The 288,358-nt window shown below is 34.6% G+C and overlaps 6 protein-coding genes and 2 non-coding genes across 21 annotated transcripts; 6 read left to right on the top strand and 2 right to left on the bottom strand.

Moving 5' to 3' along the window:
- The first annotated feature begins 16,237 nt into the window (after positions 1-16,237).
- Positions 16,238-16,319, top strand: TRNAS-AGA (transfer RNA serine (anticodon AGA)). Its single transcript has one exon. It is a non-coding gene; the product is annotated as a tRNA-Ser (tRNA).
- Positions 16,320-29,259: 12,940 nt separating this feature from the next.
- LOC143228027 (uncharacterized) lies at positions 29,260-45,407 on the top strand. 5 transcript variants are annotated; one of them, XR_013015151.1, is made up of 4 exons: positions 29,263-29,920; positions 31,152-31,184; positions 33,092-33,221; positions 43,434-45,407. XR_013015151.1 is itself a non-coding variant. In XM_076459371.1 (3 exons), the coding sequence occupies exons 1-3, from the start codon at positions 29,628-29,630 to the stop codon at positions 43,667-43,669; spliced, it is 678 nt and encodes a 225-aa protein (XP_076315486.1). In that variant the 5' UTR covers positions 29,260-29,627; the 3' UTR covers positions 43,670-44,344. The 5 variants fall into 5 exon arrangements, 4 of the variants coding, with proteins under 4 accessions (XP_076315486.1, XP_076315487.1, XP_076315489.1 ...); XM_076459371.1 differs by lacking the exon at positions 31,152-31,184 and having other exon boundaries at positions 29,260-29,939; positions 43,434-44,344; XM_076459372.1 differs by lacking the exon at positions 43,434-45,407 and having other exon boundaries at positions 29,265-29,920; positions 33,092-33,423.
- A 5,236-nt stretch (positions 45,408-50,643) lies between these two features.
- LOC143228870 (protein ROP-like) lies at positions 50,644-78,771 on the top strand. Its single transcript, XM_076460285.1, has 15 exons — positions 50,644-50,768; positions 53,283-53,414; positions 55,415-55,491; positions 55,828-55,906; positions 60,799-60,902; positions 63,879-64,027; positions 64,602-64,686; positions 64,822-65,060; positions 66,665-66,875; positions 67,024-67,162; positions 67,957-68,066; positions 72,555-72,656; positions 72,897-72,988; positions 75,546-75,700; positions 75,950-78,771. Exons 1-15 carry the CDS (start codon positions 50,741-50,743, stop codon positions 76,009-76,011), a joined length of 1,764 nt encoding a protein of 587 aa, XP_076316400.1. The 5' UTR covers positions 50,644-50,740; the 3' UTR covers positions 76,012-78,771.
- Positions 78,772-86,933: 8,162 nt separating this feature from the next.
- Positions 86,934-167,689, top strand: LOC143228869 (transient receptor potential cation channel subfamily M member-like 2). Of its 5 annotated transcripts, none has more exons than XM_076460280.1 (30): positions 86,934-87,082; positions 120,172-120,381; positions 123,123-123,302; positions 124,719-124,934; positions 133,794-133,992; positions 135,177-135,366; positions 138,062-138,218; positions 138,881-138,974; positions 139,117-139,244; positions 139,865-140,056; positions 141,847-142,175; positions 142,563-142,815; positions 144,117-144,213; positions 144,985-145,078; positions 145,450-145,600; positions 147,163-147,306; positions 148,954-149,184; positions 151,151-151,325; positions 151,890-151,949; positions 152,290-152,398; positions 153,489-153,684; positions 154,210-154,361; positions 155,026-155,168; positions 156,157-156,352; positions 161,659-161,811; positions 162,254-162,340; positions 162,594-162,690; positions 162,961-163,062; positions 164,449-164,646; positions 165,150-167,689. In XM_076460280.1, the coding sequence occupies exons 1-30, from the start codon at positions 87,011-87,013 to the stop codon at positions 165,258-165,260; spliced, it is 4,716 nt and encodes a 1,571-aa protein (XP_076316395.1). In that variant the 5' UTR covers positions 86,934-87,010; the 3' UTR covers positions 165,261-167,689. The 5 variants fall into 5 exon arrangements, with proteins under 5 accessions (XP_076316395.1, XP_076316396.1, XP_076316398.1 ...); XM_076460281.1 differs by lacking the exon at positions 86,934-87,082 and adding an exon at positions 106,352-107,324; XM_076460279.1 differs by lacking the exon at positions 86,934-87,082 and adding an exon at positions 116,582-117,992.
- TRNAP-AGG (transfer RNA proline (anticodon AGG)) lies at positions 111,769-111,840 on the top strand. Its single transcript has one exon. It is a non-coding gene; the product is annotated as a tRNA-Pro (tRNA).
- A 4,989-nt stretch (positions 167,690-172,678) lies between the features above and the next one.
- LOC143228868 (ecotropic viral integration site 5 ortholog-like) lies at positions 172,679-242,687 on the bottom strand. Of its 5 annotated transcripts, XM_076460276.1 has the most exons (19): positions 242,532-242,687; positions 236,391-236,509; positions 215,420-215,647; positions 204,739-204,919; positions 200,593-200,892; positions 198,702-198,827; positions 188,591-188,734; positions 188,072-188,161; positions 187,451-187,548; positions 186,799-186,859; positions 186,447-186,500; positions 185,339-185,506; positions 184,463-184,609; positions 183,160-183,309; positions 182,488-182,655; positions 178,887-179,033; positions 177,253-177,348; positions 176,117-176,212; positions 172,679-175,688 (listed from the first exon to the last, which is right to left on the bottom strand). In XM_076460276.1, exons 3-19 carry the CDS (start codon positions 215,569-215,571, stop codon positions 175,485-175,487), a joined length of 2,382 nt encoding a protein of 793 aa, XP_076316391.1. In that variant the 5' UTR covers positions 215,572-215,647; positions 236,391-236,509; positions 242,532-242,687; the 3' UTR covers positions 172,679-175,484. The 5 variants fall into 5 exon arrangements, with proteins under 5 accessions (XP_076316391.1, XP_076316387.1, XP_076316393.1 ...); XM_076460272.1 differs by lacking the exons at positions 236,391-236,509; positions 242,532-242,687 and adding an exon at positions 221,374-221,783; XM_076460278.1 differs by lacking the exons at positions 236,391-236,509; positions 242,532-242,687 and adding an exon at positions 220,832-220,852.
- Positions 242,688-249,899: 7,212 nt separating this feature from the next.
- Positions 249,900-268,937, bottom strand: Hel25E (ATP-dependent RNA helicase 25E). Of its 2 annotated transcripts, XM_076460271.1 has the most exons (11): positions 268,793-268,937; positions 264,583-264,823; positions 263,307-263,434; positions 261,837-262,113; positions 258,718-258,836; positions 254,536-254,667; positions 253,916-254,025; positions 253,361-253,488; positions 253,300-253,316; positions 251,879-252,026; positions 249,900-250,193 (listed from the first exon to the last, which is right to left on the bottom strand). In XM_076460271.1, the coding sequence occupies exons 2-11, from the start codon at positions 264,779-264,781 to the stop codon at positions 250,180-250,182; spliced, it is 1,272 nt and encodes a 423-aa protein (XP_076316386.1). In that variant the 5' UTR covers positions 264,782-264,823; positions 268,793-268,937; the 3' UTR covers positions 249,900-250,179. The 2 variants fall into 2 exon arrangements, with proteins under 2 accessions (XP_076316386.1, XP_076316385.1); XM_076460270.1 differs by lacking the exons at positions 249,900-250,193; positions 251,879-252,026; positions 253,300-253,316; positions 268,793-268,937 and adding an exon at positions 268,485-268,622 and having other exon boundaries at positions 253,324-253,488.
- A 2,820-nt stretch (positions 268,938-271,757) lies between these two features.
- LOC143228026 (bublin coiled-coil protein-like) lies at positions 271,758-277,590 on the top strand. Its single transcript, XM_076459370.1, has 2 exons — positions 271,758-272,184; positions 276,941-277,590. The coding sequence occupies exons 1-2, from the start codon at positions 272,064-272,066 to the stop codon at positions 277,117-277,119; spliced, it is 300 nt and encodes a 99-aa protein (XP_076315485.1). The 5' UTR covers positions 271,758-272,063; the 3' UTR covers positions 277,120-277,590.
- Positions 277,591-288,358: the final 10,768 nt, after the last annotated feature.

The raw sequence follows: 288,358 nt of genomic DNA, 5'->3' as shown, positions 1-288,358 counted from the left end.
ATTACACCCTCTACAAACAACGAGCTACAACAGACAATACACTAGATGGAGTTTTGTTATTACACCCTCTACAAACAACGAGCTACAACAGACAATACACAAGATGGAGTTTTGTTATTACACCCTCTACAAACAACGAGCTACAACAGACAATACACTAGATGGAGTTTTGTTATTACACCCTCTACAAACAACGAGCTACAACAGACAATACACAAGATGGAGTTTTGTTATTACACCCTCTACAAACAACGAGCTACAACAGACAATACACAAGATGGAGTTTTGTTATTACACCCTCTACAAACAACGAGCTACAACAGACAATACACTAGATGGAGTTTTGTTATTACACCCTCTACAAACAACGAGCTACAACAGACAATACACTAGATGGAGTTTTGTTATTACACCCTCTACAAACAACGAGCTACAACAGACAATACACAAGATGGAGTTTTGTTATTACACCCTCTACAAACAACGAGCTACAACAGACAATACACAAGATGGAGTTTTGTTATTACACCCTCTACAAACAACGAGCTACAACAGACAATACACAAGATGGAGTTTTGTTATTACACCCTCTACAAACAACGAGCTACAACAGACAATACACAAGATGGAGTTTTGTTATTACACCCTCTACAAACAACGAGTTACAACAGACAATACACTAGATGGAGTTTTGTTATTACACCCTCTACAAACAACGAGCTACAACAGACAATACACAAGATGGAGTTTTGTTATTACACCCTCTACAAACAACGAGCTACAACAGACAATACACTAGATGGAGTTTTGTTATTACACCCTCTACAAACAACGAGCTACAACAGACAATACACTAGATGGAGTTTTGTTATTACACCCTCTACAAACAACGAGCTACAACAGACAATACACTAGATGGAGTTTTGTTATTACACCCTCTACAAACAACGAGCTACAACAGACAATACACAAGATGGAGTTTTGTTATTACACCCTCTACAAACAACGAGCTACAACAGACAATACACAAGATGGAGTTTTGTTATTACACCCTCTACAAACAACGAGCTACAACAGACAATACACTAGATGGAGTTTTGTTATTACACCCTCTACAAACAACGAGCTACAACAGACAATACACTAGATGGAGTTTTGTTATTACACCCTCTACAAACAACGAGCTACAACAGACAATACACTAGATGGAGTTTTGTTATTACACCCTCTACAAACAACGAGCTACAACAGACAATACACAAGATGGAGTTTTGTTATTACACCCTCTACAAACAACGAGCTACAACAGACAATACACTAGATGGAGTTTTGTTATTACACCCTCTACAAACAACGAGCTACAACAGACAATACACTAGATGGAGTTTTGTTATTACACCCTCTACAAACAACGAGCTACAACAGACAATACACTAGATGGAGTTTTGTTATTACACCCTCTACAAACAACGAGCTACAACAGACAATACACAAGATGAGTTTTTTGTTATTACACCCTCTACAAACAACGAGCTACAACAGACAATACACTAGATGGAGTTTTGTTATTACACCCTCTACAAACAACGAGCTACAACAGACAATACACTAGATGGAGTTTTGTTATTACACCCTCTACAAACAACGAGCTACAACAGACAATACACAAGATGGAGTTTTGTTATTACACCCTCTACAAACAACGAGTTACAACAGACAATACACTAGATGGAGTTTTGTTATTACACCCTCTACAAACAACGAGTTACAACAGACAATACACAAGATGGAGTTTTGTTATTACACCCTCTACAAACAACGAGCTACAACAGACAATACACTAGATGGAGTTTTGTTATTACACCCTCTACAAACAACGAGCTACAACAGACAATACACTAGATGGAGTTTTGTTATTACACCCTCTACAAACAACGAGCTACAACAGACAATACACTAGATGGAGTTTTGTTATTACACCCTCTACAAACAACGAGCTACAACAGACAATACACTAGATGGAGTTTTGTTATTACACCCTCTACAAACAACGAGCTACAACAGACAATACACTAGATGGAGTTTTGTTATTACACCCTCTACAAACAACGAGCTACAACAGACAATACACTAGATGGAGTTTTGTTATTACACCCTCTACAAACAACGAGCTACAACAGACAATACACAAGATGGAGTTTTGTTATTACACCCTCTACAAACAACGAGCTACAACAGACAATACACAAGATGGAGTTTTGTTATTACACCCTCTACAAACAACGAGCTACAACAGACAATACACTAGATGGAGTTTTGTTATTACACCCTCTACAAACAACGAGCTACAACAGACAATACACTAGATGGAGTTTTGTTATTACACCCTCTACAAACAACGAGCTACAACAGACAATACACTAGATGGAGTTTTGTTATTACACCCTCTACAAACAACGAGCTACAACAGACAATACACAAGATGGAGTTTTGTTATTACACCCTCTACAAACAACGAGCTACAACAGACAATACACTAGATGGAGTTTTGTTATTACACCCTCTACAAACAACGAGCTACAACAGACAATACACTAGATGGAGTTTTGTTATTACACCCTCTACAAACAACGAGCTACAACAGACAATACACTAGATGGAGTTTTGTTATTACACCCTCTACAAACAACGAGCTACAACAGACAATACACTAGATGGAGTTTTGTTATTACACCCTCTACAAACAACGAGCTACAACAGACAATACACAAGATGGAGTTTTGTTATTACACCCTCTACAAACAACGAGCTACAACAGACAATACACTAGATGGAGTTTTGTTATTACACCCTCTACAAACAACGAGCTACAACAGACAATACACTAGATGGAGTTTTGTTATTACACCCTCTACAAACAACGAGCTACAACAGACAATACACTAGATGGAGTTTTGTTATTACACCCTCTACAAACAACGAGCTACAACAGACAATACACAAGATGGAGTTTTGTTATTACACCCTCTACAAACAACGAGCTACAACAGACAATACACAAGATGGAGTTTTGTTATTACACCCTCTACAAACAACGAGCTACAACAGACAATACACTAGATGGAGTTTTGTTATTACACCCTCTACAAACAACGAGCTACAACAGACAATACACTAGATGGAGTTTTGTTATTACACCCTCTACAAACAACGAGCTACAACAGACAATACACTAGATGGAGTTTTGTTATTACACCCTCTACAAACAACGAGCTACAACAGACAATACACTAGATGGAGTTTTGTTATTACACCCTCTACAAACAACGAGCTACAACAGACAATACACAAGATGGAGTTTTGTTATTACACCCTCTACAAACAACGAGTTACAACAGACAATACACTAGATGGAGTTTTGTTATTACACCCTCTACAAACAACGAGCTACAACAGACAATACACTAGATGGAGTTTTGTTATTACACCCTCTACAAACAACGAGCTACAACAGACAATACACTAGATGGAGTTTTGTTATTACACCCTCTACAAACAACGAGCTACAACAGACAATACACAAGATGGAGTTTTGTTATTACACCCTCTACAAACAACGAGCTACAACAGACAATACACAAGATGGAGTTTTGTTATTACACCCTCTACAAACAACGAGCTACAACAGACAATACACTAGATGGAGTTTTGTTATTACACCCTCTACAAACAACGAGCTACAACAGACAATACACTAGATGGAGTTTTGTTATTACACCCTCTACAAACAACGAGCTACAACAGACAATACACATGGAGTTTTGTTATTACACCCTCTACAAACAACGAGCTACAACAGACAATAGATGGAGTTTTGTTATTACACCCTCTACAAACAACGAGCTACAACAGACAATACACTAGATGGAGTTTTGTTATTACACCCTCTACAAACAACGAGCTACAACAGACAATACACTAGATGGAGTTTTGTTATTACACCCTCTACAAACAACGAGCTACAACAGACAATACACTAGATGGAGTTTTGTTATTACACCCTCTACAAACAACGAGCTACAACAGACAATACACTAGATGGAGTTTTGTTATTACACCCTCTACAAACAACGAGCTACAACAGACAATACACTAGATGGAGTTTTGTTATTACACCCTCTACAAACAACGAGCTACAACAGACAATACACTAGATGGAGTTTTGTTATTACACCCTCTACAAACAACGAGTTACAACAGACAATACACTAGATGGAGTTTTGTTATTACACCCTCTACAAACAACGAGCTACAACAGACAATACACAAGATGGAATTTTGTTATTACACCCTCTACAAACAACGAGTTACAACAGACAATACACTAGATGGAGTTTTGTTATTACACCCTCTACAAACAACGAGTTACAACAGACAATACACTAGATGGAGTTTTGTTATTACACCCTCTACAAACAACGAGCTACAACAGACAATACACTAGATGGAGTTTTGTTATTACACCCTCTACAAACAACGAGCTACAACAGACAATACACTAGATGGAGTTTTGTTATTACACCCTCTACAAACAACGAGCTACAACAGACAATACACTAGATGGAGTTTTGTTATTACACCCTCTACAAACAACGAGCTACAACAGACAATACACTAGATGGAGTTTTGTTATTACACCCTCTACAAACAACGAGCTACAACAGACAATACACTAGATGGAGTTTTGTTATTACACCCTCTACAAACAACGAGCTACAACAGACAATACACTAGATGGAGTTTTGTTATTACACCCTCTACAAACAACGGGCTACAACAGACAATACTACAACAGATGGAGTTTTGTTATTACACCCTCTACAAACAACGAGCTACAACAGACAATACACTAGATGGAGTTTTGTTATTACACCCTCTACAAACAACGAGCTACAACAGACAATACACTAGATGGAGTTTTGTTATTACACCCTCTACAAACAACGAGCTACAACAGACAATACACAAGATGGAGTTTTGTTATTACACCCTCTACAAACAACGAGCTACAACAGACAATACACTAGATGGAGTTTTTTGTTATTACACCCTCTACAAACAACGAGCTACAACAGACAATACACTAGATGGAGTTTTGTTATTACACCCTCTACAAACAACGAGCTACAACAGACAATACACTAGATGGAGTTTTGTTATTACACCCTCTACAAACAACGAGCTACAACAGACAATACACTAGATGGAGTTTTGTTATTACACCCTCTACAAACAACGAGCTACAACAGACAATACACAAGATGGAGTTTTGTTATTACACCCTCTACAAACAACGAGTTACAACAGACAATACACTAGATGGAGTTTTGTTATTACACCCTCTACAAACAACGAGTTACAACAGACAATACACAAGATGGAGTTTTGTTATTACACCCTCTACAAACAACGAGCTACAACAGACAATACACAAGATGGAGTTTTGTTATTACACCCTCTACAAACAACGAGCTACAACAGACAATACACTAGATGGAGTTTTGTTATTACACCCTCTACAAACAACGAGTTACAACAGACAATACACTAGATGGAGTTTTGTTATTACACCCTCTACAAACAACGAGCTACAACAGACAATACACTAGATGGAGTTTTGTTATTACACCCTCTACAAACAACGAGCTACAACAGACAATACACAAGATGGAGTTTTGTTATTACACCCTCTACAAACAACGAGCTACAACAGACAATACACTAGATGGAGTTTTGTTATTACACCCTCTACAAACAACGAGCTACAACAGACAATACACTAGATGGAGTTTTGTTATTACACCCTCTACAAACAACGAGCTACAACAGACAATACACTAGATGGAGTTTTGTTATTACACCCTCTACAAACAACGAGCTACAACAGACAATACACTAGATGGAGTTTTGTTATTACACCCTCTACAAACAACGAGCTACAACAGACAATACACTAGATGGAGTTTTGTTATTACACCCTCTACAAACAACGAGCTACAACAGACAATACACTAGATGGAGTTTTGTTATTACACCCTCTACAAACAACGAGCTACAACAGACAATACACTAGATGGAGATTTGTTATTACACCCTCTACAAACAACGAGCTACAACAGACAATACACAAGATGGAATTTTGTTATTACACCCTCTACAAACAACGAGCTACAACAGACAATACACAAGATGGAGTTTTGTTATTACACCCTCTACAAACAACGAGTTACAACAGACAATACACTAGATGGAGTTTTGTTATTACACCCTCTACAAACAACGAGCTACAACAGACAATACACAAGATGGAGTTTTGTTATTACACCCTCTACAAACAACGAGCTACAACAGACAATACACAAGATGGAGTTTTGTTATTACACCCTCTACAAACAACGAGTTACAACAGACAATACACTAGATGGAGTTTTGTTATTACACCCTCTACAAACAACGAGCTACAACAGACAATACACTAGATGGAGTTTTGTTATTACACCCTCTACAAACAACGAGCTACAACAGACAATACACTAGATGGAGTTTTGTTATTACACCCTCTACAAACAACGAGCTACAACAGACAATACACTAGATGGAGTTTTGTTATTACACCCTCTACAAACAACGAGCTACAACAGACAATACACTAGATGGAGTTTTGTTATTACACCCTCTACAAACAACGAGCTACAACAGACAATACACAAGATGGAGTTTTGTTATTACACCCTCTACAAACAACGAGCTACAACAGACAATACACTAGATGGAGTTTTGTTATTACACCCTCTACAAACAACGAGCTACAACAGACAATACACTAGATGGAGTTTTGTTATTACACCCTCTACAAACAACGAGCTACAACAGACAATACACTAGATGGAGTTTTGTTATTACACCCTCTACAAACAACGAGCTACAACAGACAATACACAAGATGGAGTTTTGTTATTACACCCTCTACAAACAACGAGCTACAACAGACAATACACTAGATGGAGTTTTGTTATTACACCCTCTACAAACAACGAGCTACAACAGACAATACACAAGATGGAGTTTTGTTATTACACCCTCTACAAACAACGAGCTACAACAGACAATACACTAGATGGAGTTTTGTTATTACACCCTCTACAAACAACGAGCTACAACAGACAATACACTAGATGGAGTTTTGTTATTACACCCTCTACAAACAACGAGCTACAACAGACAATACACAAGATGGAGTTTTGTTATTACACCCTCTACAAACAACGAGCTACAACAGACAATACACAAGATGGAGTTTTGTTATTACACCCTCTACAAACAACGAGTTACAACAGACAATACACTAGATGGAGTTTTGTTATTACACCCTCTACAAACAACGAGCTACAACAGACAATACACAAGATGGAGTTTTGTTATTACACCCTCTACAAACAACGAGTTACAACAGACAATACACTAGATGGAGTTTTGTTATTACACCCTCTACAAACAACGAGCTACAACAGACAATACACTAGATGGAGTTTTGTTATTACACCCTCTACAAACAACGAGCTACAACAGACAATACACTAGATGGAGTTTTGTTATTACACCCTCTACAAACAACGAGCTACAACAGACAATACACTAGATGGAGTTTTGTTATTACACCCTCTACAAACAACGAGCTACAACAGACAATACACTAGATGGAGTTTTGTTATTACACCCTCTACAAACAACGAGCTACAACAGACAATACACTAGATGGAGTTTTGTTATTACACCCTCTACAAACAACGAGCTACAACAGACAATACACTAGATGGAGTTTTGTTATTACACCCTCTACAAACAACGAGCTACAACAGACAATACACTAGATGGAGTTTTGTTATTACACCCTCTACAAACAACGAGCTACAACAGACAATACACAAGATGGAGTTTTGTTATTACACCCTCTACAAACAACGAGCTACAACAGACAATACACAAGATGGAGTTTTGTTATTACACCCTCTACAAACAACGAGCTACAACAAACAATACACTAGTTGGAGTTTTGTTATTACACCCTCTACAAACAACGAGCTACAACAGACAATACACTAGATGGATTTTGTTGTTATTACAAACAACCTCAACAAACAACGAGCTACAACAGACAATACACAGACAAGATGGAGTTTTGTTATTACACCCTCTACAAACAACGAGCTACAACAGACAATACACAAGATGGAGTTTTGTTATTACACCCTCTACAAACAACGAGCTACAACAGACAATACACTAGATGGAGTTTTGTTATTACACCCTCTACAAACAACGAGCTACAACAGACAATACACAAGATGGAGTTTTGTTATTACACCCTCTACAAACAACGAGCTACAACAGACAATACACAAGATGGAAGTTTTGTTATTACACCCTCTACAAACAACGAGCTACAACAGACAATACACTAGATGGAGTTTTGTTATTACACCCTCTACAAACAACGAGTTACAACAGACAATACACTAGATGGAGTTTTGTTATTACACCCTCTACAAACAACGAGCTACAACAGACAATACACAAGATGGAGTTTTGTTATTACACCCTCTACAAACAACGAGCTACAACAGACAATACACTAGATGGAGTTTTGTTATTACACCCTCTACAAACAACGAGTTACAACAGACAATACACTAGATGGAGTTTTGTTATTACACCCTCCACAAACAACGAGCTACAACAGACAATACACTAGATGGAATTTTGTTATTACACCCTCTACAAACAACGAGCTACAACAGACAATACACAAGATGGAGTTTTGTTATTACACCCTCTACAAACAACGAGCTACAACAGACAATACACTAGATGGAGTTTTGTTATTACACCCTCTACAAACAACGAGCTACAACAGACAATACACTAGATGGAGTTTTGTTATTACACCCTCTACAAACAACGAGCTACAACAGACAATACACTAGATGGAGTTTTGTTATTACACCCTCTACAAACAACGAGCTACAACAGACAATACACTAGATGGAGTTTTGTTATTACACCCTCTACAAACAACGAGCTACAACAGACAATACACTAGATGGAGTTTTGTTATTACACCCTCTACAAACAACGAGCTACAACAGACAATACACAAGATGGAGTTTTGTTATTACACCCTCTACAAACAACGAGCTACAACAGACAATACACTAGATGGAGTTTTGTTATTACACCCTCTACAAACAACGAGTTACAACAGACAATACACAAGATGGAGTTTTGTTATTACACCCTCTACAAACAACGAGTTACAACAGACAATACACAAGATGGAGTTTTGTTATTACACCCTCTACAACAAACAACGAATTTTGTTATTACACCCTCTACAAACAACTACAACAGACAATACACAAGATGGAGTTTTGTTATTACACCCTCTACAAACAACGAGTTACAACAGACAATACACTAGATGGAGTTTTGTTATTACACCCTCTACAAACAACGAGTTACAACAGACAATACACAAGATGGAGTTTTGTTATTACACCCTCTACAAACAACGAGCTACAACAGACAATACACAAGATGGAGTTTTGTTATTACACCCTCTACAAACAACGAGCTACAACAGACAATACACAAGATGGAGTTTTGTTATTACACCCTCTACAAACAACGAGTTACAACAGACAATACACTAGATGGAGTTTTGTTATTACACCCTCTACAAACAACGAGCTACAACAGACAATACACAAGATGGAGTTTTGTTATTACACCCTCTACAAACAACGAGCTACAACAGACAATACACAAGATGGAGTTTTGTTATTACACCCTCTACAAACAACGAGCTACAACAGACAATACACTAGATGGAGTTTTGTTATTACACCCTCTACAAACAACGAGCTACAACAGACAATACACTAGATGGAGTTTTGTTATTACACCCTCTACAAACAACGAGCTACAACAGACAATACACTAGATGGAGTTTTGTTATTACACCCTCTACAAACAACGAGCTACAACAGACAATACACTAGATGGAGTTTTGTTATTACACCCTCTACAAACAACGAGTTACAACAGACAATACACTAGATGGAGTTTTGTTATTACACCCTCTACAAACAACGAGCTACAACAGACAATACACAAGATGGAATTTTGTTATTACACCCTCTACAAACAACGAGCTACAACAGACAATACACTAGATGGAGTTTTGTTATTACACCCTCTACAAACAACGAGCTACAACAGACAATACACTAGATGGAGTTTTGTTATTACACCCTCTACAAACAACGAGCTACAACAGACAATACACAAGATGGAGTTTTGTTATTACACCCTCTACAAACAACGAGTTACAACAGACAATACACAAGATGGAGTTTTGTTATTACACCCTCTACAAACAACGAGTTACAACAGACAATACACAAGATGGAGTTTTGTTATTACACCCTCTACAAACAACGAGCTACAACAGACAATACACTAGATGGAGTTTTGTTATTACACCCTCTACAAACAACGAGCTACAACAGACAATACACTAGATGGAGTTTTGTTATTACACCCTCTACAAACAACGAGCTACAACAGACAATACACTAGATGGAGTTTTGTTATTACACCCTCTACAAACAACGAGCTACAACAGACAATACACTAGATGGAGTTTTGTTATTACACCCTCTACAAACAACGAGCTACAACAGACAATACACTAGATGGAGTTTTGTTATTACACCCTCTACAAACAACGAGCTACAACAGACAATACACAAGATGGAGTTTTGTTATTACACCCTCTACAAACAACGAGCTACAACAGACAATACACTAGATGGAGTTTTGTTATTACACCCTCTACAAACAACGAGCTACAACAGACAATACACAAGATGGAGTTTTGTTATTACACCCTCTACAAACAACGAGCTACAACAGACAATACACTAGATGGAGTTTTGTTATTACACCCTCTACAAACAACGAGCTACAACAGACAATACACTAGATGGAGTTTTGTTATTACACCCTCTACAAACAACGAGCTACAACAGACAATACACTAGATGGAGTTTTGTTATTACACCCTCTACAAACAACGAGCTACAACAGACAATACACAAGATGGAGTTTTGTTATTACACCCTCTACAAACAACGAGCTACAACAGACAATACACAAGATGGAGTTTTGTTATTACACCCTCTACAAACAACGAGCTACAACAGACAATACACTAGATGGAGTTTTGTTATTACACCCTCTACAAACAACGAGCTACAACAGACAATACACTAGATGGAGTTTTGTTATTACACCCTCTACAAACAACGAGCTACAACAGACAATACACTAGATGGAGTTTTGTTATTACACCCTCTACAAACAACGAGCTACAACAGACAATACACTAGATGGAGTTTTGTTATTACACCCTCTACAAACAACGAGCTACAACAGACAATACACTAGATGGAGTTTTGTTATTACACCCTCTACAAACAACGAGCTACAACAGACAATACACTAGATGGAGTTTTGTTATTACACCCTCTACAAACAACGAGCTACAACAGACAATACACAAGATGGAGTTTTGTTATTACACCCTCTACAAACAACGAGCTACAACAGACAATACACTAGATGGAGTTTTGTTATTACACCCTCTACAAACAACGAGCTACAACAGACAATACACAAGATGGAGTTTTGTTATTACACCCTCTACAAACAACGAGCTACAACAGACAATACACTAGATGGAGTTTTGTTATTACACCCTCTACAAACAACGAGCTACAACAGACAATACACTAGATGGAATTTTGTTATTACACCCTCTACAAACAACGAGCTACAACAGACAATACACTAGATGGAGTTTTGTTATTACACCCTCTACAAACAACGAGTTACAACAGACAATACACTAGATGGAGTTTTGTTATTACACCCTCTACAAACAACGAGCTACAACAGACAATACACAAGATGGAGTTTTGTTATTACACCCTCTACAAACAACGAGCTACAACAGACAATACACTAGATGGAGTTTTGTTATTACACCCTCTACAAACAACGAGTTACAACAGACAATACACAAAATGGAGTTTTGTTATTACACCCTCTACAAACAACGAGCTACAACAGACAATACACAAGATGGAATTTTGTTATTACACCCTCTACAAACAACGAGCTACAACAGACAATACACAAGATGGAGTTTTGTTATTACACCCTCTACAAACAACGAGTTACAACAGACAATACACTAGATGGAGTTTTGTTATTACACCCTCTACAAACAACGAGCTACAACAGACAATACACAAGATGGAGTTTTGTTATTACACCCTCTACAAACAACGAGCTACAACAGACAATACACAAGATGGAGTTTTGTTATTACACCCTCTACAAACAACGAGCTACAACAGACAATACACTAGATGGAGTTTTGTTATTACACCCTCTACAAACAACGAGCTACAACAGACAATACACTAGATGGAGTTTTGTTATTACACCCTCTACAAACAACGAGCTACAACAGACAATACACTAGATGGAGTTTTGTTATTACACCCTCTACAAACAACGAGCTACAACAGACAATACACAAGATGGAGTTTTGTTATTACACCCTCTACAAACAACGAGCTACAACAGACAATACACTAGATGGAGTTTTGTTATTACACCCTCTACAAACAACGAGCTACAACAGACAATACACTAGATGGAGTTTTGTTATTACACCCTCTACAAACAACGAGCTACAACAGACAATACACAAGATGGAGTTTTGTTATTACACCCTCTACAAACAACGAGTTACAACAGACAATACACAAGATGGAGTTTTGTTATTACACCCTCTACAAACAACGAGTTACAACAGACAATACACTAGATGGAGTTTTGTTATTACACCCTCTACAAACAACGAGCTACAACAGACAATACACAAGATGGAGTTTTGTTATTACACCCTCTACAAACAACGAGCTACAACAGACAATACACTAGATGGAGTTTTGTTATTACACCCTCTACAAACAACGAGCTACAACAGACAATACACTAGTTGGAGTTCTGTTATTACACCCTCTACAAACAACGAGCTACAACAGACAATACACAAGATGATGGAGTTTTGTTATCACACCCTCTACAAACAACGAGCTACAACAGACAATACACAAGATGGAGTTTTGTTATTACACCCTCTACAAACAACGAGCTACAACAGACAATACACTAGATGGAGTTTTCTTATTATTACACCTCTACAAACAACGAGTTACAACAGACAATACACTAGATGAATTTCTGTTATTATACCCTCTACAAACAACGGGCTACAACAGACAATACAAAAGATATAGTTTGGTTATTACACCCTCTACAAACAACGAGTTACAACAGACAATACACTAAATGGAGTTTTGTTATTAAACCCTCCACAAACAACGACTTATAACAGACAATACACAAAATGGAGTTTTGTTATTACACCCTCTACAAACAACGAGCTACAACAGACAATACACAAGATGGAGTTTTGTTATTACACCCTCTACAAACAACGAGTTACAACAGACAATACACTAGATGGAGTTTTGTTATTACACCCTCTACAAACAACGAGCTACAACAGACAATACACCAGATGGAATTTTGTTATTACACCCTCTACAAACAACGAGTTACAACAGACAATACACTAGATGGAGTTTTGTTATTACACCCTCTACAAACAACGAGCTACAACAGACAATACACTAGATGGAGTTTTGTTATTACACCCTCTACAAACAACGAGCTACAACAGACAATACACTAGATGGAGTTTTGTTATTACACCCTCTACAAACAACGAGCTACAACAGACAATACACTAGTTGGAGATTTGTTATTACACCCTCTACAAACAACGAGCTACAACAGACAATACACTAGATGGAGTTTTGTTATTACACCCTCTACAAACAACGAGCTACAACAGACAATACACTAGATGGAGTTTTCATATTATTACACCCTCTACAAACAACGAGTTACAACAGACAATACACAAAATGGAGTTTTGTTATTACACCCTCTACAAACAACGAGCTACAACAGACAATACACAAGATGGAATTTTGTTATTACACCCTCTACAAACAACGAGCTACAACAGACAATACACAAGATGGAGTTTTGTTATTACACCCTCTACAAACAACGAGTTACAACAGACAATACACAAGATGGAGTTTTGTTATTACACCCTCTACAAACAACGAGTTACAACAGACAATACACAAGATGGAGTTTTGTTATTACACCCTCTACAAACAACGAGCTACAACAGACAATACACAAGATGGAATTTTGTTATTACACCCTCTACAAACAACGATTTACAACAGACAATACACAAGATGGAGTTTTGTTATTACACCCTCTACAAACAACGAGTTACAACAGACAATACACTAGATGGAGTTTTGTTATTACACCCTCTACAAACAACGAGTTACAACAGACAATACACAAGATGGAGTTTTGTTATTACACCCTCTACAATCAACGAGCTACAACAGACAATTAACTAGATGGAGTTTTGTTATTACACCCTCTACAAACAACGAGTTACAACAGACAATACACCGGATGGAGTTTTGTTATTACACCCTCTATAAACAACGAGTTACAACAGACAATACACTAGATGGAGTTTTGTTATTACACCCTCTACAAACAACGAGTTACAACAGACAATACACCAGATGGAGTTTTGTTATTACACCTTCTACAAACAACGAGTTACCACAGACAATACACCAGATGGAGTTTTGTTATTACACCCTCTACAAACAACGAGCTACAACAGACAATACAATAGATGGTGTTTTGTTATTACACCCTCTACAAACAACGAGCTACAACAGACAATACACTAGTTGGTGTTCTGTTATTACACCCTCTGCAAACAACGAGCTACAACAGACAATACACAAGATGATGGAGTTTTGTTATTACACCCTCTACAAACAACGCACTACAACAGACAATACACAAGATGGAATTTTGTTATTACACCCTCTACAAACAACGAGCTACAACAGACAATACACAAGATGGAGGTTTGTTATTACACCCTCTACAACAACGAGCTACAACAGAGAATACACTTGATGGAGTTTCGTTATTACACCCTGTATTTGAGCTAGAAATGATACTGCACAAAACAGAGTTCGTGCTCTTACAAAACTATTACACATAGATACATATATAAACTACCCTAGGAAATTTAGAAGTGACATACAAAACTATAGCATACAGAAATATATAAACTACCCGAATAAACATACAAGTGACAAAACCCATCACAGTGAACAACACGAACTTCAAGAAACTGTACACGTAACAACAGAAACAATTTACACTAGTTACTACACAGAGAAATAACGTTCCACGTCAAATTATACACGCTGAACAGAGTAAATTACGCAACCTATAGAACACAAGGTACTGTACAGACTACATCAGGAAATGTAAATGTTACTCAAATAATACAATCTATACAGTGTACACCTAGATAAGAAATTATATTCATGTACGTATGTGCACACGCAGATATATGAAAACTTAGATCGCTTTGTAACAAAGTTATCATTCCCGCATCCAGTGACGCATTTAGGTATGGGATAGAGGGGGCTTAGCCCCTATGCTCATGGTCTTCATGAGGCCCCATTGAAAATTTTATTCTAGGTAAAATTACATAGGACGTAGGGCCCACACAACTTTAAATCCGTCACTGCTTATATCCTATTATAATCACCTTTCCCTAAGCGGAAATATTCTGGTGTAGGAAAAGGAATTATTTTTACGATCGAATTAGGCTTAGCGTTATTATAAAAAAATCACGGCTTGTGACAAACCATTCTACTTTTTAATTTGTTTTGTACCTGCACTATGTGGTGAAGTAACTGCTTTATAATAATGACAGGTATAATACAAAACACACACGAGTTGTTTTAAATGAAAATAATTTTACAAAATGCAAATAATATCAAACCACGAGTTATTTTCAATTTCTTTATTATTAGCCTTATTTTAGGCCTTATCTGACAAATAGACAGCAGTCGTGGCCGAGTGGTTAAGGCGACGGACTAGAAATCTGTTGGGGTATCCCCGCACAGGTTCGAATCCTGTCGACTGCGAGAATATGACATCGAATTTTAAACATTTATTTCACTGTGGCCTGGCATGGCCTAGCGCGTTAAGGCGTGCGCTTCGCAATCCGAGGGTCGCGGGTTCGCGTCCGAGTGCGCCAAACATGCTCGCCCTCCCAGCCGTGGGGGCGTTATAATGTGACGATCAATCCCACTATTTGTTGGTAAAAGAGTAGCCCAAGAGTTGGCGGTGGGTGGTGATGACTAGCTGCCTTTCCTCTAGTCTTACACTGCTAAATTAGGGACGGCTAGCACAGATAGCCCTCGAGTAGCTTTGTGCGAAATTCCAAAACAAACAAACAGACAAATAGGCCTACTTCGTAAAAAAAGTCCCTTTATACAAACCAGAACTCAAATTCCACGTGTCCTGATGGCGAAAAAATAAACAAAATTTGTATTTTGCTTCGTAAACTATTAATACAAGAAGGATATAGGAAGGTCATGTGGTTCGCCTTTTCCTCATCGGGTTATAAAATGAGCGACGTCCACGTCACTAACAAACACATGCACCACAATTCTGAACAAGTCTTGCATGAACAACAACAATAAAAAACTAGCCCAGCTTTAACTGCTATATGTGAGACGTCAAAAGAAAATTTAACCAGATTTTATCGTCTGTGCGTGTTACAAACATAATTAATCCTCAGCACGTATTACGTTAAGAAACAATAACTGATTGAGCTATAATTAATTCGTATAGACGTGTTACGTAAAGAAACGAATAGATTAAACCAGATTTAAAGGTTTGTGTGTGTTACGTAAAGAATCGATTAGATTACACTAGATTTAAAGGTCTGTGTGTGTTACGTAAAGAAACGAATAGATTAAACCAGATTTAAAGGTTTGTGTGTGTTACGTAAAGAAAGGAATAGATTAAACCAGATTTAAAGGTTTGTGTGTGTTACGTAAAGAAACGAATACATTAAACCAGATTTAATGGTTTGTGTGTGTTACGTAAAAAAACGGTTAGATTAAACCAGATTTAAAGGTTTGTGTGTGTACGTAAAGAAACGAATACATTAAACGAGATTTAATGGTTTGTGTGTGTTACGTAAAGAAATGGTTAGATTAAACCAGATTTAAAGGTTTGTGTGTGTACGTAAAGAAACGAATAGATTAAACGAGATTTAAAGGTTTGTGTGTGTTACATAAAGAAACGATTAGGTTAAACCAGATTTAAAGGTTTGTGTGTGTAACGTAAAGAAACGATTAGATTACACCAGATTTAAAGGTTTGTGTGTGTTACGTAAAGAAACGATTAGATTAAACCAGATTTAAAGGTTTGTGTGTGTTACGTAAATAAACAATTAGATTACACTAGATTTATAGGTTTGTGTGTGTTACGTAAAGAAACGAATACATTAAACCAGATTTAATGGTTTGTGTGTGTTACGTAAAGAAACGATTAGGTTAAACCAGATTTAAAGGTCTGTGTGTGCTACGTAAAGAAACGATTAGGTTAAACCAGATTTAAAGGTTTGTGTGTGTTACGTAAAGAAACGAGTAGATTACACCAGATTTAAAGGTTTGTGTGTGTTACGTAAAGAAACAATTAGATTAAACCAGATTTAAAGGTTTGTGTGTGTTACGTAAAGAAACGAATACACTAAACCAGATTTAATGGTTTGTGTGTGTTACGTAAAGAAACTAATACATTAAACCAGATTTAATGGTTTGTGTGTGTTACGTAAAGAAACGATTAGATTAAACCAGATTTAAAGGTTTGTGTGTGTTACGTAAATAAACAATTAGATTACACTAGATTTATAGGTTTGTGTGTGTTACGTAAAGAAACGAATACATTAAACCAGATTTAATGGTTTGTGTGTGTTACGTAAAGAAACGATTAGATTAAACGAGGTTTAAATGTCAGTGTGTGTTACGTAAAGAAACGAATAGATTACACCAGATTTAAAGGTTTGTGTGTGTTACGTAAAGAATCGATTAGATTACACTAGATTTAAAGGTCTGTGTGTGTTACGTAAAGAAACGAATAGATTAAACCAGATTTAAAGGTTTGTGTGTGTTACGTAAAGAAAGGAATAGATTAAACCAGATTTAAAGGTTTGTGTGTGTTACGTAAAGAAACGAATACATTAAACCAGATTTAATGGTTTGTGTGTGTTACGTAAAAAAACGGTTAGATTAAACCAGATTTAAAGGTTTGTGTGTGTACGTAAAGAAACGAATACATTAAACGAGATTTAATGGTTTGTGTGTGTTACGTAAAGAAATGGTTAGATTAAACCAGATTTAAAGGTTTGTGTGTGTACGTAAAGAAACGAATAGATTAAACGAGATTTAAAGGTTTGTGTGTGTTACATAAAGAAACGATTAGGTTAAACCAGATTTAAAGGTTTGTGTGTGTAACGTAAAGAAACGATTAGATTACACCAGATTTAAAGGTTTGTGTGTGTTACGTAAAGAAACGATTAGATTAAACCAGATTTAAAGGTTTGTGTGTGTTACGTAAATAAACAATTAGATTACACTAGATTTATAGGTTTGTGTGTGTTACGTAAAGAAACGAATACATTAAACCAGATTTAATGGTTTGTGTGTGTTACGTAAAGAAACGATTAGGTTAAACCAGATTTAAAGGTCTGTGTGTGCTACGTAAAGAAACGATTAGGTTAAACCAGATTTAAAGGTTTGTGTGTGTTACGTAAAGAAACGAGTAGATTACACCAGATTTAAAGGTTTGTGTGTGTTACGTAAAGAAACAATTAGATTAAACCAGATTTAAAGGTTTGTGTGTGTTACGTAAAGAAACGAATACATTAAACCAGATTTAATGGTTTGTGTGTGTTACGTAAAGAAACGATTAGATTAAACGAGGTTTAAATGTCAGTGTGTGTTACGTAAAGAAACGAATAGATTACACCAGATTTAAAGGTTTGTGTGTGTTACGTAAAGAAACGATTAGATTAAACCAGATTTAAAGGTTTGTGTGTGTTACGTAAATAAACAATTAGATTACACTAGATTTATAGGTTTGTGTGTGTTACGTAAAGAAACGAATACATTAAACCAGATTTAATGGTTTGTGTGTGTTACGTAAAGAAACGATTAGGTTAAACCAGATTTAAAGGTCTGTGTGTGCTACGTAAAGAAACGATTAGGTTAAACCAGATTTAAAGGTTTGTGTGTGTTACGTAAAGAAACGAGTAGATTACACCAGATTTAAAGGTTTGTGTGTGTTACGTAAAGAAACAATTAGATTAAACCAGATTTAAAGGTTTGTGTGTGTTACGTAAAGAAACGAATACACTAAACCAGATTTAATGGTTTGTGTGTGTTACGTAAAGAAACTAATACATTAAACCAGATTTAATGGTTTGTGTGTGTTACGTAAAGAAACGATTAGATTAAACCAGATTTAAAGGTTTGTGTGTGTTACGTAAATAAACAATTAGATTACACTAGATTTATAGGTTTGTGTGTGTTACGTAAAGAAACGAATACATTAAACCAGATTTAATGGTTTGTGTGTGTTACGTAAAGAAACGATTAGATTAAACGAGGTTTAAATGTCAGTGTGTGTTACGTAAAGAAACGAATAGATTACACCAGATTTAAAGGTTTGTGTGTGTTACGTAAAGAAACGATTAGATTACACCAGATTTAATGGTTTGTGTGTGTTACGTAAAGAAACGATTAGATTAAACGAGGTTTAAATGTCAGTGTGTGTTACATAAAAAAACGAATAGATTACGCCACCTAATAATTGTTAAGAACAACTATTAAAACTGGTTTAATCTATCATTTTTTCCTAATGCAACAAGTACAGTGCAATCAAAGTTGACTTAATCTATCAGGTTAATCATTCACTAATTTTTAAATATGTTTTTCTTTTATTATTAAGCATTATAATTTGTTCTTCGATTTAGATTTCTTAGAATCGCTGAGACAAGAGAAGTTAGGATATGGTGGCGAATACGTTCTTGAAATAAAATCGTTTTTAGAATCGCAATATAAAACAACCAGTTACTGAAGTAACCCATTGACGGGGTAATTTCGTCTTCAGTTATGTTTAATAGATTTAAATATTACATAAACTATTCATTGCTTCACAGACATCCACGCAAATATCATAGTGAAAATTAAATTGATAGATGGCCCCTAATATTAACAGGTACAGTTATTTGCATTCTTCAGAGCGAAACGTATACGCGCACTGTATTTGCAATCCGAAGTCGCTTCAGCAACGACAACTAATGTGACCTGACAACCAAATCCTTCATAGCCCTGAGCAGACAAACAATACGTAAAATGCATCTTCACACCACTCAAAACCCTTGAAACGGGGAACAATGTGTAATGTTACTATAACAACACCCGGCCTTTCAGTACTTTAGCGTCTATGATTCACCTGTTCCATTTCACACTTTTAAAACTCCAATTAACTTCTTCATTTGACTACTTCATTCACTCTCTCTGTCTTTCTCTTCCTCGCTGAATATACATATACATAATCTGTGTATCTTAAGACGGCTGGTATGGGTATTAATACTTTTATTAATAAAGCAGATTTTTGACCCTCTTAGGTCATCTTCAGGTCGAAATGTTGTTAAATACTACTCTATTAGAGAAAGTATTATTATACATTCCAGCCGTCCGGAGATACATTTTTACTTCAAGTTGGTTTCTTGTCATCACGAGTACATATAGTTTATCTTATGAAACAGCTATTCACATATTGTAATTAAACGATTCATATATGGACATTATTGGTCGTAATGGACAATTGTATTGGCTTTTTTTCATTTTTAGTAGTATTTTGTTTAGTTGCGTTTCGTGTGTCTTTGTTGGATTTCTGTGTATTGGTTTAAATTTGTTTGTCTCTGATAAAATGAAAAATGCCAACACAGTTTCAAAAACACATTATTCCAACCTACTCAAGAAAGACTCATGAACAGCACAAATATACCGCATCCCTAAACCTCATAAACCAGATTGTCCAGCTATTCACATAAACTTTCTTAGAATTAGTTGAAAACAAATGGCATCACGATTGTCATATTTACCCAGTGGCATAGACCATGCGCTGTCTATTTATACACAGAGAAACAAGCGTAATTAAAATAAACAACTTCATTTTTACCTTACAAATCAAAACAAATAATGAACTCAGTAGTTCTGTTTTCTTATTTAACTCACTTTTATTTACTTCCTTTTCGGTAGCCCCCTTGTAGCACAGCGACATGTCTAATGGCTTACAATACTAAAAACCGGGTTTCGATACCTGTGGTGGGCAGAGCAGAGATAGCCCATTGTGTAGCCTTGAGCTTAACTTCAAACAAATGTTTGCGGTAATAAAGATACGGTTTCTTAACATTTATTTACCTATAGGTAAATAATGTATTAGGCTATAATACTTTTTAACAAAATCTTTCTTGTAATGAACGACTCTAAAACTATAATAACTGGATAAAAATAAATCTAAATCAGAACTTTTTATTATGTTAATGTTTTGAGTGGACTTTTGTGGTTTAATGAACTTTAGGCTTAACGAGCCTAATATGACGAATGAAAAACCAGTATAACAACTGTGAACTATCAATATCTAAATAGGTTTTCTTTTTGTAGAATGAATGAATAGAAAGGAAATCTATCTTTTATATCGAATAACTGGCCTAAGGTGAAATGCGAGGAGTGCAATATAGTATTATAAAGACTCGAATCTTGGACCTTCTAACAAGCAGCACAGCATTCCAGCTATTAGACCACTCCAGATCCTAGACTTTTACATGAGTTCTAAGTTCCCAGTAGATATGCAGTAAGTTTATGGACTTACAACTCTAATATTTAGGGTTCGATTTCTCACGGTGGGCAGAACGTAAAGAACTCAACGTGCGGGTTTGCGACAAAACAAACAAATACTTTTGAATCTGAAGATACAACAAGTGGAGCACCCCTTCCCACAGAAAAAAAAAAAATCTCTTAGGACTTATTTTATATGTACGTAATGGTAATTTATTAAAATAATATCACGCTCCTAGCCCAAAAATATTTTATTATTCCCATTAGTAAAAATTATAAGTTATATCACAATAACTTAGCTGTTGAATCCAGTACAATTTTTTGAATATTAAGTTCAATGGGATTTGTTCTAATTCTACAATTAAGTTAAATGTAATGTTTATTCCAATTCTATGATTAGACCTAAATGTAATAGGGTTCATACTAGGCTAATTATCATGAGTTCCATTCCCAGTCTGCAATTAGACTAAATGTAACGAAGTTCTATAATTATTCATAGGCTGCAAACAAAATTACTCTGTGCATTTTGAAATACCGCTAAGAAAGGACACATCAAATGAATAATTACGCATCAAATTGTTTCTTTCCAGGTAAGTCGGAACGTCGAAAAGCTAATGTTTGATCACAGCTTGACCAGAAGCAATGCCTTGCTTGTTAAACCGTAAGAAGTGATAAACAAGAATTTTAGTTAACTTCTCCGGAAAGATGTCAAAATTTAAATAAATACAAAATAAAAACTACGTATAACTTAGATGAAATAACTCCGAGTTTTTCGGGGTTTGTTTTTCTATCAGCTACATACAGATTATGTCACTGTACCTATTTCTCACTATCAACGGTTGACAGAGCGCCAATATAAATAACAAAAGCAAATAGTTCGTTCCAGCCACGATCCAGTATCGAGAGTCGCAAGTTTACCCGGACCTGATAACAAAGATGGCGTGATCAGGAAATGGAATATAATTACATAAAATTTTTAGTTTTACTTTACTAATAAACAGATAATACTTCATACATTTTGGAATACCTCGTGGATCTATTAAAAAAGAGAAGAAAAGGAATCCCAAAAATTCCCTATAATGTTTAAATGAATTATACTTTTATCAGATTTGTACCCGTTTGTTTTTTATCCAGATTCTCTAGTCAATAGATGCATTCCTGTAACACGTGAGAGTTTAAAAATGCATTTTATATTTTGTTTTTGCTATGCCTACTTCACTAGGATAGTAATAATAAAATCCTATTATTTCTACGCAATCAGACTTCCAGAATGAAAAGTTAGTGAGCGTCAGGCTTAGAGAAAAAATATCCAGTAATTTATAAAATTATATAGAGTAATTTGAATAATAACAATTCCAGGTTAAAGTAAGCTCTATACTTAGAGCGAAAGCAACTTGTTCAACGGATTAGCTACCTTATAGAACAGCTATATGTTTGCGGACTTAAAACGCTATAAACCAAATTTCGACATCCGTGATGTATAAATCACAGACAACCCACTGTGTAGCAATGTGCTTAATAACAGACAAACCATAATAACAGACAAACCAAATACACTTTTCTTACGTACTTACATATAGATATTTCAGTAGGCATAAGAACAAACTACGGGAGTTTAATTCATGGATTTAGAAAAATGCGCTTTATGTTAAGGGGAAAATATCTACCCCCCCCCCACTTTCTGAAAACTTATACCAACTGTAATAGTGATCACCATGAAATCAGTGACGGTTCCACTGGGGGGGATGTTTACCCCCCAGTAAAAATTATGAAGAGTCGAATGGTTCAAATGTGCAAAAAGTTGTTCTTTAACAAGACTCAGATTTGGGTGACTAATCCACCTTCATAAAACTTCTGAGACAAATACCCCTCCACACACAAATAATATCTGCTCCACCAGAAGGGGGCCGGCATGGCCAGGTGGTTACGGCGCTCGACTCGTAATCCGAGGGACGTGGTTTCGAATCCCCGTCGCACCAAACATGCTTGCCCTTTCAGCCGTGGGGGCGATATAAAGTGACGGTCAATCCCACTATTCGTTGGTAAAAGAGTAGCCCAAGAGTTGGCGGTGGGTGCTGATGACCAACTGCCTTATACTACTAAATTAGGGACGGCTAGCGCAGATAGCTCTTGAGTAGCTTTGCGCGAAATTCAAAACAAACACCTAGAAGGAAACTTTCTCCTTTCTTACTTAACTTAACAAAGTAGACGGAGTGGCAATAGAAAGTTATAATGTTAAATCTACTGTAACAGCTGGAAGATAAGAGTGTTAAAATTAATAAGATTGAGAAAGGTAAGTTACAACATTAAAGTAATTAGCAAAAATTAATGTGAAACTTTAATACAGCGACGATTAACTACATGTAATAAAAGCATAAACTAATAGTGGTCAATACATTTTAGCTGTTTAAAACTACTGTAGGCCCGGCATTGCCAAGCTCTTTAAGACGTGCGACTCGTAATTCAAGGGTCGCGGGTTCGAATCCCCGTCGCATCAAACATGCTCGCCCTTTCAGCCGTGGGGCGTTATAATGTGACGATCAATTCCACTATTCGTTGGTAAAAGAGTGGGCGATGATGACTAGCTGCCTTCCCTCTAGTCTTACACTGCTAAATTAGGAACGGCTAGCGCAGATAGCCATCGTGTTGCTTTGGGCAAAATTCAAAAAACAAACCAACAAACATGTGCAACAAATAGCACGTAAGAGTATTAGAAATAATTTCTTTAAATATAAATTTTGTTCTTACTGTTAAGCCTCATTGTTCTTCCATACAGATTATTTTTACTTCTAACACTGAATGCATATTTTTAACATCGAGAACTTAAATATCCGAATAAGGCTTAATATTTTCAAACACCTCCCTATTCGCCAAAATGGTTGACATATTTATTCCCGCTTTTATGTGCTGCCATCTGTTTTTACGTTCTATAACTACTTGAAAATTTAGAATTAAATTAGTAAAAACTATAGAGAAACATTTTAAACATTACAATATCAAACATTACTTTTTTTCCACTACATTTACAAGTAAATAAGATTAGAAATTTATTTCCTGTTTACAACTTTTACTCGGGTGTTGATAGCTGTGAAAAAGATGTTGCTGATTTGCAAAAGGATTTGGATCATTTATTGAGCTGGGCAAATTAATGGCATATGGGATTTAATTATAACAAATGCAAGATAATTATTGTAGGTTATCATAATTTTGAATTATAAGGGTATTTCGGAAAGGAATAACCTTAACAATGTAATGAAGGACAGAGATATTGTTGACATAGTTGATCAGTCTCTAAAGCCATCCGAGCAGTGTGTTGTTGCTAGTGGTAAAGCAAATCGAATTATAGGTTGTATCTACAGAAACATTAAATACAAGTCTAAAGATATCACTTCATTCTACAGGTCACTGGTGAGGCAAAAGTTGGAATACTGTATGCTGAAATTCAAAAAACAAACAATCGAATCCCGGTCGCACCAAACATGCTCGCCATTTCAGCCGTGGGGCGTTATAATGGAACGGTCAATCCCACTATTCGTTGGTAAAAAAGTATCCCAAGAGTTGGCGGTGGGTTGTGATGACTAGCTGCCTTCCCTCTAGTCTTACATTACTAAATCAGGGACAGCTAGAGCAGATAGCCCTCGAGTAGCTTCGCGCGAAATTCAAAACAAACAAAGAATTAATAGTTTTAATTTAGTTTAGAAAATAGGACTGTCGAGATGGATGAATAGATTCCATGTTGTCCCAGAATATTGTATTATGTAATGTTAATTTGACTGAGCTGATATTGAACACTTTATATGAGATAAAAAAGTAAAATATTGTTAGCTCGAGGTCTTACCTTAGTTAATTTAAATAATTTCAGCATACAGTGTAAATTAGGTGTAAGGTAGACAAAATAAATGATTTACTATTGTATTTTATATATATATATATTATGGTATCGACCACAGGTATTTAGAACCCGATTTCTAACACTGTAAGTCTGTACACACACCGCTGTACCACTATAGGTTTACTCGGGAATTTCTTTAAAATATCCAATATCAATTACACTTTTAATTCATAAATACCAAAGAAACATAACATAATAACTTTAAAAAGTTCAGTGTGTTTGTTTTAACAAACATGTATGTATAAATGTCAAGGAAACAACTTTATAATCAGTAAAACATACGCCTTTAATAAACTGTATTTGTCACAATCACGCTCTATTATTACAATACAGTTTGTGATAATTTCACTTTGAAACTCACCACTATACGCTCTTTATCACTAAACTCATATTCACGCGGTCTTGGACTAAATAATGACTTTTTATCGACCCGAATTTATACCCCAACAGAAGTCTAGAATGTTTCACGCAATACGAGATATTCTGATGCAGTATTACTCAATTAAACAAATGAGAAAAACTCTAAAAGTTCTACAATATGGCGCAATAATTTTAGTATTGTTATAATTCGCTAATTCGTAACAACTGAACTAAAAAGTTACATAAACAAACATGCCATAAAATATCACTTCTAAAAATAACAATGTGCTACAAAAGCTGTGTGTGTCTTCTTAGAGCAAAGCCACATCGGGCTATCTGATGAGCCCACCGAGGGAACTCAAACCCCTGATTTTAGCGTTGTAAATCCGGAGACATACCGCTGTACTAACGGGGGGGCACTACAAAAGCTCTCTAATTCACACTACTGGCATTAAACTTAAAACGAAATAGTCGTGCAAAGCTACACTAGGGCTATCTGTGCCAGCCGTCCCTAATTTAGTAGTGTAAGACTAGAGGGAAGGCAGCTAGTCATCACCACCCACCTCCAACTCTTGGGCTACTCTTTTACCAACGAATAGTGGGATTGACCGTCACATTATAACGCACTCACGGCTGAAAGGACGAGCATGTTTGATGCGACGGACGGAGATTCGAACCTGCGACTTTTAGATTACGAGTCGAACGCCTTAACCCACCTGGCCAACGTCTAGCGGGGTAATAAGCGTGATCAACACTGGATATGGACGATAGAAAATTGTTGACATCACTGTGTACTGTTTTTTGCCTTCTTAAAAACACCTTTAATATAATTCAGGACAAAATCACAGGAAAAGCTTGAATAAAATTATGACATTTATGCATATCTGTGTTCGAGAGTATTGATGCTAACACCAAACGACTCACCATTCCATCAACAAACGCACACACTTGTGACTCCAGCCCTACTGACGTTTTATTGCCTTCCACAATTATTCTCAGAACAATTTTCTTTACAATAATATTCTTTAAAGGAATAAAACCTTCACCCCTCCAAAAAAAAAAAAACAACGAAACCCCTGCTCAAAAATAAATAACGAATGTACAAAATCACAAACATCACATCATATCATAGGTCCGACACAGCATTATTAATTATCAGATGAATGTAAAACATACAGAGGTAATGTAATAAAAGCATAAAATACATGTGAATGGAAACTATTAACAACGTCTGTAGTGAGAAGTCCGACATGGTCAAATGGTTAAGGCCATTCGTATTTTGAAGATCGCAGGTTCGAATCCCCGTCACATCAAACATGCTCGCCCTTTCAGTCGTGGGGGTGTTATAACATCACGATCACACACCCCTATTCGTTAGTAAAAGAGTACCCCAAGAGTTGGCGATGGATCGTGACGACATACACTGCTAAACTAGGGAGGGAGGTGCTAGTAAAGATAACCCTCATGTAGCTTCGCGCGAAATTCAAAACAAACCAATCATTTTAATTCACTTTTCAGTTTGTTTCGTAATAATTAGTACTTACACGCAAACGTAGTTTCCATATTAAAAACTCATGAAAAGTTAAATCAGCAAGTAAGAATTGGGATGTAGTAATAAAAACGAAAAACACGGTGCATTTTGAAGTTTAGTCTAAATATTTTATGACCATTTTCTTCGCTTATTTTTTTCATATTTTTACTCCATTTTGTTTATAAAATACTTGTTCAATAACAACTACTTCAAAATAAGAATATTATCCCATAAGAACTCGAAAACAATTATTTCTTAATTATAAATTCATGGTAGTGTACTTACATATAAGTCTACGGATTTAAAACCCTAAAATGAGGGGTTCGATTTCCCTCGGTGGACACATCAAATAGCCTCATGTGGCTTTGCAATATAAGAAAACACACTCTTACATACATACAATTACAGCACGGTAAACGATGCTTAAATTTGTAATTTCCAAGGAAGTGAATCATAATATACGTTGTTTTCTACATTTGTAACAGAAGTGAAATCTATTCTAAGTATATCTTATTTATTACGAAGACTTTACCTCACAACAAATTTACCTACTTTATAAATATACTACAGTACACTTTTCTCATAACATTCACCTTTTCCAAGTCCTAATTCAAGGGTCGTAGGTTCGAATCCCCGTCACATCAAACATACTCGCCCTTTCAGCCGGGGGGAGGCGTTATAATGTGACGATCAATCCCACTGTTTGTTGGTAAAAGAGTGGGTGGTGATGACTAGCTGCCTTCCCTCTAGTCTTACACTGCTAAATTATAGATGGCTAGGCAGATAGCCCTCGTGTAGCTTTGCGCGAAATTCAAAACAAAGGAATCCAAGTCCTTGTCTGCTAGTTCGTTATTAAGCCCAAAGCTACACAATGGGCTATCTATGCTGTGCCCCACCACGGTTCTCAAACTCCCGATTTTTAACACCGAATCACCAAATCAACATTTTGAATAGTTCTTATGATTAATGTTAATCATAAACCCGACATCCTGTACAACTCGATAAAGATATAAAACCGTTATAGTTTTCAGTGCAATCTAACTGCTCTTTCGCGAATTTTTTTCGTTTCCTGTTCATTTAGTATTATTACCTTCTCGAATATTCTCGTGTGTTCGACCAAACGATAACGTATACTTGTCACGTCTGAACTTCATTCAGTGTAATTTCCGCCAAAAATTAATTTGTACAAACCCAGAGATGTGCTGCGGAACATCCTGTCTTGCAGGCAGTACCACATCGAACCAAATTCACCAGTTTGCATACGGATACGAGTTTTATCAGGTGGAAAGGTGGAGCCCGCAGATAAAGAACAAATAAAATTAATAAAAGATTAGTCATATTTCAATAGATAATGTCGTTCAAGCCTCGTTAAAATGGAGTTTCACAGCTTTTGTTAGTTGTACGATATCCACTCTTGATGTTGTAATTCAAAGCAAGTGTTTCCTCTTTTCAATGAGTCTGCAAAATTAGAAATTAATTAATAAAAACACTTGACAACAGATGGCTGCCCTGGATACAAATAACAGACACAGACGAGTTTTAGATAAACCAACCATTACTACCCTTGTGTTTCATACGAAGCACAGTCTCTGGACGTAATAAACAGAACATGCCAGAGAAATTGGATGTATAGTATTTCGATAACATGATACGTGGCTACTCTTAACGTTTATGGTAAGAGTTTGAGATAAAAAGTATTAACAATTATTAAAGAAATTTAAAGAAGCTTCGTTTCGTTATTCTACGGAATATGACGAAACACGTGGCCATCTCTTCGTGGAGTTCTTTTATTATAATATTAATTTATTCTGGCGTCACCGAGTCGTCTGTTCCTAACTTCGTCACTGGTTATTTCTACCGTTTTCATGCCTTCAACGAAACTTCTGAAACGTCTATACAGTCAATTTCAACCCCCGCGATGCGCTGTTTGCAACTGTGTCTCAATATGAAGGACGAGTGTTTGGGTTGGAAGTACATAGAACCTCAACACCGGTGTGAGTTTCTTACTGAAGCCTCAGATGTACTGAAATCAGAAAACCACAAGTACGTGTTCCTTAAGCCTGTAAGTTAAAACTGAGGGTAGATATATCTAAGTATTAGTACGATGTGTATGTACACGTTCACCGAACATTCTCGCCTTCGGAGTGTTATAAATGTGACGGTCATTGCCAATATTTCTTGGTAAAAGAGTAGTCCAAGAGCTGGTGATGGGTGATGTTGACTACCTGCTTATCTGGTCTAACAGTTAGGAACAATTAGCGCAGATAACTTTCGTGTAGCTTTGAGCGAACTCTGAGACAAAACAGTTGTTTTGAATTTCGCGCAAAGCTACACGAGGACTATCTGCGCTAGCTGTTCCTAATTTAGTAGTGTAAGACCAGAGGGAAAGCAGTTAGTCATCACCACCCACTACCAACTCTTGGGCTACTCTTTAACTAATGAATAGTGGGACTTACCGTCACATTATAACGCCCCCACGGCTGAAAGGGCGAGCATGTTTGGTGCGACGGGAATTCGAACCCGTAATCCTCAGATTACTAGTCGAACGCGTTAACCCACCTGGCCATGTGGGGCCAACCAAAACAAAACCACATAAGTACTTACATTTAGAAAACATTATGCTATAAAAACGTTGTTTCTAAAGAAGGCCTGCTTTATGTATATATATATTGCACCATATAAAATTGCACCATTAAAACAAAAGTATAAGTCGTGTCATTTTAAAGTGAAAGTACCTGTGCCCAAAAGAATTGAAGATACTTCACATATCAGAGAAAACCAGAACAGTAAACACAAAACCAGAAAGCAAACCGTAGGTTCAACAAGGGGTCAGGACCCTGGGTGCCACATATTTAACAATAACAATAAGATTTTCTTCATATATAATTATTTATTAAAAAATAAACTGTTATTTAATAGTCGTAGTAATTTTTTAAAGTTTCTGAAGTCTTTAATTTATTTCATGTTTCGAATATCAAGTTTTTTGGAAGACACTACTTCATAGAATGTTTTTAGAAAAATAATAACAAAACTCTCAGTGTGCCCTAGTTGGAAAGTGTAACTTCAAGAAATCGGGACAGACACAATTTGTCCAGATTTACTTGGAAAACGTGTAAGGGCGGATATGACTTTATAACGTCTTCTGTGTTGTTACAACATGTATTATTAGAATTATAACAAAAGAAAAAGGGTGGATGTTAAGTGATGTAACCATTCTTCTTGGAAACCAAAAGTGGTTGATGGTAACAAATTTCTATTTTTACGCATCCTTCAGGCATCGGTATCCTTCCGCAACCAGCTATAGAAGGTGAGTGATAGTGGAATTTTGGTCGTTATACGTTTTTTTTACCAAAATACTAACCCCTTACTGAATTTGTTGGTTGCTCTCTAGTCTTGGTAGGATGAGGGGGCATGTTCCTTCCAATTTCTGAATAACAAAGTATGTATTAATTTATATAACCAAGTTACTGTGTTAAGGGTGATAATTAATGGGTCCGGTGTGGCCAGGTGGTTAAGGCACTCGACTCTTAACCTACTCGAAGGTTATCTGCGCTATCCGTCTAATTTAGCAGTGTAAGACTAGAGGGAAGGCAGCTAGTCATCACCACCCACCGCCAACTCTTGGGCGGTTCTTTACCAAGGAATAGTGGGATTGACCATCACATTATAGCGTCCCCACAGCTGAAAGGGAGATCATATTTGGGGTGACGGCACATGACTCGTAATCTGAGGATTGCGGGTTCGAATCCCCGTCACATGAAACATGCTCGCCCTTTTAGTCGAGGGAGCATTATAACGTGACTGTCAATCCCACTATTCCTTGGTAAAAGAGTAGTTTTCTTATTTTCTGGTAACCAAACAGTTATTCGAGGATGTATTTGTCAACTTTTATTCAATGAAAATCAAACTCGAATTTTTAATTTTTCAATGAATGTTGGGGTCCTGCATGGCTAGGTGGAAGCCCAAGAATTGGTGGTGAGTGGTGATGACTACTAAATTAAGGAAGGCTAGGACAGATAGCTCTCGTGTAGCTTAGTGCGATATTCAAAACAAACGAAACCTTTTGATTTTGTTGCACTCAACTGTTCAGTATTTATATTATTTTTCTCTCGATCTGTCTATAGGTAGTTTCTTACTGCTAACTTACTGCATCTTCCTACTTCTAAACTGCATTAGACTCAACACTCGATTTTAACACAGCTTAAGGTGTGAAACCTGTTACCTGGAATGTCGAGCAGTCCCTGAGTTTAGCCATTTATTGAGCTAAAGGATTACCAACCATGGTTAACGAGTCTGACTATGGATTCAATGTTCGAACCCCGTTATCACAAAATAAATCACTCTTCGCACTTTACGGGTGTGAATGCGTCATAAAAACGAAAGCCAAAGTTCGCTATCCTGTCAGGGTAGACAGTGTGTTAGCGGTGCGTGGTGTTGACTGTCAAGTAAACCACTTTAAAATTAAGGACGAATACCACTAATTGCCCTCGAGAAACCTAAACAAACGAAACCAACAGATCCTGTGCCTTATGACTCCCCACAACAGCGTTATATCTGTCCAATTATGACTCCCCACAACAACGTTATATCTGTCCAATTATGACTCCCCACAACAGCGTTATATCTGTCCAATTAGCAAACGTCCAAACGAATCCTTAAGTAGTTGTTTGGCCGAAGAGCTGTGTATGATGCAACGTAAACACAACTAAAGGGATAATTTTTTCCAGCTAATGATTTTTATAATTTCTTAAAACCTTTTCTTCTAGTTTCTGTTACCCCATGTTTCTATCACACTGGCGGATCTCACAGTGTCCATATCTAAAGAAAATATCAAAATTACATAATGAGAAAATGTATTTTTAGCTCATGGGTTTGCTTTTGAAATTCCGCACAAAGCTGCACGAGGGTTATCTGCGCTAACCATCCTTAATTTAGTTGTGTAAAACTAGAGGGAAGATAACTAGTCATCACCGTCCATCGTCAAATCTTGGGCTACTTTTCCACCAACGGACAGTGGGATTGATTATCAGTTATAATGCTCCCACGGTTGAAAGGGCGACATGTTTGTTGTGACGGGGTTTCGAACCCGAGACTCTCTCAGATTATAACGAATCGAGCACTCAACCACCTGGCCATACAGAACCTAGTTCGTGAGAGAGTACACAATGCGCCTGGAAGCTAGAAAAAATATTATTGTTATTATTATTTTGTTAGATCACGTGCAGAAATGGGACATGTTTACATGGTGGTGAATGTCACAGCCTACCGGGTCCGAGAGTATCGTCTGCACTAGGTTATGTTTGTAGATGCCGCTGTGGATCGTGTGGCTTTCAGTGTGAAAAGTGTGAGTTATTACTTGAAAAGACAAGTCTCTATGAATTTTAGGTGCATTCCATGTATCTTTAATGTTATCATGAAAACATAACAAACAAAATTGTTTGTCTTAGATTTTTGTTGTCTGTGTTGTTAATGGTCAGAAATTTGAAGCGTTATATTTGAAATATTTATTTGTGCAATAAAACTGCCTTACATGGTGTTGCTGAGGAGATGGGTCGGTTATATTAGTTGTAGTTCGTTGTCACACAACAACACCCTGTTAAACAAGTTTCCTCAAAATTCTGTAACGTTATTCTTTCATTAGGAGATTATTTTATTCATCTGGGGAAAATAAATTAATGATCAATTCGTTAACGTCTCTGCAAACGTGAACACTATTATAACTTGTACGTCGAAAAGTAACGCTAACTGTACCTCACTGATACGAAAAATAAACTTACTTGTACTTCATGACTGACATATCAAGCAACTCAATGTGTGGGATATCTAACACAGATCCAAATACTTCATTGATAAAAAAAAAAAAAAACTCTGGATGAAACGAAAATAAACTCTCCTCGAACTTACTTGAAAAGTTGACGTCAAATTTTAAAACTCTGTAGGTGTTTTAGGCCTATCTTATTAAACAGTTTTATCTTAGAGTCACCATTACGACCCACAGATTTTTCTAACAAACAAACAAGTTGCAACGTTATAAGTATAGATAAAAACAATGTTATGCGAGGGTTTTCAAAATCATCTTACTGTTACTAAGGAAAAAACTTGGTGAAAGAGTGTTCTAGACATATTTTAAAAATGATTTCACGAGTATTGTAAAGTATATTTACAGTTTGTCTAAACTGTAGCATTGGGAACGCGTGGTTATACAGTTTCGTGTTGTTAAAATATGTTCAACACAATCAGGTATGCCGTTTCAAACCCATTACTAGGATAACCACTAGGGTTTTATATAAAACAAACAACACTATTTTTAGTCTCGTGGATAACGAACTTTGGTTATATACAATCAATTACTGTCTTAACGTAATTTCTTACATGTTACAAGTACAAATTTACACTACTCATGAAATCAGTGTTTTTATGTTCATGTTATTACTACATCGATAGTTTATCATATGATCACACTTGTTTGTTTTTAGATATAACCCTTTACTAATAAGTAAAACTCCAGATCTGTGATGAGTAAAATACAATATATTACAACTAAACACACTGATTTTCCATTGGTCTGTTGTAGTGAAGTAGCGAATCAAAGGATAGAATACGCCTCAGCGCCATTTTTTTTTAAAGTGAAATTCACAAATTTAATTGTACGTTATTCGCACCTGTTTTAAGTAGTTAATATTTCAGTCATCTAGGGTTTTCAGCTGGAGCAGTCTGAAAATTATTAGTTATTCACCAAATGAAAAGGCAGGATTCGACGGTTTTAAAAGTTTCATTTGACGTCCAACTACACAATAGTGATAAGTTAAAGAGGTGGGCACAAGTTTAAGTAAAACATTCTTCATTTGAGGCATTATGGGAAATGGCTTTCGATGATCTCTTATAATTCGTGCATCCTTTTGGAGTCTGTAATCATTACATTAGTAAGCCTAAGATGTTGAAGAATAAGGGGTGACGCGACGCATCTTAATTGTTCCACCATTCACCGATAGATGGCGCTCGCTACTTTACATTTTTTGAAGAAAAAAAGACTGGTGGAAATGCTTTATATTCCTCAAAAAAACATCGCAAATACAAAGAGTTAAATAGTAACTGTATCATTCCTATGAATTATTATAATCATACAATAAATAAGACGTTTGTTAGAATCTGAAATAATAACAACTGAAAATTAATATGAATTAGTAATATCCAAGCACAGTGAGAAAGAGAGAAAATAATGTTGAGGCTCTGTTTTAAATTAAGACGACTATATTGTTATTTGGCCAGATGGCGTTTAGTCGTTATGTGATGAATGCGTGTCTCAACGCATAGTATTTTTTCCGAAAGTTCTAAAACATTTTGAGCGATATGAAAAGCAAGGTAAGTCGGCCCGGCATGGCCAAGTGTGTTAAGGCGTTCGCAATCAGAGAGTCGTGGATTCGAATCCCGGTCGCACCAAACTTGCTCTCCCTTTCAGCCGTGTGGGCGTTATAATGTGACGGTCAATCCCACTATTCATTAGTAAAAGAGTAGCCCAATGGGTAGTGATGACTAGCTGCCTTGTCCCTAGTATATCGCTAACAAGTTAGGGACGGCTAGGACAGAAAGCCCTCGTGCAGCTTTGCGCGAAATTGGAAACAAACCATGGGCGTTCTAATGTGACACACAATCCCACTATTCGTTGGTAAAAGAGTTGGCGGTGAATGGTGATGACTAGCTGCCTTCCCTCTAGTCTTACACTGCTAAATGAGGAACGGCTAGCGCAGATAGCCCTCGAGTAGCTTTGCGCGAAATTCCAAAAACGAAAAAAAACAAAACGAGGTAAGTCAGCATAAACGGATTGCAAAGTTATACATCCTGTCAGCGAACTTAGTGAAATCAAATTATTATTGGTAGAGTGTACGTCATACGGTGAATGAACCTGTAACTTATATAAAATTTCTTTTTATTTACTGAACACATAAAAATTCTTGAAAAAAATTTTAATATGAACATTACATTTATCATTTTAACACGAAGTTTCGTCTTTGAAAGTCAGACTCAATTACGTACGATATATTTTAATTTTTAAAGCTTCCTAAATTTTTTTTTATTTTTTTGTAAGACAGTTATATATTTCAGCTTTATAAATTTGTGTTGTGTTTGTAACCGATGATGTGGTAGTTACAATCCAAACATTATCCTCACTCCCAACGACACTGCAAAATCAATAAAAACGCATATTTTCATGGTAAAATTGGTCTAATTTATACAATGCACATACACCTGTTTACAAAACTGAGCTGATTTAGACTGTGCACATACATCTGTTTACAAAACTGAGCTGATTTAGTCAGTGTACATGCATCTGTTAATAGAACTGATCTAATTTAGACAATGCACATACATCTGTTAACAAAATTGATCTAATTTAGACTGTGCACATACATCTGTTTACAAAACTGAGCTGATTTAGACTGTGCACATACATCTGTTTACAAAACTGAGCTGATTTAGACTGTGCACATACATCTGTTTACAAAACTGAGCTGATTTAGTCAGTGTACATGCATCTGTTAATAGAACTGATCTAATTTAGACAATGCACATACATCTGTTAACAAAATTGATCTAATTTAGACAGTGCACATACACCTGTTAATAGAAGTGATCTAACGTAGACAGTGCACATACATCTATTAACAAGTTCCCTTCCTAGTTAATCTAATTTTCCATTTTCTAGTCCATTATAGTTTGGTTGAAAAACTTCATCTGGGCACGTTATTTGCAATGTTCAAAAGTCAATATTTAACCTCCGAATCCGTTCAGACTTTCAGAGCATACACTATAACCATGGCGGTTACAGTCTTTCTCTTATCATGCTTTGTGTAGGTAACAGCATCACGAATTACGTTTTCCAAAAAAACTATCAAAACACCTCTGGTTTCTCCGTAGATGAGACCAGAGATGCGCTTCACACCGTCTCTGCGAGCTAGACATCTGATACCATGGATACTGTCTCTCAGAACCTTGCGATGACGCTTTGTTCCACAGACACAGACACCCTTGCGTGGCGAAAATATAAGAACAAGTCCCACAAAAACTCTGCTCAAACAGTCATAAAATCTAGATAATAAATATATAGACATCATTGAAGTAGAATGAAAGTATTGTTTTTTATTGTGGGTTTTGTTTATTGTACTTGGATTTGGAGCTGTTTTCTTTGTGTGTTCTATCTTTTATTTCATGTACAAAAACTTTAGAAAAACAAGCAGAAGACCAGGTGAGCTTAGTATCCATTCAGTTTTTAATCCAAACTGTGAAACAATTCAAGGAACTTTGGAAGCAGAACAGTTTGAAAGAGAACTGAAATTTGGTGCTGGAAGTAATTACTAATGTAATTATTTTTGTATGAACATTTATTTCAAAAGTAATTTATAAATTAGCCACACGTATGATATGACCTAGGTATGGGCTACCCAGGATGGTCAAAACGTTGTTCTCTCCTTATCAGTAAAAGTGTTAATACCAGCCGTTCTGAGATACATTTTTATTTCAAGTGGGTTTCTCTTCACGAAGAATATCTTCTTTTTTACTTATCCTATTTTTGTTTTGTTTTTCAACAGTAAGTGGTCCATACACCTATTTAATTTAAAACCTTTGAATCAAGCACTGGTGAGCTTAAAGCTACTGGTCATTGGCAGAGAGACGTCTATCATCTTCACTGGTGCATTATTATCTTTGTTTTGAGTAAGGGCTATTATATAGTTACTTATAATAACCTGCTGTTACACTGACTGAATAGCTTTTTAAAATCGTTTTTTTTTTTCTGTTTTTCTTTTGCTTTAGAAAGTTGAACAGTTTCCTTCTTCTCCGTTTCTTTGTAACCATTTCCATTAGGTGTTGATTTCACTTTCCAATACATCTCTTTTAATGTTGCTGGATCTCTGCCTAAGCTTCAGATATTTAATGAATAAACTATTCACTAGGTGGCACTTCAATAAGTTTTTATATATCAGCTCTTCCTTTAGTTAAGGGCAAGGATTTGTGGAACATTTGTCATAGTTATCATTTTCCAATCAGCTGTCTAGGAGCAACAACAAAGGTTCTCTAACATTGCGAGAAAAGATGATGTCAAACTAGGTATTCCAACCGACTCAGTAGGAACGTCTCTTGTTTCAAACAAAGCTAAAGGTCTCCCAAACTCCAAAGGGTCTTTGTGATCCAAACAAAAGGTCTTGAGCATGCTTTTTAAGAGTTCCCTGACTCTGAGGATGTTAACTCGTAGACCTAAGTGTATTGATGCTTAATATTTCATGATTTCCCAGAAAATTTGTGACATAAAATTATTACCTTCCATGATCGCTTCAAACTTCCCTATGTAAACAAAAGTGGGAGAAAAAATAGCTTCGGAGTTGCCTGATACAAGACGGCTAAGAAAAACCTGTTTTTTTTTTGTGCCCTAACAAGGAGGCCTACAACTTCCACAATAACTCTTTGACAAAGGGTAAAAGCTTCAGAGGTGATTTGCAAAGTTAACTATTAGGTTTTCCAACTATATGAAAAATTGTACACGTTTTACAAAATTCAACTATATATTTTCATAGTCCAAGCCAATAAAAATCCTGAATTAGTCCTAAATTAGTATTTATAACTCCAAAATGTCTATCTCGGAGTACGTCATGTGCTAAAAACATAATTTCCTCTCTATAAATTTTAGTTACAACAATTTGGTTTCCAGCTTGCCAAATTTCATTGGCAGGAATCTTAACATCCTTATCAAGACACCATCCTGAAAGTAGTATGAAACTGGGATTTTTTTTTCTTCGTGTTCTGTTACGGCTTGATCCTGAAAAGGAATAAAACTTAGATCATTTTCCTGTCTTTCAATCAAAGTTTATTTATTATTTATTAGGCCTAAACTTTACTGAAGGAACTCATTTGTCTCCAGAATCTAAATCTACAAAAAAAATACAGTGCTCAAATCGTAATTGTTACTAGGGTCTGAATTTTTATTCAACTTAGCCTGACATTCACGATCAGACTCCTGACTACTCATAGTCGATGGCACAGTAACAGCCCAAGATGGAAATATTTCTGGAAAAGCTTTGTTCATGTAGTCTTCCACCCTCTCATCTTCCACAGGAACATACTGCACAATCGAAATCACATGCACCTTGTCGTCTGCAACATCGTTTACTAAAAATAATGAAACTCCTTCTCTGGGCAGTTCAGCAACAAGTCCTGTAACAGCTGGACGTAATCATTTCAACCAGTTCAACGTAATCATTTCAAAGATAATATGTTGAAATTCAGCTTCAGATTGTAAATTTAAAGTTCCAATTCACGCTAAGTTGAACGGTTGTAAAAAGTTTACTGTTCCAATGTCTACTGTTGTAAATTTAAAATTCCAATTCACGATAGACTGGACGGTTACAAAATTTTCACTGTTCCAATGTCCACTGCACCAAAACTTGTAGATATTTTTAAAAACGGTTTTCAACAGTTCTTAATAGCACAGTGTTTAAAGAAGTCACAAAAGTTAAGATTAAATATTAAACTTAATAAATCTTTATAACGGTAAACAAAAAGCTAATAATAGGTAACGGCAAAAACGTACGATGGACATCTAGATTAAAAACTCTTTTGAGTTCGATACAGAAAATTTCTGCCTAAAACGGTTCCTCAAACTAAACTATACCATACTTCTTTGCTCCCCAGTGGCTCAGCGGTATGTCTGTGGACTTACAACGCTAAAAACCGGGTTTCGATACCCGGGGTGAGCAGAACACAGATCGCTCACTGTGTAGCTTTGTGCTTAATTCAAAACAACAACAATCATACGTCTTCAAAAACTTCTCTCTCTCTTAACGGAAAACCCCTGGAGGGCCAAGTGGTTATGGCGTTCAACTCGTAATCTGAAGGTCGCGGGTTCAAATCCCCGACACAAAACATGTTCGTCCTTTTAGCCGTGGGGAGTTATAATGTGACAGTCAATCCAACTATTCGTTGGTAAAAGAGTAGCCCAAGAGTTGGCGGTGGGTGGTGATTACTAGCTACCTTCTTTCTGGTCTTACACTGCTAAATTAGGGAAGGCTAGCGGAGATAGCCCTCATGTAGCTTTGCGCGAAATTCAATGCTCTTAATAAAAACCTGAAACATTTTACATACAATTCCAAACAAAAACCGATACAGAGGGAGAGCGCACTGAAAAACCTTTAATTTTGTGTCAGTGATCAGGTAACACATCTGAAGTGCTTCTTGAAAACTTGTTTTATAAAATATTACAAAAATGTGTTAATAAAAATACATCATAGCATTATTATTTTAATCATTCATAATGTATAAAGTATCTATATACAAAGAAAAGTAAAAACAAAACTTTTTGTGACCAAATGAAGATATAGCCTAAGGACGCTTTGCGGCACAACCAGGTTTTAGTTGCCTGGGATTTCTGAGCAGTTTCCCCCTTGACGACTGGTCTGCAAAACTGCACGAGAGACATCTGCACTAGCCGTTTCTAATTTAGCAGTGTAAGATAGAGGGAAAGCAGCTAGTCATCACCACCCACCAACAACTCTTGAGTTACTCTTTTACCAACGAATAGTGGGATTGACTGTTACATTATAACGCCCCAACGACTGAAAAAGCGAGCATATGTAGTGTAACGGGTATTCGAACCTGCAACACTCAGATTAGGAGTCGAGTGCCCTAAATATTCATTCCTTAATGATGTTGTTTTTTTGTCTTACAACACTAATTTATGCTACCTTAAAAGTGATACTTTTGTCAGATGATTCTAATTCTAAAAACAAATTATTGGTGTCTTATTCAGTTGTTAAAAAAGGGTAAAAACTTACTGTTCTTGTCCTTTTAAACATTGCAAAATTGGTCATCAGGTAAAAATGAAAAATATCTTGTTTTTGTTTGTTAACCCAGTAAACTTTGTTCATCAGTGTTAGGGCTTTAAATATATGCGCTTGGTGTTTTTCATGTTAGGTGTCTGTGACTTGTTGACGATAAATTCGAGCAATAAATAAACAGCATATAATCCACCGATTTTAAAATAATGCATTCAAAACACGTCAAACGTGTGTACACAAATTATTTACACTATAGGGTGACACAGTCGTATTTAAAACTCTTAATAATTCCTTTTTCCTGTCAAAATTCCACACAGGGTGGTTCAATTGCATTAGAATCAATTGACAAGATGAATTATTCTCTCTATGTCTATTAAACCTGTGAAGCACAATTTAAAATATTGCCCATTATGGCTAATCACTCGCACGCGTTTTTCCAACTTTTTCTGACTGAACTTCACTTGCCTTTTCTCTATTTTTCTGCCTCTCAACCTGTGCTTGCGAGCCACCTGTATATTTATTCACTAAGACCTCGCATTTTTGACAAACTACGCGAACGGTACCATGACGAAACAATACTAAGTTAAGATAACAATAATAATACGGAAGATTCGAGTAACTTGCGTTGACAATACTACGACAACTGAACCACATGCACTAAGAATTTTTTTGTTTCTTTTGGAATTTCGCACAAAGCTACTCGAGGGCTATCTGTGCTAGCCGTCCCTAATTTAGCAGCGTAAGACTAGAGGGAAGGCAGCTAGTCCTCACCACCCACCGCCAACTCTTGGGCTACTCTTTACCAACGAATAGTGGGATTGACCGTCACATTATACACCCCCACGGCTGGGAGGGCGAGCATGTTTAGCGCGACGCGGGCGCGAACCCGCGACCCTCGGATTACGAGTCGCACGCCTAACGCGCTAGGCCATGCCGGGCCAGTTTTTAACCTAGTAAAATTGGTCATAAAAAACGTAGAAATTAATTATTGTTGTTGTTTTTAACCTAGAAAAATTGTTCATAAAAAAACGTAGAAATTAATTATTGTTGTTGTTTTTAACCTAGTACAATTGGTCATAAAAAACGTAGAAATTAATTATTGTTGTTGTTTTTAACCTAGTACAATTGGTCATAAAAAACGTAGAAATTAATTATTGTTGTTGTTTTTAACCTAGTAAATTTGGTCATAAAAACGTAGAAATTAATTATTGTTTTTTAACCTAGTAAAATTGGTCATAAAAAACGTAGAAATTAATTATTGTTGTTGTTTTTAACCTAGTAAAATTGGTCATACAAACGTAGAAATTAATTATTGTTTTTTAACCTAGTAAAATTGGTCATAAAAAACGCAGAAATTAATTATTGTTGTTGTTTTTAACCTAGTAAATTTGGTCATAAAAAACGTAGAAATTAATTATTGTTTTTTTAACCTAGTAAAATTGGTCATAAAAAATGTAGAAATTAATTATTGTTGTTGTTTTTAACCTAGTAAAATTGATCATACAAAACGTAGAAATTAATTATTGTTGTTTTTTTTAACCTAGTAAAATTTGTCATAAAAAAGTAGAAATTAATTATTGTTGTTGTTTTTAACCTAGTAAAATTGGTCATAAAAAACGTAGAAATTAATTATTGTTGTTGTTTTTAACTTAATACAATTGGTCATAAAAAACGTAGAAATTAATTATTGTTGTTGTTTTTAACCTAGTAAAATTGGTCATAAAAAACGTAGAAATTAATTATTGTTGTTTTTTTAACCTAGTAAAATTTGTCATAAAAAAGTAGAAATTAATTATTCTTGTTGTTTTAACTAGTAAAATTTGTCATAAAAAGTAGAAATTAATTATTCTTGTTGTTTTTAACTAGTAAAATTGGTCATAAAAACACAGAAATTAATTATTGTTGCTGTTTTTAACCTAGTAAAATTGGTCATAAAAAACGTAGAAATTAATTATTGTTGTTGTTTTTAACTTAATACAATTGGTCATAAAAAACGTAGAAATTAATTATTGTTGTTGTTTTTAACCTAGTAAAATTGGTCATAAAAAACGTAGAAATTAATTATTGTTGTTTTTTTAACCTAGTAAAATTTGTCATAAAAAAGTAGAAATTAATTATTCTTGTTGTTTTTAACTAGTAAAATTTGTCATAAAAAAGTAGAAATTAATTATTCTTGTTGTTTTTAACTAGTAAAATTGGTCATAAAAACACAGAAATTAATTATTGTTGCTGTTTTTAACCTAGTAAAATTGGTCATAAAAAACGTAGAAATTAATTATTGTTGTTGTTTTTAACCTAGTAAAATTGGTCATAAAAAACGTAGAAATTAATTATTGTTGTTGTTTTTAACCTAGTAAAATTGGTCATAAAAAAGTAGAAATTAATTATTATTTTTTTAACCTAGTAAAATTGCTCATAAAAAAGTAGAAATTAATTATTGTTGCTGTTTTTAACCTAGTAAAATTGGTCATTAAAGACGTAGAAATTAATTATTGTTGTTGTTTTTAACCTAGTAAAATTGGTCATAAAAAACGTAGAAATTAATTATTGTTGTTGTTTTTAACCTAGTAAAATTGGTCATAAAAAACGTAGAAATTAATTATTGTTGTTGTTTTTAACCTAGTAAAATTGGTCATAAAAAACGTAGAAATTAATTATTGTTGTTGTTTTTAACCTAGTAAAATTGGTCATAAAAACACAGAAATTAATTATTGTTGTTGTTTTTAACCTAGTAAACTTTGGTCGTCAAGAAGGATGGGGAATCGTCAAGAACAACATACGAGTAATAACTGCTGAGACAGCAGAAGCGTGTCAAACGGCTTGTCTGAAAACTCCGTTGTGTCGATCTGTGGACTATGACACCAAAATAAAACGGTGTTACTTGAACAGAGTTTTTCATAGTGGTCCTGGGGCTAAAATGGAAGCTTTTGAAAACGTTAATTATTACTATCCAATCTGTAAGTGTTAGGAAGTTGCCGACATCCCAAATGATCAGAGTGAACAGGATTCCATATAGGAATCCAACCCCGACACACACACAAAATAGTTTGCAGTTTAAGCACAAACCTACACAATGGACTATCTCTCCACAACGGGTATCTAAACCTGGTTTCTAGCGTTTTATTTCTACAAATATGCCGCTGTTCTACTGGGGGCACGAAAAGAAACATATGTATTCTATATATTTTACGTTTTAAATCAGAAGCATATAATTAATTAAGTAAAGTTTCCATTCACGAGTTTTTAACACTAATTAAACTAACTTATAAAACAATACTGCCATTTTTGTTATCTACGTATAACAAAATTATTTTTTTTCTAATTTATTACAATAAATGTGTTACTTAGCAATTTAAATTATGAATAAAACTATAATATTAATACATGTTTAATTTCACTAACACTAAATCACAGTTGTCAATAGCTTTCTTACGGGCTTACAAAGTTAGAATTTATCATTTTTTACAATGGCTTGTTCTGAATTTCGCGCAAAGCTACACGAGGGCTATCTGCGCTAGCTGTCCCTAATTTAGCAGTATAAGACTAGAGGAAAGGCTATTAGTCATCACCACCCACCGCCAACTCTTGGGCTACTCTTTTACAAACGAATAGTGGGATTGACCGTCACATTGAAAGGGCGAGCATGTTTGGCGCGACTCTGCGACCCTCAGATTACGAAGCGCACGCCATGCCAGACCTAAATTAGTTTATTGAAGAGAACATCTTAAAAGTAAGTTTTCAAACTACAGTTTACACAACTCGTGTCTCAACTAGACAGAGAGGAGATACCGTAAATGCTAGCAAACATTAAACTGAAACATAACTTGACCACGAAAATAACAGCCAATAAAAATGTTTCTTATTAGCTTTTAAAAATACGACACTAAAAATCGGATTTCGATACCCGGGGTAAGCACAGCATAGATAGCCCATTGTGTAGCTTTCCAGTTTGCACCAGCTGTTATATTCTATTAGGTCTCTTCACGAGGCAGTGGGGGACATGTTTGTTGGATTAAAAAAATACCTAGCCAGTTTTTTTATTTGAACTAAAATTTTGAACGTGATTTTTGGTTTTAAAAATTTTCGCGATCTTTTAGTGTTGGGGCTGCTAAAAGTAATTTGATGTGTGTGTGTGTTCTTTTAGCAAAGACACATCGGGTTATCCACTGAGTCCACCGACGGAAATCAAAACCCTGATTTTAGCGTTGTAACTTCGTAGACTTACTGTTGGACCAGCGAGGTACAAAAGTGATTTGAAGTGGTACGATCACTGAAAATCGTCAGCAAAATAACCATGTGAATCTCTAAATAACACACAAAGGTATTGAGGAATAGTTTAGAACCACCTTGGTAGATACTGCGCAGAAACTCTAGTACAATATTATGTCTGTAGTTCATGTCTGTTCATCCTACTCCTGACTATCGTGATACTTCGACCTTCCATACAGAATCGCAGGTGAAACCATTTGTGTCTCAGTGGAAAGCTAAACATAAAAAAGTGATAGCGAAATACAAGAACCTAAAACTCACAAACTAGACTCCAGTGAGAACTCTGATTCCAAAAAAATGAGAAGTGAGCCGGAAGTCGAGAAGAGAAAGATCTGAGCTAGTAAAAACTTAGCATCAATGATGAAATAACAAAAGGAAGAACAAACAATACATAAAAAAAAACGATTACAATATATTACAGTAGACTGCATGTAGTGGATACGGATGAAGGCCGTTCCTTTGTGTATCATTGTTTGGCGTGATTAAAGTACTTGTATGTTGTAATATATATTTAAACTGTAGTTATGTTATTTTATAGCACTGACTTGCATGTTTCAGTGACGTGTTTGAAAATAATAAAATATTTATGTGAATGATAAAATTAGAAATATGTACAAGTAATACATCTTTTATGACGTGAAGATGTTATGCCAACTGCAGATAAATTATCAATTATATCTTCATGATGGGGATATACCAGTGAGTTATATAAACTTGTGGCCCGATATGGCCAGGTGCTCAGGGCGTTCGACTCGCAAACTGAGCATTGCGGGTTCGAGTCCCCGTTATACCAAACATTCTCGCCATTTCAGCCGTGGGGGCGTTATAATGTTACGATCAATCCCCTTATTCGTTGGTAAAAGAGTAGTCCAAGAATTGGCGGTGGATGGTGATGACTGCCTTCCCTCTAGTCTTACACTGCGAAATTAGGAACGGCTAGCACAGATAGCTCTGGTGTAGCTTTGCGCGAAATTTAAAACAAACAACATAAACTTGCCCACCAGTAGCACAGCAGTGTGTTTGCAGACTTACATCGCCATAAACTTCAAACAAATAAACAAATTGTGTAAACGTAATTGATAAGTACGGTAATTATAAACAAATTAAATACCTCAAATGTAAGCTATATATGTACGTATATAATATAAGAGCCGGAAAATAATAACGACTTAGTTGGCCCTCTGGCACGAACAGATTTAGGATTACATCACTAAGTATGAAATGTTAAATCAAACGATAAAAATATTAAAATGTTCTAGCACAAAGTATTTGTCCACAATGTGGACTAACTACGGCAGACGGTTTTTTTGTCTTAGTATTATGCACAAAGTTCTGTTCGCCACGGGCATCGGAACCCGGTTTCTAGGAGTACAAGTCCGTAGACATGCCGCTGTGCCACTGGGGATCTACCACAGACAGACAAGCACCTGCTTCTGTTTTAGAAAAATATTCCCAGCCTCGTAAAAAAAAAAAAAAAAAAAATTGTTATAATGTGTACTATATTTGGATGGGTTATTTTTGATTATTCGTTGAAGAAATTGTCAATTCCAGTATAGGTAACGAAAACAAGTTAACTTATTTCTTCAGTAATGTTCACTACAGTTTGGTTTGCTTTGAATATCGTACAAACCTACATGAGGGCTATCTGCAATAACTGTCAAACTACTTCAAGTTGTTACAGTGTTCCTGTATGTGAAAGGAAAAATATGTCGTCACTTTTCTCTGGGCATCTGGTAACCTTTAAAAGGAATTGCACTTACAATGTTTGGGTTACTTTTTTAGGCCTAACTTCATAAACATCATTTGAATAGATATTCGTAGTATGTAAGCCTAACTTATTTACAAACAAAACAGCAGAATTCTGCATTAATTTATAACAAACACTCTGAGTGAGTAAATGGACACGATAGCTCTTACTCATTACTGTACTGAATCATTGAATCGCTGACTCATCATATTATAATGGAACTTTTGCTTGAGTGATACTGAAAAAAACGTTTCAATTACGCAATGTGCAGCCCCCAATTTCGCGAAATTTTTATCTTGTGTGCATGTAGAGTTGCAATAGGGGTCACAATTTTCCCTTTTCGCCTCCATTTCCTGTCACGGAGAACTTTATTTTTCTCCAATCTCAGGGTAGAGATACGACGTCATGAATATATAACACGCAGATCTACTGCAGTGGCGCCATCTATATACATATAATAGTATCTGTTATATGTTTATGTAAATACTTCGCAGATGGATTTTCAACAAGATTGGTATGGAGGCTTATTAGGTTTATGGAGAAACACACACAAATTTTAAATTTTGCATTTTACGGTTTTTAAAGAGTGTTTTTGCGGGTTTTTATTTTACCACTAGTTCGTCCTTGTTGATGGATCTTCACTAAATTTGACATGAAGGTTTGTTGGGTCCATGAGGAAATACATGCAAATTTATGATTTAATTTTTTTTCTGTTTTTTTTTTTTTTGCTGTGTTTTGCTGTTTTTATGGGTGTTTTGAGTTTGTTTTAAAATTATATATAAAGGAAACAATTTTTCATGTCTTAAGATAACCTTTTATTAATCATGAATTTACATAACTTTTCCGTCCAGGGTACCTCAGGTAGTTAGTTAGTAATTAACTCACTACTTCAAGTGTTCTCATATTTATGACGTACATATATATCATACTTTTTGTTTTCTCATCATTACACAATATTTTTACGTAATAACCTCATCATCACTTGGCGTCGAATTTCTTCTAGCCAATAAACATCTAAATTAAAACATCGAAAAATACAGCTTACAATAAAACATTTTCTACAATTTAATGCATGTTTGAGGTCATGCCTCAAAAGTCACTATAAAAGCTATTAACGACTTCGACAAAGTCAAGGCAGTGTTGTAATATTCAAATACCACAAACTAAAGACCATAAACAAGCATATAAACGTATCTTTATTCGTTCTTTAAAAACAGAGATAAATTAGTGCATTCTTGATTACGAGAAACCCACTTGAAATAACAATGTATCTCAGAACGGCTAGTATGGGTATTAACACTTTTATCGATAAGCAGAGAACAACATTTTGACCTTCCTAGGTAATCTTCAGGTTAACAAAAAGATGGCCTAGGAAAGTCGAAACGTTGTTTTCTGCTTATCAATAAAAGTGCTAAATTAGTACATATTTCTTTACTTCTTTACAAGACCTAATCTAACAAGATGCGTGGTAGCGGAAACAAGCAAATGAGTGCTGTACTACAAGACGTGAGAAAAACTTTGGATAAATGATAATAAAAAATAAATCGGCACATCTAAATAAAATCTTTTTCTAGTTTAATTTTGCGACGTTTCGAGCAGACGTCCTCCATCAGGCAGTAAAGACCATGTTACAAGGGAATTAGGCTTAGAAATATTCGTTAAAAGGTAAAATAATACAAATATTCTAATTAAACAGGTTCAACATGGAGTAGGGTGATAAAAATACTGTTGAACTTAGTATTTAAATTATTTATGGTACAACAACTATTTCCAACAACGCAAGCATTGATGTTCTGAAGCTTCGACTGCACCAAGTAGTCTTTGAGGACAGGAATGTGTCTAATAAAAAAACAAAACCAGAGAATATATAGTAAATATTTCGGTAGTTCTGGGTCAGTCATCGTAAATATATTGATTTTTTGTTTGATATTGACTGCTAATCTATTAAAAGGATGGCATGTCAAAAACAAGGGAGTTCTATCATATTGACTTTTGTCCTTATGTGGGTGGTATTGCCATTGGACAGGTACGGTGTCTAGGCGGATGTCGGCCTTTGGTTTTGATCCTTCAAACATAACCATCTCAGTCTAATTGCCCTTTAGAAATGGCGGTCTTGGTTTCTTAGGGGTGTAAAAAGCAATATTATCAGTGACTTTTTAGGGTACGATGGTTTTAAAATATAAGAATAAAAGTACGGTTTGGTGTCCAAAAATTTATTTTGTCGTCCAATTCAACTCCACGCCCCCTTACGGTAGAAACGAAAGATTTACTGCAGAGGAGTTATAAAATTCTGTCAACGTTTCCTTTAGACACATTTACCTTACCTTTTAGAAATGGTAAACATTCGCTCTTCAACCTTACAAATACGAAAGACTTTTCCTACCAATAACTTTTTTTTACTGTATTGTTATTTCAAGTTGCTATACTATTGTTTTATTATTTTGCGAATTTATGTTCATTATTTTCCTGTAGGCCTGGCATGGCCTAGCGAGTAAGGCGTGCGACTCCTAATCCGAGGGTCGCGGGTTCGCGCCCGCGTCGCGCCAAACATGCTCGCCCTCCCAGCCATGGGGGCGTTATAATGTGACGGTCAATCCCACTATTTCGTTGGTAAAAGAGTAGCCCAAGAGTTGGCGGTGGGTGGTGATGACTAGCTGCCTTCCCTCTAGTCTTACACTGCTAAATTAGGGACGGCTAGCACAGATAGCCCTCGAGTAGCTTTGTGCGAAATTCCAAAAACAAACAAACAAACAAAATATTTTCCTGTGTTTATATTTCTAAATCTAATTATTCTTGCTACTTTTAATCATATTTAAGTAGTAAGTTTAACAATGTTTTTATCTGTATTTTTGTCACTGTATTCCATGTTAAACATATGTAATTGGAGTCTTTGTATTTTTTTTACTTTTAATGATTATTTTTTAACCTAATTTCATTGTAACGCGGTCTTTCTTGCTTGATTTGGCTTGGTTTGAATTTCACGCAAAACTACACGAGGGCTATCTGCGCTAGCCGTCCCTAATTTTGCAATGTAAGACTAGAGGGAAGGCAGCTAGTCATCGCCACACACCGCCAACTCTTGGGCTACTTTTTTACCAACGAATAATGGGATTGACCGTCGCATTATAACGCTCCCACGGCTGAAAGGGCGAGCATGTTTGGAGTTATGGGGCTTCGAATCCGCGATCCTCAGATTACGAGTCGAGTGCCTTATCCACCTGGCCATGCTGGGCCAGGTAAGTAAATACGTATGTCTATTAACTGACATACCGTATGGTCAGGCATAAATTGAACTATTATGTTAAATTTTGGTTATTTTTTAAAATAAAAGGCAGTGAGTTTTTGGACAAGGCTCAGAGAAGAGCTGTTTGGATAATTATAGGTTTGTAGGAATTATCGTATGGAGATAGATTGAAATTTTTTGACATACAAAAAAAGAAAAAAGTTATTCTGTGTTAATTATAAACATTAAAATTTAATAATTTATGAGCCTTTCGGTGTTTCAGCGGTAATTTTAAGAGTTTATAACTCTGAAGATAGGGTTTTAATACCCGTTGTTGGCAGAATACAGACAGCCCATTATATAACTTTATTTTGAAATATCAGGTTTGCTATCAAAAGGTTTGGCCGAACATTAAATTAATGAAATACCATTTCATTGTATGCATGAATTCAAGATATTAGAATTTTTAATAAGTTTTAATATCTAATTAATTTAAATATAAGAACTCCAATGAATAAAAAAAAAAAAAAACATTTAACTACTAAACATGTTGGTGTATCATATTTTCTCAAAAAATTCATTTATTCAATATACATATAATGAAGAATATATCAAAGCATTTTAAATCGAATATAAACATTTAAATATATGAAGTAAACAGATGTGCCGGGGGAATTATTGGTTTTATTATTATTAGTGTCTTATTTTCTCACAATAACATTGGTGGCGGTGCTGTCATTTATCCACCTCTTTTCTCAGTCTGTCAAAGTAACATTCGAGAATTGCGTTTCGAAAACAAAATGGCATTGAAGTCACTTGTAGGCATGAGTAAGTTTCACTTTTGTAAATAAAATTTTCGCTTATTTAATTAATGGTAACCTATTTATCACTTAATTTGTTTTAAAGATACAGGAACAGTATTTGTTGGGATATGTGACTTAGTTCCGTGTTTGTAATTTTATACAGTCAGGAAATACAAATTAGAATTTCCGGCTCAGCTGCAGTACTGCTGTCTTTGCGCTTTAGATTTTCTCAGTCCAAAGAAGTTAGGTTAACATTTAAAACTTACTCTTGTCATGAAATTTAAATTAGATATTGTAAGAACTAAAATTATATATGATATTTCTTTTAGCCTATTATATTTATAGTGCTAGACGAACTTACAGGGATAAGTGGGGTGGGTTTGAACTAATTATTATTGTACAAGGCGCGAGAAGTGTCGGGTATAAATTAAGTTTGAAAATTAGGTAGTAGCAATTTGTAAAGAAAAAGTAGTACAACTTTAACAAAACATTTAAAGAGAACAAGGCACGTGTCCTCTCCTGTAAAATAAAAAGAAAAAAATTATTCAGAATATGTATATAATTGTTTTTTTAATTAATTAACAATTTCACAATACTTTGCCTCTCTCTGAAAAAAATTATGGATTGTCATGCTTTCAGCTTCAAGCAGTATCAGGCTCACAGATAAACTGATGATAAAAATGTTACCAAACAAGTATCCATGCTTTGACATTCTGGTCATCTTAATGTAGTTTTTGTTCACAAATCAAGTATGCACTCAGATGTGCTAGTAATTATGAAAAAGTATATGAGCCTCCAGTTTAGCAACTAAACTAAAACCCAGGTTGTTGTTCTTTTAGCTAGCAATTGAATTAAGTTGTAATATCAAGCAACATATCTTGTATTAGATAATAAAAACATTATCTCCAGCTAAGACGTATTTCTAACAGGATGGTTAGCCTTTGGAATAGGTTGCTTTAGCATTATTGGAAGTAATTTAAGGTTGTTTGAGGGAAGGCTTGATAAGTACCTGAGTAATTAGGTTGATACTGAGTTCTTTGTTTTAACTTTAGTGGATGTGGATAAACCAGTAAGTCCCTTGTTGTCAGTAAGTTTGATTTTTCATTGAGATTTTAACTCGTTTCCTCTGAAGTATGGAAGAATTAGAGGTGACCTGTTGTAGGTGTTTCTGGTTATTTGACAAACTCCCCTAGGAATATTAGAAAAAAAATATACAGAAATCTAAATCTAGGCTGTTTATTAAACAAGGAATTTTCTTTTATAGAGTTATGAACTACTAGAAAGATTTGCCAAATGATGTGTTTTGTTGGCTTCGGTGCACAAATGACCCTTTGCTGCATAGTTAAAGTTATCAGTTTATTTTTATTTCAGTCTAGCTTTCCAACTGTACAGAACATTTCATATTTGTAAACATGTAATTTGTATTTTGAAACATAATGTCACACATTGGACAAAATTTGAATGTCGTGTCAAGGTGAGAAAGGGAGTTTCATGCTAGCTCTTTTCAAATTAGTTGAGTTTATGGTAGAGGTTATTTTTTATCACTTCATTGAAAACCATCAAAAGTACCCATCCCAGTGTCAAAAAAAAATTATGAATTTAAATTATTTCGTGAACTTTAAGAAAGATAATTGTGTTGAATTCCTGGTTTCACTCAGAGCCAAAGCTCTGATCTAGTTTTATCACCTATTGCTAAAACGTAATTTTTGCATTTGAGTCATGCTAAGAACCACTCAAAAATAACATGCAGTAATTTTATCCGTTAAGTTATGTCATAGTTTGAAATGTTAATAATAGTATGATTAATTACTAACAGTTTACTGTAGAATATGTGGCTTACAAATAAACATTAGCATTAACATTATTCATGTCTGTTCTATTGTCATTTTGTAAGTGAATGTTGAGCTTTGTCTGCACATGTGGCTTTTCAAATACACATACTTTTGCAAAGAAGATTTGTTGATGATGTTTGACTACTCATTTTTGTTGGGCAAAGCCTAATACTAGACTTAGACACAAGCAGTTGGTAATAGCTGAAGTTTTTTGTTTGCTCGTGAAACGTAAACATGTGGAAACAACACTGAAAAGAATATTTTGTCACGTTATTCAGAGAGTCAAAACAAAACTTTAAAAATTAAACTATTATCATTATAAATTAGTTAGGTATAATAATTCGAGCAACAAAAATTCATTATAAAATACATAAAATTAGTATTATTAGATTTAAATCATCTGAACAAGTTCTTAAGATAAAGGTGTGAAAATATAGACTAAGAAATGTGTGGTGACAATTTAGCTAACATACAATCACTATTGACCTTACACTTGTCATCCTTTTTTTCAAAATACGTCAAAATTTCATTGACAGAATGTACAAAAATAATACTGTTTTACAGTAAGTTGACACAGTTAATACAAAATTCACGAATAACTACTGTCTCGTTTGGAAGTGATACTGAGGTAAAACAAATTTCCAGAGTTTGGAAATTGTTTGGTCATGTGCAATGTAAGTTTAATTATCGTATGTTTTCTTTTGTAGAAATTATGAGTGATGTCATCAAGGCAGTGAAAAAGAAAGGAGAATGGAAAGTTCTTGTGGTGGATCAGCTGAGCATGCGAATGATATCTGCTTGTTGTAAGATGCATGAGATAGCAGCGGAAGGAATAACAAGTATGTTATGAAACATTGCCAGGCTACGTAGTAATTCATATATGAATTTTGATTACTGATGTAAATACAGTAACTACAACATTGTGTGAAAACCTGAAAATTAGTTGTTTGACAAGGGTTGTTGGATTAACCATGTACATCTTTGAACAGTTGAGTGGTGATAAGAACTGTAAATTTGAATTTCTAATCTTGACAATCAGATTTGGCATTAACTGACAACAAGGCTAAGTTTTTTGTATGTCGCTATAAACTCTTAAACATTTGTGACAATCTGAGGAGTTTCAGAAGCTTTTCTTTGATTGTATTGGGGTATGTGGGTTAGTGCTCAACTCTCAACCAGTGGGTTACAGGTTTGAATTCCCATCACTGAACATGCTCACCATTTCAGGTGTGGGGACATTATATTGTAATGGTTAGTCATGCTGTTCATTGGTAAAATGGTATCCCTAAAGTTGGTGGGGGATAGTGTTGATTAGTTGTTCCCCCTCTTGTCTTTCACTACTAAATTAAGGATGACTAGTATAGACACCCCTTATGTAGCTTTGTGCAAAATTCAAAACAAATCAGACTTCCTTGTAATATTAATCTTAAGTAATTTTACAGAAAGACCTTAAATCTCAAGAAAAAAAAACTTTTTCCCTATATTATACATATCATGTCTTTTTATCAAAATTAACTTTAAGCAAGTAATAGCTGTATTTAAATGAACAGCTAGCTTAGCAAAAAAATTATGCAGAATTACATGTCTGGAAATTTCTTTTTCACTTCAATAAATATTAAAACAAAACTAGTATGTTATTTTCAACATTTTAATAGATTTTTATTAACAATACCAGAAGCACAAAGACCCTTAGGTAAGATATTGATTACCTTGATGAAGGTAGAGAATGTTCTCCTTTGTTTTGGTTGTTGTAAGTTCTTATAATCTGTAGCATTCTTAATTTTGAGAAGATTCTACATTTTGGTTGTAGAAACTGCTTTTCCTATGCTGCTTAATTTACACACAATTTTAAATTCACCAACTACTTTAAAGTAATGGGACATGGGACTGTGCATTTTAAATCACTCATGGTAATCAGTAAACACAAAAGTTATCATTGAACCACTCCTGACACCATTGATGATTATCTCAAACTGAGTCAAGTAACAAGTCTGTGCATGTCATCATAACCACTGTTGCTAAGGTAACATATGTTGGCATGTAATAACTTGCAGTTGTTGCAGGGCTTACTAAAGCACTGCACATTCCTGTACATCAGATGGACACCAGACAGGTCCAGCTTTAATAAGAATATTTTTTGACTTTGTTATGTGACCTTTTGTTGAAGCATTGCATTTAATGTTATCTGTTTATGTTTTTACCAGAATTTCATATTTTATTTTATATTCATCCAATAGTTTCTGTAAAAACAATGGAATTTTTTAAATCGGTACATCAAGAGTTCAGCTTGAATAGACATCTTGTATTTTGGGATTCATTTGCAATATTGATGGTGTTTTTGTGTATATTTTTTTGAATGGTTTCAATGTTATTACAGACCCTATAACCAACAAAGTCAAGGACCCACAAATAATTTTGTGAATAAAGAGTTGAAATACATATGGTTAGGTTAAACAGTGCTTTTCTTACACCTATCTGGCTTTAGAAACGTTATTTGATTATGGTACAAAACAGTGTTAAGAAAGGTTTAAAGCACTTTCTGATTAAGTTTCGATAAAAAAAAAAAAACCTTTGTATGGAAGATTCCATTCTTGGAAGATTCCATTCTTGTACAGCTTCCTTAAAATATATGTGCACTCCTTTTTGGTAGACATTAACATTTGAGATATGAATGAAATAGTCTTAGTATTTTAAAAATAATCCAAGAAAAAGTTTCCTTTATTTCTGAGATCTAGAAAATGACGTACATAGCTTGGATTTTTTTCGATAGGTTTCACAAGTGTACATTGTTATGAAATATAGTATTTTAGCATTCTAATAATTCCACTGTTTCATTCAGTTGTTGAAGACCTGTTCAAGAAACGAGAACCGTTACCAGATATGGAAGTGATATATTTGATCACACCAACTGATAAGGTAATTTTTTTTCTAAATAATACATAAAATGTGCTTTTATTGACAAAGACAGCAGTATCTTGTCTTAAGTTCAATACTAGGCAAGTGTAAAATTTGCATCAACTTTCATAACTTCAAATCAATGAATAGAAATACAAGATTTCTCAGCATCCTTCTTCAAAAACAATAAAGCAGTTAGGACATTGTTAAGAATATGTCTTGAACCTAACTACATCACTGGTCCTGCTGGGAATCACAGAAAGTCCTTACAGAATTTAAGATTTTTAATCTATGTTTGAACTGTGCAGTTCTTTAGATATTCTACATGTTTTGCAGTCTTTGTCTTTTATTTTTCAGTCTGTTCATGCTTTGATGGGTGATTTCCAGACACCAAGTAGACACATGTATCGCTGTGCACATGTTTTTTTTACTGAAGGTAGGAGAAAATCAATTACAAGTATTATTATGTGGTGAATATAGTATTAAGTTTTTGTCTGCTTTTTCTGTACTATGACTTATAAAGAAAACAGTCTCAACTTTGATAGTATTTATGTAGAATAAAAAAAAACTAATAAGTTTGATACTAAGATGTACATTATGTACACAGATTTTCTGTTTAATATTATGTAGTATCCAGAAGTCAAAACATAGAACACACAAGTATATGATCATCACAGTGTCAAGGATTTTGTTTATGAAAACATGAGTGGAATGTTAGTGAAATTGTAAAAACTAAAGTTAACCTGTGCATTTTTATTCTCACTAACATGCTAATTCAGCATACTCCTCGTGACGTGAATTAGTCGAGAATGAATTAGCATATGACATAATTAAGGTTTATTAGGTCAATAACTAGAAATATTGTGGTATAATAATTGTTTTTAATGTATTATATATACATGTATCAAATTACAAAAGAGTGGAATGTAACGACTAACATGTTAGTGTTTGTGAGATTAGACATTTTATGTCCTGATATCTAGAGCACTTTCCCAGTGAAGCAATAAGGTATGTATGAGAAGATAAATAGAGCAATAACTTTGTATTTTGACTGACCAATGATGTGTTATAAAGACCAAAACAGTGAGCTAAAACATGGTGATGACTATCTATATATATATATTTATTTTTTGTAGTTCAGATAAGAGGCCAAACCTTTCTTAAGCTAACATTTTAATTTAGTGTATCAGAACATGCTTATTCTAGAGTTATACAGAACTTGGGAAGGTAACTTAAATCATCTTCGGTGTCCAGTATAAACATAAATATGGCTGTGTCCACTGAACCATGTGTAAAAAGTGGTGTTTTCTAACAAGTATGAGTTCTAATGATATTCAGTTGTACAGAATTTTTGGAAAACTACTTATCCAAAAAGTAAAATTCTGCTTTCTAAAAAATATTGTTGCCCATTGTCATTTCACAAAATGCATGTAAAAGTGTAGAATGTAACTTTACTGGTTGTCCTTTTATTTAACACTGAACATGGTCAGTGATTTGTAATAAATAATTTTGCTTTATGAAATTAAAGAAAACAAATAGAAGCGAAAGTAATTCTGACCAATTTACATGGCAGAAATGAGTCCTTCCACTCTGTGTACATGAAGAAACCGAAATAATAACAATAAAGATTCAAACTACATCAGGACTTATGCACCAACAGATTTACAAAGAGTGTTGCATCTTACAGTATGTTCCTTCATTCATTAAGATTGTCAAATCTTACAAAATGTCCTTGTTAAGTCTCATTCTTGAAAAGTTCTCATGAACATTCTTGGAAGAAAATGTAGTCTGATGCTGCTGTTGACACTAAATATAAACATCTCTAACTTCAAGATGTTGTGAGTGCAGTGGCCTTGTTGACAAGCTACACACTTATTGAAAATAATGTGATAAAATTCCATGATAATTCAATATTCTCTGAATGGTCACTGTAAATTTATATCTGTAATGGCTATAATAATTTCTATATTGTAAATGCATAATGTTTTAGACACAGTACTGCTCGTTTTGGATTCCTGTATGTGGTGAGGAAACCTCCCAGAGAAGGTTTTGTTCTTTCAGTTTACTTCCTCTGGGAGCTAAACATCCACCCACATGTTTGTTGTGCGTGGCGACCAGTGAAGGGGAAGAGAGGATTCTGGTGGTTGAGGGGTCTCACCTAAATGCATCACTGGCCTTGAATTCCTGTAGACAAGTAGCCTTGAGGTTGTCATCTCCAGGGTCAATTGGCTGGTCCACTTTGACTAAGGTCAACCAAGTACAAACATTGGATGTTCTTAACAGGTGTTGTGTACATTGTGTCTGATGTTGGTGTTTGGGTATAGTGCTTACAAAACCTTGGCATTTCTGCATTGTCCTTGTTTGGCATTGTAGTGCATCCCCTTGTAAGGCTCCATGTTGAGTGAGGTCAGTGGGCACCAAAATATTCTTTCTTTGGTATAGATCCTATAAAAAAAATAAAATAGTGAAAACACAGACCACAGGTGAATGACCACATCTTGAAGATTTTGAACAGTAATCTTCAACTTTGACTCATTTTCTGATATTACATTCTTTATCAAACAAATCTTTAGGGCAAATGTCTCCCTTTTTGTTCATAAAGGACTAGAGGGGCTTGCTGGCTCTCCTCAGTCAGTCAAAAAACTATGTTCTGGGGACATCTTGGTGGAAATATCCATTCCAAAACACAGTGAACTCCTCTTGCATTTGAAGATCATTGGGGATATCCCCATTGAGGTTTCTCCCCATGCTACCTTGAATTCATCATAAGGAATTATTACTGAGAGGGATTTGAAGAACGTCCCAGAGTTGGAGATCCTCACTGGTTTCTCCACCCAAGGAGTTTCTGCAGTGAGGCGCATCTCCACTTGCAAAGATGGAATTATGATGCCAACCAATGTCCTAATTTTGACATTACATCACCATGTCCACTTACCACCATCAAGGCATCTAAATTGCAAGGTACAACCATATATTCCAAACCATCTCGGATATTTCCAATGTCAGAAGTTCGGTCACACAGAAATGTGATTCCTTGACATGTGCTCATTGTGGTGGCAAGGACCATGATACCTACGAGTGCAAAATGGGCCCTTGTTATGTTAATTGTAGTGTCTCTCGTCCATCTTGCTTTCATTCCTGCTCTTGGTGGGTGGAGGAAAAAGAGATACAGCATTTGAAAATGGTTCACAATATTTCTTATCCCGAGGTTCAAAAGTTACTGTCCACCACTCCATCTCTAATATTTGCTGCTATATGCTCCATGTCTCTGATAGAGTTGTTTTCAAACCACTTGAAGAATCTTTTGCTCTCCAGGGTTAAGAGAGTTGACAAGTCAACATCAGTACCTAACTCTATCACCACATTTCCTTCCACTTCCTTTGGCTTAGGCTGCTGGCATTTCCTCAGGTCCATCTTTTTCGGCACTGGGATGCAAATTAATTATTCGTTCACAACCTCAGTCACTGGAATCTTCATCTACTGACAGAGATCTGCCCATTCAATCCAGGGCAGGATCCATGGAAGTCAATAAACCTCTTTCTAATAAAGAGAAGATATGGTCAAAAAGAGAAGGGCTCTGTCCAGTTCTCCTCCACGTAAATAAAAATGGCCACATTGGTAGAGTGGAACTGTCAAGGTTTCTGTTCTAATTTAGATGACATCAAAGTGCTGATTGATTCTTATCGTCCTGTGTGTCTTTCCTCACAGAAACATTTTTGAAACCTGCTGATAGTCACTTTTCAACAGTTTTCTTTAAATTGCAATAACAGGTTGTGTGATGGATAAGTGCTTGGAGGTGTGGCATCACTGGTTGACCAGCACATGCCCGCTCTATCTTTGCCATTCAATACACCCTTGGAGGCCATAGCCATCCGTGTTTCCTTGGGTTGTACCATCACTGTCTGTTCTCTCTACTCTTTCTTCTGAAGAAACTCATGATCAATTGGACTTTGATGCTCTTATTAAACACTTATTTCCCTTTTTAATCCTGGAGTGGTGCTGATAATAATAGTAGGGATCATTCCATGGAGCGTATGCTCTCAGATCACACCCCTTCTCTCTCTTCAGTACTGATGTTCATACTTATTTTCATGCACCTAGTCAGTCTTTTACTGCTGTTGATCTCTGTCTGCTCTCCTTCACTTTTCCCTCACTTTTTTTTGGAGGGTTGACAGTGACCCATGGGGCAGTGATCATTTTCCTATCATTTTGAGAGAAACTGGATTTTTGAAGCCACCCAACCCACCTCCCTCGGTGGAAGCTGAACCAGGCCAAGTGGTCTTTCACTGTTCTCTCAGTACTTTATCCTGCTGTCATCTGTAAGCCATCATTAGATGACTGTGTTGCAGCAGTAGCTTAGTGTATTGTCCAAGCAGCTGCTCAGTCTATTCCTAAACCCTCAACTTGTTTTCCACAATATCCATTTCCATGGTGAAATCCTGCCTGCCAACATGGCACAGAAGGCTCGTGCACATGCTAGGCAAGAAAGCCAGAAGGAATCTTGGATTCAATTCACAACTTGCATCTTTTATACTTCCAGTTCCAAAGTCATATGAGACCAGATTTAGAAGGTCAGTGGGCAGTATACTTCCTGACCATCAGAGAGCAAAATTGAAAGGGAAGTAGAAGTATGCTTCCCACTGACCTACTTCATCCCCCACTTTCTTAGCCATCAAGACTCTGGCAGTCATCACCTCTTTCCTTTTTGGCAGATCATCTCTTTGAGTATAATTGCCCCTTCATGCTGATGGAACTCAAGTTTGCTCTTCATCAGTCTGGCAGTACATTACTTGGACCTGATGATATTCACTATAAGATGTTGCGCCATCTCTCTCTTGCCTCTCTTACTATTCTTCTGGTTGTTTTTAACTGGATCTGGTAGGAGAATGTTTTTCTTGACACTTGGCATCAGGCTATTGTCCTCCCTTTTTCTAAGACTGGGAAGGATCCCAAGATTCCTTCAATCTATCATCCAACTGCTTTGATGAGCTGTCTCTATAAGATCTTAGAGAGGATGGTTAATGCCAGTGTGGGTTTCAACAACAGCACTCCACCATGGACCACCTGATTCAACTTGAAATGTCAATCTGGAAAGTCTTTCTCAAGCAACAACATCTTGTTTCTGTTCTTTTTTTTACCTTGAGAAAGCTTATGATGCAATGTGGAGGTAAATGCCAACCAACCAGACACAGCATCAAGGTACTGGGGGGGATCCTTTTCTGTAACTTGATAAAATAATTCATACTGTATGTATGTTCAAAAACTTCTCTGATTTGTAAGGTGAGAAATATTTTTATTTATATAAGTTCTTTTTTTTTTTCCACACAGCATGTCCTGATGAACTGTTCAATGAATTATGCAAATCATCTTGTGCTAAAGTAATTAAAACTTTGAAGGAAATCAACATTGCATTCTTACCCTATGAATCACAAGTAGGTTTCATTGTTTTCATTCTTGTTTCTTAGCAACAAAACTTAAGAAATACATGTTCCCTGTTAAAGAAATAGATAATGCTGCTGCTAAATCATTTACGTTAGTGGAATACTGGGTATAAATGGTATCAAAAACTGTGTTTGAAAAATGTTTCATATTTTGTTGAGCAGTATTTTCCAAAGTGGGTGTCATGATGTATTAGGGTGCCACGTCATGCCCTCAAGAGGTGCGGCCATGTTTTTGAAAATTGCACAAAAGTTTTTTGGTTTTATTTATAGCTGTTATATTCAGTAACATAAAGTGTTTTTAAAGCTGCTCACCACTGTGTGGCATGCAAAAAAAATATCTTTATTTTTTTATGACGCAAAAAAGGTTTACCAACACAACCTTGTGTAGTGGCAGATAGAGTGGAGATCCAATATGCCAGTTGTATGCTCAACTCTGTGGGGTTGAATTACATTTGGTACTTAGTGTGTGTCATTATTCAAAAGTTTTAAAAGTGCTGTTATAGAAAATGGATTAAAATTGTTTGATAAATAATATAAAAACTTGATCACTTCGAACAGGTAGACCTGTCTTTTATCAAGTCTGTCAAAATTACTATTTTTGTGTTTTACTTTTTTTTCCTTCTAATTATTTAAGTGTACTTGTAGGATATTTTGATAAGTCATAAAATATTTTATTTCTCCTTCACACTGTCATTTTTCTATGACGTGCCCAGTAACGGGTAGTTGCAAACTCTCTCTTTGTTAACCTGAGCTGACCTAACAAGGTCGAAAAGCTGTTCTCTGTTTTATTAATAAAAGTGTTTATACCCATACCAACTGTCCTGAGATATATCTTTATTTCAAGTGGGTGTCTTGTCATCACAGACACATTAATTATTTAAAAGTTTTAACAAAATTGTGTTATTTTTCGGGAGAACTTGCCAATCTTAAGCCTAGAATGACAGTGTGGGTTCTCTTTAACCCCCTACTACCTGGTGTTAATAACTGAAAATTTAATGCTGTCATTCTAGGGTTATATATCTCAGTTGGTTAAAACAAACCCTGAGAGGTTTTGTTTTTTTCTGTTGGATATGTAAAGTTTAATGGCTGATACTTAAAATCAAGGTAGATGTGTTGCCATAGTGATCAGAGTTGTAACAGTATTTACCGTAATAGCTGTTTATATCTTTTTGAGTAAAAAGTTTTAAATGCATGGAAGTCAGAGGGAAACTCTTAAGAACCCACGAGTGAAAGCAAGCAAGAATATATGTGAACCGTGCTACATCTAATGCTAATGAAGCCATTAGCCCAATCAATACTGGAGAATTCGTCAGGCCTGCTTGAATCTGACTGACATGGTAGTGTTCTAGGCATTATGTGCACCATAGGTTTTCACAAACAGTGTGAACCAGGTTAAGCTAGTAAACTGTAATCATTGCTGTAGCTATGCAGACCAGGTTTACTGATGATATGTTTGGAGTATGGAATTCTGGTTTAGAATCACACAGATGTCCATGAAATCTTCAACAAAGTTCACACTTTCAACACCTGACAAACCACTTACATATTCCCATTCACACAAAAATGGCAAAATTTTCAGTAAACTTTCCACTAAAGTTCTTTGCCTCCATTACATTCTCAAGTTCCCTGTGATGAAAAAGATGTAAAATTAAGTTACGTCCATTACATAAGAATGTTATGTAATATTATAGGAGATAGATTTAAAGCAAAAAACAAATTTATAACCCTTCTACGCAAATATTGTCTAAAAAAACTACATGTAAAACATCATTATTGTAATTGTTGGACAGATTCTTTTGGATTATACGGTAAAAAATCCTAAATCCAGTCCACATAATAATAAGAGATCCATTTCTTCAATAATGTTTACTTATTTGTAGGCCTAACTTCAACAAATACTCTCCAACATACCAACTAGATGGATAACAAAGTAGACATTATAACTCTCTCTTTTAACCTTCTACCACTGAACTAAATAGTTTTTTAAATACTTATTTGCTTTTTTATATTTAAATAATTATACCAGTACCCTCCCTCCAGCAAACATCTAAATTTAAACTTTTGAAAAGAAAGGTATACAAAATTATTAAATTTGAGTAGAACAAAAACTATTACAGATTTTGTTTTCAAGGCACATAAACACATCAGTCACATATCTAATCAATTTCTGTCAATAGTATCGTACGTAACTAACAAAACTGCCACATCCATCTTTCATGCTAGACTAGTTGAAAACTAGGAATGTCAATTTGCTCTGTAATTACTAAGCCTAATTTATAAAGAAGCAATAAATGGCTGACAAATCAGTGGAAATCTACAGGTCTCGAATGTTATTTCTAGATAAAAACCATATGTTAAACTACTTTTAAACATGATCCATCATGCAAGTGTTCAGGTAAATACGTATGTTGTATGTAGGAGAGGGATTTGTATAACGATGCAGAAAAATTCAAGGAACAAATTTGAACTTCACTATTAGAATAAATTTAGACAAATATTGTGTTGGAAATCAAAAAAAATAGCCAAACCCTTGTTTAAAACATTTTTCATGAATGTTTTAAGAAGGTATACAGTGAAATTAAATAATTCTGATGTATGCGTTTCCTATTCTGTGGATGTAATTACCTAAATGTGAGACTCGAAAACCCAATTTTTTTTTTTAATTAATGTAGTAATAAACTTAAGTTAGCTTTCATGTTGAGGAAGAATACACACGTATATAGTGTTGAACAGCATTCCTAAGTGATATAAAATGATCATATAAATTCACTTTTAATGTTGTAGATAAATTGACTAGGCCATTTGCAACTATTATGAAAATCTGAACTTTTATATGTTTCAAGTTTTCACAAATGCATACTTAAGCCCCAGCATCTAATGAATTGTTTCTTGCAACTCACAAAGGTAGCTAATATATATATTTGTCTAGTATCTTGTAGGTTTTAACAGCTGGAACATTTTTATTAGGTGTTCTCTTTGGATACTCCTGAAACTTTTCAGTATTTCTACAACCCTGCAAGGGCTAGTCTTCGTTCTGCCAAGTTGGAGAGGATTGCTGAGCAAGTAGCAACCTTGTGTGCCACTTTAGGAGAGTATCCTTCAGTTCGATACAGAAGGTAATCAAGTTACGTATTTTCATGAAACTGGTATATAACTTTCCTGGCATGTGTTTAGAATAATTATCTTGTGTAATATGTACTACACAGGTATAAATTATTAAACAAGTTTTTAATTATTTCTTCACACTGATGTAATATCTAATCAACATCAACAGTAAGTTAATGTGTTGAGTAGTTGTCATGAGTTAAGCCTTCATTAACGTGTTATTTTTAAACAAAATTAAAATAACACATACACATAGTTGTTATTGTCTACTAATCTGTTTTATTTTTTATAATTCCTGCATGTATAACCTATGACCATTTATATAGGAACACATGATATGACTTAAGATTACATTTCATGCATGGGTAAAACATAAAACTATTTCAATGTTCCAATATCTTATCACATTGAAAATAGCAAGGTTAAATGTTGTGCAGTTTAAAATAACCTTCCTATACATGCTTTATTATAACCAATATCATTTAGGCTGTGTGCTTTGATACGTAAACTGCTAAACTCAGCGTCTTAAAATATTTCAAAGTACTTACTGTCTGATCTTTATTCATTCTTTATATGACTTTTCAGTGACTTCGATCGTAATGTTGAACTTTCCCAGCTCATTCAACAGAAACTTGATGCCTACAAAGCTGATGAGCCTACAATGGGGGAAGTAAGTTACGTTTGTAAGTAGTACACTGCAAAGAAAGAGCTAACAGTTTTGACTTTACATAATAGATAATACATAAGGTTTGTGCATTAGTTAGTTTATTTTTAAGGACTTGAAAGATTTGAAATTTTTACCCAGGGACCTGAGAAGATGAGATCACAACTGCTTATCCTTGACCGTGGTTTTGATTGTGTTTCCCCTCTTCTCCATGAGCTAACATTTCAGGCCATGGCTTATGATCTCTTACCAATTGAAAATGACGTATACAAGTTTGAGGCTTCTTCTGGTCACGACGTTAGAGAAAAAGAGGTTCTTCTTGACGAAAATGACGAAATCTGGTCCGAGCTCCGTCATCAGCACATCGCTGTTGTTTCTCAGTAAGTATTCACGTTAATCCAGTATTTCCTGATTGGTAGAAATGCCTTCATGGTTGTCATTTGTGTATGAAATTAGTGAATGTTTTAAAAACGGTTTAAATCACTTGAAAAGGTCGTCAAGAGCTAAAACGTGAATATCATTGCACTACTGAACTAGCATTTGCCTGATTATAAAGACTTGAATGATATAATTATATGAGTAATTTTTTCAAGTTTTTTTTTTTTTGGTTAATTTAATCATCTTGTTAGAAAAAAGATACAAATGTTTGAAACTGTCTGGATTACTGGTGTTATGACTCTTCAACATTAAGTCTCTATGACTTCAGAAAACTTGGGACAGTTTCCCAAACTTAAAACCCTGAACATATGGGTGTGGTTCATATGATTGGCCTTCAGTATGTACTAATGAAAATATACTGTAAATCTGAATGTAATAAGTATATCTTCAAGACATGTAATAAAGTTTTAGTGAACATTACAAATCTTGTACAAAGGATCAGCTTTTCTAAGTGAAATATTTTTATTAACGATTGACTGAATTCATGAAACTTTTACTGACGAAGTTAGAATGAAAGGGGATTTCAATGCTAAGAACTAAAATAATTATTTTCATTTGACAACTTTGTTTCATTTGCATGTCCTTCATAACCTATTAAATGAATGTTTTTTTTTTTTTTTTCTTTTTGTAAATCACACTTTGTTCCCCTTTTCTAACTGTAGTGAAATAATCAGTGTATAGGAAAAGTTGAAAAACATTAAATAAAATCAGTGGTACCTTTTTTTACACATTGATTGTTGGTTGTAACAGCCAATCACAATTATCCTAACACCCTCAACTTCTAATATTTTCACATTGCTTTATTTTATCTTTATAGCTTCCTTGTTGTGCAGTAGGTGGTTGGGTAGATGCATGTTGATAACTTCCCTACAGTAGGTGGTTGGGTAGATGCACGTTGATAACTTCCCTACAGTAGGTAGTTGGGTAGATGCACGTTGATAACTTCCCTACAGTAGGTAGTTGGGTAGATGCACGTTGATAGCTTCCCTACAGTAGGTGGTTGGGTAGATGCACGTTGATAACTTCCCTACAGTAGGTGGTTGGGTAGATGCACGTTGATAACTTCCCTACAGTAGGTGGTTGTGTAGATGCACATTAAATGGCAAAATATAAAACATTATCCAAAAACTCTTTCTGTTCATTTATGAAACTCTAAAGGTTATGCAGATGAAGTAGAGAAACCATAAGAAGAAACAAAGTATTTTTATTCTTAATATGACAGTATCACCTTTCACTCAGACTGACATTAGAAACTTATATTTAGTAGAAATATTTTATTAAAAACTTTGATTTCTTCTGCACAACAGAATGTTGATGTTTATTGAAAGCTTGCCACATTGTAAATTATAGTAACAGTATCAATAGTTTCATAGTTCCAAAATTGGTCGAATCAACCAACTTTGTTCTGATGAGGTTCAAGAGAATGACTAAGTAATATCACAGTATTTGTAAAATTAATGTTTTGCTTGTGAAGTCACATTTCAACGTAGTGCATTGTGCACGACTCCAATACAAGTATGAGCTTCTGGCTCTTTTGTCTTCTTAGGAATGTCACCAGAGAATTGAAGAAATTCATTGATAGCAAGAGGATGACGTCAGATAGTGACAAGACAAGTATTAAAGACCTTTCCACAATGATAAAGAAGATGCCTCAATATCAAAAGGAACTCAGTAAATATGCCACACACCTTCATCTAGCGGAAGATTGTATGAAGTCCTACCAAGGTTACGTGGACAAGTTGTGTAAAGTGGAACAAGTGAGCACTTGTTAAGGTTCCTTAATAACCTATTAGTGTTCTACCATATTTAAATATTGTTTTAAATATAGTCATTTCTAATAAAAGGCTTCATATTGTAGCCTTGTATCTGTTGTTATATAAAAAGTACAATTGATTTCAAATCCAGGATTTGGCAATGGGGACTGACTCAGAAGGGGAACGTATCAAGGATCCCATGAGAAACATTGTTCCGATTCTGCTAGATACAAAAGTCACAACACAAGATAAGATTCGTATCATACTTTTGTACATTCTGTCTAAAAATGGTTGGTAATCTTTCAGTCTGTGTTATTCATTATCTTGAATTACCATGTATATTGTTTGCTTATCATATCCATGATAGGATCTAATACTAGTAGAGAAATAATGTGAAGTATATGAATTGTTTTCTTTACTTGCTGTTGTATGGTTTAAAACACTGTATAAAAAATATTTTAAATTATAACTTATTATGGAAAAGGGAAGACAGAATATTGACCCATATTAAAATATCTCATCTTTTATTATCATGATACTAACCTCTGTGCCATTTGGTCTCATAACTGTTTTCTGCCATTTTTGCATCTTTTGTATATTGCAAACCAAATATTTGTCTCTCGTTTACTGTGACCACTTTCTGCACTGCATTTTAAAAGCTGCGTGCACAGCCAAAACTCAACAGTCACATGAGAACAGGCTTGAATAACATTGATAGCAAATTTTATTTTTGTAAACAGAATGTTCTACACTAAACTGTTAGGAACTAACCACATTATTGTTTACATTTCTAAATATGATGTCACTTGGTGGCTAAAATTACCATATGGTATTGTTGACCAGCTTTTAGCATGATGGAAATGCTCAGTAATTACATTTCATGGTAGGCAGTAGAAGTAGCTCAGAGCTTTTGCCCTGAGCAAAACCAAGAATACAACACAATTAACCTTTTTAAAGTTGATGAAATAATGTAAATTGATAAATTAATTTTAACTTTTCCCATCACTGGAGCTGGGTAGTTTTGTGTAAGATAATACACCCAGACTGTATTGGGTTACAGGAAATTTATTTATTTTTTCTATAGGAATATCAGAGGAAAACCTAGCAAAGCTAATCCAACACGCTCAAATTCCAGCTGTCGAGAAGTGCATCATTACAAACATGGTGCACTTGGGTGTCAACATTGTGACTGATGTGAGTCTCTTGATGTTTCTTAATGATTTTCTTACTTAACATTTTACTCTTTGATGTGATTTATAAAGGAGAAATAAATCATAATCTGTTGAAAAAAACTAAAGCAGCTTCAACTGAGAGACTTGTTTTATTGAAAGATTTTTTAAATATAAAAGTTTTGGTAGAGAATTAATATTAAAGAAAATCCTCAGTGATGTTGGGTGTATTACAAAAATAACCAAAAAAACTGTAAAATCCAGTTATAAAGGGATACATTCAGTCATTATAATTGTGTATTTGTTTTTTCTTCCAATGCTGGTCAGTTTGACAATGAGCTAAGTGAATATTTTGTTAAAGATGCTTATGAAACAATCTATCTAGCAGATAAGTTTTTAAGTTTGTACAAAAAAGAAACTAGATCAAATTCTGCTTTGTCGCTAGTTTTATCATTTTCACAAGAAACTCACCTGCATTCTATTTTCAGATCTACTTAAGTGTTTTTTTTATTTATAGATATAAAAATAAACTTATTAATTGTTGTTTCCTTAGAATTCCAAACTGAGTAGACTATAAATGTTTTTCTAATAAATCATCCTTGTAAGTAATAATAATAATTGTACTAGCTGCAGAGTATTGCAGTTAATAGGCTACAAAAAATTTCTTACATTAGTCCAAAATGTCTTCAGACTGAAGGGCCAAAAAACTTGACTGTTACACTAATATTACCAGTGCTTGTAATTGCTTGAATATGTGTTCCAGTAATGTAGCTATTGGAAAGGTTACTTAAGTTTTCATTTCTACTCTAAGATGGCAAATTTTTAAAGGTGCTTCTTAATAGTGAAGTCTTTCCTTTAGAAAAGGAAAAAAACAAATTAAGATATATGAAATTAAATGACCTAGAATAAGTCTCAATGGGTTAGACTTCTAGACAGTATTAGCATAGTATCCATTATCATGTAGTTTCTACTTCAGTGGGTGGTAAATTTGGTCTTGTTAACAGATAAAACAAAGCAATTTTTCCATAACTTCTCTTTGATATAAAGTATTTAGTTGTCATAATCAATATAGATGGACATGGTTTGTCCATCTGTTAAAGTATAATAACAGAAGTCTTTATATTAGCTTTGAGTATTGGGTTGGTACAAAATATGGTGACAGTATTTATTAGGCATACAATGTATGTTAATTTATTCTTTGTAATCAATATGTGTATGAAATCACAGCTTACAGTAGGACTACCTTTAAATAACTACAGTGTGATATTAATTCATTAACAAATGTTTTTCAGTTTGTTGTCATACCTATCTGTGTGGCTTTAAGTGCCCTACTAATTAAGATACACTGTTTACTGGGTTGTAAATATATCAGTTTGACAGTTACAGTAAAGTGTTTATATCCACTTTGAATGGAACTTCAAAAATATATTTAACTTTCTTGCATCACACATTTTTAGTTGTTTTATATTCAATATTCTAATGAAAATTATGAATTTAAAACTAAAAATGAGAAAATCAAATACTTTTGTTTCATGCCATGTTACACTTCTAGATTATAATTAAAAGTGATGGCCCTCTGTTGTTTTTTATGTGTAGGAAGACTTGTTTTTTGTCACAGAAATACAAACGATGAATCAAGTTATACAACTAAGAGTTTGAGATGTACTTGTAACACTATTGTACATTTGTTAGTAGTTAATATCTGTAGTGTCAGCTATAAGAGAATTTAATGAGGGAGTTTGATAATATGTAAAATAATGTTTAGTTGATGTGTCATTTCACTATATCATGAAGACAAATGCATTAAGAATAAACTTGTAAATATGTACATCTTGTCAAAACACTACTGTATATCAAACTTGCACAGATTAAACATTGTTAATATGAAGGATACTGATGGAATAACACTATGTAACACAAATTTTGTTCCTGGATAGAATGTGTTATTTCTTAATTACTTATGTTGTAAAAGTACAGAAAATGGTCATTATTCCCTTCAAACTTTGCTTTTGTGACCCGGATAATGCTGTAAGTAGGTGGCTTGTTCTGATCAGAAGTTAATTGTTTTGTTATGTGTAGAAAATATTCTATCAGTTTGTAAGGTTTTATAGTATTTACAATAAAACCATTATTTTAAGTATAATAAAGCAGTTCTTTATAAAAGACAAACCTGTGATACTGAATGTTTTTAACTTACTCTGTATTTGATCTCTATAATCAATAGCAGCCTCAATACAAGATTGCACATGGCATCATGTTACTGATGGTGAGGGAAAAGTTGCACATTTTGATGTGCAGTCAAGTGAAAAAAAATTGCAGTCTGTGCAGAAGTGACGGTCATTGTAATTTGGAGAGAGCTATAAATCCAAAGAGGAGAATGTGTTGTGTCAGATTTGTCAAACAAGTACTGTGACAAATGTATAGTTAACTGTTAAATAAATTGGCAAGAAGAGTTAAACTGTACTGTTTAACCACATAGAAAAAGAGACACGAGCCGGTTATTTCAATCATGCAAGGTTGATTCTGGGGACAAGATGATATAATCATTATTAACGAGTGAAAATGACCAAACCTAAGATTATTTTGTATGTTATCTGTGGAAACTGTTTTATTCATGGTAAACTGTCTTTAATATAACTAATAAATCTGCCAAACAGCTTTTGGATAAGAGGAGTTTTCAATTGATCCTGGAAAAGTCCTGGGATTTTTACCTGAACATTGTATAAATCCTGTAATGGAGCAATATGAATCCAAGTTGGTGTTGAGGTTAGGAAGTTTCATCCAGGATTTTTTGTTTAAATTAGGAATTCATCATTTTATTTCCACAAATACATCTAAACAAATTTTTATTTCATTGTTTGGATTGCTGGTCAGTGATATTATTAGCATTGGTGAGGGAAAAGATACAGCACAGGATATTTTTTTTGATTTTCAAACAACATTCCATATAAATAATAAGGGTATTTTATATGGGAAAACTTGACAGAAAAGTCTGATTTATTTCAAAAAGTTCACTCAACTTTGTCCATCTGCTCCATCTAGCTTGATCGAAGATGATGCTTCAGTCCGGTATTATTAGAGCTCCATCAATCTAGTAAAGATTAACTTCAGCAAACTGAAACTCACCGCATCCAACCTTTGAGGAAACGAATAAAATAAATGTTGTCTTCAAATTCACATGATGTAGCTGGGACCCCTAAAGTTTATGGGGGGGAAAATCAAAAGCTTTATTCAGTATTGTCTTGGAAGTCATGTATTTTAATTTTATAAGCTATTTTATAGGAGCACAAGAATTTTATATTGAGTAATAGTAATTTAGTTATCTTATAAATGCAAATTAAATGTATGTTAAAGGCTTACAACAAATAAAATGGTGAGCGTAATAGCTTTTGAAAATAAAACTTTGATTTTACTTTTGTTTTAGTAACTTTGTAATTTAGCATTTTACACATTCCATTTAGTTCATTTAATTCTAATGGCAAAAAAAAATATTCATGTAAAGCAGGGGTGGCCAACCCATGGCACATGCACCAACAGTGACGCATTGCACGATTACAAGTGGCGCACTATACCCCAGAGATAAGAATGTACGTTTGCGGGTACAGGAGTGTGAGTCCATTTATTAGGAGTTTGAAGTTGATGTGTGTGTTTGTCATTTGTGTTTGTGTATGAAGATGTTTGGTGCAATGATCTATTATGTAATTCAGTATATATCTTTATATCAAGACATAATAGAAAGAAGAGAAAGAGAAACTTAGATACAGAAACTGCAACCTAAAACGCATACGTGAATACACAAGAAGATATAGATACATTGAAACAAATATAAATTTAAGGGTCAGATTAACTGTACGTTACAAACCAGATGTTAAATATTGTAACAAAGAGTACAGCTCAGGATTGAAAGGCTGTTAAAGTTTGTGTGGCACATCTGAATTAGAAGTGAACTAATTGGTGCATAGGAAACAAAAGGTTGGCCACCCCTGATGTAAAGAATTCCTGCCCACGTTAGTAGGCCTACTTGGATGAGTTTTCACGGGCACATGAAAAATCTGCTTATTTGCTGCCCAGTCAAAGCCCGTGCCATTTAACCTGTTGAGGTTAGCATACTGTATTTCTTCATGTGCAGCCAGCAGCTATTTAAAAGTATATCAAGAGCAGTAGCTTTGTATTTGTAGCATGAGAATACTTTGGTGATAACTGGTTATTGAAATAACTATATAAAGATGAGAAATATCTTTTACCCTATTTTGCTTCCACCACTATTCCTTCTATGCATATGAAATTATTTTAGTACAAGTAATTATCAAATTATTTGCAGGCATCAAGTATGCCTATAAATATGTTGGAAGTGATTAAATCTCTATTATTATTATTATTATTATTATTATTGACAGCTAGAACCACTCTCATAAGTGCATCTTGTTTCTTAACTGAATCATTCTATGTTAATACTTGGCCACTTATTTGTCTCACTTTGATATCTTTTTTATAATTTTTTTTTCAAACACAGGGAAGCCGAAAGAAAATTTATCAAATTCCTAGAAAGGAACGTTTAACGGAACACACCTATCAGATGTCACGGTGGACACCCGTCATCAAGGATCTCATGGAGGTGTGTACTTTAATAATGTATAATGTTAAATATACAAGTTCTATTAATATTTACTCAAGCATCTGATACACCAAAGAGAAAGTTGCTCATAAGATTAACTTCCATGTAAGTTTATTTCATTGTGATACGAATAGCTATTGTGTCCTTTTTGGTGTTGCTATCAAATATATTGCCTTTTACTTTGTTTTTACATGTTCTACAATTTCTGTATTGTTGTTAAAAATTGGATATTATCTTCAGGATGCTATCGAGGATAAATTGGATAGCAAGCATTTTCCTTTTCTGGCTGGCCGAGTTGCACCAACAGCATATGGACGTCCGACTCCAACGAGGTAACGTATGAGGATAGAGATAATTAACACCAAAATCATTAATTACATTATCAAATCTTGCTACCTGTCCAGACAAGAATTTATGGTGTATTCTCTGTTAGTCTAACAGTTCAAAATTAAGGATGGCTAAATACAGATAGACCTTCTATAGTTTTGTGTGAAAATTGTGAATAATAAAAGATATCGATATCAGGCTTAACTGATAACATAGTTACGAGGGCTGTTCAAAAAATACAGCGGACTGAAGTCATAAAACAAAATGTACTTTATTTAGAAGTTACAGGTCTGGGCCTCCATCAAAGTACTCTCCTCCCCAATGCACACACTTATCCCAACGGTGTTTCCACTTGTTGAAACAGTCCTGGTACGCTTCTTTTGTAATGTCCTCCAGCTCCTTTGTTGCATTTGCCTTAATCTCGGGAATCATCTCAAATCTTCTTCCTTTTAAGGGTATTTTGAGTTTGGGGAACAAGAAAAAATCGCAAGGAGCAAGGTCAGGTGAGTAGGGGGGGTGGGGAAGAACAGTGATCGAGTGTTTGGCCAAAAACTCGCGAGTTCTGAGGGCTGAATTTCGCAGCAACGCGGTGCATCTTTAATTTTTCCGTCAAAATCTCGTAACAAGATCCAACTGATATCCCACACTCTTCAGCAAGCTCCCTAACAGTCAGACGTCGATTTGCTCGCACCAGGGTGTTGATTTTGTCGACGTGTGGGTCGTCAGTTGACGTGGAAGGACGTCCATCTTCAATGGACTGTCGACCATCCTTAAAACGTTCATGCCACTTGAAACATGCTGTACGATTCATAGCAACATCACCGTAAGCCGTGTTAAGCATAGCAAAAGTTTCAGTCGCAGATTTTTCAAGTTTAACACAAAATTTCACAGCAAGTCGTTGTTCCTTCAGGTCATTCATTCTGAAATCCGCCAAACGAAAAAAACGCACTTCACTTAAAACCGCGTAGCTAATACACAAATGAAGATATCTGCAAGCGGGAAATGGCATCGTAATCAGCTGATCTGTGCGAACCCTGCGACACCATGCGGATTCCCCTGGAACCAACTAGAGCCACGCAATTCAAACAGTCCGCATATTTTTTGAACAGACCTCGTTATTTGTTATTGTTTCTGTAGGAAACTCAAATAAATAACATTAAGCTTTGAACAGAAGTTAATATTAAAAGAATATAAGCAACTGTAAGAAACAAGTACATAACAGTTATAAAATATCCAACTGAAAATAAGTCTGAGAAATTGTCAGGTGAAATTTTTCTATTTACTGTTAACTTTATGTTATTCAAACAACTTAGTGATTATTTTACTTAGGCCTGGCATGGCCAGGTGGTTTAAGCATTCAATTCGTAATCTCAGGGTTACACCAAATATGCTCTTTCTTTCAGCCATGGGGGTGTTATAATGTAATGGTCAATCCCACTATTCATTGGTAAAAGAGTAGCCCAAGAGTTAGTGGTGGGTGGTGATGGCAAGCTGCTTCCCTCTAGTCTTACACTGCTGAATCAAGGACGGCTAGTCATGATAGCCCTAATGAAATTCAAAAACAAACCAAATTTTACTTATTGGTGCATGAAATTATAGATATTTTATTATAGTATTTATCACTAGGAATTATTATATAATAAATAAAATTACTTGGATTTGATAATGAAGATAAAACATAAAACATTTTATTAACAATGTTTGAATGTCTCAGAGTAACATCTTCCATCTTCAGCTTAATCCTTAATGATTCACAAAACTCTTTAGATTTAAAATTGTTCTAAATTTTCACACTTAACTCAGCAGAGTATTCATGATGCAACTTAGTAGAATGGAGGACAACTGTCTGTTGTGGAGACACAAGTGTATCGGACAACATTTCGAAAGTCTTCCGCCTTTGTCTTCAAGTTGCCATATATTTTACAAAGTTTCATTATATTATCTGTCTCTTTATCAATTTTCTTAATAACTAAGTAAACTAATGATTATGTTATTGTAATTTCAGTAACAATCAGCTTTCTAACATTATCAAATTTGCTGAAGGTGGAACAAGTTATTCAGAAATGTTTGAATCTTGTAAATAAAACATTTCATCAACCATTTTAATCTTTGTTGTTAAACTTCCATTTCCTCACTGGGGTTCAGTTAGTTTTACATGTTATTGAAACAGGAGAAACAAACTTTGTTTATTTACCCAAGCATGTTGGACTATAATGAATGATCTGTGTAGTGAATTATTTTAACTTTATTTTGTAGGTGATGAGTCATCCTAATTGTTGTATGTTTTAGTAATTTATTAAAATTTCACGTTGGTTGATAAGCTGTTAATACATATAGCTCAGGTTAATCTATGTGATAAAAAGTGATGTTTATTGAAACTAGAAGATTCATAGCAACTAGTTTTAACCAACTTAAGAAAAGTGTGTTTTACTAAATAGTGGTCAGTAGTTTATTGTTAGTTTTTAAACACTGATACTTACGAGTAGCTTGAGCTTGGTGTAGTTAGTTTTGAGATTTTTTTTATTATTTACTTCATGGCTTGATGAAACTTTCAATTTTTAGTGTGAGGTATGGCCACTGGCATAAAGATAAGAATACACCAAACGTGAAGAACGTCCCACGTTTAATTGTTTACATCATTGGAGGTGTCACTTATTCCGAGATCCGCTGTGCATACGAAGTAACAAAAGAGGCGAAAAACTGGGAGGTCATGATTGGTGGGTGCTAAGAAAATGCTTGTTATGTCTAGAATTAAAAATGTTTTATTAAAACAAACAAGTGGAATGCAACAACATATCTCTGAAATTTGTAACAAAAAACAAAACGAACAGAAACCTCAAGAATTGAAATTTTTAGTGATGACTGAAATATTTAAAATGTTATTAAGAGAACGTCAAAACTGTTTTATGCTGAAAAATATGAAGTATAAGAATCTTTGTTAGAATAATTATCTGAACTTATTTCAGGATCTGACCATATCCTTATGCCTGAAGGGTTTCTCAGTGACCTCCGAGATCTCAGTAGTTAAGATGAAGAGTTGTCAGTTGATCTGGAAACAAAAGTTACTTCCAAGTGCTAGGTCTATAGATTCTAAGCTATATACTTAGAATTTATCAACTGTTTTTGTTTAGAATTGATGTTTACTGGATTATTTCTAGAAAATATTTATTGTTTTGTAAAGACAATAATTGTTAGAAAAAAAGTTGAATTATTGATTAATTTGTTGTAATAATTATTATACTGCTGTGCTAATGTGCACTTATGATATCCTCTCTTAAACTATTATACACGTACAGATATATAATTGTAGAATAAAAATTTTCACCTCTAGCATACAAAGTTAGTCCACTTAAAGCATTTGTGCATAGAAATATATATAAACAGTTGTATCAATAAGATATTTGTGTACTTCTCATTAGGAATAATAAGACATCAAAGTAAACTGTTTGACCATTTTGTGTGTAACTATGTACCTATTTTTATAAAAATATTAAAAACATTCCTCTTGTTTTAGAACTGTAATTTGTTTTATTGGATTAATTATTACTTTAATTTCTTGTGTTACTGAAAAGAAAAACAGAATTTTTATGATTTTAAAGAGGCAAACTTTTCCAGTTTTAGAAACTATACAATCAGATTAACATCATTTTTCAAGCTAATTTAAATGTCTACAATGTGTCAGAATTTTTGACATGTAGTGAATTAAAATTAAAAATAGTTTTAAGAAGCTTATAAGTAATGTAACTTTTTAGAGTTAATTAAGTTCAAGTGGTGGCTTACAATAATTGTCAAAAAAAAGTTCATAAATCCATTCAATTTCATATTTATTAACTAGAAATTTAATCTGATAAATAAACAAAATTTTAAGTCCTAAAATGAAAGGAAGAATTTTGTGTTTTTCAAAACTGTCTCTCAACAAAATATAAGAAATTTCATATTGTGTAAAACATTACAGCCTAAGCTAATCAAACCATATCATTTAAGTTAAAACCAGAAACTGTTAAGTTCTTACAATGTTTTATTCTGTTGGGTTAAGTATTTTTCACAAAAATTAGGATGTTAATGACACTGTGCTGGTCCAGAAGAAATTAATGAAAGGTCATGTCAACCTTGTAATAGTATTGCAAAACTGGAACCTCTCTCTCTCTCTTGGGTCTCTGGAAAGAGAATTTTTTCTTATACTCAAAACAAACAAACTGGTTTACTCAAAACTAGTTTCTGTGAATCAATACAGTTAAGTGTTTCAGCAAAGTGTTAATTATACCTTGAATAATATCTGGTACAAGTAAAAATGTAAATGTTTTAAAGTTATATTTATCAATATCAAAATATAATTCCCAGGTGATGAATGTTCATGCAGAACATAATAATAAGAAATTGTCATAAAGTGATGCAAAGGTTTAAATATTTTTATTTTGTCTGTGTAAGAATTAATTTTGTATCTATTTCACCAAAAGTTTTATCACAATATGTATTTATTTATGTAATATATAGATTTTTTTAAGCTTTGTTGGCAAGCTTTGATTTGTTTCAGATATATTAGTTCTGTGAACACTTATCTGTAACCTGAAATGTCAAAACTTGATGTAAGTTATTGCACAAACATTTTTTGTTACAGAACTATTATTAAATCTGTAAACTGTAACTTTTCCATTGCCATGGGGTACATGGTGAATTCTCCTCACTGTGTCCCAAAACTGTTGTGGATCACGCAAATGCAAGTACAACGTAAAACCATTATAATTTACATGAGAATATTCTGCTAGTTTTTGTGAAATCCGATGAACTGTCACTGGTATTTGGATTGATGACTGAGAAATGCTTTTCTAGAACACTAATGTGTAAGTTTGGAACCTTGTATTACCACAAAGAAGAATGGGTGGGTATTCACCTTCAATATTTCCAAAGTTTATAGGAGTTTTGGATTAGTAACAGAATGTTGTGATATGTTTGTTTTTTTACCATGTACTTAAAAATAAAGTTGAGACTGAAAAGAGGTGTTTATCTATAAATTTGACAATGAATGTGTTAAGTAGCTGGTATTTCTGTATACTGTACAGTTTATTACTGTCGTATGTGAATAAAGAGAAAAACGTCAAATGGTTTCGTAATGTTTTACAAGATAGATTTGGAGGTATTGAAATTTGTAAGCGGTGTTCTTTGATGGTCTAAATGCTGTTTGTGGAATATTCTCATGGTATGTGGTAAACTTTTCCTTGTTTATAAACCTCATTAGCAAATAAAGTCTTGTAGTGAGAATATTTTTACTTGTAAGAACAAACGTGGTAAATATTTGGAAATATATGATGTAGAAAAAAACAAACCTTTCTACAGATATGGTATCTTTTATGGTTTTGCAGTGTTTTGTTTTTATTGCTTGTGAGGTTTAAGTGATTTTGTAAACGTGGTGCCATTTGTGGTGGGTTAGATTATTAAATCCAAACAGTTCTTTAACAAACTGTTACTTAAGTTTGATTCATTTCAAACTAAACAAACTTTCTTTTAGTTTTTTTTCGTTTTTGTTTTCATTTTTATGTATTTTGTTTAATCTATTTTCTGTGATTCTCTTATAGCCTAGTATAGTAAGGGAAGCTAGACAATATTAGAATAATATTCAAGGCCTCGAACATTGTCAGCATCATTGTCACTTCGTAGAACAGGTGCTATCACTAGGTGGAAGTTAATTTTTTTGTTTTATTTTAAATGCAGTTGAAGCGATGTAACAAGATATTTTATGTTATGTGATTGTAAATTCTATGTTTTGGAATAAAATGTTACACCGAGTAAACTGCAGTAGTTTATTGTGAACAGACTGTATCATTATCAGAATGATAAAAGTTCTAGTGTTTTGAAATACTGAGCTGTGCAGGATTTCCACAAATTGTTCACTTGTGTTTCAGTACTAAAAGCGCTAAATTTAGGGACTGCTATCATGCGGTATTCGTATAGCTTTAGATTTGCATTATTGCTACCATTAATAACTTTCAACACGATATCTCAGTTGGCTTGTTCTGCTACAGTTCAGAAGTAATGTTCAGGTCGTTTTTACATTTTCTCTGACAATATTAATCAGTTTGTAACACAATACTTCACCCCCCTGGGCCAGGTGATTAAGGCACTCAACTCGTAAGTTGAGGGTCGCGGGTTCGAATCTCAATGCACACCAAACATGCTTGTCCTTTCAATCGTAAGGCGTTATAATGTACGGTCAATCCCACTATTAGTTAGTAACAGAGTAGCCCAAGAGGTGGCGGTGGGTGGTGATGATTGGCTGCCTTCCCTCTGGTCTTACCCTGCAAAATTAGGGATGGCGAGCGTGCATCGCCCTCGTGTAGCTTTGTGCGAAATTCTAAACCAACCAAAACTTCACCCCCTACCGAATAAAAATCCAACTGAATTTTTTTTATACCATTACATTTTAATGAATATGTCTATTATAGAATAGTAAAGTATATGTGATAATTAAATGAATCATTATCCCACTTAAAATCAACTTTCAAGATAATGGTGAAATTGTTCAACGACAATGAACAGTAAATAAAGTATGGAAGAATTATAGACTGAAAATAGTAGAAGTTTAAATAAAATAATTGTTACTCAAGTGGTTTAATTTCAGTTCAGACGAAGTCTAACTTACATCTACCTTTTTGGAAAACTAGTAAAAATAAAACGAGTGTGATAATGGTTCAGAACTTGTAGTGTTTATGTAATGGTATTACACTGACGTCATTAAGTATTCGTAAATTAGTCAAATTAAATGTTGTAACTTAATCTTAGGTCTCTTATTAATTAGAGAAATGCTAATACACAAAATAGTTGTGTACATTATTTGCTACATACACTTACTACACACAATTTTGAAACTTGGTGGATAGTTAGGGTTACCAAATCGCCGTTTTCAGCTCCGGAGATTTGTTAACTTCACGCTCACTAAATGTTTAAAGTTAATAATTTAAAAAAGATGTGATGTAATAACTGTAATATAACTTGTAAGGAAGAAATAGAATAAAAAACACTTGTACAGATTCATCAAAGCAGTACTTTAGGGTTAAACGTTGAAACCTATAGAGTATCGGAAACAGTTATGTTCGTAACAAGAGATAATAGATTTACTGAAGACGTGTGTCGTGACTTAAAAATTATTTTAATATGCCTATTAATACTTACGACTACTATACGAAAAGTATTATTAACTTCAGTATTACGTTGTATTATTTAGTGCAAAATATGATAAATAATATTTAAAAATAAATGGGGACTTTGGAATTAATATTACATATAAAGTGATATAAACTGGTGTTCAGATTAAGATCTATAGCAAAATGGTAACTTTGTACACTGCGATTATTAATGGATAATATACTGTAATGAACATTGGATTAGAACAAAAAGTACGCAAATGATCACCTTCCAAGTTAACATTTACATTTTCTTTTAAAGTATGAATTCAACATACAAGTACAACCCAATAAATTTGCTTATCTAGTAGACTTATTTGTTTTGAATTTCGCGCAAAGCTATGCGAGGACTATTTAGCAGTGCAAGACCAGAGAGAAAGCAGTTTATCACCACCGCCAACGCTTGGGTAAACCCTTTTACCAACGAATAGTGGGACTGATCGCACATGACAACGCCTGCACGGCTTCTGGGATTCGAAGCTGCGACCCTCAAGTTGCGAGTCGGGCGCCCTGACCACCTGGCCATGCCGGGTCATTCTAGTACGTGTAAATTTATCTGAAGGCCTGGAAAACGACAAAGAGGTTCGTTATAGCGTTGTGGGGGCAAGCGTGCGACCGTCACGTCCAAAGTTATAAGAGTATACAATAACTTGGGATTATTGTATATAGTGTAAAAGTTGTAACTAGTAGATTTGCGCAAAGCTACTCAATGTCAATTTACGCTAGGCGTCATTAATTTAGAAGTGACAGAATAGAGGGAAGGCAGCTAGACAACACTACCTTCTGCAAACTCTTAGACTACTCTTGAACGACAAAAATGGGATTAATCGAAACAAAATAACTCCGCCACGGCTGAAAGTACTAGCATACATGGTAGCGGGATTTTAACCTGCAGATTGCCAGTTCCAAAAATCAATGCGTAAAAATATATAATGTCATATAAGTAAAACGTGAAACTAATTTAAATTTTAATGATTACTACAATCGTGAATAGCAGGGCTCGTGGTTTGTGGCCTGTTGTCGCAAAAACGCGCTGTGCTTTTGGATACGTCATTAAGAGCGACGGTCAAACGCCACAGCTTGGTGAGACTAGAGTTGGGATAGATCTTGTTAACTATCTATCTAATATCTAATCGATAACTTAGCCCATTCTATAGATTGGCACGAAAGTTCGGAAGCTAACAACGAATAATATTTGTATAACAAATAATCCAATGGAACATGCAAGTAATTCATTGGTCTGAAAGCACGAAGATGATCCACCTTGCGTGATAACAGTTTACTGTGGCCATTCTGTCCACTTCATTATTTGATATTATTAAACAAATATCATCTAGATAATATTTTTTATTAATTAACAAACATTCTAAGAAAATGAAACGTCACAGTTTTATAAATTGAATTGTATCAGGTCCATCAACAACAGCTCGAGTTCCAGAGAGGCCTTCGAATGGGAAAAGTAATGACGTTCGTACCTTTGTTTTCTGTTTTTTAAAAAAAGTGTTATGTTAACACTGTATCTTTTTTCTGAAAACGCTATTTCAGTGTTGTTGTGTTTTTACTTCAGTATGTTTTGTTTTACAAGTCTATGTTATGTCGTTCAATATTCTGCATGAGTAAGAAAGGACCAGATATGTGAAAATGCTAACTGGTCGTTTGAGTAACCAAAAGAGTCAGTTCTCACGGGAAATTTCCAACTATCGCCGAGACCAGGATTCCCCTCGGTGGACTCAACAGATAGCCCGATGTGGCTTTACTATAAGAAAACACACACACCGAGACTGGGATATGCAGTTTCGTTTGGTGTGTTTGTTTGTTTTAAATTTCGCCCAAAGCTACACGAGGGCTATCTGCGTTAGACGTCCCTAATTTAGCAGTGTAAGACCAGAGGGAAGGCACCTTGTCATCACCACCCATCGCCAACTCTTGAACTACTCTTTTTCCAACGAATAGTGGGATTGACCGTCACATTATAACACCTCCATGACTGAAAGGGCGAGCATGTTTGGTGCGACCGGGATTTGTCAATCCCACTATTAGTTAGTAAAATAGTAGCCCAAGAGGTGGCGGTGGGTGGTGATGACTGGCTGACTTCCCTCTAGTCTTTCACTGCTAAATTAAGGACAGATAGCCCTCGAGACGGCTAGCGCAGATAGTCCTTGTAGTTTTGCGCGAAATTCAAATAACTGACTGACTTGTTTTTGTATCTTTCATTTCCAGCGGGGTCTCGTATACTGAATAATATTTACTAGTTTTACATTTTGACGTCAGCATTTGTTAGTGTTATGAATTACAAATATATGTTGTTTTTATGTATATTTTTTGTATTCTTTATGTTATCAGGTATCCTGTTATTAGCATTAGCTAGGAACAGTACTGTTTTCAACTTAATCTGTTTAAACGAAACATTCGATGTAAAATCGCGAATAAAATTTTCATTCCCTGCTTTGTCAATGTATGATTTATGTAATTATTCGATAGCGACAGACTTGGGGAGAACTTTTGGTATCCATATTTGATGTCATTCTCTGTCTACTATTCACAGAATATTTATCTTCTAGGAGAAAATGATTAAACAAATTTTTAAAGTTTCGAAAATTACTCGGACCTACGTTCAGTTTAATCGAGGCCCGGCATGGCCATGTGGGTTAAGGTGTTAGACTCGTAATTTGGGGGTCGTGGGTTCGAACCCCCGTCGCACCAAACATGATCTCCCTTTCAGCCGTGGGGGCGTTACAAGGTCACGGTCAATTCTACTATTCGTTGGTGAAAGATTAGCCCAAGAGTTGGTGGTGGGTGGTGATGACTAGCTGCCTTCCCTCTAGTCTTACACTGCTAAATTAGAGACGGCTAGATCAGATAGCCCTCGAGTAGCTTTGCGCGAAATTCAAAACAAACAAACAAGCAGTCTAATCGCCGATTATACCTCACAAAAGGTAGATTCTACCGCCCAACACCATTCATTCTAAAGTTAATAATAATTGTTATTGCTATTTTTAGAACAAAGATACACAATTGAAAACTACGCTTTATCCCCCGCGGGAAATCACATTCTAGTATTATAAAATTTGTAAATCTACCGTAATCCAGTGAGAGTACAGTTAAGAAAGGTGAGATTATAACAGATTATATGATATGTATTAATACTGATAAATCAAGTACTGGAATGTAATCGGTTTCGAGCTATATTGTGGAATTTAACAGGTCAAGAATTTCATAGGGCGGAGCGTTTTAAAATAAATTATCATATATACACTTACGGTTCTACAAACCAGGCCCGGCATGGCCAAGCGTGTTAAGGCGTGCGACTGGTAATCTGAGGGTCGCGATTTCGTATCCCCTTCGCGCCAAACATGCTCGCCCTTTCAGCAGTAGGGGGGAGTTATAATGTGACGGTTAATCCCACTATTCGTTGATAAAAGAGTAGTCCAAGAGTTGGCGGTGGGTGGTGATGACTAGCTGCCTTCCCTCTAGTCTTACACTACTAAATTAGGGACGGCTAGCAAAGATAGCCCTCGAGTAGCTTTGTGCGAAATTAAAAAAAAACAAACAAGCTACAAACCAATAGAATACTAAAAGTATGCTGCTGCTTCGGTTGCCGTTTGACTCATTGATACGGGCGGGACTTTGAGAGGAAGAAGACCAATGTTTTCACAACTTAAGGTTGACAGCCAACTTCAAGGTTCTAACGTATATGAACAACTTTACTTCCATAAGCAGCGTTCAAGTCTCTTAATAAAATGTTTTTGTGTAATATATAATATTTCTTTAATATTTCACATGCAACTGTTCTGTTGCATTGTAATTCATGTTTATTTTAGTATTATATATTGTTTAAAAAAAAAAAAACTTTTCTTTGCAAGACTTTGTTTTTCGCAGGGTAAGGGTTGAGGAAAATATTAAAATATCCCTCTGACAGCTTTAACTAATAAAATGCACCAAACATGCTTGCTTTTTCAGCCGTGGGGACGTTATAATGTGACGGTCAATCCCACTATTCGTTGATAAAAGAGTAGCCCAAGAGTTGGCGGTGGGTAGTAATGACTAGCCGCCTTCTTTCTAGCCTTACACTACTAAATTAGGGACGGCTAGCGCAGATAGCCCTCGTGTAGCTTTGCGCGAAATTCAAAACAAACAAACTAATAAAATACAGACTTTCTACTTTTATTTTCAGTTGTGACTTATCTTATGAGTGCATTCTTATAGATAACTTATGCACACGTTAATAAAACAGTTCACTCTGATTATTATCTAGCGTGTCAGATCACGTGTACAACATTTCAAAGGGTGCCGACACGCTAGTGTTAAAACAATTTGCCACGTGTTCCTCGAAAAAGTTATTGGTCGATGTGAAAACGTTAGTTGTATTTTTTTAAGTTAAAGTATTTCTGTATAATTTATAATTGTTTTATAGTATTATATACTCTTCAAATCAAGAAACGCAAAAGGGATATTTATGTTATTTTAAAGAGAAATATATATAAGAACGTTACAAGCTCAGAGTATGTTAAGGCACTGATTGTCAGACCAAAATGACAATAAAAGTTGTGCACTTTGAAAACGGAGGAAAACATCGGATTTTTCGCCAAAACGCATGCGTGTCCAATAAGTTTGTTTGAGAGATCTGCATGTTCTGCAAGTGCAACATGTGCAAAATACCTACAAAAGTGACGGGTTCTCGGTTTCCATAGCTTAGTGTTAAGCCACCGACACGCAATACAGTTACGCCAAGACTGACTGAAGCACAACGCAACAACGCCATTGGTCGCTTGGAAGAAGGCGAATCTCGATCAGATGTTGCCAGAGCTGTGAATGTCCACCAAAGCACCATCACAAGGCTATGGAATCGTCACCAACAACATGGATCAACTCGTGACCGTCCACGATCTGGCAGACCTCGTGTGACCACGCCCGCACAAGATCGCTACATCCTGTTACGTCACCTTCGGGATAGGACCACCACTGCGACGTCTACTGCCTCAACCATACCAGGGCTGCGTGGGATTTCCGATCAGACCGTACGCAACCGTCTACGAGAGGCAGGAATCCGACCTCGACGTCCAGTCAGAGGCGTCATCCTCACCCAGCAACATCGTCAAGCACGGCTGCAGTGGACTCGGGCACATCGGGTATGGCCTCATCGACGATGGAGGCATGTTTGGTTCAGCGATGAACCACGTTTTATGCTTCGTAGGCAGGATGGAAGGACCCGTGTTTACCGTCGCCAAGGTGAACGTTTTGCAGCAAACTGTGCAGGATGTTGACAGATTTGGTGGTGGCAGCGTCATGATGTGGGCTGCCATCGCCTACAATGCCAGAACAAACCTTTTGCACATTCGAGGGAATCTTACGGCTCAACGATACGTCGACGAGATTTTTAGGCCCCATGTGCAACCCATCATGGTGAACGTCAACGACGTGTTTCAACATGACAACGCCCGTCCTCACACAGCCCGACTCACCACTGTCTTCTTGAGACACCACAACATCAACGTTCTTCCCTGGCCCTCCAGATCACCAGATTTAAACCCCATCGAACATCTTTGGGACGAGTTGGACCGACGTCTGCGACGGCGACAACCTCAACCGCAGACTCTACCTCAGCTTGCAGCAGCTTTGCAGACTGAGTGGACAGCCATTCCACAGGATGTGATTCGTCATCTCATCGCTTCCATGGGCAAGAGATGCCAAGCAGTTATTGATGCTCACGGGGGGCATACTCGTTATTGACGTTGAGTGACGTTAAACTTCACCTAGAGAGCGTGGACTTCGCCTTTGCAGACTTTGGATGTTTAGCAGTGAATGTGCAAAGTTTCACACATGTCATACACAACTACCCGGAATAAACTTGTTAACAATTTGTCTCATATTTTGCCTTTTGCGCTTCTTTTTTTGAAGAGTATATATATTTCACGTTATACCTTACATATTAATCGGTATGTACATGTATACAAACACACAAAAGGAAAATACTTTTATCTTTGACAATCATGCACTTTGTACTTTGTTGACGAATTGAATGGTTTTAAAATATTTTGTTTTAATTGCCTTTATAAAGTTGAAGTTTATTTTGAGTAATGGTTTCTTTTGGATCTACACTTGGTTTTGCTTTAAACACACACACTGACACATGTGTGTGGAGGAGTTATAATGTGACGATCAATCCCATTATTCGTTGGTTGAAGAGTTGGCAGTGGGTGGTGATGACTAGCTGCCTTCCCTCTAGTCTTACACTGCAAAATTAGGGACCGCTAGAGCAGATAGCACTCATGTAGGTTTGCGCGAAATTAGTTATTTTTTCTCAGTTTCTACACAGATAAACGTAAAATGTCTAATCCAATTCCAAGTTCGTGAAATTTATCAGTGTCTGTTCTCAGGCATGTTAACGTGCCAGTAAATCACGGGTTTTCTGAAATCTTAAATACCTGGCCTTGTTTCTTAAAGTTTATGGAAGTAAAAAGTTGCATGTGATAGTAGTACGGTTTTTAATGTGGCATATTTATGTGTTTATATTTTCTTAAACTAGTATTCTTTCACTATTTAAAAACAGAATCACCAGTGCAGTTTAACAAAATTATTTGTAAATAAACGGTGTAAAATCTCGAAAGTGAACTGTGAACGCGCCAATGGAGGTGCTATGAAGTATAATTCTGTGACAAATATCTGTGTAACACTGGTTTTTCGTTTTGTTTCTATGGCAACAATCGTTTAGCTTGTGTTTTCCCGCATGCGCAGCGAAGTTAACTATAAAGCAATAAATATGATAGATGCATCAATATTGTTGCGAAACACCCATGTCAGTGCATATAGAAGGATTTAGTGTCTTGGTCGAAATTATTATAGTTTAATATGTTCAGATTCTTCGGTCATTGTAGAGTATTTCCTTCTAACCAAGAAGACAGTGATAAAAGTGGTAAAAAGGTAAGCCAATAACACTAGTTAGCTTGTGTTTAGTGTTATTAACCATTCAGCGAATGTTCAATTTAAATCAAAACGTGGTCACTTGACTACTGCTTGAGTTTATTTCTTAATAAACTGTCAAATAAAACAAAGTTTTAAAGTGACAATTCTACTTTCTTTTCCCTCTTTATTTACTAATTTCTAAAGCAAAATTGTAATAACTGATATCTTACTTTTTTATTCTGTCTGTTGTATATCGTTTGATTTTTCTTCGTTTACAATTAAATAAAACAGGTTAAAGGTAATTGTAAAAAAATATCAGAAAATTTATCCTCATTTATCCTGGTGTCAAATCGTCATTATTGTTGTGTGTGTTGGTTAAAATATGTATTGTACCCACTGCGTTTGAAACAGAAATTAGCTAACACTAACATCAAATTTCTTGTTACAAGAATTATAGCCTACACCTGTCTTCATGGCGACATTTGGAAGTTATTGTTTTTTTCTTTTTAATTTTACATACTCGCCCTTCATGCAACAAATACCGTGTTTCTCCGATAATAAGACCTACCCATAAAATAAGACCTAGTGTGACTTTTGGGGATAGTTTTAATATAAGCCCTACCCTTAAAATAAGCCCTAGTTAAGAGTGGCAGGAAGAGGAAAGAAATAAAAAAAAATAATTTATTAATTAGTTTAATAGTTAGTTAATTAGTTTGTTTAAGTATTGATCAAATTGAGTTTCTGAATGTTTTTCGTAATTTCTATTTATTTAGAGGTCTTATAATTTTTACTTTGTAACTTCATTTTTTTAATATATCAAAATAAGACATCCCCCGAAAATAAGCCCTAGTGTCATATTTTGGAGTGAAAATTAATATAAGCCCTGTCTTATTTTCGGAGAAACACGGTAATTGCCGAAATTAGGTGTGATCCAAATAAAACGTGATCTATGACCTTGGTTATTCTATGTTTTAAACATTTTTATCGATGAAATGTTGATAATTATTTACGAAATAGCAAAAGGTAAAGAAATTAGATATATATATATGTAAAGGCCAACATGTGCAAATAAATGTAACGTGTTTTCTCTATCCACTTTATTTGATTAAGTACTTAGAGTAAATTTCAAGAGAAAATAGTCCTCCAAACAAAGGAAGGGGACATAAGCCACAACGTATACACCTTCAGAGAGAGAGAGATTTAACTCAGTGTCAACTCTCAGAGTCCTCCACTGGTACAGTGGTAAATCTACGGGTTTATTAGGCTTAAAATCAAGGGTTCCATTCCCCTCGGTGGACTCAGCAGATAACCCGATCTGGCTTTGCTGTAAGAAAACACACGCTCTCAAATTTGAGACTATTTGTTCAAAACAAGTATTGGAACATAGTAATCTTGTAATATACGTGACAGTTAGCTTTACGCAAACGGATTTATTCACAATAACAGTTAAAACATTACTGTCCATTTTTGGCAATTAAGACCTTTTCTAATGCAATATACAATTTTGTACACTGTATACAATTTTTTTATTGGCTTTGACCTTTTTCAAATAAATAGGACAAATTCTGTGTCTGTCTGTTCGTTCCAGCCTATGAATTCAAGGTACTTTTGTACCAAATCATTTGGATTGAGGGAGGTAAACAGTAGAACTCGATGCCGAAACGTATGTTTGTAATGTTTCATATTCGACTTCTTAAACCAAAACGGATTCTTGAATAAGTAATATATCAGGGAGCATTAGACCCTTGGTATGTGCCCTTCAATCTTCAAGATGCTTGGTCCATACATAATTGAGTTTTGTAGATTTTTAATTTTTGGAAAGTGTGTGTGTTTTCTTATAGCAAAGCCACATTGGGCTGTCTGCTGAGCCCACCCAGGGGAATCGAACCCCTGATTTTAGCGTTGTAATTGTTGGAAAGAAGTAGAGAACAAATACAACAATGACTACCTCCCTATGGTAATCCCCCGCTGGTACAGGGTAAGTCTTTGGATTTGCAACACTAAAACCAGGGGTTTGATTCCACTAGGTGGACTGAGACGATAGCCCGATGTGGCTTTACTATAACAAAATACACACACATCTTATGGTAAAGATATAAAAAACGTCTTAATGTGTATGTTGTTAACTTTAACAACTGATTAATTAATTTTTGTCGTTAATTGTTTCATTTTAATCAAAACACCAATTAATGTATTCGAAAATCTAAAATATTAAGTTGTTTCTTTTTTTTTTAGATTTGCGACTGTGTTATTCTGTTTGATTTTAACTGATTTCAAAGTGTATTAATGTAAGTGAAACACGTTTTCCTATGCTCTTCAGTATGTTGTAGTTATAGATTCGTGCTATATTTACGTATCTATTTATAGAAATGTGTTATAAGACACACGTAACTTTTTTTTTAACTGTGGGAAATTTCTGGTTTAATTCTTACTGTTTTTAGACCTTCTGGGCGAAGGTTTACTGCGCTCAAAGTAAAACTAGGGAGACTAAAACAGTATCTAGACGTTCGCTGTAAATAAATGTCCAGTGGAGAAGGTTAAAGGTTAACTTAGGGGTAGGTTTGCACGCTTTTTAAACGTTCTCTAGTGTGTGTGTGTGTGTGTGTGTGTGTGTGTGTGTATTACCCGACCTAAAACTGTTGCAATTATGCAAAAATACTTTTTTCCCAGATAGCCTAGTATGGCCAAGCGATTAGGGTGCTTGATCGCAATCTGAGGTCATGGGTTCGAATCCCTGTCCCAGCAAACATGCTCACTTTTTCAGGCGTGGGGGTACTGTAATGTGACAGTCAATCCCATTATTCATAGGTGAAAGAGTAGCCCAAGAGTTGACGGTGAGTGATGATAATTAGCTGCCTTTCGCTGATAAATTAGGGACGGCTAGCGTGAATAGCCTTCATGTATCTTAACGCGAAATTTCAAAACAAACTGACAACCGACAAGCGGTTACAGCTTTCACCTGAAACATAAAAATTAGTTTATGTATATATATCTAAAGAAACATGTAATCGGCTTTTCTTTCCATCTGAAACACTATTTTAATTTTGTTTTATATTGTTTCGTATTATAATTAATCTCGGACTAGACTCCGATTTATTATGTTACGTATACTACGTATTAAGATTTCAAATGGGTGGAAATTTTAATTTTTGTTTGGAACTGAGTTGATTAAATGCCAATATTTATCAAATTTATGTTATTTGTCAACAAGATTGATACACACAGTTTTCTCTCTTAACACAAATATATGTTAATATACAAAGATCAATATACTTCATAATAACGGTTATTACAAAGTTATTATACGTATTCACATATGTACAAGTTTCACAAACCAACAGACTATACCGAGTCTTCTTTCTGGTCTACAACTGAATATTTTATCGAAGGTCCAGGTCCACGAAGAGTAAAATAATTCTGAGTTGATACTATTACATCTCGCTTAAGCTAGCTAGTTGTCTTGGCTGGCCTCACACCGCTCACAAGCTAACTTTCTACCGATGAAGATATTTAGTGTCCTCGTAGAAATACTGACGTCCGAAGTTAATTCACTGAAATGTAATGTACGAAATCTGTAAACGTTCCTGTTCAAATTCTGTATGTTTCCAATTAATAAGCATTAACCACAAATATAGCTTCCGAGATTTATAGTATGCTGACTGTAGCTGGCCAACAATATTCTATTACTGGCTCTCGGCTAACTTTTGTATCCAAGGCGAGATTTTCGAACGTTCAACAATGTTCGAAGACACGCTAGTGTCTTTGTAATCCATATTTTGTTGATTCCTGTTCGCGAGAATTTTCTACAAATTTAGAGACCAGACAGTACTTGCGCAATACACATCCAGCAATATACGTCACGTATATCATACTGATACAAACGCGGGTATCAAAATAAATGTATAACCGTAAACCCGTTACAATATTGGGAGCCCAAAGATATACTGGCGTCCTCAGACATTATTGGTAGCTAGGCCCCCCTGTTCCTACTCCACTGATACCTGTAAAAAAATACGAATAATGTTCATAAAACGTTTTAAAAAGTTTTCGAGAGGGTCTTAGTGCCTTTAAATTTTCTGAATCAATGAAAGGTACCAAGCGACTAGTTTGACTGGGAAAATGCCCAATACTTTTTATACAGGTTGCAAGCTTACGATGTATCCAGATATCGTAGCGTAATGAGATTCATGCATAATTACAGAAGAAAAGTCATATATTTTACGAAAGTATTAATCAGTGGGCTTCAGTTTACAATCAAGACGTTTGAGAAACATTTGTTTTGTTGTTCAAATGCAAGTGCAAAAAAAGTGAATTTATACGCCATTAGGTAAGCACAGTTTTCCAGAAAAGGGGACACCTAGAAGTTTCGCCTGTTTTAACCACTCGCATCATTCTACAGTAGTGTGTTATCTGTCAGTTAGACAGCATATACTAAAATGACGTCGCATAAGGGATGTTTAACATTGCAACATGTACTGTCAGTAAAACGCGCGCAGACCATGAATGACGCGAATATTTATGCATCCTGTAAGCTACAACACGACATGACATAAGGATTTCAAAAACAATAATTGATATTCATAATTATGGTTTTATTTACCCTTGAAACCGAAAACTTTCGGTGACCCTGAAGAAGTGCATCTTGTTAATGTTATGAAACCTTCACGTAAAAAGTCTTGAATAAATAGTTGATTTAGTTTATAAACGTGTATATTCTATTTACTTGTTTAAGCGCTAAGCCACACAATGAATTATGTGGAGCATCTCGAAACCCGGTTTCTAGCGTTAATAAATCTGCAAGCTTATTAGTGTTCTACTGAACACTTGTAAGCTACACTTTTTACAGGTTCGACACCGCTTATAAAGAAGGAAAACGGTCCATTTCATCAACCCCCGCTAGTACAGCGGTAAGGCTACGGATTTACAACGCTAAAATCAGGGGTTCAATTCCCCTTAGTGGACTCAGCAAATAGCCTCATGTGGCTTTGCTATAAGAAAAACGCACACACATACATCTCAGTACTTCGTGATTCTTGATAAAGGACAATATTCAGACGTGAAAATAACGTCTTTTCTCAAAGGTATTAATACTTTAAAGAAAGTGATTATAACTGAAATCGAACGTGACATCATGCTCACTGAGGAATGTCGTACGTGAGCCATATGAACATCTGTAACACTACGTTTGGAGATAAATAAACAGCTGCACGTTTAGAAACTTACACGTTAATCAAAAACAAAACTGACATCCGTTTCATTTGCCAGCCTACCGACGAAAATATGCTTTATTTGAGAAAGCAAAACAAGACATTTAATCTGGTTTCAACTAGATTCAAAGGAGTGCTTCCACCCAAATATAGATAAAACTATTATAAACTTACTAAAGACAAGTGTTGTGGCAATCTTTTTTTTTATCTTACTTGATAAAGTTTCGTAGAGACAAATTATCCACACCTTTTTTTCTTTTGCTTTTATTTACCTAAAGGTTTCCCGAGCGCGTTCTTTTCGCGTATTTCCGTAGCAGGAGTTTCTTGCCACGTAGCTGTTGTTTTGAATCAAGTACAAAGCTACACAATGGACTATCTGTGCTCTGCCCACCATGGGTATCGAAATCCGAATTTTACCGTTGTAAGTCCGCAGACATACCGCTGAATCACTGGGGGGGGCATGTTTAATGTTTCTTTCCATACATATATTTATATATGGTGTTTCTTGCCATACAGAAAACATTGGTTTGAATTTCGCGCAAAGGTACACGAGGACCATCTGCCCTAGCCTTCCCTAAATTTGCAGTGTAAGACTAGAGGGAAGGCAGCTAGTCATCACCACCCACCGCCAACTCTTGGCTACTCTTTTACTAACGAATAGTGGGATTGACAGTCACATTATAACGTACCCACGGCTGAAAGGGCGAGCATGTTTGGCGCGACGGGGATGCGAACCCGCGACCCTCGGATTACGAGTCGAACGCCTTAACCCACCTAGCCATGCCGGGCCGTCAGCAGTGTGAGACAATCGAATTAGCTAGCGAACTCGAGGTGCAATAATGTATACTCAGTATTCATTTATCGTCAGTCTGTGGACTTATAACGCTAAAAACCGGGTTTCGATACCCGTGGTGGGCAGAGCACAGATAGCCCATTGTGTAGCTTTGTGCTTAATTAAAAAAAACAACAAAAAAAAACAACGATAAAATATGCAGTTCTAGACCAGATATAAGAGTCTATAATGTCTGTGTGTTTCTAAAACTGTTGTACGTAATTCATTATTAGTAATAACCGTTGTTATAAATTGTATTATTTTTTGTTTGTATTTTAAAATATATTTGTGTAAAAACAAGAAATTTGTAGGTTTCAGTCTTGTTGGCAAACATTATAAATTTCATATGTATTAATAGTTAATTAACTTCTAAATTCAAATTCAAGTTTCGGGTTATTTTAAATAGTAATACATGACGTATGTCACATAATAAATCGGAGACTCGTCCGAGATAAATTATAATACGTAAGGCGTGGTATCACACTGGTTTATCTAAGAGTAAGCCGCCAAAAAATGGATTATCTACCCTTAATTGGGTTTAACCTGTTCATTGCCGTAGATGAGATAGCTCGTTCAAGCCGATCGGTAACACAGTGCCACGGACGAGCTAATTCGTTCTCAATAATACCTAACTTTAACGCTAGATGGCAGCACCATACATGCATTTGACCTACTTACAAATTGTTTCACTTTCGATCCAAAATGGCGTCACGAAAAAGTTACAAAATGAAGAAGCATTAAAGTTGTATTGTAGCAGCTGAAACACGTGGCAGTCAACAGGTTAAAGAAAGAAAGTTGTTTGTTTCTTTCAGAATGATGCCACGTTGAGGTATCTATTCTGTCCTCGGCGAGGAATCGAATACTGCACGTCTTACTGACGTCATCACAGTACAAATTGCAAAGCTAAGTGTCACTTATGTGACGACAGTTTAGTGTCTACTGAATGACTGACTGACATAACAATCACACTACTTTATACTGGTACGAATGGCTAAAACAGGAGATTCCTCCTGATGACTTTCGGCCCTCTTTGGGGGACATGAACAAAGTGAAAGCTGAAACAAAATTGGGTATAGATTAATGTTAATTTCCTATGAGAGTAAAACTAGAAATCAAGCTGGTAACGGTTATTGCTAATTAAATATATTTTTTCTTACGCCCTCACTTATAACCAATAGAATGCATGGTTTCGTCAGTTGGGTACCCTTACTGTTGAATATATCTTTACCCATACCTTTATTTAAACATTAATGGTCGCCAACAAAGTTATTATTACTAACTCAATAAATTATAGCTCGTTCATTAAAGTTTGGATCTTAACTGGATTTAAACTCTGCACCAGTCCGACATGGCCAGGTGGTTAAGGCATTCGACTCGTAATCCGAGCAGTGCGGGTTTGAATCCCTGTTGCACAAAACGTGCTCGCCCTTTCAGCCGTGCGGTCGTTACATTGTTACGGTCAATCCCACTATTCGTTGGTAAAAGAGTAGCCCAAGAGTTGGCGGTGGGTGGTGATGACTAGCTGCCTTCTCTCTAGTCTTACACTACTCACAAATTAGTGACGGATATGTCATCTTCAATAATAAGAGAAGCACGACATGGCCAGGTGTTTAGGACGCTCGACTCGTAATCTGAGAGTTGCGAGTTCGAATCCCTGTCACACTTAACATGCTCGCCTCTTCAGCCGTGGGAGCGTTCAAATGTTACGGTCAATTCCACTATTTGTTGATAAAAGAGTAGCCCAAGAATTAGCAGTGGGTGGTGGTAACAAGCTGCCTTCCCTGTGGTCTTACACTGATGAATTAGGGATGGCTTTGAGGATAGTCCTCGTGCATTTTTTCGCGAGATTCAAAAACAGACTCTGTAGTGTATTTTTATAAATATATAATTTTTGTTCAGAAAAAGTACGAACGTTTTTTTTAAAAATTAGAACTACACATCAACAGTCAAACTTCACGTCACAAGTTTGTGACGTCATAATTGATTCTGAAAACAATACAAGTGCCAATATATTTACGAAAGTTTAATAGTTTCGTAAATCCATTGATGACACAGTGTGTAACGCATCTTGATCATAATTTTGTGGAACAGTTGGACGGATCGATTTTGTTTTGTCGAGTTCGTCTATGACATAACCTCTGAAACACCGTGCAACATCTGCTCACCTGGTTAATCACGGATATTAATTCTTTTGTGTGAGTTCAGCACTGTATTAATGAAGTAAGTTTACGTCACAGAAAGTCGTAATTTTGCTGATAGAAAGAATGATGTTAGGCACATGACAGGCAGTTCAACTAGCACGTGTTTAGCGTCGCCCTCCCAGCTGTGGGGGTGTATAATGTGACGGTCAATCCCACTATTCGTTGGTAAAAGAGTAGCCCAAGAGTTGGCGGTGGGTGGTGATGACTAGGTGCCTTCCATCTGGTCTTTTACTGCTAAATTAGGGACGGTTAGTGCAGATAGCCCTCGTATAGGTCTGTTCGAACATCCAAACAAACCAAAACTTACAGTTCCTCTCGGGGGTTACCAAATACCCAGAGAAAAAAGTGGGACTTTTTTTTCTGATATAGAGGAAAACTATAATAGACGGGGGTAGTTTGAATTACAATAACGATCTGATGATTGTTGCATCGTGTTTTAAAACCATGGACAAAAATCTGTCAAAACTTCATATGTACATAGTTAAAAATAAGAAACAACAATGAAATGTGCAACTAAGTTTTGAACCTTGTCACCCTTAAAACTTAATCGGAGTTTATAAGCGTGCGACCTTTGGGATGGTCAAGTGTTGGGGGGTTCTTCCTTCTCCTTCCTTAACGAGTTGTTTCTGGACACTGATTACTTGGTAATGTACTCTGTGTTTTTTTGTTTGTTTTGAAGTTAGCACAAAACAACACAATGGGCTATCTGTGTTCTGCCCACCACGGGTATCGAAGCTCGGATTCTAGCGTTGTAAGTCCTCATACGTACAGCTGTGCCACTGGGGAGCTTATCCCGTGCCTTGCCTCACGTGCTTATTCTTTTAGGTCATTTAAGGGGTGTTATTATCTTGTGCACTAACATCACATCTTAATTTTGTCTTATTGCACGTGCAGTCCAGTGTTTACTATTCAGGTCCAAATTTTCCTCGTGTATATTCACGCACACACATACACATAGAATTAAACCTATTTTAACATCAATATCCTTTAAAAACAGAACTCTATCAGGTAGTCAGTTTGTTTACCATTAGGTGGCCTTCTAAGTTTGTTTGTTTTTTCAATTTTCACGCAAAGCTACACCAGGGCTATCAGCGCTAGATGTCCATAATTTTGCAGTGTAAGACTATAGGGAAAGCAGCCAGTCATCGCCACCCACCGCCAACTCTTGGGCTATTCTTTTACCAGCGAATAATGAGATTGACCGTCACTTTATAACGCTCCCACGGCTGAAAGGACGAGCATGTTTAGTAGGACGAGGATTCAAACCCGTGACCCTCGGATTACGAGTTGATTGCCCTAACCACCTGGTCATGCTGGGCCGGTCTTCTTATTAACAATAAAGGAGAAATATTCTGACCATAGGTTCGTCACTTATGATGTAGTTAACCTGATTAAAAGTTTCGTCTATTTTAACTAAAGTATTCCATCGACTTTAGTACGAGTCTTTCTAGCAAGTACGGGATATTTGACTACTGGTGTATGTTTTTATCTTGGATCTCCATAAGTCTTTGTTAGTTTATGGGCCCGGTATGGCCAGGTGGTTATAGTACTCGACTCACAATCCGAGGGTTGCGGGTTCGAATCTCTGTCACACCAAACATGCTCGCCTTTTTTCGTATGTGCGTTATAATGTGAAGGTTCATCCCACTATTCGTTGGTAAAAGAGTAGCCCAAGAGTTGGCGGTGGGTGGTGATGACTAGCTGCCTTCCCTCTACTCTTACAATGCAAAATTAGGGACGGCTAGCGCAGATAGCCCTTGTGTAGCTTTGCGCGAAATTCAAAAATAAACAAACAAACAACAAACTCTCAGAGGCATTGTGGTTATATACATGAAAACAGTGGACGACCAGTTATCTCTCTCTGTGGATCACCTAATTCTGAGATGAAGAACTCTGACTAAGTGATTTTGTGTTGACTCCGATGTTTGCATTGTCCAAGAAAGCGAATAATTATGTGCTGCAGCCCTTTTGGAAACATTTGATATTTTAATCTGTTATGTTAGACTCTGCTGCCTTCCAGACATCGAGAAAACATGAGACAGCACACTCTTTTTTTGTTCAGACTGTTAATGATTTCTTGTGATCTGTTGTTTGTTGTGATTTTCGAAAAACCATTTTAAAGTTCTCGTAGTTTACTTGTTTTTTGTTGGTTTTTTTGTATAAACCAATAATCTACTGTTTAATACGCCACTCAGTGTCACAGTCTGCGGACTCACTCCGCTGGAGAGCCCTTGCTATTACAGTTGTAAGTCTACGGATTTACAACGCTAAAATCAGGGGTTAGATTCCTCTCGATGGGCTCAGCAGATAGCTCGATATGGCTTTACTATAAGAGAAACACACACACACTCCGCTAAAACCAGGTTTCGATACCCGTTGTGGGCAAAGCATAGATAGCCTATTGTGTAGCTCTGTGTTTAATACCAAATAATTTTACTATAAACGTTGTAAGGCTGATGGCTCTGTAGGTACCTGGATTTTTTGCTGATTATCTTACCATCTGGAACATAAGAACACCACCCTGTTTCCAAGTGGCTGCCATATAGCATGTTTTCAATAAGCGTTTGAGTAGTGTTGTTAGAGGCTTTGTTCTTTAATATAAATAGTACGCTTTGTTTCCTGTCCTATCCTGGAGCTTTGTTTTTCACTTGGTTTATTGTTTCTTGTACCTCTCACACTCTGATGGGTTAAGTTAGTTATTGTGGGAAAAGATCTTGTTTGTTAGTTTGTGTATGTTTTTTTTTTGTCGTTAAAGAGGGTGTGAATAGGCGTTTGATTGTGTTTACGTTTAGTTTGCTTTTGAAATGATTGTCTGTATTAGGTTCGTTTGTTGTCTTTTTCGCGGCTTGGCAAGAATTCAAGTTTCAATTCCTGTGACCACGTAATAACAGGTTAGATTAAGAAAACACTGTACTGTGCGATTTGTCAAGAGATGGTTTCCAAGTGCTTTATAACTACAAACTGTACATATCACACGCACACAGAAGTACAGAGAAACTGGGACAGTTTAACACTTTTACCGTTTGCGACTGAGACAGAAAGAAAAACGAAAAATTCCTTTACTGGTTGCGATTGAAACAAAAAGACAAAGAACAAAACAGGGACAGTTTAACACTTTTACTGCTTGCGATTGAAACAGAAATAAAACAAAACAAGGACGGTTTAACACTTTTACTGCTTGCGATTGAAACAGAAAGAAAAAACAGGGACAGTTTAACACTTTTACTGCTTGCGATTGAAACAGAAAGAAAACAAAAGAGGAACAGTTTAAGACCTTTAATGTTTACGTTTTTCATAATTTCAAAGTTAATTACTGCGAATAACCAGTTTTTGATTAAAACTTGAACTGTTGTTATGGTACATTTGTCCCTTTATAGACATGTACACGTTTAGAAAACAATAATTTGGAACAACCTATTTGATTAATTATGTTGCATTTTAGCTTCAACTGGTCACACCCTTGAAAGTTACTCTATTACAATATATGAAAACCTAAATCATGCAATTTTATAGTACTCGGTGTGGCTCAACGAGGGCTTATAACGTTAACAATGGACTCCACACTTAACAACAAACGTGTGTGTGTGTACAATAGTGGATTTAAGATTGTGTGGGCCTAGTGGCTAATAGTGTTTGTAAGTTCTATATTCCACGTCATTTTACATTGAATAAAATTATCAATGAACCCCTATTACGACCTTGGGTCCTGGGGCAGAGCCCTTTCTAGCTCCTGCCTAAATACATCACTGGATATATTATTGAAAACTTTAACTTGTGTTAAAAGAGGCCCGTTTCTTAACAGTGGAGTTTTGGGCCCCAATCCTTCTTATGACAGCATTTTAGGTTGGTCTTTAACCGTACATAAAAAAACACGTTTACGTGTTTTGTTTTTATCTATACGCGCGCCACCTATATGACATTGGTTATTTCAGCCGGACTAGCACAAATGATCCATATTCAACATGGTTTCATTATTCCTGATAAGACTTTTCATTAATGTTTATTCATGGTTTGGTTATTACTTTCGGAGTATGCAATCTGTGCAAACTTCATATTCACAGGTAACATTCTTGTGGGTATAACAGTAAAATACGACCAAAGTAAATCTTAATCATTTATTGTGTTCGATTAAAAATCTTCGCTCTTCGATATCGCTAGTGTTCTACATATTTTTGAAAGTACCTACACGTTCGTTACGTTGGAAACGGTCTGAGCTTTAAAGGTGTGGAAGATGGATAGCGAAAGCTTGCGCAAACGCCAGTTATTACCGGTGGAAACTGGTATAGCGTGAACGCAGTATTTCCTCAAATAATCACGAGGTGCGGACGGGTGTGACACAGTATATTCATGGAAAAAAGAAACCGTACAATTATTTATTGTGTGTGAGTGTATGTTTAGTTGTTAGAATTCTTAGAAATGCCTCAATGTTCCATACAGTTAACTGTAACTATATCTTTAATAAACTGTACTTGTACAGTAATTTTTTTAAAACATAGTACATGTTTTAGGCTTAGCATGAACGTTTCAACATTATACTGCCTTCTACTCATCCATTACCTTCTGCTCTTACAGACTCAGACCCGGCATGGCTAAGTGATTAAGGCGGTCGACTCGCAATTTGAGGATCGCGGGTTCGAATCACTGTCACACTAAATATGCTCACCATTTCAGCCGTAGAGACGATATAACATCATGATCAATCCCACTATTCGTTGGTAAAAGAGTAGCCTAAGATCTGGCAGAGGGTGGTGATGTCAAGTTGCCTTCCCTCTAGTCTTACACTACTAAATAGGGACGGCTAGTGATGATAGCCTTCGTGTACCTTCGTGAAATTCAAACCAATGATTTCTGTATGGCAAGAAACACCATATATATTATATATGAATGGCAAACTACTCCAGACTGCCCCATTGGCAAAATTTTTAGGTCTGACCTATGATTCAAAAAAGGTTAGGTCTGGCGAAGAACTAACTATATTAGGAGTCTAACTGGTAAAAACAGTGGAGCATCTACAGATAATATACTAAAAATCTATAAAACATATATTAGACCTGTAATAGATTATGCAGCTCCAGCATGGATAACTGTAAGCAATAAAATAATTAAAACCAAACTACAAACAATCCAAAACACACTCCTCACAACTGCATACAGAGTTCCAAGAACTATATCATCTCAGTTCATTCACAAATACTCGAACATACCAACCATACCAGATAGACTCCTACATATTACAATAATGTACTTTAATAAGAATTGGATGAAAAATGAATTACTATGCGAACTAGACAGTTACCTCATACATGATGAAGCTAGCCCTAAATATCTCTCAGTTAATTTATATTTTAAATATAAACATAAATAAAAATATATGTAAAAATAATAATAATAATAATAAAATATATACATATATATATATGTATTAAACAATAAAAATTCCACCAACAAACTTGACATTCTGCTGATAGAACAAAATAATCACTATATACGAGCCACAATACATGGACATTGTCCTGAAAAGGATCAAAATAATATTCAGTTCTACAGTTATAAATACCAATCGTCAAGAACATAAGTACGGGGATGAGGAAGAGGTCATAGAGAACCTGACCCTCCAGGGTGTGAACTTTTATTACCCAAACACCGACAGAGAATCGAACGAAAGAAACACCATATATAAATATATGTATAGAAAGAAACATTAATCATGCTCCCCAGTGGTTCAGCGGTATGTCTGTGGACTTACAACGCTAAAATCCGGGTTTCGATACCCGTGGTGGGCAAAGCCCAAATGGTAGCCCATTGTGTAGCTTTGTACAAGTTTCAAATCAAACTGATTTTCAATGTCTCTCATTTTCAGTCAACTATGTGCCACATTTTTTTGTAGTTTTTAGATGTGCCACGTCTTTTTGTACTTTTAGGTGTGCCACGTCTTTTTGTAGTTTTTAGGTGTGCCACATCTTTGCAGTTTTTAGATGTGCCACGTCTCTTTTTTGTAGTTTTTAGGTGTACCACGTCTTTTTTGTAGTTTTTAGGTGTGGCACGTCATTTTTGTAGTTTCAGGTTACCACGTCCTTTTGTAGTTTTAGGTGTACCACGTCTTTTTTGTAGTTTTTAGGTGTGGCACGTCATTTTTGTAGTTTTCAGGTGTACCACGTCTCTTTTGTAGTTTTAGGTGTGCCACATCTTTTGTAGTTTTTAGGTGTACCTTATCTTTTTGTAGTTTTTAGGTGTGCCACGTCTTTTTTGTAGTTTTCAGGTGTACCACGTCTTTTTTGTAGTTTTCAGGTGTACCACGTCTTTTTTGTGGTTTTAGGTGTGCCACATCTTTTTTGTAGTTTTTAGGTGTGTCACGTCTTTTTTGTATTTTTCAGGTGTACCACGTCTTTTTTGTAGTTTTTAGGTGTGTCACGTCTTTTTTGTAGTTTTTAGGTGTACCACGTCTTTTTTGTAGTTTTTAGGTGTGTCACGTCTTTTTTGTAGTTTTAGGTGTGCCACATCTTTTTTGTAGTTTTTAGGTGTGCCACGTCTTTTTTATAGTTTTTAGGTGTACCACGTCTTTTTTGTAGTTTTTAGGTGTGTCACGTCTTTTATTTTGTGTTTTCAGGTGTGCCGTGGGGGATGGCGGGAGTCATCAATTTATAATTTAAATTACTGTCTTACTTACTGACTCTTCTCATCTGCACATCGGTATGTCTGCGGACTTACACCACCAGAAACCGAGTTTCGATACCCGTGGTGAGCAGAACACAGATAATCCACTGTGTACCTGTTTGCTCATTTCTAATATATGGATATTTACAGTGTTAAAATAAATGTACATTTCTAGTCCGCTTATTACAGATTGTGATAACTGAAAGTCATTCACATTTTTCACGGCCTTAAGTGTTGTCATATAAAACAGGTAGTGACATACGACCCATTTCTCTTTCTCGCACTTGTATCGTTATACGAGAGGAAAGGTTGTTTCAGAATTTCGCGCACAGCTGCACGAGGGCTATCTGTGCTAGCCGTCCCTAATTTAGTAGTGTAAGACTAGAGCGAAGGCAGCTAGTCATCACCACCCACCGCCAACTCTTGGGCTACTCTTTCACCAACGAATAGTGGGATTGATGGTCACATTATAACGCCCCCACGGCTGGGAGGGCGAGCATGTTTAGCGCGACGGGGATGCGAACCTGCGACCCTCAGATTACGAGTCGCACGCCTGAACACGCTTAGCCATCCCGGATCACAAAGAACAAAGCCAATATTATTGTACTAACACTATATAATACACTTCAGCAAACGACTCACAAAGCCATGAGTCAATCTGTAAAATATCGAATTTCTAACTTACGTAATATATTCAGATAACGTGTAAAATAAGTAACAAAATATGGACAGAATTTGGGAGAGGGACAGTTTGTTTGTTTGTTTTGGAATTTCGCACAAAGCTACTCGAGGGCTATCTGTGCTAGCCGTCCCTAATTTAGCAGTGTAAGACTAGAGGGAAGGCAGCTAGTCATCACCACCCACCGCCAACTCTTGGGCTACACTTTTACCAAAGAATAGTGGGATTGACCGTCACATAATAACGCCCCACGGCTGAAAGGGCGAGCATGTTGATGCGACGGGGATTCGAATCCGCGACCTTCAAATGACGAGTCGAATGCTTTAACCCACCTGGCCATCCCGGGTCCCAAGAGCTGTTCTAAAATATATAAATTTTATTGTCGCAGGATATTGATTTTAATAGGAAGTCGTCTAACGGTTTCAAATAAAACGTTGTGTTCAACAGACGATAAAAAAAAAAAACGAAATGAGTCATCAGTTAACACTATTTTGCACGTGCATGTTTTTTTGTTCAATTGTTATGATTTTATTTTTGTAGCGACAAGCAGCTGCAGCAAGTACAGACGTGCTGAATAACCCTGCATTTTCATTTAATGTTCCTGCCATTACTAACGGATACGAGCCCCGGCATGGCCAGGTGGGTTAAAGCACTCGACTCGTAATGTGAGGGTCGCAGGTTCGAATCTCCGTTGCACCAAACGTGCTTGCCCTTTCAGCTGTGAGGGCGTTATAATGTGACGGTCAATCCCACCATTCGTTGGTAAAAGAGTTGACGGTGGGTGGTGATGATTAGGTGCCTTCCCTCTAGTCTTACACTGATAAATTAGGGACGGCTAGCGCTGATAGCTCTCTTGTAGCTTTGCGCGAAATTCAAAACAAACAAATAAACAAACTCGTATAGGCTAATTTTTATAGGCTGAAGTTTGGATAGAATTTTGTAGTTTGTGTTATTGTTTTTGTGTTATGTTTAACTAGGCTGGACATGCGTATTCTATTATAGGTCTAATGTATGTTTTGTAGATTTTTATTATATTATCAGGTGATGTAACTTGATTTGTACCTGAAAGACTTCTTGCATAATTTTTTCCCTTTTTACAGATTCTAGTCAGAATATTGTTAGTATGCTGTGTCCACGTTAACTTGGTATCATAAGTTAATCCTAAAATTTTAACCGAGATAGCAGTCTGTAAAAGTGATCCGTTCATGTATAACTCTGGTGGATCGTTTTTCAGTTTATTTAATCTGCTGAATAATATCACTTGGGTTTTCGGAATATTGATTTTAATTCTGTATTTCTGGCAGTGTTCTTCCAAGTTGGACAGTTTAGAGGTTTGATGCTGCTATTGAACGAGTGGGGGCGCTTTTCCATTTCGCTACATCGTCAGCAAACTGTGATGCAAAACCCAAATTTAGGTCCGACAGTGGCATATTACTCACATACATGATAATTAAGATAGAGCTAACTAACCCATCCTTATGGGACACCTGCCTTAGGCAAAAAGGACTCTGAGTGGGACCCATTCACATCTACTTTACTGGTTCTATTTTCCAGGAAGTTAAATAGCCAGCTAATAATTCCCTGAGGTAAATCCATTTCCGTTAACCGTTTAAGAAATATAAATCAAGCTGGCCACCATGTAGTAGACGCGTAAAACTAGTTTAAGTTTTTTAGTATTATTATTATTTTATTTTTCCGATGAATATATATGGAAAAAGGAAATATAATATAACATAATATAATATAATATATATATGGAAAAAGGAAATATAATATAATATAACATAATATAATATAATATATATATGGAAAAAGGAAATATAATATAATATAACATAATATAATATAATATATATATGGAAAAAGGAAATATAATATAATATAACATAATATAATATAATATATATATGGAAAAAGGAAATATAATATATATATATATGGAAAAAGGAAATATAATATAATATAACATAATATAATATATATATATATGGAAAAAGGAAATATAATATAATATAACATAATATAATATATATATATATGGAAAAAGGAAATATAATATAATATAACATAATATAATATATATATATATGGAAAAAGGAAATATAATATAATATAACATAATATAATATATATATATATGGAAAAAGGAAATATAATATATACATATATATATAAGAATAAAAGAAAAATAATAATAAATTGATAAAGGAGGGAAATAGGGCAAATGAAGACAATACATGGAACATGCCTCGAAAAGTACTGTGGAATACTCTGGCCCAAAGGCACTGCAACAACAACATAATATTAGCCGACATGAAAGCTAGGGATGGAGGAAGAGGTCTTGTGCACCTGACCCTCCTGGGTGTTTAAAAATTCAACATACCCACAAAGAAGTAGCGAGCGAACAAAGGATAATCTGGTAGCAGCTGCAACGTGACTAAGAAACGGGAAGATAGATTCAGTTGCACCTGACCACCAGCTCTAAGTTCGACATAGCAGCTACTACGTGACTAACTGACGGGGAGATAGATTCAGTTGCACCTTACCACCAGCTCTACGTTTGACATAGCAGCTCCGACGTGACTAACTGACGGGGAGATAGATTCAGTTGCACCTGACCACCAGCTGTAAGTTCGACATAGCAGCTCCGATGTGACTAACTGACGAGGAGATAGATTCAGTTGCACCTGACCACCAGCTGTAAGTTCGACATAGCAGCTACTACGTGACTAACAAACGAGGTGATAGATTCAGTTGCACCTGACCACCAGCTGTAAGTTCGACATAGCAGCTCCGACGTGACTAACCAATCTAAAGCCAACTTCTCCCTTTTGGGCTTGAGAGAAAACCAGGTGCGCTCAGAAACTTTTGTTTGTCTTTAGTCCCATTGGCGGAATTAGAGTTTGGTTCTACTGGGGACAAAAATTTAAATCGTTAAGTAGGTACGACGCTTTCCGGATCACTTGAGATAATTAACAGGCTGAGAAATCAACATTAGCATCATGTGATGTTCGGGAAAAACTGTGAGCGAGACGAGAGGGGAGGAGGAGAGAAAACATGGCTGTGTAGGGGAGGGGCAGCTTGACCCGTAGATGGTTGTGGTAAGGTAACAAGTTCAAAGGTTAAGGATATTTACAAATTTATAAGTTGTGTAGTGGAAAGTGGTCGGCTCGACCTTGACTTCAGATTAAACTCTTAACATGAACATTATTTTAAACTTTACGCTGTAATTATTGAATTTATTGACTAAGCATGACATGAAACCTTTTCAGGATCTAACAGTTCAAGATCAATCATTTTACTGGGAGGTTGGGGGAACTGGAGTACCCAGGGAAAAACCCAAATTCACGGCCAGGGCTGCGAATAAGATATCCTGACAGCCTGGAGATGATTGTAAGGCATGGTTAGTACATACAAGACTCTAAACACCTCTAAGAAAGAGAAGATTGTGAGAAAGATAGAAATGATTGGCTAAAATCTTCCTGGAAAAGTGGGTTGTCGTCCGCGTAGGTTTAGTTGTAGGATTCTGGGCTTGGTGTTTGGTTAGGCTTATGTTGGTATTTCGTGGAAGTAGTGTTGGAACGAGAAGGAATCTTCTTACAGAGTCTAAAGTTAGTTCATCCGGTTGTTCCTAGTGTGGGCTTTTCCGGAGTTCTTTAGAACACGGGTATTTTTCTTGATAAGTTGCTAGGACAGGCTCGGTTTATGTATTGGCCTACTTTGTCGGCACCTGTGTTTGTATTGCTTAGGTTGTAGACTGGAATATCTTGTCTTGAGAGGTCTAGGTGAATTTGTTGCACTTGTTGGTTGCTTTGGTCGGGAAACAGTTACCGGTATCGGTTTGGATGGTGTCATCATTGACCTGTGACGTAGATAAGATAGCATTAGTATTTGAAGAAGCTATATTTGATCTGAGGGTTCTTAAAGGTGAGGTTAGTGGTATGGATGGCTTGCTGGACCTGTTGAACTGCAGTGATAATCGACGGGGAAAAACGTTCGTGTTTTAAGTGAAAGAAACGCCATTAGTTAAGATGCGTTGAGCTACTTGTTCAGAGGAGGTTACCACCTTCATCAAGTGGGTGAGAAAACGTGTAGTCCTGGATCGGATCCGGTGGACAGCGTGAAGTTTGGAATTAGTGGCTACTTTGAGTTATTACTGAATATCTGCTGGAGAGGTAGAAGGACGGACGTTCCTAAGGAAGACAAAAAGTTACCAGTTAAGCTTTTGGTGGTGGAGCACCTTACATTAGGGTCGGTATTCCATGGTTTATAGAGATCGGAGGGATGGAGAAAAACTCTGCCTCGACGAAGGATTCTGGTCTTTCTTAAAACCTCGGATTTAAACTGGTCGATAAAAGTGATAATTTGTTGAGGGGTAAAGTCCAAGAGTAGTCCATCAAGAACTAGCAATGGAATAGGAAAAGAACTTGCTCTCTCGTAAGACATCTTAGTAGGAATCAATTCAGATGTCTATTCAGCTTGGCTACTAGCCTCGGAATGAAAGTGTGGCTAACCAGTGAGGTGATAGATCCAGTTGTACCTGACCACGAGTTTGATTGACATAACAGCTACGACGTGACTAACCAATGGGAAGATAGATCCAGTTGTACCTGACCAGTAGCTGTGAGTGTGACATTCCACATTTCGTAGCTGCATCTGGCTAGTAATGGGATGACAAGTACAAATGGTATTCAAAATTTTGAATACTATAATTTATAATTTATTATAATACTATAATACTATATATTTTGAATATTATAAGTAAAGATAAAATTGTACGTGGGCTACAGCATTTATAACAACAAAGAATTCTTTGAATGAAACGATATATTAACAGCTTCTGTAGCATTACTCAGTGCCTATTTTGTAGAAAAATCACGAGAAGTTTCCAGATAACTTCAAACATATCACTACACCAACATTCATCCAGCAATAAGACAAATCCTGCAATATTAATTTTCTTAGTTCTCGAAAACGTGAAATCTGCTTTACAATAACCTGTATTCCATAATTATTTGTCGCAAAGGGAAACATTTTCAAATAACTAATAATAAGTACACCAAGTGTGGTAGCTAAAGCTGGACTAGGCGCTTGCAGTGTGAGCACCTAGAAACCACGGCAAGCGGATTCTCATTTCATCTCTCACAAATTTTGCGATATACAGGGTGGCCCGTAAGTCCCTACCCATCCATATGTTATTATAAACAACGTTATAATACTAGTGATGAATTGAAGGCAGCTGTTCTCGCGGCATTTGGAACAATAGCCCCTACCATGTTGAAGTAAATCTCTCGCAGAACATGGCGTCGCATAATATTATGCAGCGAGAATGAGGGACAGCACACATATGCACTGGGTACATAAGATATATGGATGGATAGGGACTTACGGGCCACCCTGTATATATATCATAATTCTAACGCTAGTGGCATGAAACAATTATTTCTGTCTGCGTCTACTTTTTAATTGTAAATAAATATTTGTTTTTTTTATAAAAACACATTTAACGATGAATGTGAAAGAACAACGACTAATAAAAGTGTATATATATATATATATATGTTCCTCCCCTTCATCCTGTTACTCTGCTTCCCAGAGTTCATATCGCATAGTTCAACCCAAAACAAGAGTGTCATCCGGTGTCCCTGCTGATTCTAGTTCTAACATTTTTTATTCACACATTGTCTTCCTTAAAAGTATCATAACACATTTCCCAGTCCCATGTAATCCACTAAATGATGTCTGTATGTACATGTATGTAATATTAGCAATATCCTAGCATCCATAGAACTTCCGAGTATCTGAATGAGTTTTTGTCTCTTTAAATATTTCTATCACACGAAACATGCTCGCCCTTTCAGCCGTGGGGACGTCATAATGTACCAATCAATCCCATTATTCGTTGGTAAAAGAGTAGCCAAAGAGTTGGTGGTGGTTAGTGATGACTAGCTAGCTTCCTTCCCTCTCGTCTTAAACTGCTAGATCATGAACGGCTAACGCAGATATCCCTCGTGTAGCTTTGTGCGAAATTCAAAACGAATAAATCTCCGTCACACCAAACATGCTACAGACCACCTAATCAGATTAACACAAACAATTATAGACAGTTTGAACAACAACGAATGCACTCTAACTTGGTTTCTCGACATTGAGAAAGCATTTCACACAGTGTGGCATAACGGATTACTTCATCGCTTAACGGAAATGGATTTACCCCAGGGAATTATTCGTTGGCTATCTAACTTTCTGGACAATAGATGTGAATGGGCCCTACTGAGAGTCTTTTTCACTTGAGGCAGGTGTCTCACAAGGCTGGGTTAGTTAGCTCTATCTTATTTATCATGTATGTGAGTAATATGCCACTGTCGGACCTAAATTTGGGTTTTGCATCACGGTATGCTGACGATGTAGCGAAATGGAAAAGCGCCCCCACTCCTTCAATAGCAGCAACAAATCTCCAACCAGTCCTGGATAACTTAGAAGAATACTGCCAGAAATATAGAATAAATATATATATATTTCGAAAAACCGAATAATACCATTCATCAGATGAAATAAACTAAAAAACGATCCACCAGAGTTATACGTGAACGGATCACTTTTACAGACTGCTACCTGAGCTAAAATTTTAGGATTAATTTACGACACTAAATTAACATGTATACAGCATACTAACAATATCCTGACTAGAATCTGGAAGCTTATCAGGTAAAAATCAAGGTACATCACCTGATAATATAATAAAAATCTACAAAACGTGTGTTAGACCCATTATAGAACACGCATGTCCAGCGTAGTTAAACATAACACAAAAGAACTACACAAACTACAAAATTCAATCCTAACTTCAACCTATAAAGTACCCCGCAGTACTTCATCCACAAGCATGAAAACTTAGATACAGTATCCGATATTTTGTTTTTTTTTGTTGTTTTTTTTTAATTTCGCACAAAGCTACTCGATGGCTATCTGTGCTAGCCGTCCCTAATTTAGTAGTGTAAGACTAGAGGGAAGGCAGCTAGTCATCACCACCCACCGCCAACTCTTGGGCTACTCTTTTACCAACGAATAGTGGGATATAGCGTCACATTATAACGCCCCCACGGCTGGGAGGGTGAGCATGTTTGGCGCGACTCGGGGGCGAACCCGCGACCCTCAGATTACGAAGCGCACGCCTTAACGCGCAAGGCCATGCCGGGCCCAGTATCCGATAGACTCTTACATAATGCACTAAACTATTTTAATAAAAACTGGATAAAAATGATTTATTGTGTGATCTCAACAGATACTACGTACGTGATGAACATAGTCCTAAGTACCTCTCTCCTATAAATATATATCTCTGAAATAGAAATCAAACAGGCCACCAGGCACTAGTCGTTTTTAGAAATAGTATAGTATTCATATTTATAAATGTTTTTATATAAATATATTAAAAATAATGAAAAAATTAAAAAACTAAATAAAAAAGGCAAGACAATATCTGGACATTGCCCTGAAAAGGACCGGACTACTGTGGATTACTCTGGCCCTAAAGAAACTACAACTATAACATAGTAGTAGTAGCTGTAGTGAATGTTAGGGGTGGAGGAAGAGGTCTTTTGCACCTGACCCTCCTGGGTATCCAACATACCCAAATACCCATAAGAAGAAAGCGAAGCGAACCAAACATGCTCGCCCATTCAGCCGTGAGGGCGTTATAAAGCGACGGTCAATCCCACTATTCATTAGTACAAGAGTAGCCCAAGAATTTGCGGTGGGTGATGATGACTAGCTACATTCCCTCTTATCTTACACTGCTAAATTAGGGACGGCTGGTGCAAATAGCCCTCGTGCAGCTTTGCGCGAAATTTCCAACAAACCGTCTTCCAAGTGAATAGAAAAAACAAACAACAACAAAAACGTATCAGTTTGTAAGAGCCATATGAAGGAGGGAAAACCGACATTACCTAATTGATGAAAACACAATGATAGAGCAACATTATAATATTGTTGACTGGCCTGACATCTTCGGACAATACAGTACAAGCATGGCTTACTGTCACCCGAAGGTGCCAGGTCAACACATTTGAAAAGTTGTGATTATAGTGTTTTCAGCAACCTGGTTCTGTCTTTATTGAGCATGTTTTATGTAAAATAGTCTCATGAAAAGAACTACTTACGTACCGCCTAGTGTCCAGTCTTTAAATCACTGTGATTATATATTGCATGTTACTGAACTAAAACTACCAAAACATATTAGAACAAGGGATTTATTGCCTAGCCTTTAACCCACAGCGACATGTCTATTGACTTACAACACTAAAAACCGGCTTTCGATACCTGTGGTGGGCATAGCACAGATGGCCCATTGTGTAGCGTTGTAATTAATTCAAAACAACACTCCTTGTATCTGAGATAAACACCATGATGTGTTACAACCAGAAATGGATAGTTACTGTCTGAATGGTGTATTATTACTTTGATATGTGCTGAGTTCAAATTGATAGGAATAAACTAAAAAATTTTGTCTTAAACTGAAGAGCAGGGAAAGATTATATAATATCAGGTGTAACAAATTCAACGATTTTCTAAACGTACTCATGTACCTCTTACATAAGTGTGTATATACTTCATTCTATAGGTTCTTAATCGGCCATACATGACACAGTTAATAAAAATAATAATAAAATTTGTGATAATCCCTATATGTGTGTGTTTTCTTATTGCAAAGTTATCCTCTAAGCCTACCGAATCCCTTCCTACACGAGTTTTACACGTGCATGTACATGCTAATCTCCTCACTTACAGACTCGCCCTCTACCTGCATAGACTCGCAACTATTTTCTTCCCCTTAAAATTGCCAAATGGTACCAGATATTATTTAATCGTGCTAGAAAAAAAAATCGTATTAATGGGTATGCATTTGAAATATGAATTTCTGTTAGAATTTTATTTATGTTTTAAAATGAGGCCTGGGTTTGTAATATAACCTAACCTAGACTTGGATTTGTAATTTAAAAAATAACAAAAAGTAGTTCGCGATCTTGAAACGTTTGATAGTCACTGTTCTATATTAATTAATCAAAAAAGAATAAACAATCTAAGACAATGATAACTCTAAATTTATTTTAGAAAAGAGTAATTAAAGTGGCTCGTTGGTCTAGGGGTATGATTCTCGCTTAGGGTGCGAGAGGTCCCGGGTTCAAATCCCGGACAAGCCCAAGAATACCAAATGCTTCTTTTTAGGCCCAGATAGAATTAAGGCGTTCGACTCCAAATCGACCTGGAGTCACAAGTGGAGAGTAATTTCAAATCCAACATGAGCAATCACTTTTTATAGGAATTTGAAAAGACACCGAAAAGCATCGCACTAAGCATTTCGCCTATCAACATGAGCAAGCACATCACTCAAGATGAACATAGAAAAAATGTGTTAACAACATACATTTAATGACCATATCTAGCAAACACTCAAACTGCTCACCAGAGACCATCATCCAAATATACTAGGTTTACATCCGTCCGTTAATAGAATTCGGATATCTGACAACACACTACAGAAAATCCAAATACACCAAAATAAAATACTAAGAGCAACATACAGACTACCATCATACAAACCGTAAACTATATACACAAAATCAGTAACTTACCAATTCTTAGAAACAGGCTCACAGAATTATCATACAAATATTATTTAAAAGCAGAACAAATAAATCAGCTAACTACATTACTATGTAAATTAGCCAGTGCACCTACAAAACACATTTCACCACATAACATATTTCAACAATCACAAATCACTCAACAAAATACATAATCACAGATAAGGTAAATTCATGTTTATATTTATATGTATTTCTTTTTCAGATTCAGACACAGGGCAGATAAAACTTTTGGCGCCTGTCCTGTGAAAGTGGGTTTTCTCGGGGAACTCCCGTTTTCCCCTACATCCAAATCTCGGGCATTGGATCTTTAGATCCCAACGAAGGCAAGACTATTGCCCAGCCCTGAATCGGGTCGTTTTACGTTGATATCTGCTTGTCGGGCTCTGGCCTGGCTCACTTCTCCGGTGCCGCCTTTGTTTCGCTCCCCCCTTTCTCACCCGTCACTTTGTCACCTTAAACAAGTAAAAGTTTATTACAGGCAAATTTCCAAGCAAAATTAAATAATCTTTCATGTGAAGGGACGAAGAGGAACCCCAACGTTCCTGACCATCCCTATTGAGGAGAGAATTCTTCAGACTTCTTTCTCTCTAAACTAAACCCCTGCCAAGTTCGTTTGCGGGTTCGAATCCCCGTTGCACCAAATATGTTTAACCTTTCAGCCGTGGAGGCGTTATAACGTGACGATCAATCCCACTATTCTTTGGTAAAAGAGTAGCCCAAGAGTTGGCGGTGAGTGGTGATGACTAGTTGCCTTCCCTCTAGTCTTACACTGCTAAATTAGGGACGGCTAGCGCAGATAGCCCTCGTGTAGCTTTGCGCGAAATTAGAAAAACAAAACAAACCTGTAATTCAAAGTGTGCTGTTTGTTTTCTTAAGAAAAATCGATGTTATAATTGTTTATAAACAAATGGATATTCTTGGGCTTCACTACTGCTATTACACTTTTATCTCAGCTGTTTGTGCCAGCACCACGTTTCCCCACCTCAGTATCTAATACCCTCAGGTTTTGCTGTGGTTTGTTTGCTTCCTAAACTGCAAGTTAAACTCTGATGTACACATATTTGACGAGTGTGCATTGTGTACTGTCTTAAGCAACACAATAACAGTATCGTGTGAAACGATCGAAATTTGATCGTGGTTATTATAATTAATTATTGTAACTGAATGAATTCAATGACAACTTTCTGATGTTGGTTACTAGAAGAAACTCCTCTGAAACATCAGACCGTGAACCCATTTTGACAGTTTTGTTCATTTCATACCATTACCAGCGGTTCGTGTGAACTTTTACAGTGACAGTTATCGAGACTAAAACCTGTTTTGTGACATAACTTCTTCCCAAACAACTGAACGGATACTACCGTCAGTAAAACTGTTCAATAACTACGTCTATCCAGGTCACTGAACTATGACGTTTTAAAGCTACAGTTCACCGTATACTGGACCACACTCGCGAATCTTGAATAAACAAACTAAACACCTTTCCATAAGCTCACCTTCAACGTATGGTAGACATTTACTGTGTATTCAGATATATTTTTTTCAAGTTTAAATGTAGAATCCAGTTTTTTCAACAGTCCTGGGTAGTCTATTAATTTTACTGCCCAACGTGTGGGGGCGCTTGCGTAACGTTGGCTGTTATAAGAGTGCGGGAAACCCTGAACACAAAACAAAGTAAGAAAGTTCAAGGTCGGTCGAAGTGTTGGTTCTACATTCACTAGGTAAACGTGATATGTTCTTCTATTTCCCAGTGGACTATGGTTTGGGCAAAGGAAATCGTTCTAATGAATGCTTTACAAAAAGTCGAAACAAATCAACAATAAAAGTGCTACTGAACTTTCACTTTCACACTCTACAGTGTAATCTATTTAAATAATATTTTTGCGTTTGTCTGTTCGGAATATTCTCGTACATTTCTCGATCAAACGCTACAAATCTCATATCGTGTTAAAAGTAGACTGACCGAGGAGTCCGGACTGCATGTTGGCTTTTAATTCGGTATCATCTTACCTATTTGGTCCGACATGTCCAGGTGATTAAGGCACTGAACTCGTAGTCTGAGGGTCGCGGGTTCGAATCCACGTCACATCAAACACGCTCGCCCTTTTAGTCGTTGATGTATTATAATGTTACGGTCAATCCCAGTATTCGTTGGTAAAAAGAGTAGCCGAAGAGTTGGCGGTGGGTGGTGATGACTAGCTGCCTTACCTCTAGTCTTATACTGCTAGATAAGGGACGGCTAGCACAGATAGCCCTCGAGTAGCTTTGTGCGAAATTCAAAAACAAACAAACAAACAATTCAGTCGTTTCTGCATACTCAGCTTTTTTACTATTATAAATACCGTTAATGTACGTTATTGTTTACTTTACCAATAACTTTGTTAAGGCCCGGCATGGCCAAGTGGTTAAAGCACTCAACTCGTAATGCGAGGGTCGCAGATTCGAATCCTTTCAGCCGTGAGGGCGTTATAATATGACTATCAATCCCACTAGTCGTTGGTAAAAGAGTAGCCCAAGAGTTGGCGGTGGGTGGTGATGACTAGTTGCCTTCCCTCTAGTCTTACAATACTAAATTAGGGACGGCTAGCGCAGACAGCTCTCGAGTAGCTTTGCGCGAAATTCAAAACAATACCACAGAAGTTTTGTTAACTATGTGAGTTTGTCTGACTGCTTAAAAATTGTCCCTTGCTACAGCGGTAATTTACAACGCCAAAGTTAGGGGCTCGATTCTCATCGATGGACTCCGCAAATAACTCGATGTGTCTTTGCTATAAGAAAACACACACACGCTTAAAAGTTTTTCAGATAATCCAAGATATATCAATCTAACACATAGTGCTTGCAAGAAAGCAGAGCTTAAATGTGGTGTGTAAAAATGATAGAATAAGGAAAATATAAGAGAAGGGCATTTAAACTACCACATGTTTTCTCCGACTCGCTATTTGAAATAGTGACTCACAGCGATGGATTCTGGTGGATTGCAGTTTTAATTTTGGTTCTGAAACAGGACTGCTATAGTCAGGTGGTTGAGGCACTCGTCTCGTAATCCGAGGGTTGCGGGTTCGAATCTCCGTCACACCAAACATGCTCGTCCTTTCAGCCGTTGGGTCGTTATAACGTTACCATCAACCCTACTATTCGTTGGTAACCCAAGAGTTGGCGGTGGTTGATGAAGACTAGCTGTCTTCCATCTAGTCTTTCACTGCTACATTAGGAACTAAATTCAAAATAAACCAAAACTAATGATATGAACCTGTCACATAAAACACATAAAAATTAGCCCTCGTATAGCTTTACGCGAAGTTCCAAAAAGCAAACAAACGTATCTTATGGAATCTGAACACCAATCTCATCCAAACAAACTACATAACTTTACGTCTCTGTGAAGAGAGCAAAATAAATAACGTGAACATTTTAGAGAAAAAAATCAACATAAGTTCTCCCAAGTTATCGCCTCAAGTGCCTTAGGGAGAATGTCAAGGTTACTACTTGTTTCTTTATATACCTGTTTACAAGTTATTTCAGGTTTTACCTTCTGAGACCTTTGCTGGTGAAGTTGTAACCATAATTTGGTTTAATTTGTTTTGAATTTCGCGCAAAGCTACACGAGGACTATCTGCGCTAGCCGTCCCTAATTTAGCAGTGTAAGACAAGAAAGAAGGCAGCTAGTCATCGCCACCCATCGCCAACTCTTGGGCTACTCTTTTACCAACGAATAGTGGGATTGACCATCACATTACAACGCCCCCACGGCTAAAAGGGCGAACATATTTGGTGCGACTGGTCCTGCAACCGTAGTAAATAAAGTACTTGCGATACCAACGATGTCTTTATTTTCCTCGATTCGGTATTAATTATACAAAAGATTGTCACTTTATTCTTAACAATTAAATGTATGATCTGCAAGATGGCGTTGTCAGCGGCTTTCTCTTGTCCTTGCTGGTGACATTTTATTCTTCTTGGACAGATATAAAATGGTGCGAAAAGTAAGCCAATCACATTTTCGTATTTCATCACATGATTATCGCACAAGCTAGCTTATTATATCGCTTGAATAATCATAAGATGAAATACTGAAATATGATTGGCTTATTTTACTCGCTATTGTTTATCTGTCCTACAAAACAAAAGGTCGCGTCCTGCCACGACATTAGCAAACGTTTGGGCCCAGCATGGCCAAGTGTGTTAAGGCGTGCGACTCGTAATCTGAGGGTCGCGGGTTCACATCTCCGTCACGCCAAACATGCTTGACCTTTCAGCCGTGGGGGCGTTATAATGTTTCGATCAATCCCAATATTCATTAGTACAAGAGTAGCCCAAGAGTTGGCGGTGGGTGGTGATGACTAGCTGCCTTCCCTCTAGTCTTACCCTGCTAAATTAGGGACGGCTATCACAGATGACCCTCGAGTAGCTTAGTGCGAAATTCCAAAAACCAAACCAATCCAACCTCACTATATGAAAGGCAGTGAATGACCAATATAACCAATATAAACTAATTCAGATTTTTTATTGCACAGGATACGTTAACCGTATTTGTTTTGTTTCACAGTTAGGAATAAGGCTAATTCCTTTTTAAATTGGTAATTTGTATACTTGAAACTTTTCGTTTCAGTTTTGTTACACACGCACACATACAAAAAGGAAAACTGAGAACTTAGTACTTTCTATATTATCATTTATGAATCAACGAGGTGTTTTTAAACGTGGCAGTTATTTAATAAACTTATTATATGAAAAGTGTTCACGTTGTTCTTTAATGAAAATATTGTATGCCCATACTTTCGTATTTTCAACTTAAGCGTCGTCTGGTGTAGACAACGTGATTAAACACTTGGAGATTCTGAGGTTCAAACATAAGTAATGGGGCAAAGGGAACAACCAGTCATCGGTACCCATTGCAGACAGAGCTATTTTAAATCCACCATTGTGATTTACTGTCACTTTTATAATACATCCATGGCTTACAATGCGGAGTGTGTTCAGTGGTATATAAATGGACCGAATTTTGGACCTTTGGGACCTCTGAATAGCATACTCATTATATGTCAAGCACTATATTTTACTTATCGAAACTGCAAATATATTCCAAGCATTCGTTAATCACGCACAATGAATTTGCGAGGGAAACCATGTTGTAACATTTAGTATGAAGGAAAAAGCAAAATACGTGTTTTGTTTCGTATCAGCCTTATACATTTTCTCAAAATTTTTGTCATAATTTCTTGTGTAAGTAATATTATTATTTTCAAGACTGGATGCTTTAATTTTTTTTATTTTGGGGATGACTCAGATTGCAAATCCAAACTTGAACTTCGAAATCGTAATTTATTACTACCGTACAGACAGCCGTATTTTCTGTATTCTTTATCCTCTTTTTCATTACAAAAATAAATTACGTAGATCGTGAATGGCACTTTTTCTTCTGAACCTTTTTTACGTAAATAAATGGTTCATAGAGGGCACTGTTTGTGAATTCTTAGAACCACCTGTTAGGGTGTGAGAGAAACTTCCTTAACGTAGCGTTTTTGGGATGTAATCTCAGTGTAGGAAAGATGTCACGTTTACGTCGACGCAGCGAAAATTTAAACTGTGTTTACGAAACAGTTGATGCACGTAGATCAACCAGAGAAAGCAATGTACTTGGAAATATTTTAAGGCTTTTTGACAGAAGGTTTAGAAGACGGAGGTATTTGAATAGAAGTCATGTTCGTATTGTTATTTTGTTACATGTGATAATTTTTGATTTAGTATTAAAACTTTGGTAGCCATTAAATTTTGAAGGCCGATCTCACGAGAATTGTAAATTGTAGACTATGTCGTAGGTTGGCTGTTTATTGTAATATAACTTAAATTATGTGTTACCTTGGAATATTAAAAATTACGCTAACTGAAACAGTTATCTAAGAGAATGTAAGCTTAACTTAGAATTTAGATTAGTTGTTAGTATTTGTTGAATTAAAATGAAAGAAATTTATAATAGTAAAGAAAGTGGCTCATAATTAGTTTATAATAGTATTAATAAGACGTCTGTGTTTAAACATTTAAGATATTTAGTTTTATATATTTAAGTTATTAACTCGCTGGTTCTGCACTTGGGACCGGAATATGAAAGGCACATGAATGTGGTGCCTGACACCCTGCTGTGTGAAAGATTTTTAAAAGTACTTTGCGTAATGAGCAAATTTGTGTCATGTACATTGTTGAAATTTACTTTCTTCAAATATAAATAAGAAAAATACTGTGTTACTCCCGAGGACTTAATAATTAATAAGAACTTCCGAGTGGAATTGAAGTGTATAACCGTGATCTCATAAATGATTTCATTATATCAGTACCGACCAGAACTTTCCACTTGTAACAGAGCTCTTCTGGCTGGAATACAACAGAGTACTGGTTAGGTGTTAGGCTTGACAAATATTTTTTCTTCAAAAGTTACATTCCTTGAATATTTTTGTGTAATAGTACGTTTAGTGATACCGCATTGGTGTGTCTGAGTAATTATAGTTATAACGCTAAAAAATATTTCTTACCCGTGGTGAGAGAAACACAGACAATTTTGAAGTTTTGTCCTTAACAATAAAGTGTAGGCGTGTGTCAGCGAAAATATTTCCTGTTTTTAAAAAAAATGTATATAAAACATTAAGAATAGCTGATTATTATTATTAGAGCTATGCGAGTTATGCAAAAGTTTTTACTGTTACAGTTTACACTGAGAATCATCAGTTATTAGTGATCGAAATGTCGTACCCATTTAAAAAAAAAAAATCTTACTGTGAAAGCCGTAAATTGTAATAAAATATATTTTATCAGTAAGTAATCTCAAAACGAAACTATTACGCAAAGATTTGTATTTCTGATCAAAACACAAAATAATTTTGTAATTAAGCTCGAGGTATGGTAATTGTTATTTACATCCACTTAAATGTGTGTAATCGTATTGTAATGGTTTATCTTAACTATCATCTTTTACCGTGCTATGATAATGTTAGCATTATAATTTCTTCTATAAACCGGATTTTCAGTTAAACATATCGAATCGAATTATCATAGAAAAACTAACTTACGCAGCGTAATGAGTGGTAGTTAACTTGTTAAAGGCAACAGAATATTCGCGAAGTTCTAACAAATAGGTATCGTTCAAAAAGACATTAATAAATACAAAAAACTAGTGTCGTACCAGTTGTTTAAATAACAGATGATCCTATGAAGCTTAATTATACAATGAATTATTATTATTACCCTGTAGGATTCTACTCACTGTATAGGTAAAACTACGCATTTTATGGAATTGTTAAAAAACATTTAATTTTAACGTGTTAATAATTAGAACACCACATTAAGTTTAAAATGTTAATTGCTGCCAGGAAGAGTTAAACTATTTTTATCGATTTTGTAATTTCGTTAAAAAATACCAATCCAACTTGTATTGTATATCATGCCATTTTTATTTATCAAAATCATTTACTTTGTTAAAAATTTGAAATTTTACTCTCGTAAGTAAAGAAATTTAGGTGATTCAAGGTAGACTGTGGGTGGTTAGTTTGAATACTCCAATGTAAAAAAAAAAATGAAATTCAGGCTTAAACAGAAGGACTAAGAAACTTCAAAAGTCTAGTTCCAGACGTCTGTTTTTGTCATATTTTTCTTCTGGTTGTAATTTTTAACAACTGGTTTTCCTGATGAGATAGGTGTGTGTGTGTGTGTGCTGTTTTTATGTGTATATACGAGCGTGATTAATTTGTTACATATTTGTTGTGTTGGTGATTTGAAGGATGACCTTGATTAGATAAGTGTCTTTATGTTATCGTAATCTTCCATGCGTTTATTAAGAAAAATAGTTATAATAACTTAATATGTTTGTTATTGGTTTTGAATTTACTACAGGCTGACGAATTAGTTGACGAAACTATAGATATAGCAGTACAGGATCTTCGTCCAACTTCAAGGCAAAAAAATGAGGCTGACGACGTTGATTTACAACGACAAAAGAGCAATGTGTCAAGGCTCAGTAGGGCAGAATCTATAACCCCCACCCGTTACCTGGCAGGGAAGGGGGCTATTTCGTTCTGGAAGAACTTTGAGTATGAACAACAGGTAATTGAAATAGACATAAAATATTTTAATTTTCAGTGGATTCAAATGTTTTATATCAAATTAGGTTGACTATAGAAGCCCAGAAATAGTTTAGTAGGTTTTCTGCCAGTGTTTTCCCAGTTTCAATTTTATAACATTAAACTGTTATGGTATATTAATACTACTTTTGTAATGTAACTGTTTTTTTTTTTACACTATATGCTGTAAACAGTAAAAATTGTTGATTGGTAACGTAGTTAATTTTACTGTAGGTCAGTAGTGAAGATGGTGGGTAACAAGTTTCAGATTTTACTAGAATTTAGGGTTCGTGTGTCTATTCTTTAGAATAAATTGTTTGAAACTTGCATGTCACCTCATTGGTTTTCATCTTTTGTTTTTAAACGAATGTATTCTTTGGCGTATTTCATTTTATGTAATGTTAGATTAAATTACTTTAGACAACGAAGATGGTTCCTTCGTCTTTTTTCTTTAATGGCTCAAATTCGTTCATTATTTTAACATCTGATTATTTTTTTATTATTCAGTGACAGTTTAGTGAATAATGTAGTGATAATTATTCCCACTTTGTATATAAAGTGTCTGATATATAAGGTCAGAGCCAACTTTTCTGTGATGTTTTATGGTTTATTGTCATAACTTAAGCTTCGACATTTTGCTATACCAGTCATTACTAGAAAGCATGAAACTTGAAATGTCTTTTATCAAATGAAAGGTTTACTTGGATTGGTTTAATAATTAATCACAGTTTGAAACACTAATTTTGATAAGTTGGTTATTTGTTTGACATTATTTCATTTGATTATAACTTCAGTTAACTGATTGTTTTGCTCGAGATAATTAAATGTAAAACAGGTGTGTAATGCATGTTACTGTAATGGTGATGCAGACACAACACGAATCCTCATAAAAGTTAATATTATAGAGTTATTTAAAGGGTAAAGAAACAAAAGTATAAACTGTGAATGTAAATAGTCGATAACATATTTTGTGGTTTAACATAAATTTAGAAACAAATGAGTTTGTCAGCACATGTTCATTTTCTCACTAACCCTTGTTTATACAATGCAATGTGTATGTTTTTTAGAAGAATAACTTTGCTGTCTCTTCTGTTTTTTTCCTGATAATGCTTGTGACATTTGATTATTGAATACAATATTCAAGTTGTAAGTCCATACCCTTGCAGTTGTTAAACTAGAGTATTTAAGCAAGTTTTGATTTTGTTTTACTAGTACATGTGTGGTGTTTAGATACAGTTGTTGCATTGAAAACTGACAAGTAAAACATTAAGGTACATTTCATATAAAGAATACCTACTTCTTTGCAGAAGACCAAGCAATATACATGTCTGATTTTCAAAATGTGAACAAGTGATAGATTTTGAAATAGTGTTTGAATATGTTGAACTATTTCTTTAAAGCAAATCTATAACTGGTTTCTTATTGATAACTTATCACTCTATAGTTTTTTTTGTTTCAACAGTAATCTCAACACAGTCAGTTTCAAATTATGATCTGTATTTCATCCAGAAATGTAAATTTTTTGGAAGTTTAAGTTTGCAGAAGCAAGAAACTGTTTTCGAAATGCTTGCTTGAGAAAGAAGAAAATTCATTTAATAATGGTGGTTTGAGTAACTGTTCTTCATCATTTTCAAGATAAGAATGAAAGACAGATGTATGATTTAAAAGGAATGTCTTAACATAATACACAACTTTTCATAAGAAACCTTTTATCTCATTAGGTTTCAAAATTAATATCAATCTAATACATGTGTAGGATGGTATAACTAGAAAGTGGTAAATTCACGTTTTTGATAAATGTATCTTTATATTTTTCTGTGAAATACCTGTAAATATACATATTTTTATATTAGTTATTGGGATGGTACATATAATTCAATATGTATTATCTATGTGTACAGTGGAACCAATAAAATATAAAAAACAAAACTTTTATTTTACGTTAGTGCTGCCATCTATGAGCAGATTTGGTCTAATGTTAATCAGGATAAGAACCAAGTAAAAAGGGGGAATAGCAGAATCTGACAGAAAAGTATAAGATTTTTGTATTTTTCCCACTAATTTTTTGTAGGACAAGTGCTGTATTGTGACAACAAAGTTAGGAAGAAAGCATTTGCTCTTTAGATAATAAAATAAACTATTTTGGCCAATATTTTGCTATTGTGGCTTCATTGGTACTTAATAGTATAAGAACATATTTTCAAATCAAACATCAAGCACTGTTGTGTGTAGATATTAGTGACCTGTGATGTTTGTTACTGCAAATTATCATGCTGTTTGAATAGAACGATCTTCGTCTAGATTTTTTAAATGTGTGACCCAGCACATTTCTTACTATTACATATCCACCATGAACAATAGATTAGCAAATTGCATAAATTAACTAGTTTTTCTTGGGGGAAAATGGTATAGTTACCTTTTCTAAAAATTTTGTATATCAAAGCTAGTTTCAGAAGCTCCCATCAGGGTAATGTATTTTTGTCTTTCATAGAAGACATTTTACAATGTAATAAGAGTTCTTCAGTATTAAGTGTAACATTTTGTATATGGCTTGTCTTATCTTACTCTCTAACGTTTTAATATTTTCTGTGACAAGGATATTGCTGATCATAAGTGGTGTAGAATTATCTTTTTTGATTTAAGGTTTTTCACCCTTTTTGTTTTTTACATGTTTTTATTTTGTCCCAAAAAAATATATGGTTGTATATATCTTCTATTCTTAAGGGGCCGCCATTTATAAGAATTAGTCATAACATTGCTATTGAAGAAGTTGCTGAGGTAGTTTATCAAGAATGGGATTTAAGCAGTCCACGAATTGTCCTTGTAATAGTATCTAATGTGGCTCCTCTAACGAGTTGGAAAAATGCTCGTCAACTTGAGAATTTTCAGAAAGGATTAATCAAGGTAAGTTTTATCAACATTTATGATATTATGTGTGTATCTGTGTGCTATGTATATCATATAAGAAACAAGATATGGTACTTCGCTCTTTCCTTATGGATGGATTGTATAATTATAATATCAGGTAGATGTGTAAATCTGTCTGAATTTGTAATCCATAGCTTACAGATAATTTTTGATTACATTTTATGTGTGTGATATTGTTATTTAATCTTTTGTAATTGTAAGATTTGAAAATAATAAATTTTCATATCTGTAACAAGTAGCTACTTTTCAAGAGAAATATGAACTTGAAAAACAACAATGCCTAATAATTCAAAAATGTGTGAACTCTTTATACTGTAAGGTTAAACTTCCTTGGTTTTATTTTTTCTGTAGATTGTTTTTGTAAAGAAAGAATGAAAACGGATGGTGAGATTGTCTGTTTATTTAACAAAGACGTCAATAATTGTACTCTTACCCAGTAGGTGTCAGTATCGACCATTTGGTTTGATTACACATTTGAATTTTTTTTATTAATATAAAGAAATATAACTGTGATCTTATAAACGTTTTTATTTGTATTAGGTTTAATGTATAACATTTCATTATCTAATCTAAGTGTAAGCTTAGTTGCTAGATCCATGACAGTATTTCTAGAGAAAAATGTTTATGTATAAATTTCTCAAGTTTGTACAATGCAACAGCATTTATAAAAATGTACATTTTGTGAAATACAGAGTTATCTATTGTTGGGTAGATTCTTTTGGGTTTTATGGTCAAACAATGTCCAGTCTATGTGACTAGTAAATCATTCTGTTGCTTCAGTAACGTTTGTTACAGCCATATTCATTTGTAGATATGGATTCTTAAATAATCCTTTCAATGTAATCTTCAGTTTCAGATACATTTTATTACAAATTGGTAGATGTATTTCAGCTAATTAGCTTTAATAGATACACACACAACTTGTTGAGTGACTGAATAGATACGAGAATTAACCTTGTCTGTCTCTGTCACTATTCTGACACTAAACTAACTCAACATTGACAATCGACTTGAGAAATACTTCAATATTTTGTCACAGCATTAAGTGTGAATACTTATGACACTAAAAGCTGAGTTTTGATACTTTTGATGGGCATACCACAGATAGCCCATTGTGTAGCTTTATGGTTAATAAAAAAAAAAAGCTTCACTGAATTTTTACATGCTATCTACTCGTATTTATAATGAACCTTCTAGGTCAAGCATTCTCATCCTGATTAGCAGCTCCCTCTAGCAAACAGCTAAATTATAGCATTGAAAATATAGTTTAAAACAATAGGTAGGTGATCAAGTTTAATTTTGAATAACAACTTAAGAAACTTATTTATATTGTGTGTTTGCATGTATAAGAATATTTTTAAGCCAATGTAATTTCTAATGATAATGTATTAGGCAGCTAACACAACAAATATGTGGATTGTCACCAACGGGACTAACATAGGAGCTACAAAGGTGATTGGCGATGCCGTTCGAGATGAACTTTTACATCGCCAAACTCTACAGTGTCACAAACATCCAAACCAGAGTGTCACTCCTTCTAATCCTCTGACATTGATTGGAATTTCAAGAGAAGACTGGCTAGTTTACAGTGATATGTTTGATGGAAGGGTGAGTTTGAACATTTTAGACCGAACAGTTTGAAGTGTATTGAAAACCCTTATAATTTTGACAATGGGCAAATTTTTATGGTTGTGTTTTGCGTGATAATTATTAAGATTGTGTAACATTAAATGATGAGACATCAGGATTTGGGAGAACATCATACTGTCTGGTCTTCTGGGAACTTTTTAAACAATCTTTAGTTAATTGACCAGAGTGAACATGTTACGTTTAAAGTTAAATTGTGTGGAGAGGAATGTTTGTGTCTGTTTGTACTGCACAAAAAAAAGGTTTTGCAATATAATGGCTTAAGAAAACAAAACTACTGGTATAAGTTAATATTTCCTTCAGTTTACTGTTATGCAAATTAGGGACTTATTGATCAGTTATGTAATATAAATGGAAGTGATTGCATTGTAGCCTGTTTTACAGTACTGAATTTAAGGCAGTTGTATTTTCAAAGATGAGAGACTATTTGCTTTAATGTTAAAAATGGCTGTAAACGTAAGAATTAATCAATCAGAGTACAATAAAACGGATAAGAAAATTTCACCAAAGAATGGGAGGAAATAAACGTTTCATTTTTCACCATTAGGAAAGTTAGCAGCACAAGTTTCTAATCAGTAAAGGTTTGATAGTGAATGTACAGTTAAGCCAAAATGGCACTTGTACTTATTCACAACAGCCTTAACTGAGCATGTTAACTTGATTCTGAGCAAATATAGAGTGAGTTGTGTTTTTCAAGTCTTGCTTAAAAAAAGAACAAATCTTGTTATATGTTTAGGCCAGTATGGTATGTGCAGTGTCTCATAAAAACTGATATTATCTGTTTTATTGAAATGAATTGTGGAGCATAAGGTTCTCTGTTATTTTAATAAGCCGTGGTTAGACTCCCAGAGAAGACCTGGATGTTTTGGGTATATGGAGAGCCATTAAACAAAGGGGAGCTGTCCAGTCATGGAATGCTTTTGTGAATAAATATCTTAAAGTATTATTTGCAGAAGTTGAAACCACTTCCAAACTAGTGTTGTAGACACCTGGACAGTTCAAATTACTAGATGACTGCTGGTGATTGCTTTCTGTCAGTTTTACCTTGCTATATTACTAAGACTGATTCAAATGTATACAGCCACAACATAATTTGGTATCAGATTACAAATGGTTAAAAATGGGCTTCTGAAGTTCATTTTGTGTGTATCGATTGTACTAAATGGCTCATCCGTGTTGATGGTAAAATATGTCCAATGTGGGGCAGTATCCTTTCTTTGAAAGGTGAGCCATGCTTTACCTTTTGAAAAGCTAGATAACAGATATGTAGAGAAGGAACTTGAAACCAGTCAAAAACCCATTTTTATGCAAGAGCATGTGATGTATCTAATTGTGGTAGATATGTGGTTTGTGCAGAAATGAGTATCGGTGGACTTCTGGATTTAAATATTTTGTAGAATGGCACCATTAATGCCATATATTATAATAACTACAAACATCACTCTTTCTACTGCCATATTAGCCCTGTATTCTGTCTGGTTCTATTGTTCTAAACTTGGAGAGATTTCTAGAGAAAATAGATTGGTACAATTAGCCCCTGTATTCTGTCTGATTTTATTATGCTAAACTTAGGGAGATTTCTAGAGATAACAGATTGAATTAACCAAGTGGAGTAGCTTGCACTCGTATTTGATTCCAATCACTTATGGTTTTTTTTATGGAAGATGCAACACTTCTTAACAACTGATTCCAAATTCTAAAGTTGTTTTGGAATAATTTTCTTGGAGTGTGGCCAATAGTCCATCAAGACCCTATAGGTGCTAGTTTTAAGCATGTGACATGGGTGCCATACTCTGTATTGAAGTGCCCCTCAGTGTGGATTCCTGTTCGTGGTGAGGGGACCTCGGAGGGAAGGTTCTGTTCTTTCAGTTTACCTCCTCTGGGATCTAAACATCCACCCACCTGTTTGCTGTGAGTGGCAACCCGTGAAGAGGAGGAGAGGATCTTGGTGGTTAAGGGGTCCAACCCTAACACACCACTTTGGCCTTGAATTCCTGTAGACGGGCAGACTTTGGGTGGCCCCCCCTGGGTCAGTCGGCTGGTTCACTTGGGCTAGAGTCAACCAAGTACCAGTTTTGGAAGTTCTCAACGGGTGTTGTGGACATTGTGTCTGATGCTGGTGTTTGGGTATAGTGCTCACAAAACCCTGGCGTTGCTGCAATGGCCTTGCATGATATTGTAGTGCATCCCCTCGTAGGGCTCCATGATGGGTGGGGTCAGTGGATACTGAAATTTTCCTTTTTTCCTCCTCCAATAAAAAATTTAAAGTAGTGAAAAAACAGTCAATAGGTAAATGACCACGTCTTGAAGACTGAGCAGCAATCTTCAACATCTGTAACACCTGTACCCCATTTTCTTATATTCTCTTTCAGAAAAAACCTTTAGGGAAATGTCCCTTTTTATTCAGAAGGGACTAGAGGGACTTGCTGGCTCTCCAAAGTCAGTAAGGAAGCTTCGATCTGGAGACATATTGGTTGAAACATCCACAACCCAACACAGTGAACTCCTCTTGAATTCAAAGGCAATTGGGGATGTACCTATTGAGGTTACCCCTCATGCTACCTTGAATTCATCACGAGGAGTTATTGTTGAGAGGGACTTAAAGAGTGTCCCTGAGTCAGAGATTCTCGCTGGTCTGTCCACTCAAGGAGTTTCTGCAGTGAGGTGCATCTTCACTTGCAAAGATGGAGTTACACTACCGACAGATATCCTCGTTTTGACATTTACATCACCACATGCACATGTCACCATCAAGGCAGGTTATCTAATTTGCAGGGTACAGCCGTACATTCTAAAGTCTAAACCCTCTTCGATGTTTCCAATGTCAGAGGTTTGGCCACTCAAATACGTCCTGTCGTGGTTCCCTGACATGTGCTCATTGTGTCAACTGCAATGGTTCCCACCCTTCCTACTTTCGTTCTTGCCCAAAATGGTGGAAGGAAAAAGAGGTGCAGCGTTTGAAAACGACTCATAACATTAGTTATCCTGAGCCTCGGAAATTGCTGTCCGACACTCCATCTCGGACATATGCTGCTGCACTTTGTTCCACAGCTACAGTGGGAGTGCAGACAGATCTTTCTGTACCTCCAAGAGAATAGTTTTCAAAACAAATGAAAATCCTTTTGACCTCCATGGTTAAAAAGGTTGATGAATCGACTTCCACACCCATCTCTGTTCCTCCCATGCCTTCCAACAAACCTCAAGATCCACGTCCTTCAGTTTCAGATACAGGCATTTCTTCTGATACATCTTTTTCTCCCACCACAAGAGACAAAACAATTATTCGTTCGCGTCCTCAGTCACTGGATTCCCCTTCCAATAACAAAAACCTGCCCACCCGACCCAGAGCAGGATCCATGGAGGTTGATAGACCTCCTCCGAATAAGGACAGTAGGGAAAAAAGACATGGTCGTAAACAGAAGGGTTCTCCAGCCACATTGCCTGCCTATCATTAAAAATGGCCACCTTGATACAATGGAACTGTGGAGGTTTACGTTCTAATCTGGATGATATCAAAACACTGATTGCTTCCTACCATCCTGTTTGTCTTTCCTTACAAGAAACATTTCTAAAACCTGCTGATGCAGTCACCATTCGGCAGTTTTCTCTGTACAGAAATGACAGGCTGTGTGATGGACAAGTACATGGAGGGGTGGCACTGGTTGATCAGCATATGCCCACCCTGTCTTTGCCACTCAACACACCCTTGTAGGCCGTAGCCATCTGTGTTTCCTTGGGTCATACCATCACTGTTTGTTCTCTCTACCTGTCAGCTGGAGAGATATATGATCAATTAGACCTTGATGCTCTCATTGAACAGTTGCTGTTTCCACTTCTAATCCTGGGGGACTTTAATGGACATCATCCCCTCTGGGGAAGTGCTGTTATTGATAGGAGGGGTCACTCTGTAGAGCGTATGCTCTCTGATCACAATCTTTCTCTTTTCGATACTGGTTCTTCCACTTATTTTCATGCACCTAGTCAGTCCTTTACCACCATTGATTGTATTCCTCAAATCTCGGCATGTTTTCCACGATATCCTCGTTCGTGGTGGAATCCTGCTTGCCACTTGGCACAGAAGGCTAAAAAACGGGCCTGGGTTACTTTCCATAGATATCCCACACTTTCGAATCGCATTGCTTTCCAACGGGCCCGTGCACATGCTAGGTGGGTAAGATGTCAAAGCCAGAAGGATTAAGTTCACAACTAGCATATCTTCTACCACCAGTTCCAAGGTCATATGGGACAGGATTCGAAAGGTCAGTGGGCATTGCAATTCTGTCCCCTTCTCCATCTTGCTCTCTGATGGCCAAGAGGTAGATTATGTCCAGAGCATCGCCGATACTCTAGGTGAAATTTTTTGCCAGGTATCTAGCAGAGCGTTCACCTCTTTCCTTTCGAACTGACTGTCTTTTGGATTATAATCGTCCCTTTACACTGGTGGAACTGAAAATGGCCCTTCATCGGTCTGGCAGTACATCTGTTGGACCTGATGATGTACACTATGACATGCTGCACCATCTATCTCCTGCTTCTCTTGATATTCTTCTATTTGTTTTTAACAAGCCTGGCACCAGGCTATTATCTTACCCTTCTTTAAACCTGGGAAAGATCCCAAGATTCCTTCACACTACCATCCAATTGCTTTGACAAGCTGTCTCTCTAAGACCTTAGAGAGGATGGTTAATGCTCGTCTTGTTTGGTTCCTCGAATCAAACAACCTCCTCTCACCCACCCAGTGTGGGTTCCGACAACAGCACTCCACCACGGACCACCAAATTCGACTTGAAACATCAATCAGAGAAGCCTTTCTCAAGCGACAACATCTTGTTTCAATATTCTTTGACATTGAGAAGGCTTATGACACAACATGGAGGTATGGCATTTTGTGAGACCTCCATATATATGGGTTACGTGGCCATTTACCTATGTTTATTAAAAATTTTGTAATGGACAGGAGATTCCAAGTTCATGTGGGTTTGACACTTTCACGTTTTTTATACAGGAATTTGGAGTCCCTCAGGGCTGTGTTTTGAGTGTCACACTTTTCAGTATAAAGATAAATGCCATCACTGAACAACTCCCTCTCACTGTTTCAAACGGGCTCTATGTTGACGGCTTTCACATCTCGTGTCAGTCGTCGAACATGAGATATATTGAGAGGCAACTACAAACTGCCCTCAATCGTGTACTAAAATGGACTATGCCGAACAGCTTTAATTTTTCTCTCTCTAAAACCGTTTGCATGCACTTTTACTGCCAACAGGGTATCCACCCTGATCCTGAACTCTGTATCAGTGAAGTTTCGCTGCCAGTGGTCCATGAGACCAAGTTCTTGGGGCTTATCTTTGACCGTAAGCTGACCTTTATACCACACTTAAAGCAGCTACGGGTCAAGTGCACAAGAGCACTGAACATCCTCAGTGTCCTCTCTACTGCCAGTTGGGGAGAGGATCGATGTTCTATGTTAAAGATATATCGTGCTCTTATTCATTCAAATCTTAACTATGGATCAGTGGTCTATGGCTCTGCCAGACCCTTGGCCTTAAAAATGCTGGACCCTATTCATCATCAAGGACTTCGACTCTACTGGGGCTTTTCGCACCTCCCCAGTTCAGAGCTTACATGTGGAATCTCATGAACCTTCTCTGCACCTTTGCAGTTTGCAACTGTCTTTACTGTATTTTTCGAAACTTTGCTCCTTACCAAAGCATCCCACTTGGGGATGTATTTTCCTTCCTCAGTGGGCCTTACTTTTTCAAAACAGAAGATCTGCTATTGCTCCTTTTGGCTTTTGCATCCAGGCACAATTGGATGAATTGGGTCTGTCATTGGAAAACATTGCAGAATCCACTGGTCAGTCCATCCCCCCCATGGCTTATTACAGCCCCCAAATGTGACCTTTCTTTAAGTCATCTGAAAAAGGCAGATACTCCCGATTGGAAGTTCCGTCTTTTATTTACTGAACATCTTTCAAACACCCTTTCTATTCCAATTTATATGGGTGGTTCAAAATCAGGTGACTCTGTGGGCTCTGCCATGGTTTGTTGCAGTTCGGTGGTTGCGTGCAGAATCCCCTCTTCAGCTTCTGTGTTCACTGCTGAACTGTATGCCATATCTCTTGCCCTGGATCATATTGAAGCTGAGCAGTACTCCGACTGCACTATTTATACTGACTCCCTTAGTTCTCTACTGGCCCTGGAATCACTACACGTTAGCTCACACCCTGTTCTCACTGATATTCAAACCCGACTGGCCCATTTCTCATTAACATCTACTTCTATCCAGTTTTTCTGGATACCAGGCCACGTTGGTGTTTGAGGGAATGTGCTTGCAAACATTGCAGCTAAATCTATCTGCTCTGGCACTATCACCACTGTGCCTATTTCGTACATGGACTATGGTCCTGTATTCAAGGCTCGGCTCTGTGCCAGCTGGCAGTCCACTTGGAGTGAGCAACGTGACAACAAGCTTTTTCAAATGAGACCCTATATTGGGCTTTGGCCATCTAGCTTCCATAAGGTTTGGAAGGAGGAAGTTGTTCTAACTAGACTACACATTGGTCACAGTTTTTTAACTCATTGTTTTCTTTTATCTGGAACTGATGCACCAGTGTGTAGTTTGTGTAACACTCAAATCACTGTAAGCCACATTTTACTTTCGTGGCATCGTTATGATTCACAACGATGGCACCATTTTAAACATGTTCTGTCCCAAGGTTTGTCCATAACGTTAGACAGTTTTATTGGTGATGGTGACACTGTCCACCTTGAAAGTGTTTTTAGTTTTTTAAAGACCATTAATCTTTTTAACCTCATTTAAATATTTGATATTTATTCATTACACCTTTTTAATTGTGGTTTTCTTTTCAGTCTCAATCTCTCTTGTTCAATTTGACATTGTAAAATGACCAGAACAATAAATAACTCGACACCAGGACTGGATAGGCCAACATCAGGTGACTAATGCTACTGTTTGAACTATCCATTTGAATTACCTGCTAGTCATCCTGGCGAGTTGCTATTACACTTTTGCTGCATGTCATTTAACACTTTTATTACTTTACCTTTTAGTACTGGCCATAATGACACACAACCCTGAACCAGGACTGGAAAGACCAACTTCAGGTGACTGATGGTGGTTCTTGAACTTACCTGTTAGTCTTCCTGGTGGGTTATGATCATTACCATTATGCTAGAGTAAGTCCTTTACAACTTCTCTTACTCTGCTTTCTCTCTTAACATTGTAGACTAGGTGTCAACATTGGTTTTATACATTTTCTGTTTTTCAATGATGTTTTGTTTTACCTTCATTCCCTTTTATGTATCTTACTACATTTACTTTATTTTTACCTTTTTCCTGGACGTTTGGTGCAGATAGCCTAGCTGCTTTGTGCCACAGAACACTAACCAATCAATCAATCAAACCGTATTGAAGTGAGATGCCAGAAACTGTAAAAGTGTAAAGTAATGTGTACCAAATGTTTATTTAGGAGCTTTGAAGTTCTTGACCAATCATTTGGTTTCCAGATCACACGAAGCTTCATTAGCTACCTGATTTTCATAATGAACTGAGAAAAGTAATTTATAATGTTGCAGTAATAGTTGTGTTGAAGTTTAAACATTAGAAATGAAATTATCCTTTGCTTAAGGGGGGGGGAATTCATGTATTAGGTTCAGTTTATTACATTTTATTATGTAATCAAAACTTAACCTTGCTTGATCGACCCAGAATAGTATTTCTAGAGAAAATGCTTAGATTTAAACCTCTTAAAACTGTAAACTTTCATTAGCTAATCTACAAAGTTTGTACTGTGCAACAGCATTTATAACAATGAAATATAGTGTTAATTGTTGGGTTGGCTCTTTTAGATTTCGTGGTGAAACGATGTCCATTCTATGTGACCAGCAAATTAAAGTTATTGTCATTAATTGATGTCTGCAATTATATGTCATATAAATTGTGTCATTGTCATTTAATGTCTTGAGAACACTTGTATATCAGAATAATTTTTTTACTTGAATGTGAAGAAGTGAATAAGCCAATAAGAAAGTATTTTATGTCATATTTCTGTAGCTTTCTCACTTTCCTTAATTATTAGGCACAAACTAGAACTACATCTTGCTTTATTACCAATAAATATGGAAGGAACTGATCTTGTCAGTTTGAAATAGTTAAAATGTGGATTAGTTAAATGTAAATAAAGTGAACAAAAGTTTGTGATTACTCTTGAAAGATTGAATTCATGGCCTGCTTGTTATGTGGGTTTGTTCTATATATGCAAACATAACTTGGCTTCTGTAGAAGTATTCACTTAACATAAATTATTTTGACATTCTTTTCACAACTTCTTGATTTTCCTTCATTTTATTGGAAAATCACATAAAAATTTATACAATAAACTAAAAATGATCCTTTTATTGTTACATAAACGTTAAAATGGATTTACTTTAAACTTTTCAGTTGTGTTTTTAGGTATGCAAGGTATGTTTTCTAACAACTGTAGTCTGGTATGGTCTGGTGTTCAGCTTTGGAGTATTATAATGATCAGTCCCATTATTCATTGGTAAAGGTTAACTCAAGAGAAGGTATTGGGTGATGTTGACCAACTGGCCTTTCCTCTGGTCTTATCCCTTCTGAACTAGGGGTGGTTAGTGCAGGTAGCCCTTGAGTTGTTCTGTGTGAAATTCAACAAGTAATGTAGCTGACAACTACGGAAGTTATTTCTGTTAGATATGTTGATGAAATAATCATATGTATTATCCATGAGCTTTTTTCTTACAGACCTGAGTGAGTTTTTTTTTTTTTTTTAAATTTTAGACAGAGATTGTGCAGTTAGAAAATGAAGGAAATATTCCTGAAGACAACAAATTTGAACTAAATCCAGATCACTCTCACTTTGTTGTGGTAAAGGATGAAACCATTGCTAAAACAGGAAATAACTATTTCCTTCTTCGGTTAGAACAGTATTTGGCAGCTGCACTGGAAATCCAACAAGCTGATGAACAAGTACAAAAAGGTGACAGTAAATTAAGATTGCTCTACAAAACCAACACCTGTTTCTTGGTTATAGTTTTGTGAAATTTCCTACGATGATTAATAATGAAAATGTGTAGAATTCAGCGACATTTTGCTCATGTTTTGTTTTTTTTTAAATTAGAATTGTATTTCATGATAAGTATCAGCTATAAAGAAAGTGCATTTATATTTTATTTCTAATGTTGATTATAAACACTGGCAGTAACATCTACTTGGTGTTTGTTACCTTGTTTCATTAAAGTAAAAAATTGTATCATTTATTGGTGTCTGTTACCGTGTTTAATTAAAGTAATAAATTGTATCATTTATTCGTGTCTGTTACCGTGTTTAATTAAAGTAATAAATTGTATCATTCATTGGTCTTTGTTACCATGTTTCATTAAAGTTCTAAATTGTATCATTCATTGGTCTTTGTTACCATGTTTCATTAAAGTTATAAATTGTATTATTCATTGGTGTCTGTTACTGTGTTTAATTAAAGTAATAAATTGTATCATTCATTGATGTCTGTTACCGTGTTTCATTAAAGTTATAAATTGTATCATTCATTGATGTCTGTTACCGTGTTTCATTAAAGTAATAAATTGTATCATTCGTTGGTCTCTATTACCGTGTTTCATTAAAGTAATAGATTGTATCATTCATTGGTCTCTGTTACCGTGTTTAATTAAAGTAATAAATTGTATCATTCATTGGTGTCTACAACCTTGTGTCATTAAAGTAATTTTGTCATTAATTAGTGTCTGTGATCTTATGTTATTAAAATAATTGTCTTTAATTTGTGTCTGTGACACATTATTAAAGTACGTAATTGTGTCATTAATTAGTTATAAATTGTATCATTAATTGGTGTCTGCAACTTTGTGTCATTAAAGTAATTTTGTCATTAATTGGTGTCTGTGATCTTATGTTATTGAAGTAATTGTCTTTAAGTACGTAATTGTGCCATTAAAGTAAGGTTACTTTTAATACTTTGTGGGTGAATAAAAAAATATTTACTCTTTTAGAAAATTGCTGGTTTCTAGATCAAGAATTGGTTGTATTTGTAGTAATATTTTAATAAGTAAAAATACTCTTATATTGTTTATGTTCACATATTTACTATGTTCAGTTAGATAACTGGCTAAAGAAGATTTAATATGAAATGTAAAAATGTTTGTTTAGTTTCAGAAACATCCAAGAACACTCTTGGTTCCAGTGAAGTACCAGTAGTAGCTATACTAATACAAGGAGGATATGATTGCGTTCGATTTGTGCTGGATCATCTCAAGAAACAGTTTCCTGTAGTTATCATCAGAGGAAGTGGAGGTCTGGCCGACTTGCTAGCTTATGCTTACTCTGAGTTCAAACATCGGTACTGACTCTACTGTACGATAAAAATTGTAAATTAAACTAAATGAATAATACTTTTGGTTAGGTGTTGTTTTAGAAGTACTGATTACAATCGCATAAAAGTTGTCTTTGTAAATGCTCTAGTATTATAAATATCTAGGCTGGATGTGTGTCCAGACTGGGTTTGGATCTCTCCACACTTTGGGGCTGTGAGTTTTATTATGAAAGTAATGATTAAACCATTCCGTTTGGTTAGACAGAAGTAGCCTAAGAGTTAGTGGTTTCTGTTAAGTTTATGCCTTTTCTCTAGTCTTATCAGTTCAAAATTAAGGAAAATTACTCATATAGCCATTGTGTAGCTTTACGTGAAAATTCTAAACAGACAAGTATTAACATTTTATTTATATATAGCTTCATAACTGTATAGTTCAGAGCAATGTGAATATCATATCAGTAGTATTAAAAAAGGGAAATATAGACCAATGAAACATTGCTGAAAATGTTATGTTTTATATTTTCTAACATCATTGTTAATTTCATAGGTAAAATTTTTACTGAAATCTTTATCAACTCATTATATCGTTATATTGCAAATTATATCTCCTATTGTTATAGGCCTATTAGTAGTTTAGTATGAATAGTTGCGAAAAGAAAATGCTTATTTTTTGAGGAATGTCACGTTCTACATTCAAAGAACAGGAACTGTTGTGAAGGTTTAATGCAATTTGCCCACATTTAACTGACCTCTTGAGAACCTTATATTGGCTGTTCAGTTTTTCAGTGATTAATGATTACAAAACATGCTTGTTCAGTGTTTTGTTTTTACAATGTCTTCGATATCAACTTTATGTCATAAATGTTGTGAAAGTACCTACCAAAGTACAAGCTTTATTTTGTAAATTATAAAAATAAAACATTGAGCACTTTATTATTAAAGACACTTTTTGGTCCTTAAAAGTTGTTCTTCTCACAATTGAGAAAATAAATACTTAGTTGCTCTTAAATTATTCAGGAAACTATCGGTTCTTGTTTCAAAAGCTTTTAGAATGTTAGTCTTCACTACTGCTGATGGCATCTCATTTCATAAGCCAGCCTTCTCGCTAGAATAATAAAACTGTTTTAACTGTCTTTTTGCAATCCTAACACTTGTGTTTTGTTCTATTATCTCTTAGAATAGAGTATAAAGAAACCAGAGATCTTTAGTTAATCAAACACCTGAATATTGTAGTAAACTTCAGTAAAATCAGTTCAAACCCTACTTTTCTCAATTAAAAGTAAGAGATTGCAGCCAATCCACATATAATAATAATTCTTCTGTTCCCAGAATCATCATAATAGCCCTATTCTAAATCCTTTTTATGGGTCATCATTCTTTTTTAGATAAAAATATTGAAAGTATTTTGAGTAAGGCCTAACTACTCACTTCTCTAAAGAGGTGTTAAACACAAAGCTCTATCTGTCCTTTGCCCATCATGGGTATTGAAACTTGGTTTCTAGCAGTATAAGCCTGCAGACACATGCTATGCCACTGGAGAGCTTCTGTAAAGAGTATTATATTCTTTAACTTGCAATCAATATATCTATGAATACAGTCTCAAATTCTATTGGCTTAGATACTAGTGACCTTGATGGCATGGGTGTCTTGTGTATTGTCCAGATTCGTCTTTTGAGTTGACCCTTTAAGTTGATCTTTCAGCCATGGGGGATTTATAAGTGATGGCCAATCACACTAGTCATTGGTAAAAGAGTAGCCCAAGAGTTGATGGTGGGTGGTGATGAATAGCTGCCTTCTCTCTAGTCCTACACTGCCAAATTAGGGATGGTAAGTGCAGATAGCCCTCTAGTGACTTTGTGTGAAATTCTAACTGACTTTAGTCTTCCATTTCAACCTGATTCCCAACCTTTCATTTTGTGCCTCATACTCCTAACACTAGAATAATAACAGTTAAGGCTGTATTTAAATTTGAGAGACTTTTTTTGTTTAAATTATTGTGTAATTTGTTGTGCTCTAAATCTTTGGTCTTGCCCCTCATTGCTTTAAGTTTACAAATTAATTTTTGGTATGTTATACATTTGGATTTATTTTTGTTGCTTGGTATGTTAGCACTAAAACCACATTTTTTTTTCTGGAAAGTTAGAAGGGGTTGTGGGAAAAGGCCATTTATTAACCTTAGTAGCATTTTTTTTTTCTTATGATTGAATGAGTTCTATATTTATTCTTAGCTAAGTTAATCTTTAGTGGATGATGCAAAGTTCAAGTGCCATTTGTTTACTTCTGGCTTCAAGGAGAGTTGTTCATATAAAAAGAAACTAATGTTATATAAGCTGTATTTGTAACCTTAAAAAAATAAATAACATACAAATGTATATTTTATATCATATATAATCATTACAGGATCTGTATGAAATTCTAACAATATGCAACTTAAGTAATCAAAGCAAAAATACAATCAATACTGAAATTCATCCCACAAATTATTACTGTGACTTTACATGTATTTTATGTTTAAAGGATAGCTAGTTTTACTCAGAGCTGTAACGGGCAAAAAGTTAACAACATGTGATACAGGTGGACTTGCCAGTGATGAATGGTACATAAACGAGTTGGTAATTTCAAGATTAACATAAGCTTTTATTATTTTTAATAATAGCTTTAAAGCATTATAAAATTACCTGGTTGATGGTGATCTTAACGTTTTTTTTGTTCTACATTTTAGGGCTCAGAGTAGATGGGATGTAGAATTTATAGAAAACTTTCTGAAACCAGAACTTTCAAACAAGATAGTATTCCATTTTCCAAAGCTACGAGAAAACAGCCTAGCTCGAAATATGTTCAGGGACAGAATTCTGGAGTGTGTTCGCCATGCTCAGCAGGCTAGTTTTAATTTTTCTTTGTTATTGTTCCCCTAAAATAATTTCTTAAAGCTCATATAAAAGTACTATAGCTAGAGTTCAGGTATAAATGACACAGTGATGTGTAATTGGGACAAGTACCATGACTAGGTTAAATTTTCGTGTGTAGCACAGTGATGTTGTTAGAACACATAGCAGTGTTTAACAAGCAATTTGTGTATATTTTAAGATGTTAATTTGATTCTTAAGTATGTTTAATGATGTAAAAGTTCTTGTACTAGGTATAAAGTAGATAAGAGGCAACACTTGAAGGTCATGTTGAGCATGGTGCCTGAAACTATACGTACGTCTTGTGAGCATTAGCTAACATCAATGAAAATGAGTGTATCTAGTTATTATAGAATAAAACATAGAATGTATAGTTGTTTATCAACCAGTAATATTATCAAACATAAGTATATTAGAAATTTGAAACTCAATCAGGGCATAATGCTATTACAAATTTCAGAGTGTATGTTGGGTTGATTTTGTTATTAAATGAAGTCATATGTTGAGTTAATTTTGTATTTATTTATTATGAAAATACTTATTTGTAATTTGAATATTGTTTAAATTCATCCTCTGTTAAAATTATGAAAAAAAATTAAAATGCATAATTTATGTGTAGTGTTTTTTGTTTATAGCAACAACAAATATATCTGACAGTGCTGAATATCCACAGTAATATATGCAATCTAAAAAACCTGGACCAACACATACTTCAGGCACTTTTCAAATGTAAGAATCATTTTAGTTTCTTTAAATATAGTTTATTATAATCATTACTGCATAATAAGGAGTTGTATTAAAGTTAGATTTATTAAATAAATGAGCGTGGATGAGACGGCTAACTAGCAAAATTATTTTAATTTATTTTTAGCTCAGAAACCAGAAAAGAACAACTGGCACGAACAGATGCAGAAAGATCTGTTACTCACGTTGGACTGGAACAATCCGCGTGTAGCTTTGACTGAGGTCTTTCGTAAAGATCCTTCTAATAAGTTCAAGGCAGGTTTTTATTAACTTGACATACTAAACTAAAGAGTTGCAAAACTCGGTTTTCATTGTTTGTATTTATAATTTCTGTGTTTTAGAAGTGAGCTAGAAAATATTTTCACTAAAGAAGAGAAGCAAACAAAATGCACAAAAGTGTGATAAATAATGATATAGGCTTTCTACTGAAACCATAAGGAAAACATTCTTCAAAGGAACAAAATATGATGAAATCTAAGAAGTGATGTTCATACCTGTTGTGGTTCTCATGTAGTATACATATTAATAGGTTGTATATAGTATGTTGAAACTATTTGTATAACTAACTGTTTGCTTTTATAAGTTTTTTTTAGCTAATTTCTGTTTGATTTTTCTACTTAATTTTGTTTAAAAAAGCCATCAATTAATCATAACATCTTTTAATTGGAAATTCCATGTTTGCATCAAAATATCTGATCTGTTTGTGGTTTGTTTTTAATAAGAGAAATTCTAATATATTTTTAAGTTTTTTTATTGTCTTAAATGTATTTATGTGTGCTATGTTGTCATTTATTACCGAACTGGCTACAAAGGTTAACTGTTGCAATGTTTGAAAACAAAAGATTTATGTTGTTAAAAATCTTTTCTTGTCACAGATAACAAAAGATATGTTTGAACAATCTCTGTTAAGACCAGATAGAGAGGAGTTTGTGAACCTGTTTCTCAGCCAAGGTTTTCAAGTTCATAAGTTCTTGACTCCTCGTAGACTGAAATTGCTTTTTATGAGAGTTCAGAACCAAGAATTTTTTCATTCTGTTTGTTGGGAAGGAATTCTTGGCCATGGTCATGTAAGTGTTACCTTGAATGTGGTTGTTGTCTCATTTTTCAAAAAAATTTGAATTAAGGATTAAAAAAATCGAAAGTTGAACTATAATCACAAAACCTGAGAATCAGAATACTATACCTACTTCTAATTTTATCCCAGAATCGCCATTTAGATGTAAACTGTGCTGATTACTTATTCCAGTTAAGATATTAACATATCATCCAGATGTTGTTACATTATCCAGTGATAATTATCCGAATTGTTATTTTGCGATAAACAAAATCGGACATTTTTATGTAAAAAAGATACAATATTTACAATTGGGCTGTCCTTGTTTGAAGACACTTTTCAGTGTATTTTGAATTTTGTATACCCTTTTTTAATGGCTTTTAGGCTAAACAAAAGTATTATTCAGAAGGTATGATTATGATCAAAAGCTGAAACCTATTTGTATTTCACATGCACATATGGAAAAATTTAATGTTTTGCTAGAAACAAAATTATTGTATAGGAACATTAACCAGAAATCCTTGAAACTTTAGTTTGCATTTAAAAAAAATATTGTTGAAGAAAAAGTTAATTTACAATAAATAATCACAATAGTTTCAGAGCTTATTGTTTTATTGAGGTGCAATAAACAGAATATCTTAAAATGACAAGTTTTCCCAACATTTAATTTTATAAAAACATTTCTGTTTCCTGAAAGTATGAAATGCATTCCACCTCAATAATGCAGATTAACTTGCATTGTTAAATTAATGTACTTATGGACAAAGGATTAAACCAAATATTTTAAGCAGTAGAACTTTGTAATGCATTGTTGGAATTACAACTAAAATTGCTGTTAGCAGTGGTAGTGACAAGTTGGTGATTCAGCACTGTTATCACTTTAGTGGCCAGGTAGTTAAGGCACTTGACTCGTAATCTGAGGGTCGCAGGTTCAAATCTCTGTCACACTAAACGTGCTCGCCCTTTCAGCAGGGGGTGTTATAATGTGATGATCAATCCCATTATTTGTTGGTAAAAGAGTAGTCCAAGTAGTCTTTACTATTGTAAAGAAAATTGTTCTGAAAATAATTGTGGAAGGCAATAAAACATCAGTAGGGCTGGAGTCACAAGTGTGTGCGTTTGTTGATGGAATGGTGAGTTGTTTGGCGTTAGCATCAATACTCTCGAACACAGATATGCATAAATGTCATAATTTTATTCAAGCTTTTCCTGTGATTTTGTCCTGAATTATATTAAAGGTGTTTTAAGAAGGCAAAAAAACAGTACACAGTGATGTCAACAATTTTCTATCGTCCATATCCAGTGTTGATCACGCTTATTACCCCGCTAGACGTTGGCCAGGTGGGTTAAGGCGTTCGACTCGTAATCTAAAAGTCGCAGGTTCGAATCTGTCCGTTGCATCAAACATGCTCGTCCTTTCAGCCGTGAGTGCGTTATAATGTGACGGTTAATCCCACTATTCGTTGGTAAAAGAGTAGCCCAAGAGTTTGTGGTGGATAGTGATGACTAGCTGCCTTCCCTCTAGTCTTACACTGCTAAATTAGGGACGGCTAGCTCAGATAGCCCTTGTGTAACTTTGTGCAAAATTCAAAAGAAATCATACCACCTTAGTATTAAATTTATGGGTATATTAATTTGTGACAGTTACTATTTATAGGTAGTCTGTTATACCAGGTATTTTCATTACATAGTTTATGAAGTCACATTTTTATCTCCAATTTTAGTGCCAAATATGATGTACGTTTTATAACACTTAAATTTGATAGTTACTGTTTCTGAAACTATGTTTGGATCTGTTTTCAGGTGTTCAAGTTTGGTAAATTCTTTATAGAAAACGATTTAAACTGGCTCATTTCAATATTGACTGGATTTTCCAAGTATATTGATCCCCAAGGCTTGTCACTTAATGCCATGGGTATGTATGTCACTGACCATGCAGGAGCTGAAAGAAGGGCATTGACAATACTGACAATGTGGGCTGTCTGTACAAACAAGTCAAAATTAACTGAAATCCTGTGGAGACATTCGGATCAGCCAATTCACCTTGGTCTTGTTGTTTCCATGATGTTCGAGAGGCTAGAAAGCTATGTGAGTGAATCTGGATTGAAAACAGAAATGATAAGGTTACAAAAGTAAGTGGGAAAAAAAACAACTGATTTTTGTAAGTTTTTTATAAAAAATTATGAAAGAGGGTTACTGAAGGTTTCATATTTTAAAATGTTTATAAATGTTTTATTTTAGTTTGAGCTAAAGAAACATTATTAGAGCTACAAAGTAATACATTATTTCTTGTAATTCTGCAAAATTGAATTAGAAATTCACTGGAGTTTGGTGTTAGTGTTGTAAAGCTTCTGACAGGGTGTCGTTTTTACAATAACTTGGTCTTGTTAACATTAAAATCATATGGTTATTTTTTTTGAAAAAAGAAATTAAAAAGTTAATGTTTGGATGTGACCTATTTTAATGTTCTATCTTGGACTATCAAGTTACAAGAATTTTTTTTTTTTTTTCCTGGACAGGGAATTTGCTGATAAGGCCACCAGAGTGCTAGATGTGAGCTACAAGGAAGCTACGTGTCGTGCGTATGATGTTTTAAATGAAGAAAGTCCTGAGTGGGAATATAAAACTGCAGTGGAGCTTGCTGCTGACTTTAAAATAAGAATCTTTCTCTCACATCCGTGTTGCCAAAAATGGTTGACAAACATGTTTTTGGGAAACATCCGTATCCGAGAGCTGACTTGGGGAGTCGTGACTTTTCCACAGTGGGTTAAGGTACACAAAACTGATATTGTTATTTGTTCCTACTGCAGTGTATAATCTTTGTTTTTATAGTAAGTATTGCCCCTGTCTGAAGAACAAACAACAAACATTTCTCTGCTGTGATTTGTAGAAATGAAATACATGATTCATTCATGATGAAGCTATTATAATAACTAAACGTACATCAGTGACTGAAGCTAAGCAACTCATTTTCTGCATATTTCACTTATAGCTCTTTATATCAGATATTACTAATAACTGGATATAAAGAAAAGTATGAAACTGAAATAATATACCAGTTTATGTTAGTCCTGTGAAGTAGAAAGTTTTTAACTTCTAATCAAGCAAACAGGCTTTTATGTTGTTTTGTAATTCGGTAGGTGAAGTGTGTATGTATGTTTATAATTCTTTATAAATGATAGATGTAATATCTTTATTTTTTTATTTTGTGAAATTCTCAACATGAAGAAATTTATGATCCATGTAATTAATATTGTACTTATTCCCTTGAACTATGAACCCTTTTGTCATGCCTAAATTTTCACGTAAAATTTTGTTGAATTTTATGAAACGTAACATTTCACTACAGTTTCTATTTCTGCGTGTAAACTTTAGGTTACAAAATTGTTTCTAAACCATTTGCTACCCGTGGGATTTGTAAGATTGAATAATTTTATTTTGAGTTACAAACCTTTGTGTAAAAATAAAAAAAACTGATAAAAAACATCGCTAGTTTTTAGTTTAAGATGTTGCAGCCAATTGCAATAATAACTGTTGTCACATTCATTTTTTTGCTTTTATATTATCGGGGACCTCACAACCAACAAGATCCATTAAGTTTGGTGCATAAATAGTTTAAAAAATCCAGTTTCAAATGGAAATGATGCATAAATAGCTAATGTATTCGGAATATGTTGCTTACTGTTGCTGTTATCGTAATTGTTTTTTTTTACTCAGACTGGGATCTAAGAGGTGTTGCCAGTCTTGTGTAGTTTTGTGCAACGCTTGACAGCAAAGAATTAACATATTGTAAAATATTTTCATATTTATGTATCTAGGTTTTTCTGTTGTTTGTGTATAGTTCTTTGCTTACTTTTCAAAACAACTGAAGTATTTATACGCAGGGGAAAATAAGTGCAAGGTTCGAGATCTTTTTATCTTAAAATGCTTTTGATGGAGAAACTTGAAGACTAATGACCAGTTAACGTAATTAAAATATGCACTAAATAATGTGAAAATTTTGGCTTAGTTGCAAAATCAGAAGTTTTTAATAACCCTTCAAGAATTGAGAAGACTGATTTGTTTGTTTGTAGGTGATCATGTGTGCTTTCCTGATTTTCCCAATGTACATCTGGGTCAGGTTCAAGGTGGACCCACGAGAGTCTTGGAATGCTTTCAAGGATATATCAGGTAAAAAGATCTGCCTGATATAAGACTGAGTTGTTGGATAAATTTAATAGAAAGATTAAACTTCAAGGAATAACCAGTAATGTTTTTATTGATGTTTTGTGCTAATTTTCAGCTGCTACGGCAACTCAACCAAGTTCAAAATACAACACTAATGCTTCTTCATTTTGTAACTTTTTTCGTGACTCCATTTTGGATTGAAAGTGAAACAATTTGTAAGTAGGTCAAATGCATGTATGGTGCTGACATCTAGCGTTGAAGCTAGGTTTTATTGATAATGGATGAACTCGTCCGCGGCACCTTGTTACCGATCAGCTTGGACAAGTTATCTCGTCTACAGCACTGAACAGGTTAATGAGGTGTTATGTTTTTATAAAATCTTATTGTAAGCTCTTGGTGATTGACTGAAGTCTTTATCAGAAAAGTACTTTATTGCATTTTACTCTTCATAAAGGTTAAAGTGATTTTCCTTAAAATATTTGTTATAGGTTAAAACCTAACCTGTAGAAAACTTTCTGAAGTGGGGAAAAAAAATTGATTTGTATACTTTTTGTACAAAAATCAATTGTAGATTTAAAATAATTCTGGGTTATAAAGGAATCAAGCACTCTCATGTGGGTCAATATTTTTTGAAGATTGTATAAATGTTCTACTTTTTCTTGAACAATAAATTTTTCAGTTTGAAAGTAAATATAAAAAATATTGTTCCTGAAACCTCATAAATACTATAAAAGGGTGACTAAACATGTAAAGATGGAGATATTTTTCTTCTAGATTTAGACTCTGATGATGATAAAGATGAAAGGGAAGGTGATGAAGATATTCTTCTCAAGCCAACAGGCCAGTGTTTGCCAGTAGGAGTCGTAGAGTAAGTAAGCACATTTCTTAATTCATTTCGGTGATTTGCCGTATTATTATTCAAACTATTTGTCTTTAGTAAAATAGTCCAAATAAATATGAACAGCTGAAATATAAAAAAAATTATTTTGTGTGTTGATATAGGATAAATAAAGCATCTCTTTATGTTAAATATAGCATTATAAAATATATGAATCTTCTCATTAAGTTAGTTTTTTATTAAAAATCCAACTTGTGTATACCCTTGTAATGTGTGTTATCTGTATAATAATCATTCACAAACTTGTGAAATAGTTGGTTTTGTAAAGTTGGTACAACTTGTTTCAGTCTTTGAGTTGAGGAATCATAGATGTTGTCGAATATCTACCTTTTTTCTAACAGGAATAATTCAAAAGGAAAAAAAAAGAAACATCTTAAAGACCGTATGGGAACACTTAGAGAAAGAGAGGTTTTTATTCGATCTTCACCTTCAATATGGAGGATGGTCTATCTGATGTGGAGTGCTCCAATTACAAAATTTTGGACATTTCAGGTGTGATTTATTGATGGAATTTCACTATACTACGTATGAATGTATATCTGTAATTCAAAATCAACTAGTGTGTGTAAATGTTACCTTCATTAACAAAATTATCAGTATTAGTGTGGTCAGATAAATCTGTTCAGTTTACATTACAGTGGCAATAGATGAACCAAGACCAAGCGATATGGTTGGATACATCTTCTTTTTGGGTTAGGTCATGGTGATAACAGATGAACTAAGTGATAGGGCCATATTTTCTTTTTTGTTATGGTGGTGATGGATGAAATAAGTGATAAAGTCTGATAGTTTCTGTTTGTCATTTTTAACTGAATGCAATTTTCTATGCACAGAGGACATACGCATACGACTGTTTAATTGTTAAAAGGGTAATGTAGTTCATAAAAATACAATTAAGTTTAACTTGTGGATAATTTCTGTAAATCATTTTTCTTTATTTTATAACTGTCTACTCATAAAATGTAAAAAAGTTAAAAATCCTGTATCCTACTAGCATTGGCAAACAAACATTGTAGTGAAAGAGACTTACACATGTAGGATCTCATCACTTAGAAAAGCAGTGCTCAATAGAGAATGGGCTATACCTCTGAAATGAGGACCTCAGCTCATAGTCTTCAGTACGTGACCTGACTTTTAAGTGGTATGGCCATATAACTGTTAGGTCTTAATCCATGAGGATGAACTTGGTGGAAGGATGATGTAACTTTTCTTCAGCTTAGCTCATTATGATGAAGTCAGTTATAAGGTCATATAACTTCTGTTAAGGTAAAGTTAAAGTTTGTGATGATAAACTCAGTATTGGGGTCAGATTATTTCTGTTAGACTTATCTCCTGGTGGTACACTGGTTGGTAGGGTCAGATAACTATTTTGCTTAATTCATTGTGGCTCATCATGGTGAATTGGGTTATGTGGCCAGATAACTTCTGTTAAGGTTAGTTCATGTGGTTAACTGTCAGGGTCATATAACATATTTTTGGTTTAATTTATCTTCATAAACTGGGTGAAAAGGTCAAATATGAAATATAACATTTGTTTTTTAAAGTGACCAAATGGCCATGTATTTTAGTTCTGCATCTATTCCTCTTGAAGTTGTTGGTGATAAAATATTTCATGAGAGTATTTGACAAAAACACAATGTTTTATTTGTTCAGAAATGTTACAAGAACCATTTGTAATTTGATTAAAATGTCTTTAATTACCATAAAGCATTAAACTGTCAACAGTCAAAAGAAACGTAGAAAGTAGCATCAAAGAAAGCGGTAAGTTACCAGGTGTTCTTGTTCTGTAGACTGTCCATAACTTTTAGTTTGTAATGTTTTAATACAACCTCAAAATATGCATGTTTTGAGCAAAAACAAAAGGATATGTCTGCTAAAATCAGTAACTAAGAGTGTGTGATTGTTGTACCTCCTAATAGCACTGGTTTTACCTTTTTATATAAATTGTTGATATGAAGTGAGCTAGTGGCTGAGTGAAGTACGATGAACCATGCTTCTTAAGGTAACTGGTGTTATCTCAGAATGTTTTAATTTCAAATTATATTTAATTTTAGATTTTCTACATGTTTTATCTGGGAATGTTCAGTTTGGCTGTGTTATGGCCTTCTTGTGGGAATATCTATCTGGACTCAGCAGTTTGCATTTGGACTGCACTTATTGTTCTGGAAACAGTTCGGAGGACCTATATGCTTTATCGGGTAAGGGGAAGGGTATACATTCAGATAATGAATATTGATTTTTCAATTTACTGTTAAATTTTTTTTTGCTTTCCAGCTGGTAAGAATTAATAGATTACCACTGAATTTTCCTTAAGTCAAATTGTTAAACAGAGTAATGTACTTTTTTTTACATTCTGTTTTATTTATGTGTAGTTTGAAAAATTTACAAGTTTGGTTTGCAAGTAACTCACTGCTAAATTTTTTATAAGTATAGATTCTTTTGTCATTTAACAGTTTATGTCCCACTTATATTTAATGAAGATTATTCAGTTGTCCTCATTACTGATACTTTCATCAATTACCATCTTACCTTTTGTGTTTACTTTTTTAAGGAAAAAGTGAAATATCTGTAAAAGAAGTGACTTATGATCCATTGTTTTGCTTGATGGGATTCCACCTTATAAATTTGTTTTTTTATCTCTCATTTAAAAATTCTGCTAACTTAAACTGTGAAAGTGATAATATTTTTAAATAAAACATGTCTACTGATGGAAGTTTGTTAGAAAGTATTTTGAGTGGAGATACTCAAATGAACAAACTGAAAATGTGCGACTCGCACTATTTATGTTTTGAAATGTGTAAAAAACATTTCAGGGCTAAATAATTCTTGATTTTTCATATTTGAAGTCATGTTTAGAATTACAAAATATCCAGTGCAATCGGTTAATGTTTAGATAATTTATTTTTCTTTTATTAATATTGTATTCAGTGTGTTAATCTAGTACGTCCTTAAATAAAGGGAGATGTACTTTAACCATGTGTACGTAGGTTGGACAAGTTTTACTGGTATTCATTAAATGATGCTTGTAAATCTGATAATGAAATGTTTTCATGATTTATTAACATTGGTAAAATAGTTTATTTTGAATCGGGATTTTATGGTTGAACTGTTGCAAATCTTTGTTCAGAAGCAAAATTGGAGATAGATGATTACATCTTAATATTTTCTATTGTTTTGTAAATAATAAAAAAATTCTCATAAGGAAGTAATTTTTGCTTTATTTAAATACATTGGCAGTTTTTACCAAGATTTATATGGGAATGTTTGTGACGGTTTTCTACTCAATTGTCTCATCCGTCACAGTGAATACACAAAATGTAAATACACATTGAATTTATTTGACATCAACTTGTACTTCTTGTATAAAATTAACTTTTACTTTCTTAAAATAGAACTATTTAAAAACAATGTCTTAAGTGAAAGGTTGGATATTGAAGGTATCAGTCCAATGCATGTACTACATAAAATTATCAGTCAAGACTTGTGGACACTCTGATGTTATAACATCTTAACTCCACATCAGTTATACTGTCTACACCTTATTTAGAATTGAAAGAATCAACACTTTGATTAGTTTAAAATGAGTCATAAATACAACAAAATTTTAACTTTTCAGATTTTGTTAACACTGAATTATTTTTATGAGACAGACATACACATGTGAGTGCATGTATTTATAGAGCATTTTATAACATGTTATTGTAGTTTCTAACTAAATTTTTCCAAATGTCACCAACTACAGCTGTGCAACTTAGGCTAAACTGAACTCTTTTAATCTAAGTAATTCCTTTAAATATCTAACAAGAGTACTAGAGTGTTTTGATGTAAGATTTTTTTTTTTTCAGAAAGTTAGCAGTATACCATTGTTCCTTAAGGTCATTGAAATCCTGCTGATGGTAACGTTCGTGTGTCTCTATAGTTTGGGACGAATATTTTATGTTGGAAGTTTTCTAAGTCCCTATACCAGTAAAGTGCTTCTTTGTGTAGCACTTCTGTATTTTTACTATCGACTGATTGCCATTTACTTACCAATATCACCAACACTGGGACCTCTCCTGTACAGAGTTAAGCTTATGGTATGTATTAATACAATGCAAGTCTTGTAATTCTTTTCTCTATGTACAACGTTGTATAGCTATAAAATATTTAAGTTTTTTATATTTTGGTTTTGTAGTTTATCTTGTAAACTTATTGTTCATGGTTAGTAAACTTCTATTAAGAAACCTTGTGTAAGAAAAACTTTATAAAAGTTGGCTAAAATTTTGTTTTATGCCAAAAACAAATTTATAACAGAAGGTTAAAAAAAAAAAAGCAGACTATAAAATTACATGTAGAGTGACTTGAAATGAAACTTAACATTTTTCTTAAGCTATTTAGTTTGTTTTGCTTGGATTCTTGCCTATTTTTATCTTGTAAATTTATTAAGTTATTATTTTCATTCTTTTCACACTATCAGTAAATAGGGTACAATAATAATAACAAAAATGAAACAATTTCACTCTAGCTCACTGATTGGCAAGACCAAAATATGACATGAATGTGAGAATATTTTTAAAATATTTAAATTATTAACACATTATTGTTTTTCCTCCAGTTTGTTGTTTTCATTCCAAGAATAATTTTAGGAGTTCCATTAACTTGCACCACATTTGATGTTTGACTGCATTTTATAATAGGGCAACCTTTCCTGTTTAAAGTTTCAGTGGGAGTCAAGTCAAATTGTGGTACACTTTTGGGTTGACTGCTTGTCACTGTACTTACTTCACATTTTAGGTAAATGAACTTTGACACCCAGTATGATCGATAACTGTGAAAATCCAAACAGTAAAACTGTGTGTTGACAGTAGTGGTGATAGTGATGTTAACTTTAAAGAAATTATAAGTTGAAACTGTGTGTATACATGTGTACATAATGTGTTATTGGATGAATTGTCAATATGTACTTGAAATGCGCTATTGCAATTTTTTGTATCTGTGTAATTTATAACATTTATAAGCTGTTCTTAAGATATGTCAAGAAAGGTTTGTTGTTGTGTTTCTAATCATTTAAATTGTTTTGATAAATTAAATTGAATTTTCCTATAAGTTGTTTCTTGTATATCTACTAAAGAAATCCAAAACCTAGCTGTAGATATGTGATATAGCTACTTGATGTTTGTAAGGAACCTAGTCATAAATATTTGTAGCTACTCGTTGTTTGTGTGGAACCTCACTGTAGGTATTTGACGTAGCTACTCGATGTTGTTTGTAAGGTATTCATATAGTACAGCTGCTATATTAGCAATAATTGTTTACACAAAATTAATGAGTATGTTGAAACACTTTTTTCTTTTTAAGTATGTGTTATTTTTGTCGCACATGGGAACGGTTTAGCTCATTTCAATAATTAAATGGTAGAATGAATGACAACTTAAGCAAACAGCTATCATCACAGTGTTTTGTATGTTGTGAACATGATAGTAGTGGAAACAGTGAACTTTAAAAGAAGAAAAAGTTTACCACAATTTTACGTGACCCCTCCCCCTTTCCCCGTAAACAACTTGGAGTAGGATTGCTCCAACAGAAAACAGTTACTTTTTATGTTGTGTAAGTTGTTATTGATGGCTATTTCTGGCTCCTGGAAGATTCAGAATATTTATAATATAAATACAGAATATGTAATTTAAAGTAATTCTTCTAATTACTTTCATAAATAAAACCTTGATATTTTGTCTCATTACTACAATGAAATGAGATCAAAGCATATGGTTTAGTGTGGCTGTTAACTGTTGCTATAAAACATTGTGCATGATACAATAACTGCATACAATCTTCCGTCTTCAGTTATAACAGATTTTAAAATTTAGTTTTAATTGTTTTAAAATGGACATGTATTTCTTTTTGGAATGACTAAAAAGTTATTAATCCCACAGTATAACAGGTTAGTGGATTCTTTTTATCACTTACAAATTTTTACTTGTTTTCTATAATTCAGGTTTTTATTTATTTTAAATATTAATGCAGACTACAAGGTGAAATATTGGCTCTTTTTGTGTTTTATAGGTTGTTGTAGATTTTGTTAATTTCATGAGAATGACTCTACTAGTGATAATCAGTGGTGGGATTGTTATACATGCTGTCCTTTACCCAGACTACCCCCTCAGTGCTGAACTTTTTCGACGAACTTTCCATCGAGCTTGGTTTTCTATGTATCTGACTCCAATTGGTGATTTGGAAGGTATGTGTGGTAATCAGAGAATGTTGTTTACATAAATTGAAGGCCTGGCATGGCCAGGTGGTTAGGGTGCTCAACTCGCCATCTGAGGGTTGCGGGTTTAAATCTCCATCACACCAAATGTGTTTGACCTTCTAGCTGTGGGGCATTATGAAGTGATGGTCAATCCCACTATTCATTGGTTAAAGAGCACCCCATGAACTGGCAGTAAGTGGTGATGACTACCTGCCTTCCCTCTAGTTTTATTCTGCTAAATTAGAGACAGATAGCACAGATAGCCCTGATGTAGCTTTACACAAAATTCAGAAACAAACAATAATTGAATTTTAAATTATATGCTAAGAAATTCAGTAGCTCACATATCAGTTTATATTGTGATAAATAAATGCATTTAGTTATTTCAGAATGGACAAGCAAAACTATCCATTATTTCCTGCCATTTGCCAAACATTTCAATTATAGATCATATGATGTAAATTGTTGGAAATATACTTTTTGATATATTATTTAAGTATGCTTAGTTTTTTTGTTTAAGTTCAGAAAATAAAATCACTTTTTTGTTTACAGGTAACGAAGAATGTCACCAAGGCTATCAAAACATATCTGGGTCATGCTACGTTGGAAAGTGTATGTTTCACTTGTCTGTCCTTTGAAACAGTTTCAGCTAAATGTTTTAATAAAGACAGTTTTTAACTTTACAGTTTGTTTTTTACACAGTCATTTGAATGTTTTGCTACAATAATACTGACAAGATAAATATTTATATAACTTTGATTTCTAAAATCAGTGTTATTTATAAAACGTATTCAGCAATTACAATTTCCTCTGATGAAAAATTTACATTTTAGGGTTTGTGGAAGTCAGTTACATAAAGTATGAATGTAAATGGTTTCATAGATATCAAGTGTAATATTGTTTATGAAATATATTATTAAAATATATTTGTAATAAGTCTCTCCTATTCTAGATTCTGATTTCACCTGTCCTACTACAGGAGCATGGCCGTACATATTCTCAATTCAGTATTTTGTGCTTCTAAAATTAATCTTGCTGACATTACTTTATGCTCTCTTCAGGTTTGTTAGTTTTCCATTATGAGTCAGATGTCATAATATTCTATTTTGTAATGTTTTACATCAACAGTTTCTGTTCATAATATTCTATTTTGTAATGTTTTTACATCAACAGTTTCTGTTCATAATATTCTATTTTGTAATGTTTTTACATCAGCAGTTTCTGTTCATAATATTCTATCTTTTAATGTTTTTACATCAACAGTTTCTGTTCATAATATTCTATTTTGTAATGTTTTTACATCAGCAGTTTCTGTTCATAATATTCTATTTTGTAATGTTTTTACATCAGCAGTTTCTGTTCATAATATTCTATTTTGTAATGTTTTTACATCAGCAGTTTCTGTTCATAATATTCTATTTTGTAATGTTTTTACATCAGCAGTTTCTGTTCATAATATTCTATTTTGTAATGTTTTTACATCAGCAGTTTCTGTTCATAATATTCTATTTTGTAGTGTTTTTACATCAACAGTTTCTGTTCATAATATTCTATCTTTTAATGTTTTTACATCAACAGTTTCTGTTCATAATATTCTATTTTGTAATGTTTTTACATCAGCAGTTTCTGTTCATAATATTCTATTTTGTAATGTTTTTACATCAACAGTTTCTGTTCATAAAATTCTATCTTTTAATGCTTTTCTTAAATTGATAGTTTGTGTTCATGATACTCTGTTTTGTAACAAAATAATTACAAATTGATTGTTCAAACAAATCCACTGCATTGTTTTTTTTTTTTTATGTTAATGAATATCTTTAATACAATTATTTTAGATGTAGTAAGCAGTAAAACCAGGATGAAGAGTGATTTGTATTTCAATACCAGCTGTGTTTCATGTTTTAGAAATAGAAATTAAATAGCAATAAATTTTACATGTTTTTTTAATTTTAATTATACTAAGTCTTTCAACTATTGTAAAGTAAGAAGAACAATAAAACAGTTTCTCATTTAGTATACTTACATCTTTATTGTTTGACAGTTTTTTATAGTAAAACTTAGTCCCCAAATGCTTCTCTGTTTGATTTCTTTGTTGTGAAGGGTACAAAAGGCATTGAATACCTTGTTTTAAAGTAAGTATTTGTATTTTAGTGCCACTGCATCAAAAATACAGAACGAGACTGAAGACATCTGGAAATTTCAACGTTATCAGCTAGTGGTAGATTTTGCTAACAGGTTGCGATTGCCTGCACCACTGAACATAATTAGTTATGTATTAATTATATTTGAATGGACATGGAGACTCATCAGTTGCAGACCTTGCAAGAACAACAGGAAACGTGATGAGGTGATTTATTTTTGCTGTTATTGCTTGAGTAATCATTATTGTTTGGATAAAGTGCCTCTGTTTTTCAAAGGAAAACGTAGGCATGATTTTGCCAACTTTAGCCAAAGCTAAAATCTGCCTACACTTTCCTAATCTCCCTTAACAGAAACTGCTGTAAAAAAAGAAAGAAAGAAAAACTTGAAAATAAATAGAACTAGTTTGCAAACAGAACTTTTGCTTAAGTACTTAAACAAAATTTATCACTTACTATTTATGCATGTTTCTCTAGATTTTAAAATTTGTTGGGACTTGGCAGTCCATTTCAATTATGTGCATGTCCTAAGGGATTAAAGTATGAAAGGAAACATAAAATTACATATTGGTATAAATTATTACATTAGTGTTTTATATAAGATCATGCATTGCATGGTTCTAAATTAACATAGTGTGTTTTAAGAAGGACCAGTTCATAGTTTATGTAGTTGTGTTATATGGTACATGAGTAGTATTGCTTAACTGCTAAAAGTTTGGATTTTCTTAATGTAGGATGGGGAGGCCGTTTTGATAAGTGATAAAGTAGCTGTTGGATGTCTCACCGAGAAGGACTACAACTATTGGCGACAGCTAGCACAGGAGTACAGTACTTCTGAAGAGGAGAAAGCCAAAGAAGAAAACCTGCAGAAGAAACAGATGGAACTGTAAGAATTGAATGATGTTGCAGGTCTTCATTTATAATTAAAATTGCTACATAAAAGTTTTAATAAGATGAAAAATTAAATTATAGAATAGTTTTTAAATATCTTTAGTGCACTTTCTTACATAGTAATAAAACTGTCCATGTTTCTCTTTAGTCTGTAATACCAGGGAATGCCATATTTATCAACGTAAAATAATTCATTGAATAATCGTCATACAGCGAAAATGAATCTATTGTGTGTACTTTTTTTTTTTAATGGTTAATATATTTTAATCTTTGAATATTAAGAAATAAATCATTTGGTAAACATAAAGTTGAAGGGTGAAATTATGAAGAATAGCACTGAGTAAAGAAGTAAAATATGAATCGTGGAAATATTAAAAAATTATGACAAGTTCTTAAATCCAAAAGGTTTACTTTAAGATTTGTATGTTTTTTAGTTAGTCACTATTATTTTTGTTAGTAAGAACATCAGTAATCTGAAACTTGTCAGAAAATCTCATTTTGTAAAGAATTATTGTTATTATTATTTAAATATGCAATGGATAAATTTGTATGGCTTAAAAAATTAATTGTTGTATTTTTTTTTGTTTTTTTGCTGATTAATGTGGTAAGTTAATATAAATAACTCTAACATTGAAGTTCAAAGAAAGAAACCTTTTTAGGTTAACAACGATAGCAGAAGATGTCGAGTACGAGAAGAACGTACTGCGTCAAGTCAAAGGTCGTGTGGGGGAGTTGGAAAGAATGCTTATGTTCTCACAGGTGTTCTTGGAGAGTATAAAACACATGAATCAAAGAGAGGAAGGTTTGTGTATTGGAGAAACGTTTGTTTTATTTGTTTAATTTATATTTTAATATTTCAAGATGATCAAATCTGTAACACTACTATATTTTTTATTCTGAGGTTTACTTGATCAGTTAACAATAACTAATTGGGCAGATTTACCACAATATTTTGTGTAATAAAACACTTTGACCTTTGTAGTTTTACAGCAATACAAGTCTTGGTATTTATATATGAATTAAAGCTTTACATGACAGTATTAAGGACATTTATTTGAAGCTTTCATTTCTATTCCAAGTTCGTGATTAGTTCATTTTTACTTTTTGTAAAAGAAAGTGTTCAATACAGTAATTTTGTTTGAAAAGAGAATGTTGCATTTAGCTATGAAAAGTAATTTTTTTTAAGAATAAGGAATGATTTTTCAAATGACACTTTTCTGAAACTGTTTATAAGATGCAGTGTTAAGTTTCATTGCTTTTCTAATAGGCTGTTAAATTTACGTAAATTCTACTAAGATGAACTTGAAAAGATTATTTTTCAAGCTTTCATTGAGATGAATACTTAAACTCAAGCATGTCTGTTATTTCAGCTCTTCCTTCCTGTCCTCAGAAAGGTAGGCAAGTTCCAGAAGAGAAGAACTATGCAGTTTTTATAACTATGCTTAATGTTTCTGTTTATGTATTAGGGAAAATTGCAGAATATAGCATGCAATACTTAGGAAGGAATCGATGCACGTTTCAAAATCTCAATTCTGCACACAGAAGTTAAGTTTAGAGACCTTCTCCTTGATAAAAATTCACTTACAGTATGTGAAAAAAATATGGAGTATAATGGTTCGATCTAATTTGTACTTACAAATGAACTTAAATTATGTTACATCCCTGCTGTTTGCATGGACGTAGTTACAGTTTGTCAAAATTATTATCGAGAATGTACTGGTGTCACAATGCACAGTGAAAGAAGTATAGTGTTACATTGCTAAAGCACAGTCTGTTTACTTAATATTCAGAACATAGTCAGGGTTCTGTGCACTTCCTTGCACGTCATACCCCTTACCCTGGGACCATAGTTCAGCGGTTTCCTGTCCCTGACAAATACGTGGCTTGGGAAGTAATGTGGATAGACTACGACCCGGTTGCATACAGCCGGCCTCGTTCAGATTTCCCATTGACGTTGCAGCCTCACGTGGATGAAGATTTGCTACTGTAAGTTCAGGAATCTGTATTCAGTTCATGAATTAAACCTGATTTTTTTCTTATTTCTTTATAATCTTAGAAAATTTACTGGCATGTTCAATACAAAAAAATAATTTTTCATAAGATAAATATTACAACTTAAATAGTAGAATTTTATGCGTTTTGTTTTGATAAGTGCTAACATGTATGTTAAATTTCTGTGCCTTTGAGTAGAGAGTGAAGTTAAAGATTTCAAGGGTTAAGATATTGTTCTCTAATATTGAACTTCTGGCAAGAGGGTAGACAACCAGCCAAGAGCACGTACCACTACAAAAGCTTGGCCATCCTTTTTAGAACTCGATGGAATTGACTGTTACTTTTATAACAAGGTCATGGCAAAAAGTTTGAAACATATTAAACAGTTTTACGACTTTTAACTTTGGACTATAGCCCAGCATTGTAATCACTTGGCCGTGTCTAGCTTTCCAAGTAGCTGTTGTTCTGTTGATAGCTTTTAAAATTAAATATTATGTTTTCTAGTTCTTTGAAAATCTTTTTGTGTGTTTATGTTTCAATAGGGAAGTATAAAACCAATTCTATATTATATTTTCATAACTTTTGCACACATGTAATTTGTTCAGTTATGAGGTTTCTGTTTATTGGCTGTAAAATTGAGTTAATTGGATAAAATACTTTTTTTTTACAAATCTAAAATTGAATCTAGTGTACTTTTGTATTTTGATAGCTGTACTTTAAGAAAAATTAAGTATTTTTAAACTGAGTAATCAGTTTTTTAATTAATGCTGTTTTTTCATTTTGATTCAAACTGGTTTTTATAATTTACCATGATTACATATACAAGTTTTATTTTCTGACTACAGCATAGTTAGTTCCTCCACCTATTAAATTTTACTTTTATTACCTTTCATCCGTATCTTTGTTTATTTCATCATATTCTAGTTTTTAAATTACACATTTATTTTAACCTCTCCATATTTGTCTTTCTCTCTACGTGTTTTTCTAGTTCAGTATTGATTCTAATATTTCCATCATTTTGTTGTTCTTTGCATTAAGTGACTATTTCTGACAAGCAGAATATACTTACTAAATAAGTCAGTCACACTATTCAAGGTTAATTCATTTAAACTGTTCATTATTCTGTTCTAATTTTTCCTACACTGATGCTCTTTTACTGTTTTTATTTCTTCTGTTTTTACCTCCAGTGCACTCTTGTGATCACATATGAAAGCTTGATAATAGGAGATCGTTATTAAAAAATGTCAGCAACCTGTATTTTTATCCTAAATAGTTTTGCCTTTTTCCTTAGTTTGAGAATCATTAGACACTCTTTGTTGTAAGGGCTTTCTTGTTGGTGTTTCTTCTAGCTACTAAAATATGATTATATTTTTGTAATATATTCCTCTTTATGTGGGTTTGTTAGGTCTCCTCATTATGTTTTGTTTGTAGGTATGTTAAACCTCATGTCGACACTTTGTCTATTGGTTTATTAGGGCTCCTCACTATGTTTTGTTTGTAGGTATGTCAAACCTGATGCCGACATTTTGTCTGTTGGTCTGTTGGTTTGTTGGGTCTCCTCATTATGTTTTGTTTGTAGGTATGTTAAACCTCATGCCGACATTTTGTCCATTGGTTTGTTGGATCTCCTCATTATGTTTTGTTTGTAGGTATGTTAAACCTCATGTCGACATTTTGTCTGTTAGTTTGTTGGGTCTCCTCATTATGTTTTGTTTGTAGGTATGTTAAACCTCATGCCGACATTTTGTCTATTGGTTTGTTGGGTCTCCTCATTATGTTTTGTTTGTAGGTATGTTAAACCTCATGTCGACATTTTGTCTGTTAGTTTGTTGGGTCTCCTCATTATGTTTTGTTTGTAGGTATGTTAAACCTCATGTCGACATTTTGTCTATTGGTTTGTTGGGTCTCCTCATTATGTTTTGTTTGTAGGTATGTTAAACCTCATGTCGACATTTTGTCTGTTAGTTTGTTGGGTCTCCTCATTATGTTTTGTTTGTAGGTATGTTAAACCTCATGCCGACATTTTGTCTATTGGTTTGTTGGGTCTCCTCATTATGTTTTGTTTGTAGGTATGTTAAACCTCATGCCGACATTTTGTCTGTTGGTTTGTTGGGTCTCCTCATTATGTTTTGTGTGTAGGTATGTTAAACCTCATGCCGACATTTTGTCTGTTGGTTTGTTGGATCTCCTCATTATGTTTTGTTTGTAGGTATGTTAAACCTCATGCCAACATTTTGTCTGTTAGTTTGTTGGATCTCCTCATTATGTTTTGTTTGTAGGTATGTTAAACCTCATGCCGACATTTTGTCTGTTGGTTTGTTGGATCTCCTCATTATGTTTTGTTTGTAGGTATGTTAAACCTCATGCCGACATTTTGTCTGTTGGTTTGTTGGGTCTCCTCATTATGTTTTGTTTGTAGGTATGTTAAACCTCATGCCGACATTTTGTCTGTTGGTTTGTTGGGTCTCCTCATTATGTTTTGTGTGTAGGTATGTTAAACCTCATGCCGACATTTTGTCTGTTGGTTTGTTGGATCTCCTCATTATGTTTTGTGTGTAGGTATGTTAAACCTCATGCCGACATTTTGTCTGTTGGTTTGTTGGGTCTCCTCATTATGTTTTGTGTGTAGGTATGTTAAACCTCATGCCGACATTTTGTCTGTTGGTTTGTTGGATCTCCTCATTATGTTTTGTTTGTAGGTATGTTAAACCTCATGCCAACATTTTGTCTGTTAGTTTGTTGGATCTCCTCATTATGTTTTGTTTGTAGGTATGTTAAACCTCATGCCGACATTTTGTCTGTTGGTTTGTTGGATCTCCTCATGTTTTGTTTGTAGGTATGTTAAACCTCATGCCGACATTTTGTCTGTTGGTTTGTTGGGTCTCCTCATTATGTTTTGTTTGTAGGTATGTTAAACCTCATGCCGACATTTTGTCTATTGGTTTGTTGGGTCTCCTCATTATGTTTTGTTTGTAGGTATGTTAAACCTCATGCCGACATTTTGTCTATTGGTTTGTTGGGTCTCCTCATTATGTTTTGTTTGTAGGTATGTTAAACCTGATGCCGACATTTTGTCTGTTGGTTTGTTGGATCTTTTCATTATGTTTTGTTTGTAGGTATGTTAAACCTGATGTCAACATTTTGTCTATTGGTTTGTTGGGTCTCCTCATTATGTTTTGTTTGTAGGTATGTTAAACCTCATGCCGACATTTTGTCTGTTGGTTTGTTGGATCTCCTCATTATGTTTTGTTTGTAGGTATGTTAAACCTGATGTCAACATTTTGTCTGTTGGTTTGTTGGATCTCCTCATTATGTTTTGTTTGTAGGTATGTCAAACCTGATGCCGACATTTTGTCTGTTGGTTTGTTGGGTCTCCTCATTATGTTTTGTTTGTAGGTATGTTAAACCTCATGCTGACATATTGTCTGTTGGTTTGTTGGATCTCCTCATTATGTTTTGTTTGTAGGTATGTTAAACCTCATGCCGACATTTTGTCTGTTGGTTTGTTGGATCTCCTCATTATGTTTTGTTTGTAGGTATGTTAAACCTGATGTCAACATTTTGTCTGTTGGTTTGTTGGGTCTCCTCATTATGTTTTGTTTGTAGGTATGTTAAACCTGATATCAACATTTTATCTATTGGTTTGTTGGGTCTCCTCATTATGTTTTGTTTGTAGGTATGTTAAATCTCATGCCGACATTTTGTCTATTGGTTTGTTGGATCTCCTCATTATGTTTTGTTTGTAGGTATGTTAAACCTCATTTTGTCTATTGGTTTGTTAGGTCTTATCTTGACTTTTTATCTGAGTTTTTTAGATTTCTTCTTGATGTTTTATCTATGGGTTTAAGTATTTCTTCATTAGTAAAAGTTTGTTTTTATCATGCTTTTTCACCAGGTTGTATTATCATGTTTACCAGTCATTTCAGTTTACCTTCTTGCTACTTTTGTAGCCCTGGTTGATGTGTGAAATGCTATTGCTTAGTGGTGCCAGTATCAGTGCAGTCCCAGCATTGGGCTGTACGTTTTACAATCCAGCACTTGGTCAGTCAGTAAGCGTGTTTGAGTGTTATATAAATTTCATTTATTTTCCCAATCCAATATAGTTGAGCAGTGTGAAAATTAAAATCTTAGCATGATTAAGACAGAACTTAAATTCAATGTATCTGAAAACTACTGGCAGAAAAACCACTTTGATCCACTGTTTAACAGTATAAAGTGATCAGTAGTACAATGTTGTACTATTGTTTTGTTACATGAAAACAACCAAATATTTGTATGAACTTTGTTTTAAATTGTTTAATAAAACAATATAATTACACACTGAATGAAAATAAAGACAATGATTATCTCTTGTTTCCATTTAAATGTGTATTTGTCACAGGTATTTTATAGGGATACAGTAGTTACCTATGGTGTGTCAACTATTGGCTAGTTTAAACGTTTTATCCTTTTCAATGCTCATTAGGTTTTTCTCATGGATTTTGGTGTAATTGTCTTGGACCAGCTGAATACTCGTGTCTTCTATGGGGTGAATGTCAAAACAACAAATTAACATGTACACTTTTTCTTTTTTTTAAATTTTTTTAATAATTATTGACAACCACTTTCCAGGCCTAGTACAGATTTTAACATACTGAGGAAGTAGTATTGAAATATTAATTTCTGTCAGGTATCTTGCATTACATAAGCCTAGTCGTAGGCCTATAAAAACGATTTTGTAGACTAAGCCTAGATAAATGCGATTTGGTAGGAGGAATGTATTTTGAGAACAAAATTTAAAAACTTGACTCAAAATGAAAATGGTTACAAAATTGAGTTTTATACGAATTTTCAAATGAAAAAGCAAAATTAATGGAAACTCCATCAAACATAGGCTTACCATAGCTAGTTTCAGATACAGAGGTGTCAAGTACAAAGTGATCATGACAAACAACTCCTTTCTTTGGTTTATACTCATCTAACCTAAACACATGAAGCAGCTTTCTAAACAATTCCAGATCTGAAGGCCAAGAATAATCACCATATTTATGAAGGAAATGGAAAGCAAGATAACAAAACAAGACAAAGAATGTACAGACGAGGACTGGATTGCAATTAGGACACTCTGCTAATATAATTAGCTGAATATCACGTCTGGCATCAGTAACTTTGCTACTCATAAACAACAAAACAAAAACCTTTTTTTGTATGAAATGCAGCAACTCCAGATGGGGAAATCAATACAAGTTAATAATAAGGAAAAAACTGAAATGTAATTACATTTTAATTATCAACCTATATTTTACATTCTTTGTATTCAGGTTAAGAGAAAAACAAGGAACTGTACTACCTACATTACAGTGGAACTCTTTGTCCACTAATCCTGCAGGCATCACTATTGATCGGCAGTCGTGGATTATTGAAGGGGATGGCATGCCACTTGTTTACAAGTTGGACAGGGAAGGTGTTCCACGGTAGGTACAAACGTAACACAGAGGTTTCAGAAGCTTTATTGGTTGCAATGTTAATTATGTTGGTATTAAGCTTTGTAGCTAAACTTGGAAAAATCCTACATGTGAACACCTGTTATAATTTCAAGTAAAATCTTTTCATAGGTACATAAATTGTTGCCAGATTGAATCATGACATTTGATTTTTTGGGCATATTGTTGAAATGAAGATAAATACAGTTTGTTTTGAAAAATCTAAATGTACTAGTTTCGAGATGATGATGAGAGTCATTTTGTGCATAATTTTGTCAGATTTTTTTTCAGTAAGAATTTTTGTGCTCTATAAGTCCTATGGCATGGTTTCTCTAAATATCTTTATCCTGAACAGACATGCAGTTTGCTTAGTAAAGAAGTCTATTTTAGTCGTCATGCTATTAATTATTTCTACCACATCTTTCTTACTAAGAAATCCGCGTGGTCGAACTGGGTTAAGAGGAAGAGGTGCATTACCACGTTGGGGACCAAATCATTATGTTATCGTTGTCGTGACAAGGTATGTCAGGTTTTCTTTGTCAAATGTGTTTCTGATTAATATTTTGTTGTGCCAGATCTTCACTGTTTACACATCTAGCTTTCATGGTTTACGTTGATTCGTTGCTGTGACAAAACTAACTTATGTTAATTTCTTATAAAATTAGCTTTTAAGATAATTCAAGAACAAAATCTGATTTTTGTTTGGGTTTAGGAGCTAATTAGCTATGGTATAGCTAGTGACTATTAAATGAGTATTTTTCTTTTTGTTAAAGGTGGCAAAATAATAAGATTGTGACTCCTGGAGGAAAGGGACTGGAACTTGTTGTTCTCAGGACAACAGAGAAAAGAGACCAGATTTCTTTACCTGGAGTAAGTTGAATGTTTTATGGTGATGCTAAAAAACAAAAAAAATTGTGTATTGCTTTTAGGCTTTAGCTAATGTTCTAGTTAAAACTTCTTATTTTATATCTATGAAACCTGTAAAGCAAATGTTGTAAGAGATAAAAGCTATGAAAATCTATAAACAAATATTGTTTATTGTTAAAATCCAATTTTGAACACATTATACTTTGTTAGATTGGTATTTATAACATAAAATACTCTCAAAGTGGCCATGAGAACAAAATATTTCTACTTTAGGGATTTATACCGGGTGATCAGAAGTATGAAGTTATGCGAGCCCTATTCAAAGTTCAAGAAACGGGGACAAACAAGTGGAAAACTGAGCAGGACCTGGTTCAGGTGAGTTTAAAAATAACAAATTATTTTACACTGTGCCTAAAGCTCTAAACAAATGTATTGAAAGCAGGATGAGATGTAACACCTCAGGCCTCCCATCAAAACTGATTTTTAAAAAAAGTATTTATTTTTCGTCTCTTATTTCTTGTATTTATGCTGAAAATAAACTAAAAAGCCTTTTTATAAATTTACAAAATATATATATAAAACCCAACTTGTCACTAAATTTGTGATACCACAGTCATGATGTTACCATAACTGTCCAGTATAGATTCGTTAAAATATAACAGTTTTTATATATGGAGTAATTAATCTTTATCGTCAACTTTATTAGGACTTGAAAAGTAAATTCTTTTATCACATAAAAATGGTCAATTTCTTGCTTGAAAATTTTTTTAGAAATGAGTAAAGAAACTGAGATTTTTTATTAGTCTTAACTTTATAATTTGATATGTGAAACCGCAGTTTGCTGTGCATTTTTACGAAAGAAAAACCATAAAAAACTTAAGTGACTTGCATTGAGCTTGAGCATTGATTTAAACTTTCTTGTAACACTACTCTTATGCTCCTAATATATCTAGCTTTCAGATGAATGCTTTATTGTGTCAGTTACTAGCTGTTGGTGTAACTAGCTGTCTCATATCACGTAGTTACTGATGACTAATCACATGCATGGTAATATTTTGAATGTTGAGAGAACATAAAACACGTTTGAAGGTATCTTTGTGGCAACATGTAAACAACTGTTGGTGGCTGGTACTTTCAGTCTAACTCAGAAAATGTATCTTTGTGGCAACACGTAAACAACTGTTGGTGGCTGGTACTTTCAGTCTCTAACTCAGAAAACGTATCTTTGTGGCAACACGTAAACAACTGTTTGCGGCTGGTACTTTCAGTCTAACTCAGAAAATGTATCTTTGTGGCAACATGTAAACAACTGTTGGCGGCTGGTACTTTCAGTCTAACTCAGAAAATGTATCTTTGTAGCAACATGTAAACAACTGTTGGTGGCTGGTACTTTCAGTCTCTAACTCAGAAAACTTTTTTTTTTAACTCTTTAGCACCCAAAATGAGAATATTATATTCCCATGATTTTTGCTCTATTATTATTATTCACATATACTCTTTATTTGGCTCAATACCTTGTAATTATTAATTACAATTTAATAACTAGGTCATTTTCCTCACACATTATGGATATAATAAAAAAACAGTTAAGTGGCTATGCACATCTTTCTATTGACTTAATAGTGGGTGAATAAACTGATTAAAAGAAACTTAAAAAAATATCATTCATCTGTAGCTCAAATTCTGAAATAAGCAAATGATAAGTTGGATATTAAATGCTCATTTGTATTTACCCCTTATGTAACTTTCTCTACCATACAGTTTATGAAGAATTGCAGTATTCAGTCGGAGAATCTCGAAACGATGGAGGGTGATTCAGGTAGTCAGCAGGATGTAAAGTGTGATATTATTCTCAAGGGATACATGGACGATCCCTGGAATACGGATCAAGCCTGGCGAGAAGTGGAGCTTTGGCACGTCCATTACAGTGGTGTTGAAAATGTAGCTGATAAGTTGCAGGTGTTGTATTTAAATACCTTAGAAATTTTGATTTATCAAAGGGTCGGAGCAATATAAGTTTAGAGAATTTTTTTGTGTGAGAGTTATGTACAAATACAAATGTAAATACTTTATAATAAATCTTTAATCAAACTTTTTGTTTCCAGAAATGATCGAGCAACTGTAGTTAATTTGCTTATTCATTTGGTTTTTGTCAACATCTTTTTTTAGAATGAAAAATATAAGGTTTTTGAGCAAAAAACTGTTGTACTTAATTAAACTTAGAAAATGTTGATTTATCATTCATTGACATAATGCATAGGCTTATCTGCTACAAGAAACCTCAAAATATTCTTTAATGTCGGTAGAATATAAAACCAATATTCATTATATCGTAATGTGTTGGTATATATCTTTGTGTTTTAACCACTTGAAATTCATATCAAAATGATTATATATCATCTTAGTTCGTAATAACTGTACTTCCTGTCACTCTTTTATTATTTTTTTTTCTTTTTTTTCAGCCTAGTCTTGGGTGGAGGATAGTCACCGATGACGTCTTCATTAAGCTTCCCGCTGGGCAGGCAGCGCTCTTGCAGGAAATCACCCATCGACTCCAACCCATGATTCTGTGACCACTCCAACAATTGTTGGTGTGATTGTATCATTAATTTTTAATTTGTATTTAAGAAAGTGCATTTGTTTTATACTCTCTTTTTTTATCACAATGGGTGTAAGTGTAATAGAATATTGTCTATTTGTGAATGTTTTTTAATTCATTTGTCTACAGTGATGCATAACTATTGATAAGAAAGAACATTTAAGTTTTTATAGAAACATTTTCAGTAGAAAATTAGGCTATTACGTGTTTACTGTGTGTGTTTTTATATTTCCAATACTCCTTTCATTTTGTAAAATATTTTGAACACTGTATTTTATACCAAGATTTTGCCTTGAATAATACTTTCTTGTTTGTACAAACAAGTAAGTATCTGTATGTACTAAATAATATTTTGCCTGCATGATATATTCTTCGACTCTGTAAAACTTGGTTGATAGAACTTCAGTATTAAATGTCTGCATTTTATAAGGGTGGGCCACTAGATGAAAACGATTTTGGCATTGGGAACACCTCTATTTGCATTAATTGATTTGTTCAGATACTTAAGGTATATTTTTAAAAGATCAATAACATACAAGTTTTTACTTTTATTATTAATGGTTACTCAGTGTTTAAAATAATAATAATTTTATCGTTAAACCTATTTATATTTAATTGGTGAAGAAAAGTTATTGCGATATAAACTTAAAAATTAGGCTGTCTTTGACATGCTGGTAGTACTATATTGCTACATTGATCAGTTTTAAAACTGATGAACTTAGTTTTATGTGGTTTAGGTATTATTAAGTGATACTTTTAATTGTGTGATAGCAACAAATAGTTTAGTGGAAAGTGTATTAAGAAATATATTTTAAAATGTTTGAAAATGTAACAAAAATATGATTTAATTTATTACTCTAAATGTAGGGATTGTATTAAATTACCAATAATTGAAACATGCAAATGATAAGTTAATACAAACTCCATTATGATAACGTAAACAATAGTACATCATAAGATATGTAATCATAATTTGTATTTCAGAAGTGCCTAAACACCCTTTGAAAATAACAATATTACATGGTCAGAGTATATTGTGTAACAGTATGCTGTTTTGCATCAAAGTTTAAAATGAATCACACAGTAAAATTTAGCACATCACATCACCCACCATTCCCAGTATGAATTCTTTTATACTTTTCTCTGAGCACTGAAGTAATAGAACTTTGTTTATGATTATTATTAAGTGTGTATAGGTAGATATAACCATAATGTTCAGCCAGTTTTGTTTTGCAGAAATACAAGTTTACTGATTAAAATAATGTTCTCTTCATACCATTTACTGATTACCACAAAAAACTGTAGTATGTTTAAATTTCTGTATTTTTAGGAACTTATTCAAGAATGAGTCATGGGAATTATATTAGAGAAAACTGTTATTTTTCAATAATATTCACCAGATTTTGGTTACTGTAAAGAAATGATTGATAGCTTAAAATATATTTATTTATGTAGTATGAATAGATAGTTTTATTGTAGCTGGCTGAAGATTTGTATACATTCACGTGTTTGTAAAACATGTGCAAATATATTAAAGTTCTGAATTGAAGTTTTCTTTCCTGAGGTTAAGTGATATTCAAGCAGCCTGACTTGGAACGTTTTGATACGTGATATTAGGTGGAAAACAGTTCTCTTAATACATGTCATATTTTTGTGCATAAATTTTGGCAAAGTCAGAAGCAAGAAATGTAAAAACTTATGCATTGTAATTTCCACACAATTAATTAAATTTTAACTAAACTACAATGAAAAACTTAAAATGTAGATAAAAACATAGCTACCAAAATCTCAGTTATTAGAATGATAAAGCATGTTAATGAAGTCAGGTCATAATGAAGTGTGGTGAATACTGTACATGTATTCATTACATGTTCAAATGTTCAGTAGATTCTCTCAGTTCGTAATGAAGTGTGGTGAATACCGTACATAACTGTTCAGTGGATTTGTTCAGTTCGTAATGAAGTGTGGTGAATACCGTACATAACTGTTCGGTGTATTTGTTTAGTTCGTAATGAAGTGTGGTGAGTACCGTACATAACTGTTCGGTGTATTTGTTCAGTTCGTAATGAAGTGTGGTGAGTACCGTACATAACTGTTCGGTGTATTTGTTCAGTTCGTAATGAAGTGTGGTGAATACCGTACATAACTGTTCGGTGGATTTGTTCAGTTCGTAATGAAGTGTGGTGAATACCGTACATAACTGTTCGGTGGATTTGTTCAGTTCGTAATGAAGTGTGGTGAATACCGTATATAACTGTTCAGTGGATTTGCTCAGTTCGTAATGAAGTGTGGTGAATACTGTACATAACTGTTCAGTGGATTTGCTCAGTTTGTAATGAAGTGTGGTGAATACCGTACATAACTGTTCGGTGTATTTGCTCAGTTCGTAATGAAGTGTGGTGAATACCGATACATTACATAACTGTTCGGTGTATTTGTTCAGTTAAGTAATGAAGTGTGGTGAATACCATTACATAACTGTTCGGTGTATTTGTTCAGTTCGTAATGAAGTGTGGTGAATACCGTACATAACTGTTCGGTGTATTTGTTCAGTTCGTAATGAAGTGTGGTGAATACCGTACATAACTGTTCCGTGGATTTGTTCAGTTCGTAATGAAGTGTGGTGAATACCATTACATAACTGTTCGGTGGATTTGTTCAGTTAAGTAATGAAGTGTGGTGAATACCGTACATAACTGTTCAGTGGATTTGTTCAGTTCGTAATGAAGTGTGGTGAATACCGTACATAACTGTTCAGTGTATTTGTTCAGTTCGTAATGAAGTGTGGTGAATACCGTACATAACTGTTCGGTGTATTTGTTCAGTTCGTAATGAAGTGTGGTGAATACCGTACATAACTGTTCGGTGGATTTGTTCAGTTCATAATGAAGTGTGGTGAATACCGTACATAACTGTTCAGTGTATTTGTTCAGTTCGTAATGAAGTGTGGTGAATACCGTACATAACTGTTCGGTGGATTTGTTCAGTTCATAATGAAGTGTGGTGAATACCGTACACAGCTTTCACTGAAGTTACGATTAAAACAACTTTTTTATAAAATTAGATGATAGGAAGTGAGAGATCTTTGTTTTTAAAAATGAAAAATGTTTCAGAAACAAAGTTGATTTAAATTCATTTTACATTTAAATAATTTAAACAGTAAGTGCCTTTTTGAAGATAATTTTTGACTTCATAAAATGTATTTGAAAAAACAAAATCTGTGTTTATTCACAAATTAGTTGGTACAAGATTGAACTACAGAAGTACAAGATTGAACATTCTTAACTTTTCCATCTCATGAGTAGAAATATTTTATGTAATTGGGGTTGACCTGAAAAATTACTCTGTATAAATCAATAATTCTAATGCTATGAAAAATATTACTTGTTGATAGACAATTGACTCGGAACAATGAAACAATAGTGAACTTACTACAAAACAGAAATATTATAAGAAAGAAACAATAAAAAGTTTCTCTTCAATTACCAGTGGTCATTGTCATGCTGCGAGATATTGTATGTGGTGATGGGGATGTTCCATCTATCGGGAAAGATCCTAGATGTTAACAGAAAACTAGCCAGCAACTAAAGAGAATCAGTTAAAGGTTAGAAGTTATTTGCTTGAATTCACAATGTCCGAGTGCTACTGCCTTTTGCTACCTGTAGCCAGTTTTTGGAATGCAGTAACTCGTAATATTTAAATGTAACTTTAAAGTAGAATTAAACCACCCTAAAGCTTTAGATTTTATAGTCTTATTATAATGTTGTTTGTTTGTGTATGTCTGTATGTATATATATATCAAAACTATGCCAGTTCTCGTATTTGTGGCATTTCCCTTCAGGGCACCATTGGTTAGTCTAGTTCTAGGATACTTTAGGGCTCATTTTCTGTCAAATTCTCTTCTATTATCACTTTCTACATATTGTATCTACTTATTATATTAGCAAAGTAACCCGACTTACTATGATCAGTGATGTTTGAAAAGTTCTTAGGGTTACCACTTGTTGCTCCAGAATTTGTATATTAATCCTCTTTTATTCACTTCCATGGAATTTGCAGCAGATGTCTCCAGCAATAAATACATGCACTAGTTTTCTTTGCTGGATTTAGTGACTGTGACTTGCATCCACAAGATGCTGTTGAGTACATTTTATATATATATATACACATTCACATTATATGTTTTGAGATACCATAGTCTTTCCATATGGTGCTAAGTGATCCAAGTACTGGATGTGTCATCCTCAGTCTCTTCTCTCTTTCTTTGTTGTTTCTACCATGATTATTATAGAGAATCCAAGAAATCTACTACATCTATGTAATCGCCATCTTGCATAAAGTTTGGTTGTTTACAGTTGCCACTTCGGTGTATCCCGACTTACAACTGTCATTCTTTGGGTTCTACTGGTCCATATTGTATAAATAAAACATACTTCGTTTTTACTTTTTAATGTGGTGCCATAAACTTGCCTGAAGAATACTTGCAGTATTTTTCAGATGTCTCCTTCATTTGTGAAGATTAATAAAAATGGAAAGGTTGACAGTAAAATTTTCACATATAACTAGGACTGAAATCCAGTAAGTACTGTTGTTTTAAATAAGGTTTTGTGAAAATGACATTGACATTGATACAACTATGTAAGTAGTTTTAGTTTTGTGTTGTGCAGTATTAAAATTATATTAATATGATGCACAATGTTTTTGGTCGTGTAGTTTTATGCTTAACAGCAAACGCACAGTTTGCATTAACACTATTATCCAGAAGAAACCGTTGTTTTCTACCAGATTCCCAATTTTTTATTGCAATATCTTCACGAATGAATAACGTACTTTATTATTTCAAGTATTTGCTTCTAGCAGGGGTGTGCACCACCTTCAGTTGGTCTAGTACAGATTGGGTTGAGCCAGTTTCCTTCTGGATTTTTTTTATTTGCATAGCACATTAAAATGAATTATGATACATTGAGCAAATTCACAACTTTAATATGGTTATAAATGGGCTTTATGTGCATGTTTTGTAATACTTTAATGGTAACCACTTGTAAGTACTATAGGCCAGTAGAGTTACATACTGTAGAGATACTATTAAAATCATCAAATGAGAATCTATCATTACTGTACTGTTGGCTTAAGAATGTACTGATGATAAAACCTCTTCTTGACAATTGTAAGGCATCGTACACAGTGTGCGAGGTTGTGTGTGTAGATTTTGAGATGAAAAACAGTTGATGTTAAGGTTCAGTAGTTTATTTTATAAATGTTAATGTAATATCTTCCTAAATGACACAAATATGTGAAAGTTCTTAATTTTATATTTAAATATAAGATAATATTTTTTGTATGATTTGTAATTCTTTGTATTTCACCCAGTAGAAGAATACACAACATCAATTTTGTACTTGGAGGTATTATGTCTTTGACAAAGGAATGCTTATAACACCTTACTGGTTTTGCTGTTTAAATTAAGATTTGTTAGTTCTACACAGATTTCAATAGTACATATTATAAATTGCTGGAAGTTGTGATGGTTCATTATTATAATCTCATTTTTATTTATATATGTTGACAATAATTTGTTCTTTTATCTCTCACTACGGATTTATGAAACCATATGAGGGGTGGGTCAAATATGGTCACAAATGGTAGATGTGTTCATAATTCAGATAATTTGTTGGTAACTGTTATTTGTAGCAATAAATGCATAATTTTCGTTTGAGTACTTTTATTAGTGTGATTGAAATAAAATTGATTCAGATGAATGAATATTTTATTTCAAGTACAAATTTAATTTTTTGTATGACGTAAAAATAACAATTGTGTGCACTGGTGGTTGGATGTGTTTCGAGCTATCTTGTGATACATGGTGGCCTACAAATAAGTATAAAGTTGATAATTTATGAAATGGCAGCTTACAGATGACATGGAGTTATGGGAATCTTAATTCAAATTGGAACCTGTTGCTGTCCATACAATCCTGTAACTTGTCTATCCATCAAGTTCTGTAAAGTGCATCTATATCTGTATCCTTTAGATTAATCAACATTCCACAATTTCTTACTGTACACTTTGTCCTCGATTAAGAAAAAATCCAAATGTGACTGTGTACCTACTTTTGGGCCATCATGTATGTTCAACAATCCTTAAACTAAGCACAATTATTTATTATTATCATTAATAGTAAGTTTAATTGTTGTCCTTTATTTTTCCAATCTCTTGTTGTGAAGTAGAATTTCTCATTATTTAACCCTTGGGATGCTATAATCAGATTTATCTGACTTCAAATTTATAGCCATTTGATGTGACATCAAAATACATGTCCTTAAATTTCTTGTCTTAGTACTGTTTGTGAGTACATTACCAAACTAAAGTGCAACTTAGAGGATTTTGATCTTGAAAATGACTGAAAACTTAAAATTCTAAATATAATATTTTAGTGGATAATTGACACATTTTGAGAAACCACCCAAAATTTAATTATGCACTCAAAGGGTTAAAACTACAATATAAAGTTCAGCAATGTCATTGTAAACCTGGATCACTTTAGTAAGTGAATTAATTGTAATTAATATTTTTTGTTTGTTTTAAATGTTTACTTATTAATTGTTGCCTCTCCTGTAGTTTACTATTTATTTGAAAGTCAAAATAATTTGATCCATGAATATAATAAAGGCAACTTATCCCATTTTCTTGTGTAATATTAAGCAGGCAGTTTAACATCGATATTTTATTTTAAAAATAAATGTATTCTCTCATTCTTCCATAGGCACATTTGTGAAATACCTAATTTGATAGAATAGCATACACTTAAAACAAGTTGTGAAGTGTTGCAAGCTTATGATTCGGTTGCTTATATCTTGTAATTATTATATTGCCATATGATAAATTGAATCAAAGGTTGTTTTTTTTAGGTACATCTGTATGTACTGAAATGTAATGCTGTTTTCTCTGATTTTCAAATGGACTTTTTTTTTTACACAAACAATTTTTTAAGTGTATTTTTATATGTTACAAAAAATACATAATAAGTCTAATAAAGACATTTTATTGAGAGATTCTGTGGTTTATGTGCCTATATATAAAATAGTTTCCTTTTTTCACAACAACAGATCATTGTTACAAAATCAGAAATGAAATTAGTTTTTTTATGTACCATAACTTAATATTTTAGAACAACAATACAGAAATATTCTGTTTAAAGGTAGCAGAGTAACTTTCAGGGTTTATTCTTTTGATGGAAATAGGTTGAAACTTGGCAGGTGTGTAGTCATATGTAATGAAATGCACTGCTTAGCATAAATTAGTTCTCTACTCGATGCTTTTGTATTCCACAGAAAGTACAGTAATCAATTGAAGTAGTAAAATGTAATCAGTACATCATATGCATGAAAGAAATACAGTACACAGTTTATTTAAACAATATGACATTGTTATATACAGTGTTATTTTTGCACCCATTCACTGTAGCTGGAGCATATGTGGCCTCTAATGGATTCTTGTTTTTAAAATTTCAGCACAAGGTGTTGCATCGTAAATGTTTGTAGTAATGTTTTCCATTGACGTCCAACTATGTTGCCATATAGTAAGTCAATTATATCCATCTAGTGTGCATCATTTTCTTTCATGATGTTGGAGAGGTTTGTATGACGACATCTGGCTGTTGTAAGAAGTACTAACAAAGTTTGAGAAAATTCAGGTTATTTCATGGATCTATCACAAAGCAGTGACTGATGAGTTGATGCAATAAAAGAAAAAAATCTTTAGAGGCCATATACGTGTTCCAGCTGTAGTTGTTTGGTTAATATCTAAAGCTACAAATCTACCATTTGTGAAATATTAATCTTTTAAGCTAACAAGTGAGAGAGATGAACTATGCGACAAATTGTATGAACTAATTTCTGTTTATGACAAGATAGCTTGTGTTGGATTTGTACATAATTCATTGCTAAATATACTAAAATTATTTCATTTGGAGGTTTAACTTAACCAGGTAAAAGTATGAAACTACTTTATAAAGATTAAGTTATATGTAATATATACTTGAATGAAGGTTTTCAAATCTTACTGAAATATAAAAACTGCTTAATAAGGCTAAACAAGAAACAAAGTTAACACACTGACACATGATTATAAAAAATAAATGCATATTTCTGTGAAGTCCTGCACTAATGAAAATTTTAAACATCGCATTTTTCTCAACAGACTTTTTGGGGTATTATCGGAAGGTACAATAGTTTTTTATCTTGCGACTTGTTAAATAATCAATTACACAAACTGAATAAACTGTGTATAGCACTTTTTATCATTCTTAGTAGAGCAGTATTAAATTATACTTGTCTTTAAGTGAAGCATATGTTTTATGGATATATTTATCCTGTGCCAATTTACTCTTGGTTTGGTGAACACAAAAAAGGTGGGGGGGACAATTTTGGGTTGCAACTTAACAACTAGGATCTAAAAATGTTTAACGTGATAAAACAGGATTCACATTTCCATGATATTAAGAACGATTTTCTTTTCTTTTGTACCAAGTATAAAAATTGTAAATTGTAGACCATCTCAACTAGAATTGAAAATGGATTAATGTTGAATATAATAACTTATTCACATATGCTGATTAACTTAAATTTTTATGGATATTTTTCCATTATATGTACATTACCATTATCTTATTTACAACCACACTCTTTCAAGGATTATATATTCAAAATGTACTACATTTATTTTTGTTACTCATCTCACAAATTTCAACAAAACAGATAAGAAAATAAAGTGTAATTATTTTTTAGTCATTTTTAAATCAAAACTATTGAGTTAACCAATTGTTAATTTTTTTTCTATTTCTGCGGGTTGCTTGTCATAAATAAGATTTGAGCCTTCATTACATTTTTATTCTCAGTAATGTTTTAAAAGCTGTAATTACAAAAACTTGTGTGCTAAAAGTCATATCTGGACAACATTTTGTAATCATGTCGAAAATTTAAAAGAAACTGAGGTCACAACATTTTTTGTTTTTCAGAAGGATTACTCAATTTACTGTTATGTTCTTAAAATAAATAAACCATTTTTTTTTCTCAATATTTTAACACTATGAAGAGAGTTATACCCTAACTCGAGAGATTATCACACATTGTTAATCAAATGGTATGAAAACATTTCTATTATTTACATAGTGGTATAAAAAAATAAAATATTATTCAGGTTCCAAAATCCTTGATTATTTTACACTAACTATAAAACTATTTCCATATATAACACAAATCAAGGATTATAACTGTTTCATCTTTCTTTTCTTACTCTTTTTGGATAACAACAATGGTCGAAACATTTCCCACTCCAACACTTGTCTTAAATATATCAATGTTTGAATCAATATATTAGTAATAAAGAAAAAAAGATTTGTTATTAAATATTCAATTTTTAGTCACTATAAACAGTTTTGAAAATAAAAAAAATTGAAGTATTCTAGAACACACCCAGATATACAAAAAAAAATTTCTAAACCATAAAGTTTGACCCAATATTTTAAAACTGATTGAATTTAGATAACTCTTCTGTTATCACGTAAAGTTATTAAAAAAGACAAAAAATAATAAGATTTGTTGTTGTGAGATCTTCACACAAAGAAAGGGTTCATAGAATCAGAAAAATACAATTCAAATTATGTACAGAATAACTCAAGTTTTATAAATACGTCCAGCAATCAAAATAATTGAAACCTACTTGAATAATTTATATTTCCAACAACATACATGTTTTTCGTCTTGGATCTAAAGCAAGGACCCTATTGATTGTGATAAAGGGTTAACTCTGCAGTACTTCTTAGAAAGTCCCTATTTAATAATTCAAAATATTACACTGCTTGCTGAACTTCGTAATATCACATCTAACCTCTCAACCATAAATAACCAGGTATTAAAGGTTTATGTTCGACTCCACTTTCTAATATATTTACATATACATCAAACTAGAAATTTCAGAGCATCACGTTACTTATAACTACCTTTAGTTTTAAATACATGTAACATAGGAACTAACTGTTATTATAACAGAAAAACCTGAAGGCCTCTAGGTTGTCCAAAACTGCATCACACTGATAGTACAATATAATCATATAATGATTTGTATTAAAAATGTTGTAAACAAACAAGTCGATGTTAAACAAATTTACATTTTATGTATTTATTGAAAAAACATTTCATTAAGTTTTGCCATTTTCAAATAAATCTTTACTTGTTGGAAAATCTGGTTCACTGTTCTCGGTGCCATTACTTCTACTAATAGCCATTTCTAAGAGGCTATTAATACGTCTTATAGTTCCTCCTGCCATCTTGCTGTTCTGTCTAAGATTCTGAAGGGCCACAGTGGACGTTAGTTTTCTGTTCTGAGTTTCCAATCGTCCAACCTAATATGTAGGTTTCAAACAGAATATGCTTTATTTTCTAAAGATTAAACATTTTTGAAAGAAACATATCATAGTGAATAATCCAGTGACATATTCCTGTAACAGCTAAGTAAGAAAAAGCAACCTCTCAAGACTGTACATTGCACATGATAAACCTAGTTTAGTATGCTCCAATATTAGAACTTTCATAGATATGAAACATACACTATAAAAGAAATGTATCTGATACTACAAAGGACAGAAAAAACATGTTTAAAATAAGTAAGAATAATTATTTTACAGATTTGTTCAACAAACTCATCTTATCAGATGTCCAGCTGTTGTTCTACACTTTTAATTCAAGTTGACTATTGTAATACCAAAATATCTTTTCTATTAATAACTAATCCATTATATTTAACTTAAAACTCATATTTGTCTAAACTAACCTCGGCCTGTAGGTCATTTAGACGATCACGAAGATCTTTAATGATATCGTCTTCTTCCCCTGATGATAACTGTCCAGCAGTCACTATTTCCTGGTTCTGAAATGGTTAACGAAAAGGTTTTATGATTCTTAAGGATAGTCAGTTTTTATTTTTGTAATTAAAGCTAAGCAAACTCCAAAGTTTGTTATCCCTGGGTGCACAAGTAGGGAGGAGGCCCAAGTGCATGTCACAACCTCTTACAGAAATCCATTTAAAATGGTATTTGATGTTAGAATTATCAGTTATTTATATTACTTTACACTGCTGGTCTAGCAGCAGTCTGCGAGAGGCGACCGCATTTAAGATAAAGTATACAGAGATACTAAAAAAAAGGCTGTAGACATACATTTTGGAGGTTCTAGAAGTTTTACAAATGGATCATGCAAAATGTATGATGGGAGAAAGTATTCTTTTATTTTTTTACATGAACATCACCTTGCAAAGGACTTTTTCAAGTTTGAATTAAACTGATGTCATTATGTCCCAGACTTATTTTGAGTAAAACACATAACAAACATGAACATTTCACTCAAAGCCTGCCACAGTTTATTTTTATAGTAAACTTTCCTTCTCCAGTACTGGGTCGGTCCATAGTACTTCAGTAATTACCAATTCTTTATAGTACTATATTCAAATCAAAGTAAAAAATTTTGCTTGGCCTAAAAAAGTTATCCTACACACAAAAACCGAAAAATGTTTTTCAGTATAGTTACTAATTTATTTCACATAATGTTGCATCATTTCCATAAATTAGTCAGTGATAATTTTGTTCAAACATTCACTAAATACAATAACATACTGTCTTTAAAAACAGTATTGACAAAACATACGTAAAAGATTCTTAAGATGTAAAACCATTTTATTTCAAATAATCAGTTCTAAACTTGTGTTTAGAAAATGTGGGATGAGCTCATTTTACACTGTTTGTAAATGTATAATTATGCTTCTTTCATGAGAAATTAGTTACAAAATTTACAAATAAAGTTGATATCTTCAAAGAGCTTACATACGTGAAATAAGCACAGATATAGCTATTAAATTATATGAAACCTACTAAACTAATATTATGCATCAATGATTGTTTTCTATTTTCTTACTCTGATTTCTAAAGATGAAATTTTCTGTCTCATTTCGGCGATGATTTGACACTGTTCGACATCTCGAATTTTACACATCACTTGATCTTCCTTCATCTAAGGAATTTAAGACTGAATCACTGCTTTCCAAAGAAAATCTGCTTTTCATGGTACGCTCAAACAGACGTATTTAAGACTTTGAGAAATCTGTTTTTACACCTAATGGATTTATATCTGGTAACTTTAGCAGTTATGATTTAAAAACAATGAAGATGTTAGTGCAGTCACACAGGTTATAAAAAGAAATACAGCTCAAAAGTCAAGAAAATGACTAAACCAGTCCTGTTTGAAAATGAGATATACAAACAATCTTCAATATCTCAAAAGACAAAAACACCAGTCATAATAATAAATTAGTTGATTAGGAACAGAATTTTGTACTATTATTATTCTCAAAATACTTTGAAATTAACAACAACAAAAATTAAAGTATTTTGGAGTAATTATGAATTATAGAATTCAAATTTCTGGTTTAATTTACAGAAGGTATGTAGAAATGAGTATGTTAGGAGATCCTCACTCGTGGATTTAGGTGCACAATTTTAAAACACAAGAATATACTTTATTCATTTTATATTATTCTATTAAAAACAAATTATGTTTTTTTGTAAAACTAATTTATTTTACTTCAGAATCTTCCAAGATAAAAGCTTTTAGGGACTGAATATGAACCAGTTAGTGTTTATTAGTTGTGTTTTTTATACAGCATTGAAATATAGACATTATAACTATGTAAAATTACTTCTCCACATTCAAATTATACATGTAATGCATTAAGATACAAAAGGTTTAATGATTTTATCAGAAACATTATACTTGGGAATAATATTGTAGCTAGTAATCTACAGTATTTCACTCTGGAACTCAGTATCATTCAAACTTCCGTTTAGCAGGTATGAACTATCCACTTTGAGGAATATTCATGGGCCAGGAAAGACCACAGTACTCTGCACCTTATGTTTGTGTTACATAAGTGAAATGTTGAGGTACTGATTACATTGTATTAAACAATATTGATAATAAAAGAGTAAATAAATGGATTTGCTCACTTAAGAGAACATTAATTTAATAATAATAAGGACCTACAAGGTATTCAACCCACAGAGTCAAATGTTATCAACCCTCATAATCTTGTTATTCCTACAAATATACCAGTTACTGAAAAAAAGTTATAACAGTTACAAACAAGAAAGAATCTTCAATAGTTGTGGCTGTAATGAGATCTCAGAAAAGAATATATATGTAAAAATGGCCATTTTTACATATATATTCTTCTCTACAAGTGGGTTTTCTCGACATCACTAATGAGATCTCAAACTGTTCAAAAGGTGGGGCTGTGAGCTAAAAGTTTCTACATGAAACAAACTCAGAAGAGCCATTCTATGAGTTAATATGCTACAGCTAAATATATTTAATAACAAGAATGAAGTCCAAAAAAAACAAAGGAATGCAATGAAACAGATACTCGAAAGCATTGGTGATGGAGACTACACTTGTGAAACTCTAGGTATAGCAATGTTAAAAGAAAATGAATTTTTTTTTGGTTTTGTGGTTAATACATGCTACTCCAGATTAATTTAACTTCTTACACAAACCTGGGAAAGCAAATCAATATTTTTTCGCTGTTCTTCTTTCAGATGGTTCTGTAGTTTATTCGTTTCACCTAAAGCAGAGTCGAACTTTTCCTGCAGCTTCTTCATTTCTTCTGCTTGACGTCGCAGCTGGTTCAGACTCACCTGGTTCTTTGATTATAAAATTAAGATCACTGTATTTTTTCAAATCTTTAAAAGCGTTAATGAAGAAATTTATATCTTGTACAAATTCTGTCTTTCTATATACAAAACAGACTTGACTTTCAAATAAACGTATAATGGACTTCTTAAACTGTACTTTAAAGAAAACAAAGTAACGATAAACAAGACGAATTCATCAATTATGTTATAATGAATTCAGTTAACTTTCAAACTTTTACATAGATAATAAAACTTTTGTTCCTGGGCTATCTGTGATGTATATACCACAAGATTCAAAGCCCAATTTTGAGTGTTATAAGCCCTTACATTTGCCACTGAGTCACCTGGAGAAGTGATTGAAATTTTAAACAGGAACAATACAACATCAGATGTTATTGTTGTAACATATTCTACCATTGTCCATGTTCTTTTGGTTTATTTGGTAAAAATAATGCCAAGCCTAGTCCATACACTAACGATGAATTAGTTTATTCCTTCTAAACAATTTCTACAGACTGTAGTAACTTTGACACAAGTTGTGTGTCTATGTTTGCTAACAGCATTTGAACTAAAATTCTGAGACAAACTGTACCTATGCACAAAACATAAAACTTAAGTTTCCTTGTTAACTGACTGATCAGCTGAATAAACATAATAACTCTCCCTTATAGTATCGAATGAACTTTTCTCACACTGAATTCAATTATTTACTCAAGAATTTATCTGTGAATACTTCACACACTGATTACTCACATTTATAAGGTGAATACTTCACACACTGATTACTCACATTTATAAGGTGAATACTTCACACACTGATTACTCACATTTATAAGGTGAATACTTCACATGCTGATTACTCACATTTATAAGGTGAATACTTCACACACTGATTACTCACATTTATAAGGTAAATACTTCACATGCTGATTACTCACATTTATAAGGTGAATACTTCACACATTAATTACTCACATTTATAAGGTGAATACTTCACATGCTGATTACTCACATTTATAAGTGAATACTTCACACACTGATTACTCACATTTATAAGGTGAATACTTCACACACTGATTACTCACATTTATAAGGTGAATACTTCACACACTGATTACTCACATTTATAAGGTGAATACTTCACACACTGATTACTCACATTTATAAGGTGAATACTTCACACACTGATTACTCACATTTATAAGGTGAATACTTCACACGCTGATTACTCACATTTATAAGGTGAATACTTCACACACTGATTACTCACATTTATAAGGTGAATACTTCACACATTAATTACTCACATTTATAAGGTGAATACTTCACACGCTGATTACTCACATTTATAAGGTGAATACTTCACACGCTGATTACTCACATTTATAAGGTGAATACTTCACACACTGATTACTCACATTTATAAGTGAATACTTCACACGCTGATTACTCACATTTATAAGGTGAATACTTCACACACTGATTACTCACATTTATAAGGTGAATACTTCACACGCTGATTACTCACATTTATAAGGTGAATACTTCACACATTAATTACTCACATTTATAAGGTGAATACTTCACACACTGATTACTCACATTTATAAGTGAATACTTCACACATTAATTACTCAGATTTATAAGGTGAATACCTCACAAATTAATTACTCATATTTATAAGGTGAATACCTCACAAATTAATTACTCGTATTTATAAGGTGAATACTTCACACACTGATTACTCACATTTATAAGGTGAATACTTCACACACTGATTACTCACATTTATAAGGTGAATACTTCACACACTGATTACTCACATTTATAAGGTGAATACTTCACACACTGATTACTCACATTTATAAGGTGAATACTTCACACATTAATTACTCACATTTATAAGGTGAATACTTCACACGCTGATTACTCACATTTATAAGGTGAATACTTCACACACTGATTACTCACATTTATAAGGTGAATACTTCACACACTGATTACTCACATTTATAAGTGAATACTTCACACGCTGATTACTCACATTTATAAGGTGAATACTTCACACACTGATTACTCACATTTATAAGGTGAATACTTCACACGCTGATTACTCACATTTATAAGTGAATACTTCACACATTAATTACTCAGATTTATAAGGTGAATACCTCACAAATTAATTACTCATATTTATAAGGTGAATACTTCACACACTGATTACTCACATTTATAAGTGAATACTTCACACGCTGATTACTCAGATTTATAAGGTGAATACCTCACAAATTAATTACTCATATTTATAAGGTGAATACTTCACACACTGATTACTCACATTTATAAGTGAATACTTCACCACTGATTACTCACATTTATAAGGTGAATACTTCACACACTGATTACACACATTTATAAGGTGAATACTTCACACACTGATTACACACATTTATAAGTGAATACTTCACACACTGATTACTCACATTTATAAGGTGAATACTTCACACGCTGATTACTCACATTTATAAGTGAATACTTCACACGCTGATTATTCACATTTATAAGGTGAATACTTCACACACTGATTACTCACATTTATAAGTGAATACTTCACACACTGATTACTCACATTTATAAGGTGAATACTTCACACGCTGATTACTCACATTTATAAGTGAATACTTCACACGCTGTTTACTCACATTTATAAGGTGAATACTTCACACACTGATTACTCACATTTATAAGGTGAATACTTCACACACTGATTACTCACATTTATAATGTAACCTAATTTATCTAAATTCCACAAATTTTCTAGGTTATAACTTGATCTTCATTATCAGTTTCTTCTAGCAAAAATCTAAATTAAAATATTGAAAATATACCTTACAGCAACATCCCCCAAGGTGTTGGACATGTCCTCACCCCAGTAATGCAAAATTAAGTGTTTATATTTCTCTGCATCAAAAACTAATTTTTATTTCAAATAACTATGCATGGTGTGGATTTGATTCTCTCTTACTTGAGTTTCCAGTTTCATGACTCTCTGCCTCAGTTCCTTACTTATGCATGGACTGATTTTTATTCTTTCTTACCTGAGTTTCTAGTTCCATGACTCTCTGCCTCAGTTCCTTACTTATACATAGATTGATATTTATTCTTTCTTACCTGTATTTCCAGTTCCATGACTCTCTGCCTCAGTTCCTTACTTATGCATGGATTGATATTTATTCTTTCTTACCTGAGTTTCTAATTCCATGACTCTCTGCCTCAGTTCCTTACTTATGCATGGACTGATTTTTATTCTTTCTTACCTGAGTTTCTAGTTCCATGACTCTCTGCCTCAGTTCCTTACTTATGCATGGACTGATTTTTATTCTTTCTTACCTGTATTTCCAGTTCCATGACTCTCTGCCTCAGTTCCTTACTTATGCATGGATTGATATTTATTCTTTCTTACCTGAGTTTCTAGTTCCATGACCTTCTGCCTCAGTTCCTTCAGTTCTGCTGTAGCATCTGCTTCGCATAATTTTGCTGTCATCAGATCCTTCTGTAACTGAGCAAGCATGTTTTTTTCTTGTTTCTTGGATGGCGATGGACAGTCTGTCTCTGTCTCAGCTAAATGTTTCTGAAAAAGGAAAATGAACAACTCAGATTCAAAAATTCCATTGTTAGAACCAAGGGGAGATGAAATAAGATTCACAGAAACCACAACAATTAAGTCATTCACTGTAGCTGGAGTGTATACTTCCCAGTGCAATGGGAAATATACATCTAGCTGCAGCAAAACGGATTTAAAACCTTAAATATCAATAAATTTTAAATCACATTTTCAAATGATGCACTTCTGTATGAAAATCACATAATTTTATTAAAATATTTCAAATATTTACAATGTAATAATAAAACCAATTGAAGTTGTAGCACCTTCATATAAAAGCATATTATTTTAAGCTTGTATTTATTATTACTAATCTCACCTAATATCTTTCACAACTTTTGGTAAACGATTTGATAAACATTACCATATACAACAACCCTACTTTTACATTAATGTCTAGTTCAACAGTATTCTTTAAACATAACTATATTGTTAAATAAACTATGTATGTTTTAATATGTGCCTACCTACCTTCCACATTAACTGTAGATCTGTTATTTTTTGTCGTAGCTCTTTCATAGACAGGTTAATTTCTGCTTCTCGAAGTTTACTGGCAATCAGTTCTTCTTGAAGGCTAGCCATGGAATTATCAGGTGTGACTTCTCGTAACTGCTTATTGGCCTATTATTAGCATAAATGAATATGCAAACAATCCTCTCACTATTCTAATTATATTAAAGTAATATATTATGTATTTTTGTAACTAAATAGTTCAATAAATACAAAATAGTTCTGTTTAAAATCTGAGTACAAAAATGAATTATATTTTCTATTTTTCTTTTAGTCAAAAGGAATGTGACCTTTCAAATAACACAAAATGTTTGCATACATTTAAATTTGACTATTTAAAAGTATATTCTATTATTTCACTTTAAATTCCAAAACTTACCCTATTTCAGAGTTGTTTGTTTTGTGCAAAGTTGCACAATGAGCTAACTGTGCTGTGATAAACTCCTAGTTTACAAACAAATAACATTTTTTTTACTTTTTAACACTTATTTACGTTTGCAATATAAATCTAGTATTTAGACAATTGCTTTTGAACCTGCTTCTTAAATATAACTCATTATTTGTTATTATTTTACAGCTAACTGTACTAAAGCTAAAAATAAAAACAACCATCGATTTTTATTTTCCATTTACAAAAGTGAATTTTAAAACCGTATAAAAGTAGTGTTACATCGTATTTGCATGTTATACAATAAATACCATATATGAGTAGTCGTAGATCATGTTTGCATGTTATACCCTGAAAATCATATACAACTTGTCTTAGATCGTGTTTGCATGTCATATTTTTAAAACCATATACAAGTAGTCTTAGATCATGTTTGTATATCATACCTTTAAAACCATACACAAGTAGTCTTAGATCACATTTACGTTATACCTTTAAGACCGTATACAAGTAGTCTTAGATCATGTTTGCATGTCATACCTTTAAAACCATACACAAGTAGTCTTAGATCATGTTTGCATGTCATACCTTTAAAACAATACACAAGTAGTCTTAGATCACGTTTGCATATTATACCTTTAACACCATATACAAGTAGTCTTAGATCACGTTTGAATGCTATACCTTTAAAACCATATGCAAGTAGTCTTAGATCATGTTTGCATGTCATACCTTTAAAACCATACACAAGTAGTCTTAGATCGCGTTTGCATGTCATACCTTTAAAACCATATACAAGTAATCTTAGATCACGTTTGAATGTTATACCTTTAAAACCATATAAAAGTAGTCTTAGATCATGTTTGCAAGTTATACCTCTTCGAGTTCATGAATCCTCTGTCGTAAATGTATCATAACATCTTCTTTTTCTGCCTCTCTCAGCTTTACAGCAATCAGTTCTTCCTGTAGTACCTGAATAATATCTTCTGCATACATGTCAAGTGAGGGAGGCTGAGACCCAAGCTGCAAATAATGTCATGGAAACAGAGAAATTGTAATTCTCACCCCATCTGCTCCAAAATATTTTAATATTACAATAATATACAATACTTTCACATTAAACGAATGTAATTCAGGAATTTCAATGTCCCAAATTGTGTCTGGCAATGTTTTAAAATATAATAAATTAAATACATTACAAAGAAGTGGTGATGACAAAATCACATCGGCTAGTTGCCGCTTCCACCGAGGGAATCGAAACCCTGATCTTAGCGTTGTAAATCCGAGGACTTATCGCTGTCCCAGCGAGAGATGTGATGACAAAAGAAACTACCTTTACTATTAGTGAAAAAAATCTACTTTTTAGCTGAAACAGAGGGCCGAGAAACGTTGTTCTCTACTTTATCGTAACGAAAGCTTTAATACACCATACCAGCCGAACTGACCAGTGTAATAAGTTTATTCAGCGATTGCTATGCAGTAAATTTAACTACTGTTCAGTGAAATAAAGTACTTTATTTAACAGATAATTAAATGTATTGATGAATAAATTATTAATGTTGTCATTGGTTCGAATTAAGAACTTTTATGAGTAAGACAAATATTCTTCCAACTCAAAGCAATCTTTTTTGAAAACAAGTCTAATATTTAGAAAGCTTTACAAAATTTTCCGTTTGTTCTTTCTTAAGCAGAAACAATAAATGGATATTGAATGTGATATCAGCTAATATAAAGTTACGTATGTTCTTTTACCTTGTGCATTTCTTGTATTTGTTCATAAGCTAGTTTCAGTTCTTCTCGTATAGCGTTTTCTCTGTCTCGCATAACAACGAGCTCTCTCTTTATAACAAAATTATCTTCTGCTTCCTGGGCTCGACTAATTTGTCCCTCTATTAACCTACCTGCAAGTGCAGCATTTTCCTGAATAAAATATTACAAAACAAATACATTATTCATTAAAAATAAATTTGGTCGTTGAAAGACATTTCCGTAAATAAAACGTGTGTAGAATATAGGAAATGTTCATCAATGAAGTCGTATTAGCTGTTAACTTTGTTAAAATCAGTCTACATTCGTTTGAAAAAAAAAAAAAACTGTTAAAAAAGACTGCAGAACGTAGAAAACTTGTTGCAAGAAATATTGTAAAAAGGTGAAACACATGTACATAAAATAAAAACTTTCTTATTTTATTATAAATCTGTATTTTAGCTGTCTACTTTTTTTTGGTGAGGGTATGTTTTTTTTGTCTTTTTATTAAACATACATCAAATACGATAACCTAAAACTGAAAATTTGTCAAGGTCGAGACAAAAAGCTATCAGGCATCTTCAGCTTTCCTGGCTTCAAATCTAGTGTTTTAGTAAGCAACTATTATTCACGTTAACATTTTTTATCTGCATATTTCTCAGAAACAACCATAGTTAGCCTATAAAACTTCGAAATACACGAATCTGCAAAAACTTATCACATCTGATATACATATGGCCGTTCTTCATAAGTTCTGTTAAATATGTTCTGAAAAGTCTGATCTAATCTTTGTTTTGGTGTGACATACTTCCACTTCAGCCAACCAGGGAGAATTAAACACTACTTTCTCGTATAATTTAGCAAATGAAAGAATCAATATTTTTTTTTTCAGTTACAGAAGTAATCAATTATACTTTTACTGCCAATACTGCGATTGTATATAAATAAAGTTTTTGTGAAATGCACAATTTTTTCTTCAAAAAGTATTGTAACTGGCATAATGATAAAAGTACCTTGAAAGAAATCAATACTGCAGAACAATAGGTTTGAGGGCAAATAATCTTTCAAGAAAATCAAATTTTCTGAAAACAAAAAAATTGATGAAACTTATTACCTGCTCTAGATTTTCGATTCTTTGTTTAAGAATCCTGTTTTCCATTCGTAACTTCTGTAAAAGATGTATTGTCACATTTTATGTTTCATCAAAATGTTAATTTATATTCCTTATTTTTTATCATTTAAAACAGAGTAATGAGACGATAAAAATATCTCTCAAAAATAAAGAGTTTAATTTATTTATGACAGAAATGTTTCATATTAGTATTTTTCTTCAGTACAAATAAACAAATAACTTCAGATGTGTAAAAACCTTTTTTTTTGTAGGATTTGTGACAGCGAGGCTCTTTAGATTTTTTATTTGAAATAAAGTTCATCTTCGAGTTCGACTTTACAAAATGATAGCTTACCCGCATTTCTGTCAGTTCCTCTTGTTCCCTTGTTTTTAATGTTGAATACTCTTTTTCTAATCTGGAATAAAAAATATTTAGCCTTAACTTTTAAAAATCTAATGCATTATATTATTATTTTTTTGTTCTTTTAGCAGTGGTTCCAGGTGACTCAGGTTTGGTACCCATGATGGATACAGCACAGAGAGTCTGTTGTGTAGATTTTTATTCAAACCTACAAAAACAAATACTTTAACAGCGATTTATTGTATTTTATTATACAGACAGTTAAGTAAGATTTGTTTTTAGAACAAGTATGACATTACAATCAGTAAGTAAGATTTATTTTTAGAACAAGTATAACATTACAATCAGTAAGTAAGATTTATTTTTAGAACAAGTATGACATTACAATCAGTAAGTAAGATTTGTTTTTAGAACAAATACGACGTTTTAATTACTGGTGCAATCCTACTCAATGAATAAATGAACGACTGCACCAGTGATCAAAATGTCATGCCTGTTCTAAAAACAAATTTTACTTACAGTAAAAGCTGTAACTTGTAACAAAATATATTTAGTCAGCAAGTAAACCAAATTGATACTAGTGTTTTATTATGTTGAAATATGAACTTTTTATAATAATTTCTGCACAATTTTAAAAGTTACTTACTTCTTCATATTTTTGAAGTTGTACTTTACTTGCAAGGCTTTGTTAATTAAGTAATCAGGATCTGTTTCACATTTAGCAGGCATTTCTTTCTGGAAATACTGCAGTAGCATAAAAAACAAACAAACAAACTATTAAACCTGTATTTCATTGTACAATATTCATTTAAAACCACTGTATGGTTACTATAGCAACTTTAGAATTACATACAAAACATAATGAAGATAAGAAAATACCTACAGTAACCAAATATTCTAAACAGTTAGATAGCTCCAAGTTTTACAAAATTAAAATGTATCATTATATTATAACAAAACAGTATTTTCTTATCTCAAAATTTCTTTTATGCAACCATATTTATACACTAAAAAAACAACTACACACATCTACATTTCTGCAGATTAACAAGGTAAAAATTATTCTGTTCACTACAGTTTAAAAAATTATAAATTAAATAAAAATCATCCTTACTTCAATGACATTTTATGAAGACATTGCTAAGCTGGAAGTTTCTATTAAAATGTCTTAGTGATATTCAAAATGTTATCCATCACAAATATTTTAACAGTATTTACTTCATAACAACATCTGTAAATTTTGTTAAATAATTAATGCGCACTTTACCTTCAACATTCCTTCCATGTCTAACTGCAAGATGTCTTCTTTACAAAACTGAAGAATGGTTACAGCTATTCTGAAAATGATCTCAATTCCCTGTTAAGTAGAAAACACAATAAAAATACAAGAAAGAATATGAAATAAACATCTAAATATTATTCACCAATTTGTTTGTAAAACCAAAGTAAAATATCTTATAATACTGCTAAATCTAATGTAAAGAAAAAAGTACAATCTAGAAGAGGCCTAACGGCACATACTCCTGTATCAAAGAAACTACTTTTATGTATCTTGATTAACAGATTGAATACTAAGAGTAAAATAACATAGTCAACGAGTTTAGGTTGCAATGAAAAGTTTCTTTTAAACTGAAACAATTCATTTACAAGTAACCACAATAACTGTGTATTTAATTTACTGTCCTTATGCAATTAACAGCACCACAATCAGAAATAAGCCCTCAGTTCCTGGGAGAACAGAAATATGGACTCGTTAAGTGACAAGAAATCCTTAGCTGAACCTTACCTCAAACAAAAGAAGGTCCATCACCCGACAGACCAGTTGAAGAGGTAATGAAGATGTGAAGAGAGTCAAGAACCAAGATGATGCAAACATCGTGGTCTGGAAATTTTGAGATTGAAGATGAATGTGAACTTCTGGGAAGAGCTCCTGTAGAAAAAACAAACAGCTATAAAAAGTCAAATTCTCTGTGAGATAAACAATTTAAAAACTGAAGAAAACATTTACCAACACACAATGTTCAAAACTCTCTTACTTTAAAATAAAAATTTCCTACTATATAATTATTTCAATGTAATTCCTACTACAAAAACACAATAATTTTCTAATGTCATAAGTGGGGTACTTCAGGACACAGTATTGGGACCTTCACTGTTTTTGATTTACATCAATGACATAGATGAAGGATAAATTACTCAAACTGGTAGATGATATTAAGGTCTGAAGTGTTGCTAGCTGTTAAGAAATTGCTGCTACATTACAAAAGGATTTAGATCACTTACTGAGTTGAGCAAATAAATATTAAATGAAAAATAACACACATGGATTGTCATAGTTTGAATTATCAGTATACTTTTGATGAGAATAACCACAACAATGTTACAAAAGAAAGAAATATTGGTGTAATAATCAACCAGTCTCTAAAGCCATCCAACAGTGTGCTGTTGCTAGAAGTAGCAGTGGGACAAATAATATTTTATGTTGTAATTATAGAAATACTGAATACAAGTCTAATGAGGCTATAATTTCATTGCATAGGTCAATGGTTAGGCCACATTGGGAGTATTGTGTTTAATCTTGGGTTCCTTACATTAAGAAAGAGATCAGATTGTTGGAAAGGGTTCAAAGAAGGATTACTAGAATGGTGCCTGAAATGGAGGAGTTGTCAAATGAGGAGAGGCTGGAATCTCTCAAATTGTTTTCATTTGAAAAAAAAAAAAAGAGTTGGGAGAATCCAATTGAGGTGTTTAAGATTGTAAAGAAAATTGTTAGTATTGATGCATCATTTTTATCATATTTAATAGTGAGAACAGATGGACTAGTGGACACAAGTATAAATTTTGGCAGGTTGGAATCATATTCAGCCATGACAGTTTTATTTTTCTAAGAGGGTGGTTGGCCTTTAGAATGGGTTGCCTTCAGATATTGTAGGGGCAGTAAATTCAAGCATGTTGAAGGAAACACTTGATAGTATACTGGTGATAAGGGCTGTCTTTTTAAGTTTTTATTTTTAAGTTGATTTAGTTTAGAGGGTGGGACAGCCAAGATGGGCCAATAGGTCCCATGTTGTCCCAACACATTATGTTATGTTAATTTGACAGAAAATATTTTCAAGGAATTTTCAATCAAGTGTTTCAACATTTAGATGTTTAAACAAAAAATTTTCAGTTTAATATTTATTTACTTTGTCTTCATGGGATGCAAGATGCCATTCAATAAAGAAATGACACGATAATTGGTATTTTCACTCCCTAGTTGGAATGCACAGTATAAATGATTCAAACAATTTTAAATAGTATGATGTAGTAAGAGTTATTTAAAAAAATGCCTTACGTCAGTAAGTACTAGAGGTCTAGTCATTTAGCTTAGTTGGTAGGGCATTTGTCTGGTGTGAAAGATGTCTCCGGTCCAAACAGAAATAAGAAACTATATCAAATAAAATAAATTACCACATTGGTGCTCAGTGTGGAACCGAGCTATGCTTGAATGGACTACGTGTGCTCACGTATAACCAGCCCAAACACGAACCTTACAACTTGCAGACTTTGGTGATATAAGAATCCTTTATTCATAAACTTGATCATTCACCCCTCCGTTACTATCTGGTTGTTTACTACTACTAACTACCAAATTTCGAACCAAACTGTAGAACATGAATTATTATGATTGTTGGCCTCCTGTATGTTATTTTGTGAAATGAAATATACATCTAGTATAAACAATTATTCTATGAAAATTATTTTCATCCACAAAATATGGATTTCCTAAAGTTATATGCACTTGTGTGTAGATTTAAGTTGTGTATGATTATATTTGTTCATTGTTTCGAAATTGAAAGTGTCTAGCTACGGCTACCGTATCTCTTTTTGTTTAATCCCACTGTAGTAACGGTGGTCATGCATCATAAGTCTAGAGTGCTATAGCTAAGGCAGTCGTGTCTCTAACTCTTACTACTGTAGTCATACGGTAAATTTCGCGAGAGCTACATACTAGAAGGTTGGTTGTGATTACACGGTTTATAGCGTGACACACTGCTGTGTAAACCGCAAGTTTGAAAAAACGGGAAAATGACAGAAGTTTTGATATCACGACATATGTTTAAAGGCACGTGTAGTTTGGAACTGATTAGTAATGATTTGCTAAGCTGGCAACATCAAAGCATACCTGATAGAATTTCAGAATACTGTATAATAGACTAACTGGCTTGAGACACACTACCAGTACAACAAATGTTATTCAAATTACAACTGACTTGTATCAGCATGTATTTTTTTTTCATTAAAAATAATTTGACGTGAAGGTTTTTTAGAAAAAACCATATCCTTAAAGATTTTGAAATATATACATAAAGTTGTAAACGTAAATCTACAGTTGTTTATTTTATCTATTTCAGCATAAAGGAATCTATTTACATTCTTAGATTGTTATTTCCTTAGGTATGATATAAAATGAAAGCATGTGTAAACAGTGTGTAGATCTTAAAATGAAACTTGCTGGACTCTGCTGTTTTAAGACATGGAATTTGCTAACCAGATACAATAAAAACTTTGTCAGGTGTAGCTAGGCCTTTTAGTATATATAAAATTAAGTATAAATACTAGAAGAAACGATAAAAACCTGGCCAAAATTTGGGCGCCTAGTAACGGCTGAACCAATACATGTAACAAAAAATTTAGTTACGTATAGGTCCCGTATTCATTGATATGTAAATATTAAAAAATAATGACCAACATTTGAAGAAAGCATTTAGTTTGTATGGTTTATATGTATTATGCCTTCAACAGACTTGAAAATCAATACATATTTATTGAATCAGTATTTATAAACTGTTGATGAATTAGATTACTTGTTCTTTTAATTCGTATGAAGTCCAGTTCTGCTAAGAATGCTCTTCTCTTGAGAAAATGACCCTCCGCTAGCTATAACCTTGTTTTAGGACTAATTTTTTTATATACAGACACATGGGATATGCAAACAATTAAATTACGGGAAATGATACTCTGATAAATTATATATATTTTTATGCATTTTATAGAAACCTGGATACTTAAGTTTATTATAAAATGCTTTATAAATATTTCAAATACGTTTTACACAACTTCCAAATGGATTTTTTAAAGTTGTCACAATATTTACAGTTGGCTTATTTCAAATCTAGTGGCTTTGACAATTGTCATCAAAACTGAATTATATAATTATTTAGCAAGTTTCTAGACCTCACACTGACTTTACTATAAGTTACCGTATGAGTTAAGACACATTCGCTGTTTTCTTTACATGAACATTGACTGACGAATGTACTTGTAAATAAACAGTACATGTTTACAAAGTTAGGCTATTTTCTAAGCCTAAATATATGGTACATATTGAGCTTAAGGTTGTGGCGGTCATGTTTACGTGTACCGTGCCAACAGCTTTATTTCATTTAGAAACACGGCTTATGCCTTCGAAATTATCTTTATAGACACGTCATATTGTCCTAATACATAAGAATTATGTTACTTCGCAGATTTATCAGAATCTTACACCTAAAATCAAAAAAGCACGATCTTAAAAAGCTTTAAAGCATTTAATGAGAATTAAAAACAACTATGTCATGAAAACCTATATTTTCAACGTTAAATCACAAATATACATTTTATAATTAGAAATATATTATTGTCTTTATGTATGCATGTGCCCTTCAAAAAATTGTGTATTCCAGCTTGACTCTAATGAAAACTTGAAACTGAATCATCTTATTTGTCTTCTGTTAAAAACTTATCAGGTGGGCTATCGATAATAATTATTGCTACTTATCGAAATAGTGTTAACTCAAAGATGGCTGGATAGATCTAAAGCATGAATGGTCACTTTATTTGTTTTTTCGTAATATGAACTAATGTGAACAGACGTACTGGAAGCCATCATATCCAGGCCTCGTAGGCCTGTAATCCAGCCCTGTCTCTCTCGAAGGTATCAAATCTTACCTTCGGCATCACAGCCTATATTTTCATGTAGAACTGGGCTTGTTGCTATTTATGTTAAGAACATATCTAGAAAACTATTCCAACCTGCTGATCCAAATAATTTCGAATAACGTTTGTTTGTTTGTTTTTTCTTATAGCAAAGCCACATCGGGCTATCTGCTCAGCCCACCGAGGGGAATCGAACCCCTGATTTTAGCGTTGTAAATCCGGAGACATACCGCTGTACTAGCGGGGGCATTTCGAATAACAAATAAGCCATCGGGTTGACCCAATAATAAATAAGACATCACGTTGCCCCAATAAGAAATGAGACATCGGATTGCCCCAATAACAAATGAGACATCTGGTTGTCCCAATAATAAATGAGACATCGGGTTGCCCCAATAATAAATAAGACATCGGTTTGCCCCAATAATAAATAAGACATCGGGTTGCCCCAAGTTTAATTTAATTCTTCAGAAATAATTTCATATTTCCACTTATTTTAACTTTCAGCATTGTTCGACTGCAACACAAACAAGAGCGCTGGAGATTAATTCGAATGATAAAATCTCATCCCATTTCTCACAAAAATCGACTTAAAAATAAAAAAGCCGACAATCGGCTTTCTGTTTGAATAAAGACCTTACTACTGAACACAGGACCAAACTTTTAAATTACTAAATATCCGATTATACCGAAAAATCATGACTTACGGCAGATTTCTGTCGTACAGGCTGAATTGCATTTTTAAGCCATTCATATAATACAACAGAAACTGACTTGCTGAATCAAGTACAACTCCAGTGCCTTACAAAAGTAGTTATACCCTGCAAATTTTTCGCACTGTTATTGTTGTCTGAGCTAACAATCCCAAACCTTTCAAATTGGACTTTGTATTTAAAATCTACACTATATATACTCCAAACCGAGATAGCTATCCCCAAAAAAAACACGCTACTATTAGGTAAGTTATATTTTCAAAGAAAAATTAGAATATTTTCAACTGCATAAATACTCAAAACCCTTTTGCTATTGCAACCCTAAATCAATTCAGGTGCAAAATATTAGTTTGAAATGTCTTAAAATTAGTGTAATGGTCTGTGTCTTCCGGTTTAAAAAAAAAGGAAAATTTGTTTAAAATACACGCGCCTACCGATCCACGTACCTACCTTATCTATAAGGTTAAAGTGTACACGTGGAGTACTCGTAACTGAACATTTTAAAGGTGGTCTTTTTTTTTCTTTTACTAGAACCATCGATAATGTGATGAATACATAGGGTGTCAATCAATAATTTTCTGCTTTGTTTTGATTCAACATGATGGTCTATTTATTGAAGTTGTCACTGTGTGGGTACCACGAATAATGCTACAACACTAGTACTTATTATTGTCTTGTTAAGCATAAAAAAATGTCTAAAATAAAGATTCCAAACAAACAAAAAACTGCTGGAAGTAATTTAAACGTTGTGTCAAAAAAATGTCCGGACATTTGTTTTTCATACTTATTTTTGAAATCAGAATAAGTTCGCGGAAATATACACTGAAAACCCTCACCACTTCTGTATGGATACTTCGATTTTTAGAGAAGTATTGGACGTCAAATAGATTGTAGTTGAAGAGTTATTCAATGTACCTACTTCGATTGACGTTTGTCAGACTGGTGTTCAGAGTTAACTTCGTTCACCATTGTGGATATTTTGTAGGGGAGGGGGGGTCACCACACAGGAAAGTACTGTAGTGCAAGACCAGCATATTAAACCCATTATTTTCACGAGCAGGGGAGAAGAGAGGATATTAGCATCCCCGAACATCCTAGTTGAGGAAAGTTTCTTTCCTTAAAACTAAACACTTGTCGCTAATAAAAAATATTAAAAGTAATGTGGCAAATACGGTTGTCCTGCCCTAGTCAATACCTCTCAACGATTTAAAAATATATATAATTTTTAGATTTCATGTATTGATTTTCTAAATCGCTAGACAAAATGAACTTTCGTGGGCCAGTGAAAGTTGTAGGTGCACGCCCCACCCTAGCACCGACCCGGATTTAACTAATCAATTAATTGTTATTAGGGTTTTTAATTATTCGACAATCAATTTTTTAAAATATCGCTCCTGTCACTATGCTCGTCTTGTTATTGTTATGGTAAAGTTACTAAGTTATGTCACTAATTCTGAACCATCAACCTGTTTTTTATCCTCCTGACTAGAGCGCCCCCAGTGGCACAGTGGTATGTCTGCGGACTTACAACGCTAAAATCCGGGTTTCGATACCTGTGGTGGGCAGAGCACAGATAGCCCATTGAGTATATTTGTGCTTAATTCAAAAACAACAGCATCCTAACTTGAGAAACAGATAAGGAAACTGGCTGGTAGCACGTGCCATCAACTCCTCTCCTACTTGTACCATGGTTTGAGGGGCATTGTACTAACTTATTGATTTAGTATAATCGGTTAATTGATTAACAAATACCACCAACCGCCCACCTCTAACGTTCACTAGTAGCTACTGACAGATTGTCTAAAATACTTCTGCTATAACCATAGTAAACCACTCTGGCTATTTCTGTATTAAGTTGACATCTGACTGTTACGGCCTAATAATGTGCTATCACGTGTGAGAGGTGAGACACGAAAGAATTTGTCGAGTTACCAAAGCGCTTCCTGGCAGGCTTTATTTGAACTACGGTTAACCACGTTTACTCTTTTCACCCCAACATTAAGTTCACCTGCGAAGAGCAAAAAAACGAACCAAATAGCACTCCTCAACCTCAAGATCACAATAACTGATACAAAATTCAAAACAGAAATCCACAGAAAAATCACCCATACTGGACTATGCATTCCATGAAACTCAGCACATTAAGCAAAACAAAAACTCAACACATTAAGAAATTAAATAAACACAGCCACAACACTATGGTTATCCGATAAAATTAACGACGAAATCAACAAAATAAAACAACACTTCATCAACACCAAGAAATGTCTTCCAAAAACTGTTGAAAAAATTATACACACACACCTCGACCAACAACAAACAAACAACAATAAATTCCAAGATACAACAAACTACAAAACCTTACACTGCTGCATGCCATCTGTTCCTGACATCAGCGAAAGAATAACCAAAATTTGAAAAACAAACAAACTTATAACAAACACGACATTCCAGTAAACATCAAATTTATTCAAAACCAGGTACAAAACTAAAGTCCATACTGTGTGAAATACAATGCAGCAGTTACCACGACTTTTATATTGGAGAAACAAGCAGAAAAATTGAAACCAGATTCAAAGAACACAAAAAACACCTTCGCAGGTTTTTCGAACACTGCAAATCAAATAAACATAACATAACCATAGAAAACACCCAGATATTAAGTAGGAAAACAAATATAAACAAACGCAAAATCAAAGAAGCTCTACTTATACAGAAACTAAAACCAAAACTAAATCAGTATGAAGAAACACCTTTATACCCATACTAATTAATAACCGAACATCTAACTGCAACGCCCCCTACAATCCGGTACCCGTTTATACTCTCGCCCCTAAGACATGCCTGAAAATGACCTGAGAAGGTCGAAACGTTGTTCTCTGCTTTATTGATAAAAATTTTAATACACATATCAGCCGTTCTGAGGTACGTGTTTAACCTCAAACATTGTTTATATAAACTGTTGCTTCTCCGATCAAAACGGTCGTTGTTTTACCAACCGTAGACTGTGATTGATAGTACAACCACTGACCATCCGAGTTGTTACAGAAGAAACCTCATAATAAACGTTGAAGAGCCACTTTACTCTCATAATGGTGGCGATTTTTGCTCAGGAAACAAGGATGTGCATCTCTCTTTTATGTTATCAGTTTTTTAACCAACCTAGCTGGCAGCATGATTGGTTAATGACAGTCACAAGATGTACCCCTTAAATTCTGCTAAACAGCGCTACTCGACGACTCAGAGAGCAAAGGTCGTGAAACCTTTTCAGTGAGCAGTCGTTCGACTGCATGGCCACTCTAGTATGTGGCAACTAGTGTCAATATCTGCCATACCGATGAGGAGATTGTCGTTGGTGTCTTGGACCATCACTGACGCTCTCCACGACCTCTTCAGTTATCTCTTCGAACGTACCAAATAAAGTCAGGTTAGTACTGGTGTCTTTCTCTTCGTCATCATCAGCTGAGCTGATATGCTCACTGAGAGCCAACCTCCGACTTCTCGGGTGACCAGGGTACTAAACGTTCTTTCTTAACACAGGATCCCAGGTTGTACGTGTGTTAGACATGTTTGCGCGCTTCCCAGAAATGCAGGATCTTACAAATCAGATTCCAACTCGTTTCAGTTCTAGGTGAAGTCCAGTGCATCCACAGTCAAGTGTTTTAAGTATTGCAGAAATATACTACCGTCACATCCACTCTCTGGACCCCTATCCCTGACTGTCTTATCTAAACACTGTTTTTAGACAGATGGCTGACTACTTTACTTAATTCCCAGCGCTCGTGCATGTCTGCCATCATTATTTTCAGCCATCCTACAAATGCTTGAGGGTATTTTATTGCTTCGTGACGAGGAAGTATGTCATGCGTCACGCCCATAAGGTGGAGCGTTGTCAATCACCGCTTAGTTACACCTTACGTCATTGTGATGCATGACAGGCGCTCTTCCAAGTCCGTTCTACAAGATTCACGAACTACGAAAGCGTCACCTATTTAGCTAAATTGAGCAATCACTGCTACACTCCTACCTCCCTTGCAGACGAACCTCATCCTTAAGCCTAATTTTAGGATCGTGAGGTGTTAATTTCTTAGTTGTTGTTTTCACTACATTTTATATTTCCTCGACTGGTATTTGAGCCTGAGACCACTTATCAGAAATGATCTATCAAAGTACTAACTCAGTAGTGTTTGCAAGTAAATTACTTTTTTAATAACCCAAACCGTTACAAGTGTACCCCAACTAATACGTTCATCTTACCTAAAAATATACCTAATCACTAGATACTTTCAAATAAGGATGACAATGCCTTAACTGGCACCGTAGGCAGAGATAAAGGCTGTGCCCCTACTTATACAGTAGCCCACAAAGTACTTGTGCTGTCGGGAATTTGATGTCCTAAGGCTATGTTGCCTATCCTTAATACTAGGCCTACTTTCAATCTTTCTACCTGTACTTTACACTCTAACACGCACACACGTGTATATCGCAGCTGGGTAACTACTTCCAGTTTATATGTATATATTTGTCCAATCTCGTTGCTAAAACAGCTACTAATTTTACCCTTTCACAGATACTTTATGATACATCTTTACTCAGATATGTTAACATGTTTTTCTAAATTATTCTGCGCGAGTTAAGGAAACAAACAGCATTTCAAAAGCGCATAAGCGTACTAATCCTTATGCTTAGTGTAAGACCAGAGGGAAGGCAGCTAGTCATCACCACCCACCGCCAACTCTCGGGCTACTCTTTTAACAACAAAAAAAGGACTGACCGTGACATTATAATACCCTCAAGACTGAAAGAGTAACTATGTTTAGTGGAAAAGGAATTCGAAACCGCGATCCCCAGATTGTAATTGAAGCGCAAAAAACGGATAGCTAAAAATTTACATTTATTGTGAAGAAAACACCTGTTTAATTGTTTCACACTTGTTTACTTTTTCTTTGCTGTTCAAATTCAAAATTATTCTGGGCAGTAGCTGTACAGACCGTGCATTCTTGACAAAATTGTAAATTAACCTGCCAAGTATCATACATACATTACTGTTTCCAAAGTAATATAATTCACCTGATACAAACAGTCCTTTAAACAATCACTTTTGTCTCATCCGACCAGAACCAGACGCACACCTCATCAGGTATAATATAACCTAGTTTATCAGGCGTATAAAACAATGTTGTTTTGGCTCTACAAACTAAGCAATTCATATTTTTCTCGTCTTACTTGCACGATGCACTCCAGCTGATACATATATAGCCCTAGTTCTGCCATATATGGTTTGTACATTTCTCGTAACCTGTAGTCTTCCATGAGTCTCACGAGGACACAAAACGCTTCTTCTTCTGGCATCTGCAAATAAAACAACTTCACTATTAGAACTGACTTAACATCTCACTAACATCCTCCACACAGATTTCGACAGCAAAGATGTCAACTTTGTAAGCATCGACACTTAGGAGCCATATGACAACAGATTCTGAAATTGTGTTTTTGTTCTACACCAAAACGAGTTATTGTTACTCCTGTTTCTTTGTTATTTAGTTCAGGTTTAAAATTTAGGCTAAATTGTACTTGGAATTTATATAGTGCAAACATAATCTACAAATACCATTTGTAAATTGACAAATTGGCTCAGGTGTGTATTCTTTGATTATTTTTTGTTTTGAATTTCGCGCAAAGCTACACGAGGGCTAGCTGCGCTAGCCGTCCCTAATCTAGCAGTGTAAGACTAGATGGAAGGCAGCTAGTCATCATCACCCACCGCCAACTCTTGGGCTACTCTTTTTACCAACGAATAGTGGGATTGACCGAACATTATCACGCCTCCACGGCTGAAAGGGCGAGCATGGTTTGGTATCACAGGGATTCGAACCCGTGATCCTCATATTACGAGTCAGGCGCCCTAACCACGTGGCCATGTCGGGCCCTTACTGGTTATTAAATGTGCGTAATAAGTCACTGTTTCCTTTTTCTTTCAATAAATCGATTTATAAATCAATATCTGGATTTATAAACTAAACTAAACATATATATATTTACTTCTTTTTTAATAAATTACATTTCTAAATTGTTGTGCTGTTCATAAATAGACATGTGGGTTTAATGAAACGACAGGTAGATTATAAATGATCATGCATTTTACAAATTAACAAGTATGCTCAAATATCTTGTTAATTTACAGGTCAGTATGCACTTAGAAATAACACAGTGAAGAGAACTGTGCCTGAAACTAAAAGTACTGATGTCTGTTATCATATCTTTTTGTATGTGTGTTTTGTTGTAGTACAAAACTACACTATGGGTTGGTTAACTGTACTGTACCTAACGCGGGGACCGGCATGGCCAAGCGTGTTAAGGCGTGCGACTCGTAATCTGAGGATCTCGGGTTCGCATCCCCGTCGCGCCAAACATGCTCGTCCTTTCAGCCGTGGGGGCATTATAATGTTTCGCTCAATTCCACTATTCGTTGGTAAAAGAATAGCCCAAGAGTTGGCGGTGGGTGGTGATGACTAGCTGCCTTCCCTCTAGTCTTACACTGCTAAATTAGGGACGGCTAGCACAAATTCAAAAAACAAAGCAAACAAACAAACAAAACCTAACGCGGTTGTAAAAATCCGATATTTAGCGTTATAAGCCCACAGATATTCCGGTACGCCATAGGGATGAGGGGGAAGGCGCTTTAGTAGTTTGGTTTGAATTTCACGCAAAGTTGCTCGAGGGCTATTTAGCAGAGTAAGACTAGATGGAAAGCAGCTAGTCACCACCAGCCACCGCAAGCTCTTGGGCTACTCTTTTACCAACGAATAATGGAATTTACCGTCACTTTATAACGTTCCCTCGGCGGAAAGAGCGAGCATGTTTGGCGTGACGGTGATCCGAACCCGCGACCCTCAGATTACGAGTCGAGTGCCTTAACCACCTGTGCATGTCGGATCGCTATAGTAGTAACACTAGCTGTATAAAGAATTAACAAGAACGTCGCAACTCCACCTACAACTGAGTAGCGGTTAATTCTTTTATTACTATATATATTTACAATTTCAGTGTTCGCAACCTAGGAAACCTTCCGTATCTTAGTGAGCGAGTAAAAGGCTTCATCTGTTCAGCTACTTACCTGCAGGAGCAAAAGCCCAACAATAAAGGCGCTTCCTTGACAATAGCCCACTTCGTTGTCGTAGAGAGAATAGGCTTTCATCACATTGAACAGTCTTTCTTGACCCGGTCCATCTTTTTCTCGGAAAAACTCGTGCTCCGGGTAAGTCCTGGCAATATCACGCCTAATGACTTTTTCACACGGCGAGGTACTTTTGATATATTCAGAGTAATTATCTTTAGCAGGACAACTCTGAGCGTTGCATAGCAACTGCCACACGATTCCACGGAAGTGATGCGGAACGCCTTTTCTCAACAAATCCTTGAATAACAATAAAACAAACTGAACACCTGAACTATTAGGATTAAAACACACACACATTCATGAATAATAATAAAACAAACTGAAACCCTGAACTGTTAGGGTTACAACACGTATCTTTGAATAATAAAAAACTGACAACCTGAACTGTTAGGGTTACAACACGTATCTTTGAATAATAAAAAACTGACAACCTGAACTGTTAGGGTTACAAAACACATCCTTGAATAATAACAAAACAAACTGAAAACCTGAGCTGTTAGAGTTAAAATATATATCCTTGAATAATAAGAAAACACAATGAACGCCTGAACTGTTAGGGTTAAACATTATGGAATAATAAAAACAAAGTGAACACCTGAACTGTCAAGAGTTAAAACACACATAATTGAATAACAAAAATAGACTGAGCACCTGAAATCTTAGGGTTAAGACACAGAAGTCACAAAGTTTACTGATTATTTTTCAAACGCTAAAATATAGAGAGATCATGAGAATGTAACTTAAGCTCCAGTGAGGTGTTTTAGATAACAGTGAATTATTTACGAACCGAATTTATTTTAGAGCCTACAGACTTAACATGTGACTCACAAGTTCTATTCGATTGCATTTCTCACTACCCCTAAGATGCAACCGTGTAATTTCTTTAAACAAGATAGCAGTTTACTAACTACTCTATTTTTATTTTTTATTTTTTACATGGTTCTAGATAAGACAAGAGTGTATGTGTGAACGACTAACACGTATAACACGCAAGATAACAACTGATCAAAGGACTTTGATACTTCTAATCAAGTGTTACTTAAAAAAACAACAACAGACGTAAGCAACAAATGTTTGGACATCTGTACCATTAGTATGAAATCAAATGAAATTTTGTGCGAAATTTCAGAGAAGATTAACATTGAAAATTTTATTACGTACGTGATACAGGTGTTTATTACAACAATTTGTCAAAGAAGATTAACATTGAAAATTTTATTACGTACGTGATACAGGTGTGTATTACAACAATTTGTCAAAGAAGATTAACATTAAAAATTTTATTACGTACGTGATACAGGTGTTTATTACAACAATTTGTCAAAGAAGATTAACATTGAAAATTTTATTACGTACGTGATACAGGTGTTTATTACAACAATTTGTCAAAGAAGATTAGCATTGAAAATTTTATTACGTACGTGATACAGGTGTTTATTACAACAATTTGTCAAAGAAGATTAGCATTGAAAATTTTATTACGTACGTGATACAGGTGTTTATTACAACAATTTGTCAAAGAAGATTAACATTGAAAATTTTATTACGTACGTGATACAGGTGTTTATTACAACAATTTGTCAAAGAAGATTAACATTGAAAATTTTATTACGTACGTGATACAGGTGTGTATTACAACAATTTGTCAAAGAAGATTAACATTGAAAATTTTATTACGTACGTGATACAGGTGTTTATTACAACAATTTGTCAAAGAAGATTAACATTGAAAATTTTATTACGTACGTGATACAGGTGTTTATTACAACAATTTGAATGTGACACGTGTGTTTGTCGGAATTTTTTTTATGTTATACAGATAGTTATTAAAACATTTTATATGTAATACAGGTGTTTATTGGTTTGTTTTGTGTGTCATACGAGTGTTTATTAGAATATTATGTACGTGATACAGCTGTTTATTGGTGTATTCTAGGGAAATTAAGATTAGGACATTAAAACGATTTGTTTCTAAAATCTTCGGCTAAGCCATTTTTAAGGGTCTTATAGGAACAGTTTGGAATCACAATTTCCAAGTGACTCTCGGTTCGGATGTGGACTAATAGCTAGCACACTGAGCTACGAGCCTTGAGGTCCAAGTTTCGAGCCGCGATATGCTGCTGAACATGTTCAGCATTGTCAGATGTGGGAACGTTACAGGGTGAAGGTGACAGCTACTCTGCTATCAATTTAAAAGTAGACACATTTGTAGACACCTGGTGTTCGTGACTGGTTACACCCTCTTTTCAGTAATTTAAAGTGGAGATGGATTGGTCAGTAGTTTAAAAGTAGGTATGGCTTTGTATGTCTAATAAACATTGTAATCTCTCGCCCGGCTGTTTAGTTCACTTGTCTCATAAGGTGCCACTTAAAAAGCAAATCCATGTGCCACCAAATAAACCAGAATTAATGGATTTGTGTGGTTGCCCTGGGTACTTAGACGACCACGTTTTACCGTAATTCATAAAAACCAGATTATTTTGTACGTTGCTGTCAAGCACGAAGCAAAACAATGAGCTATATGTGCTGATACTACAACGGGAATTGAAATTCGATTTTTAATATTATAAGTTTCAGAATTACCGGTGACCCCCGGAAGGAGAGCTTTTATTTGTTTGTTTTACAATTTCGCGCAAAGCTACACGAGGTCTGTCTGCGCTAGTCGTCCCTAATTTTGCAGGGCAAGACTAGAGGGAAAGCAGCTAGTCATCACCGCCCACCTCCGACTCTTGGGCTACTCTTGTACCAACGAATAGTGGGACTGACTGAAACATTATAACGCCCCCACGGCAGAAAGGTTGAGCATGTTTGGTGCGACCGGAATTCGAACCCGCGGATTACAAATCGGACGCCTTAACCCACCTGATCATGCCGGGCCAAGGGGGGAGAACTGACGTAAAATTAGTATTTGTTTGTTTGTTTTTCCGAGACTCTGAATTTCGATAGATTGACAATCGTATTTGACGTGTCTGGTACACATTGACCACAGTTTCTGTTTTCTTTTACGCTGTATTATTTGTTTGTTTGTTTTTTAAATTAGGCATATTTTTTGTGACAAACTTACCGCCATAACATATCCTCAATATTAAACCAATAACAACGCATTTTTATTAATCAACTTTAAGCATCTGGGGTAAGTGTTAAGTGTAACACAATAATGGTCACTCCTCGAAAACATAGTTCATAATCTGTTTCAAGGAAAGAGAGGACTTGCATATTAATATAACACAGTAAAGGTTTCAATTGGTTCGTATCGTAACAAACATACAAAAGTACTCGAAATTTTTACCTGTGACAAACGTGGTGTTTCTCCACTTAAAATAACAATGGTGCGCCTAAGTTGTGCTTTAAGATTATGGAATTTATTAGTATTTGTGTGTTTTTCTTATAGCAGAGCCACATCGATCTATCTGCTGAGCCCACCAAGGGGAATCGAACCCCTGATTTTAGCGTTGTAAGTCCGTAGACTTACCGCTGTACAAGCGGGGGACTGAAATTTATCGGAAGTAGATAAAGGGGAACATCTTCTTTAAATATCTCCCCACTAATGCGTCAACTACTAATGGATTCCTCGCGCTTGCTCAGACTTGCATTGCCTGATGTTCACAGTGGACGGGCTTATAATTACGATCCAGGGTTCAATTCTCACGGTAGACAAATAGTTCGACTTGTAACTTAGCCCTAAAACAAAACAAACAACCAAAAAACAACAGAGCACTGATTAACATTTACGTTCACGGCGAAATTATAGAAACTCGGAATTTTTTTTTGTCATGTCCAAAATATTTGTAGTGTGTTGATCTTCAACCAACCTAGGTCTTCCCAAGACGCAACTAGCACTAATCTTAAAGTGGAAATCCCAAAATTCTTAATTTAAATTTACAGTGAATCGTGGATAAACATGATTAAAATATAAATCTTTGCATTGAATTTTAACTTTTTTTTTTGTCAACTTTTATTTTCTTTAAGATTTATTTACTTAGCATATTTTTTCTACCATAATTTCTTCAGCCAGTTTAATAAAATTGAAGTTTGTTTGTCGTTTTTTTATCAAAATGATTAAACTTCAAATGAGCTTCTTACCTTGACATAAGAGTTTTTCTTTTTGATATAAAACTCCCAATCGTTAATTATCTGACCCCAGATTAACCATACGTCTTCTTGGTCATCGTCGACGGTTGGACTATTTCCTGAGTTTAAAGACACCTGACTGGAGTGTGTTGAAGTCAGAGAATTTAGCGATTTGGAGTCAGATTCGATTATCCTGAAATAATCAGTGATGGTTGACGTGAGTTAGGATTCGTACTTAACTTTTATTTATAATTCATGATTAGTTCTTTTGCGAGACAAAAATATAAAAGTCGTTAATATAACGATGTTAGGTGTGTAAAACGTGGCACACGAAATATTTGTTGTTTTATCGACTCTATTTCTGTGAGCTTGCACACGAAATAACTGTTACTACACTGACTATGTACTTCAGTGAAACAGCTTAAAAACAGTAGTTGTTATAGCATCCGTCGTATTTCTGAGAAACTCACCATATAAGAAGTCGTTAATATAATCAAACATCTTCATATGTATTGTATCTCTTTTGTGAACATGCGGGTGTATTTGGATAAAACAGTTCACTTCTTTCCAGCCTGCTTATAACGCCGCTGTGGTAAACAAAATAAACTTTTGAATGATCCACGAATAAAAATAACTATAGAAAGATTACATACTTTACTGAATAAAACTCTACTGGTACATGAACAAAGTACAGAAGACAAACATCTGAAACGCTCAGAAAATAAGAAGGAAAAACTCAGAACTGCATTACCAGGATGTTAGTTTTACATTACTGGACGAGAAACTCAGAATCAAATCGCCAAGATGTTGGTTTTACATTTCTGGACGAGGAACTTAGAATCGAATTACCAGGAGTTGGTTTTACATTGCTGGACGATTAGCTCAGAATCAAATCACCAGGATGTTGGTTTTACATTGCTGGACGATTAGCTCAGAATCAAATCACCAGGATGTTGGTTTTACATTGCTAGACGATTAGCTCAGAATTAAATCACCAGGATGTTGATTTTACATTGCTGGACGATTAGCTCAGAATCAAATCACCAGGATGTTGATTTTACATTGCTGGACGAGAAACTCAGAATCAACTAACCAGGAGTTGGTTATACATTCGGACAAGAAATTCAGAACCAAATCACTAGGATATTGGTTTTACATTGCTGGACGAGAAAGTCAGAATCAAATTACCAGGTGCTGGTTTTACATTGCTGGATGAAAACTCAGAATCAAATTACCAGGTGTTGGTTTTACATTGCCGGACGAGAAACTTAGAATCAAATCACCATGATATTGATTCTACATTGCTGGAAAAAAAAAACTTAACACCAAATTACCAGGGTGTTAGTTTTATATTGCTGCACCAAAAAATTGACCACTAAAGCTAGCAATTATTTGTATTTCCACAGAATAAAATATCAGATGATTGATTTACGTCAAATCAACAGAGGGATATGAGAAGGTAATCCTTAACTTGTTTTTGTTTCATCACAGTTAAAATATTATAAACATTTATAATGGTCTGGTTCTAAGACCACACCATTTTTAAAGCACACAGCCAAGTAACTGTTCCATAGAAAGTTCCTCTTGACAAGGTAAAAATAATGTAATGTACATTTTTAACTCGTCACTTGGCTATTTAAAAACCGAAACCTGACCACATACCCTATGATCCCAAGGTTTTGTTAACACTTCGGTAAGTTGTATTTGTCTTCAAAGGGTATAATGTGAGCTGAACACAATACCAGATAATGATACTTCAGAGAACCCAAACATTTGATGTATCCTGAAGCAAAACCATAATAAAACCAAAGTATGACTCAAGTAAGGCTTAGATGGAACAAACTTGTGTTTCGACACAGATACAGAAAACACTTCGAACCTGTAAAATATATAATAAAAATAACAACATTTTCTCTTGAACAGCTGGAACAGTAAAAATACTAACAATACAAGATCGCTTAGGAGATATAATGTGCTAATTTTTTTGATCTGGGAGCGTATAACGAAAACATGATGGGAGACTATATTTGGGGGCTGATACGTGAAAGTGATTTACATTACAGTCGCAAATCTCGAAAAACTACTCACTTCTAAACATTTTTGTACAACTTTAGTATAAATACATGTAAATCTTGATTCATATGTTGTTTTATTCAGACCTTATGTAAATGAAAATGTGCAGATTTGCCCGTTTTTACATAGAAATAGGTTAATTTCTAAATTTCATTATCCAGGTCACAAAAGCAAAGTTTGAAGGGAATAATGGCCATTTTCTGTACTTTTACAACATAAGCAATTAAGAAATAACACATTCTATCCAGGAACAAAGGTTGTGTTACATAGTGTTATCAAATAACAGATTAATTAATTCACTAAGTTATTACAAACATGTCAGTATATGCAAATCCTTTCCTCTTTATATATACGCGTGTTCGAATCCCCGTCGCACTACACATTCTCGCCCTTTCAGCCGTGGGAGCGTTATAATGTGACGGTCAATCCCACTATTCGTTGGTAAAAGAGTAACCCAAGAGTTGGCGGTGGGTGGTGATGACTAGCTGCCTTCCCTCTAGTCTTACACTACTAAATTATGGACGGCTAGCGCAGATAGCCCTCGAGTAGCTTTGCGCAAAATTCAAACCAAACCAATCCTTATACATATAAAAACATCAATATTATATCATACAAATGAAACAATATTCTATATAATATATGAACGTTACCAAAAAATGTTCATTGTTGATCATATGAAATATTTTAGAACTTATTAAAATAGATGACTCATCGTACGTCATCGACGTTCACTTTTTCTTGAAGACATTTCGCAGCGTGGCCTAAAAAAGCACAGTTGGTTTTTCAACGTAATGTAGTGTTTTACTTCTGCTGTAACAGTGTTTACTGTAAAAATGTGAAGTAATAGTGTTTACAGCGAGATGGTGGTTACTGTTGTTGAACGTAGATGTTTATTGTAGATGCACACGGGTGTAATGGCGACTACAGCTACAGTAGGTAGTTAAGCGATTTTTCGTGTTGGTTGTAATATTCCTATTATGCCACTGTACGACTAGGTCAATGTGGTAAAGCGTCTATCCCGCGACTAGCAAGCGCCGCCAGAGGTCAAAAGAACTTTTAGAATAAGTACATACACACATGGTTTCTCGTTAAGTTGTTACCCACTGTCACACAAGGCTTAACTTGTATAGATAAACAAAGAAACTATTGTTTATTGTTTATCTCGCTGTACCTTCATTATCTGATGCCATGGGTCTGACGTCGCCATATGTGTTGTTGAAAGTAATTGGTTATGCAAGTAATTGTAAGAATACTTTTCATTATTCTAGCAGGTAGCTGACTACAGATGTTTTAAACGATGTAATATTAATTATTACCAAGTACTTACGTAAATACCATGAATGATGGGGCACTCGCTCTGACAGGGACACGTAGTACTGGTCAGTTTTGGGTGATCAAACGATCAATGGTGTCAGATCGTAACGACGAGAAACCCACTTGAAGTAAAAATGTATTTCAAGACGGCCGATATGGGTATTAAAACTTTTGCTAATAAAGCAGAGAACAAAGTTTCTACCTTCTTGGGTTATCCTCAGGTTACGGTCCGTTGTTATTTAAGCACAAAGAGGTTATATGTGCTCTGATCAATACGAGTATCGAAAGACGAAGTTTAGCGTTGTAAAGTGAGAGGCTTACTGCTTAGTTACGGGGTGGGGTGGGGGTGCGGGTGGGGTGATTAAACGATGTGAGTGATATTCTTTAGTTTAGTTTGGTTTGAATTTCGCGCAAAGCTGCACGAGGGCTATCTGCACTACCCATCCCTAATTTAGCAGTGTGAGACTGTTCATCACCACCCACTGGCAACTCTTGAGCTACTCCTTTACCAACTCTTTGACCATCACATTATAACGTCCCCATGGTTGAAAGGACGAGCATGTTTGGTGTGACGGAGATCCAAACCAGCGACTCTCAGATTACGAGTCGATTGCCTCAACCAACTGACCATGCTGGGCCTTTCTTTACGCAAACGCAAACTAACGTGGCAGGGGTTTAGTTTAGAGAGAGAAATCAGAAGAATTCTCTCTCCAACTGGGGTGTTCAGGAACGTTGTGGTTCCTCTTCGTCCCCTTTCGTGGAAGGTTATTGAATTTAGCTCTTTTTTTTTATAATTTTTTAAACTTTTTTTTGGGGGGTGAAGGAGTGAAGTTGGTCATACTTAATATTATCCATGCACGAGGCAAAGGTAGCACCGGACAAAAGGGCCAGATCCCGTCCCGAAAAGCAGATGTCATAGTGAAATGTGAACGACCCGATTCAGGGCATGGCAATAAAGTTGCCTTGGCTGGGATTTAAAGATCCAATGCCTAAGTTTTTGCTGTGGGGGAAAACGGGAGCGCCCCGAGAAAAACCCACTTTCACAGGACAGGCGCCGAAAGTTTTACCTGTCCTGTGCCCGAAACCTGAAAAAGAAAATACATGAATTTTGCCCTTTAAGTATTTTGTTGTGTGATTTGTGATTCTTGAAATATGTTATATGGTGAAATAAATTTGGTTGGTGCACTGGTTAATTTATAGTGATGCCGTTAGTTTGTTTCTGTGTTCTGCTGTTAAATAGTATTTGTGTGATATTTCCGTTAGTCTATTTCTTAGTGTTTGTAAGTTGCTGATTTGATTATATAATTTACTGGAGTGTTTGTTTTTGGTTTTGAATTTCGCACAAAGCTACTCGAGGGCTATCTGTGCTAGCCGACCCTAATTTAGTAGTGTAAGACTAGAGGGAAGGCAGCTAGTCATCACCACCCACCGCCAACTCTTGGGCTACTCTTTTACCAACTAATAGTGGGATTGACCGTCACATTATAACGCCCCCACGGCTGGGAGGGCGAGCATGTTTGGCGCGACTCGGGCGCGAACCCGCGACCCTCAGATTACGAAGCGCACGCCTTAACGCGCTAGGCCATGCCAGGCCCTTACTGGAGTGAATGATGGTAGACTGAATGCAGATCTTAGTATTCTGTTCTGTTGAACTTGGATTTTCTGGAGTGTGTTATTTGACATATTGTATGTGACTTGACATCCATACTCTATTAGTGGACGGATGTAAGCCTTGTATATTTGGATAATGGTTTTTGGTGAGCATTTCGAGTGTTTGCTGGTTAGAGTCATTAAGTGTGAATGCCTTTCTTTAGTTTAACTGGACACAATTTATAAGGGAATTGGCTACCCAGTGGCTCACAGAGACGTCTGCATGCTTACAACACTAAAATTTGGGTTTCGATGTCCGTGGTGGTCGGAGCACGGATAACCCATTGTATATCTGTGTGTACAACGAGAATAACCAATATAAAAGATTGAAACCCACTTGATACAGAGCTGATGAAATATACTGGCAATAATAGATGTTTCAATAAAGTGTTTAGTCGGAACACACGGAGTAAAGACTTTTATTCTGTTATCGGGTATTAAGAAAGTTCACTGTACAATTGTGCAGCACGTGGACTTTAAATTTAAATATCCTTGAAGGATCAGGAAGGGAAGTCGCTATTCAACAGTGCTTACATTCCGATTATTGGATCAGAGAGTTAAACCTCCTAATAAAGTAGCACTTTCTGCCTGTCGTTTCTCAAGGCCTGTGAAACACGGTAAAGAATACTGTCGTACAATCTGTCACACCAGCCTCTGTCGATCAGACGTCTGAAAACATGAGAAAAATACCCATTCGTTCTATTCCTGATTTAGGGTTCGAATCCCAGTCGTACCAAACATGCTCGCCCATTCAGCTGTGGGGGCGTTATAATGTTACGGTCAATCCCACTATCCGTTGGTAAAAGAGTAGCCCAAGGGTTGGCGGTGGGTGGTGATGACTAGCTGCCTTCCCTCTAGTCTTACACTGCTAAATTAGAGACGGCTAGCGCAGATAGCCCTCGTGTAGCTTTGCGTGAAATTCAAAAAGTTAAAAAAAATTCAATTCCTGCTTTAATATGACGATTGTTTTCTCAAGACAACGGAGAACTTCTTGTCACACGTTGATATATTTCAACTACAGAATGGACGAGTTCACAAATAGAGAGTTAGCATTGGTGGACTAGGAGTCTAATACGACCCGGACAGATACTCCAAAATCCCACCCGGATTTTGCCTGGTGTCCCAGTCCGCTACTAAGAATAAGGAATGGTGTCACTTTCGTACAGAACGTGCCACTGTACCAAGGATGAGAGCAATGTTCCACATGACGGATAACGGCAGCGGGCCACACCTTATTACATGACGGATAACGGCAGCGGGCCACACTCTATTACATGACGGATAACGGCAGGGGGCCACACCTTATTACATGACGGATAACGGCAGCGGGTCACACCCAACTACATGACGGATAACGACAGCGGGCCACACCTTATTACATGACGGATAAAGGCAGCGGAACACACAACTACATGACGGATAACGGCAGCGGGCCACACCCTATTACGTTACGGATAGCGGCAGCGGGCCACACCCCACTACATGACGGATAACGGCAGCGGGCCACACCTTATTACATGACGGATAACGACAGTGGGCCACACCTTATTACATGACGGATAACGGCAGCGGGCCACACCCTATTACATTACGGATAGCGGCAGCGGGCCGCATCCCACTACATGACGGATAACGGCAGCGGGCCACACCCCACTACATGACGGATAACGGCAGTGGGCCACACCCCACTAGATGACAAATAATGGCATTCTCCCCACTGCATCACAGATGAAAGAAACACGCCGCACTCCACTTGGCCTGAGCTGTTGTATGCCGAGTTTTGATACCCGTGACGAGTAGAACAGAAACATCTGTGTAGCTTTGTGTTTAAGAACAATTTTTTTCTTTGGTATTTTGTCTGTTACAAAAAGAAGGTATTTCAAGTAAAACATAACACTTTCATATAAAAATACATATAAACTGTGTGCTTTCGGGATGAAAATGTTTATATTCGATTATGGTTCCCGCAAATAATTACACCTTTATTTACCGATATCAGATTAAGAAGTCATATGTTGCCCTAATACTGAAAACGATAATTTAAACACTACACATTTACTTCTGATAGCAAAGCCACATCGGGTTATCTACTGTTTCCACCGAGGGGAATCGAACTTCTAATTTTAGGGTTATAAATCCGAAGACTTACCGCTGTCCTCTCCTTCTTTCATTATATGTGTTTCTCTAAAGAATAAAGTTAAATAACAAACTATGTGTGTTCTTCCCACTACGGGCATCGAAACCTGACTTTCAGAATTATGATCACACTGACTTTCCGTTGAACCACCGAGCAGCTTTCTTAAATGCCTTCTGAAAATATCTGTAGTAATTATAATAGATACTTTTTATAACCAGAACACTAAACAACTTCTGAACATGATGAAATGCACAAGTAGAGTTATGGCGAACACCCATTCATCAAAGAAAGAGGACACGGCGAGAAATTCAGGTAACCTTTGACTTCTTCAAATGATCACAGAATCATGCTTGACACCATTGTGGTCACGGCCTGAATGACACTTCTTGACGACTGATTCGACGAGCACACTTTTCTGAACATGTGGGGAGTTAAAAGTCCGAAACGTCGATTTGATTCGTTAGCGAAGAATACCCAACTGAGTGACTTAGTTTTGTAAACACCACCCACTTGGAAACAAAAATCGTATGAAATAAAACATAATTAGTATACTACACCAATAGGTCAAGTCTCTCTTATGCTGAGACGGCTCTCAGGAGCCAGAAATAGACTCGAACTTCATTGGTGAGAAGAGTGACACATTACTCGCTTCCCGGACGAAACGCTTGTCTATCGCAGACTTACGGGTGGTACTCACATACAGCTCATATCTTCTATTCCTATACATCTATTTCGCCATACCTTCTAGTCTCACACACTTATATAACCATACCTTCTATTCCTATACATCTATTTCTTCATACCTTCTAGTTCCACACACTTATCTCACCATACCTTCTATTTCTATACATCTATTTTGCCATACCTTCTAGTCTCACACACTTATCTCACCATATCTTCTATTCCTATACATCTATTTTGCCATACCTTCTAGTCCCACACACTTATCTCACCATATCTTCTATTCCTATACATCTATTTTGCCATACCTTCTAGTTCCACACACTTATCTCACCATACCTTCTATTCCTATACATCTATTTCTTCATACCTTCTAGTTCCACACACTTATCTCACCATACCTTCTATTCCTATTTCTTCATACCTTCTGTTTTACACTTATTCACCATACTTTCTATTTCTATACATCTATTTTGCTATACCTTCTAGTCCCTACACACTTATCTCACCATATCTTCTATTCCTATACATCTATTTTGCCATACCTTCTAGTTCCACACACTTATCTCACCATATCTTCTACTCCTATACATCTGTTTCGTCATACCTTCTAGTTCCACACATTTATATCACCATACCTTCTATTCCTATACATCTATTTCGCCATACCTTCTAGTCTCACACACTTATCTCACCATACTTTCTATTTCTATACATCTATTTCGCCATACCTTCTAGTCTCACACACTTATCTCACCATATCTTCTATTTCTATACATCTATTTCGCCATACTTTCTGGTTCCACACACTTATCTCACCATAGTTTCTATTTCTATACATCTATTTCGCCACATCTTCTAGTCCCACCACTTATATCTTCTATTCCTATACATCTATTTAGCCACACCTTCTAGTCCCACACACTTATCTCACCATATCTTCTATTCCTATACATCTGTTTAGCCACACCTTCTAGTCCCACACACTTATCTCACCATATCTTCTATTCCTATACATCTGTTTAGCCATATCTTCTAGTCCCACACAGTTATCTCGCCATACTTTCTATTTCTATACGCTTATCTCATTGTACCTCCTGTTTCTATAGTGATCTCTGTATACCTACTGTCCTGGTCATTTATTTCAGTACACTATATCGGGATACCTTCTGTGACCGTCGCGAGGAATCAAAGCTAGAATGTCAGAGTTGTATGCACGTAGACTTATCGATGTCCCACGGGGATATATTATTGAATAAACTGTGTGGTTAGTTTATGTTCAAGGAAATTTCAGTTTTAGCTTAGCAAACAAATTTTGTACACCGTCTTTGAAACTGACACATTCTCAATGAAATACACCTAACAGTGACGTCCAATAAAGAACCACTTAAAATCTCTGTTACTGAACCACCTAAAGTCCTCAACTCTCTGTTACTAAACTACCTGAACTCTGTATTATTGAACCACCTAAACTCTCTCTTATTACTAATCCATTTGATGTTTGTTTGGTTGGTTGGTTGGTTGAATTCTGCGCAAAGCTACTCGAGAGTTATCTGAGTTAGCTGTATCTAAGTTTAAAGAGCTAGGCTAGAGAGAAGGCAGTTAATCACCATCGCTATCCGCCAACTCGGGGCCTACTTTTTACCATGGAATAGTGAGATAGACCGTCACATTATCACGATTCACGGCTGAAAGGGTGATCATTGTTGGTTACGGGATTCGAACTTGCGACCCACAGACTGCAAGTATAGTACCTTTAACTACCAGGTTATGCCAGGTCCATAATATGTGTTGAGTAACTTTCTAGGCTTTGATGAGGAATAGTAATAAATCATGTATAAGTTCAACCAGAAGTGTAACCACCATGAAGTGGGACGGGGCGTCAAAAGAACACCTCAATATTCTAAATATTATACTCTCAATTTCCTGAGTAGTTTTACTAATTACTCAAGTTTTTGTTTTTCTGAGCTTAAAAAATATAGCGAAGAAAAAATAACATGATTACAAGACGATGCACAAAAAAGAAAACAAACAATAAAATATTCAACTTTTCACTTAATTCTAGGCCCAGCATGGCCAGGTGGGTTAAGGCGTGCGACTCGTAATCTGAGGATCGCGGGTTCGCATCCCCGTCGCATCACATATGCTCGCCCTTTTAGTCGTGGGGGCGTTATAATGTTACAGTCAATTCCACTATTCGTTGGTAAAAGAGTAGCCCAAGAGTTGGCGGTGGGTGCTAATGACTAGCTGCCTTCCCTCTAGTCTTACACTGCTAAATTAGGAACGGCTAGCACAGATAGCCCTCGAGTAGCTTTGCGCGAAATACAAAAAACAAACATAATTCTAGGAAAAAAATTAAGCTCGTGATGTTAGGATTGGTTTGTTTCGAATTTCGCGCAAAACTACAGGAGGGTTATCCGTGCTAGCCGTTCCTAATTTAGCAGTGTAAGACTAGAGGAAAGGCAGCTAGTCATCACCACCCACCGCCAAGTCTTGAGCTACTCTTTTACCAACGAATAGTAGGATTGTCCGTAACATTATAACGTCTTCACGGCCGACAGGACGAGCATGTTTGGTGTGACAGGGATTCGAACCCGGGACCCTCAGATTACGTGTCGAGTACCTTAACCACCTGGCCGTGCCCTGAATGACGTTAGGAAAGCGTGTAGGTTAAAGAAATCAATTTGACTCAAAAGTAGTGCGACATCCAATATAATCGAGCACCTTCAAAAGGTGGACCTTCCTTCTTCATGGACAAACTAGTATTTTTGAGTTTTGAAAAGTTAAAAGTTGTATTTAAAAACATAGGCAGACAACACAACAGAAACATTTTCCAACCTGTTCTGCTGTTCAAGCACTGCTAAGAGATCAAAGTCCTCTTTACTACAGTTCTTAGGTTTGGATCCATTCAGTTCATCTTTCGTTGAGCTGGGAGCTGATGAACTGGAAAGGTTGTCAGTTTCCATATCTGCGGCACAAGACTCGTTCATGCTGTAGCTGCGAATGTGACGTCCACGTGACCGGCATCCGTTTTCATCCGGACATGAGGAGCTGGATTCCGCGGTCCTGGTGCATAGAACAGTTACGTGAATATCTTATTTTTTTTTAATTCAAAATCTATTCTAATAGAAAGTTTTAACGGTTATAAGTGGGAATTATAAAGCTGTTCAGAAGTTTATGTTGGTAGAGCTCCATATTGTAGGTTTAGTAGTGTAACTAAAATCTTAGCAAAGAAAACAGCCCTAAAATTGTACATTAAATATACTTATAAATACTGCGAATCTGTGATTTATATTTTGTACATGGAATAATTTATTAATGACCTTTATTTCAGTCGAGTTGTTAGCACTTGTGAAACAAGAAAATAAATGAGAAAATAAAACGGAAAATATTTAATAAAAGTTATTAGAAGTTCAAAGGTCCTCTTTTTTTTTTTTTGTATACGACCACCCTCCGAAGGAATCTACGTTAGCCTAATTGGACGGATCACGTGTGAATTGGTTGTCTATGTCGTTCCTCATTAATCGTGTCTTATGTAAGGATAGTTTTAACAAAAATATTGTTTTTAAGAAACTGAAAGACAATATGAGGTTAAAACGCGTTGTTGCAAATACATATGTAGAAGAGTTAACAAATAAGGAAACAGGACAGAACCGTCTCTGGTATTTCATTATTCTCTCTCTCTCTGGTATTTGGGTATATTTATGTGACCCAGGAGGGTCAGGTACACTAGACCTCTTTCTCCTTCATGACTTGTTGGAGTGGCCAGATTAATATATTTCGATTTAAATACTGAATAGCTGGAGTGATATCATAAATTTAGTCTGGTCCTTTTCAGGACAATGTCCATTTATATTCTTCTTTGATTTATTATTATTATTATTATTTTTAATTTATAAGTCTAGAACGTAGGTGGCCTGTTTTATTTTACCTCTATTTTATTATTACTATTATTATTATTTTAAATTATTTTATCTCAATGATCTGATGTACAAATTTAACCGAGAGAGGTGTTTAGGTTTCTCTTCATCATACATGCAATACCTGTATAGTTCGCATAACAACTCATTTTTTCGCCTATTTTTATCAAAATATTTTATTGTACTATGTAGAAGTCTATTTGGTATTGATTATGTATTTGAGCAATTATACATGAACTTTGATGAAGTGGTTTTAGGTACTCTGTATGCTGATGTAATTAGTGTATTCTGTGATGTTTGGAGTTTGGTTTGTATTTGTTTTACACTTACATTGATCCATGCAGGAGCTGCATAGTCTATTACAGGTCTAATGTATGACTTGTATATTTTAATGATGTTTACAGGTGTTGTTCCGTAGTTTTTACCAGTTAGACTCCTAGCATAGTTTATTCTTCGCCAAATTTTAGTTTTTATGTTAATTACATGTTTTATCCAGGTAAGTTTAGAATCATATGTTAACCCTAAACATTTTGCAGATGTAGCAGTTTGGAGAAGCTCTCTGTTCATGTAGATTTGAGGTTGAACTTTTTGATATTTCGTAGTTTTTGAAAATATTACTAATTGTGTCTTCGCTGTATTTATTTTAATTCTATATTTTTCACAATATTCACATAATCTATTTAGTTGTGGTTGTAAGTTAGTGGCACTTTTCCAAATTGCTACATCATCAGCGAACTGTGACGCGTATCCATGGTTTGGGTCTTTAAGAGGCGTATTATTTACATACATGATATCAGGCTGATCGGTCGATAACTGTTTGGTTTATTGGCTGGTTTTCCATCTTTGTGGAACATTAAAACATTAGCTTGCTTCCAAGAAACTGGGATGTATCCAGAGTATAGAGATAAGTTAAATATGGCTAATAGGTGGTCAAATAATTTTGGAGTGCCTTTTTTGAGAAGTATTGTTTGTATTCCATCATTTTGTTTGATTTTTTTGGTGAGTAGTTGTGTATTGTAGTTATATGTATTATTAGTGTTGCTGTTCATAACGTTGACTGGAAAGTGTGGTTTATATAATTCTATGTTATTTGTTACGTGGTTGTTTATTTTGTTGTTGCAATAGTTGTTCATGTCGGTATCATTGTGTGTTTTAAATGTGAACAGGACAGATCTCGAATCTCTGTCGGTGTTTGGGTAAGAGAAGTTCATACCCTGGAGGGTCAGGTTCTCTATGACCTCTTCCTCATCCCCGTACTTATGTTCTTGTCTGATTGGTATTTATAATTGTAGAACTAAATATTATTTTGATCCTTTTCAGGACAATGTCCATGTATTGTGGCTCGTATATGTGATTATTTTATTCTATCAGCAGAATGTCAAGTTTGTTGGTGGCATTTTTATTGTTTAATACATATATATATATATATGTATATATTTTATTATTATTATTTATATATATATATATTTATTTATGTTTATATTTAAAATATAAATTGACTGAGAGATATTTAGGACTAGCTTCATCATGTATGAGGTAACTGTCTAGTTCGCATAGAAATTCGTTTTTCATTCAATTCTTATTAAAGAACATTATTGTACAATGTAGGAGTCTATCTGGTATGGTTAGTATGTTCGAATATTTGTGAATGAACTGAGATGATATAGTTCTTGGAACTCTGTATGCTGTTGTGAGGAGTGTGTTTTGGATTGTTTGTAGTTTGGTTTTAATTATTTTATTGCTTACAGTTATCCATGCTGGAGCTGCATAATCTATTACAGGTCTAATATATGTTTTGTAGATTTTTAGTATATTGTCTGTAGATGCTCCACTGTTTTTACCAGTTAGACTCCTAGCATAGTTAGTTCTTCGCCAGACTTTATTTTTAACTTCGTTCACATGATTGATCCAAGTTAGTTTTGAATCATAGGTCAGACCGAAAAATTTTGCCGATGGGGCAGTCTGAGTAGTGTGCCATTCATATATATTTCTGGCTGTTGTTTTTTGTGTTTTGTCAATTTCGTAAAGACTACGAGTTGTGTTTTGCTGTGTTTATTTTTATTCTATATTTTTGACAGTATTCAGAGATCCTTTCCTAAGATTGGTTTGAATTTCGCGCAAAGCTACACGAGTGCCATCTGCACTAGCCGTCCCTAATTTAGCAGTGAAGGACTACAGAGAAGACAGCTAGTCATCACTATCAAGTCTTAGGCTGTTCTTTTACCAACGAATCGTGAGATTGACCCTCAATTTATAACACCCTCGCGGCTGATAGGGCGAGCACGTTTGGTTGGACGTGAATTCGAACCCGCCATCTTTACATCGAGATTCAAGCGCCCTAACCATTTGGCGATGCAAAGTGTGACTTAAAATATTTCGAAAGAATGTATATTGTATTAACAAAAATGTTGTCTCTTTTTTGTTTTTTTTTCAATTAAATGCGAGTTATATAGTGAGTCTAAATATAACTGACGTAACTAAGTAAACATTTATATTTTTACGTAGACATATTTACTTTTTTCTATTTGCATATACGTCTTTTCTACGTTTTCTACAAAAGGAAAGCTTTTTTTCAAATGTTCTTCTTGGTTCGTAAACCCTGATGAGTTATATTTGTGAATATTTTTGTTTTATCAACCTGTGAATAGATTTGATTAACTGATAACTTACAACAATTTTTGTATTTACGGTAAAGGTTTTGAAGCTGTCTACTACCGTTTATAATTGTTAATTATCGACCAGAGTAAGATAAAACAACCAATAAAAAACACCCTACCACAGGCCAGCCAGGTTAAGAAAATGACTGTCAGTCTTATAACGCGCCCACACTTTAAGGTGCGATAAATATTTTGTAGTATTGCACGGATTGGAACTGGGCTCGACAGCTTCGAACTTTATAGGCCTAACTCACGCTCTAATTAACAAAAGAACAGAAATAAATTAGAACACTAAGGATAAAAATCTTTTACATTTATGAAATCTTTACAGTTTTTTATAGCGCATGCGCCATAATTTGTTTATCACCATATCTCAATGCTGTAACATATTGCGAAATTAAGAAACGCTTTAATACTTGTAAAAGTACTGTAACTTCAAGTCTCAAGTTGAGATCAGAATATTTTATTCTGATCTGTAAAAGTTATTGAAAACACTCCATAATCTGCGACATCGAAGTCAAGTTTAGGAATAATTATATAAATGTACAAAAAAAAAAAAAAAGAGGTTAAATTTATCTTTTCAGCTTCTACCACAAACTTACAAAGCAAGGATTCTCAGTAGCATAGCAGTATGTCTGTGGACTTACAACATTAAAAAGTGGGTTTCGACACCCGTGTTGGGTAGAGCACAGATAGCTCTTTCTCTAGCTTTGTACTTAACTACAAACCCAGTTTGTAGAGCATTTTGAATATAATGCACAAACTGAAAAGTTCAGAAACTATAAACAGAATCTACATTCTTAATAAAACAAAGTATATAATACTGTCACGTCTAGATGTTTTTGCTCCATATAATTTTATAATCGGTAAGGAGAAGCCGTTAGGATCCAGTCTTCTAATATATATATGTACATTCCTACTAATTTTTATAAGAGGAAATAAAGGGTTACAACATCACTGAAAAAAAAAAGAACAAAAAACAGCCGGGTTACAAAATACATCCTTTATCACTTCTGTTGGACTTTGTTGTTTAGACAAGAGGTGCCGTGCCTCTACAAATAAATATTTGTAATCTAATGATTTATCCATGCGTAGACATGTAATAAGATATAACATCACGTTGATATAAAAAAAAAAACAAATAATACTTGTACGAAACTGACTAAACTCAAAGAGCCGTGATAGGCAGCCAAAGCAAATGCTGACTAAAATGACAAAACTATAGCGTCCAACTTATTTACTACAACGTCTGAATGATATATTAGAACGATTTTCAAAACTCAAACACTGCGTCATTCCAAAGCGCCTTCAAATTACGTAGCACTTTCTATTTAAATTTAAGATATGCATACAAAAACCAAACGCTACTTATGAAAATAATCAATTTAACCTAAAATAATACTAAATAGTTAAAGACGTAAAACCAAATGCTAAGCACGTGTTGGCGTGAAGCCTAACTGGTTTTCATCTACATTGAATTGGCACAGAAATTAAAATGATAAAGCAGGAAGTTTGAGACATAGGTAAGTTCTTACGAGGCACAGCTTGAAATATTCTGAAAATCCTTTCATTCTTTGAATTTGTGTACATTTTGTTAACATTTCAGTAGAGGTAATTTTGGAATAACGAAAAATAATACGTCTGAAAATGGAAAAAATGTTTTTTGTACTTACCACTACCATATTTATGTTTAAAAATCAATTGTAAATTATATACTCCTTCGGTTGTTACGTATCTATTTTGAATGACTTCAAACTCGGTTTGATAACCTTTACCTTCTAAGGTCAACAGCCCTTATACGAAACAAAAGCAAATAACTTGATCACTTTGAAGAGAGCATATTTATATAATTGTTTGGTTACTGGTGCTTTAGTTTATGGCCCAAAAGCACAAGCGCCATCTGTTCCTTCTATATAACAAGAGTAATTATACAAATATTGTTTAGAAAATCCCAACCACGGCCATCACGTAATAAATGCTGTCAGTAATAAACGTAAACTATAAGTCTTAAGTGCCATATAAAATAAAGAGATTTAATTTAAAATATATATAAATAATTATTAAATCACCTAATGCATAAAAATAGTAATAAAAACGAATGATACAATGTTATCCTGTACGTCTATAAAATTATAACACATAAGTCATGTGAATATATATTCGTTTACTGTAAACTACAATAATTAATCTCAAAATATGCAAATTTTCTACTCACCTTGAAAAGGAAAAGCTACGGCGTAAAAACGTAAGAAACTGTCCATTCATATTAGTGGTCAAAACAGTAAACGTTTAACTAACAATTCGCTAATATTTAAGAACAATCTACGTTAGCGGAAAGAGGACGGTTTAACATTTTTCATAATGTTATGTGCGACACAAGCGCTAAGTTTATCAGATTTGATACGAATAGGTCTTAAGTTTGCTTAACTTATTAGTTGTCTTGACATAAGTTACGGAAGTTTTCTTCGCTGGCACGTGATATATTTAAACTTACGATACTTATTTTAATTGGATGCGACAACAGCTACAAATCCGAAACTCTATGTACACTTAGACGCTATACGTTCCTGATGCTGCAAAAACCGTTCTGAGCCATAATTATGTTTGGCGAATGGAAATACGAGGCAGGTTAGTGGAACGCCACAACACGCTCTATGTGCGCATGCTCTGTAACTTTCTATATTTATTTTTCATACAATCACAAAAGCGAACATTGTAAGTGTAAACTGGAATGATAAGTCAACTTTTTCAAGGTCCTATCAACTATATAACCTACAATATTTTGACCTGTACAAGTTTTACGTCGAGTAAAAATATTAAGTTAAAAATAAAACAGTAACGTTCTTTGCAAACAAATCATCATTGGAAGGCGTTGACAAAAAAACAGAGACATGTGTAATACTGAAAATTCAAGGTACGAATTTTTTTACAATATAAAATCTAAAATCAATAATTTTGCTCAACAGAATTTAGAAAAACAAACGCCAATGATCAATACTTTGTCACCTGTATGGTTGATCTTTTATAGGCCACTAGAATGCGTTACTTCAGTGTTAAGTTTCAAAACTTTCACGGAGTGTGAAAGTCCTGGACCCCATATATTCTCCAGTGCGTAATTACAATTTGCGCCTAGCTACGCCCCCAAAATAATTATCATTTATTATTTGTAGTTAACACAAAACAACACACGGGTGCTGTACCCAACAAGGGTATTAAAAAACCAGTCTTTAGCGTTGTAAGTTCGTAGACATTATCGTTGGACCACTTTTACTTTATAGTAACTCTCAGTAGACTCAACGCCCAGATGTACAATTGTACATACATACGCAGTAGTTATTCGAGGACTATAGAAAGAGAGGTGCTGCCATCTGAAGGGACATTATATAATTTTAGCACACACATTTATATCAAGCAGCCAGGTGATATATAAAAATTAAATATTGTAAATTATTGGCCTATAGCTAAGAAAGGCGGCAAATAAAATAATGTATTGATATTATTTAGTATTAAAACGGCGGGGGGGGGCGCAAAAATTGCTATTAACTGGGGATTCCGGTAAAAGGAGTGGAAAATAACAATTCAAAAGAACCTCTTATGCAGTAGGTCTCTATCTAAAAGGATTTTAAATCAAAGTCGATGTTCATTGGAACAAGAGCAGCCAGAAAGACTGTTTACATATCAACTTTCACCTTCGCAGATTCACAAAATCCTTCTCAAATCCAGAATGGTCAACAATCCGGTTCATCTTTTGTAGTTTGTCATAAGGAGTCTAAACCTTAATGTGTCCAAGAAATTTGTACAAATGTGATCTCACTATAAGGGGTTATTAGCCCAAAACTGCAGATGTTCTTTTTCCCCATTACCAAAAAAAAAAGTTTCAAAGTGATCCAGAATATGGATTTGGAACCAGACAAAATTTGGGAAGTACAGTCCCATACCAACTTGTTATCTTGTGTAAAATTTTCGTGTTCGTCGATCTGTTAATTTTCGAGATACGTGCGTGGAGACACTGACTGACAGACAGACACACGCACACGTCCTCGATTGCAATATTCCCCACCCCCGGAGAGAGAGAGAATAATAAAAAAAATGATTAAAATGAGTGACCAACAACAATGAAGGTCATTTGTCTCACATTTCCATTAGTGGGATTTGAACCAGATGGCTAATCAGGGCCAGATGGTTAACACACTCGAATTGTAATCTGAGGGTCGCAGATTCGAATCCCTGTCGCACCAAACTCGCTCGCCCTTTCTGCCATGGGGCGTTATAACGTGACAACCAATCTCACTATTCGTTGGTAAAAGAGTAGCCCAAGAGTTGACGGTGGGTGTTGACTAGCTGCCTTCCCTCTAATCTATCACTTCTAAATCAGGTGGCCGGGCATGGCCAGGTGGTTAAGGCACTCGACTTGTAATCCGAGGGTCACGGGTTTGAATCCTCGCCACACCAAACATGCTCGCCCTTTCAACCGTGGGGGCGTTATAATATGACGGTCAATCCCACTATTCGTTGATAAAAGAGTAGCCCAAGAGTTGGCGGTGGTTGGTGAAAACCAGGTGCCTTCCTTCTAGTCTTACACTGCGAAATTAGGGCCGGCTAGCGCGCGTAGCCCTCGTGTAGCTTTGCGCGAAATTCAAAAAGAAGTAAACTTCTCAATCACATTATTCTGCTTAAATTATTAGGTTGAGGAATAATTCGTGAGCGTTTTTAAATAATTTCATTCAAGCATTACATGCAAGACTATACAATACTTCAATGCATGAACACATTACACCCAAAACATTTATTATGATACTTTATTTCATGTAATACCTAGGTATATAGTATGCATTGTTTTAAACGAAATTGCAAGAAATTAAATGCGAAAAGCAGATGGTGTCGAAAATGCTCGATTTTGTCCACTTGACATTCCATTTAATGAGCTGAAAATGAAAGCAAAAATTAAAGACATATGAAAATCAAACACACCATCTATTAGCGCAAAAAATTATCTACCAAATGACATGAAATATTTTGCGAAAGCGTTTCATTTATGAATATATTTTGTTAACTTGAAAAAACGCTCACGAATTATCCCTCAACCCAATACTTCTGAAATCAGTTAGTCGAGTTTCGAAACCCAAAGGCTGCACCAAAGTATAGCGCTAAATATTCATAACTCTGTCGCGCGCGCTCACGAAGCGAAGAAACAGCACCATATATCGCAGTTTTAACTGGGTGATACTTCACGACACTTACACGTTGATTGCCGTTTGTTTAGAGAAAATGACGGCAAGAGAAACCAGTAGCTGAAATAAACGTCGGTAGAGCTCGCTATTCACGTGCCGAATAATTTTTGTTTTCGGTCACATGATCATGACTACAGAAAGTAACAGCAGCCCATATACGAAAACACACACACGCATGCGTTCTGAATGTTTTAATTGGTTTCCACCTGTTAAAACCTGATATATTACAATTACATAACTAGAAAAATACCTCGAACAAAGATAATATTGAACTAGAATATATAGACGTGTACAAGTACGTAAAAGCAAGGTAAATATGTGCTGTATAGTTTCTATTGGCTGAAAGTAGCCAATTATATTTTTTGTTGGTTTTGTTTTTCAACTTGATACACATGGTCACCTCTGGTAGGAAGCCGTCACCTTGGAAACGACGTCTGTTACATGCGGGTTAACAGTAAGCCTTTTTTCTATTAATTCAGCGCTGTTTAATTAACCAAAACACGTGGAAATCAAATATCGTTACACAATGGAGTGAATAATTAGTTTCTTTTTGTTGTTGTTGTTCAGAGTTACTCTGATTTATTGAAGAGAAATAGCAGAAGCATATCACGTTTGTCAGTATTTATCTGGTATAGATTTCATAAATAGTTTACATACCAAATTAAGTAGATTTCAGAAGGCGCCTCGCTCGTAGGTTTTCCAATGGACTTTGTTTACGAAACGCTAGGTTTAGGCCACATCCACCTTCTTGAACATCATTCAGTACTTTCGGTTGTTTTTGTTTTTTTTTCAACCACAGTCTTCCTCCCCCTATCAGTTACGAGTTCAATAAACTCACACACGATGTACATATACACCACGAATTTCTTACTCGATGGTTGATGTTAGATATGGTAGGTCAAGTGGCGATGTAATACTTATTAAAAATTAAATAAAAAGAAAAACGCGGTGGATATGTAGCGATAAAAACAAGGTGGGTTGGAATAAAATCTTGTTGTTATTTTGAATTTCGCGCAAAGCTACACGATGACTATCTGTTTTATTTACAATAAAATGTGTTAGTAAAATAAAGATCTTTATCATAACAAAATTATGACAACTCAAAATAATTCACACAAAAAATAGTTTTAAAGAGTACCTTTACTAAAACCCTATCGATCAGGCTATTGATAGGGCACCAGATGAAACCCGATTTAAAATTGTTTAACAGTATCAAACGTGGCGTTGGTTGCGTCATCTCGTGGGTAAGACTGTAAACAGTATCAGCTCATATTATTTTTAAAAAATGCACTAAAAGTTTGTAGCTGAAATTTTCAAATCTGGATTGATTGTTTAATTCTTTTGAAGAAACAATAATAACTATTAAAAGTAAAAATACAACGTTTAAACAATGGTAAATATGTTTCAATTCACGGATCCAAATCAAAATGGCTTGATTTTAAGTGTGTGTGTGTTTTTCTTATAGCAAAGCCACAAAGGGCTATCTGCTCAGCCCACCGATGGGAATCGAACCCCTGGCTTGATTTTAAAATGATTGTAATAACGTTATAGTTCAATAGTAGAAGAAAAATAAAAGTGAGTTAGATCTACTCATCTTTAAATATATATATTTTTCATGATGAAATAATGGATTCTTCCGCCTTTTCTACTGTGTTTGTGTTTTCGTATGAACAATTAAATCTCCCGCTTTATACACTGAACGTGAAAAAGATTATCTCTAGAAATACCGTAAACCTACTCAAAAGACTGTTGCGTTAGCTATCCTTAATAATTTAGCTAATCAGAGCACTCACAGCCAACTATTGGTCAACTGACGTCTAACAAAACTCTGGAATTTGACTATCATCTTCATTATGCACCCACGGACCTAAAATTCGTAGAATTATCATAATTTTTCCCTTCGTAAAGGGACAAAAATAAAAAAATGAAAAACCTAATTGTAGATCCACAGTTTGGCACGTTAAGAACTCGGCCACACTTTGCACAACACATAAAAGTGTTTTCTTATAGCAAAGCCACATCGGGCTATCTACTGAGCCCACCAAGGGGAATCGAACCCCTGATTTTAGCGTTATAAATCCGAAGACATACCGCTGTACTAGCGGGGGGCAACACATAAAAGAAAATGGTGGCATACGAGGATGAACTATAAGATCATATTAATAAATATAATGTTGGCAACATAGAATTATCGTCTGCCTATAGGAATTATCCATGCCATTCTATAGATGCAATGTAGGTCACAATATAGAGATTCTTCAAAGACCTGTTATGGGTGCTACGTTGTTCATAATATTTTGGGGGGAACAATCCTTTACCACCATCTTCAACATTTTATTGTATAAACAGTCCAAACGTCCTTTTCATACAGTAATAAGAGCATAACTTATCCCATAAAACAGTTAAATATAACATTTGTATCACTCGCATATCTATTTTCCACTTTGTTTCCACTTAATGTTCTAATTCTTCGACTTTTTTCAATTGGAAAGGAGTCCTGATCCTATTAGATCCTTCCCTATATAAGGAGACAATGTCAATATTATCTGGCAAATACATAAATAGTCATAATATATATAAACGAACCACTTACCGTTAATTGTTTGTTTGTTTGTTTTTAAGTTCGTGCAAAGCTACGCGAGGGCTATCTGCGCTAGCTGTCCCAAATTTAGCAGTAAGACTAAACGGAAGGTAGATAGTCATCACCACCCACTGCCAACTCCTGGTCTACTCCTTTACCAACGAATAGTGGGATTGACTGTCACATTATAACGTCCCCATGACTGAAAGGGCGAACATGTTTGGTGTGACGGGATTCGAACCTGCTACTTTCAGATTACGAGTCGAGTGCCTTAACCACCTGGCCATGCCGGGTCCCTACCAGTAATTCTGCTTATACTTTTTTAAGGTAAAAAAATCCAACGATTAACTTATACAATTCAGGCTGTTTCATTGAATGCCCACAGAATTGCTTATTTCGTAATGTTAATTTTTTAAATATGGAAAACGCATCTCTAGCTTGTGTTTTCTTTTTAGGCGAATTGACACTGTGGTAAAGCTCTGGAGTTTGCTGTTGACGAGCCGTGTTCGAATACATGTGATATTATAAACTCTTCCCCGCACTTTCATTTGTGGGTGCGTTATAAGAGGGACAGTAGATCCCTCAGCATGGACGGTGGGTGGTAGGATACTGCTGACTGCCTGCCATATCTTTGGTTATTAGTCCAAAATTAGTTGGCCTCAGTGTACTCTTTCTGTAAATACAATAGAAACACAAGTTTTAAAATGCCTGTTCAACTATTTACACTGCTCAAAAAGTTCTGTCTACGCCTTTTTCTTTTATGTAACACAGCTTAAGCTATCTGATGAAAGTCTTTTGCCCAAACATTGCAAATGAATATAAAATGTTTGTCATAAACGTGTGCTTTACCAGTTTTGAGTTTTTTTTATTATGTCATTGTTTTTCCCATGTCTGGTGATATTTTCTGCTGTATGTTCTTACTATTTTCAACAGCAATGTTGTTTTTTATTTAAGCACAAAGATACACAATGGGATATCTGTGCTCTGCTCAACACGGGTATTGAAAGCCGTTTTTCATGGTGTGAGTCCCCAGACATGCCACTGTACCACTAGGAGGCCTTTAATAATATCAACAAAAAAATGTATGTATCTATCTATATATATATAAAGAATATTAATACTGAACACTTTAGTAAAATAAAATAAAACAAAATATAGGTACATTTTATATCCCACATTATAGTCGGTAACCTGGATATCCTTTCAATTGATGTAGTGTTTATTTTATTTTTGGTTGGGTTTATTTTTTCTTTCTTTCTTTTCTGATTTTCACACAAAGAGCTACACGAGGGCTGTCTGCGCTAGCCGTTCCTAATTTAGCAGTGTAAGACTAACGGGAAGGCAGCTAGTCATCATCACCCACCGTCAACTCTTGGGCTACTCTTTTGCCAACGAATAGTGGGATTGACGGTCGCATTATAATGCTCCCGCCCCTGAAAGGGTGAGCATGTTTGGTGCGATGGGGATTCGAACTCGCGAACTTCGGGTTATGAGTCGAGTGCTTTAGCCACGTGGCCATGCTGGGCGGTTTGGGTTTGTTTTCGTTTATAACAATCTTCCTATAAATATATATATATATACACATGTGTTGCACTGACTAAAGCGCTCTTATACAGATTAATAGAGAATAAAGTAGATTCCGTTATCATTCCTACACTGTCTATAGGTTTCCTGCCTTACATGCTAAGCTATTAAAGGAAAATGGTAACTCACAGAAGAAATTTAATTAATACCTTGTATTTCTATCTTGTATTTATGACGAAGATACGAAGTTTATTTTCTGTTGTCCCTAATTTTGAACACTTGACCCTCACCTAGAGAAAGGTAGACGGTCAGCAGCAACCTACATCACACCATTATTCCACGCTTAGGGATTGAATGTCACTCTTATAACGCACGTGGAGGGGAAAATGCTGGAAATTTTTTGGAGTATCGCACTGATTCGAACATGGCTCACTAGCGCTGAAATCTAGACCCCTATTATAGGGCGCACTCACGCCTTTTGAAATAGTGAAACAACGTTTCATAAGTGATCTCTTGTTACTATTAAAACTTCCCCTCGTTTTACTTTCAAATTGTCAGAAGTTCCCCGAATACGAACGATTTAAGCGACGTTTTTGGAGAGTCAATCTTCTCCCTCGTGCTCAGTTGACAGCAAATAATGGCCCGGCATGCCCAGGTGGGTTAAGGCGTTCGACTCCTAATCTGAGGGTCGCGGGTTCGAATCCCCGTCGCACCAAACATGCTCGACCTTTCAGGGGTTGGGGTGTTATAAAGTGACGGCCAATCCCACTATTCGTTGGTAAAAGAGTAGCCTTAGAGTTGGCGGTGTGTGATGATGACTAGCTGCCTTCCCAATAGTCTTACACTGCTAAATTAGGGACGGCTAGCGCAGATAGCCTTCGTGTAGCTTTACGCGAAATTCAAAAACAAACAGACAGCAAATATTCGATGTTTTATTCTGATGCTGTGAAAGGTAAAAAAATACAGAGAATAAAACAGATATACAACAGAAGAAACTAAGCTGTGTATGTGGTCACATACCTCGTTAAAACTTTTAATATCATTTCTCAATCTATAAATTGACTCATTTTACGTGTCCCACCATAACCTCGTACGTCCAGTTTACGATGATATTTTAGCTATTCATACACGAACTTGCATATAAAATCAAATAATGCGTGGACCAAATCTTAATGTATACTCTCTTTATTGGCCCGGGATGACCAGGCGGTTAAGGCACTCGACTCATAATCCAAAGGTCGCGGGTTCGAATCCCCGTCACACCAAACATGACTTTTTAGCCGTGGGAACGTTATAATGTGACGATCAATCCCACTATTCGTTGGTAAAAGAGTAGCCCAAGAGTTGGCGGTGGGTGGTGATGACTAGCTGCCTTCCATTTAGTCTTACATTGCTAAATTATGGACAGCTAGCGCAGATAGTCTTCGTGTAAACTTTGCACGAAATCCCAAAAACAAAGAAAGAAACAAACTGTCTTTAAATAGCCATGAACGTGTTAGTACTTTATGTACATAAAACGCTATCAAGCGGAAGCAGAAGAAAAAAATCGGTCATTGTGTGCCTCCGGTGCTCTCAACAAGCGTTGTGCCACGCTTGTCACAATGTACAACTTAATTCTACCTTCATCAAAGGTGGGCGAAGTTTTTACAACGTGGTATCTTTTCACGGACGTACACCCACACAGATATATTTATATATATTATATATAAAGAGAGAATTCGGTATACAAAAACATTCACACGTATATATAATTTAGGAACCTGATAGAATATGTTTACTGTGGTTTATTTGAGTACATTGACAAATATTAGTTTTACAACTTTCTAATAATGATTTGACATTATTGACTGGTATTATATTTTTGTGTGAACAAAGTAAAATTTTTTATCATAGCTGTAATGGTGTATCTTAAAAATACAGTTTTTTCCCCACAGAATTATTCAGACAAGCCTGTCTTTTTGTATTCTTGGTGCGACTGGGATTCGAACCCAGGGCCTTAACATTACAAGTCGCATGCCTTAACCCACCTGGCCATGCCGGGCCATAACATTACGAGTCGCATGCCTTAACCCACCTGGCCATGCAGGGCCATAACATTTTGTATCCACCATTAGTAATACTTTGGCCAGGGGCGGAATGGGTATCAAAAATAGTCTGGAAATAATATTTATATTGACCCTTTAACGAGGTTGGTGGTGTACAGCAGAACCAATAAAAATCTAGTCCTCTCCATCTACTTTAACATGTTAAACAAATATACTTTTCTGCACTTTTGATTTGCTGAGTTTCATTTTTAAAAATGGTGTTTTTTTTTCACTAATTAGTTTCTGTTTATCTTGTCCTTTTCAGGAACATGTCCACGAATGACGAAATGTTGGTGGTAGGGGGAATTACAACAGTTTAGTTTGATGTCTTTTTTTATTACCTAAAATATTTACACTACATTGCCAACAGTATGTGGACACCCGACCATCACACCCATACGTGCTTGTTGAACATCTCATTCCAAAACTATGGGCATTAATATGGAGTTGGTCCCCGCTTTGCTGCTAAAACAGTCTCTATTCTTCTGGGAAAGCTTTTCACTAGGTTTTGGAACATGGCTCCAGCGATTTAGTAAAGTCGGCCACTGATGTTGGACGAGAAGGCCTTGCTCGCAGTCGGCGTTCCAATTCATCCCAAAGGTGTTGAGGTCAGGGCTCTGTGCAGGCCAGTCAGGTTCTTCCACATCAACCTCGGCAAACCATATCTTTATGGACCTCACTTTGTGCACGGGGGCATTGTCATGCTGAAACAAAAAAATGGTCTACTCCAAACTGTTGCCACAAAGGTGGAAGCATACAATTCTCTAGAATGTCATTGTATGCTGTAACACTAAGATTTCCCTTCATTTGAACTAAAGGGTCCAAACCATGAAAAACAGCCACAGACCATTATTCCTCCTCCACAAAACTTTACAGTTGGCACTATGCATACAGATAGGTAGCATTCTCCTGGTATCTGCCAAACCCAGATTTGTCTGTCAGACTGCCAGATAGTGAAGAGTGATTCATCACTCCAGAAAACGCGTTTCCACTGCTCCAGAGTCCAATAGTAGCGTGCTTTAAATCCACTCTAGCTGACGCTTGGCATTATGCAATGTGATCTTAGGCTTGTGTGCAGCTACTCGGTCATGAAAACCAATTTCATGGAGCTCCAAACGAACAGTTCTTGTGCTGACGTTGCTTCCAGAGGCAGTTTGGAACTTGACAGTGAGGGTTGCAACTGTGGATAGACGATTTTTACGCGCTACGCGCTTCAGCACTCAGCGGTCCCGTACTGTGAACGGCCTACCGCTTAGTGGCTTAGCTGTTGTTACTCCCAGACGTTTCCACTTCACAATAACAGCACTTACAGTTGACCGGGGCAGCTCTAGCAGGGGAGTAGAAATCTGACGAACTGACTTGTTGGAAAGGTGGCATCCTATAACAGTGCCACTTTGAAAGTCACTGAGCTCTTCAGTACGACCCATGCTACTGCCAATGTTTAGCAGGGGTTTAGTTTAGAGAGAAACAAGTCTGAAGAATTCTCTCCCCAACAGGGATTGTCAGGAACCTTGTGGTTCCTCTTCGTCCTCTCACATGAAGGATTATAGAACTTTACGTGGGAGTATGCCTTTATTTTATTTTAACTTATTCAAGGTGAAGAAGTGAGGTGTGGAACATGAAAGTGTCACGTAAGAAGGGAGACCTGGACAAGGGTGGTATAAGGGAAGTGAGCCAGAATAACCTGACGGCTGGCGATTACTAAACATTGACTTAAACGGTTCTTTTCAGGACCAGGCAACATTTGGAGATCCAATTCCAGAGATTTAGGTGTGGGCTGGAACGGGAGTGTCTCGAGAAAACCCATTTTCACAGCCTGGGCGCCGAAAAATCTACCCAGACCGTGCCCGGAAGTAGCTGGGAAGAAAATCATGGCTTTTAATGCATATTGGAATAAAAAAGAAAACTATTGGATGGAGATTGCACGGATGTATGCTTGACTTTATGTACCTGTTAGCAATAGGCGTGGCTGAAATAGTCGAACCCACTAATTATAAGGGGTGTCCACATACCTTTGGCCATGTAGTGTATATATAGCTATTTTTTTCGAAGTAATTTTAGAAAATACCATTATCTTTTAGCTTTTAACAACTTTTGAATTACCCCTTCAAGTCAATCAGTTGTAAGCATCCTAGACTTCATTAAATACTGCATGGATTACAATGAAACTTTCAAATTCATAGTAAAAAATAGTTACGGAAAGGATCTGGCGATCAGGTAGCAATCGTTGTCATGGCTGGTAGTCTATAGGCTCTATACGATCATCCAAATCTAATTTGTAATAAATTAGTAACTTAATAATTAAACTTAGGTGTTCGTATAGAGTATAGACAACTATACCATCACAACGATCCATATTAATAACACTTCCAAACTACTACATGATTGGATAATTCGTAAGTTTCGTGGTACGGCTTGACTTGTGACGTGATTCACATAAAAGTTAAACAGTTGCTATGAGACGTCACAGCAGTGAGGTAGAATGTATGAAAAGCCCAGCTGGTTGTGAAGAGAAGTGAACCTTTACTCATGTTTGACATGCGCGTCTTTTTGTTCAAACAATGTTTTAGAATTGTAGCAGTGATTAAATGGTCATAGATAACCTGGCCCTCCAGGGTATGAACATTTCTTACCCAAACACCGAGAGAGAGTGATTAAATTATACTTACAATTTTCGCTACTAGGAGGAGCTGCTTTATTCAATACATTGGTTTTAACCTCGTTTCCCCACCTTCGTTCGGATCATTACTTATCGAAACTTAGGTCTTGTGTGTTGACCTGCAAAGGTCAAGTGCATGCTTGACCTCTTCTTCCATCCTTAGCTGTTATTTTAATTAACGCTTGTAATATATTTTATTTTCTGTTTATCTTGTCCTTTTCAGGAACGTTTCCATGAATGTTTTCGTATGGCCAGTGTGGGCGAATCTCTGGAATGGGGTGACTTTCACTTTTTATATGATTTCAGGTATTTGTCGTTTGATGTCGTGGTAGTTGAGCTGAAGAATAAGTGTATGCTGTGTCGAATAACAGGTATAAGATCTTGTTTAGCGGTTGTGAAACAACATGTACTATTTTAGTGGTTTCTGTACAACTTTATGAATTCTAAGAATATATTTTAATTTCTTCGAAGATGGAAATTACCTTAGTTTTAAGTACGTTTGTTGGTTAACTTCCTGTAATTGGGCGTGTTAAGGCGTTCGATTCGTAATCCGAGGGTCGTGGGTTCGAATCCCAGTCGCACCAAACATGATCGCCTTTTCAGTCGTGGGGGCGTTATAATGTGACGGTCAATCCCACTATTCGTTGGTAAAAGAGTAGCCCAAGAGTTGGCAATGGGTGTTGATGACTAGCTGCCTTCCCTCTAGTCTTACACTACTAAGTTATGGACGGCTAGCGCAGATAGCCCTCGAGTAGTTTTACGCGAATTTCAAAACAAACAAACAAACAATCCTGTGATTGGATTTTTGTTTTGTTGCGTATTTGAACTGTTCTTGTGAGCTATTTGTCTGATTTTAAATGAAACGACGAGTTCGACTCATGCGCAGTGAGAAGATATGAGTAATCCATCAAACAAAAGCGGCTATCGTTTGATAAATAGAACAGGTCATGGCTTACCAAAACCACCAGTTGTTAAACATACACACTGGTTCTCACCCAATACCTTCGGTTAAGCGTTACGTAACGAGCAGACGAGAATTCTCACGCTTACTAATTATTTCGCATACAAATCAAGCTTTATTAAACAATCATTCTCGTGTCAGAGACAAACAAAGTTATGATCACAGTAGGTGACTGCACCTCCCACCGAATAATCACCCTAAAAACCGGTCTGAGTCGGTCTTCCTATGTATGAATGGTTAGGTCTCGATTTATCACATTTTATCTATTGACTTTGTTATAAGCTAATAGAAACTTGTTAGTATGCCTAGAACAAAGATATTTCAACACATTTTAAGTGGAGAGCTTGCAGTCTTTTCGTTTAATTATTAAGAAACTGCTTATGATACACGAGTTGTCAAAAGTGCCTTACTGGACATATTTCGGACCTTTCACCATTCGGGAATAAATCCAGAAACTCTTCCATGCCAGGTCCACTGTAACTTACCAGCTAGCACTGTCTTTAATAGTTCAAAGTACGATACTAGTTCCACTTTATTCTGATATAAACAGTTACCGGTATTGTTTATACCAACAGAAACGTTGCTCTACATGCGGCTGACACTGTTACTAATAATAACCGTAGTATTCATACGTTATTTGAAAAAAATTAGAAAAGAAAAATAGAATTTTTTTAAAGAAAGGCTTGCCTGAGAAGTGCTACAAGGCGCAGAAGTTCCCGGATTGTGCTGACATACACTGTACGGTTTGTATATATTAAAAGTGGTACCGTTTACTGAAAAAATAATGATATATTTTTAAAAATCCAGTTTCTCAATACTGTGTTTAAAAATTACGTAATCAGACTCTCACGTGCATTCCCAATAAAAGTCGTGTTCTTGTTGTGAGGAGAGTATTTTATTTAAAACTATGTTCTGTTATAAAGAAATGGTTGTTGCAAATACCACAGTTATTTTTCTAACTGTCTGAATCATAAATATCCAAAATATGAATTTTTTTTATGAATGTCTGTTCGTGGTGCTGTTCAACAGATGACGCCACGTTGTATTTACTATTTAGACAATATTCAGAAATATGTACATGACAGGTAAATTATACTAGGATAAACTATAATAGAACAGTGGTATAGTTCAACACATAAAGAAATACAAGTGTGCAATGAAGAAACTCGGCAAATCGAAATTGCGTACAGCAGATGCAAATGGCCCAATTACAGCCTTCTCAGCCTAATCAGCGTGAAAAATATGCTATTGTTAATGGATTTTGAGGGCATATGCCTCCCCTAGAAAATTGTTAAAAGGTTAAATGTGGAAGCAATTTTGCTTGAAATATAGCTTAAACAATTGCACAGCTGTTCACACAAAATCTGTAAATATCCCAAACGTTGAATACCATAAGCAGCTGTACTATAACTATATAAACATATGTTTATGTCACGAAAAATAGGAGATACGACCGAACCCACTTTCTCGAACATTCCCCTGCATACGTACTTGAATTATGTTTTTATTGTTATTATTAAAGGATTCGTTGAAAACACGTTTGGGTGATTACCCTGAAATTCGCAATCCTACACATAATTCTGTTAAATATTTCGCGTGTGTCTTAAGGCGTTCCTTCTGGATGCAGCAGGTGTGACACAAGATATAAAATACTTGAAATGTGTCACAAAGGTTTCTTATGTATATTTAAAATGATCGAACTCGGTCTAAACACTGTTTCTCTACTTTGTTTAACGATACTATTACGTGAGGCGATTACCCAGAATGCGAGGGACTTATGGGTGGTCATAGGGTTGTATCCAGATGTTAAATTTACGATGTAAAGTCCGGAATGGAGTTTCGCCTCTTGACGAGTCAAGCCATTAGCGTTTCTGATCTCCTGATTGATATATCAAAGTGCACCACGAGAGGGAGTTCCACATCTTTCAAAATTCCAACTTAACAATTGGTTGAATTTCTACAGAGAACGGTAAGGATTACCAAATATGGAGCTGAAATAACAAGTTTCGGACCATGACTGTCTGATTCCTTAAACTGTTCATTCACACCCGATTAAACACTTTGGAGAAGATAATTTTCTATTTCTTGTTGCAATACTATGGTTTCATTTATCGTTAATTTGTACCTGTTGAGGAACATTTTCCCGCATGCAATGTTAACTTTATGAATACCACAAAACGATTTATTCTTACCCTGTAAACGCCTCTTCTTGCTGATACACACTCGAATATTGACACAGATGTCAATCGATTTACAGGAAACTCGTCCAGATGTTCTTATCGAGATTCAATAAGAGAAAACCCTGAGATACCTGTGTTTGGAACACAAAACAAGGAAACTATTAATCAAGACACACAAAAGATAGAAGTATGAAAGATGGGGTTTGTACACAAAACAGTGGATGTAACAATAAAACTCGTTATGCTGGTGTTTTTTTAATTATTTATTAAACGTTCCCAGAAACCTAAGTGGGAGCAGAACGTTCTTTTATGTGCAATAAACAAAACAGGAGAATATGTGTAACATCCATTTCTCCCCAATACTAAAACTGTAATAAATAAGAGGTGAAATAAACGTGTGGGTTTAAAGCCAGGTTATATTAAACACGAAGTAATTTATTTAATCAAAATTTCAATATTTATTTATTTATTATTTTATCTAATTTTAATTTTGAGTCGTTTCAAGTTAACAAAAGGATTAATTTTGTTCTAACTTAATTCTAACTAATTTTGTTCTAATTTAATTTTATATTACGAATTCATAGACAAGGTATAACAGGGTTTGTCAAAATCAAAATGTTTAATGAAAGCAGCATTTCAAAAAATATGTTTGTTCGGAGTAAAGCACAAAGCTACACGGTGATCTATGTGATATTTAGCGTTTTTAAGCCTTTAGGCAGCCCTCTGAGCCACCGAGGGCGGAGCTATTATTTTACAAGAAAAGGTATAGAAAAAAACCGAAAGTAAAACCATAGTGTAACACAACTACCCGGATAGATTACTCTTCCATTCAATGTACTTCAAGCGGATGTTTGTGCCATTCTGTGTGAGATAAAACTGTTGTTGTTTTTTATTTTATGTACAATCGTTTTATTTCTTTTTATTTAATCATGTTTTTATTATTTCGCCACATCTTTCTCAATATTATTATTTAACGTTTACTTTGGGCTGAAATGTATTTTTTTAGCTTTTCTTTTCACAAGCGAAAAAAGCCTCTTTTATATCACTAATTTATTCAAGGTATGCGACTTAACGCTAGAGAGGTATCAAAAAATGCGGGCCTCCAGTTCAAACTGTTTCCACAATGTGTATACGCTGGCCTTGGTTTTCTGAGAAATGTTTCGATACACGGTTTTAACATTGGTCTTGAGGGAATTACATATCATAGTTTGGTTTGTTTTGAATTTCGCGCAAAGCTACACGAGAGCTATCTGCGCTAGCCGTCCATAATTTAGCAGTGTGAGACTAGAGGGAAAGCAACTAGTCATCCCCACCCACCGCCAACTCTTGGGCTACTCTTTTACCAACGAATAGTGGAATTGACTGTAACATTATAACGCCCCCACGGGTGAAAGGACGAGCATGTTTGGTATGACAGGGATTCGAACCCACGACCCTCGGATTACGAGTCGAGCGCCTTAACCACCTGGCCATGCCGGGGCCTAATAAATAATCGCTGCATTTTGCACGTGTTTTTTTTATAGTAACTTTTGTTTGTTAAATCCCAATATACAATAATGATCAAAAGTTTCAGTGCAGTGTATCAACGATCAGCCATTCATGAAAGGTCGCTATTGAAAATTGTCCTGACTTACGTGTTATATTCGTACTCTATATTACAGTACGAAGTCAAGTTGAGAACATAAATCGAATAATTAATGTTTGCTAAAATTCTTTCTATTTTTAATTAGCACTTTTAAACCTATTAACAGGCATTTCTTTCAATTTTTATATAGATCCTCGCAAAGTTGTCGCAATTTGGTTAGGTTACTTTTTGCAACGTTACGTTTTAAAATGTTTCAGAGATGTTCAGTTGGACTACGTCGTCTGGACTGTGAGCAGGCATTTCTTTAAATGTTATTGTATACGAACTCTTACCTTGTACTTCAAGGTTTTCTTATTCTGAAGGATTGTATGTTTTGGATCAGCACTCTATAGTTCTGATCTAGTCTTTTCTGATCTGTGTGTTAGACGTATATGGGACGAAACCTGAAATTACGTAAACAGACAACCTGGCAACGACCCTGTTATCCTGTATAAATTTAAAGTCATGTGGCAGTTAATTGTTTGTTTAAAGATAAACACAAAACCTAAATAATGGGCTACTATCCGTGTTCTGCTCACCGCAGGTATCGAAATCCGGTTTATTGCCTTGTAAGTCTGCAGACATGCCGCTATGTCACCGGGGAGTATTTGCATTTGGAAATGGAAAGTTTAGAATTTCAAAGTCAAATGTATCCATTTTATTGAAAGTTTTGAACACGGATGATTGATATAAATTTGTTTTTCTTTCAAGAGTTACATTGTTTCTAGTTAAGCACAAGGTCACGCAATGAGTTAAAAGTTACTTTTACGGTTTTGAATTATACATTTATCTCACTTTTGATCACAAATTCTTATTAATGTACCATGACAATCCGAACTCGTTAAAACGTCTTAACAAGGCTTAACAATAATAATCCCATGCCACCTAACATCTTGTATCTGAACTGCTAATAAATATATATTTCAACTTGTTAAGATGATTTAAAGTTAGCAGCATCTTTTGTAAAACATATAGTATGTTCTATCAAAAATAAATAATCATTATTTTTATAAATCGTTATTTTCGAACTTATTATTATATTATATTACATTATATTATATTATATTATATTATATTACATTATATTATATTATATTATATTATATTATATTATATTATATTATATTATATTATATTATATTATATTATATTATATTATATTATATTTTCGAACTTATTATTATATTAACATAAATGTGATTTCTTACTCAGTGATGGTTTGTTAATTAACAAATAATGTTTTTAAATTATTGTGTCTGGTGCCTCACAAGTCTTAAACTCTCAACCCTCGTTCATTGCTCGCGATTGAGCAAATCAAAATCGCCCGTGATTTCACGAGTAAACGTCTTCGTGATAGTCAATCCCCCAACAACAACAAAACGTATCTCCGCTTCAAATCCGTTTTGCTAGAATAACCACCTTAACAAGCAACATATAAGAATTTCCGGAAAATATGGAACAACTTTAACAGAAAGAAAACACCGGGTTATTTGAGGAACTTGCGTAATTTAATGTTTGACATGTACAATTTCGATACCCGTGAAAGGCAGAGACAGATAGTCCATTGTGCAGCTTTGTTCTTAAATGGAAACAAACAAACAGATTGAGAATCTGAGAGTTTAAAGTTCGCGTCTCTTTGGGGAGGGGTCAAGAGTAGAGATCAACTCCCAGTGTTCAGGTTGTGAATGTGAGGGTTTATGGTTCGCGTCCCTTTGAGGGATCAAGAGTGGAGGTCAAACCCCAGTGTTCAGATTGTGACTCTGAGGATTTATGGTTCGTGTCTCTTTGGGGAGGACAACAGGTGTAGCTCAACAACTTGCAGAGTGTGGTATTGCTTTTCTTCTCAGTTCAAAAGTAGGGATGGTTATGCGTATGTAACTCTTATGTATTTGTGCACGAAAATCCTCAAATAAATAATCTTCAGCGTGTGAAACATTGATAGCAAGTACTACACGAGTACGAACATAAATGGGAATTTATACAGTGAATTTCCCACGAATTGAACTCCGTATATATCGATAAACAATTTTCATGGAGGGGGGGCGCTGTTATTAAGTTTCTCTGCTTGTTGTTAAAAGTAAAGAAACGGAATGGAGTGTCTGTTTTGCGCCTACCAGGGGTCGTTGAAATCCGGTTTTTAGCATTACGAGGCATCATACTTACCGCTGAGCCACTGGGGGAAGGGAGGGTTGTTGCTGAAATTGGTCAGAGATTATAATGTTTAAACTCTATTCCTGGTGGTTTGTGATAAACTCCGGTCCTTGTTTTATTACCCAACACAGTAAAATATAATTGGTAAGCCGCCAGAGGTGAGATCACGTGCGTTTAATTGAATATTTTTTCCTGCTGAAACTTTTTGCGGTTAAAGAAGAAAAAAAAAAGACATTAGAAAATAAAATATTAAGGCCCAACGAATCTTAGGTCACGTAGTTTGGTCCTAAAACGATTACGTCACAGCGTGGCTAGACATTCAAACGAAACGTCTATGTATTCGAACGAGAATCAATGGGGCGAAATTTACGACTGACGCCATCTTAATATGTTTTCCTTGGTACGTATTTCTGCGGCTAGTTGGTTCACTTTACAGTTTGGCGTAATATACTGTTAGAACACAATACTGCCCATGTTATGCTAATTCAACGAACCATTAATATGATTCACCATTAACTGGAATGCAGCTCTGACATACAGCTACTCTGTAAAACTTAAATAATATGAAGAAATTAACTGGAACATTAAGCAGGTGTCGCCCTAGTGGCTAAGCGATGTGTTTGAATGTTTATATAAAGTTCATAAATGAGTTTTGATACGAGTTGTGGAAAGGTTTTTTACGAATTTTGCCCCGAAGCTACACGAGGGTTATCTGCGCTAGGATTCCCTAATTTAGCAGTGAAAGACTAAAGGGAGGCAGTTAGTCATCATTACCCACCGCCAACTCTTGGACTACTACTTTACCAACAAATAGTGTGATTGTCTATATAATTATAACGTCCCCACGACAGACAGGGCGAGTATGTTTGGTAAGACGGGGACTTTAACCCACGACTCACACGAGCACTCTACCCATGTAACTATGCGTTGTAGGAAGAGCATAAATCATAGATGATCAACTGATGACCTGTGGGCCTGATTCTGACCACAAAAGTATTTTGTTAGGCTTCTGTTCTTTTAAAATCATATTTTCCTTTGGCCAAAATGACAAACCAGCCAGCCAAGTGACGGTTCTGAAACCTTCTTTAAATCTAATCTCAACTATTTATTCAAAACCATATAATTAACTGAGGACCTACAGAAGACACTAGGAATTAAAACATTAACTAAACAAATATGCTGAACGTACTTTATCCGATCATATGGTTTCGGTCCCCTAAGTTCAGAACAGTCCAGGTGAGAAATTGCGCACGCGCTTAAAGAATTTAGCCGTCCCTGGTGTAGCTTTGTTCTTAATGAACAGTGGGCGTGTCTTTCATAAGTTTCTGAGTTATTGTGCTGCTTCACGACTTGTTGAAAGACGTTTTCATTGCAATGATACGAGCCACCTACGCTTGGATTCGTTCTAAGTACGAGATACGACACAGATCTGTAACTTGTTTCTCGTTACATTGTGACGTCATTTCAATTTTCGCACAAAATGTTGAAAAACCGCTTTTTTATGTGTGTCGGGATTATTTGGTTCATTTCCAGCTTTTTTAGGTTTAGTCTAGCATAAACCAAATACACTATTCACCTGGTTGGTTTGGTTAGTGGTTTCAGATCTACTTCAACACAACAGAAACTAACTTCCACTTGAATTCGCTGTTGGTTTCAACTACGTATTTTAAATTAGTTTCTACATCTTAAAGATTTATTCTAGTTCAGTACGAATGATCTTCCCCGCAGATTTTCTATTGGTTGTTACGCCTGTTAAACCCTTCCTATAACTTTATTTAAGTTTTAAATAATTAACACTATCTTTTACCTTTAACCTTCTGAGACCTTCATTAGATTACTGAGCTTATATTTACTTATGTTAACCCCCCCTTCAGTGGAACAGCCCGTGATGGGCAGGGCACATATAGCCCACTGTGTTGCTTTGTGCTTAACTTCAAACAATATTTGTGTGAAAAAAAAAATTAAACAAGCGCCACCTGTTAAGACTGATAGATTTCCTTTTTGTTCTACCTGAAACTTAGTCGTTTTATTTTTGATACAATAGGATATAATGAAATATTTTAACATCAGACTTATACCTTAATTTGAACACGAAAATCCTAATTTATGGCTGAAACGTAATTTTTTAAGCTTTCTCAACATGATTCTTAATGTTTAAACGCATCACAAACAGTGTAATATATATATATATATATATATATAGACACACACAGATAGGTAATTGACTAGTTTGTCGTGTAAAAAGACGGCCACATAACAACTGTAGTTAAACTGACGTGAATTTAAAACGTTTTATAATGAGAAGAACCAAAAACGACTGGTAACCCCAATTCTGTGTTAAACAGACTTACATATATAATATGAATATATTAACTCACCTGTCGGAACCCTTAAGTTTTCCCAAGTATCATAAACAATTACGGCCTGTCAGGTACAAAACTTCAGGTCACTTCGTCACAGGTGTAAGACAGAATGACTTCTCACTCAGGAATGCTACAAGCCTCAGGTACCCCAGCTCAGCACGCCCACTGATCGTTTTCCATGTCTAAAGCGTGTTATTAAGAATTGTAGCGCCATCTCTTGCCGGCTACTGTAGTGAAAATAATTTATACAATGTATAAAATTTAAGTAACCAGCAAATAATTTCATTTCGCCTTTGTGTTCTGAGTGGCGTATTACAATATGTTGTTTGTAGACAAGAATTCGTGAGAGATTATAATAATATTCACATTCTTTTGATTATCAAATATAAATATAATTGTCTGATTCATGGTTCGTATTAAGATACAAAAACTGGAAAAGAAGGCAAAACTCTGCAGTATATGATGTAGTCCTGAATGAACTCAGGCCCAGTTCTTGGCTTTATGGCCATCACTTGTAGTTTTCTAGTATAGAAAATAACTGTGGATCACTGACCTGAATGAACTCAGGCCCAGTTCTTGGCTTTATGGCCATCACTTGTAGTTTTCTAGTATAGAAAATAACTGTGGATCATTGACCTGAATGAACTCAGTCCCAGTTCTTGGCTTTATGGCCATCACTTGTAGTGCCCTAGTATAGAAAATAACTGTGGATCATTGACCTGAATGAATTCAGTCCCAGTTCTTGGCTTTATGGCCATCACTTGTAGTGTTCTAGTATAGAAAATAACTGTGGATCATTAACCTGAATTAACTCAGTCCCAGTTCTTGGCTTTATGGTCATCACTTGTAGTGTCCTAGTATTGAAAATAACAAGGATCATTAACCTGAATTAACTCAGTCCCAGTTCTTAGCTTTATGGCCATCACTTGTAGTGTCCTAGTATTGAAAATAACAAGGATCATTAACCTGAATTAACTCAGTCCCAGTTCTTAGCTTTATGGCCATCACTTGTAGTGTCCTAGTATAGAAAATAACTGTGGATCATTAACCTGAATGAACTCAGGCCCAGTTCTTAGCTTTATGGCCATCACTTGTAGTGTCCTAGTATTGAAAATAACAAGGATCATTAACCTGAATTAACTCAGTCCCAGTTCTTAGGTTTATGGCCATCACTTGTAGTGTCCTAGTATAGAAAATAAATGTGGATCATTAACCTGAATGAACTCAGGCCCAGTTCTTGGCTTTATGGCCATCATTTGTAGTGTCCTTGTAGTGAAAATGACTGTGGATCACTGACTTGGTGTTAAAAGGAAAGCTGTAAGTAGTTACACAGATATGTTGAGAGAAATATTTAATGTTGCAAGAAACTGAGGAACAGACATTTGATAGTGTAAAAAAAAGCACTTCAAAATGGCGTCTTTTTTCGTTCACCATCGTTTGGAGTGTTGAGTTAACTTTACTGAGGAGCTACATAAAGGCACTCAGTCGGTTGCGCCTAATTTTAAACTAATTTTTTTGACCTTCACACAAAAAAACATTCAAACTAACCGTCTCTGATTTAGTAGTCATAGATTCTGTTGGTCAGTTAACACCATTCACCTCCAACCCTTTACCAACGAATAATGGAATTGCCTATGAGTTTATAAAGTAAAGCTCCACGACTGAAAGAGCGAGCGTGTCCAGGGGCGGGATTCGATCCCGTAGCTTGAGAGGCAATTGCTCCAGTCACATGGCCATGAAAAGAATATACACTGCTGGTCAAAATCTTAAGGCCAATGAACATAAAGAAAAGATATGCATTTTGCGTTGTTAGACTCAACCACTTATTTGAGTAGAGCTTCGAAAGATGAAAATAAGAAAAGGGAAAATAAAAATTAAAAACATTTTAGCATTTAATATGGAAAATGTGAACACTATGAAATTAGCCTAAATACTAACTGGTCAAAAGTTTAAGACCATGCCAAAAAGAAGTCCTCAACAGGGTATGAAATGCCCAACAAGAGTTTTCAGTAGTGAGTAGCACGGCCGTCATTGCGAATAACTTCAAACATTCGCTTTGGCATGGTTGATATAAGCGTTTGCAGAAGGCTGGCTGGAATGTTATTCCAAGTGGTGAAGATGGTTTCACGAAGATCATGCACTGTTTGGAATTGACGTCTATTTCTATAGACTTCCCTTGCCATCCGTCTCTAAACATTTTCAGTGGAGTTCAGTTCGGACGAACACGCTGGATGGTCCAAAATAATCACGTTATTCGCCACGAAAAAGTCCTTTGTCCTACGGGCATTCTGGATTGCAGCATTGTCCTGCTGAAAGATCCAGTCATTTCCACACAAGCGAGGGCCTTCAGTCAATAAGGATGCTCTCTCCAACATGCCAGTGTAGCCAGCTGCTGTTTGATGCCCCTGTATAACCTGAAGCTCCATTATTCCATGGAAGGAGAAAGTACCCCAGATCATGATGGAATCTCCTCCACTGTGTCGTGTACAAAATGTCTCCGGTTGGATATCCTTATCGTGTCAGTAGTGTTGGAAGCCATCTGAGCCATCCAGATTAAATTTTCTCATCAGAAACAAAACCTTCTTCCACTTTTCTACGTCCCATGTTTGATGCTTCTCAGCAAAGTTTAACCGAGCTGTTTCGTGGTGTGGAAGGAGGCGTGGCCTTTGAAGACGTTTACGGTTTTTAAAGCCTTTCTCTCGCAGATGCCGTCTTTTTGTTTTTAAGCTGCATTCTGCGCCCGTAAGGGCCTTAATCTGGTTCGACGATCGACTGGTGTCTTGCCAGACAACCCGTCGAATCCTCCTGCTTAACACCAGCGAAATTTTCTTCACCACTTGGAATAACATTCCAGCCAGCCTTCTGCAAACGCTTATATCGACCATGCCAAAGCGAATGTTTGAAGTTATTCGCAATGACGGCCGTGCTACTCACTACTGAAAACTCTTGTTGGGCATTTCATACCCTGTTGAGGACTTCTTTTTGGTATGGTCTTAAACTTTTGACCAGTTAGTATTTAGGCTAATTTCATAGTGTTCACATTTTCCTATTAAATGTTAAAATGTTTTTTTATTTTCATTTTTCTTATTTTCATCTTTCGAAGCTCTACTCAAATAAGTGGTTGAGTCTAACAACGCAAAATGCATATTTTTCTTCATGTTGTTTGGCCTTAAGATTTTGGCCAGCAGTGTATATATATATACGAGGGCTGTTCAAAAAATACGCGGACTGTTTGAATTGCGCGGCTCCAGTTGGTTCCAGGGGAATCCGCTTGGTGTCGCTAGGTTCGCACAGATCAGCTGATTACGACGCCATTTCCCGATTGCAGATATCTTCATTTGTGTATTAGCTACGCGGTTTTAAGTGAAGTGCGTTTTTTTCGTTTGGCGGATTTCAGAATGAATGACCTGAAGGAGCAACGACTTGCTGTGAAATTTTGTGTTAAACTTGGAAAATCTGCGACTGAAACTTTTGCTATGCTTAACACGGCTTATGGTGATGTTGCTATGAAGCGTACGGCATGTTTCAAGTGGCATGAACTTTTTAAGGATTGTCGACAGTTCATTGAAGATGATGAGCGTTCTGAACGTCCTTCCACGTCAACTGACGACCCACACGTCTACAAAATCAACACCCTGGTGCGAGCAAATTGACGTCTGACTGTCAGGGAGCTTGCTGAAGAGTGTGGGATATCAGTTGGATCTTGTTACGAGATTTTGACCGAAAAATTGAAGATGCACCGCGTTGCTGCGAAATTCAGCTCTCAGAACTCGTGAGTTTTTGGCCAAACACTCGATCACTGTTCTTCCCCACCCCTCTACTCACTTGACCTTGCTCCTTGCGATTTTTTCTTGTTCTCCAAACTCAAAAGACCCTTGAAAGGAAGAAGTTTTGAGACGATTCCCGAGATTAAGGCAAATGCGACGAAGAAGCTGGAGGACATTACAAAAGAATCGTACCAGGACTGTTTCAACAAGTGGAAACACCGTTGGGATAAGTGTGTGCGTTGGGGAGGAGAGTACTTTGAAGGGGTCCCAGACCTGTAACTTCTAAATACAGTACATTTTGTTTTATGACGTCAGTCCGCGTATTTTTTGAACAGACCTCGTATATTGAGTGACTAGAGGGAATTTGAGTTCTCAGCATCATTCACCGACAAATATTTCAAATGAATGAATTAGATTTGACAGCTACTCTCACAGAGCACACACACAGTCACGAAGCACATGCGGATCGCGTTTTATACCAACGAAACGCATTCCACGGCGCTCTCGACCACAACTAACCCATACATAGACTATTTCTGGTAAAATGCTATAGAAGACAGCGCCCCCTGTTAAGGAACATTTAAGTTTAAGGATGTTTGAAATTACTCCTATTGATGTTAATAAGTTCAAAAGTAAGAAAAACGATTAAACTTTTCTTAGCTACCGTTTATATTAAATTAAAAATAACACCATCACATAGGAATTCAGCAGTTGAGGCGAAACGAACCGAAATGCCGTTCCGGTTGTTACTTATTTCATCAAATCATTTCTGTTGCTAAACTACTCGAACAGGTTTGTGTGTCAAGGGACTCCTATTCAGAAATTGGATATGAAACTTGACTGTTCCACGCGCTACTTTTTTATGCAAGCACTGGAATTCAGTTTGTGTTTACACAAAACTCAGGGGCGTATACTTTTTACACTCGATGGAAGGAGGGGGGTGATTTTTGCAACCACCTATATGGACTGTTCAATTCTCAAATTGGTAATCTCCGATTACGTGAACCTGAAAGCTGTAAACATGCAGTCACAGAGTAATCTTGTTACCACGATACTTGCATGTATACTTAGGCCTACTGACTGATACTTACGAACTATCGCTTAGATCGAAGAGCTTAGAAGCACGCGTATATTAAAGATGTACATTTCGACCACTGAAAAAGCCTACACCTAGGCCTAATTATGTAATTCGATTGGTAAGAAAACGAGAATCACAAGAACAAACACACAATTTGTAGGCCTGTGATGTAATAAAACAATTCAACAGACCAAACTGTTTGGTGGGAATGATTGTATGCACCATACCCCCAGGATCTAAGCCCTTGACTATACTGATTAACGATGGTAAACGACATACATTTGTTGTTCGGGATTATTTTCTGGAATAGCTACTTAGAAAATTATTATTATTCCGTTTCCACAATTTTTATGGCAACAAAAGTTGTAATTATAAATTTTAGAACATTCCAGTTATTCAAAAAATTACAAGCTGTCACTAAACATACAGATATGACAATCACAAACAAAATGACGGCAACCTGGATTTCTAAACATGAACGAACAACAGGGAAAAAATTAAGCATTTAACGAACGTTGAATAATATTTTATCATATGCAAACACACACGCATATAGTGTGTATCGTACGGCAGAAACAACCTGCAGGACACAGTAACAGTTCAGCGATTTCTCACCTTTCTGTACCTCGGACTGTTGTAAACCGAATCACGTATTTTCTGTGAATGGGGTTCTTCACCAAATTTCAAGACAATCCATTACCAAATCTCCAATTTGTTTTTTTATTCACACCGAAAGTGCGGACACTGATAGAAAAAAAACCAAAAACATTACTTTTATGGACTTGTTTTGAACTAAGCACAAAGCTATATAATGGTCTATCTGTGCTCTACCAACCACCGGTATCGAAACCCGGATTTTAGCGTTTAAGTCCGCAGACATACCGCTGAGCCACTGGGGGAGGCTTATGGATTTTTTCTTTCAAATTTGGTCTAAATATTACCCATATGTTCAAAGTTAATCAACAAAAACGACTCAAATTTGACCAAATTTAATTACGCGAAATATCACGTAAGCTATCGATCTAAAGTTTCTACTACAATAGCTTCAGCTAAAAATGAGCAGTTTATACTTTTTGTCATCACGAATTAAAAACGACTGATTTAAGCTGCAAAACTATAGAATTAAAGGACATACAGGCACATAATAGACATTTAACAACTCGAGTCTTCCAAAGACTCGTACGGGTGAATGGCTATTATTCATTTCCAACTTTAAAGGACATTTTTTAAATGTTATTAAATTCTCTCAACTAAAGAATATTTAGCGTCATGTCATATTACCTTTAGCAATTAGTGTAAACAATGCTGTTTAATAATTATCTATATTCCACGGTGTTACTACAATGGAAGTTAACACTATTTTGGGGATAAAAATTGCCATCATGTCTTTCTCTCACAGCAAAGCCACCTCGGGCTATCTGCTGGGCCCACCGAGGAAAATCGAACCCCTGATTTTAGCGTTGTAAAGCCGTATACTTACCGCTGTACTAGCGAGGAAAGTGACTGCCATCATATATTTTAAAGAATCTGATTGGCTCTGTAAAGTATAATTCTGTTCCGAATAAAAGAGTTAACAGTTCTGTAGCTAAATGTTGGTTAGTATGGAGTGTCATTTCACTTGGTGTGGTTTGTTGGTGTCTATCGCAAAGTCACGATATTTAATAATAAAAAAAACTTCAGGTGCGAAAAAAGACGCAGCCAAAAAAAAGATTACACGTGCGACATGAACGAAGAAAATCAAAATTAGCAGCCAAACTGGTAGCTATACAAGACGTATTGCCATTCTTTATATAAAATACATTATTCTATCAACCCGTCTTTGTTCGGGGATGGAATTTCCTCACTTGGTGAAAAGTGGTAAATCCAACTCTTTTGTAAATTAATTATACGAGTTTTACACCGTTATATTTTTATATTAATTTAACTACCAATTAACAGTTTAACCACGTGATTAGTCTTCAGAAAGCTGAAGAAATGACGTTGTTTGTAATACCAGTACAAAGTGTTTTTATCCAGTATATAATAAAAATTAGAGAACAATTTATTATTAGACTTAAACATTTGTTCAATTTGTTTTGAATTTCACACAAAGCTACTCGAGGGCTATCTGTGCTAGCCGTCCCTAATTTAGCAATGTAAGAGTAGAGGGAAGGCAGCTGGTCATCACCACCCACCACTACCAACTCTTTTACCAACGAATAGTGGGATTGACCGTCACATTATAACGCCCCCACAGCTGGGAGGGCGAGCATGTCTGGCGCGACCGGGATGCGAACCCGCGACCCTCAGATTACGAGTCGCACGCCTTAACACGCTTGGCCATGCCGGGCCTCAGTTGTTTAAAATCACCACTCTGGTCGGAGAGCCATTTATGTAAACATATATATTTACGGATTTCTCTGAAAACCTTTCCAACATCACTGAATCCCTAACTGTTTAATAGTGTAATCCAACAGCTTCTATCAGTACACTCACTCCTTTACCTGTTCAAGTAGGAACGATGTGTGTCGGTGACAAACCATTTCCACAAAACACTAGTTTTTATGTAGATTCAATAGAATCTAGTTTATTTGACATAACTTAAGACTTCTACAATAAACAAATCCAAGTTAACATACACAACTTTAAATGGACATTAATGATTTATACACAATTTACAAAAAACAAAGTATATATGACACACAGACAACAGTTATTAAAATTCTAAGCAAACTTCCTTTTTCTTACGGAATAAAATTGTCAATGAAAAAAAATTAAAACACTTCCGGGTGCATAGCACGAATGTTGTATAAAATGTCCATTTTCTTGACCAACGGACTTATCGTCCTTCAACTGTAAGGAGAACAAATACTTCTGTTAATAGGTTTTCAAACTTACAGAATGGTATCAAAAGAACTTACAAAACTAAGTTTGCACATTACAAGAACACGAATGTAGAAAATATGTAATAATGGAAATTACTATGATAAAAACAATAATGACCATGCAAGGTTACAGTCCACACGACTACAGAAAGTTGTTCTAATAAATTAATCGTAATATTTGTTGCTGCAAGTAGATTTGAATTTCACGTGTTCCACACCTTCTTAAAAGTTTAGGACTTTAGTAAATTACAATAAATAAATAAATAAACCTGTGTTATCTAATAGCATTTAATAAATAAATAAACCTGTGTTATCTAATAGCATTTAATAAATAAATAAACCTGTGTGTTATCTAATAGCATTTAATAAATAAATAAACCTGTGTTATCTAATAGCATTTAATAAATAAATAAACCTGTGTGTTATCTAATAGCATTTAATAAATTAATAAACCTGTGTGTTATCTAATAGCATTTAATAAATTAATAAACCTGTGTTATCTAATAGCATTTAATAAATAAATAAACCTGTGTTATCTAATAGCATTTAATAAATAAATATCCTGTGTTATCTAATAGCATTTAATAAATAAATAAACCTGTGTTATCTAATAGTATTTAATAAATAAACCTGTGTGTTATCTAATAGCATTTAATAAATAAATAAACCTGTGTGTTATCTAATAGTATTTAATAAATAAATAAACCTGTGTGTTATCTAATAGTATTTAATAAATAAACCTGTGTTATCTAATAGTATTTAATAAATAAACCTGTGTTATCTAACAGTATTTAATCTTGTCTAAAATATGAACACTTGATAACATTACACTACACATTCCTTGACTGTATAAACTTCAACACAAGGTCACAAACCAGTAGTTTCCAACTTAAGGGGAGGTGCACCCCTCATTACAAGGATATTCCAGACCTGATTTCCATGGAACAAGTTTTCACTTTGGTTCACATACCTGATGTAGGTATAATACAAGGGAGGGGGCAGATACATACAGTGTACACGTGGTGGAGTTCGTGTCAAGATGACTAGGGATTGATACCATAAATGTGAGAATATATCGTTACCAAAACGGTCCTTTTCACGTTCCTTAAGGTAAGAATGTATTCTTTACACTGCACTGAAAAACTAGACATTAATTTGACAAATACACAAACCATCTAACTTACCCCAGTGATTACTCAAGAACAATAGTGTTTCTGTTTTTGAATTTCACACAAAGCTACATGAGAGCTATCTGTGCTAGCTGTCCCTAATTTAGTGTAAGATTAGAGGGAAGGCAGTGAGTCATCACCACCCAATGCCAACTCTTGAGATACTCTTACTAACAAAGAGTAGGACTGACCATCACATTATAATACCCCCATGGCTAAAAGGGTGAGCATGTTTGGTGTAACGGAGATTTTAACCTGCGACCTTCAGATTACGAGCTAAGCACCTTAACCACCTGGTCATGTCAATGAAGAAAGTGAACGTTTATGGAAATTCACTATACAAACACCATAAAGATTGGTTAATGGATCTTTTTGGCCTGTTTCAAATGCTGCAAGTTATGCTTCACTATAAAACACACAACGTACTTTAATAGTTAAGAAAGGATTAGCTTTATTTTTACTTAGTAAAAACAAGCCAACTTACTGTAAGAAGAAATATCAATTTCATCTGGTAGTACAGATATGTTCACGTCAAATCTGTCTTGTACATCATTTAATATCTTGGCATCTTCTTCATCAGAAACAAAGGTAATGGCCAAACCTTTTGTACCAAATCTTCCAGCACGTGCAACCTTAAAAATGATAAACCAAGTTACTACAGACAACTACTAAGCTAGTGAGATGGCACTGGTGAATCATGCCAGTCCCTAACTCAAATTCATTTAATATTGAGAACAAAACTTACAGGAGGAAGTGTTGATACAATTTTTTGGTTACTAATTATTATTTGTACTAGATATCACTTCACTTCCTTTGTTATGACTGCTATATACATGCACTTCCAGAAGTATTGAGTAGGGATGTGTTTGTAGTAGTGGTGGTTGAGATTCCATCTGGAGACTATGCAAATGGAAGGCTGGCATTTTATCTCGATGGCATTAGAAGTTCGATCAACTAACTTATCTGAATGCTCCGAGGAATGATATCCAGTCTTTACTAACTTATAGACAAGTTAACCAAGAGTGTAATTAGTTAACACTCCGGGACAACACGGGATCCATTAGTCCAACCCCAGTGGTTCCACACTCTTAAACTAAATCCAGAAAGCCCTTAAAGTCAGCTCTTATCATTCATAGTTGAACGTTTTCTAAAACATTTAAATTTACCGTCTCTACAACATCTGAAGACAACATATTGCAAATTCCAACCACTCTGTTACAAAAATAAAACTGTCTTAGCTGAAGATACCTTCAGCTTTCTTCAGTGTGGTTCACATCCCATTATTCTAACCCGTGTTCATCTTCACTAAAGTTATAAGGTACTTCACACAGATACATCAATATTAAAAAGTTGTATGTTCAGGATGTTTTAATGCTCAGATAGACAATACATAATTTTACAATTCACAGTAGAAAATAACTCCCATTTCCAGACATGACTGACAAGACATACACTATGGGACTTTAAGAAAACCTTGTGTCAGAATCTCAGTGGTTTATTAACTTGTGAAATTTCCTGAAGTGAAGATGCAGAAGTTTCAGTCTTTCAGCACATACTTGTGTACAACTATTGGATAAGTTCTTCACTCCTCATTTAGAAAAAAATTACTGTGGATTCAAAATCCTTTGTTGACTGCAAATACCAACAATTTGCCTTTGAGAGAAAAAACAATTTATAGAAATTAACTGATTACATCCTAAAAACAAAGCATATATTACGGTGCTTCACATTTCATTCAACCCACAGCTGCTACATTACTTGGGAACTATTAACATTGGAAGCTAGGACATCACGAGGCATAATTAAATAGTACATGAAAGAACCATTATAGTACACTAATGGCTAGTTGTAAGACAAAAAGTTATTTATCCAATAATATGAATCTTTAATTTCACATACACTTACTCTGTGAAGGTACTGATTAACTACAATGTTTCATAAAACAAACTGATAAAAGTTATTTATCCAGAGTTCTCTGGCATATCGTAGTTAAAAACAATGTTCACGCGTTCTATGTCCATCCCACGGCCAAACAAATTAGTTGCAACCAAAATTCTTTTGTGGAAATCTTTAAACTGCTGATATCTGGACAATCTGTAATAAATGTATAAAACTTGTGAAACTATCTGTAAATACACAAGGAAAACTAAACAGCACCGAGCTTCATACACAATGTAATACACTGTCAAAACTTTATAGTCCTTTAAATACATGTGAACAGAAAAACTAACATAATACAGTCAACAAATGTTTGTCTAATGTTGCTGGTATATTCTATTTTTTTTTTTTACACACTTATCCAACCTTGATTCTACTGAACCAAGAGCTGTAACAAACTTACAACAGATGGTTTTACAATAGAAACCTTTGTTATAGTGAATGTTATAAACAGTACCCTGCATGCAAGTGAAGATGTACGTCAACAATTTTTTTTTTTCCCCACACCACCATCCCATAAATACTTATATTTACCAGATCACCATCTGGTATCACATCACCATTCATCAAGTGTCAGCATTACCTCTCTTCCTGGGTCATAGCCCTGTGTATAGCAATAGCAGGAAAATTTTGTTCAACCAACAACTGGGCCAGGGCCATACACCTCTGAACTGATCTGACAAAAATCACCACCTGAGGAGAGAAAGTATTGAAGTATTATACATTTTTCCAATAAGAAAGTCAAAGATAATTCTACTGAACTCAAATCACTGCCTTGTTTACAGCTCTAAGAAATGTAATGTGCAACACATCAACCATATAAAATTAACTCTTAACCTAATTTGTAAAATTCCTGTATAGACAAATAACATTCCCTACAGAGAACTAAAATACATTTTATTTCTAAACATGCATTCTGAGTAGACAGAACTCGGACATAAATTAAAGATATATATTCAAGTTGCATGACAAAGCCACATGTATGGGTTATTTTATTAAAACAGCTGCAGTTATAAAGCAAAAACAATTTAAAACATAGAAGTTTTGAGCCAGGCATAGAAGTTCGACACCATCTGCGCCTTGACACAAAGATAATTATGATTAATATTCCTTAAACCATGCAGTTTAGCAAAAACAAAAGAAGTTACATTAATCAAATTTGAATAAAAATTCCCTTTCACAAATTATTTAAAAATACTTTACCTGGTTGAACTCGAGCACGTCCAGCAACTCAAATAGTTTACGATTTTTTTCGTTGTCTTTCAATTTAACATAGTGTTGTTGGAGACCGTGGAGTGTCAGTTTTGCTTCATCATCAACATAAACTTCCATTGGCTGTATAAAAACATGTCATAAACAACAGGGAAAAAATATCACAGAATACTCGGGACGACTCGCACGTGATCTAAGCTACTGCCGATACTTCCTCTATGTTTACAGGAAGTCAAAAAATAAACTAAGTCTGTTCCCCACCCACCCACAAAAAGTTGAACTTGAAATACTTCCATAACTTAACATTTACAAAATAAATAATTTCTTAAAATCCCAATTAGTGATTACTTTCTAGTGTTATAGTTTTATTACAAATCAAACAGCACTAGTGAGTTTTCTTAGTTTGTAATACCCAATACACCATCCATCTACAACACTGGTTTCCAAGTTGTGGATTGTGGCAACTTGCCAGGTGTGTAAAAAGTTTCGACAGATGAAGAATTATCAAAAATATAACAGACTAAATGAATACTGCATATGATAAGAAGTTTTATACAAATTAAGGTGAGTCAGAATGTTATTAGTGATAAAGGAAAGCAGTGATGAAGAGAAACATTAAGTTTAAACTAAGATTGTAAACAAAGATGTACCTTTCTTAAAACTAATTATTCTAAGATGGCCAGACAATCGAATATGCAAAGTGCATATTTAAATAACAATATACACTACTTGTAAAACTAGTTCTACAAATTATGGGATACTAATTCCCAAATGGCCACATTAGGTGCCTTTAACAACCAGATTTTGCCAATTAATGAAATTTGACAAATTAATCAATGGGCTTTTTTTCTCAATAACAATCAATTAATCAGTTATTCCCAGGAGACCTGAACAGTTCAAATAATCAAAGCATAATAACTGGAAACATCAACTGATACTGCTTAACAACAAATTAATCAAATATGATTATGGCCATATTTCAACCACCCTGATATTAGAAATAATTATAACAGTAACAATGAAAACACTAATTTTAATTAGTTGATTATTTCTGTGCCAATTGATAAAATTACCCAACTCTACTAACTACTGCTTTCTTTAATGTAGGTTTACTTGTATACATTATTACAGACATTACAGGACCTGTTATGCAACCACAAATTCAAACTGCTAAAACTTTTTAAATTAGTAAAGCTACCTCTTAAGGACATTTCTACAAGTCAACCTGTTGATCATTAGATAAACATTCAGAACCTGCCAGAGGTGAGAACCCACAATGGTATAAACTAACAAGCCATCAAGCTGCATGTGGGTCTTTCTTACTAAGCCAAATAACTAAGTGCACCATCAGATGCAAGAGATTACCAAGAATTATTTACTGTTCATGACTTACTGGCACCCTAACTGTACCAATAATAAGTCAAATAACTAAGTGCACCATCAGATGCAAGAGATTACCAAGAATTATTTACTGTTCATGACTTACTGGCACCCTAACTGTACCAATAATAAGTCAAATAACTAAGTGCACCATCAGATGCAAGAGAGTACCAAGAATTATTTACTGTTCATCACTTACTAGCACCCTAACTGTACCAATAATAAGCCAAATAACTAAGTGCACCATCAGATGTAAGAGATTACCAAGAATTATTTACTGTTCATGACTTACTAGCACCCTAACTGAACCAATAAGCCAAATAACTAAGTGCACCATCAGATGCAAGAGATTACCAAGAATTGTTTACTTATTCATAATTTACTGGCACCCTAACTGTACCAATAAATTACTATACAAATAACACTAGTTGTGTGATCTTTCCTATAAAAGTATGAACCAAGGTTTGTAAAACCAACAAATAACATGATCGTAATATGAATGTTAATGCTGGAGGAAACTAATCATTTGTTTAACCTCCCTTTTAATGATTCAGAAAATCATTTCATTTTTCTAAACTAACAAGTTCACTAACTCTTTGAAAGTTATATAAAAGGCAGTCAGTTCCAAGTAATACAATTTACACATGTGGCAATACAATTTTAATAAATACAAGTTGGTAGAATACCTTTCAAATTACAATTGCGATAACAAAATCTAATTTAGAGGATCATTTTATTAAACCAAACTAGGTGACAAACTATTATTCACATTTTGGAAAAAACGGAATAAAAATTATTTAATAATATTTAGTATAATATGAGAAGTCTCCTAATTAAACAACTTTAGTAGCATGCGTTAAAAACAAAATCCAATCATAACTTTTTATGTATACAACCAGAAAAGCCCAAGGTTTGTTCTTACAATAAATTCAAATGTTAGACTTACAGTAAGGCAATAATTACACACTAATTTTAACTTTCTTAAAACTATAGGGTCTCTGATGTACCAGTACCAGTTAGCTTTCTCAAATACTACAAATATGTCTACATTATTTAGTTCACTGGTCATCTTGACCACACACAAGTGCTAACAATCCAATTCACATCAGTTGTCACTATTTTTCACATATCTACATTTGCTGTCTTGATTACTTGCTTCCAAGAACTAAAACAGTCCAAGAAGCACTTTGCATGTGAGAAAATAAAAGTTAATATTTGAAAATAAAACTTCAATTATAATTTTATTTCAGAAGACTAATTTTTCATGTGATTTTAAATTTTCCTTAAGCACAAGAAATGTTTCAACATTAAACACTGATGCTCTTGTCCTGACTGAGACATTACACTATTTGTAAATGTTCTAAAGTGTATTCTACCAACTATTTTTTTTCTTATTGAAATGCACAAGTTAATCTATAACCATGTAACTACCTACTGTATAAACATCTAACCATATACATGGAATTTTTCTAAATCTAAGTTGGACAAGAGAAAGTTTAGTTTTAATATTAATACACCCAAATATATTTAATTAGAACTTATATTACTGTAAGTGATGGTACAAACAAAAGTTAAATTAAAATGTAAAAAGCCCTGAGAGATGAAGACGGTCGAGCAACCTAATCAATGGTGTCCTTGTTGTTCCAGAGTGGACTTCTATGACCAACAGCTGCAGCGTATTCTGTGGTCACCGGATGCATCACCTGCTGAGACGATGAGTGTCCACAAGGACCACAGTAAATAACTCTGCACTTCAGAAGTGATGACAGAACAAGAATTTCACTCAACGGACCCCATCTCACAAGAACCCCATGATGAAGAAGAGTTAAAATTGTCCAGTCCTTTCACAAAACTATTGACGAAACCCACGCAGATCTTGTTCACCCAACAGCATCATCTTCTTCAACACAATTCACATTAATCAGACTACGCCTGCCCCGCAAGATATCAGCCAAACTGCTCTGTGCCATTTTTAAAACCTTATACTGACTCAAAAAAGGTAGTCAAACAGATAACACATGAATGGACAGCTAACTCATACTAAACTGACCAAGTTAAATGCCACCTCAACAAGCACAAGCCCTCAAGATGCAGATGGTTTCACTAAGTTACACGAGAAACAACCCGTAAACAAACTTACTCCACAAGCACTACTGAATTACAGATAAGCACCAAACTGAATAAACACAAGAAACTATACTTTGACTGACCACATAAGATTAGATCTGAATTCTTGTACAAAAGACTGTTGAAAACCACCAGTGTAACAATAACAACATCAGCTACCACTTACATACACATACTGACCACTAACTAGTATTTCTGCAAACACATATTAAAAAATAGCTGGAAACCACAAGACCAATAAAACAATCTGTATTTTCAATCTCAAACCATCTTTTCCATAAATTCTGTATGCCAGAAGGAATATTACACAAACAAACAATTATTTCGGCTTCAGAAAAAGACAGCAAAGAACCAACATTAAGGTGATTAAACGATGACCAAATATAACTAAAAATTAGTTTGGAAATAAGAGCACACAAAAAGAACCATAAACACTATCGACTCCTTAGAACCGAGTTGTTATAAACAGCAGGTTGTTTTGTGTAGGGTTCTCTATGTTAACATCAACTACTCTTCATTGCAAACAACTGCAGTCAAGGAACAGTTGAACTGGAACACCAGGTTTCATGAACACCACTAACAGATGTAACAAATATTTCAGCCTAAATCCATTTGGTGATATAAAGTCCCCATCAGCAAAGTAATAAGATATATGAGGGTAATTACATCTTGCATAAACTTCTTGCACACCGGACGTATCTCTTTGCTTAAGGTAGCACTGAACATCATCACTTGCTTGTCGTGTGGAGTACTTCGAAATATTTCCTGGACATCTCGTCTCATGTCTGGAAAACAATATTCATTCTTAAAACACTGAAATCCAAAAATGAAATTACAAAACTATAATATACCATCATGAGATATATCAGAGAAAAAACACAGTAAAACTTACTTTTCCTTTATGATAAAAAAAAAAGTGAAACACTCCATCTCTGATGTAATTAAGAAATTACGTTTTCTTTTCAATTAATGTTATGATAATGTAAACCGTGTGGTCATTTTGAATGCATCACAAAATTCTACTAATAAATCCAATTATACTTCAACAATTTTTCTTTTTACCACAATTAAATTCTAACATTATATAATATTTAGTTGGTTTATTTTGCAAGTAAAAATTTATAAAGAATGCAAAACTGTAATTTTTGTTGTCTGAAATAGATATTACACTTTTTTTTTACTGGCTTCTAGTTATATTCCTCCCTATATTTTTCAGTGATTACGTTAATTTTATGTTCCTGCACCTGCTATTTCTCCAACTAAGATTGTACTGATTTAATTAATGCTTATGATACTATTATGGGGTTCTTGTTATCTTTTAAAAGTATTATTTAAATCTAATAAAAATCAGAAAATGGAATTACTTAAGTTAACATTGTAGTCTAAAATACGGCAGCACCATTCTAAACATTAAGCAAATACTTTTCAAAAAGTGTTGAAATTGGCGTATGATGTATAATAAATACCCACATTAATATAAAACACTAATTTAATTAGATATATGAGTGCTGACTATGAATGTTATCTCAGACTTAAATGTCAATGAAATGAACAGCCTCAATTATTTACTTCAACAGTAAAAAACATGAAAGCAACGACAAAAATAAATCAAAATCAGCTACACCAGTGGTTCCCAACCTTTTTTATGCCCCGCACCCCTAAAAAATTTTAATATGTTCTTGCACCCCTTACAGTAATTATTTATTTAAGAATAAAGATGAAGTTGGCCAAAACAAATTTTTATGATTAGTTTTTAATGATATATAAACAAACACGAAACATTTCGAAAAGAAAAATATTACAACAAACTAAAAGTTGCATAAACCATACATGGCCTACAAAAAAATAAATTTTCATCCATGCATGAAATAAAATTTCTTTGAATTTGAAATGTTCATAAGCCAATTTAAATTTAATGACTCTTTTGTTCCTGTTTATTTCTTACGAGTTTTTCAAAGCGTGGCACTTTGCTGCTGATAGCAATCTGCAAGTCTGCCTGTGCATCCAAGCGTTTACGTTTCGTGTGTTGTTTATAGTTGTACATTAAGATTTCAGTCTGCACCGGTGACGATAGAAATTATATAGTTTATCGTAAGAAGGTAAAAAGCTACATCTGTAACAAAAAAAAATATGAAATAAAAATCGAATATAATTTTTAAATATATAGGACAGTATCCTTAATATAAACAAAAAACAAATGTTATCTTGCACCCCCTGGAACACTATCTGGCACCCCTGGTTGGGAATCACTGAGTTACACAGTTGAACATTTTTATGGTTTCTGATGTTCTTTTCAAATCTGATAATATTCTGTCCAATTATGTTTACACAAAACCTGCAGGAACATTTCTGAGTGTATTGCCACAAAGTAAATACAGTAAACAAGACCTGTGAAGGAAAACTGCAAACCCTTTGTATGTTGAATATATTGTTTATTGTATTTAAACTTGCATACAATTTTCTTAGTGAAAACAAACTACAAATATTAAATGTACTGACTAAAAATTCTGTCAGCATAACATTATGCTCGACAATGGTAAGCATGAGAAAGATTTGAAAGTTGAGGTTAGTGGTCACCACAAAATCTTTGTCACTCACGTTATATTTGTGATTTATGATAGGAATTGTATGATTTAACTAGCAAATTAAAGTGATAAAAGAAATAAATTAATGGACATTTAACATATTACAGCCGACTAGTTTTATTTTATCAAGTCAAATGTTTTGATGTAAAATGCAAAAAAGACAAAATTTGTTCTTTTCAAAACAGCATTGTATAACAAAATACGAGAAATTTGATGGATTCTTAGAGACAGAAATGGTATTTATATTCACAGTAAAGCTACCAAGGCAGGTTGCTGTGCCTGAACCATACATCATAGACAGCAGCTATTCAACTGCATCCTAATACCAACTCCTAAGGATTTACTGTCTCTCAATGTTCAATGTGGGAATATTTTTAATGTAGCATGGATTCAAATCCAGCTGTCCAGTTCTGAAATCCACAAATCTATCCCTCGTTACATTGAACCTACAAATTTTACACCGTGAGTTTTAAAAGTCATACTTTCAGCACCCCTTCAATTTGGAAAAAGTTAAGTAAACCTACAAAAATAATTAAATAGAAAAAAAATATTATAAACATCAAAAGTTTTCTCGACTTAAAAGAACTTACCCTGAAAATAAGCTATTTCACTACTAACACAGCATGTAATTAGATTTAGAGATGAACAATTTGAATCATATGGTGAAGATCAAATATCAATAAATCTTTACTTCTGAACTTATAAATCTTTTATTCATAAGACAAGTATTTCAGGTAGAAGTTAATAACCAATACCTGTTTCTCACAGCTCATTAGATAGGCTAGAAATTGCTGAAAATTACAGATTTACTGTACAGAACTCAAACCTACTCAATATTTTCACAAATCAGTTTCTCCTGCCATATTTAAAAACTTGCTTTCTATTGTATTTGTGAAATAAAATAAAACCCAATAAAAATTTTTGAATTGTGGTCGAATAGTTAACAAAAAGTGTATCCAATGATACAATCAACACAGTTTGGTCACCGAGATTCCACTGGTATACATTCTATAGTTAGATCATTATATTAGTTATATTATTCATTAAGATGTCTTAGTTTTGATATTCGTAAGAAACTCGATTTTATCAAAACATTAATAATTACAATGAGTTAAAATTAAATTTGACTTAATAAACAAACCATTGCTAACTATACATGAACCAACATCTTCAGTCCCACTGACCACTACTGTATCTTACCCAGTTGTTCCAGCATCTTGTCACACTCGTCCAAGATGAAGTGCTTCACTTGTCTCAGGTTCAACTTTTTGTTACGCACCAGGGCTAAAATGCGACCAGGAGTTCCGACAACTATGTGGGGACAGTTGGTCTTGAGGACCTTCTCATCATTGGCAATGTTCATACCTCCAAAGAAAACACCTACTTTGATGGTTGGCATGTACTTAGAAAATCGCTCGTATTCTTTAGAAATCTGAAAAGCCAGTTCTCTGGTGTGACACATTACAATTACAGAAACCTGAAAGGTGTAAATGTGAAGTTTTGTTACTATGGCACAAATAGAAAATACAATAAAATTGTTCATCCTAAACTTCTGAAGAACAGTAAGAGCTTTATCCAACATGAACACTTATTAAATTTTTTAACAAAATCATTGTGTTGCTATATTAAGAGTAAAATGACAAGTTATCCAACTAGTTTTGGTAACAGTTGTCATCATGATGGTAACTAAAACTAATTGGCTGTAATTATTAATATATGTTTTTAAATATTTTAACCTTAAACAGAAAGTTACTGATACTTCTTTGGGTAGTTTTACTTCAATATTTATCATACTTATAATAATAGCATTCTTGCAGTATTAGTATGTGGTAAGAAATATCACCAAAAACTTATAAAATTATTCAATATACATCTTTATACCTATAGTGTTGGCCATATGTATAAGACACCTAATTAATTCAAAATATAATACAAAAAGTGGAACTTAACTGGAAATGGCATATGGGAACAACTGCTTCTTTCTCAAGTAACTTTGCAATTATTTAAAACTATTCCCATAAGAAATCAGTAACTTATCACATAAATTATGCAGCAAGATTTAAAAATTACATTACTGCTTAATTTACAAAAAAATCTTTAAGTTTATATAGGAATAATTAATGTTTTAGGTACAAAACAGCATTATTCATTGGTTATTCTCTTTTCAAATAAAGTAATCACAACTTATGTCCAACATAATCATGGTTACCTTGTAGTTTGGGGGACCTATCTACACCAAATAAATACATCACCACATTAAAGTAAAAACCCACAAATGAGTGTCAGTCCACCCACTAAAATAGAAAGAGAATATGTGCAACTACCATTATTGGGGAGAGAGAAAGAGAGATTCAGTTTCATTGTTAGTAATGAATGTACTTGCAAAGAATATGACAGTTTTTAAAACTGCACACACATAATGATACCCATATACTACTGCATCCCTATATCTTTTTCCAACACTAAATTTAAAAAAAAAACAAAAAACCAATAATAATTTTAACTGAAATTATTGGTTGGGGCCAAGTTGGAGATCACCGCCAGTTTAACCCACACTTTTTCACCAGCCTCCACATTGACAAAATACAATACAAGGTACAAACAATCATTAAATGCACCACAATAAAACATATTTCACAAATTTAAGTTCTATGAATACATTAATCTTACTTGGTTGTCCACAGGATCCAACTGCTGAAGTGTGGCCAGTACAAAAACAGCAGTCTTTCCCATACCAGACTTGGCTTGACATAAAATATCCATTCCTAATATTGCTTGTGGAATACACTCATGTTGAACTGGAAATATAAAATCAAACCCACTTTATTACTTAGAGTAACTATTTGGGCTAAATATTCAAATTTCTCAGTGAAACTAAATGTATATAAACCAAAGTTCAACTAGAAAATATCAATATACATCTTGCCTAACAAGACAATGCAAAACTAGAGGCACTATACAACAATGATCATATCTGGCTCTCGAAAAATACGAAAATGTATCCACACATCATAATCAGATGGGCCATTTCAGTGGAACAATGAAAAATATTCTCCATGTCCACACTTCCAATCAAAATCCCAATTATTTTGACTAATTTATAGAAAAGTGAAAAATCAGTTCCTATATTAAAGGATAGGGGTTTTTAAAGAATTCCGAGACCTTGACCCTGCAAAAACAAATCGCTTCTAATGTATTAGGTTGAGGAATAATTTGTGAGCGATTTTAAATAATTTCATTCAAGCATTACATGCAAGACTATACAATACTTCAATGCATGAACACATTACACCCAAAACATTTATTATGATACTTTATTTCATGTATTACCTAGGTATATAGTATGCATTGTTTTAAACGAAATTGCAAGAAATTAAATGCGAAAAGCAGATGGTGTCGAAAATGCTCGATTTTGTCCACTTGACATTCCATTTAATGAGCTGAAAATGAAAGCAAAAATTAAAGACATGAAAACAAAACACACCATCTATTAGAGCAAAAATTATCTACCAAATGACATGAAATATTTTATGAAAAGCGTTTATTTATGAATATATTTGTTTAACTTGAAAAAACGCTCACAAATTATTCCTCAACCCAATATTTCAGGACTGCTGGTATGGGTATTAAAACTTTTACTAATAAAGCAGAGAACAATGTTTTGACCTTAGGTCATCACCAGAGGTTTAACCTGAAGGTGACCTACAAAGGTCAAAACATTGTTCTCTGCTTTATTAATAAAAGTGTTAATACCCATACCAGCTATCCCGAGATACATTTTTACTTCAAGTGGGTTTCTCGTCATGACAAATCATTTCTAAGTTGGATCGTAGTCTAAATGTATGGAAACTTGCACCTAAATTCATTCAGCCATTTTTGAGAAATCTCGAAATGTTGAAATACAGAGATTAAAATGGGAAAAAATATTTTAAGAAAAACAATTTACCTTCTGAAGGATGCTCAAATCCACAATCTACAATAGCTCTTAAAAGTTCAGGTTTCAATAAGAAATCTCTAAACCCTGAGCTGTGGATGGATACGTAACCACCAGTTGGTTTCTTTGTTTCTGCTACTATTTCATTGGTCGTTTGTTCCTGTTCATCTTCCTCTTCGTAATCCAATAGCTCAGTGTCATTTTCAGCCATGATGCTAATTTATCAGGTTTGAAGCAAAGAAAACCAGCTTATCTGGAACCATAAAAATAATTTAGGAAAATATTTACCATTTGTTTCAAGTAACAGGAAAATATGTCTGTTACACATTTTCTACAAAGAGATACCAAACCTTAATTGTTGTAATACTGCTTTGTAACAAACCTTTTCTACAGACAATTTGAAGGAATTGGTACCAATCACAAACATGCATTTATACCAAGTTTTGTCTACCATTACAAAACACCTAAAAAACTAACTTAGCAAAACTAGCAGAGAAATTTTAATAGCAAAATCTGTGGATTTTTTTAAAGTTTGCATACAATTCAGTCAGGTGTTTTGACAAAACTATTTAACTTGTATACTTTTATCTTCAATTCAACTTGGTTAAAACAATCCGAGCTTTCACGTAAACGAAAATGTTCAGACATTTCATAACATGGCATAGATATTTTCTTATTAATAAAAGTTGGTACTTGTATTTTGCACACATTTTACAATTTGTTATTAAAATACACAAAATATATTAGTTGTAAATGAACATTCAGACTTTTCTTTTTCACTTAGTGCATTTTCAGAAAATTGAGTCTATGCTTGAAAACCTACAAGAGAAACTTTACAGTGCCTACTACACTTTTATGCCAAGTAATGCATAATGTCTAAAGATTGAACTAAAAAATATCTGGTGACTACCTTTTATCTACACATTAGGCACTATTTTCCATATTAGTGTAAACAGCTGAATTTACTGAAAACTAAATGTATTCAAATCATGATTTATCTCAAAGTATTGCTTTAATTTGGACTTGTTTCCTAACATCCATTAAATGTTATTTGAACCAGTGATATCCCAAAATGTTATAATACTCAAATTTATTATGCTGAGCTTAAGGTCAGCCAACTTTGTAGACTTGTTAATTTACACAACATATACTTTGTTCACCCTATTGTCTCTCAAACCAATTGCTCTAGAAACTTCTATAGTAACACACTACAGTAATAAACATTTTCCAGAAAGCTCCACATACTGTAAAATAGGGGGAAGCTGCATTTTGCACAACTTGTGTTTGTGTTTTCTTATAGCAAAGCTACATCTGGCTATCTGCTAAGCCCACCGAGGGGAATCAAACCCCTGATTTTAGTGTTGTAAATCCGTAAACGTACCCCTGTACAAGCGGGGACACATAACTTATGTTTTCTAGAAAACTGTGTAATTAGTTCATGCTGGTCTCAGTTAATTAGCACTAACAACCTCTTACACACGGAATTTTTTTTTTAGAGACTAGATTTAAATTTTAACGCTTGTTCTCAGAAATGAAAATACAAGACCAGTCTTAAAAAATCAAAAGATAAAAGTAGAACTTTTTTATTCTTAAGCCTAGGTTATTTTATACACCTAAACAGAACATGCGTTTTGGAATTACTGAATAATAACCAAATTACTTTTAATAAGTACATGGAGAGGAAAGTGCCACTTCCATGCTAACAAAGTTTAATGTGTGTGTATTTAAGTGGTTTTTCTGGAATACTCTGCTGAAAGTCACTGGACAATGCTCTTATAAAAAGTTAACAGGAAAACAAAACATACGAGCCTTAAATTAAAATATTAAACAAACAGAAAGTTAACTTGATTAGTAATATTGGCGAGAGAAGTCCAACCAGTAGTTTTAATAAAAAGTAATATCAACATTCTGTAACATTTTACTATGTAATAAACTGTATAAATCATGTGGCTTTAGTAAAAAAATTGATGTTATATGGTGTCACACACCGCAAATGTTTGTTTTTACAAACTGATTTTAATTCTGCTTACCACAAAACATTTCCATGCACTAAGCTTCAAAAGAAATAACAGCACCTAAGCTGATGGTAATTCAACATTCTCAATTTTATTAGATTTAATTAGTGGTTCAAAGTGATTAGCATACTTTCATTCTAAGAACATGCATTACACTTCTGTGTACAGAGAATGATGACGTATTACTTAGACCAAGAGTTGGCAAACATCCTTTCATTACAGTACATGCAAAGTTTTGTAACTATACTATCATTTGGACATGTTCAGTATAGATGGCACTTCAATCAAAACACAAACAAAATTTTGGAATAGTGGATAAGTCACTCAAATGAATCAAGCAACGTTCTGTTACTAATAGCAATAACAACAGAATTATGGGCCTATTTACATGCACCAATTACAACTTATAAAAGATAATTTTGTCTCTACACAATGAACCAGTTAGCCCTCACTTGTACCATTATGTGCAGTTTTGGTCTCCATATAAAAAAAGAATACTTTTGTATTAAAAACTATTCAAAGGATGATTCTAGAACCAACATAAAGGAACACCTATACCTATATTAATTAGTAACCTAACATCTAACAGCAACGCCCCCTACAACATCATCTTTAAGACATGGCCAGCAATGAGCCATTGCTAACTCTTTTTGATCTGAAGGTGACCTAGAAAATTCAAAGCATTGTTCTGTACTTTAAAGTTTTAATACCCATAGCAGATGTCTTTACAACAAAACTTTAAGATTTAGAAAAGAGAACATAAGGACAAGTTATGACAACCATGTATTTTGTGTGAATAAATTATGGAATCAATTGCCTTTAACAGTAATGAGGGTCAGCACATATTACAAGTTCAAAAGGGAGTCAGCAAGTTCCTGAAAACTAATTTTTCCAGTTTTTTTTTTAGTTGGTATGCAAGGACAGCCTTGACCTTGAAAAACCAAATAGTCCTTTGTTTGAAAGGTCCATAGGTTAAGATATGTTTTTCATGTTAACAGCACAGGTCACATCCATTCTGGAATTTGTACTTCATTGTCTAAAGCTGGTCAGTTTTTAAAGATTCACTAGGGTACCAACAACTTCAGGCCTTACCTCCCTTCAGACTTTCATATTAATATCATCTCATGAATGATCTTAGTTTTGACTGGCTCACAAAATAATTGTTGGAAGTTAAGGACAAAGCTAAATAATGGGCTACCTGTATTCTGCCCACTAGGTGCAACAAAACCCATTTTCTAGCATTTTAAGTTCACAGACAATGCCACTGGGTCCTCACAAAGGAATTTACCAACATTGGATTGCCTTAACTGCACTTTCTTTTCTGCCTCTTTGCTGATCAAACTTTATTTTGCAAAATTTACTTATTTCAGTCAGCTATGAAATGTGAGGGTAGGGTATACTATCAGGTGGAGGTTCTAGTATTTGCTTAGTTATTTTTGATGGGCTATATACTAGTATTAGTAGTAAAGAATGGTGGCATTACATTGATTAAAAAACAAATAATGAGCTTTGAATCTGATAATGATAAACTTAGGAAATTAATACGAAAAGCAAGTAAACATTTAAAGTTTGATAACATTATTATGATGCATGACTTCTAGAACTGTGAAACTAGTATATTCCGTTACCTTGTTTGCTTTTTAATTTCTACTACACCAATAAGAAGTGACACAAATATAATTTATTATCAGAAAAACGAGTAATTTCAAAACGTTTTAATAAAAATAAGATTTAAAAAACCCTACAACTAGAACGTTTTTTCTTCAGTTTTAGCCTCGGAGACAGTATGACGTATATATAAAAAATTCCAAAAATTGTACGGGTAGTTTTAATATTATCACTATTATTATACATGGTATGATTTTAATAGAAAATGGTAATAAATCCATGAATTTCTACCTAATGCTCTGGCATGTTTTCCAAATAAGCGATGAAATACGTTAAGAATCTTCATTATTCTTAAACAAGACACCGCCACTAATTCATTTCTTACCACACCTTAACATTATTTCATAGTAATTTGTTCATCAAGAGTTAAGCCTAACACGGACACACAATTACATTATAAAAGTTTAACACTGAAAATCGTTGATAAGAAAAATAAACCTACTAACTAAAACTAACAAAACATACTTCCCTAACTGAATAAGTATTCATATAAATAAATACAAATCTACAAAGATCAAAACTGATTTACTTTGACCTACCTTCAACAGATTTGACACAAACAATACACAATCAACAATGGCTAAAAGAGAATAACGTAATAACCCTCGAGACCAGTTATTGGCTGAAAAAAAATTAGAAAATAAAAAATAAAATTACATCAAAATTAATATATTCAGTAGACGAGAAATATATGTGTCATTTGTCCAACGGTATTATTAAATATATGCATCATGATATTAACATTTTAAAAAATCAATTTGGAAAAATATTAACTTATTATATTATTAATAACTACAAACAAACAGACCATTATACAATTCCTAACTGTCTCGAGTCGATTTTGTGAGATCATCGACTTACAAATAAAATTTATTGAGACAAAATTAAAAAAAAAAACATCATATAAATAATTAATAACACTTAAACTAGGAGACAAGTAATACTAAAGGAGGTTAAGCTTGATGTGTTTGAGATGAGGAAAAATCCACATCCTCTCCCTCTACAATGAGAAATAGAAGAGTGTAATATAACACTTATACAGTACTTCAAATGTTAAGGGCCTGGCATGGTCAGGTGGTTTAAGACGTTCGACTCCTAATCTGAGGGTAGTGGGTTCTGAATTTCCGTCACACCAAACATGCTTGCCCTTTCAGCCGTGGGTGCGTTATAATGTAACGGTCAATTCCACTATTCGTTGGTAAAAGAGTAGCCCAAGAGTTGGCGGTGGGTGGTAATGACTAGCTGCCTTCCTTCTCGTCTTACACTGCTAAATTAGGGATGGCTAGCGCAGATAACCCTCGTGTAGTTTTTCGCGAAATTTAAAAAACAAGCAGCAAGTACAATGTTAAACAGCGGTTATGAGAAGTTAGCATGAGTGAATCACCCGCTTGTGAGGGTGTCCAAAGTGCACTATTTTCATCAAAGGTTGCCAACAGTTTCAAATGAGCTTTTAGCCCCTACAGTATCAATAGAGGTGACTCCTTTACAGAAAAACTGTCGACCAGGTCGACCTGTAATAAACCATGAAAAGTGAAAGTTTATAGCAATATTAACAACTTTAGGCTAAGAACCTAATAGACCACAGCAGTGTCTTGCATTGATATAAATGTTTCTGAAGTAGTTCTTGTAGTATTATAATAGTTATTTTGAATTCATTCTTTGTTGTGAATATGTGCAGGTTTTATTTAACATGCAGTCAAGAAAACTGGCTTTGCTTGAAATTACCTTTATTTCTTTACTGTTTCCGAAGTTGTTAATGCCTACTGTCGTTCTTGGAGAACATTTTTAATGCAATTTTGTGTAAGTATGTCAACTTAATGCTCTACCTCAAACTGCTGTTTGGATGATATCAAGTGGTTATGATTCAACACTTATGTTATAAGAATGATTAGTCACGTGATAGTATATGTTGCATTGATTAATTATGATTAGTTTGGTGTAAAATATCATTAAATACAGAACTTAACTGTCAGTCCAGTAATCTGGTTAAAGCAATGGCTAAACATACGTAAACTGCAAGTGTATATGCTGTATTTAGGCTTATAGTATATAATAAACACTGTTCTTTTTTACAATTTGTGTCTAGTCTTATTTCTTAAGTCTCCAAGTGGAACAAGTGGTAAATATACAGATTTATAATGTTAAAATCAATGGTTCGGTTCCCTTCAGTGGACACAACAGATACCCTGATGTGGCTCTGCCATAAGATACACACCTATCCCTCAAGTTTTACTCCCCATCACACCAAACATGCTCGCCATTTCAGCTGTGGGGTCAATCCCACTACTTGTTGGTAAAAGAGTAGTCCAAGAATTGGCGGTGAGTCAATTGCCTTCCCTCTAGTCTCACACTGCTAAATTAGAGAAGGCTAGCGCAGGTAGCCCTCGTATAGCTTTGCACGAAATTCAAAAAACACAAACAAAGAAAACAAACTTAATTTTTACACCAAATAACTTAGTAAGAGATTTAGTAATACACCATAACTAATATATTGAGTGAATCTTTTGTTACTTAGATCAACCCAATATGTTTCTAAAATTAACTGATTTTATCTGAATATATCATATCACTGATGGAAAATATTATTATTCACCTTACATAGCGTATTCTTCTATGCAGTCAGCTTTTCCAGGATAAAATGCACATGACACGAAAACGGGGAACGACCCAGAACATTAGATATCTAGACTGAAAAGAATTTAACCGTATTCTATAAGCAACATTCTATTGCCAAAAGTATATACACACATGACTCGAAGCGTTCATTTCCAAAAACTTTAAAATTGTAGGTGAACATGAAACACTCAACTTACTAAATTGAAAAATAACAACAACAAAAAAACGAAAATATTTTGTATATTACAAAAGTTCCTAAATCACATTTTTCTGAGGTCAAAACTTAAATCATAGTTGTCTGGAGATTAACAACACAGTAAAATAACATGAAACATATTGATATTTGTTAGGTACTTTAGACAATGTTAAATATAAAAAATTACAATTTATGCTCGTTATATATGAATATATACAATTTTTAGATACAAATATACAAATACTGTCGAAGACAGAAGTTTGCCAATTTAATAAGGTGTTTGTTTGTTTTGAATTTCGCGCAAAGCTACTCAAGAGCTATCTGCGCTAGCCGTCCCTAATTTAGCAGTGTAAGACTAGAGGGAAGGCAGCTAGTCATCGCCATCCACCGCCAACTCTTGGGCTACTCTTTTACCAACGAATAGTGGGATTGATCGTTCCGTTATAATGCCCCCACAGCTGAAAGAGCGAGCATATTTGGTGCGACGGGGATTTAATAAAGATGTAACGGATATATTTTTATTTTTTAATAAAGGTCTTTACATTTTAAAGCTTGTCTGAAAAATCGTGATTTTCAGAAACAGATTACATAATTTTTTGAAATCTACAGTTTGTTTCTGGAAAAGGAAGAAATAGCAAAAAACATATTACACAGTTTATTGTTAAGCGTAAAACTATACAGAGGGTGATCTATGTTGTGCTGAACATGATGATTGAAACCTGTTTTTATAAGCGTTATTTAACCTTTCAAACTTGCCCATAAGATAACGAAAGATATAGTTATGTGTTATGGGAAGCTGATATACTATACCAGTCATAGTATACAATAGTTCTGTGATCTATGGGTACACTGATTATTGTTATTTCAGAAGTTTGTTGATGAAGGAAACATTTCAAACCAAAAATATCCAATATAATTTTTTCTTTGATATTTATTGCTTGTTTAAGATAAAAGAAAATAAACGTTTTAACCACCGATACTTAAAGAACTAAGGTATCATGGCGGGAAGCGATGATAAATTTCCTTGTAATGATTCTGGACCATCTAATCAGAATGGAACATCAAATTCATCAGGAAGTGAAACAAACGAAGATATGATACATGAAGAAAGCAATATAAGTATGTGATTGTTAATGTTATACTGATAGCACTTTTTAATTTTAGCAAGCAGTAAAACTAAAAGCTCAAGTCGTGTGAATCATCAGGTGTAATAACACAGGCACAAGTTCACTTGCGTGAAGTTTATCACATGACTGTAGTAATTTTCCAAATTAATTTTGACTTGATGATTTAGCTCAACAGGCTTTTGATAGTAAGTGATGCATTATTATAAAATGAATAATAGTAATATTTAACAATACATTAATCACTTCATTTTTCTAATACTAATGTCTTGACTTGTAGTTGTAGTAAAGTTTATACCTAGAATATGAATTTTACGATTTGAAGTTGGAACAGCCCTTTTTTAACCATTGTCATATAATTATTAAGTTTATTAACTTAATACTTATATATTTACAACCAACTGTAACAATATCATTTATAACAGAACATTGAAGTATCTTGCATCAACAATCCTTTATATTTTATAAACACTGTTTTCCCTTTAGGTTTTGTTAACCTTGAATGTCGTGTAATTCAGGACAGTGCTTCCAATGTTTGTTTTATATTTTACTTCAGTGATAGATACTAACACCGGTAATAAACTTTCATAAAGGCCAAAATATGAAATATATGAGATTTACAAATTAAGTTCATTTTCTACCTAATGTGATGTAACTTAAAGTTAATTGAATATTTTGCCCTATTAAACCTTAAAAGTTCTCTATTTGATTTGCTACCAGACAATAAAATTACAGTTCAAGGTGGTACAACTATTGGCTGATGATAAAATGTCTGATCCATTTATTTAACATAAAGTTCTGGGACGCTATGGAACCCATTGCTTCATGCTTTAAACTAAATAAAATTAAAAAATAAAAATGCCTTAAAGCCAGTTCTTATCATTTATATAACTATCAAGCTTTTCTTAAACTCACTGAAATTTGGCCCAGCATAGCCAGGTGGTTAAGGCACTTACTTGACTAGTAATCTAAGGGTTGCGGGTTCGAATCCCCATCACAACAAACATACTTGCCCTTTCAGCCATGGGGGCATTATAATGTGACGGTAATCCCACTATTTCTTTGTAAAAGAGTAGCACAAAAGTTGGCGGTGGGTGGTGATGACTAGCTGCCTTCCCTCTAATGTTACATTGCTGAATTAGGGACGGCTGGTACACACAGCCGTTGGGTAGCTTTGCACAAAATTCAAAAAACAAACAAACATTTAAATTTACTGCCTCTACAACATTTGAAGGCAACCCATTAAAGGCCAACCACCCTGTTAGAAAAATAAAACTGTCTTAACTGAAGATGACACCTACCTTGTCAATATTTATACATGGGTATCTTAGCCCAACTATTCTCATTGTTAAATATGAAAAAAAGATTATACATCAGTATTGTCAGTTCCCTTTAAAATCAGAGTTCCTCTAACTCTGTCTCTTTTTGTCAAGAGAAAACAATTTGAGAGATTTCAATCTCTCCTCATATGACAATCCTTGCATTCCAGGCACCATTGTAGTAACCCTTCTCTGAATCCATTCCAACAATTTAATGTCTTTCCTTAGATAAGGACTATAAGACTGAATACAATACTCTAAAAGTGGTTTAACCAGCGACCTGTACAATGAAATTATAACCTCTTCAGACTTATATTCAGTACTTCTGTAGATACAACTTATTTGCACTAACAACAGCACACTGCTTGGATGGCTTTAGACATTGGTTGATTATTACACCAAGATCCATTTCTTTCATAACATTATTAAGGCTGTTCCTATCCAAATTATAATTCAAGTGATTATAAACCATGTGCATTATCTTGCATTTATTATAATTAAAACTCATCTGCTGTTTATTTTCTCAACATGATAAATGATCTGAATATTTTGTAAAGTAAGAGAGTTCCCTCCACAGAGAGATTAACTGAAAAATGGTAATCGTTACTATGGTAATCATGAACTCAACACCAACCCAGTGTTAATTATTTTGTCTATGAGTGTATTGTTTTAATTGGGTATGAGCTTGCATCAGGCATAAATAAAGATGAGACAGCTCAGCTGAATGATAAGGAAAAATGGTATGCAAAATAAACATTATAATAATTTACAAAAATGTAAAGTTGCTATTGTAAGGTTTGGTATGGCCAGATGGTTAGGGTCCTTGACTCATAATCTGAGAGTCATGGGTTCTAATCCCTTCCAGCTGGAGGTTATAATGTTGAGGACAATCCTATTATTATTCATTGGTAAAAGAGTAGCCCAAGAGTTGGTGATGACTAGTTGCTTTCCCTCTAGTCTTACACTGCTAAATTAGGGACGGCTAGTTACAGATAACTCTTGTGTAACTTTGAGTGAAATTTAAAAACAAACAAACAAACAAATACTACTGTAAATTAGTTTATTGTCCTGTACAAAAATGAGTTGCATGCTAAGGTGAAGAGTTGTTTATTTGCAGTTTTGATAGATTTTGATTAAGTAATTGACTGTTTGTCACGAGTTGCTGTCTTATAAATTAACAGTTGATGCTGTGGGTTACAAAACAGTAAGCATATCAGAGAGTAATGCAGTAGAATAATTTGGACAAGAGTAATTGAGTGGAACTTGCCAATAATTGTAGGTATTGTTATAGGGGGCGCTTGAAGCAAAAACAACAAAATTAATTTACTTTATAGGTACTTTTCAAAAAATGATAGTGTAATTATTTTGTGGATCTACCTAGATGGGTTTTGAAGTAAACCAAAATACCAAAATTTATTTATTTATTTTATCTTTCTTTTATTATTATTTTATTATTTACTTTTTATTTCTGGCCTAACTTTTCCTTGATGTGACTTTTCCAAATTTGGGCACCAAATATTTTGTGCTCAAACGAGGTAACCACTCCAAACTTTAACCTGTTTATCTCCTATATGTCACAAGATAAAATACATGCACTTTTAAAGGAAATATTGTTTAAAATCACCAGAAAGACCAACTCGGTAATTTTATTGTAATGTTGATCATTTGATTAATCCATTTTATGAATTCATTATTGGAGTGAACAAAACTTTGAAGGTTTTGGTTTTTGTAAATTGGTGTTACAAAAATTAACTCTTATATGCTAATAGCATAGTTATGTTAGGATACAGTTGTATGCTCAAAATATCAAAGATATTTTGTACAATATTTTAGTTTAAATAATTGTAGGCAAGTCAAAAATAGAAATAATATTAAAAGCAGTAAAAATTATGCTTTAATGGAAAGTAAATACAGACATTCTAAACATAAGTTCTTAAGTAACACATAATGAAAAACTGATCAAATCTTAGCTCTTTTGACAGTTTCATCTCTCAGAATCATTAGGATGTACTTGATTGTGATTTACCAACCTTTTAATATTAAATGTTTTACAATATCTTAATTATTTAAATACTTGAATTCTAAAGTAATACAACAAAAAATGTTACAACATAGTTACTTGTTACAGTAACAGTATGTTGCATGATATGTAACATTATATGAAAACTCCATGGCATACACAGATTAATAACACAACTTGCATAACTGTTTATGTATGAAGATATTTATAACAAAAGTAAATACAGAATAAGGCTACTTGCCTGACTTACCACTACCTGAAAAACATAGTTTTACATCTGACCTGACAAATGTGTTGGTTAACCCAACCTCACATAAGTTCAGTCTTCAATATGGATCCTGGATGGTTCCTCTTGCATACTGTACATAATACATTAAATATACTATCACATCATATGATTTAAGCATTTCTTCAGTAAGATTCATAATATCATATTTTATGATCAAACAGCACTCTAAAAACAGTCTATTAACTTGACAAGTGTATTTATATAGAATGCAAAGTCAAGTGCAATTTCCAGTCATCATGTGATGAAGGTAATTGAATAATTTATCTTCTATGAACACAAAAGATTACAAACAAATTTTCAAACCTTCTTCCAATATTCATATCGGTTGCTTATACTGTGTAGCACCACAGCTGTCACCGGGCAAGTTATAGAGACTTGTATTTATTAACTAAACTAATTATAAGGTAAGTGGTTTAGCAAACAATTTTGAACCTATTTTTAACAAAGCCAAGACTTAGTGTTTTACAGATTTTGAAGATGATGAAAGGGTACAAATAACTGCATGAATTTGGATGGAAGTAAAAAACAACAACTTTTTATTTAACTGTCACTGAGAATGTATAAAAATACTGATTACAGTCTGATGTACTGTATAATATAACAAGTATTTATTAAACCTTAAAAATGATTTTCTTCTACTTGGGCAAAGAATTTTTTTCTAATTTGTTGGCAGTTTTAGATGAAAGTGAGAAATTTCACTGAGATTCAGGAATTATTCTTGTACTTTTCAAAGTTGATCTGCTAATGATAACGTATTTTTCTGTGTAAAAGAGAAAAATTATTTCTAGGCTTCCAGGGTTTATATGTAAGTGTTCAGTGTTGTTCGAGAATTTGGGTAGAATAAGAAAAACAAAATTCTTTAATTGCTTAACTAATTTAAACAGATGAATAATTTAAACTTCAATTCATCTTTATTTAAAAAGGACAAAGAATAAGCGAACACAACGACGACCGAAGAAGGTCGAAACGTTGTTCGCTCCTGTACATAAAAAATTTTCTGAAACAATATCAGCCATTTTACATATATAAGTTATGTTCTGTCTTGTAGTTTATGGTTAAAGGTATATCTTTGCATTTAAATAAATTGTAAGAGAATATTTTGACTTTATTACATTTATTCTAGGTTATGAAGTGCTGAATGAAACTTTGGACCAGATAAACAGCCACTTGGATTTTTTGGAACGCCAGAATGACACCCTGAATTCACAACTTAGGGAACTGTTAGAATCAAACCGTCAAGCTCGTGCGGAATTGCAAAAACTTCCAGATAAAGAAACTTCTATGACAGAAAACACTTCATAAGGATGAAGTTCTTTGACACTTAATTATTGTAGTGAAGTTTAAGTTAATAAGTAGTAGAAATATACCATGTTATTAATTTATAATTCCAATTTTCACTAGTAAAATACTTAAACTGTGATATAAGTCTCTGTTTCAAAAAATAACATTTGAAAATTATTCAAGACAAATAAGAGCTACTTGTTACGTTTAACAACTGTAACGTAGTATGTGACTTACTTGAGGGTATATAGGAATTTTTTTAATGTTTGTAAAAACTGGTCAGATAAATATTTTAATCACCGTATGACGTTGTCAGTCTAGCTGTGTAAATGTAATTTGTTTAATTATAACTTGGGGTCTGTCAGTTTCCATGCTTATGGTATTACTCAAAATGTATATGGATATATTAATATCTTCTATGTAAGTGTGTGCATGTGTATATAAATATATATATGTATAAAACAAAATGTTAATAAATGTAGATATGTGTGACAGCAGATTGTTATTTTTGTATCAAATTAAAGCAAAAATTAATTATTGTGTCAATGTTCATAATAATCATGAATTAATTTAGTGATGAAATCCATACAAAATAATTACTTCTTTACTGAGATAATTTCAGGTGACATTCCAATACACAATTAAAAACATTGATAATGTTGATACATAAAAAGTAAAACACCTGTTATTAAGTGCCAGTAATATATTTCTTTGAAATGCCCAACCAATGCAGAACTGATAATGAATGCAAGATGGTAAATATTCACTTCTTTGGAAGACTCAAGACCATGAACAGTTCCACTTGGGTTCAATTTATGGTTGAACAAAAGTAAATACTATTTAATTTTCTGATGATTAAAAATAAATTTCTATATTTCTATTGTGTATTGAATTACTATTTTTTTAGTATGGATTGGCTCTATTGTAAAGCTCCAGATTTTTGAGCTGGTAGTATGGGATTGAATCCTTGTAGTACCACAAAATATTTCCCATTCATTTAAGTTGTAAGTGTATCATAAGAGTAACAGTCAACTACTTCACATTGTTGATAGGTGTCACATTTCTTTCAGCTTGGCTGTCTTTTTCATGTGAAATTCAAAATTAAGTTTGGCAGTATAGCTTTGCCATAAACACAAAGTAATATATTTTTTTTATGCTTGCTTTTGAGGCATGAAAGAGTTTAACTTGCATTTAAAAAGAAAAATGTACACGCGGAAGAGCAGCATACTTGCAAAATAAATAATATGGATATTAGGCATAGAATAATATTAATTAATTACAAAATGTTCAGTCTTTAATTTTTAAAGAAACCATTGGCCATATTTAATTTAGTGTAAAATATTATTATACTATCCAGCGTACATCAGAAATACCATTTTGCATAATAAATATTGCGAGGCCAAACGCTCTGATCAGTTTGATGTTTATCTTAAAAATTGATTATTAATTAATTGTTTTTAAAATAACTTGGACGACAGGTGGCTTATCGATACATTTTCTCCGAGGTCGAAGGAAAGTTGCTGTAAGTGTATTACATACACCTTTAGTTTTTCTGGCAGGTTATTTGTAAACAATTCACCATTACAATTATTTGTTTACCAGGCATACCAGGCAACTTGTTTCACTTATACGTCAGAAAACAATACAATAGAAAATGAAATTTCTTTCATTGTTGTTGAATATTTTGCCGCTACACTTGTTGTTTTTTTTATTTCGCAGCATTTTATAATAACTGACTTGTGATGTGTTTTTGTTGGTTTTTTTTTTTTTCTCAAGAAAGAATAGTGCCTTTCTAGAGCAAAAACTCAACTGGTGTTAGAAGTTCTAACTATTTCAGTAATTGGGCGTGTTGTTTTTGATTATTTGGTAAATATATTGCAAACTAAAGTCCACTTGGAACTAATAACAGCATTTCGTTTTTCGAAGGTAACACGAAGTTGAACTGGCTATATTTATTGATAAGCCTAATTCCGTTTTTTGTTGGTTTTAAAGCACGAAACCACATTGTAGGCTATCTGCTTTGACGTCACACATCACCTTTACGTCATGCTAAAACTTTTCTTTCCTAACAAATAAAACATCTGCGGTAAAGTATTAAAACATTGCATATGTGAATAGTGGTCAGGTATTCCATTGTTGATACCAATGTATAATTTGTGAAATTTATTTGTAGTTTGAAATAAATGAAAAAGTGATCAATGAAAGCAGCAAAAAAATTAATAATTTTTGAAAATGAAAATTAATTATAGCGAATATTCGTGTTAGATACACAACTTAATTTCAAATAATGAGACTTTTAGCTGAGTTAGCGCAGAAAGCTCATTGCATAGTTTTGTAAAAATATATCTCAAAAACAAAGATAAAATATAAATATTAGGAAGCTTTGTTTATCGTTATGAACACTAGATAGCAGCACAAGCGAAAAAGGTGCAAGCAAAATATCAGTCGAATTACGGGTGTGTTTTCTTAGAGCTAAGCCACATCGGGCTATCTGCTGAGCTCACCGAGGGGAATCGAACTCATGATTTTAGCGTTGTAAACCTATAGACATAGCGGGGTTCAGCCGAATTACAAAATTTATAAAAAAATATTAAAACGTTTTATAAAAGCATCATGAAACTAATTATATATGCATATATTCAAATTTAAGATAATTTGGCATTGTTTATGATCATTGTTGACGTATTGAACTCACCAGTAGTTCAATGGTAAGTCTCTGGGGTGTATAGCGCTAAAAATCAAGTATTGAAACCTGTATTGGGTCCAGGAATGATAGGCCAATGTGTCACTTTTGAGTTTCACAACAAACAAAAATTAACATACCAAATGAGAAATTTGTTACACACCTAAAAAGATATAACTTTCTGTTCAGTTTTGCGCTGAAATATCAAAGATAATAATAATAAAAAGCATTATCTTTTATTTATGTCTAACTAGACTGCTTTCTTGTTTATCTTTGGAGAAACTTGCAGTAAGATGTTAGTACGATGCGAAACAAATTACGACACGGTTAAGAAATAATACGTCTATATTCGGCCAAGTTTAACATTCAGTTCAATCTGTGTCACATTGAAATGATAATGTCTATGGAAGTGAAAGTAAATTAAGTTCTGACAAGTGAACGTTGAAATCTAATCCGCGCTTATTATCACATAAGAAAAGTAGATGAGGAACTAATTGTCTAAGCAGTTGTTTAGTTTAATGTGTTTTTCTTTTATAGCAAAGCCACATCGGGGTATCTTCGGAGCCCATCGCGGGGAATCGAACCTCTGATTTTAGCGTTGTAAATCCGTAGACTTACCGCTATACTAGCGGAGGACACGTTTAGTCTAGAAAATATATGTTTACCTGTTTCTCATTGCGTCCTTAGTGCCCTCTATGATGCCACTAGAAACCTACCTATCCTGAACACCATCTACCAAAAAAGTTAATGTATAGCATTGTATAAAAAAAAAGAGAAACTGTCAAAAATATTTATTAAAATATTGCCAAATTTTAACACCTAAGTACTTTAAACTGAACCATCTCCTGACCAAGAGGATACCTTCATATTAAATAGTTTATTCTAAAGTAAGTAAAGATTCCTATCTATAAATTTATATTCCAGATACATTTTCATTGTGTCAAATATCTACGTCTCTGAGACGCATGTTTTAAAAACAGATAACGAGTAAGGATCTTGCCAAACAAGAAATGTAACAACAACAAAAAAAAAAAAATACAACAAACAAATTATGGTATCAAGTGATAATTTATTAAAACAGTCTTAGAACATTTAGTCTAAGCCGTTATAAATATTAGGAGCATACAAAAACGCCGATAGATAGTTAAAGCTATAAAAAACATCACATTAATGAAGACAATCCAGTATATCAAGTTGGCTAGAAAACCATTAGAAATAAATACACTAGACAGTATATCATGGTAAGATTACACTGAATCGTTAGTTAGATATTTTCAACCGTAATTCCAATAATAAACTATTCTAATTCTTGAAAACTCCTAAGAACTAATTAAAAATGTAATGTTTTAAAATGTAATAGGCCTAATACTAATGTTTTATGACAAGTGTGACTGAAATTCCAATAACATCTCAGAAAGTTAGCGGACTTAGAAGGTTGTTATTAAATCATCAACGTAAGGCGACAGTGCAAAATAATCATCATAAATTAATTCAAAAATGCAATAATAGTAAATTTTACGGTATGGATTTCAGTGATTACAACGTTTCAGCTTTTATCTAATGATGACTCGTAGCTACGAGTCGAAATGTTTAATCATTGAAATCAGAATTCCCATACTGTAAAAGTTGCTGTTAATAACTTTTAATTTTAAATTAATCTTCATAAATGTAATTAAACTACTGATTCATTGTTATAATCACTATAACCAATAAGGCTTAATAGAACTCATTTCAAAGGAAAATGGAATGGGCCATTACTAACAAAATACATAAAAAACAACAACCATTTGTTATTTAGATCCACGCCACCTACCATATAAAAAAACGTGACTGTACTTTATAAGCACCTACATATTTGCAGTCGCATACATCAAACATCACAGAGTAACGAATACCATAAGCAAACGTATACTTGCCGCCTATGATAGAAAGGGTACGTGATTAGCCTAACGGTCATGCTAAAACGGTAACAAGTCTTATTACCTGAAATTTGGCATTACTTCATAACTGTTTATTCAATTTTATCTTAATAAGGTGTGCGAAAAACTTTAAAATGGTTTAATTTTTTTTAATCATAATTTTACGTAAAGTTTTCAGCGTAAATATTTCGCCACCTAAGATTTCCTCGGTGGTTTCGATAAAACAAAGCGAACGAAACATTACGAAAAAAGCATGATATATTTAAGAATATCGCCATTTATTTATGAGATGAAAATTATTTTCTTCACAATAGATTACGCTCTTCCATAACGTCGCTTTAATAATTTCAACTCTCTGAAAATTAATTAGGCACTGTAAAAATTAAACAAAAAATTCTACAAAAAGCAATACGTTGTGCCCGATACATGCTTTGTGTTTTTCGGTTAGTTGAAGTGATGCACAAAGCTACACAAGTGACTATCTGTGCTCTGCCCGCTTTGGGTATCAAAACTCAGTATCTAAAGTTGTAAGTCCGCAGACATATCGACTTGCTTTAGTTTCGTAAACTTTATAAAAAATTAAATGTAAATATATGTTTATTTTAGTTTTTGTTTTATCACAAAATGGAAGGTTTAAGTTGATGTATCCTCGTTTTGTTTTGTTTTTAACAAAACATGAAAACTATACTATAAACAACTATTAGTGAGGACAGATTTTTTTTGTTATTTACTTGACTAATTCAAATTCAAGAGCAAAATCAAATTTAAATTTTCTCAACCGTTTCACTAACAATATAAAAATTACTACTGAACAAAATCCAGTAATATCTTTCCAGTAACCTAATGTTTGTATTGCACATGACTCGTCGCTAACGTTTGATTAAAGTAAGATACTTACACATATCGCAACCACAAATCGACCCAGTAATTAACATATGTAATTTCTATACCTTCTATCGTGAAGCATATAGTGCCATGAAAGAAAAAAATCCATATTAATTAGAATGTAATGATGTAATAGTTAGGTGTCCTCACTGTTGTCAACACTTACGGTTGTAATCCAAACTATGGTGAGAAATTTAGATTAGCTTCAAACACATAATAAGCTAAAAGTGTGAAACAAAGCTCATTAGAAAACTCTACTAAATAAAGAAAAAGAAACACAAATACATTAACTGTTTTAGCACTTTTAATTAAAATAAGATTAAGGAAAGAAAAATGTGGGCATTCTTACTTTCAAGTGTCATTTTTATTTTATTTTCTTAATAATATCACGATTGTTATATGTGAATTAGAATACCGTGTTTTTGTATCTTGAAAGGTAAGTACGTTTGTTGTTAAATGTTGAAGATACTGTACTTTCAGGTAGTCAATGTTTGAAGATACTGTGCTTTCAGATAGTCAAAGCTTCAAGATACTATACTTTCAGGTAGTCAATGTTTCAAGATACTGCACTTTCAGGTAGTCAATGCTTCAAGATACTGTGCTTTCAGGTAGTCAAAGCTTCAAGATACTGTACTTTCAGATAGTCAATGCTTCAAGATACTGTACTTTCAGGTAGTCAATGCTTCAAGATACTGTGCTTTCAGGTAGTCAAAGCTTCAAGATACTGTACTTTCAGGTAGTCAAAGCTTCAAGAAACTGTATTTTCAGGTAGTCAAAGCTTCAAGATACTGTACTTTCAGGTAGTCAAAGGTTGAAGATAGTGTACTTTCAGGTATCGAAAGCTTGAAGATACTGAGGTTTGTTTAATTCGTTCTATATTCATCACAAAAGACTGTAAGTCTAGCGTTGTTGACCTGATTGTACGGCTGCTACTGAGCACATGCAACGTGGGGTGTGGACAAGTCCATCCAGTTTGTTTTGAATTTCGTGCAAAGCTACACGAGGGCTATCTGCGCTAGCCGTCCCTAATTTAGCAGTGTAAGACTAGAGGAAAGGCAACTAGTCATCACCACCCACCGCTAACTCTTGGTCTACTCTTTTACCAGCGAATAGTGGGATTGACCGTCACATAATAACGCCCCCATGGCTGAAAGAAGAGCATGTTTGGTACAACGGGGATTCGAACCCACGACCCCCAGATTACGAGTCGAACATCTTTACCCACCTGGCCATGCTGGGCCGGTCCATCCAGAGTAGTCTAGTTACTAACACAAATGAAACATTTCCAGGATCACTTATTTCAGTAAGATGTTCTTGTGTTAATATGGCCCCAACCGAGCGCGATAAACTGTATGGATATCTCTTTTATTTCGCCTTTATACGTAAGTGACGTGTCAGGTGAATTCGTTGGATTAATTCGCTTGTGTTTACAACTTATGGGTCATTTTCATCTACGTTACATTATTCATGTTAAATCTTCTATCGCATTAATCATTTTGGCCGAAAATGTTATATACTGATAATTTATCATCATAAAAGTCCCACCAACCTTTGTTAATTATGTCTATTATGATGATTATGTTTGCGTTAATTATGTTTAAGTATTGAAAGCTGGCGAAGCGTTAATAAAATAGGCTTAATATTTGCGAAATCATTATTTAAGATTTCAAATGTCTGTTTCACATTCTCCTTAAGTCCAGCCATTTGTAACGTTGAAGGTTTAATGTTAATTTTTTTATATATATATATATATATATATATATCGTTGTTCAGTCCAGCTGGCACCGAACGAAAGGCCTCCTGAGCAGTAACTTGAGGAAGACAAGAGATGGATGTGAATTCTATTTTTATTTACACACTTCTTGTTTAAAATTCAAAATAAACTTTTTTAAAATGTGACAAAACACCTGCTACCTAAGTGCTTTTGTCACAAATATTAGGCCTAATTGACACAAACTTCTTTCTTCACTCTGAAGTTATTATATACCAATAGTATTATCATTCTTAAAATTTCCATATGAATTATTGTTAGGTTATTATTAAAATTGGTTTTATGATTATTGGAACATTGTTAATTATCTTTGTTGTTGTTATTAATATTATATTTTTCATGTTTATTCATATTTTTTCGAATGCTTAATCAGATTTACCTCGTGAGTCGACGACGACATGCTACTTTTATTTCTTTTGTGTTTTTGTTCTTATGTTTACGGTAACGGGTTGATAAAAATATACTGAATTAGTTTCTTAGAAAAAAAAGTTGGTAAAAACAGTTTTAAAGTTTTAATGTTTGATTTGCACCCCCTTCAAAAATAACAACAACAACAAAGTAAAATATTCACTACTATCTCATTATAAAAAAATGAACGAGTTAACCTGTAGTAATTTTTACCATTTTCTTGAGTGCAATGTATCGTAGCGTATATTGGAGGGCTGTTCGGTGTGGATCCGGCATCTGTTCGGCATAGCCACAAGGGTAATCACGAAACTCATTGTAACTTTCTACAGCTGTGCCAGGCCTTCGTGACAAATTCAATATTTAGGTTCTGCTTTCGTCTTTTATCATTTTCCCGGGAAACAGGGATTTCATTAGTCAGGCAGAGAAGCACATTAGAAATTCATCGGCAAGTTACTATGGGCCGTTGGGACTTGCCGGTCGCTACAGAGCATTTACTGAGCGAAACTGTACTGCCCAAGGCAACCGAAGGTCGGCCTGCTGGTTTATGAGTAGCATACGTATTATTTCTGTCGCCCACGGATTTATCTACACTACTTGTAAAAACATTTTTAAAACACTTTCACCCGTGATTACATAGGAGTTAAACACAAACAGTTATATATAAAAAACACACAGATATAAAATGAAATTTCTGTTTTAACGTGTGACAGTTGATTCAGGATATAATCCTCCTCGATTAACGGTACAAAGTGATAATACGTAGTGTTAGGCTTAAGGTACGATCCGTAAATAAACATACACGAAAAAGAAAGTCAGTTGAAAAGTAAACAATAACTTTAACTTATAGACGAAGATAAAATAATAACAAACTCGAAGGATTTAATTACCAATTCCAACTCAACGTCTTGAAGTTCTTATTTTTTTGGCACTTATTACATACGTGATCATTGAAGAATTATTAAAACTAAATAAACAGACCCATTATGTGGACTGACCTGTTTTTTTACCCGGAAGCTAGATAAATTGAATATAGTTCGTGGTTATGGATTTATTATGTACAAAAAAAAAAAAAAACCCAACGAAAAATGCATAATTTTGAAAGTAACTTTACAAACCATTGCAAGTGTGTTATATAAAACATTATTTTCGGGATTACAATAATTAAAAAACAATGTTTTTCTTGAGTTACATAGACGTAAGATTCTTGATAGAAGTTAATACATTTTCTGAGACAATTACTGTTCGGTTTAACTTTAAATTCAATATATCGAATCACTGCTGTTCAAAAATAATATATGTTGATTTATATATACCTTCGTTTAGCATTTATCAGACAGGTTATTATTGGCCTAGTCCCACTGTATACTATACTTAGTAGAACATCAAAAACACCTACAAAAACTGCAAAACACAAAATGTAAAACCGTAAGTTTGCGCGGAACTTCGCATAGGCCTAACAATTATTCGTGCCAAATTTGGTGAAGATTCATGAACAGGGGGCAAAATAGTGGCAAAACCTATCAAAATGCCCGTAAAAACCGCTAGGTGTAAAACTGAAAATTTACATGTATCTCACCAAGCGTCAAATGAACCTCCATGTCAGACTTGAAGATACATTTCTAGGTGGACGAAAAAGTGGTAAAAAAGCCAAAACTCCCATAAAACTGAAATTCTGTATATACTTCTGCGTGGACCTAAGGAACCTCCATACCAAATTTGGTGAAAATCTGTGCACACCATACGATGTACGTAGTTACATGGACGTAAAACAGACAGTAGTATTTATATAGATAACTGTAACTAGGATATTAACAATGCCCACAGCGACAACAAATAGAGTATTTAAAATAAAATATGTAAATGACAAGTGTAATAATTTAGGTTTAGTTTAATTACGAGCAGAATAATTTAAATTGAAAACGTTTATTAGAATACTAGTTAGTATAATATAACATATTTTATAATAAGATTTTGTCCAAAGGTTTTCGTCACCTCCAACTTCGTTTTCTAAAAGTATCACTAGATAAACAAAACAGTTTGTGCCAGTATTATATAAGAAACTTAACAAGTCAGTTTGTGTCAGTGTTATGTAAGAAACTTAACAAGTCAGTTTGTGTCAGTGTTATGTAAGAAATTTAACAAGACAGTTTGTGTCAGTATTATATAAGAAACATACAAGTCAGTTTGTGTCAGTGTTATATAAGAAACATAACAAGTCAGTTTGTGTCAGTATTATATAAGAAACATAACAAGTCAGTTTATGTCAGTATTATATAAGAAACTTTCCTTCCTTCTCCCTTTTCGTGAGTACAAAGTTTATCGATGTTTTCAGTGAATTCTTTATAAATGTGCACAAAACAGACCAATGTTTATCTGTAATGAATGTTTAAGTAATATTTATATTCGGTAAAACCTAATGTATATATAAGAAACTGTGTAGAAAGTTATCTTTAAAGCAAATGATTATTTTACGACCAAAATACCATCTGTTTCGCGAGTGATGTTTTAACAGCTACGTCATTTCAAACTTCTTGTGTTGGACATCGCATTTTACGACGTGCACTTTTCAACTTTCTGTTCTGATTCGCGCGATTTTTTTCACAGTGCATCTAGTGACTTCTCCAACTTTTCACGCTTTAAGTCACGTTTTAGGACTGTAATTTGAGACATTTTATACCGTAAATTATTGATGTGGTGCTTTAACAGCGACACCTAGTGGTTTTACTAATGTTTGAAGCTCTTATTTAGCAACTGCGCTTTGCGAATTTTTCCACCACGAACGATTTAAACTTGTTTTCGTTCGTTTGTTTCGAATTTTGCACAAAACTGCACGAAGGCTATCTGCGCCAGTCATCCCTAATTTAGCAGTGTTAGACTAGAGGAAGGCAGCTAGTCATCACCATCCGCCGCCAATTCTTGGCCTACCTTTTTTTGTTACTGACAAATAGTGGGATTGACCGAAACATTATCACGTCCCCACGGCTGAAAGAGCGAGCATGTTTGGTGTTACGGAGATTCGAACCAGCGACCCTCAGATTACGAGTGGAACACTCTAACCACCTGAATAACTCTTCCCTATTTAACATATAACAGTAAAACATTATGACCTTTGTTAGATGAACCATTGCGCTGCACGCTGAAATTTTACCACGTGTACAGAACGCGATATTTGAATTAATTTTTTATTTATTTCATTTATTTAGATATATGTAATTCAAATGTTCTTGCTTGTATCGCCCGGCATGGTCAGGTGGTTAGGGGCGCTCAACTCGCCGTGAGTTCGAATCCCTGTCACACCTAACACACTCGCCCTTTCAGCCGTGGATGCGTTACAATGTTTCAGTCAATTCTACTATTCGTTGGTAAAAGAGTAGCCCAAGAGTTGACGGTGATGATTAGCTGCCTTCCCTCTAGTCTTACGCTGCCAAATTAGGGACGGCTAGCGCAGGTAACCCTTGCGTAGATTTGCGCGAAATTTAAAACAAACAAACATACTTGCTCGTATCATAAAAAAAAAGTGAAATATCAACCATAACTCCCACTAGTGGCACAGCGGTATGGCTGCGGGATCACACCCCTTAAAACCAGGTTTCG

Source organism: Tachypleus tridentatus, chromosome 10 (assembly GCF_004210375.1).
Source record: "Tachypleus tridentatus isolate NWPU-2018 chromosome 10, ASM421037v1, whole genome shotgun sequence".
Lineage (NCBI taxonomy): Eukaryota > Metazoa > Arthropoda > Merostomata > Xiphosura > Limulidae > Tachypleus > Tachypleus tridentatus.
Note: the sequence above shows the minus strand (reverse complement) of the source record. Positions and strands in the feature narration are given on the sequence as shown.

What these genes read in the sequence shown, in the direction of transcription:
- LOC143228868 (XM_076460272.1), bottom strand. Translation starts at nt 221,423, where the DNA reads ATGAATGGACAGTTTCTTACGTTTTTACGCCGTAGCTTTTCCTTTTCA. An exon ending in AGAAAAACTCTTATGTCAAG is followed by an intron (nt 200,893 to 204,738) that starts GTAAGAAGCTCA and finishes TTGTTATTCAAG; the next exon opens with GATTTGTTGAGAAAAGGCGT. An exon ending in ACATGGAAGGAATGTTGAAG is followed by an intron (nt 187,549 to 188,071) that starts GTAAAGTGCGCA and finishes ATGCTACTGCAG; the next exon opens with TATTTCCAGAAAGAAATGCC.
- LOC143228869 (XM_076460279.1), top strand. Translation starts at nt 117,840, where the DNA reads ATGTCACGTTTACGTCGACGCAGCGAAAATTTAAACTGTGTTTACGAA. An exon ending in TGTACAGAGTTAAGCTTATG is followed by an intron (nt 149,185 to 151,150) that starts GTATGTATTAAT and finishes TGTGTTTTATAG; the next exon opens with GTTGTTGTAGATTTTGTTAA. An exon ending in GTTATCGTTGTCGTGACAAG is followed by an intron (nt 162,341 to 162,593) that starts GTATGTCAGGTT and finishes TTTTTGTTAAAG; the next exon opens with GTGGCAAAATAATAAGATTG.
- LOC143228027 (XM_076459371.1), top strand. Translation starts at nt 29,628, where the DNA reads ATGACGAAACACGTGGCCATCTCTTCGTGGAGTTCTTTTATTATAATA. An exon ending in AGTACGTGTTCCTTAAGCCT is followed by an intron (nt 29,940 to 33,091) that starts GTAAGTTAAAAC and finishes TTATTTTGTTAG; the next exon opens with ATCACGTGCAGAAATGGGAC. An exon ending in TGGCTTTCAGTGTGAAAAGT is followed by an intron (nt 33,222 to 43,433) that starts GTGAGTTATTAC and finishes TTTTTAACCTAG; the next exon opens with TAAACTTTGGTCGTCAAGAA.
- LOC143228870 (XM_076460285.1), top strand. Translation starts at nt 50,741, where the DNA reads ATGGCATTGAAGTCACTTGTAGGCATGA. An exon ending in ACATGTTTTTTTTACTGAAG is followed by an intron (nt 55,907 to 60,798) that starts GTAGGAGAAAAT and finishes TTTTCCACACAG; the next exon opens with CATGTCCTGATGAACTGTTC. An exon ending in AGTTGTGTAAAGTGGAACAA is followed by an intron (nt 66,876 to 67,023) that starts GTGAGCACTTGT and finishes TTTCAAATCCAG; the next exon opens with GATTTGGCAATGGGGACTGA.
- Hel25E (XM_076460271.1), bottom strand. Translation starts at nt 264,781, where the DNA reads ATGGCTGAAAATGACACTGAGCTATTGGATTACGAAGAGGAAGATGAA. An exon ending in TGGATCCTGTGGACAACCAA is followed by an intron (nt 262,114 to 263,306) that starts GTAAGATTAATG and finishes TACACCTTTCAG; the next exon opens with GTTTCTGTAATTGTAATGTG. An exon ending in CAAGATGCTGGAACAACTGG is followed by an intron (nt 258,837 to 261,836) that starts GTAAGATACAGT and finishes ATTGTTTTCCAG; the next exon opens with ACATGAGACGAGATGTCCAG.
- LOC143228026 (XM_076459370.1), top strand. Translation starts at nt 272,064, where the DNA reads ATGGCGGGAAGCGATGATAAATTTCCTTGTAATGATTCTGGACCATCT. An exon ending in ACATGAAGAAAGCAATATAA is followed by an intron (nt 272,185 to 276,940) that starts GTATGTGATTGT and finishes CATTTATTCTAG; the next exon opens with GTTATGAAGTGCTGAATGAA.